The following is a 243,793-nucleotide window of genomic DNA, read 5'->3' as shown; positions in this document are numbered from 1 at the left end:
TAAAGGAGGTTTTGTGTGCGAGGGGCTTGGACTTTCAGCGGGCATGCATGAGCGTGTTTGATTGGAGTGAATGGAGACAAGTGGTTTTTAATACTTGTCGGGCTGTTGGAGTGTGAGCAAAGTAACATTTATGAAGAGATTCAGGGAAACTGGCAGGCCGGACTTGAGTCCTGGAGATGGGAAGTACAGTGCCTGCACTCTGAAGGAGGGGTGTTAATGTTGCAGTTTAAAAACTGTAGTGTAAAGCACTCTTCTGGCAAGACAGTGATGGAGTGAATGATGCTGAAAGCTTTTCTTTTTTGGGCCACCCTGCCTTGGTGGGAATCGGCCAGTGTTGTAATAAAAAAAAAAAAATTCATCTGGTTTTTATGGTTTTATTCTCAGTTTGTTGATCTCATTTGATAGAATAGAAGATATATTACAGAAATAGAGATGATTTTGAATGGTTTACAGACAAAATGTAGCTTGAAATTGATTTTTGCAAATGTTCAAGAGTAGTCTGTCTAGTTCTTAAGCAATAGTAGTTTACCTGAAATGCATTGCATACTAGTGGCTTTTTTTTGTGCCTTATGAAAGGATATCAAAAATCTTTCCTAATTCTCACAATTTATGTACAGGATGGTCATACACTTGTAATGCTTCACCTGTGCATGTTAATCCATCTTATCATGCAGTAACTTTATATTTGGTTACTACCAATTGTTGTCAACAAATTCTTGGTAGTCCTCTCTGCCAGGTTGATATGCTGCTATTAAACGTTCTGCCACTCTCTTACATTCCTCAATATTCACCTGCAATTAATACATAATATAATATAAGCAAATAAAAAAAAATTAATTTTTAGTAAGCTGTATGGTAAAAGAGGTCACTACCACATTACTCCCAGCATTTTAGTTGACTTTTACAACACGCATGGCTTACAGAGGAAAAATTCTTATTCCACTTCCCCAAGAAAACTCAGATGAGTGTGTGTATACATAAATGTGTACAAACATGTGTAGTGTGACCTATTTGTAAGTAAAAGTAGCAAGATATAGCTGTTATCTTGTGTGCTTATGAGGCAGAAAAAAAAGACATCAGCACTCCTACCATTATGTAAAACAAATACATGTTTCTCCCTAACACTCATTTGGCAGGACAGTAGCACTTCCCTGCATGGTTGCTATCTACCAATCTACTACCTACAATTTTTTGAGATACAATAGACCGTCATTTAACATGTTAGTTACGTTAATGAAACGCCACGTTAGGTAAACACCGTGTTAGATGAACTGAAGAACTTATGAGAAAAATAGGGTTACGTTCCTGAGAGCCCCCCAAAAAAAGCCAAAACTTTTTTTAGGCCTCCACATCTTACAAAAACAAAAGTGAATATGTAACTGTAGTTCATTGTTGTGATGTATTATGTTGTTTTTACTGCGTAAGACTACAAGTGTAACAAAAATAATAGTATTTCTTACCTTAAATTGTGGGTGCTGGTGTTTGTGGATGGTTGTGAAGAGAGTGTAGATTTATGTTGTGGTCCTACTGGGCTGAGGTGGATGGTAGAGGTTCTGGTACTGAAGTTGATGGTTGTACTAGTGTCTAACTTTAAGTCAGTCAGTCAGTCAGTCAAATCATTCAGTCAGTCAAGTCAGTAAGTCATTCAGTAAGTCAAGTCAGTCATTTAGTCAGTCAAGTCAGTAAATCATTCAGTAAGTCAAGTCAATCAGTCAAGTCATTCAGTCAAGTCATTCAGTCAAGTCAGTCAAGTCAATAAGTCAAGTAAGTTATTCAGTCAAGTCAGTAAGCTAATCAGTCAAGTCAGTAAGACATTCAGTGAGTAAGTCAGTCACACAAACTTATGTTTACCTCTTATGTGTACAAAGTAACACTTCATTAAGGCCACAGGTTATCCCTTCTCTAATATCATTGTTTTCTTCATTAATTCTAAGACTTAAATGCTTATACTTTTTCTTGCCACTTTCAGCAACACTGGTATGCCTACTGGGTGTCATGATTGCTTGGCAGATACAAGATATAGTATTAAAAGATTAAAAGAATTCACAAACACAGCTAGCTTGTAGCAGAGAAGGACTGGACACGTATGAAGTACAAATGCTTGGATGGTGGGGTGGTGTCGGGGGTTGGCAGGGGATGGCGGGAGGTCTCCCCCACTGATACACAACAAGGCAGCCGCTTGAGGAAAAGGGAATTTTTTTTCCTTCCCGCAAATTGAACCGTATTAAATTAATTTTACAACATGTTACATAAAATCGTGTTGAAATTTTTCAATCATGCTATACCCGAATCATGCCAAATAAACTCGTGCTAAATGACAGTCTACTGTAAATAGGTTAAGAAAGCCTAGGGAATGAATGCATTTGACAGTTAAAAACAGAATAGGGGAGTTAGTAGATGGGGAGTTGGAGGCACTGGGAAGATGGCAGGAATATTTTGAGGAACTGTGAATTGTTGATGAAGAGAGGGAGGCAGTAATTTCATGCATTGGCCAGGGAGTAAAGAGTCTGATGTGAGTGTGGGGGAGGAGTATAAGGCATTAGGTAGAAACAACTGGAACTGATGGGATAATGACAGAAATGTTAAAAAGCATGGGGGATATAATGTCAGAATGGTTGGTACTTTTGTTCAAGTGCCTCCTGGTACTGGACAATTCTCCTGCTCATCCTCCAGAGTTGGAAGACCAATCGTTTAGGGACTTCAGTTTTATAACAGTGAAGTTCTTGCCTCCTAACACCACTCCTCTCATCGAGCCCATGGACCAGCAGGTCATTTCAGACTTCAAAAAACTCTACACCAAAGCAATGTTTCCTAGGTGCTTTGAAGTGACCTCGGACACTGAATTGACCCTAAGAGAGTTCTGGAGGGATCACTTCAATATCCTCCATTGCATAAGCCTTATAGGTAAGGTTTGGCAGGAAGTGACTTCCAAGACTTTGAACTCTGCTTGGAGAAAACTATGGCCAGAACACATACTGGGAACGCTTGGAAGCACTTGACTTGTACTCGTTGGAACGCAGGAGGGAGAGATATATCATAATCTACACTTGGAAAATCTTGGAAGGAATGGTCCCAAATCTGCACACAGAAATCACTCCCTACGAAAGTAAAAGACTGGGCAGGCGATGCAAAATGCCCCCAATAAAAAGTAGGGGCGCCATTGGTACACTAAGAGAAAACACCATAAGTGTCCGGGGCCCAAAACTGTTCAACAGCCTCCCATCAAGCATTAGGGGAATTGCCAATAAACCCCTGGCTGCCTTCAAGAGAGAGCTGGACAGATACCTAAAGTCAGTGCCGGATCAGCCGGGCTGTGGCTCGTACGTTGGACTGCGTGCGGCCAGCAGTAACAGCCTAGTTGATCAGGCCCTGATCCATCGGGAGGCCTGGTCATGGACCGGGCCGCGGGGGCGTTGATCCCCGGAATAACCTCCAGGTAACCTCCAGGTAAGAGAAGGATTTTGAAGGGCATAGGGTCAACCCTGTCGACCCTATGCCTGTTGTGGAATCTATTGTGGCATTGGGGAAGTCCATGGAGTTGGATGTGAGTGGTGAGGATGTGGAAGAGTTGGTCGAGGACCACAAGGACGAACTAATCACTGAAGAGCTGCAAGACCTTCATCTGGAACAGCAACAGACCACAGCTGAGGAAACTGCTTCAGAGGAGGAGGAAGAGAGAGGGGAGAAGGTGACTTCTTCAGTGATTAAGGACATTTGTGCAAAGTGGAATGAGGTGCAAACTTTTGTGGAAAAATATCACCCTGGCCAAGCTGAAACAAGCCATATCTGCAATATGTTCAGTGACAGAACCTTGTCTCACTTCAAACAAATCTAGACAAACACCTAAAGTCAATACCTGACCAGCCGGGCAGTGGCTCGTACGTTGGATTGCGTGCAGCCAGCAGTAACAGCCTGGTTGATCAGGTTCTGATCCACCAGGCGGCCTGGTCACAGACCGGGCCGCGGGGGCGTTGACCCCCAGAACTCTCTCCAGGTAAAGAGATGCCAGAAACAGAGCTTGCTGGACAGATTTTTATTTAAATGACAAGGGTCCAGTGACTCTCAAGCTGGTCCTAGTGGCAGTAAAAGACAAAGAAGGGAAGTGGTAACCCCAGAGAGGGCTTTGATACCTAGTGTCCTTATGGAGGGGGATTCCCCTTGCAATCAATAACTTCAACTCTCTCTCCCTCCTCGCCTTTTTCAATATGCCAACAAGAATCTTCAATAAAGGTATGTAATGTTTATATTTATTTATATTTATTTATTATTGTTTTGTGTATGTAAAACTATATTTATTCTTTAAAAAATTAATTTTTTTGTGAATATTTTTGGGAGTCTGGAATGGATTAATTGTTTTTTTTTTTTTTTATTATCACACTGGCCGATTCCCACCAAGGCAGGGTGGCCCGAAAAAGAAAAACTTTCACCATCATTCACTCCATCACTGTCTTGCCAGAAGGGTGCTTTACACTACAGTTTTTAAACTGCAACATTAACACCCCTCCTTCAGAGTGCAGGCACTGTACTTCCCATCTTCAGGACTCAAGTCCGGCCTGCCGGTTTCCCTGAACCCCTTCATAAATGTTACTTTGCTCACACTCCAACAGCACGTCAAGTATTAAAAACCATTTGTCTCCATTCACTCCTATCAAACACGCTCACGCATGCCTGCTGGAAGTCCAAGCCCCTCGCACACAAAACCTCCTTTACCCCCTCCCTCCAACCCTTCCTAGGCCGACCCCTACCCCGCCTTCCTTCCACTACAGACTGATACACTCTTGAAGTCATTCTGTTTCGCTCCATTCTCTCTACATGTCCGAACCACCTCAACAACCCTTCCTCAGCCCTCTGGACAACAGTTTTGGTAATCCCGCACCTCCTCCTAACTTCCAAACTACGAATTCTCTGCATTATATTCACACCACACATTGCCCTCAGACATGACATCTCCACTGCCTCCAGCCTTCTCCTCGCTGCAACATTCATCACCCACGCTTCACACCCATATAAGAGCGTTGGTAAAACTATACTCTCATACATTCCCCTCTTTGCCTCCAAGGACAAAGTTCTTTGTCTCCACAGACTCCTAAGTGCACCACTCACTCTTTTTCCCTCATCAATTCTATGATTCACCTCATCTTTCATAGACCCATCCGCTGACACGTCCACTCCCAAATATCTGAATACGTTCACCTCCTCCATACTCTCTCCCTCCAATCTGATATTCAATCTTTCATCACCTAATCTTTTTGTTATCCTCATAACCTTACTCTTTCCTGTATTCACCTTTAATTTTCTTCTTTTGCACACCCTACCAAATTCATCCACCAATCTCTGCAGCTTCTCTTCAGAATCTCCCAAGAGCACAGTGTCATCAGCAAAGAGCATCTGTGACAACTCCCACTTTGTGTGTGATTCTTTATCTTTTAACTCCACGCCTCTTGTCAAGACCCTCGCATTAACTTCTCTTACAACCCCATCTATAAATATATTAAACAACTACGGTGACATCACACATCCTTGTCTAAGGCCTACTTTTACTGGGAAAAAATTTCCCTCTTTCCTACATACTCTAACTTGAGCCTCACTATCCTCGTAAAAACTCTTCACTGCTTTCAGTAACCTACCTCCTACACCATACACTTGCAACATCTGCCACATTGCCCCCCTATCCACCCTGTCATACGCCTTTTCCAAATCCATAAATGCCACAAAGACCTCTTTAGCCTTATCTAAATACTGTTCACTTATATGTTTCACTGTAAACACCTGGTCCACACACCCCCTACCTTTCCTAAAGCCTCCTTGTTCATCTGCTATCCTATTCTCCGTCTTACTCTTAATTCTTTCAATTATAACTCTACCATACACTTTACCAGGTACACTCAACAGACTTATCCCCCTATAATTTTTGCACTCTCTTTTATCCCCTTTGCCTTTATACAAAGGAACTATGCATGCTCTCTGCCAATCCCTAGGTACCTTACCCTCTTCCATACATTTATTAAATAATTGCACCAACCACTCCAAAACTATATCCCCACCTGCTTTTAACATTTCTATCTTTATCCCATCAATCCCGGCTGCCTTACCCCCTTTCATTTTACCTACTGCCTCACGAACTTCCCCCACACTCACAACTGGCTCTTCCTCACTCCTACAAGATGTTATTCCTCCTTGCCCTATACACGAAATCACAGCTTCCCTATCTTCATCAACATTTAACAATTCCTCAAAATATTCCCTCCATCTTCCCAATACCTCTAACTCTCCATTTAATAACTCTCCTCTCCTATTTTTAACTGACAAATCCATTTGTTCTCTAGGCTTTCTTAACTTGTTAATCTCACTCCAAAACTTTTTCTTATTTTCAACAAAATTTGTTGATAACATCTCACCCACTCTCTCATTTGCTCTCTTTTTACATTGCTTCACCACTCTCTTAACCTCTCTCTTTTTCTCCATATACTCTTCCCTCCTTGCATCACTTCTACTTTGTAAAAACTTCTCATATGCTAACTTTTTCTCCCTTACTACTCTCTTTACATCATCATTCCACCAATCGCTCCTCTTCCCTCCTGCACCCACTTTCCTGTAACCACAAACTTCTGCTGAACACTCTAACACTACATTTTTAAACCTACCCCATACCTCTTCGACCCCATTGCCTATGCTCTCATTAGCCCATCTATCCTCCAATAGCTGTTTATATCTTACCCTAACTGCCTCCTCTTTTAGTTTATAAACCTTCACCTCTCTCTTCCCTGATGCTTCTATTCTCCTTGTATCCCATCTACCTTTTACTCTCAGTGTAGCTACAACTAGAAAGTGATCTGATATATCTGTGGCCCCTCTATAAACATGTACATCCTGAAGTCTACTCAACAGTCTTTTATCTACCAATACATAATCCAACAAACTACTGTCATTTCGCCCTACATCATATCGTGTATACTTATTTATCCTCTTTTTCTTAAAATATGTATTACCTATAACTAAACCCCTTTCTATACAAAGTTCAATCAAAGGGCTCCCATTATCATTTACACCTGGCACCCCAAACTTACCTACCACACCCTCTCTAAAAGTTTCTCCTACTTTAGCATTCAGGTCCCCTACCACAATTACTCTCTCACTTGGTTCAAAGGCTCCTATACATTCACTTAACATCTCCCAAAATCTCTCTCTCTCCTCTGCATTCCTCTCTTCTCCAGGTGCATACACGCTTATTATGACCCACTTCTCGCATCCAACCTTTACTTTAATCCACATAATTCTTGAATTTACACATTCATATTCTCTTTTCTCCTTCCATAACTGATCATTTAGCATTACTGCTACCCCTTCCTTTGCTCTAACTCTCTCAGATACTCCAGATTTAATCCCATTTATTTCCCCCCACTGAAACTCTCCTACCCCCTTCAGCTTTGTTTTGCTTAGAGCCAGGACATCCAACTTCTTTTCATTCATAACATCAGCAATCATCTGTTTCTTGTCATCCGCACTACATCCACGCACATTTAAGCATCCCAGTTTTATAAAGTTTTTCTTCTTCTCTTTTTTAGTAAATGTATACAGGAGAAGGGGTTACTAGCCCATTGCTCCCGGCATTTTAGTCGCCTCATACGACACGCATGGCTTACGGAGGAAAGATTCTTTTCCACTTCCCCAAGGACAATAGAAGAAATAAAAAAGAACAAGAGCTATTTAGAAAAAGGAGAAAAACCTAGATGTATGTATATATATATATGCATGTGCGTGTCTGTGAAGTGTGACCAAAGTGTAAGTAGGAGTAGCAAGATATCCCTGTTATCTAGCGTGTTTATGAGACAGAAAAAGAAACCAGCAATCCTACCATCATGCAAAACAGTTACAGGTTTTTGTTTCACAGTCATCTGGCAGGACGGTAGTACTTCCCTGGGTGGTTGCTGTCTACCAACCTACTACCTTGGTGGATTAATTGTATTTGCATTATTTCTTTTGGGAAAAATTGATTCAGTTTTTGCACTTTTCGGTTTTAAAATGACCTTCTGGAACGGATTAAGTTCAAAAACTGGAGTTCCACTGTATGAGGTGTTTTTCTAGTCGGTTTGCGCGAGTAAATTAAAATCAAATGTGTTTGGCTGGTCTGTTTACATAACTTATATCTATCCTCTCTCATGTACTCATTCTCTCTCTCTCTCTCATTTATTCATTTAATCTTTGTTTATTCACCTCTCACCCTACATTTAGGCTACAAATATTTTAAGGTAAGTAATGAGTGTACTGTATATGCATTTTATCACTCTAGGGCACTTTAAATGCTTAGTATATAATGTGTGGGTGGGGTGGCCAGATGGGGTTACGATACCACACTATTTGATACCTACCTGCCCTACTATTCACCTTGCACCCTATATTAAGACCATTAAGACCACAAATATTTTAAAATAAGTAATGAGTGTACACTACAGTGGTACCTTGACTTACAAGTTTAATCCTTTCTGTGACTTACTTCGTAACTCAATTTGCTCATACTATATCATATCAATTTTCCTCATTGAAATTAATTGAAATGCCAGTAATCCTTTGACTGTTTCAGTTGTATATACAGTGGACCCCCGCATAACGATCACCTCCCAATGTGACCAATTATGTAAGTGTATTTATGTAAGCGCGTTTGTACGTGTATGTTTGGGGGTCTGAAATGGACTAATCTACTTCACAATATTCCTTATGGGAACAAATTCGGTCAGTACTGGCACCTGAACAAACTTCTGGAATGAAAAAATATCGTTAACCGGGAGTCCACTGTATATATTTTACGAGCCAGTGTTTTTGACATATTTATACACCAAAAATTCTAGCGGCTTCAAATCAAGCAGGAGAAAGCTGGTAGGCCCACACGTGAGAATGGGTCTGTGTGGTCAGTGTGCGCAGTATACAAAAAATCCTGCAGCACGCAGTGGATAATGAGAAAAAAAAAAACAGACTGTGTTTTTGGAATAAAACACTGACTTTGAGGTGTATGTTCATATAGTATTTATGGTTGTATTCTCATTTTCTTGATCTCATTTGATAGAATGGAAGACACATTACAGAAATAGAGATGATTTTGATTGGTTTCACGATGAAAAGGACCTAGAAATTAAGCTCAAATTAGCAGAAATGGTTGATTTTTGCCGATGTTCAAGAGTAAACAAATGTCCAATAAGTGTAAACATTGTCCAATAAGTGTCAATTAGCCATTCTAATATGCAGTCATGAATGGGATGACATTATTTATACAATTATTACAATAATGCAGTAGTCTGCATAACAGTAAATCTTCTATTTTTTGTGAGAACAAAAATTCAAAATAGAAAGCAAGAGTAATATAAGAGCGGCCTGGAGACATGACTGATGAACAGAGAAAATGTTATTTTAGTGCCAGAAATGTCTGCACTGTTCATTCTGAACCCTATTTTGAAATTGGCATCTTTTTTAACCCATAAACGGTCCAAGCTGATCTACGTTCACATGCATAGTGCTCCAAAAGTAGATCTACGTTTTTTTTTTTTTTTACATATTTTCAAATATAACAAAAAAAAAAAAAACGTAGATCAAAGTTTTTTTACACGTTTTCAAATGTAAAAAAAAAAAAAAAAGAAGAGCTACTTTTTTTTACATATTATCAAATGTTGAAAAAACGTATATATACGTTTGGACTGTTTACGGGTTAATTTGCATGAAATTGGCCAAATTGCCAATTTCTGACCACTTTATTGAGTAGTTGAAATATAAGCTACTTCTATGCACACATGCTGTATTCTTTTCAAGATTGATGGACTGACTACATCAACTCAAGGCTCAGGGACTGATTACCTCAAACTCCTCTTGTTCTTCAATGTTCTCCTTTGTATGGACTGATGAAGCCACTGTGTGGCAAAATGTTTCCTCAATAAAGATACCCAAGTGTTGCACATGTGTCTAATTTATCAATTTGTCGCTTCTCTGAACCATTCATATATATTCCTGTCTGACACAGCAACATCTTGGGATCTTAATACAGGGAATTCTTCACTTGCCTAACCCTTGGGCATGACCTACTTCCACATTGGACAAATGTGATACCACCTACATCTGCTGCACCTCTCCTGCCTATGGTATATAAGCTACTTCTATGAACATACGCTGTAGTCTTTTCAAGATTGATGGACTGACCACATCGACTCAAGGCTGAGGGACTGATTATCTCAAACTTCTCCCGTTCTTCAATGTTCTCCTTTGTATGGACTGATGAAGCCACTGTGTGGCGAAACATTTCCTCAAAAAAGATACCCAAGTGTTGCACATGTGCCTAATTTATCAAGTCTTAGAATAAACGAAGAAAATAGAGATATGTATTAGACAAGAGATAGCCCGTGGCCGTAATGAAGCTTCACCTTCTGCACATAAAAATGAGGTAAATGTAAGTTTGTGTGATGACTGACTGACTTACTGATTGACTTACTGACTGCATTACTGACTTGACTAACTTACTGACTTGACTGACTGACTGACTTACAGACTGGACTGACTGACTTGAAGTTAGACTTTTTCACTGAAGAGGACCCTGAAATGTTGCCTAGAGCAGCTGATGCCTTACCGTCAGTTGTATAATGTACTGCGGGATAAAATAAAACAGAAATCCCTTACAGAATTTATGCATACTTGAGTACCACTACTGACTTTAGTAACAGAACCTCTACTATCCACCTCAGCCCAGTAGGGCCACAGCATAACTCTCCACTCTCGACAATCATCTACAAACACCAGCACCCACAATTTACAGTAAGAAATAATACTATTTCTTCTGCATTTGCAAAGAAATAAAAATTTGAATTTGAATTTAAATGTTTCATTCCATCCTAGAGAGATTTATTTTTTAACTTGATGGCAGTCTCCTGTCAAGGCAGGGTGACCCACAGAAAACACATTCACTCAATTGCCATCTTTCCAGAAATGTGCTGATCTCAACTCAGATAACCCTCTGAGTGAAACATCAATATGAAAAACAGCTCAGAATGTTTTAATAACAAAAGAACAGACAAAATGATACATGTCAACACTCGCTAATCTAATACGGAAGTTTTAACAATTGTTCAGTGGACCCTCGGTTATCACTCGTAATCTGTTCCAGAAGGTTGGCCTAAAAGCGAAATGGCCGAAAACCAAAATAATATTTCCCATAAGACAATAAACTATAATTACATATTCCCTTTTAATATTGTAAGAACTGTTGGTCTAAAAAAAAGTTGTTTGGCTTTTTGGGGGCTCCCAGGAATGTAACCCTATTTTTCCCATAAATTCTTCAATTCATCTAACGTGGTTTTACCTAACACGGCATTTTCAGGAATGTAACTACCATGTTAAATGACGGTCTACTGTATAAGAGGGGCCTGGAGACATAACTAATGAACAGAGAAAATGTTATTTTAGTGCCAGGAATGTCTACATTATATATACTGGACCCTATTTTGAAATTGGTCTTTCTTGAATTTTGTGTGAAATTGGCCAAATTAGTAATTTCTGACCACTTTATTGGGTAGTTGAAATAGGTAAATGAGCAGTTTCTTGTTCTCAATCAATAGAATAAAAGGAGTTCTAGCTAAATAACTATGAGTTTGGTTTACTGGAATGATGGAATTGTCCCAGAAGAGGGCTCAAAGTAGGCAAAACTGCCAAAGTTTAAATATTGTTGAGATTGCTAATTTCGTGAGCGGGTAATTCAGGAGGCCTGGTCACAGACCGGGCCGCGGGGGCGTTGACCCCCGGAACTCTCTCCAGGTAAACTCCGGGTAAGTTTTCCATCAAATTTTGTGCTTTTGGTTTCATTACCTTTGGAAAAAGATTCTCTATCATTTCATAAGAACAAATGATTTTTTTTTTAAATTCTTCAACACTGGAAGCAAGTTTGTGAGCAGGGCTCTCGACCCTCAAAGGGCTATGGGAGCTAGTCCCTCGCTGCTCTCTACCTTTTTTGTTTGCTTGTTGACCAATTCCATTGTCTTTAATTGCAACTTTTCAATGAATAATGTCTTTTAAACATATATCTCTGGTAACATCTGTTGTTTTCAACCCTTGTGCTGCAACCTGTTTTCCACACACACCCATACCTCTGTCTTCTATCAGTTTAAAATCCTACAGAGGTCAGTAGTGGTCCCCTCAATCAAGTTGGCTAATGCTACCACTCCTGCCCCTGAGAGATGTACCCCATCCCTTGCATATACATTTCCCATCGAAGTTGTCCCAGTTGTCAATGAATGGGATTGCAAGTTCCTTGCAGTACCTGTCTAGCCAGCAATTTACACTAATTGCTGCCCTAGACATCCATTCACTACCCACTTCCCTTCTAGGTAAGATGCTACATATGATTCGGACCCCTCCCTTAGACCTTATTAAATGTATAGCTGACCTGAACTTATCCAGCAGCTCCTGGAATTCAGCCCTCTGAATAGTGATCGTGACAGTGGTAAGATAAGATAAGATAAGATTTCGTTCGGATTTTTAACCCCGGAGGGTTAGCCACCCAGGATAACCCAAGAAAGTCAGTGCGTCATCGAGGACTGTCTAACTTATTTCCATTGGGGTCCTTAATCTTGTCCCCCAGGATGCGACTCACACCAGTCGACTAACACCCAGGTACCTATTTGCTGCTAGGTGAACAGGACAACAGGTGTAAGGAAACGTGTCGAAATGTTTCCACCCGCCGGGAATCGAACCCGGGCCCTCCGTGTGTGAAGCGGGAGCTTTAGCCACCAGGCCACCGGGCCACCATAATGCTATATGAATGCTAACATGATTCAGATCAACAAGGTTGCTGGTGATACAGGGTTCCTAGTGATGAAGGGTTGCTAGTGACACAGGGATACAAGTGATACACGGCTGCTAGTGATACAGGGATCCTAGTGATACATCAGGCTTAAACATATATTGTCTAAGTAGAATATTGATTTCTTTTTTTTTAACAAGTCGGCCGTCTCCCACCGAGGCAGGGTGACCCAAAAAGAAAGAAAATCCCCAAAAAGAAAATACTTTCATTATCAATCAACACTTTCACCTCACTCACACATAATCACTGTTTTTGCAGAGGTGCTCACAACACACCAGAATAGTATGAATGCTAACATGATTCAGATCAACAAGGTTGCTGGTGATACAGGGTTCCTAGTGATGAAGGGTTGCTAGTGACACAGGGATACAAGTGATACACGGCTGCTAGTGATACAGGGATCCTAGTGATACATCAGGCTTAAACATTTATTGTCTAAGTAGAATATTGATTTCTTTTTTTTTAACAAGTCGGCCATCTCCCACCGAGGCAGGGTGACCCAAAAAGAAAGAAAATCCCCAAAAAGAAAATACTTTCATTATCAATCAACACTTTCACCTCACTCACACATAATCACTGTTTTTGCAGAGGTGCTCACAACACAACAGTTTAGAAGCATATACGTATAAAGATACACAACATATTCCTCCAAACTGCTAATATCCCGAACCCCTCCTTTAGAGTGCAGGCATTGTACTTCCCACTTCCAGGACTCAAGTACGGCTATACAAAAATAACCGGTTTCCCTGAATCCCTTCACTAAATATTACCCTGCTCACATTCCAACAGATCGTCAGGTCCCAAATACCATTCGTCTCCATTCACTCCTATCAAACACGCTCATGCACGCCTGCTGGAAGTCCAAGCCCCTCGCCCACAAAACCTCCCTTACCCCTTCCTTCCAACTTTTTCGAGGACAACCCCTACCCCGCCTTCCTTCCCCTACAGATTTATACGCTCTCCATGTCATTCTACTTTGATCCATTCTCTCTAAATGACCAAACCACCTCAACAACCCCTCTTCAGCCCTCTGACTAATACTTTTATTAACTCCACACCTTCTCCTAATTTCCACACTCCAAATTTTCTGCATAATATTTACACCACACATTGCTCTTAGACAGGACATCTCCACTGCCTCCAACCGCCTCCTCGCTGCTGCATTCACAACCCAAGCTTCACACCCATATAAGAGTGTTGGTACTACTATACTTTCATACATTCCCTTCTTTGCCTCCATAGATAATGTTTTTTGTCTCCACATATACCTCAATGCACCACTCACCTTTTTTCCCTCATCAATTCTATGATTAACCTCATCCTTCATAAATCCATCTGCCGACACGTCAACTCCCAAGTATCTGAAAACATTCACTTCTTCCATACTCCTCCTCCCCAATTTAATATCCAATTTTTCTTTATCTAAATCATTTGATACCCTCATCACCTTACTCTTTTCTATGTTCACTTTCAACTTTCTACTTTCACACACACTCCCAAACTCATCCACTAACCTTTGCAATTTTTCTTTAGAATCTCCCATAAGCACAGTATCATCAGCAAAAAGCAACTGTGTCAATTCCCATTTTGTATTTAATTCCCCATAATTTAATCCCACCCCTCTCCTGAACACCCTAGCATTTACTTCTTTTACAACCCCATCGATAAATATATTAAACAACCATGGTGACATTACACGCCCCTGTCTAAGACCTACATTTACTGGAAAGTAGTCTCCCTCTCTTCTATACACCGTAACCTGAGCCTCACTATCCTCATAAAAACTCTTTACAGCATTTAGTAACTTACCACCTATTCCATATACTTGCAACATCTGCCACATTACTTCCCTATCCACTCTATCATATGCTTTTTCTAAATCCATAAATGCAATTAAAACTTCCCTACCTTTATCTAAATACTGTTCACATACATGCTTCAATGTAAGCACTTGAGCTACACATCCCCTACCCACTCTGAAACCTCCTTGCTCATCCGCAATCCTACATTCTGTCTTACCCCTAATTCTTTCAATTATAACCCTACCGTACACTTTTCCTGGTATACTCAGTAAACTCATTCCTCTATAATTTTTACAATCTCTTTTGTCCCTCTTCCCCTTATATAAATGGACTATACATGCTCTCTGCCAATCCCTAGGTACCTTCCCCTCTTTCATACATTTATTAACCCTTTGAGGGTTTTGGTCGTACTAGTACGTCTTACGCGTAGGGGTTTTTGACGTACTAGTACGCATAAATTCTAGCGGCCTCAAATCTCGCGCAAAAAGGCTGGTAGGCCTAGGTGTGAGAGAATGGTTCTGCGTGGTCGGTGTGCGCGGTAGAAAAAAATCTGGGACCCAGTGGTGCATTGTGGGAATGCCCTCTTAGTAAACAATGTCCACCATGCCTCACGGTAAGAAGGTCCTCACTCCTCGGCGAATTGGGACACTTTTGTTCCCCAGTGACAGTTCTAATAGTGATGGAAGTGCCAGTGAAGATGAGTTCCGTGGTTTTAGTGAGGTTTTGACCGAAACTAATGACCATAATATCGGTAATAATGAGGAAAACCCAGACGACCCTCAGCCTTCCACCTCTGGTGCTGGGCCCTCTTGTTCACGTTCAGTTGTTCCAGAACCCAAGAGGAAACTTCTATTTTCCCAAATCCCAGACTCAGATGAGAGCATGGGTGATGATAGTGATAGTGAATATGAACTACAAGCTCTTCAAACTAGTTCCAGTAGTGATATTGAAGTGCAATATTCCCCAGTGAAGCGTCAGTATATTCGACGATATATGCGCTCTGGTAGTGTGCCATATGTTATACCAAGGGGAAGGAGTGTATCTCGGAGTACATCCCGTGGCTGTACAACAGGAACAGACAGTGAAAATGACGAAGATACTGTTGCAATTGGGATGGAAAATGTGCGTGGTGGTAGTGGTGCCGGCGGTGAGGCACCAGCAGTGGGCCATGCTGCCACCCACGCTGCCACCCAAGCCGCTGCCTCAGCTGATCTAGAACAAAGGCCAACATCCCCCACTCATCCAACACACCAGCCTCCACAACCACAACCTCCACAACCACAACCACCTGTCATTGTCCAGTACCCACCAGCAGACCGCACCTGGGATTGGCAGGAAGCTGTCAATTTTGTTCCAAATCCCCACCAGTTTGATGACAGCCAAAGTGGAATACGGCCATCTTGCGCACTTGGGAACAATGCCACTGAACTGGAATGTTTCGAGTTATTCTTTGACGAACCACTGATGAAAAGTATTGTCATGGAAAGCAACACATACTACGAGTACACCATGGCAAACACATTACTTTCACCAAAATCACGTCTACACCAGTGGAAGGAGGCAACTGTGGCTGAGATGTATCTTTTCTTTGCCACAATAATGCTTATGCCACATGTGTATAAGCACAAAGTGAAATCATACTGGTCAACAGACCCCCTGATTGCAACACCAGGTTTCAGTGATATAATGCCAGTGAATCGATTTGTGCTAATGTTACGTATGCTTCACTTCTCAGATAAAACCAGACCTGACAGAACTGACAGGTTATATAAGATTAGGAATGTGTTTGTGTATCTGAAACAGAAATTCAGTACGCATTTTTATCCCTTCAGGAAGCTTGTGATTGACGAGTCTTTGATTCTGTTCAAAGGAAGACTCTCTTTCAAGCAGTACATACCAAGCAAGAGGAAGACTCTCTTTCAAGCAGTACATACCAAGCAAGAGGAAACGCTTTGGTATAAAGTTGTTTGTGCTTTGTGATTGTTACAGTGGTCTGGTATTGGATATTATTGTGTTCACTGGAAGTTATACATTGCAAAATACCAGGAAGTTATTGGGCATCTCAGGTGATGTGGTTCGAACAATGATAGAACCATACCTTGGTAAGGGGCATACATTATATACAGATAACTGGTACACAAGCCCCTCACTCAGTGATTTTTTTGCGAGTGAACATGACAGATGTGTGTGGCACAGTGCGTGCAAATCGGAAACATATGCCCAGGTTTGACGCTGGCACTCGTAGAGGTGAGGTGCAGGCGTTTGCTGCCAATGACATGGCATTTCGGTGGCATGACAAACGAGATGTCACACTGTTGTCATCAATTCACCCTAATGAAATGGCAGACAGTGGCAGGCAGCATAGAGAGAGAAATGAACCCATTCTAAAACCTGCAGCTGTGATTGATTACACCTTCAACATGCGTTCAGTGGACAAATGTGACATGCAGATTGGGTTTGCTGATTGTGTTCGCAAGAGTTATAAGTGGTACATCAAACTGTTTTTCCATCTTCTGGACATTTCCATGCTCAATGCTTATAATATGTATAAGATGAGCACCAGAAACAAACCACAGTACGGCGAATTCTGTTTGTCTGTCATCAGACAAATAGTATTCAAGTACCAAGGAACAGCACCTGCAATTGACCGCCCACCAAATTTTCAACAACTACCTGCTCGTCTGAAGCATGGTGATCACTTCTTGGTAAAACTGCCTGCTACTGCTTTGAAGAAAAAGGCTCAGAAGAGGTGTTACGTCTGTGCACATACAAAAAAACGCACACAACAATGCAGAGACACTCGTTTTATGTGTGAGGAGTGTAAAATTCCACTGTGCATGACACCATGTTTCAAAGAGTTCCACAGGCTTCAGAACTTCTAGAAACATTCCCTGTGACTGTATATGTGTATATAAAATATAGAAAAATAGTAATAAACAACATTTCATATCGTTTGTTTGTGTAAATATTTTCTGTAAACAAAATAATGACAACAGTGTTTACGCCCTTATTGTGTAGTATTGAAAAAGAAATAACTTACAAAATACTGATCATGTTGGCCTCAGAGGCCATAAAAGTTACTCAGAAAAAGAAAAATTGAAAAATAATTGAAAATAGTACATAAAAAAGTAAATAGAAAAATACCGGGTGATGGCAGTCGGCGATGTTACCATATGTTGTTCAATTCTGGCAAATTTCACGCCTCCATATCTCGGTAAGTATTGACGTTAAAATTTTTTTGTTTAGCCTATAATGTTTAGAAAAAAAAACTATTTTTTCATAAGAAAAAATAATTTTTTTTTTTTGAAATTTGGCCGACCCTGAGAAAGAGTTTCGGAGAGGGCCTGTCGACCCTCAAAGGGTTAAACAAAAGTACCATCCACTCCAACACTGTATCCACCCCTGCTTTTAACATTTCTGTCATGATCCCGTCAGTTCCAGCTGCTTTACCCCCTTTCATTCTACGTAATGCCTCACGCACCTCCCCCACACTCACATCCTGTTCTTCTCCACTCCTAAAAGATGGTATACCTCCCTGGCCAGTGCATGAAATTACCGCTTCCCTTTCTTCGTCGACATTTAAAAGTTCCTCAAAATATTCTCGCCATCTACCCAAAACCTCCATCTCCCCATGTACTAACTCCCCTACTCTGTTTTTAACTGACAAATCCATTCGTTCCCTAGGCTTTCTTAACTTGTTTAACTCACTCCAATTTTTTTTCTTATTTTCATTAAAATTCCTTGACAGTGCCTCTCCCACTCTATCATCTGCTCTCCTTTTGCACTCTCTCACCACTCTCTTCACCTTTCTTTTACTCTCCATATACAGTAGGGTCCCACTTATACGGCAGGTTAGGTTCCAGGCTACCGCCGTAAAGCAGAAATCACCGTAAAGTGGAACACCCTTTTTTTCCACTTACAAATGCATACAAATACTAGATAACAAGTTTACACTAACATATATTAAGTTAGCAATAGAACTAGGCATTAAAAAACAATAAAAAAGTACAATACACACATAGTGCACTCATTACTTACCTTAAAATATTTATAGTCTTAATCTAGGGTGAGACAAGTAGTATTTATTGTAAAAAATCAAGTGTGGTATGTATGGTAGTCAGCCGGACTACCATACCAGGCCATTCCACCTACACATATATTCTATGATATTTAAGCATCCCAGAGCAATAAAATGTATATACAGTTCACTCATTACTTACCTTAAAATATTTGTCATCTTAATGTAGGGTCAAGAGGAAGTAAATGAGATAAAACGAATAAATGAGAGAAAGAATGAGTACATGAGAGAGGACAGGCGTAGAGTTACGTAAACAAACCAAGTGAAGGTAAGTTTTGTAAACAGACGAAGTGTAGACGTCTGGTTTGTGTACAAATTACACTGTGTACAAGTTGTCTCTACATTGATATGGTAGAATAAATAAAGAAGAACACTCCCATTCTCATGTAACACCATTTTTAGAAGAAATGACGCTCTGAGTGAAGGCAATGGAAATAAGTCACTAATTTTTTTTGGGTTATCCTAGGTTCTCTACACATATGCTGTTATGTATGATAATCTATGTAACTGTATTTATGTATACCTTAATAAACTTACATACATACAAAAGGAATAATTTTCTACAGTTACCCCCAGTAACACATTTTCTCTTATGTTAGATTAGAGAAAATGTTATTCTTGGCATCACTTGTACAAGTTATCTGGCTACCACATCTCATATTTATGTTTATTTATTCTATTGTGGGGTGTATTTGTCATCTTTATACGTTATGTATCGTGTTTATTATATAATTTTGAAAAAAATATCATGGATTAATGAAAATGTGTATATTAACGTAATATACAACATTTAATGAGACTGTGATTATTATTATTATTATTATTATTATTTTTAATATGGCGTCACTTGTGCAAGTCGTCTGCTACCACATCTCATATTTATATGTTATGCATTGTGTTTATTATATAATTTTGAAAAAATATCATAGATGGATTAATGAAAACGTGTATATTAACGTAATATACTACATTTAAACGAGACTCGGTGATTATTATTATCATTACTAATATGACGTCTCGAGACATAAGACACACTTACTGATTTTAATGTGAACCTGCATGCCAGCACAGTATGTAAGTTTATTTAGGTACAGGTATACATAAGTATAATTATCAGAGTATATATAAAATATGAAATAACTTTTAAAAACACTTAAAATTTTGGAGTTTCCAGACATAATGGAGAGACTTAGTGCTTGGATCTCAGAGAATGTAAACAAACCGGGTGGGGTGCAGTGACCGTATTAGAAAGTCAGGTGGGGGGAGCCGTATAGTGAGCTTTGGTCATTAATTGAAATGACCGTATTAGCGGAACGCCGTAAAGCAAAACGCCGTACAGCGGGGCCCTACTGTACTCTATTCTTCTTATAACACTTCTGCTTTGTAAAAACCTCTCATAAGCTAACTTTTTCTCTTTTATCACACCCTTCACTTCATCATTCCACCAATTACTCCTCTTTCCTCCTGCACCCACCCTCCTATAACCACAAACTTCTGCCCCACATTCTAATACTGCATTTTTAAAACTATTCCAACCCTCTTCAACCCCCCACTACTCATACTTGCACCAGCCCACTTTTCTGCCAATAGTTGCTTATATCTCACCCGAACTTCCTCCTCCCTTAGTTTATACACTATCACCTCCCTCTTGCTTGTTGTTGCCATTTTCCTCTTTTCCCATCTACCTCTTACTCTAACTGTAGCTACAACTAAATAATGATCCGATATACCAGTTGCCCCTCTATACTGATATCAGCCATAAATTTAGTATTGGCATCAGCAAAAAATTTTGACATTGTCCCATCCCTAGTCGGCACACTTCTGGAAAGACAGTGATAGACTGAACAATGTAGAATGTGTTTATTTTCTTCTTGGGCGCACCCTGCTTTGGCAGATAGTTGTCAAGGTTAAAAAAATTGTTTCTTCATGATAGTGTAAAAAAATAATGTTTTACATAATGTGAAGTTCCAAATAAGTGCTTAAAACACAGTTGGAATAAATAATCTCCTTATCCATATTCTATCTGCAAAATTCTATGGAAAATCCTTTGTATTAATTAGACATTTTAGTTTAAACATAATGAAATGTTAAAGGGATGTGAAATACACATGGAAGATTGTGTATCAGAAATCTGTCACACACTTCTCTAGATTACTTAAGATAATTAATTTTATAGGTTATTAACCAGTGAACTGTCAGTCACACAGAAATACATCAGCACTAATGCTAATGTGTTAGTGCTGATGTATTTCTGTGTGACTGAATTATGCCTATATCTACAGCACTAACACTGATGTGTTAGTGCTGTAGATATAGGCATAATTCAAAGTGCCCTGAAATTTACTGTGAGCAGCAAATCTTGGTGAAAAGATGACAGAAATGGTGTGTGCTATATCAAAAGTATCCTGCCACAAGCAGTGGATGATGGAAACAGCTAACCTCTCACTTTGTGTTTGGGTTAAAATAGCAGCTTTGGGACATTTTCTAGGGTGGTTTTTGGTGATTTCATTGGTTGTTTCTTGGGGCCAATAGACAGACCAGAAGATATGGTGAAATGGAAATCTTGGACAGTTTCAGACCAGAAATTACCTGAAATAGGCCTCAAATTGGTGGAAATAGTTTATCTTGTGAGATTTTCCTAGGGAAGGGTAGGGGGCCTCCTAACCCCTCCCCATGCCTGTTTTATGGGTTTTTACTAGATCTTCTTCAATCTTCTTTTGTGTTTACCTGGAGTTTACCTGGAGAGAGTTCCGGGGGTCAACGCCCCCGCGGCCCGGTCTGAGACCAGGCCTCCTGGTGGATCAGAGCCTGATCAACCAGGCTGTTGCTGCTGGCTGCACGCAAACCAACATACGAGCCACAGCCCGGCTGATCCGGAACTGACTTTAGGTGCTTGTCCAGTGCCAGCTTGAAGACTGCCAGGGGTCTGTTGGTAATCCCCCTTATGTGTGCTGGGAGGCAGTTGAACAGTCTCGGGCCCCTGACACTTATTGTATGGTCTCTTAACGTGCTAGTGACACCCCTGCTTTTCATTGGGGGGATGGTGCATCGTCTGCCAAGTCTTTTGCTTTCGTAGTGGGTGATTTTCGTGTGCAAGTTCGGTACTAGTCCCTCTAGGATTTTCCAGGTGTATATAATCATGTATCTCTCCCTCCTGCGTTCCAGGGAATACAGGTTTAGGAACCTCAAGCGCTCCCAATAATTGAGGTGTTTTATCTCCGTTATGCGCGCCGTGAAAGTTCTCTGTACATTTTCTAGGTCGGCAATTTCACCTGCCTTGAAAGGTGCTGTTAGTGTGCAGCAATATTCCAGCCTAGATAGAACAAGTGACCTGAAGAGTGTCATCATGGGCTTGGCCTCCCTAGTTTTGAAGGTTCTCATTATCCATCCTGTCATTTTTCTAGCAGATGCGATTGATACAATGTTATGGTCCTTGAAGGTGAGATCCTCCGACATGATCACTCCCAGGTCTTTGACGTTGGTGTTTCGCTCTATTTTGTGGCCAGAATTTGTTTTGTACTCTGATGAAGATTTAATTTCCTCATGTTTACCATATCTGAGTAATTGAAATTTCTCATCGTTGAACTTCATATTGTTTTCTGCAGCCCACTGAAAGATTTGGTTGATGTCTGCCTGGAGCTTTGCAGTGTCTGCAATGTGTCACAATGGATTTAAAATGGACAGAAAGTGTTATAGAGGAGAGGCCTGGGAATATGATTACTGAACAAATGAAGGTTGAAATTTGTTGATGATTAAATGAGAAAGCATACTACAGCAAACTTACTAACAAAACAGCCAGGAATTGGGTCATTTCAAGAACTGTAATTAGCCTAAAAAAATCCTTTAAATATGTAAAAGCACTGTTGCTTAAAGTGCTCCCTTTTGGGTGTAATTACCTTTAGAAAAAGATTCTCTGCCATTTAAGAAGATAAAAATTTTACTTTTAATTAAAAAATGCAGACACAGAAGTAGATTTTAGTCAACCCTTAAACTGTCCAAACTTAGATCTATGTTCACTTGCGTAGCACTCCAAACGTAGATCTACTTTTTTTTTTTTTTACATTTGAAACCATGTAAAATAAAACGTAGATCTACGTTGAGAGCGCTACTCAAGTGAACGTAGATCTACGTTTGGACAATTTAAGGGTTAAGGGAAGGTGTCAACCATTTAACCCTTTCAGGGTTGAGAGGTCCTCTCTTAAACTTGTTCTCAGGGTCAAAAATTTTTTGGAAAAAAAAAAAAAATTCTTATGAAAAGATAAGAGAATCTTTTCCCAATCATAATGACACCAAAAGCATGAAATTTGATGGAAAACTCATGGAATTATGCTCTTGAGAAGTTAGCAGTCTCGACGATGTTTATGCATCGGCGATTTCGCCCACTTTGAGCCCTATTTTCAGCCAATTCCAGTGTACTAGTCGACAAAACTCATAATTATTTTGCTAGAACTCCATTTTTTCTATCGAATGAGTACAAGAAACCACCCATTTACCGATTTCAACTATCCAATAAAGTGCTCAGAAATTGGCAATTTTGCCAATTTCACACAAATTTCAAAAGATGCCAATTTCCAAACAGGTTCCAGAATAAACAAGGCAGACATTCCTGGCACTAAAATAACATTTTCTCTGTTCATTAGTCACGTCCCCAGGCCCCTCTTACATTTCTTTTGCTTTCCACTTTGAATTTTTATTCTCACAAAAAATAGAAAATTTACTGTTATGCAGACTACTGCATTAGTGTAGAAATGGTATAAATAATATCAGCGCACTTGTGAAAGAATATTAGACTCACCAGTTGACGTGTATTGGACGCATGGCATGATTTGTTTACTTTTGAACTTTGGCAAAAATCGAACATTTCTGCTACTCTGAACTCAATTTCAAAGTACTTTTCATTGTGAAATCAATCAAAATCATCTCAATTTCTGTAATATGTCTTCCATTCTATAAAATGAGACCAGGAAAACTAGAATACAACCATGAATACCACACGAAAATACACTGCAAAGTCGCTGTTTTAAACCAAAAACAGGGACAGAGTTTTTTTTTTTTCTCATTATGCACTGTGTGCTGCAGGATTTTTTTTATACTGTGCACACTGACCACATAGACCCATTCTTTCATATGTAGGCCTACCAGCTTTCTCTCAGTAGATTTGAAGGCGCTAGAATTTACGCGTACTAGTACGTCAATAACCTTGGCACATAAGACGTATTAGTACATCGGAAACTCTGAAAGGGTTAAGGGTTAATGACTGATGTGAAAACAGTGTTTTTGTGACTGGCTCAATGTATGTACAGTATCTAACTGTGAAGATATTAATGTTGTGTTTTATATGACTAAAATAATCATTCGGTGTAGTATTATCAACTTTTTACTGAATAAACCAATTAAAAATTGCATTAATGAGTTTATAGGAATGAATTTGGCATGATTAGTGATTGAGGGTAGAAAACAAGGAGAGGGGTTTGAAACCTAATCCTTTAGAATTTCTTGCAAGTAGATATGTTAATTATATGTTAAGAATCATTTTGGCTAATTAAGCCTAGACTCTAGGTATAAAACATGATAGTGTACTATATTAAACCCACCTGATGAAGAATATCCTTGTGTATATTACGCATAAGAGCCTTGGAATACACTAGGGAGTTAAGCGGTAGTTTGGCCATATCATAAATTTTGGGCCACACATCCTCAGGAAAGTTTGCATCTGGGATCACTTCTGTCACCAAGCCAAGCTTCAGTGCTTCTCTTGCTGTAACCTGCCATATACAGGATACAATATACTATGTTATTATTGAAAACTAGCCCTCGTATTAAGTAGTCTGTAAACCATTAAATTTAGACTGCCCATAATGTCAAGGCATGATAGTCGATCTCTCTGCACTGCAAATCATTATTGTAATTACACACTGTAAACTATCTATGTAAACACGACTCCCTACAACATGTCAATCTCATTATAAACTTGCAAAGAAATAAAAATTGAATGTTTCATTCCATCCTAGAGAGATTTATTTTTTAACTTGATGGTAGTCTCCTGCCAAGGCAGGGTGACCCACAGAAAACACATTCACTCAACTGCCATCTTTCCAGAAATGCACTGATCTCAGCTCAGATAACCCTCTGAGTGAAACACCAATATGAAAAATAGCTCAGAATGGGTTTAATAACAAAAGAACAGACAAAATGATACATGTCAATATTCGCTAATCTAATATGAAAGTTTTAACAATTGTACAGTGGACCCCTTGGTTATTGGCCGTAATCCGTTCCAGAAGATCCGCCTAAAAGTGAAATGGCCAAAAACTGAAATAGTATTTCCCGTAAGAATTAATGTAAATACAATTAATGTGTGGTGTAAATATTATGCAGAAAATTCAGAGTGTGGAAATTAGGAGAAGGTGTGGAGTTAATAAAAGCATTAGTCAGAGGGCTGAAGAGGGGTTGTTGAGGTGGTTTGGTCATTTAGAGAGAATGGATCAAAGTAGAATGACATGGTTGAGGTGGTTTGGTCATTTAGAGAGAATGGATCAAAGTAGAATGACATGGAGAGCGTATAAATCTGTAGGGGAAGGAAGGTGGGGTAGGGGTCGTCCTCGAAAAGGTTGGAGGGAGGGGGTAAAGGTTTTGTGGGCGAGGGGCTTGGATTTCCAGCAAGCTTGCGTGAGCGTGTTAGATAGGAGTGAATGGAGACGAATGGTATTTGGGACCTGACGATCTGTTGGAGTGTGAGCAGGGTAATATTTAGTGAAGGGATTCAGGGAAACCGGTTATTTCTATATAGCCAGACTTGAGTCCTGGAAATGGGAAGTACACTGCCTGCACTCTAAAGGAGGGGTTCGGGATATTAGCAGTTTGGAGGGATATGTTGTGTATCTTTATAGGTACGTATATGCTTCTAAACTGTTGTGTTCTGAGCACCTCTGCAAAAACAGTGATTATGTGTGTGTGAGGTGAAAGTGTTGAATGATGATGAAAGCATTTTCTTTTTGGGGATTTTCTTTCTTTTTTGGGTCACCCTGCCTCAGTGGGAGACAGCCAACATGTTAAAAAAAAAAAATTAATCCGTTCCAGACACCCAAAAATATTAACAAAAAATACATTTTTTGAAGATTAATTATAGTTTTACATACACAAAACAATGAGAACTAAATAATATAAATACATGAACAATTAAATCACTATTACATACCTTTATTGAAGACTCTTTTTGGCTTATGGAAGATAGGGAGGAGAGAGGGAGTTGGGGTTATTGTTTGGAAGGGGAATCCCACTCCATAAGAACTTCAGGTAACAAGTCCCTCTCTGGGGTTACTTCCCTTCTTTGTCTTTTAATCCCACTAGGACCAGCCTGAGAGTCACAGGACCCCAGTCACACAAAATAACTGTCCAGATTGCTCTGTTTCTGGCATCTCTGTAAGATTTCCCTGAAGTGGGACAAGGTTTTGTCACTAAACTTGTTGCAGATATGGCTTGTTTCAGCTTGAGGTGAGGCAGTGGCTGGTGAGGTGAGGCAGTGGCTGGTGTGCTGAGGTAGTGACTGGTGTGGTGAGACAGTGACTGGTGTGTTGAGGCAGTGGCTGGTGTGTTGAGGCAGTGGCTGGTGTGGTGAGGCAGTGGCTGGTGTGGTGAGGCAGTGACTGGTGTGTTGAGGCAGTGGCTGGTGTGTTGAGGCAGTGGCTGGTGTGTTGAGGAAGTGGCTGGTGTGCTGAAGCAATGGCTGGTGTGTTGAGGCAGTGGCTGGTGTGCTGAGGCAGTGGCTGGTGTGTTGAAGCAGTGGCTGGCATGTTGAGTTGGTGGCAGGATGGAAGTGATTGTTGATTTGTTTTTCCCATACATCCTGGCAAGTTAATTAAACCAAATGAACCACACATCCAGCCTGCAGACACTGCTGCCAAACTTTATGTCTTCTCTACTAGCAAGCAAAATCTCAACCTCAAATATTCAGGTAAAAGACTACCTTACTGGAAAGTACCCAAATACTCTTTATCTAGCTCCTACTAATGCTACCAAAGGCTCACTCATCATAAAGTCACTTAAAAACAAGACAGGAGACCTAAATAACTTGCCACTACTCAAATATAAAAAAGCAGTACATGTGCTGTTGCCCATTACTGCAACTCCATTTAACCTTCAAACAGTCCAAATGTATATATACTTTCACCTGTGCAGTACCCCGAATATTTTGAGGAAAAAAATTGTTTTTCATTTTATAGAAAAAAGAGCATGTGGTACCCAGGCGTCCCCAATTTTTTGTATACGGCACACACTGAGTGCACACAACTACTGGATCACTATGACATGGCCTTGGATGCACTGGAAGAAAATCAGAATGCAGATGTAATATACACAGACTTTGCAAAAGCATTTGACAAATGCGATCATGGCGTAATAGCCCACAAAATACGTGCTAAAGGAATAACTGGGAAAGTGGGGAGATGGATCTTCAACTTCCTAACAAATCGAACACAAAGAGTAGTGGTCAACAGAGTTAAATCGGAGGCTGCCATAGTGAAGAGCTCTGTTCCACAAGGCACAGTACTCGCCCCCATCTTATTCCTTATCCTCATATCAGACATAAACAGAGATATACACCACAGCACCGTATCATCCTTTGCGGATGATACTAGGATCTGCATGAGGCTGTCTTTTTCACTCTCAGATCAGGGGTCTGGACCCTGAAAGGGTTAAAACTCCATTCTCATGTTTCAGCTTCATATCATTCCAGACCATGGAGCTAAACTCATTTCCAGGCTAAGAGACTGACCACCTCAAGCTATTTCTGCAAGGCTGACTACATCATCACTACTCCTGCTGCCTACCATCCATTCTCCTCTGTATTTGACTGAAGAAGCCTACTATGTAGGTGAAACATTTCAACAATAAAGATACCTAACTGCTGCACATGTGTATAACTCATCAACTTATTAGTATTATATACCATTTTTATACACAAATAACCCGCACATAAAAGAGAGAAGCTTACGACGACGTTTCGGTCCGACTTGGACCATTGACAAAGTCACACACGTGTGACTTTGTCAATGGTCCAAGTCGGACCGAAACGTCGTCGTAAGCTTCTCTCTTTTATGTGCGGGTTATTTGTGTATCGTTCCAGTCACGGTATTGTGCCTTTTTGTTATTTATACCATTTTTATCATTACTCTGTTAAACTGATGGTTTACTGTATAATGGAATGAGAGGTCATGCTCTCATTTTGGGTTATCCTAGGTACTTTACACACATGATGCTATGTATGATAATTCTATGTAACTGTATTTGTGTATACCTGAATAAACTTACTTAACCTCCACATTTTTAGCCCTAGCCATGGTTCCAATGAATAAAAGAAATTCTTCTCATTGTGTAAAGCACATACACCCTACACTGTCCATAAAAGATAGGTGGTTTTGAAGCCACTGCAGGTTGCCATGAGCTCAGCCCACTCAGGTAAGCTGGAACTAAAACACCTCAGAGGATGCAATGGGAGTCACAGTGGGAGGTGGAAAGGGAGAGATCAGTTTTTGTCTATGGGCTAGACGAAGCTGAAGGGGAAACTTATGATGAAAGAAAAGCAGGAGGAGAAAAAAGCGATTGAAGGTATCATGAAGGTGATAGGCGAGGGAGACATGACCCAGGTGGCAAATTTTCGGAGAATCGGGTGGCTCACAAAAAGAAGAAATTGGCCTCAAAATAATTTTCAAGGCAGAATCAACTCAAACCATGATCCTGCAGGAGAAAGCATGGCTGAGAGGCAAACGGGAGTTCATGAGTGTGTACCTCGATCGAGACAGAACACAGGAGGAAAGGATGATACTGAAAGAGAGAGTGCAAAAACGAAAGGAGGAATGGGAGGAAATGACAAAGAAGAGCAGAATAACCCAGGAACAGGTGGAAGGACAAGCACACCCCCCAGAAACACCTGCAGAAGGACTCCAGCCACAACACCCCCAAGGCAACTGAACAATCCAAACCAACCATCACACACCGATCCCTCTGTTCCCACCCCCTGCACCACGAACAGTACCCCTACAGAAACCCCCTATGGGAGCTCTTTCTCCACCTCCACTGCAACCCCCAACAGGCCCCCACCAGGGCTCCTGCTCTCCCAACCCCAGTATTCCCCCAGGACCACAGTTACAGTATTAGAACAGAAGTTGAAGGTTTGGTACACAAATGCGGATAGATTAATGAATAAATATGAGGAATGGCAAGAAAGAATCAATGAGAAGTCCCCAGACATCATAGCAGTTACAGAAACAAAACTCATGGAGACAATAACAGATGCAATCTTCCCACCAGGATACCAGATCATGAGGAAAGATAGAAGGGGCAGAGGGGGAGGAGGGGTTGCTCTGCTCGTAAAAAACCGATGGAAATTCGAGAAAATGGGAGGCATAGACGAGACAGGAGAAAGGGACTACACAGTAGGTACACTTCAGTCTGGGGAGCACAAGGTGGTCATTGCAGTGATGATAATCCACCACAGAACTGCAGGAGGCCAAGATAGGAATATGAAGAGAGCAACAGAGCAATGGTGGACACTTGCTGAGGTGGCAAGAAGAGCTCACTCCAGCAGAGCAAAGTTGCTGGTTAAGGGGGATTTCAACCACAGGGAGTTTGACTGGGAAAACCTGGAGCCACATGAGGGTCCCAAAACATGGAGAGCCAAGATGTTGGATGTGGTGCTGGAAAACCTCATGCACCAACATGTTAAGGACACTACCAGAGTGAGGGGAGGATGAACCAGCAAGATTGGACCTTGTGTTCACCCTGGGCAGTTCAGACACTGAGGACATCACATATGAGAGTCCCCTAGGAGCTAGTGACCACGTGGTTCTGTGCTTTGAATACATAGTAGAGCTGCAAGTGGAGAGAGTAACAGGAGTTGAATGGGAAAAGCCAGACTATAAAAGAGGGGACTACATAGGGTTCAGGAACTTCCTGCAGGAGGTTCCGTGGGACAGAGAACTGGCAGGAAAGCCAGTAAATGAAATGATGGAATATGTAACAACAAAATGCAAGGAGGCAGTGGAAAGATTTATTCCCAAGGGCAACAGAAACAATGGGAAGATCAGAACGAGCCCCTAGTTTACCCGACGGTGTAAGGAGGCAAAAACAAAGTGCAATAGAGAATGGAAAAAGTACAGAAGGCAGAGAACACATGAAAATAGGGAGATTAGTCGCAGAGCCAGGAACGAGTATGCACAGGTAAGGAGGGAGGCCCAGCGACAGTATGAAAATAACATAGCATCGAAAATCAAGACTGACCTGAAACTGTTGTATAAGCCACATCAGGAGGAAGACAACAGTCAAAGACCAGGTGATCAGACTGAGGACAGAAGGTGGAGAACTCACAAGAAATGATCAGGAGGTATGTGAGGAGCTAAACAGGAGATTTAAGGAAGTTTTTACAGTAGAGACAGGAAAGGCTCTGCGAAGACAGTACAGAAGGGAACATCAAGAGGGAATATACCAACAAGTGTTGGATGACATAAGAACAACTGAGGAGGAGGTGCAGAAGCTGCTAAGTGACCTTGATACCTCAAAGGCGATAGGACCGGACAACATCTCCTCGTGGGTCCTTAGAGAAGGAGCAGAGATGCTGTGCGTGCCCCTAACCACAATCTTCAACACATCCCTTGAAGCTGGGCAACTACCTGAGAAATGGAAGACAGCAAATGTAGTCCCCATATTTAAGAAAGGAAACATAAATGAGGCACAAAACTACAGACCTGTGTCTCTGACATGTATTGTATGCAAAGTCATGGAGAAGATTATCAGGAGAAGAGTGGTGGAACACCTGGAACAGAACAAGATTATAAATGAAAACAAGCATGGGATCATGGAAGGCAAATCCTGTGTCACAAACCTTCTGGAGTTTTATGACAAGGTAACAGAAGTAAGACACGAGAGAGAGGGGTGGGTTGATTGCATTTTCCTAGACTGCAGGAAGGCCTTATGACAAGGTAACAGAAGTAAGACACGAGAGAGAGGGGTGGGTTGATTGCATTTTCCTAGACTGCAGGAAGGCCTTTGACACAGTTCCTCACAAGAGATTAGTGCAGAAGCTGGAGGATCAGGTGCATAGAACAGGGAGGGCACTGCAATGGATCAGGGAATACCTGACAGGGAGGCAACAACGAGTCATGGTACGTGAAGAGGTATCACAGTGGGCGCCTGTGGCGAGCGGGGTCCCACACGGGTCAGTTCTAGGACCAGTGCTATTTTTGATATATGCGAACAACATGATGGAAGGAATAAACTCTGAAGTGTCCCTATTCGCAGATGATGTGAAGCTGATGAGAAGAATTAAATCAGATGAGGATGAGACAGGACTGCAAAGAGACCTGGACAGGCTGGACATGTGGTCCAGAAACTGGCTTCTCGAATTCAACCCTGCCAAATGCAAAGTCATGAAGATTGGGGAGGGGCAAAGAAGACCAAAGACAGAGTATAGGCTAGGTGGACAAAGACTACAGACCTCACTCAGGGAGAAAGATCTTGGGGTGACCATAACACCGAGCACGTCACCGGAGGCACACATCAACCAAATAACTGCTGCAGCATACAGGCGCCTGGCAAACCTGAGAATAGCGTTTCAATACCTTAATAAGGAATTGTTCAAGACACTGTACACTGTGTATGTTACGCCCATACTGGAGTATGCAGCACCAGTCTGGAACCCACACCTGGTCAAGCACATCAAGAAGTTAGAGAAAGTACAAAGGTTTGCAACAAGGCTAGTCTCAGAGCTCAGGGGAATGTCGTACGAGGAAAGGTTGAGGGAAATCGGACTGATGACACTAGAGGACAGAAGGGTCAGGGGAGACATGATAACGACATACAAGATACTGCGGGGAATAGACAAAGTGGACAGAGATAGGATGTTCCAGAGAGGGGACACAGAAACAAGGGGTCACAACTGGAAGCTGAAGACTCAGACGAGTCACAGGGACGTTAGGAAGTATTTCTTCAGTCATAGAGTCGTCAGGAAGTGGAATAGCCTAGCAAGTGAAGTAGTAGAGGCAGGAACCATACATAGTTTTAAGAAGAGGTATGACAAAGCTCAGGAAGCAGAGAGGGAGAGGACCTAGTAGCGATCAGTGAAGAGGCGGGGCCAGGAGCTGAGTCTCGACCCCTGCAACCACAATTAGGCGAGTACAGACGCATTTGGGCCTGCATATGAGAGAACTGGTCTGTGTGGTAAGTGTGCACTACATAAAAAAAATATCCTGCAGCATGCGGTGCATAATGAGAAAAACTGTGACCATCTTTTTTGAGTAAAACAGTGAATTTGCAGTGTATTTTCATATGAATTTTATGGTTGTATTCTCGTTTTTTTGGTCTCATTTGATAGAATGGTAGATATATTACAGAAATAGAAATGATTTTAATTGGCTTCACAATGGAAAGTACCTTGAAATTGAGCTCAAAGTAGTGGAAATGTTCGAATTTTGCCGATGTTCAAGAGTAAACCAATGATGTCACCATCCAATACGTGTCCAACTGGCCAGTCTAATACACAGTTACACATGGGTTGACATTTTTTATACAATAATGCATTAGTCTGCATAACAGTAAATCTTCTATTTATTGTGTGAATAAAAATTCAAAATGGAAAGCAAGCGTAATATAAGAGGGGCCTGAAGACGTGACTAATGAACAGAGAAAATGTTATTCTAGTACCAGGAATGTCTGCATTGTTTATTCTGGACCCTATTTTCAAATTGGCATCTTTTGAAATTTGTGTGAAATTGGCCAAATTACCAATTTCTGACCACTTTATTGGGTAGTTGAAGTAGGTAAATGGGTGATTTCTTGTACTCGGTCGATAGAATAGAAGGAATACTAGCGAAATATCTATGAGTTTGGTAGACTGGAACAATAGAATGGGCCAAAAATAGGGCATAAAGTGGATGAAATCACCGATGCGTAAATATCGCCGGTGACTTCAAGTGTATTCTAACCTAACCACTCTGTAATCTTGCAAAATCACTAATCCGGAACCCTACAGGTTCTGATGATGCTGGATTAGTTATGGTCAACCTGTATTACGTTCCACAAACATCCCTGCTCACCCTATAATACTCTTTAATCAATCCATAGCTCACCTATGGTATCTGTGCATGGGGATCAACAACAGATAATCACCTTAACCCTTTCAGGGTCATGACCTCTACTCTCAAACTTTCTCTCAGGGTTGCAAAATTTTGAAAAAGAAAAAAAGGTTGCTTTTTTTTTCTTATGAAATGTTGAGAATCTCTTACCAAAGGTAATGAAACCAAAACTATGAAATTTGATGGAAAACTTACAGAATTATGCTCTTGCAAAGTTAGTGGTCTTGGCAATATTTATGCACTGGCAATTTTGCCCACTTTGTGCCCTATTTTTGACCAATTCCATTGTTTTAGTTGACCAAACACATAGTTACTTCCCTATTATTCTTTCTATTCTATCAACTGAATACAAGAAACTGCCCATTTATCTATTTCAATTATGTACCCAATAAAGTGATCAAGAATCAGTAATTTGGCCAATTTCACACAAAATTCAAAAACTGCCAGTTTAAAAATAGAGTCTAGAATAAACAATATAGACATTCCTGGCACTAGAAAACATTTCCAATGTTCCTTAGTCACAACACCAGGCCCCTCTTATATTACACTCGCTTTCCATTTTGAATTTTTATTCACACAAAAAAAGATTTACTGTTATGCACATTACTGCATTATTGCATTATTATTCAGTTGGATGCATATTGGACGAGTGTACGGTGGAACCTCGGTTTTCAAAATGTATGAAAACTGAAGCAATATTTCCCTTAAGAAATAATGTAAATACAATTAATCTGTTCCACACACCCAAAAATATTAACAAAAATTACATTTTTTTAGAGAGCAACTATATTTTTACATACAGAAAACAATGAGAAATAAATATAAATGACTAATGAAATGGATAAATGAACATTTAACATCACTTTTACCTTTATTGAAGACTCTTGTTGGCATATGGAAGACGGCGAGAAGGGGAGAGGGAGGAGGAGAGGTTATTATTTGGAAGGGGAACCCCCATCCATAAGGACCAGCTTGAGAGTCACTGGGCCCCTGCTGCACAAAAAATCTGTCCAGAGAGATGTGTTTCTGGCATCTCTTAACCCTTTCAGGGTCCAAGGCCAAAATCTGAAGTGGTGCCCCAGTATCCAAGAAATTTTGAAAAAAAAAAAAAAAAAAAAAAATCTTACAGAATTAAAGATAATATTTTTGTGAAGGTAATAAAACCAAAAAACAAAATTTCTGATCAGTACTTACCGAGATACAGTGGCGGGAAGTTGACCCAAAATGACCGGGTGGTGGCAACATCAGTGACTTCCGCAAAATCCCATTTTTTTATTTTACGTTTTCTATACTTTTTTCTTTTCTTTTCTATTTTTTTCTTTTTCTAATAACATTTGTGGCCTGTGAGACCAGTATAATGTATATTGTATAAGTGTACACTCACTGTATTCAACACAATAACTGCACTAATTTGCTTATCATTATATTGCTTACAAAACTTGTATACAAGTTTATTGTAAACAAAATGATGAAAATATTAGTGCAGTTATTGTGTTGAATACAATGGTACCATATAGTACCATATGGTACAATGGTGCCATAGGGTGCAATGTTACCATAGGGTACAATGACACCATATGATACAATGGTACAATATGGTACAATGGCACATGATACAATGGTACCATATTATACAATGGTACCATATGGTACAATGGCACCATTTGGTACAATGGTACCATATACAATGGTACCATATGGTGCAATGGTACCTTATGGTACCATATGGTGCAATGATACCATATGGTGTAATGGTACCATATGGTACATTGTACCATACAGTACAATGATACCATATGGTTCATTGTACCATATGGTACTATATGGTACTGTTGTATTCAACACAATAAACACACTAATATTTTCATTATTATTTTGTTTACAATAGTTGTTTACAACAAAAATATGCAAAAATGTTGTATATTAGTAATGTTCTATTACATATTTACAAGTGTACAGGAACTTGACATGTTCCTTGAGGTGGATGACGAAGCACTTTGTCTCGGAAACTGCTGAGTCCGTAGCTAGCTTGCGTCGCCAGGAGCTGCTCAAAATATCGACTTGGATGACCAATAAACTTACACTTAACACTGGCAAAACCTACTATATTATGTATGGTAGCAGAGCAGGTGTTGCGCAACTTAACATTAAGATCGACAACACTCTAATTGCCAGACATAATGAGAGCAAATTCCTTGGCCTATACCTTGACAACAACCTAAATTTCAGCACCCATATCCAACACATAACAAAAAAGGAATCCAAAACGGTGGGGATCCTCTCCAAGATACGATACTACGTGCCGCAAACTGCCCTTCTCACACTATACCATTCACTTATATATCCATACCTCACCTATGCTATCTGTGCTTGGGGTTCAACTGCAGCAACACACCTAAAGCCAATAATAACCCAACAAAAACCCGCAGTAAGAATAATCACTAAATTCCATCCCTGGCAACACACCCCCCCACTCTTCATTGATCTAAACTTACTCCCTGTTCAGAACATCCACACTTACTACTGTGCAATCTATATCTACAGGACCTTAAATTCCAATATTAACCTTGACCTAAAATGCTTTCTTCATAGTTGTGACAGGATCCACAGGCATAACACCAGACACAAACATTTCTATGACATTCCCCGTGTTCAACTAAACCTTTACAAAAATTCAATGTATTTCAAAGGACCTAAAATCTGGAACACCCTACCTGAAAACTCTAGAACTGCAGACACATTCATCACTTTCAAAACTACAGTTTAGAAAACATCTTATCTCCCTGATACACCCCGACAACTAACTACATGATAACCACCTGGTGGTTCACAATTACACTCGCTCACCCACTGACTATAAACCCAGAAATACGAATCTTAATCTTAAAATAATAAATCCTAACTAGACATAAGTTTGCCTATGCTACTCCAATATAGACACTTTGTATTGTACCAAAACAAAAGCATTCACATTGCTAAACTCACAAATTATGATGTAGTCACTTAGCCTTAATACCATAATCTGTAAGGATTTAATGTTAAGAATTAATCTAAGTCTGCCCGAAATCCCTAGCCATGCTAGGTGTCCTAGTGGCCCCCTCTGTAATTAGTATTTTATAACATGTAAACCACACAATACCCAAAACCTGTAAACCCCACATTGTAACCCTTATAGAGAATAAACTTGAATTGAATTGAATATGTTACAGGGTACCATATGGTACATTGTACTATATGGTATAGGGTACCATGCAGTACAGGATAACATATGGTGCAGGGTACCATATGGTACAGGGTACTATATGGTACAGGGTACTATATGGTACAGGGTACTATATGGTACAGGGTACCATATGGTACAGGGTACCATATGGCACAGGGTACCATATGGTACAAGGTACCATACAGTACAGGACACCATATGATACAGATACAGGGATAACTATGGAAATAAGTCACCCTGACTTTTTTGGGTTATCCTAGGATTTTATACGTATGCTGCTATGTATGATAATCTATGTAATTACATTTCTGTACACCTGAATAAACTTACTCAAGTGCATGTGGCATCATAAGTTTATTTAGGTATACACAAATAAAGTTACATAGAATATCATACTTAGCAGCATATGTTTGGAGAACCTAGGATAACCCAAAAAAGTCAGACAGACTTATTTCCATTAGGGTCCCTGTGCCCTGTACCATATGGTAAAATGTACCATATGGTACAATGTACTATATGGTACACTGTACCATATACCATTGTACCATATGATACCATTGTATGACATGGCACCACTGTACCATATGGCACCATTGTACCATATGGCACAATGGTACCATATGGTTCAAAACCATAGAATTCATCTTCAGCTCCATTTCCATCAGTCTTAGAACTGTAAGTTGTGAAGAGGTGAGTCAGAATTCACCCAGAGAGTGAGTGGGGAGTGAGAGCTTCCTTGCCGCCAGGCACGATGAACAAAGCTACTTTGCCAGCGTTCCCACAATGCCATGTGGGCATCCAGATTTTTTCTATAGTGTGCACACTGACCAGCCAGACCCATTCTCTCAGATGTAGTCCTACCAGCCTTCTCGTGCTAAATCTGAAGCTACTAGAATTTTGGCGTAGATCTATGGTTTGGACCCTGAACGTAAAGCCGTAGATCTATGGGACGGACCCTGAAAGGGTTAAAGATTTGCCTAAAATGGGACAAGGCATTGTCACTGAATATGTTGCAGATATGACTTGCAACAGCTTTGTTAGGGTGATATTTCTCCACAAAACGCAGGGTAATGTTCACTCAATGAGAAACCGAGCGGATGTATGAAAACTGGGACAAAATTTCGACTAAAAAAGTCATCAAAAACCAAATCCTACAAAAACCAGAGCATATGAAAACCGAGGTTCCACTGTACTCTGGAATATCAGCAAAAATCGAACATTTCTGCTACCTTGAGCTCAATTTCAAGCTACTTTCAGTCCTGAAACTAATGAAAATCATCTCTATTTCTGTAATATATCTTCCATTCTGTTAAATCATACCAAGAAACCAAGAATATAATTATAAAAACTACATGAAAATATACTGCAATGTTGCTGTTTTAAACCAAAAATATGGTCAGTTTTTTTCTCATTACGGGTCCAAGAATTTTTTATATGGTGCACATTTACAGCATAGACCCATTCTCTCATATCTAGGCCCAAATTTACTGCTCACAGCTAATGTGAGTTGAGCTCATGTCATAGTACTACAGAAACAACACTGGATTCAAAGTCTTTATATAACAGGACCGAGACCAAAAGGGTTAATAATCTTGTAACATGTATGTTAGCTATCAACACCTCATTATATTGAAAAAGAAAAAAAAAAAGAGATATTACAACTATGTAATCTTTTAGTGCTCAGTCGTCATAGTCTCAGCTTCCCCAAAATACTATTGGCTTCCAAATTACTGCACATTTATAAAAAATTATTGGAAATACTGTATAATAATAACTTGCATGAAAATTAAATATTATGGAACAGTTGTTTGAAATAATTACCTTTTTATTAAACATGAGTATTTCTGCTGCTTTTCCAGGTCCCATTAGGCGAGGGAATGTGTAAGATGAGCAGCCTTCAGCTGTGATATTGAGGGCACTGAAGGGTGTAAAAAAAAATGCCTACATGCAAAGAAAGAAAAAAGAGAACTTTTTAATAGAATAGACAAAAAAACTGCAAGGACACTAATCTGATTTATTATACATAGCTGGAGTCAAACATACAATTCTTCCAATAAAAAATGTAAAGAAAACCAAGAAATAAAAACATTAACAATAATGTATTCCAATAAAATGCTGCAGATGACCTTTTTCACATTTTTGACACATTCTTTTCTCAGCAAAAATGAGTAATGTTTCTTTATCCTAAAGGCAAAACTACATATATACACACACATACCTTTTCAGTGGCAAAAACTCCATCAAAAAGTGGCAAAAGAGTAGTGGCAACACCAACAGCTGCACCATTCACCACAGCAATCAAGGGCTTGGGAAAGTCAATAAATGCTGCCATATGTCTAAAAATATAATTCAGAAATTTAATCGAGGAAAATACATATACCAGTAGAATATATTACAGTATAAAATAAATTTGTTGCTTAAAACACGTATATACTATCTTTAAATCCGAAGGCACATGTTTACAACAAAAATTAGTTGTATTTTCAATTCTTTATGTATTTATATTTATCACATAAAGGAGGGAAGAGTATATGGAGAAAAAGAGAGAGGTTAAGAGAGTGGTGAAGCAATGTAAAAAGAGAGCAAATGAGAGAGTGGGTGAGATGTTATCAACAAATTTTGTTGAAAATAAGAAAAAGTTTTTGGAGTGAGATTAACAAGTTAAGAAAGCCTAGAGAACAAATGGATTTGTCAGTTAAAAATAGGAGAGGAGAGTTATTAAATGGAGAGTTAGAGGTATTGGGAAGATGGAGAGAATATTTTGAGGAATTGTTAAATGTTGATGAAGATAGGGAAGCTGTGATTTCGTGTATAGGGCAAGGAGGAATAACATCTTGTAGGAGTGAGGAAGAGCCAATTGTGAGTGTGGGGGAAGTTCGTGAGGCAGTAGGTAAAATGAAAGGGGGTAAGGCAGCCGGGATTGATGGGATAAAGATAGAAATGTTAAAAGCAGGTGGGGATATAGTTTTGGAGTGGTTGGTGCAATTATTTAATAAATGTATGGAAGAGGGTAAGGTACCTAGGGATTGGCAGAGAGCATGCATAGTTCCTTTGTATAAAGGCAAAGGGGATAAAAGAGAGTGCAAAAATTATAGGGGGATAAGTCTGCTGAGTATACCTGGTAAAGTGTATGGTAGAGTTATTATTGAAAGAATTAAGAGTAAGACGGAGAATAGGATAGCAGATGAACAAGGAGGCTTTAGGAAAGGTAGGGGGTGTGTGGACCAGGTGTTTACAGTGAAACATATAAGTGAACAGTATTTAGATAAGGCTAAAGAGGTCTTTGTGGCATTTATGGATTTGGAAAAGGCGTATGACAGGGTGGATAGGGAGGCAATGTGGCAGATGTTGCAAGTGTATGGTGTAGGAGGTAGGTTACTGAAAGCAGTGAAGAGTTTTTTACGAGGATAGTGAGGCTCAAGTTAGAGTATGTAGGAAAGAGGGAAATTATTTCCCAGTAAAAGTAGGCCTTAGACAAGGATGTGTGATGTCACCGTGGTTGTTTAATATATTTATAGATGGGGTTGTAAGAGAAGTAAATGCGAGGGTCTTGACAAGAGGCGTGGAGTTAAAAGATAAAGAATCACACACAAAGTGGGAGTTGTCACAGCTGCTCTTTGCTGATGACACTGTGCTCTTGGGAGATTCTGAAGAGAAGTTGCAGAGATTGGTGGATGAATTTGGTAGGGTGTGCAAAAGAAGAAAATTAAAGGTGAATACAGGAAGGAGTAAGGTTATGAGGATAACAAAAAGATTAGGTGATGAAAGATTGAATATCAGATTGGAGGGAGAGAGTATGGAGGAGGTGAATGTATTCAGATATTTGGGAGTGGACGTGTCAGCGGATGGGTCTATGAAAGATGAGGTGAATCATAGAATTGATGAGGGAAAAAGAGTGAGTGGTGCACTTAGGAGTCTGTGGAGACAAAGAACTTTGTCCTTGGAGGCAAAGAGGGGAATGTATGAGAGTATAGTTTTACCAACGCTCTTATATGGGTGTGAAGCATGGGTGATGAATGTTGCAGCAAGGAGAAGGCTGGAGGCAGTGGAGATGTCATGTCTGAGGGCAATGTGTGGTGTGAATATAATGCAGAGAATTCGTAGTTTGGAAGTTAGGAGGAGGTGCGGGATTACCAAAACTGTTGTCCAGAGGGCTGAGGAAGGGTTGTTGAGGTGGTTCGGACATGTAGAGAGAATGGAGCGAAACAGAATGACTTCAAGAGCGTATCAGTCTGTAGTGGAAGGAAGGCGGGGTAGGGGTCGGCCTAGGAAAGGTTGGAGAGAGGGGGTAAAGGAGGTTTTGTGTGCGAGGGGCTTGGACTTCCAGCAGGTATGCATGAGCGTGTTTGATAGGAGTGAATGGAGACAAATGGTTTTTAATACTTGACGTGCTGTTGGAGTGTGAGCAAAGTAACATTTATGAAGGGGTTCAGGGAAACCGGCAGGCCGGACTTGAGTCCTGGAGATGGGAAGTACAGTGCCTGCACTCTGAAGGAGGGGTGTTAATGTTGCAGTTTTAAAACTGTAGTGTAAAGCACCCTTCTGGCAAGACAGTGATGGAGTGAATGATGGTGAAAGTTTTTCTTTTTCGGGCCACCCTGCCTTGGTGGGAATCGGCCAGTGTGATAATAAAAATAAAAAAAAAAACATAAAGGAATGTAAAATGAAGAATAAATGACACCGTTATTTAAGATGTGGTAATGAGTGATGAGACACTGTGCCCTAGGAGTGCCTTTTCCTCCTGAATAATGTAGGTCCTGTTAGGCATTTTCTTACAGAACAGGCCTTATCACACTGTGTATGCCACTACGATTCTTAAATCTCTTAAATTCACCAATATGAGCACTAGTGCCAGGCATTTTTTCCTGTTCACCTGAGTGTTAGTCAACTGGTGTGGGTCGCATCCTCGGGGACAAGATTAACCCTTTGACTGTTCTGGTCGTATATATATGTCTTACAAGCCACCGTTTTTAATGTATATATACTCATAAATTCTAGCGGTTTCAAATCAAGTAGGAGAAAGCTGGTAGGCCCACGTGTGAAAGAATGGGTCTGTATGGTCAGTGTGCACCATATAAAAAAAATCCTGCAGCACGCAGTGCATAATGAGAAAAAAAAAGGTTTTTTTAATTAAAATGCCGACTTTGTGGTCTATTTTCGTATAGTATTTATGGTTATATTCTCGCTTTCTTGGTCTCATCTGATAGAATGGAAAACATGTTATAGAAATAGAGGTGATTGTGATTGGTTTTACTATGAAAAGAACCTTGAAATGGAGCTCAAAGTAGTGGAAATGTTTGATTTTTGCCGATGTTCAAAAGTAAACAAATGACGTCATTGTCCAGTAAATGTCCAACTAGCCATTCTAATATGCAGTCATGAATGGGACGACATTATTTACACAATTATTACAATATTGCAGTAGTCTGCATAACAGTAAATGCTCTATTTTTTGTTTGAATAAAAATTCAAAACAGAAAGCAAGAGTAATATCAGAGGGGCCTGGAGACATGACTGATGAACAAAGAAAATGTTATTTTAGAGCCAGGAGTGTCTGCTTTGTCCACTATGGACCTTATTTTGAAATTGTCATATCTTTTAATTTTCGTGAAATTGGCCAAATTGCAAATTCCTGACCACGTTATTGGATAGTTGAAACCAATAAATGGGCAGTTTCTTGTACTCAATCGATAGAAAAAATGGAGTTCTAAAGAAATAGCTATGAGTTTGGTCGACTGGAACAATGGAATTAGCTGAAAATAGGGCTCAAAGTGGGCGAAATCGCCGATTCATAAATATCGCCAAGGTCGCTAACTTCGCAAGAGTGTAATTCTGTCAGTTTTCCATCAAATTTCGTTCTTTTGGTGTCATTACAATTCTCTATCATTTCATAAGAATTTTTTTTTTTTTTTTTTTTTTTTTTTTAAATTTTGCGAGACCAGGAGACACTTCAGGATTTGGGGTTGCGACAGTCAAGGGGTTAAGGACCCCAATGGAAATAAGTTAGACAGTCCTCGATGACACTGACTTTTTTGGGTTATCCTGGGTGGCTAACCCTCTGGGGTTAATTGTTTCTCGGTATTCTCGATAAGCCACGCCAACAACAGTCTCTCTACATCTTCGAGTAGTACAGCTGACCATGGTATGATAGTATTCTCACCCTTTTTACCACAGGGTTGGCACTAGAAGCTTTCTTTGGGCCCATGGTGGCTTATTTAGCAGTTACAAACACTAAAAACACTGGAATAATACAAAATTTATCGAATGTATGTGTGCAACTGTCCACCCTGGCTTATAAACAATGTCACACTAGCTCAGCCGAGGTGCTCAGGCCAGACGGACCAGACGGCCGCGTTCATGACGATTGATGTAAGTCGAGTTTTTCAATGTAGGTCGGGGTCAAATTTTTGCTCTGACAAGCATTGTAAGCCGGTTTTATCGTAGGTTGAGGCCATCCTAAGTCGGGGGTCCACTGTATATCATTTGGTATTAGTGTAATGTGATCCAATACTCTAAAAAAAATTAAAATACAATATACCTGTATGTCTATCACTAAAAAAAAAAAATTAAGACCAGTAATTTCAGGACAATCTTGACACAGAGTTACTGCACATAATAAACATCATATGCTTCTGGCATTCACCTGAGTTTTTTTTTTTTTCTGTAGTAGCTGTACAAGTTTTTATACATTATGAATATATAGGAGGGCCCCACTTTACAGCACTCTGCTAATACGTACAGACATTTCAAATTATATTCAAAAATTCATTTATACAGCTACTGATTTCGCTATTAGGGCATCTGTACACCACTTTTGTTTGTTCACAACCTCCGTGAACTCTGCATCTCTCTCAATTATGCCTGGACTCTTTCCAAAATTCCAAGTGTTTTTAAGTTATTACATATTTTATATATATACAGTAGGGCCCTGCTTTACAATGTTTCACCTTACAGCATTCTGATAATACAGACATTTCAAATTATGACCAAAACTCTCTATTGGGCTCCACCCACCTGACTTTCTATTACAGTCACCACGGGCCACCCAGTTTGTTTACATTCTCTGTGAGCACGACTCTCCATTATGTCTGGAAACTTTCTAAAATATCAAGTGTTTTAAAGTCATTTTACATATATAGTGGACCCCCGCCTTACGATTAGCTCCCAACTCGGACAGTTATGCGAGTGTATTTTTGTAAGTGCTTTTGTATGTGTATTTTTGGGGGTCTGAAACGGAATAATCTAATTTACAATATTCCTTATGGGAACAAATTCGTTCGGTAACGGCACCCGAAGAGACTTCTGGAATGAATTAATATCTTAAGTCAGGGGTCCACTGTACTCTGATAATTATACTTATGTGTACCTGCACCTAAATAAACTTACAAACTGTGATGGTATGCAGGTACATGTTTAACCCTTTGACTGTTTCCGACGTATAAATACGTCTTACGAGCCAATGTTTCTGACGTATTTATACGCACAAATTCTAGCGGCTTCAAATCAAGCGCCAAAGGCCTGGTAGGCCTACACGAGAGAGAATGGGTCTCGGTGGTCGGTGTGCACCCTGTGAAAAAAATCTGGGACCCAGCGGTGCATTGTGGGAACGCCATGTTGTTAGTCCATTTTCACCATGCCTCTCGGTAAGAAGTTCCTCACTCCTCGGCGGATTGGAGGTCTTTTGTTCCCAAGTGATAGCTCTAACAGCGATGAAAATGTCCGTGACGGTGAATTCCAGGGTTTTGAAGTGAGTGTTACCGGAAAAAGTGCCCAGGATAACGTAATTAGTGATGAAAACCCAGATGACCCACAACCTTCCACCTCTAGTGCTGTGCCGGCTTGTTCACGTTCACGTTTGCCTGTACCAGGTCGTGTACAACACCCAGATGATAGCAGTGATAGTGATAGTGATTTCAAGGTCATTGAAAGCAGTTCTAGTGACAGTGAGAGTGAATATTCCCCAGTGAAGCGCCAGTATGTACGACGTAGCATGCGGTCTGGTAGTGTTTCATATGTTGTTCCAAGGGGAAGGAGAAACTCTGGGAGCACATCCCGTGGCCCTGCACCACGACCTGATAGTGAAGATGACGATATTGTAACGATGGGTATGAATGGTGACAGTGAGGGAGGAGGCAGTGGTGGTGATAGTGAGGGTGGCACGGCCCATGTGGCACCATCAGCGGGCCACGCTACTACTCATGCTGCTGACTCAGCACAACAACCAGCCTCACCCTACCCCACACTCCCACAACCTGCACCACCACAACCTGCACAACCACAACCACAGTACAATATCCAGACCCCACCAGCAGACCACATCTGGGATTGGCAGGACGGTGACGAGTTTGTTCCCAGTCCCCATGACTTTGATGAAACACAAAGTGGAATAAAGCCATCTTGTCCACTTGGGAACAATGCCAGTGAACTGGACTGCTTTGAGTTATTCTTCGATGAACCCCTGATGGACATCATTGTCAGGGAAACAAACACATACTGTGATTACACCATGGCAAATACAATTCTCTCACCAAAATCACAGCTACACAAGCGGAAGGAGACAACTGTGGCAAAGATGTACCTGTTTTTTGCCACAATAATGCTTATGCCACATGTGTATAAGCACACTGTCACCACATACTGGGCAACAGAACGCCTGATTTCAACTCCAGGTTTTAGTGACATTATAGGTGTCAATTGTTTCCTGATACTGTTGCGTATGTTACACTTTTCAGACAAAACCAGGCCTGACAGAAGCGACAGGTTATATAAGATCAGAAATGTGTTTATGTACCTGAAACAAAAGTGCTGCATGTATTTTTATCCCTTCAGGAAGCTTGTTATTGATGAGTCCTTGATTTTATTCAAAGGAAGACTCTCATTCAAGCAATATATACCAAGCAAGAGGAAACGCTTTGGTATAAAGCTATTTGTACTGTGTGATTGCAGAAGTGGTCTAGTTTTGGATATCATTGTGTACACTGGCAGTAATACTTTGAGAGATACCATGAAGTTATTGGGTATCTCTGGTGATGTGGTTCGAACAATGATGGAACCATATCTTGGTAAGGGGCATATGTTATTTACTGATAACTGGTACACAAGCCCCTTACTCAGTGATTTCTTGCGAGTGAACTTGACAGACGTGTGTGGCACAGTGTGTGGTAATCGTAAACATATGCCAAGGTTCAACGCTGGCACTCGCAGAGGTGAGGTGCAAGCCTTTGCTGCCAATGACATCATGGCATTTCGGTGGCATGACAAACGTGATGTCACATTGTTGACATTAGTTCACAGAAACGAAATGGTACCCAGTGGCAGGGACAACAGAGAGACCAATCAACCCATTCTAAAGCCTGCAGCTGTCATGGACTACAACCTCAATATGCACTTAGTGGACAAATGTGACATGCAGATTGGGTTTGCAGACTGTGTATGCAAGAGTTATAAGTGGTATATAAAACTTTTTTTCCATCTTGTTGATATCTCTATGCTAAATGCTTATAACATATACAAGTTGAAGACCAACAAAACACCAAAATATGGTGAATTTTGCCTGTCAGTAATCAGACAAATAATTGCAAAGTACCAAGGAGCAACTCCTGCAATAGAACAGCGCCCACAGACGTCATCTCGTATGAGGCCTGATCACTACCCCATACAACTGCCTCCTACTACTGCCAAGAAAAATGCTCAGAAGAGGTGTTATGTATGTATGCATACCACAAAACGCCCACAAACACGCAGAGACTCTCGTTTTATGTGTGAGGAGTGTGAAGTGCCCCTCTGCATACACCCATGTTTCAAAGAGTTCCACAAGCTGCAGCAGTTCTAGGAACGTGTTTAGTGACTGTACATATGTATATATATTATGGAACAATAGTAATAAACATTGTTTTGTATTGTTTGTTTGTGTAAACAAAGTGTATACACAAACTAATAGTGATAAAGTTTGTTCTGTTATTGTGTTGTAAACAATGAGTGTATATTTGAAGAATGCACCTTACATTGGTCTCACAGGCCACATAAGTTACCTGGAACAGAAAAATACTGAAAATGCAAGAAACCTTTGAATTAAGAGTAAATAAAAGAAATCATGAAATCATTTGGGTTGTCGATCCTCAGACCGATTAGTGGTTCACTAAACACAGAGTCGTACTGGGATTTCAATATTTCACTCGTTTCCTTGTTGTCATCTGTGTAAGTTCTATCCTCTCTGAGTAAGGGCCCGATACGAGACGTGGTATTTGCCTTGTTTTTACATATGAAAAAAAATATTTTGAATTTCTTTCAATTTCACTAATAGCTTTAAGCTCCTCCTGTCTCTCCTGGTTCCTGTAAGAGTCATTGAATTGAAGTTCGATAGTTTCCACTTCCCTGGTCAGCGCCTCCTTTCGTGTATCAGATATTCTAGCACTCCTGAGGAGCTCAGTGACTCTTCGTTGTCTTCTGTAGAGGGAGCGTCTTTCTCTCTCCAGTTTATTCCTGCTCTTCTTCTTTCTTAGGGGAATATGCCTAGAATATGCTTCAGCTGCCAGGAAGTTGATCCTTTCAAGGCACTGGTTTGGATCCATGTCATTTAAGATATCTTCCCAACATGTTTCGTTTAGGACATGGTTTACCTGGTCCCAGTTGATGTTCTTATTGTTGAAGTTGTATTTTGTGAAGACACCTTCACAGGTACATGCATTGTGCTGATCAGGACCCCTATGCATGTACGTCTGGACTTCGATTAGGTTGTCATCGGAATTAGTTGTTTTTGATATTCTTATGTCTCTTATCAGGTCCTCATTATTTGTGAAGATAAGGTCAAGTGTGTTTTCTAGTCTTGTTGGCTCCACTATCTGCTGGCTTAAGGTGTGTTTTTCGCAGAGACTTAGTAGCTCATGTGTGTGTGACCTTTCATCTGTGCTATCTCCGGGGATTGTTTCAGCTATTACATTATTTGCTACATTCTTCCATTTTGTATGCCTTAGGTTGAAATCACCAAACAGTAAGATGTTTGGGGATGGAGCTGGAAGGTTTTCCAGACAGTAATCAATTTTCAGTAGCTGTTCCTTGAACTGTTGCGAGGTTGCATCTGGTGGCTTATATACAACCACAATGACTAGGTTTTGGTTCTCGATCTTTATTGATAGAACTTCAACTACCTCATTTGTGGTGCTCAGCAACTCCTGGCTGGGTGGGTCATTGGGCTAATCTTGGGGGGGGGGTCATTGGTCTAATCCGTGGGGTGGACATGGACCTGCTCCACATGGGTCAGTAGGCCTGTTGCAGTGTTCCTTCTTTCTTATGTTCTTATGTTCCGTGCAGATGAGGGAATCTTTGACATACAGGCCAACCCCCCCTTGTTGCCTGTTCATTCTGTCGCATCTAAAAAGGTTGTAACCACTTATCCATATTTCACTGTCAAAGTGATCTTTTGTGCGAGTCTCTGTGAAGGCTGCAAACATTGCATTAGACTCTTCTAGAAGTCCACTGATAAAAGGTATTTTGTTGTTGGTGGATGGCTTAAGGCCCTGTATATTAGCAAATATGAACAAGGTTGTATTCTGTGTTTGTTGGGGGGATTTTGTTATTGGCATCAGTAGTTGTAATTCTGGAGGGCCATGGGTGGCCACTGGCTGTGCCTCCAGTCCAACAAGGCTCTAAGGTGGTGGACTATTTTTGTTATTTCCTTCCATTTTCTTTTTCCATTTCCTGCCACTAAAAAACCACCTGGAGTTGGGTTGTCGTAGCTACTATTGTTTGTCTTGTGGGGTCTGTGCCTCCTGGTCCCTTTTAGATGGTATGCAGGGCAGTCGATATTGTAACACTGCTTCTGGAGGACCGAGGAGTGACACATTTTTGGGTGAAAGAAAGTACAGGAAGAAGAACGACACACTCCTTTAGACAGGAGGTCGCTACATTTTTTGGGATGCTCAAAATTGCATGCCCCATTTTTTTTTTCCTGATATTCCATGCTTACAGATGCCCCAAGCATAATATTTGCACAAACTCACCTTTGGTTGAGAATTGCTGGGAGGTGTGTTGTCAATTTCTGCAGGTTCTGGGACTGCACTATAATCCTCAGTATCCAAGCCAGGGCCACCCCGTCCTGGATTCCATCTACTTTCCTCAATAGAGGAAAAAGAAGGAGACTCCTCTCCAACATTTGTACTGTGGGCCACGGTCTTGTGCAATGATGGTTGTATATTTACAGTTTTAGTGGTGGTTGTGGTAGGGTCCCTAGTAGAGTATGGGCTGGCAGTAAGGCTGGGTCTGAAGTCAGCACTGGGGCTGGGAGCTGAGCCTGGGCCAGCACTAGCACTGTGGGTATTAGTGCTATGACTGGGGGATGGGTCTGGTTTAGCACTATGTGGGTGACTAGATACGTAGTTTTGAGTCATCTGTTGTGGTATGGGCATTCTGCATTTTTTGATACACTATCTCTTGCTCCCATGTTTTATATATTTTTGGTAGACTATTCAAGAGGTCATCTTTGTTTTCTTGATTATTTTTATCATTTATTACTCTCCTTAGTACCTTTCCGATACCTGCCCCAAGTTCTACATCTTTATTGCACAACCAGAAACACCTTGCTAGTTCGAGGTCATTTTTTGAGGCTGTATTTAGTCTAGTACAAGAGATATGGTGTTTGGAAAAGCATAGGTTGCATGTGATTCTGGATTTCCTTCCAAGGATTTTTTTACATGTCCCACAGATATGCTGTGCTGACATCCTGTCTGTATCCTACTACACTCTGTATGCCACAGAAGAAAACTGATTTCCACTTTACCTTTCTCTTGCTGGTGCCAGTAATATGCAAGATGTATTTATACGAACCAAGTTTGCAGTATGTGGGTGGTGGGTGTAGGGTGGGTGTGAGGGCAAGACTTACCCACACTGCCACACTTCACTATTATTTTTATTATTATTATTATTCTTTAATTTCCTTTTATTTAGTACTGTACACTGTTTATCTCAAGGATATACTCTGTATTCTTTCAAAATACACTTTTCACTGCGCTATGCTGGGATCATTGTTTTATTATTTACACAGCAGCTAGGCCTACGCTAACTTTTCCCTACACTTCTATGGAAAAGTTTATTTCCTGTTTAGTAGAGGTAATGGTTGTATGATCAATTTATGTATGCTGTGATTCCCTGCACCTCAATGCTACCACCACTCGTTTTATCTCTTGTGACTACAGTAATTACTCATCCGTTATTAGCACTTCACTGGACCTCTGGCAATAGTTCGCTAGTGCCAGTCGCTTGTAAGATATTCCCATATCTACACTATATATTGTACGCTAAACAATATGTTTATTATATAATTTTGAAAAAATATCATAGATGGACTAAGCAAAATGCCCATATTAACATTTTATGCGACATTTAACCCTTTGACTGTTCATGCCATATAAATACGTCTTACGAGCCACTGTTTCTGACGTAAATATACTCAATAATTCTAGTGGCTTCAAATCAAGCGGGAGAAAGCTGGTAGGTCCACATGTGAGAGAAAGGGTCTGTGTGGTCAGTGTGCACCACATAAAAAAAATCCTGCAGCACACAGTGCGTAATGAGAAAAAAAACTGATAGTTTTTTTGGATTAAAGCGCCGACTTTGAGGTGTATTTTCATATAGTATTTATCGTTGTATTCGCATTTTCATGGTCTTAGGTGATAAAATGGAAAACATATTACAGAAATAGAGATGATTTTCATTACTTTGACGATGAAAACGACATTGAAACTGAGCTCAAAGTAGCGGAAATGTTCGATTTTTACCAATGTTCAGGAGTAAACAAATCACACCACACGTCCAATACACGTCAACTAGGGAGTCTAATATTCTTTCACTAGTGCACTGATATTATTTATACCATTTTTACAATAATGCAGTTGTCTGCATAGCAGTAAATTTTGTATTTTTTTGTATGAATAAAAAATCAAAATAGAAAGCAATAATAATATAAGAGGGGCCTAGAGATGTGACTAATGAACAGAGGATGTGTTATTTTAGTGCCAAGAATGTCTACCTTGTTTATTCTGGACCCTATTTTGAAATTGGCATCTTTTTTAACCCTTTGAGGGTTTTCGTCGTACTAGTACGTCTTACGCGTAGGGGTTTTTGACGTACTAGTACGCATAAATTCTAGCGGCCTCAAATCTAGTGGGAGAAAGCTGGTAGGCCTTCATATGAAAGAATGGGTCTATGTGGTCAGTGTGCACAGTCTAAAAAAAAATCCTGCAGCACAAAGTGCATAATGAGAAAAAAAAAACTTTGACCATTTTTTTTGAATAAATCAGCGACTTTGCAGTGTATTTTCGTATGGTATTTATTGTTGTATTCTAGTTTTCTTGGTCTCATTTTATAGAATGGAAGACATATTACTGAAATTGAGATGATTTTGGCTGGTTTTACAATGAAAGGTGCCTTGAAATTGAGCTCAAAGTAGCAGAAATGTTCGATTTTTACCAAACTTCAAAAGTAAACAAATCGTGCCAAGCGTGCAATACACGTCAACTGGTGAGTCTAATATTCTTTCACAAGTGCACCAATAATATTTATACCATTTTTTACACTAATGCAGTAGTCTGCATAACAGTAAATCTTATATTTTTTGTGAGAATAAAAATTCAAAATGGAAAGCAAAAGAATATAAGAGGGGCCTTGAGACGTGACTAATGACTAGAGGAAATGTCATTTTAGTGCCAGGAATGTCTTTCTTGTTTATTCTGGACCCTATTCGGAAATTGGCATCTTTTGAAATTTGTGTGAAATTGGCAAAATTGCTAAATTCTGACCACTGTACTGGATAGTTGAATTTCATAAATGGGTGGTTTCTTGCACCCATTCGATAGAAAAAATGGAGTTCTAGCGAAATATTCATGTTTTTTGTCGACTAGTACAGCGAAATTGGCCGAAAATGGGGCTCAAAGTGGGCAAAATCGCCGATGCATAAACATCGCCGAGACCGCTAAATTTGCGAGAGCATAATTTCGTAAGTTTTCTATCAAATTTCAAACTTTTGGTGTCTTTATGATCGGGAAAAGATTCTCTATCTTTTCATAAGAGAAAATATTTTTTTTTTTTTTTTAATTTGGCCGACCCTGAGAACGAGTTTCGGAGAGGGCCTGTCGACCCTCAAAGGGTTAATTTGCGTGAAATTGGCTAAATTGCCAATTTCTGACCACTATATTGGGTAGTTCAAATTGGTAAATGGGCGGTTTCTTGTACTCAGCTGATAGATAAAATGGAGTTCTAAAGAAATAGCTATGAATTTGGTCAACTGGAACAATGGAATTGGCTGAAAACAGGGCTCAATTCGGCAAAATCGCTGATACGCATATGTTGCCGAGACTGCTAATTTCGCGGGAGCGTAATTACCTGAATTTTCGACCAAATTTCGAACTTTTGGTGTCATTACCATCGGGAAAAGATTCTCTATCATTTCATAAGAAAAAATAATTTTTTTTTTTCAAAAATTTATCGACATAGAATGACAGTTTCAGAAAGGGGCCTGCGACAGTCAAAGGGTTAATGTGCCTCAAAGTGATTATTATTGTTTTGTTATTATTATTATTAATATGGCATTTTCATGACTAATAACACACACTTAATGATTTTAATGTGTTCCCGCATGCCAGCACAGGTGCAAGTTGTGGGTGGAGTTTAAATCCCATCTTCTGCAAGGTATGTAAATGGTGTACGTACACCACTTCATTTCTATACAGTGGACCCTCAACTAACGGCGGCATTAAGTAACGGCAAATTCGTCTAATGGCGCTTTCTGGTGTAAAAAAATGTCTACCAACGGCGAAAAACTCTACCAATGACGTTTGTCCGAAACTTGTCCATGTGCCGGGAGCATGGCCTGAGCGGGCCCAGCCACTCCAAGACTCAGTGTGCCATTGTTTACAAGCTGTTGTGGTCGATTCCACGTGTGCCAGCCATATATTTTGGATTATTCCAGTGTTTTTAGTGCTTGTATCTGCTAAATAAGCCACCATGGGCCCCAAGAAAGCTCCTAGTGCCAAGCTTGTGTTAACCCTTTGACTGTCGCGGCCGTATATATACGTTTGCGAGGTACCGTGTTTGACGTATATATACTCATAAATTCTAGCGGCTTCAAATCAGGCAGGAGAAAGCTAGTAGGCCCACATGTGAGAGAATGGGTCTGTGTGGTCAGTGTGCACCACATAAAAAAAATCCTGGAGCACGCAGTGCATAATGAGAAAAAAAAAACTCCGACCGTTTTTTTTAATTAAAATGCCGACTTTGTGGTCTATTTTCGTATAGTATTTGTGGTTGTATTCTCGTTTTCTTGGTCTCATTTGATAGAATGGAAACTATGTTATAGAAATGGAGGTGATTTTGATTAATTTTACTATAAAAAGAACCTGGAAATGGAGCACAAAGTACAGGAAATGTTTGATTTTTGCCGATGTTCAAAAGTGAACAAATGATGTCATTGTCCAATAAATGTCCAAATAGCCATTCTAATACGCAGTCATGAATGGGTTGATGTAATTTTTACAATTATTACAGTATTGCAGTAGTCTACATAACAGTAAATCTTCTATTTTTTGTTTGAATAAAATTTCAAAATAAAAAGCAAGAGTAATATCACAGGGACCTGGAGACATGACTGATGAACAAAGAAAATGTTATTTTAGAGCCAGGAATGTCTGCATTGTTCATTCTGGACCTTATTTTGAAATTGTCGTATTTTTTAATTTTCGTGAAATTGGCCAAATTGCAAATTTCTGACCATGTTATTGGGTAGTTGAAATCGGTAAATGGGCAGTTTCTTGTACTCAATCGATAGCAAAAATAGAGTTCTGAAGAAATAGTTATGAGTTTGGTTGACTGGAATAACGGAATTAGCCGAAAATAGGGCTCAAAGTGGGCGAAATTGCCGATTTTTAAATATCGCCGAAGTCGCTAACTTCGCGAGAGCGTAATTCCGTCAGTTTTCCATCAAATTTCGTTTTTTTGGTGTCTTTACAATCGGGAAAAGATTCTCTATCATTTCATAAGAAAAAATAATTTTTTTTTTTTTCGAATATTTTGCGACACCAGAAGCAACTTCAGGATTTGGCCCTTCGACAGTCAAAGGGTTAAAAAGGGTGAGAATTACGATGGAAATGAAGAAAGAGATAATTGAAAAATTACGAGAGTGGAGTATGTATGTCTAAGTTGGAGAGGCAATACGTACAACAAATCACATTCAACCATCGGTATTATCTTGGTGAACAGAAAGGCAATCAAGGAAGCTGTTGTTGCAAAAGGTTCAAGTATGTTTTCAAAACGGAGACTGCAAATAATTGAAGAGATAGAGAGACTGTTATTGGTATGGATAAACGAAAAACAATTATCAGGAGACAGTGTTTCTCAGTCTATAATTTGTGAAAAGGCAAGGAAGTTGCATGATGATCTCATTAAGAAAATACCTGAAAATAGTGCTGCTGCCGATGAATTTAAGGCCAGCAAAGGCTGGTTTGAGAGATTTAAGATGCATAGTGGCATACACAGTGAATTAATGCATGGTGAGGCAGCCAGTTCAGACAAAAATGCGGCTGAAAAATATGTGAAGGACTAAAGAATACATAGACACTGAAAACTTAAAACCTGAACAAGTGTTTAATTGTGACCAAACAGGCTTGTTTTGGAAGAAAATGCCAAACAGGACCTACATTACTCAGGACGAAAAGGCACTCCCAGGACATAAGCCTATGAAAGACAGGCTGACATTAATGTTGTGTAGTAATGCTAGTGGCGATTGCAAAGTGAAGCCTTTATTGGTGTATCACTCTGAAACTTCCAGAGTGTCCAGGAAAAACAATATCTTCAAGGGTAATTTGTGTGTGCTGTGGAGATCAAACAGTAAGGCATGGGTAACAAGGGAATTTTTCTTGGACTGGTTTTATGGTGTGTTTGGCCCCACTGCGACAAATACCTCCAGGAAAAGAAATTGTCACTCGAGTGCCTCCTGATAATGGACAATACTCCTGCTCATCCTCACGACTTGCAAGAGGAAATTGCAGGGGAGTTTGGTTTCGTTAAGGTGAAGTTTTTGCCTCCTAATACAACTCCTCTCCTCCAGCCCATGGACTAGCAGGTCATTTCAAACCTCAAAAAACTCTACACCTCAGACACTCAACTGACCCTAAGAGAGTTTTGGAAAGATCACTTCAATATCCTCAGTTGTGTAAACCTTATGGGTAAGGCTTGGGAGGGAGTGACTAAGTAGACCTTGAACTCTGCTTGGAGGAAACTGTGGCCAAAATGTGTAGAAGAGAGGGATTTTGAAGGGTTTGGGGCTAACCCTCAGGAGGCTATGCCAGTAGTGGAAGCTATTGTGTCATTGTGGAAGTCCTTGGCATTGGAGGTTTGTGGCAAGGATGTGGAAGAGTTGGTGCAGAACGACGAGGAAGAACTAACCACTGCAGACCCACAAGAGCTTCAGGTGCAACAGCAACAGATCACATCTCAGGAATGTTATTCAGAGCAGGATGAAGAGAGATGGAGGAAGATGACTTTGTCAAGGATTAGGGAAATGTATTCAATGTTTACAAAGGTGCAAGCATTTAATGATGAATTTTATCCTGTCACAGAAGTTGCAAGCTGTATTGGCAACATGTACAATGATACTCTTGTGTCCCATCTTAGGGAAATCCTAAGGGTACGTGAGAAACAGAGCTCTCTGGACAGATATTTTGTGCGACAGGGGTTCGGTGACTCTTAAGCTGGTCCTAGTGGCATTAAAAAACCAAGAAGGGAGGTAACCCCACCAAAGGACATGGTACTTCAAGTATTTATGGAAGGGGATTCCCCTTCCAAACAATAAAACACCTGCATCATCTTCCCTCCTACCGTCTCATCACTCATCAACAACTCCACAATAAAGGTAAGTGGCATTTAATTATTGTTTATTTTGCATGTCCCATTCATTTTGGTGTAGGGAAATGTATATTTCATGTAAAAAAAAATAATTCCATGCTTTGGGGTGTCAGAAACGGATTAATTCTATTTCCATTATTTCTAATGGGGAAAATTAATTTGACCAATGGCAAATTCGACTTACAACAAGCTCTCTGGAACGGATTAATGCCATTGGTTGAGGGTCCACTGTATTATGGTTTTCTTATGAAAGAAGTGATCTAATGCAATTAGCATTACAAACTCCGTTTTCTCTTATACTAACACGTCTGAAGGAGGAGAGAATGGGAAGACATTTTTCACAGTTGGAGCAAGAATGCCCGTGACTGCGTCCTCCCCTGCCACCACATACATAATAACATACATATTTTATTCATTCTAGAGTGTATATCAGGTTTTTATGTTATTTATATTGTTTATTATGTCATATTAGATGAATTGTGATAGATAAATAAGCCATAGAGTTGATAATAGTGTCATATTGAAGTATACTATTTTGTCATGCCTCCTGAAAGCAGAAACGAATTAATCGGATTTACATTATTTCTTATGGGAAATACTGCTTCAAGTTTCGAACCTTTCGACTTTAGAACTAGCTCCTGGAACGGATTAAGTTTGAAACTCGCACTGTACATTTTATTTTATTTTTAGGTAAGTGATGAGTGTACTGTAAATGCATTTTATCACTTTAGGGTGCTTTAAATGTTGTAGTATATTATGTGTGGGTGGGTTGGCCAGGAGGAATATCGTCCCTGCCACACCTGATTTCTTACAATAAATACTACTCACCTCTCACCCTACATTAAGACTACAAATATTTTGAGGTAAGTAATGAGTGTACTGTGTATATATTTTAATTTTTGTTGTTTTAATGCCTAGTTCTATTGCTAACTTAATATATATTAGTGTAAACTAATATATATTAAGTTAGCAATAAGTGGAAAAAAAATGGCTGTAATTGGCTGTGTGGAAGAGTTTGCTCCATTTGTGTACACATACTGGCATCTGTTGCTGAGGTATGACTTCAGGTAGTTGAGGGAGTGCCCTCTTATACCATAGTGTGATAATTTTATGTGCAGCAAATCATGGTCAACTGGATCAAAAGCTTTACGTAAATCAATGAAGATTCCCAGTGGGACTTCTTTTTTCTCTAGTGCAGTGTTTATTTGTTCTAGCATGTGTATAATAGCATCATTCGTATTTTTATTAGGCCTGAACCCAAATTGACAGGGGTTGAGTATGTTGTGGGAGATGAGGTAGGAATAGATTCGCTTATGAATTAATTTTTCAAAGATTTTAGAGAGAGGGTTTAAGTTGGATATTGGCCTATAGTTATTCAAGTCTGCCTGATCTCTTCCTTTATGTTTCGGGGTGACCCTCGCTATTTTGAGAACTGTAGGGAAGGTAGAGGATTCGATGGGTTTGTTAACCCTTTCAGGGTTTTCGTCGTACTAGTACGTTTTACGCGTAGGGGTTTTTGACGTACTAGTACTCATAAATTCTAGCGGCCTCAAATCTAGTGGGAGAAAGCTGGTAGGCCTTCATATGAAAGAATGGGTCTATGTGGTCAGTGTGCACAGTCTAAAAAAAATCCTACAGCACACAGTGCATAATGAGAAAAAAAAAACTTTGACCATTTTTTTTTAATAAATCAGCGACTTTGCAGTGTATTTTCGTATGGTATTTATTGTTGTATTCTAGTTTTCTTGGTCTCATTTTATAGAATGGAAGACATATTACAGAAATTGAGATGATTTTGACTGGTTTTACAAAGAAAGGTGCCTTGAAATTGAGCTCAAAGTAGCAGAAATGTTCGATTTTTACCAAACTTCAAAAGTAAACAAATCGTGCCAAGCGTGCAATACACGTCAACTGGTGAGTCTAATATTCTTTCACAAGTGCACCAATAATATTTATACCATTTTTTACACTAATGCAGTAGTCTGCATAACAGTAAATCTTATATTTTTTGTGAAAATAAAAATTCAAAGTGGAAAGCAAAAGAATATAAGAGGGGACTTGAGACATGACTAATGACTAGAGGAAATGTCATTTTAGTGTCAGGAATGTCTTTCTTGTTTATTCTGGACCCTATTCCGAAATTGGCATCTTTTGAAATTTGTGTGAAATTGGCAAAATTGCTAAATTCTGACCACTGTACTGGATAGTTGAATTTCATAAATGAGTGGTTTCTTGCATCAATTTGATAGAAAAAATGGAGTTCTAGCGAAATATTCATGTTTTTTGTCGACTAGTACAGTGAAATTGGCCGAAAATGGGGCTCAAAGTGGGCAAAATCGCCGATGCGTAAACATCGCCGAGACCGCTAACTTTGCGAGAGCATAATTCCGTAAGTTTTCTATCAAATTTCAAACTTTTGGTGTCTTTATGATCGGGAAAAGATTCTCTATCTTTTCATAAGAGAAAATAATTTTTTTTTTTTTAAATTTGGCCGACCCTGAGAACGAGTTTCGGAGAGGGCCTGTCGACCCTCAAAGGGTTAAAGAGTGTTGCAATGATTGGTGACAGCACTTATGAAGCTCTTTTGCATATAAAGGGTGGTATTTAAATCTCCTGTCTTGTTCTTCAGTGCGTTGATAATAAGGGAGACTTCTGTTGGGTTAGTCAGACCTAGGAACAGTGTGTTTGGGTAGGTGCCAGTGAGGCAGTCATTGGGTGGGGTATTTGAGCTTGGGATTTTACCTGCAAGGTTTTTTCCTATGGTGGAAAAGAAAACATTGAGTCTGTTTGCTGTTTCAGTTGGTGGGAGTAGGGGTTCATCTGGTTTTGTTAGTCTGATTTTTGTTTCAACATAAGAACATAAGAACGAAGGAACACTGCAGAAGGCCTACTGGCCCATGCGAGGCAGGTCCAAGTCTCCTACCGGCTTAAGCCAATGCACCCAACCTAGTCAGGTCAGGTCACCTTGATTTAAGGGAGGAACACGGCAACCGTCCTGGTAGCACAAGCTAATCAGGTCCAACTCACATCCACCCACACCCACTCATGTATTTATCCAACCTATTTTTAAAGCTACACAACGTTCTGGCCTCTATAACTGTACTTGGGAGTTTGTTCCACTCATCCACAATTCTATTACCAAACCAGTACTTTCCTATATCCTTCCTGAATCTGAATTTTTCTAACTTAAAACCATTGCTGCGAGTCCTGTCTAGGCTAGATATTTTCAGCACACTATTTACATCCCCTTTCTATATTCCTGTCTTCCATTTATACAGCTCAATCATATCCCCCCTAATTCTATGTCTTTCTAGAGAGTGCAGATTCAGGGCCCTTAGTCTATCCTCATAGGGAAGGTTTCTGATACATGGGATCAACTTTGTCATCCTCCTTTGTACATTTTCCAGAGCATTTATATCCATTCTGTAATACGGTGACCAAAACTGTGCAGTATAATCTAAATGAGGCCTAACCAAGGATGTATAGAGTTGAAGAACAACCTGAGGACTCCTATTATTTATGCTTCTTGATATAAAGCCAAGGATTCTATTAGCTTTATTGCAAACACTTATGCACTGTTGTCTTGGTTTCAGATTACTGCTAACCAGAACTCCTAAATCTTTTTCGCAATCCGTAATATTAAGATCTACATTATTTAGTTTATATGTGGCATGGTTATTGTCCTGTCCAACATTTAGAACTTTGCATTTGTCTATATTAAACTGCATCTGCCACCTCTCCGACCACTGCATCAGTCTACTCAAATCTTCCTGGAGTGCTCTAATGTCCTCGTCAGAATGAATTCGACGGCCTATTTTGGTGTCATCGGCAAACTTGCTGATGTCGCTCTTTATGCCCTCAACTATGTCGTTTATGTATATTGTGAACAGCAGGGGGCCCAACACTGACCCCTGTGGAACACCGCTCATAATGCTTCCCCACTCTGATTTCTCCCCATTTATGCAAACTCTCTGCTGCCTATTTGTCAACCATGCCTCTATCCAGGAAAAAATTTCTCCTCCTATTCCATGTGCCTTAATTTTCCTCAATAGTCTCTGATGTGGGACCCTGTCAAAAGCCTTACTGAAGTCCATGTACACAATATATTCATTACCATGATCTACCTCCTCAAATACCTTAGTGAAAAAAGACAACAAATTCGTAAGGCAGAAACGCCTCTTTGTAAAACCATGCTGAGATTCGTTGATTAATTTATGCTTTTCAAGGTGGCTACGAACTGCCTCGGCAATTATTGATTCCATAAATTTTCCCACTATGGAGGTTAGGCTTATTGGTCTATAGTTTGAAGCTAAGGATCTGTCACCTGCTTTGAAAATAGGTATCACATTTGCCATTTTCCACTTATCTGGCACTATGCCAGTTTGTAGTGATATGTTGAAAAGATTAGCCAAAGGTTTGCTAAGCTCCTCTTTACATTCCTTTAGAACCCTTGCATACAGTTCATCAGGGCCTGGGCATTTGTTAGGTTTTAATTTATCTATTTGCCTAAGGACCATGTCACTTGTGACCCTAATTGTGCACAGTTTATTATCGTCCTGTTCCACATAATTTATCATTTCTGGAATATCGCTGGTATCCTCCTGTGTAAAAACTGAGAGGAAGTATGTGTTAAAACTTCTACACATTTCCTTATCACTGTCAGTGAGCTGACCCGAGGAACTTTTGAGTGGGCCTATCTTGTCCCTGATCTTACTTCTGTATACCTGAAAGAATCCTTTTGGGTTAGTCTTTGAATCTCTTGCAACTTTAACCTCATAATCTCTTTTTGCTTTTCTAATTCCTTTTTTTATTTCTCTCTTTAACTGAATATATCGATTTCTTAATTGCCCCTCTCCTCTTTTAATTTGCCTATATATGCCTCTCTTTTGACCAATTAGATATTTTAATCTATTGTTCATCCATTTAGGATCATTTTTGTTTGATCTGATTTCCCTATTTGGAACATAATTTGACTGAGCAGCTAGAACTATGCCCTGGAAAGCATCATATCGGCATCCATCACCACCTACCTGACCCTTAGTCAGGTCATTCCAGTTCAGCCCACCTAAGTAATTTTTCAGTCCTATGAAATCAGCCAAGCGGAAGTCAGGGACAGAGACTTGATTGCCATTATTAGGGGAATTCCAGGATATATTAAAACTGAGTGATTTGTGATCACTTTCCCCAAGCTCATCATTAACCTCAAGATTATTAATTAGTGTTTCCCTACTGGCAAGAACCAAGTCAAGGAGGTTATTTCCCCTAGTTGGCTCTGTCACAAACTGTTTTAAAAAACAATCCTGGATCGTATCAAGAAAGTCACCTGACTCTAAATTTCCTGTCAAATTGCTCCAGTCAATCTGTATATAGTTGAAATCTCCCATTAGCACAACATTTTCGTATGTAGATGCCTTACGAATTTCGTCCCATAGAAGTTTACTGCACTCCCTATCAAGATTTGGGGCCCTGTAAATCCCACCCAAAATTAGTTTTTCTCGGCCCTCGAGAAGCTGTAACCAAACATATTCAGTGGCTGACGCTTCTAATTTTATATCTTGTCTAACACAACAATTTAAATTGTCTCTGACATACATCGCTACTCTACCACCTTTCCTGTTGACCCTGTCAGTGTGGAATAATTTATAGCCTTGTATGTGACATTCAGAGGGCATCTCTCTATCTTTCAGATTGAGCCAGGTCTCTGTTATAGCAATAATATCTATGTTTCCTGCACTTGCAATTAATCTTAGCTCATCTATCTTATTTCTTACACTCCTGCTATTAGTATAGTAAACCTTAAGGGAGCTAGTCCCTTGCTGCCCTCTGCTGTCCCCCTTTGTTTGCTGACCTGATCTATTGTTTTTATTTATAACTTCATGCTGAATGCCTTTTATACATTTACTGTTTCGAACCCTAGTGTTGCAACCTGCTTGTTTCCCACACACACCCATACCTCTATCTTCTATCAGTTTAAAATCATAGGCATTTCACCAATGGCCTTCTCAATCGAGTCTGCAAGTGCTACCACCCCAGCCCCAGAGAGATGTACCCCATCCCTTGCATACATATCATGTTTGCCATAAAAGTTGTTCCAGTTGTCAATGAATGGGATTGCAAGTTCCTTGCAGTATCTGTCTAGCCAGCAATTTACACCAATTGCCCTAGACAACCTTTCATTTCCTACTCCCCTTCTAGGCAAGATGCTACATATGATTGGGATCCCTCCCTTAGACTTAATGCAATCTATAGCTGACCTATACTTATCTAGCAGCTCTTCTCTCCTACCCTTCCCAATATCATTTCCACCAGCACTGAGACAGATAATGGGCTTGTTCCCATTACCTGACATGATATTATCCAGCCTGTTGACTATGTCCCCAACACCAGCTCCAGGGAAGCACACTCTATCTCTCATCTTCTTATTACTGATATCTTTTTTGTTCCTAGAATTTCAGATAGGGTTTTCCAGGTCTTTTTTATATCACCTTTCAAGTTGGATAATCTGTTCTCATAATACAATTTTTTTGCCCTTATCAGGCTGGTTAGGATTGATGAGTAACATTTTGTTTGGTCTCTGGTTACCTGAAGTTTGACTGGAGAGTTCCAGGGGTCAACACCCCCACAGCCTGGTCTGTGATCAGGCCTCATGGTGGATTAGGGCCTGATCAACCAGGTTGTTACTGCTGGCTGCATGCAATCCAACGTATGAGCCACAGCCCGGCTGGTCAGGTACCGACTTTAGGTGCTTGTCCAGTGCCTGCTTGAAGACAGCCAGGGGTCTATTGGTAATCCCCTTTATGTATGCTGGGAGGCAGTTAAACAGTCTTGGACCCCTGACACTTATTGAGTTGTCTCTTAACGTGCTAGTGACACCTCTGCTTTTCATTGGGGGGATGTTGTATCGTCTGCCGAGTCTTTTGCTTTCGTAGTGAGTGATTTTCGTGTGCAAATTTGGTACTAGTCCCTCTAGGATTTTCCAGGTGTATATAATCATGTATCTCTCCTGCCTTCATTCCAGGGAGTACAGCTTCAGGAACTTCAAGCGCTCCCAGTAATTGAGGTGTTTTATCTCCGTTATGCACGCCGTGAAGGTTCTCTGTACATTTTGTAGGTCAGCAATTTCACCTGCCTTGAAAGGTGCTATTAGTGTGCAGCAATATTCCAGCCAAGATAGAACAAGCGACCTGAAGAGTGTCATCATGGGCTTGGCATCCCTAGTTTTGAAGGTTCTCATTATCCATCCTGTCATTTTTCAAGCAGATGTGATTGATACAATGTTATGGTCCTTGAAGGTGAGATCCTCTGACATGATCACTCCCAGGTCTTTGACGTTAGTTTTTCGCTCTATTTTGTGGCTGGAATTTGTTTTATACTCTGATGAAGTTCTAATTTCCTCATGTTTACCATGTTGGAGTAATTGAAATTTCTCATCGTTGAACTTCATATTGTTTTCTGCAGCCCATTGAAAGATTTGGTTCAAGTCTGCCTGGAGCCTTGCATTGTCTGCAATGGAAGACACTGTCATGCAGATCCGGGTGTCATCTGCAAAGGAAGACAAGGTGCTGCGACCCATTCTGTACTGTTTTTCATATACAGTAGACCCCCGCCTCACGAACGCATCGCGTTACGTTAAATCCGCCATACGAAGCATTTGAACGCAAAAATTTTGCCTCGCATCGTGATAAAAAAACTCGCCTTACGTGATTCGTCCGGGACGCGTGCCACGTGTGGCCTCAGAGCCAGTGTTTACAAGCCAGCCAGTGTGGTCGCATCTACGCATACATTCGGTACATTTCACATTATCCCAGTGTTTCTAGTGCTTGTAACTGCAAAGTAAGTCGCCATGGACCCCAAGAAAGCGTCTTGTCCCATCCCTGTGGTAAAAAGGGGCGAGAATTAGTATGGAATTGAAAAAAAGAGATTAAGGAAATGTGTGCAAGGTGGGTTGAACTGCGAACCTTTACGGATGAAAATCACCCTGACACAGCTACTGCAAGCCGTGTTATGGCCCATTTTAGGAAAGTCTTAAAGGAACAGGAGGTACAGAGCTCTATGGACAGATTTGTTGTGCGACAGAGGTCCGGTGACTCTCAAGCTGGTCCTAGTGGCATTAAAAGAAGAAGGGAAGTAACCCTGGAAAAGGACTTGCTACATCAAGTCCTAATGGAAGGGGATTCCCCTTCTAAACAATAACTTCCGCACTCTCCCCTCCTCCCATCCCATCAATCATCACCAGATCTTCAATAAAGGTAAGCGTCATGTATTCTATTCTTAGTAGAGTAGTAATTGTGCATGTCTTCTTCAGTTTGTGTGTATTAAAATTAATATTTCATGTGGTAAAATTTTTTTTTTTCATACTTTGGGGTGTCAGGAACGGATTAATTTGATTTCCATTATTTCTTATGGGGAAAATTAAGTCGGCTAACGATAATTTCAGCTTACGATGAGCTCTCAGGAATGGATTAATATCGTAAGGCGGGGGGTCCACTGTATTGTTTTAATGTCACTTTTGCACCATTTATAACATTTCTGGTATATTTTTAAAACTTCATGCAAAAGTGTATTGTGCACTGTAATAAACAGAACAGAGGAAATCAGCTCTAATATACATCATTTAGGTATGTATACTGGTCAGAGAGCCCGTCATAAGTCCGAGTTGTTGGTAAATGAGTACGTTGCTAAGTGAGGAGACGCTGTAATAAAAATAATAATAAATTACTCTGGGTTGCTTTCAATGTTGTATATTACATTATTATAGGTATTTTCATTAACCCATCTATAACATTTTTTTTTTTCAAAATTATATAAGAAACATGCTACATATCATATAAACAAGATATATACAATCATAGTAAAACAAATTAACATAATTGTGAGGTGTGGTAGCCAGGCGGGCTACCACACCTGACTTCATACAATAAATGCCACAGGCTGAATAGTGGAGTTGACTTAATTTGTGTACATACTTGTGTCTATCATTAAGATAAGATTTTAGGTAATTGAGGAAATGTCCTCTGATGCTGTAATGATTTAGTTTTAGGTGCAGGAGATTGTGATCCACTGTATCAAATGCTTTCCATAGATCTATGAAGAGCCGCAGAGGATATTCAGTTTTATTAAATGCTGTATATATTAGTTAAAGCATTTGTATAATACCATCATTCATACTTCTTTTTGGTCTAAACTAAAACTCGCAGGGGTTAAGTATGTTGTTGGATTGTGTGGATGTAAGGTAGGAGTAAAGTTGTTTGTGTATTATTTTTTCAAAAATATTAGAAAGTAAGGGCAAGTTTGATATAGGTCTATAGTTGTTCAATTCAGTTGGATCACCTCTTTTGAGGATCGGAGTAACCCATGCTGTCTTGAGTATGGATGGGAAGTTTGAGTACTCTACAGATTTGTTAAACAGTGTTGCAATAATGGGTGGGAGAATGTTAACAAATTCTCACTACAGGCAGCACACTCCACCAATATTCAAAACTCTAAACCTACTCACCATACAAAACATCCATACTTATTACTGCACCTACTACATACATAGAACACTTAACTCTGATATAAACCCTCCCCTCAAACGTCTCCTTACCAACCTCAACAGAACACATGACCATAACACAAGCCACAGATCACTCTTTGATGTTCCTCATGTCCATCTCACGCTATGCAAAAACCCAATGCACATAAAAAGCCCTAAAATCTGGAATTCATTACTGGTGAATATAAAAGAAACACTGTTTATAAATTTAAGTCTCTTCTCAAAAATCACTTACTCACCTACAACTAAATAAATACTGAACAATTGTATCTCATAAATGTTTCTCAATCAAACTTTTTGTTATTTTTTAATTATATTACCTAACAAAATACTCCATTCTACTGAATGCACAGCAACACAGTAAATGACCATATGACCTGTCTTTGTAATACTCATTTGTGCTAAATTGTTATCTGTTTACAATAATGTTTTTACCACTGAATATATCATTGCTTAGTTAATCTTAAGTTAATTTTAAGCCTGCCCATAATGCTCTGCATACAAGGGGCTTTGGCATGTTGCACTTTAATAACTGTATTCCTTTGTACTTCTCTGTATCATGTTCAAATTAATAAATAAATAAATAAATAAATAGGATTGTTCACTGACGTTATCACTACCACTGATTACTGCTAGCATTTACTGCGCACCTTAAAAACACTAAGGTTCTCAGAGCCTTGATCCCCCACGTCTGTGTGACTGCATGTGTATGTGTGTATGATGGTGTCTCTGTACATGCATGTATGATGGTGTCTCTGTACATGTATGTATGATGGTGTCTCTGTACATGCATGTATGATGGTATCTCTGTACATGCATGTATGATGGTGTCTCTGTACATGCATGCATGATGGTGTCTCTGTACATGCATGTATGATGGTGTCTTCGTATCTAGTCAAGTATCTGCTCCTTGTAGTTAGGATAACTGAGGACTTGTTTAGTACTGTTACTGCACCACAAAAAAACACTATTAAATCAGAATAACAACAAAAAGTAGTAATAAATGCACTGAAGTACTGTACTGAATAGCTAATTTAGTACTGTACACAGAGTTTAGAGAAATACTTCAATAAACACTGAAAATAAAGAAATAAAAAGAACAATTTTACCAGTAGATTTTGCTAAATATTTGAAATTCCATTATTTCAAGAGTATATTGTATTACAGTATATTTTTTATAAACCTGACCTGATCAAAAGATCTCGAATTTCAGTCAAGGTGATGTGGTAGAAATTTGCTTTATCATTACCAGCACAGTAAACATCACCAGCTCCTGTAGTAGCTGTGATGATGGTATGAGGGTCACTGGCAGCATCCTGCAGGGCTAACACAACTTCATCAAACATCTGTTATGAATGAATTATGCTGTTATTGCTTTATCAGTTTAATAACAATAATAATATTTTTTAACACCAGTCATCTCCCACCAAGGTAGGGTAATTCGAAAAAGAAGGAACACTACATAAATAACCCACACCTAGGAGAGAAAAGTTTACGACAACGTCTCAGTCTGATTTGGACCACGTACAAAGTCACACTAATCACAAAACAGTGAGGGAGCCAGTATATATAGATGGCCGGTTTGCTGAAAGAAGATAAAGACAGACATATGTATGTATGTACAGCGGACCCCCGGTTATCGGCCGGTTCTGTTATCGGCCAACTCGATGATCGGCCGGTTTTTGGGTGCCCAGTTATCAGCCATTAATTCAGTGATCGGCCATTTGGGACGCGTCCATCCGTCAGCCGGGGCCACTTTGGGGGCCAGTTTGGCTGTCTCTCTCGGTGGCTGAGGAAGCTTCTGCTCATACATCCAAACATTTTGCTTATTTCCCATTGTAGTTTGTGTTATTTATGAAGTGCAACTGTGAAATAAGTAACCATGGCTCCAAAGAAAGTTCCTATGGTAAAGAAGGCGAGAAACACCATGGAATTTAAGTGTGAAGTGATTGAAAAGTTTGAAATTGGTATGAGGGTGGTGGAACTTGCCAGGATGTACAGCAAGAATAAATCAACAATTACATCCATCCTGGCAAAGAAAGAACAAATCAAGGATGCTAATGTTGCAAAAGGAGTATCTTTTCTAACTAAACAAAGGGCACCAATAATGTAAGAGATAGAAAAGTTGTTATTATTGTGGATTAAGGAAAAAAATAGTGGGAGACAGTGTTGTGGAGTTGATTATTTGTGAGAAGGCAAGGCAGTTGCACGAGGATCTTGCAAAGAAAATGCCTGGAACAAGTGATGCAGTTTGTGAATTTAGGGCCAGCAAAGGATGGTTTGATAGATTTAAAAAGCGTAGTGGCATACACAGTGTTGTAAGGCATGGTGAGGCTACAAGTTTTGACAAATGTACAGCTGAAAAATTCATGCAGGAATTCCAGGGGTACATAGAGGCTGAAGGATTCAAACCCCAACAAGTGTTCAATTGTGACAGAACAGGCCTGATTCACGAAATCGTAATGACACAACTGCAAACAAACCATACCACGGGCGGGGATAGAACCTGCGATCAGAGTCTCAAAACTCCAGACCGTCACGTTAGCCACTGGACCAGCTAGCCACAATAAGATTCGTCCAACTAGGTATATTTCTACACCATAGGAAGGTTAGCATAGGCACTACTGTGACCACAAATGCAAGTTTTTACAGACGGATCTCCAGCCAGCGTGGCTGTGACGAACTCCAGCTCAAGTCCCCTCAATGCTGTCAACATGACTCATGAAATCGTAATGACATGATTGCAAACAAACCATACCACGGGCAGGGATAGATCCGCGATCTTATTGTGGCTAGCTGGTCCAGTGGCTAACGCGACGGTCTGGAGTTCTGAGACTCTCTGATTGCGGGTTCTATCCCCGCCCGTGGCATGGTTTAAAACAGGCCTGTTTTGGAAAATGCCAAACAGGACCTACATTACCCAGGAGGAAAAGGCACTGCCAGGACACAAGCCTATGAAAGACAGGCTTACTCTTTTGTTGTGTGGTAATGCTAGTGGGGATTTCAAAGTGAAGTCTTTACTCGTTTATCACTCAGAAAATCCCAGTGTTCAAGAAAAACAATGTCATGAAGAACAGATTGTGTGTGATGTGGAAAGCTAAACATAAGGCATGGGTCACAAGGTAAATTTTCAAAGAGTGGGTTAATGATGTGTTTGGCCCAAGTGTGAAAAAATACCTCCTGGAAAAGAAATTGCTACTCAAGTGCCTCCTGGTACTGGACAATGCTCCTGCACATCCTCCAGACTTGGAAGACCAAGTGTTTAGGGACTTCAATTTTATAAAAGCGAAGTTCTTGCCTCCTAACACCACTCCTCTCCTCCAGCCCATGGACCAGCAGGTCATTTCTAACTTCAAAAAACTCTACACAAAAGCAGTGTTTCAAAAGTGCTTTGAAGTGACCTCAGACACCCAGTTGACCCTAGGAGAGTTCTGGAGGAATCACTTCAATATCCTCCACTGCATAAGCCTTATAGGTAAGGCTTGGGAGGGAGCAACTTCCAGGACTTAGAACTCTGCATGGAGAAAACTGTGGCCAGATTGTGTCCAAGAGAGGGATTTTGAAGAGTTTGAGGCTGACCCTGACCCTGTGGACTCTATTGTGGCACTGGGGAAGTCTCTGGGGTTGGAGGTGAGTGGCAAGGATGTGGAAGAGTTGGTGGAGGACCACAGGGAAGAGCTAACCACTGAAGAGCTGCAAGAGCTTCAACTTGAACAGCAATAGACTGCAGCTTCACTTGCTTCACAGGAAGAAGAGGGAGTGAAGGAGGTGCCTTCTTCATTGATTAAGAACATTTGTGCAAAGTGGAATGATGTGCAAAGTTTTGTTGAGAAGTACCACCCTAACAAGGCTGAAACAAGCCATATCTGCAACATGTTTAGTGACAAAACCCTGTCCCACTTCAGGAAAATCTTAAAGGGATATGTTGTGTATCTTTATAAGTATATGCTTCTAAACTGTTGTATTCTGAGCACCTCTGCAAAAACAGTGATAATGTGTGAGTGTGGTGAAAGTGTTGAATGTGAATGATGCTGAAAGTATTTTCTTTTTGGGGATTTTCTTTCTTTTTTGGGTCACCCTGCCTCGGTGGGAGACAGCCGACTTGTTGAAAAAAAAAAAAAAAAAATATATATATATATATATATATATATATATATATATATATAAATATATATATATATATATATATATATATATATATATATATATATATATATATATATATATATATATATATATAAGAGGATAAATAAGTATACACGATATGATGTAGGGCGAAATGACAGTAGTTTGTTGGATTATGTATTGGTAGATAAAAGACTGTTGAGTAGACTTCAGGATGTACATGTTTATAGAGGGGCCACAGATATATCAGATCACTTTCTAGTTGTAGCTACACTGAGAGTAAAAGGTAGATGGGATACAAGGAGAATAGAAGCATCAGGGAAGAGAGAGGTAAAGGTTTATAAACTAAAAGAGGAGGCAGTTAGGGTAAGATATAAACAGCTATTGGAGGATAGATGGGCTAATGAGAGCATAGGCAATGGGGTCGAAGAGGTATGGGGTAGGTTTAAAAATGTAGTGTTAGAGTGTTCAGCAGAAGTTTGTGGTTACAGGAAAGTGGGTGCAGGAGGGAAGAGGAGCGATTGGTGGAATGATGATGTAAAGAGAGTAGTAAGGGAGAAAAAGTTAGCATATGAGAAGTTTTTACAAAGTAGAAGTGATGCAAGGAGGGAAGAGTATATGGAGAAAAAGAGAGAAGTTAAGAGAGTGGTGAAGCAATGTAAAAAGAGAGCAAATGAGAGAGTGGGTGAGATGTTATCAACAAATTTTGTTGAAAATAAGAAAAAGTTTTGGAGTGAGATTAACAAGTTAAGAAAGCCTAGAGAACAAATGGATTTGTCAGTTAAAAATAGGAGAGGAGAGTTATTAAATGGAGAGTTAGAGGTATTGGGAAGATGGAAGGAATATTTTGAGGAATTGTTAAATGTTGATGAAGATAGGGAAGCTGTGATTTCGTGTATAGGGCAAGGAGGAATAACATCTTGTAGGAGTGAGGAAGAGTCAGTTGTGAGTGTGGGGGAAGTTCGTGAGGCAGTAGGTAAAATGAAAGGGGGTAAGGCAGCCGGGATTGATGGGATAAAGATAGAAATGTTAAAAGCAGGTGGGGATATAGTTTTGGAGTGGTTGGTGCAATTATTTAATAAATGTATGGAAGAGGGTAAGGTACCTAGGGATTGGCAGAGAGCATGCATAGTTCCTTTGTATAAAGGCAAAGGGGATAAAAGAGAGTGCAAAAATTATAGGGGGATAAGTCTGTTGAGTGTACCTGGTAAAGTGTATGGTAGAGTTATAATTGAAAGAATTAAGAGTAAGACGGAGAATAGGATAGCAGATGAACAAGGAGGCTTTAGGAAAGGTAGGGGGTGTGTGGACCAGGTGTTTACAGTGAAACATATAAGTGAACAGTATTTAGATAAGGCTAAAGAGGTCTTTGTGGCATTTATGGATTTGGAAAAGGCGTATGACAGGGTGGATAGGGGGGCAATGTGGCAGATGTTGCAAGTGTATGGTGTAGGAGGTAGGTTACTGAAAGCAGTGAAGAGTTTTTACGAGGATAGTGAGGCTCAAGTTAGAGTATGTAGGAAAGAGGGGAATTTTTTCCCAGTAAAAGTAGGCCTTAGACAAGGATGTGTGATGTCACCGTGGTTGTTTAATATATTTATAGATGGGGTTGTAAGAGAAGTAAATGCGAGGGTCTTGGCAAGAGGCGTGGAGTTAAAAGATAAAGAATCACACACAAAGTGGGAGTTGTCACAGCTGCTCTTTGCTGATGACACTGTGCTCTTGGGAGATTCTGAAGAGAAGTTGCAGAGATTGGTGGATGAATTTGGTAGGGTGTGCAAAAGAAGAAAATTAAAGGTGAATACAGGAAAGAGTAAGGTTATGAGGATAACAAAAAGATTAGGTGATGAAAGATTGAATATCAGATTGGAGGGAGAGAGTATGGAGGAGGTGAACGTATTCAGATATTTGGGAGTGGACGTGTCAGCGGATGGGTCTATGAAAGATGAGGTGAATCATAGAATTGATGAGGGAAAAAGAGTGAGTGGTGCACTTAGGAGTCTGTGGAGACAAAGAACTTTGTCCTTGGAGGCAAAGAGGGGAATGTATGAGAGTATAGTTTTACCAACGCTCTTATATGGGTGTGAAGCGTGGGTGATGAATGTTGCAGCGAGGAGAAGGCTGGAGGCAGTGGAGATGTCATGTCTGAGGGCAATGTGTGGTGTGAATATAATGCAGAGAATTCGTAGTTTGGAAGTTAGGAGGAGGTGCGGGATTACCAAAACTGTTGTCCAGAGGGCTGAGGAAGGGTTGTTGAGGTGGTTCGGACATGTAGAGAGAATGGAGCGAAACAGAATGACTTCAAGAGTGTATCAGTCTGTAGTGGAAGGAAGGCGGGGTAGGGGTCGGCCTAGGAAGGGTTGGAGGGAGGGGGTAAAGGAGGTTTTGTGTGCGAGGGGCTTGGACTTCCAGCAGGCATGCGTGAGCGTGTTTGATAGGAGTGAATGGAGACAAATGGTTTTTAATACTTGACGTGCTGTTGGAGTGTGAGCAAAGTAACATTTATGAAGGGATTCAGGGAAACCGGCAGGCCGGACTTGAGTCCTGGAGATGGGAAGTACAGTGCCTGCACTCTGAAGGAGGGGTGTTAATGTTGCAGTTTAAAAACTGTAGTGTAAAGCACCCTTCTGGCAAGACAGTGATGGAGTGAATGATGGTGAAAGTTTTTCTTTTTCGGGCCACCCTGCCTTGGTGGGAATCGGCCGGTGTGATAATAAAAAAAATAATAATAATATATATATATATATATATATATATATATATATATATATATATATATATATATATATATACAGTGGACCCCCGCATAACGATCACCTCCGAATGCGACCAATTATGTAAGTGTATTTATGTAAGTGCGTTTGTACGTGTATGTTTGGGGGTCTGAAATGGACTAATCTACTTCACAATATTCCTTATGGGAACAAATTCGGTCAGTACTGGCACCTGAACATACTTCTGGAGTGAAAAAATATCGTTAACCGGGGGTCCACTGTATGTATGTATGTATGTATGTATGTATGTATGTATGTATGTATGTATGTATGTATGTATGTATGTATGTATGTATATATGTATGTATGTATATATATATGAATGTATATATGTATTATAGGTAGTAGGTTGGTAGACAGCAACCGCCCAGGGAGGTACTACCGTCCTGCCAAGTGAGTGTAAAACGAAAGCCTGTAATTGTTTTACATGATGGTAGGATTGCTGGTGTCTTTTGTCTGTCTCATAAATATGCAAGATTACAGGTAAGTCTTGCTACTTCTACTTACACTTAGGTCACACTACACATACATGTACAAGCATATATATACACACCCCTCTGGGTTTACTTCTATTTTCTTTCTAATTCTTGTTCTTGTTTATTTCCTCTTATCTCCATGGGGAAGTGGAACAGAATTCTTCCTCTGTAAGCCATGTGTGTCGTAAGAGGCGACTAAAATGCCGGGAGCAAGGGGCTAGTAACCCCTTCTCCTGTATATATTACTAAATTTAAAAGGAGAAACTTCAGTTTTTTCTTTTGGGCCACCCCACCTCAGTGGGATACGGCTGGTACGTTGAAAGAAGAAGATATATATATATATATATATATATATATATATATATATATATATATATATATATATATATATATATATATATATATTTATATATATATATATACAGTGGACCCCCGGTTAACGATATTTTTTCATTCCAGAAGTATGTTCAGGTGCCAGTACTGACCAAATTTGTTCCCATAAGGAATATTGTGAAGTAGATTAGTCCATTTCAGACCCCCAAACATACACGTACAAACGCACTTACATAAATACACTTACATAATTGGTCGCATTCGGAGGTGATCGTTATGCGGGGGTCCACTGTATATATTTTTTTTTTTTTTTTCAACAAGTCGGCCGTCTCCCACCGAGGCAGGGTGACCCAAAAAAAGAAAGAAAATCCCCAAAAAGAAAATACTTTCATCATCATTCAACACTTTCACCACACTCACACATTATCACTGCTTTTGCAGAGGTGCTCAGAATACAACAGTTTAGAAGCATATACGTATAAAGATACACAACATATCCCTCCAAACTGCCAATATCCCAAACCCCTCCTTTAAAGTGCAGGCATTGTACTTCCCATTTCCAGGACTCAAGTCCGACTATATGAAAATAACCGGTTTCCCTGAATCCCTTCACTAAATATTACCCTGCTCACACTCCAACAGATCGTCAGGTCCCAAGTATCATTCGTCTCCATTCACTCCTATCTAACACGCTCATGCACGCTTGCTGGAAGTCCAAGCCCCTCGCCCACAAAACCTCCTCTACTCCCTCTTTCCAACCCTTTCGAGGACGACCCCTACCCCTCTTTCCTTCCCCTATAGATTTATATGCTTTCCATGTCATTCTACTTTGATCCATTCTCTCTAAATGACCAAACCACCTCAACAACCCCTCTTCTGCCCTCTGACTAATGCTTTTATTAACTCCACACCTTCTCCTAATTTCCACACTCCGAATTTTCTGCATAATATTTACACCACACATTGCCCTTAAACAGGACATCTCCACTGCCTCCAACCGTCTCCTCGCTGCTGCACTTACCACCCAAGCTTCACATCCATATAAGAGTGTTGGTACTACTATACTTTCATACATTCCCTTCTTTGCCTCCATAGATAACGTTTTTTGACTCCACATATACCTCAACGCACCACTCACCTTTTTTCCCTCATCAATTCTATGATTAACCTCATCCTTCATAAATCCATCCGCCGACACGTCAACTCCCAAGTATCTGAAAACATTCACTTCTTCCATACTCCTCCTCCCCAATTTGATATCCAATTTTTCTTTATCTAAATCATTTGATACCCTCATCACCTTACTCTTTCCTATGTTCACTTTCAACTTTCTACCTTTACACACATTCTCAAACTCATCCACTAACCTTTGCAATTTTTCTTTAGAATCTCCCATAAGCACAGTATCATCTGCAAAAAGTAACTGTGTCAATTCCCATTTTGAATTTGATTCCCCATAATTTAATCCCACCCCTCTCCCGAACACCCTAGCATTTACTTCTTTTACAACCCCATCTATAAATATATTAAACAACCATGGTGACATTACACATCCCTGTCTAAGACCTACTTTTACCGGGAAGTATTCTCCCTCTCTTCTACACACCCTAACCTGAGCCTCACTATCCTCATAAAAGCTCTTTACAGCATTTAGTAACTTACCACCTATTCCATAAACTTGCAACATCTGCCACATTGCTCCTCTATCCACTCTATCATATTACCTGGAGAGAGTTTCGGGGGTCAACGCCCCTGCGGCCCGGTCTGTGACCAGGCCTCCTGGTGGATCAGCCCCTGATCAACCAGGCTGTTGCTGCTGGCTGCACGCAAACCAACGTACGAGCCACAGCCCGGCTGATCAGGAACTGACTTTAGGTGCTTGTCCAGTGCCAGCTTGAAGACTGCCAGGGGTCTGTTGGTAATCCCCCTTATGTGTGCTGGGAGGCAGTTGAACAGTCTTGGGCCCCTGACACTTATTGTATGGTCTCTTAACGTGCTAGTGACACCCCTGCTTTTCATTGGGGGGATGGTGCATCGTCTGCCAAGTCTTTTGCTTTCGTAGTGAGTGATTTTCGTGTGCAAGTTCGGTACTAGTCCCTCTAGGATTTTCCAGGTGTATATAATCATGTATCTCTCCCTCCTGTGTTCCAGGGAATACAGGTTTAGAAACCTCAAGCGCTCCCAGTAATTGAGGTCTTTTATCTCCGTTATGCGCGCCGTGAAAGTTCTCTGTACATTTTCTAGGTCGGCAATTTCACCTGCCTTGAAAGGTGCTGTTAGAGTGCAGCAATATTCCAGCCTAGATAGAACAAGTGACCTGAAGAGTGTCATCATGGGCTTGGCCTCCCTAGTTTTGAAGGTTCTCATTATCCATCCTGTCATTTTTCTAGCAGATGCGATTGATACAATGTTATGGTCCTTGAAGGTGAGATCCTCCGACATAATCACTCCCAGGTCTTTGACGTTGGTGTTTCGCTCTATTTTGTGGCCAGAATTTGTTTTGTACTCTGATGAAGATTTAATTTCCTCATGTTTACCATATCTGAGTAATTGAAATTTCTCATTGTTGAACTTCATATTGTTTTCCGCAGCCCACTGAAAGATTTGGTTTATGTCCGCCTGGAGCCTTGCAGTGTCTGCAATGGAAGACACTGTCATGCAGATTCAGGTGTCATCTGCAAAGGAAGACACGGTGCTGTGGCTGACATCCTTGTCTATGTCGGATATGAGGATGAGGAACAAGATGGGAGCTAGTACTGTGCCTTTGGAACAGAGCTTTTCACCGTAGCTGCCTCGGACTTTACTCTGTTGACGACTACTCTCTGTGTTCTGTTAGTGAGGAAATTATAGATCCATCGACCGACTTTTCCTGTTATTCCTTTAGCACGCATTTTGTGCGCTATTACGCCATGGTCACACTTGTCGAAGGCTTTTGCAAAGTCTGTATATATTATATCTGCATTCTTTTTGTCTTCTAGTGCATTTAGGACCTTGTCGTAGTGATCCAATAGTTGAGACAGACAGGAGCAACCTGTTCTAAACCCATGTTGCCCTGGGTTGTGTAACTGATGGGTTTCTAGATGGGTGGTGATCTTGCTTCTTAGGACCCTTTCAAAGATTTTTATGATATGGGATGTTAGTGCTATTGGTCTGTAGTTCTTTGCTATTGCTTTACTGCCCCCTTTGTGGAGTGGGGCTATGTCTGTTGTTTTTAGTAACTGAGGGACGACCCCCGTGTCCATGCTCCCTCTCCATAGGATGGAAAAGGCTCGTGATAGGGGCTTCTTGCAGTTCTTGATGAACACAGAGTTCCATGAGTCTGGCCCTGGGGCAGCTTGCATGGGCATGTCATTTATCGCCTGTTCGAAGTCATTTGGCGTCAGGATAACATCGGATAGGCTTGTGTTAATCAAATTTTGTGGCTCTCTCATAAAAAAATCATTTTGATCTTCGACTCTCAGTCTGGTTAGCGGCTTGCTAAAAACTGAGTCATATTGGGACTTGAGTAGCTCACTCATTTCCTTGCTGTCATCTGTGTAGGACCCATCTTGTTTAAGTAGGGGCCCAATACTGGACGTTGTTCTCGATTTTGATTTGGCATAGGAGAAGAAATACTTTGGGTTTCTTTCGATTTCATTTATGGCTTTTAGTTCTTCCCGCGATTCCTGACTCCTAAAGGATTCTTTTAGCTTAAGTTCGATGCTTGCTATTTCTCTGACCAGTGTCTCCCTACGCATTTCAGATATATTGACCTCTTTTAGCCGCTCTGTTATTCTTTTCCGTCGCCTGTAAAGGGAGCGCCTGTCTCTTTCTATTTTACATCTACTCCTCCTTTTTCTTAGAGGAATAAGCCTTGTGCATACATCGAGTGCCACCGAGTTAATCTGTTCTAGGCATAAGTTGGGGTCTGTGTTGCTTAGTGTATCTTCCCAGCTTATATCGGTTAGGACTTGGTTTACTTGGTCCCACTTTATGTTTTTGTTATTGAAGTTGAATTTGGTGAATGCTCCCTCGTGACTAGTCTCATTTTGTCGGTCTGGGGCTCCACGCATACATGTCTGAACCTCAATTATGTTGTGATCTGAGTATATTGTTTTTGATATGGTGACATTTCTTATCAGATCATCATTGTTAGTGAAGATGAGGTCTAGTGTATTCTCCAGTCTAGTAGGCTCTATTATTTGCTGGTTTAAATTGAATTTTGTGCAGAGATTTAAAAGCTCGTGCGAGTGTGAGTTTTCATCAGAGCTGCCTCCTGGTGTTATTACTGCAACAATATTATTTGCTATATTCCTCCATTTTAGGTGCCTTAAGTTGAAATCCCCCAGGAGCAAGATGTTGGGTGCAGGAGCTGGAAGATTTTCCAGACAGTGGTCAATTTTTAACAGCTGTTCCTGGAATTGCTGGGATGTTGCATCCGGAGGCTTGTAGACTACCACAATGACTAGGTTTTGGTTCTCGACCTTTACTGCTAAAACTTCCACTACATCATTTGAGGCATTAAGCAGTTCTGTGCAAACAAGTGACTCTGCAATGTACAGGCCAACCCCCCCCTTTTGCCTGTTCACTCTGTCACATCTGTATAGGTTGTAATCTGGGATCCATATTTCGTTGTCCAAGTGATCCTTTATGTGGGTCTCAGTGAAAGCCGCGAACATTGCCTTTGCCTCTGCAAGCAGTCCACGGATGAAAGGTATTTTGTTGTTTGTTGCTGGCTTTAGACCCTGTATATTTGCAAAGAAGAATGTTATCGGACTGGTGGTATTGTTGGTACTGGGGGGGATTTTTTTTCCGGCATTAGTATCTGTATCTGTTGGTTTGGAGTGGAGGCCATCGACTGTGGTTCCACTCCAGGTATGACTGGATTTGGTGTACGATTTCTGCCATTTCCTGCCAGTTTTTTTTCCTTCCTGGCACTAAAAAACCTCTCCCTCTTGAGTGGCTGTGGCTACCCAGGTTTTCCCATGGCCTGGATGTTTTGTATCTTTTTGTCCCCTTTAGATGGTATGCCTGGCAATTTAAGTTATAGCACAGTCTTTCCTGTACGGAAGAGGTACACATTTCAGGGTGAAAAAGCTTACAGGAAGGGAGTTTGCATTTTCCTGTTGTCATATGGGCATGGCATTTTCTAGGGTGGTCATAGTTGCATGTCCCATCTGTTTTTCCAGATTTCCCATGCCAGCAGATACCAAGTGCATAGTATGTGCACAGGCTTGGTTTCCGCTTGCCTTGGGTTTCTGTGACTGTATTCCCTGTTGGTGCATGTTTCCCTGTCTTACTTCTATCATCCCTAGCACCAACAATGGAGCTCCCACCAGTTGTTTTTGGTAAGTTATCCTCAGTATTGCTATTGGAGTCCTCTTGTTTGCTATTTCCTGCGGTATTTCTAGTTTGCAATATTGGTTTTATCTTATCTTTGACTACACTTGTTTCCCTACTATGGCTCCTGTCCCCTATGAGGTCATTTATATGTATTCCTTCCTGCGTATAATTCCCGACTACCTGGACAAAATCTCCAGCTTCACCACTACTGTCTCCCAGGACAGCACCTCCAGCTTCACCATTACTGTCTCCCAGGACAGTATCTCCAGCTTCACCATTACTGTCTCCCAGGACAGTATCTCCAGCTTCACCATTTCTGTCTCCCAGGACAGCACCTCCAGCTTCACCATTTCTGTCTCCCAGGACAGCACCTCCAGCTTCACCATTACTGTCTCCCAGGACAGCACTATCAGCCCCACATTTACTGACTACCAGGACATCACCTCCAGCCTTACAGTTTCTGACTACATGGCCAGTATTATAGGGCAGTACCATTCAGCCCAGACTTTTTATGTTCCCATCTGTTGTAGAAAGCTTCCAGGTTTTCTATGAAAGCAGCTTTGATGTTGTCCTCTTTTAATACCCTTGTGATTTTAGTCCACAGATTTTCCTCATTTGGGCATACCCAAAAACACTTCTCTGTTTTAATACTGCTTGTAGCTAGTTCTGGGATATCTGCACAAGGGGCGTGACACCAATTTCCACAAAAATGACAATTTATCCATGTGGAAGCCCGTTTGTTTGACTGACCACAGACTACACACAGCTTCATAATGATTTGAATGGTTGATTTACTGCAATTCTACTAGCAACCTCTTGAATATTCTATTAATAACCTCCTTAAATGAAGCTCTAGCTATTTGTATTTCTGTTTCTAACTGTTTTTGTATATTGGACAGCTTACCGTCACGTTCCTGATTTTTAATGTTTGTGTTTATAAGGGCGCCTACAACCCCATCCGTTTACAGTCTGCTTTATTGTCCAACGAAACCATTTGAAACCAGTCCCGGGTTCGGACCAGTCAAGGGTTCGGACCAGTCGATCTGATCTGATCAGTGGGTCACTTATTTAAACATACTGGTCGGTGACTTGAGCTAACACATGAAGGATCTACTGGAAATTATCTACCCGAGTAATATGTGATTTGACTGATACAAAAGTATAACTTGCGTGTTGAAGAAATCGGTGACTGCTGGCACTCCTACAATGACGAACGGTCGACCTCCACCCTTGTTTATCAATCGCTGTATCTAGCTTTTCTATTTTTTTTTTTTTTTCCGTCTCCACCACAATAAATGCTATATTATCACTATAGTTGACTGGTGCAAATTTTGGAGGAAGGACGCTTTTTCTGTAGTAATAATTGCTTCTCGTTGTGTATATTGCCTTTTCTAAATCCATAAATGAAATAAAAACTTCCCTACCTTTATCTAAATACTGTTCACATATATGCTTCAATGTAAACACTTGATCTACACATCCCCTACCCACTCTGAAGCCTCCTTGCTCATCCGCAATTCTACATTCTGTCTTACCTCTAATTCTTTCAATTATAACTCTACCATATACTTTTCCTGGTATACTCAGTAAACTTATTCCTCTATAATTTTTACAATCTCTTTTGTCCCCTTTCCCTTTATATAAAGGGACTATACATGCTCTCCGCCAATCCCTAGGTACCTTCCCCTCTTTCATACATTTATTAAACAAAAGTACCAACCACTCCAACACTATATCCCCCCTTGCTTTTAACATTTCTGTCATGATCCCATCAGTTCCAGCTGCTTTACCCCCTTTCATTCTACGTAATGCCTCACGTACCTCCACCACACTTACATTTCGCTCTTCTTCACTCCTAAAAGATGGTATACCTCCCTGGCCAGTGCATGAAATTACCGCCTCCCTTTCTTCCTCAACACTTAAAGTAATAAGACCAAGAACTATTACGATAAAATCAAAGAAAACTCAGATGAGTGTGTATAAATATATATATATATACAGTAGGGCCCCACTTATACGGCGGGTTAGGTTCCAGGCTACCGCCGTAAAGCGGAAATCGCCGTAAAGTGGAACACCCTTTTTTTCCACTTATAAATGCATACAAACACTAGATAACAAGTTTACACTAACATATATTAAGTTAGCAATAGAACCAGGCATCAAAAAACAATAAAAAGGTACAATACACACATAGTGCACTCATTACTTACCTTAAAATATTTATAGTCTTAATCTAGGGTGAGACAAGTAGTATTTATTGTAAGAAATCAAGTGTGGTATGTATTGTAATAGCCTCACCAGGCCACCCCACCCACACATACTATTCTATGATATTTAAGCATCCCAGAGCGATAAAATGTATATACAGTTCACTCATTACTTACCTTAAAATATTTGTAGTCTTAATGTAGGGTCAGGAGTAAGTAAATGAGATAAAACGAATAAATGAGAGAGAGAAAGAATGAATACATGAGAGGGGGCAGGCGCAGTTATGTAAACAAACCAGGGGAAGGTAAGTTTTGTAAACAAACGAAGTGTACACGTCTGGTTTGTGTACAAGTTACATTGTGTACAGGTTGTCTCTACATTGATACGGTAGAATTAATAAAGAAGAACACTCCCATTCTCATGTAACATCATTTTGAGAAGAAATGAAGCTCTGAGTGAAGGCAATGGAAATAAGTCACACTGACTTTTTTGGGTTATCCTAGGTTCTCTACACGTATGTTGTTATGTATGATAATCTATGTAACTGTATTTGTGTATACCTGAATAAATTTACTTACATACATACGAAAGGAATAATTTTCTACAGTTACCCCCAGTAACACATTTACTCTTATGTTAGATTAGAGAAAATGTTATTCTTGGCGTCACTTGTACAAGTTATGTGGCTCCCACATCTTATATTTATGTTTATTTATTCTATTGTGGGGTGTATTTATCATCTTTTTATGTTATGTATCGTGTTTATTATATAATTTTGAAAAAAATATCATGGATGGATTAATGAAAATGTGTATATTACCGTAATATACGACATTTAATGAGACTCCGTGACTATTGTTATTATGGCGTCACTTGTGGAAGTCGTCTGCTACCAGAGATCACATTTATGTTTATTTATTCTACTGTGGGGTGTATTTATCTTATTTATATGTTATGTATAGTGTTTATTATATAATTTTGAAAAAAATATCATGGATGGATTAATGAAAATGTGTATATTACCGTAATATACGACATTTAATGAGACTCAGTATTGTTATTATCACCACTTGTGCAAGTCGTCTGCTCACATCTCACATTTGTTTATTTATTCTACTGTGGGGTGTATTTATCTTATTTATATGTTATGCATCGTGTTTATTATATAATTTTGAAAAAAATATCATGGATGGATTAATGAAAATGTGTATATTAACGTAATATACGACATTTAAATGACTCGATGTATGTAAGTTTATTTAGGTACAGGTATACATAAGTATAATTATCAGAGTATATATAAAATATGAAATAACTTTTAAAAACATTTGAAATTTTGGAGTTTCCAGACAAAATGGAGAGACTTAGTGCTTACTGAGCTCATGGAGAATGTAAACAAACAGGGTGGGGCACGGTGACCGTATTAGAAAGTCAGGTGGGGGGAGCCGTATAGTGAGTTTTGGTCATAATTTGAAATGTCCGTATTAGCGGAACGCCGTAAAGCGGAACGCCGTAAAGCGGGGCCCTCCTGTATATATATATATATATATATATATATATATATATATATATATATATACAGTGGACCCCCGCATAGCGAACTTAATCCGTGCAAGAGGGCTGGTCGTTATGCGAAATGTTCGCTATGCGAATTAATTTTCCCCATAAGAAATAATGGAAATAAAATTAATCCGTGCAAGACACCCAAAAGTATGAAAAAAATTTTTTTTTACCACAAAAAAATGTTAATTTTAGTACACACAAACTGAAAAAGGCATGCACAATTACATGACACTTACTTTTATTGAAGATCTGGTGATGATTGATGGGATGGGAGGAGGGGAGAGAGAGTGTTAGTGTTTAGAAGGGGAATCCCCTTCCATTAGGACTTGAGGTAGCAAGTCCTTTTCTGGGGTTACTTCCCTTCTTCTTTTAATGCCACTAGGACCAGCTTCAGAGTCACTGGACTTCTTTCGCACAACATATCTGTCCATAGTGGCCTGTACCTCTCGTTCCTTTATGATTTGTCTAAAGTGGTTCACAACAGTGTCATTGTAACAGTCACCAGCACGGCTTGCAATAGCTGTGTGAGGGTGATTTTCATCAAAAAAGGTTTGCACTTCAAGCCATTTTGCACACATTTCCTTAATCTTTGAAGTAGGCAATTCCTTCAATTTCTCTCTCCCCTCCTTTGAACCAGTTTCCCCAGGTCTGGCCTCTTGCTCTTGAAGTTGATCTATCAGCTCATCAGTGGTTAGTTCTTCATTGTCCTCCTCCACCAACTCTTCCACATCCTCCCCACTAACCTCCAACCCCAAGGACTTCCCCAATTCCACAATTGATTCCTCAACTGGTATACTACTCCTCTCAGGGTTAGCCTCAAACCCTTCAAAATCCCTTTTGTCTACACATTCTGGCCACAGTTTCTTCCAAGCAGAGTTCAAGGTTCTCTTAGTCACTCCCTCCCAAGCCTTACCTATAAGGTTTACACAACTGAGGATATTAAAGTGATCCTTCCAAAACTCTTTTAGAGTCAATCCAGTGTCTGTGGTCACTTCAAAGCACTTTTGAAACAGAGCTTTTGTGTACAGTTTCTTGAAGTTGGAAATGACCTGCTGGTCCATGGGCTGCAGGAGAGGAGTGGTATTAGGAGGCAAAAACTTCACCTTAATGAAGCTCATGTCCCCATAAAGTCGCTCTGCCACGTCTGTAGGATGACCAGGGGCATTGTCTAACACCAGGAGGCACTTAAGGTCTAATTTCTTTTCAGTTAGGTAATCTTTCACATTGGGGGCAAATGCATGGTGTAACCAGTTATAGAAAAATTCCCTAGTGACCCATGCCTTACTGTTTGCCCTCCACAGCACACACAAATTATCCTTGAGGACATTCTTTTGCCTGAACGCTCTGGGAGTTTCAGAGTGATACACTAATAAAGGCTTAACTTTGCAATCACCACTAGCATTGGCACACATCAACAAAGTAAGCCTGTCTTTCATAGGCTTATGTCCTGGGAGTGCCTTTTCCTCCTGAGTAATGTAGGTCCTGCTTGGCATTTTCTTCCAGAACAGGCCTGTTTCATCACAATTAAACACTTGTTCAGGTTCCAGTCCTTCAGTTTCTATGTACTCCTTGAATTCATGCACATATTTTTCAGCCGCTTTGTGGTCCGAACTGGCAGCCTCACCATGCCGTATCACACTATGGATGCCACTACGCTTCTTAAATCTCTCAAACCAACCTTTGCTGGCCTTAAATTCACTCACATCATCACTAGTTGCAGGCATTTTTTTAATTAAATCGTCATGCAACTTCCTAGCCTTTTCACATATGATCGCTTGAGAGACGCTATCTCCTGCTAGCTGTTTTTCATTTATCCACACCAATAAGAGTCTCTCAACATCTTCCATCACTTGCGATCTTTGTTTCGAAAACACAGTTAAACCTTTGGCAACAACAGCTTCCTTGATTGCCGTTTTCTTGCCCACAATAGAAGCGATGGTTGATTTTGGTTTCTTGTACAACCTGACCAGGTCGGTGATACGTACTCCACTTTCATACTTATCAATGATCTCTTTCTTAATTTCAATGGGTATTCTTACCCTTTGAGGTGTAGGGTTGGCACTAGAAGCTTTCTTGGGGCCCATGGTCACTTATTTTCCACAAACAGCACCGAAAACACTGTAATAATACGAAATATTCCGAGTGTATGCTTGAATGTTACCGCGGAGGCTGGCTGGTAAACAATGGGACGGGCGGCACATGAGGCTGGCTGAGGGCGCACATTGGACGCGTCTCGGACGAAGGTCGCTGAGCGGGTTTTTGTCCACTATGCGGGGCAAAATTTTAGCGAACAAAGCGTTCGCTATGCGGATTGTTCGCTATGCAAGGCGTTCGCTATGCGGGGGTCCACTGTATATATATATATATATATATATATATGTCGTGCCGAATAGGCAGAACTTGCGATCTTGGCTTAAATAGCAACGCTCATCTTGCCATTTAGGACAAGTGAAAATTTGTGTATGCAGTAATTTCGCCAAAATCATCCCGAACCTAACGAAAAAAATATATTTCACTGTGTTTGTTTAATATTAAATTATTGTAAACAAATCTAAAATATATTTAGTTGGGTTAGGCTAAAATAAATTGTTCTTGTTATAATAAAGTTAGGTAAGTTTTCTATGTTCCTTTTGGTGCAAAATTAAAAATTTTTACATTAACATTAATCAAAAAAATATATCTTTAAACTCATAAGAGAAAATTTTAGAAAGGACTTAATTTTAAATGAGTTCTTGCTAATTGACCAGTTTTACATATTCAGCTGTCTCCTACTGAGGCAGGGTGACCCAAAAAAGAAAGAAAATCCCCAAAAAGAAAATACTTTAATCATCATTCAACACTTTCACCTCACTCACACATAATCACTGTTTTTGCAGAGGTGCTCAGAACACAACAGCTTAGAAGCATATACAGTGGACCCCCGGTTAACGATATTTTTTCACTCCAGAAGTATGTTCAGGTGCCAGTACTGACCGAATTTGTTCCCATAAGAAATATTGTGAAGTAGATTAGTCCATTTCAGACCCCCAAACATACACGTACAAACACACTTACATAAATACACTTACATAATTGGTCGCATTCGGAGGTAATCGTTATGCGGGGGTCCACTGTACTTATAAAGATACACAACATATCCATTCAAACTGCTAATATCCCGAACCCCTCCTTTAGAGTGCAGGCATTGTACTTCCCATTTCCAGGACTCAAGTCCGGCTATATAAAAATATATATTTCAACAAACCAGCCGTATCCCAACAAGGCAGGATAGCCCAAAAAGAAAAACGAAAGTTCCTCTTTTTAAATTTAGTAATTATATATATCATTGTACCCACAGAACAAGTGGTTCATCTTCTCCTCTCTCTCTGGTAGTGTCCCTTACATGTTGGTACATGAAGTTTTCCAGTACCACCTCCATCATCTTAGCCCTCCACGTTTCTTGGCCTCCATGTGGCTCCAGGTTCTCCCAGTCGATTTCCTTGTGGTTGAAGTCACCCATGATCAGTAGCTTTGCCCTGCTCGGATGAGCCCTTCTTGCCACTTCAGCCAGTGTGTCAACCATTGCACTATTACTCTCATCATACTCTTGCCTTGGCCTCCTGCTGTTCTGTGGCGAGTTATACATCACTGCAATTACCACCTTAGGATCTCCAGACTGAAGTGTTCCTACTATGTAATCTCTTGCTTCTGCTGTCTCCTCTCTCCAGCTCATCAAAATCCCATCGGTTTTTGACCGGCAGTGCCACTCCACCACCACCTCTGTTCCCTCTGTCTTTCCTCAGAATCTGATATCCCGTTGGAAAGATGGCATCTGTTATCATACCCGTGAGCTTGGTTTCTGTGAGAGCTATGATGTCTGGTGATGCCTCTCTGACTCTTTCGTGCCACTCCTCCCACTCATTTATTATTCCATCAGCGTTGGTGTACCATACCTTCAGTTTCCTCTCCAACACTGTGTTTTGGGGGGTCTGTGAGGGTGGGGGACTTGGCAGTGTACTTTGAGATTTTATAGCTGAGTGTTGAATGGGAGCCGAGGGTGTGGATTGTGATTTGTGCTGGGACAGCATGATTGGTTGTGGGGTTCTGGGGATGGTTCTGCATGTGCTTGCTCTTGTTGCTCTGCCCTGCTCTGGTTGTCCTCTGCTGATTCTGTCCTTGTCTCTCCTCCTAGCTCCTTTTGCTTTTTTGTCCTCTCCCTCAGCTACTGTCATTTTGTTTGTGTTTTGTCTCGGTCTAGGAACACTCTCTTGTATTCTGCCGAGTCCTTCATCTGTGATATCTCTTGGAGGATCCTGTTCCGCACTGTTTCTGTCCTGAAAATCAGCTTGATCGATCGTTTTCTCCCCTTCAAATACTCCCTCATTCTCTGAAAATTCACAGTCTCGGACATGTCCTCTTCACCTACATACAGTGGACCCCCGCATAACGGACGCCTTGCATAGCGGACAATCCGCATAGCGGACGCTTTGATCGCTAAAATTTTGCCCCGCATAGCGCCCAAAAACCCGCTCAGCGGCCTTCGTCCGAGACGCGTCCAATGTGCGGCCTGAGCCACGCTCACATGTTCCGCGGGTGGCATTGTTTACCAGCCAGCCTCCGCGGTAACATCCAAGCATACAATCGGAACATTTTGTATTATTACAGTGTTTTTGGTGATTTTTTTCTGGAAAAAAAGTGACCATGGGCCCCAAGAAAGCTTCTAGTGCCAACCCTACAGCAATAAGGGTGAGAATTACTATGGAGATGAAGAAAAAGATCATTGATAAGTATGAAAGTGGAGTGCGTGTCTCCGAGCTGGCCAGGTTGTATAATAAACCCCAATCAACCATCGCTACTATTGGTGGTACAGCTGCTGCTGCTGCTGTATCACCGTCAGCTGCTGCTGCACTGTCAGCTGCTGCTGCTGTACCACCGTCAGCTGCTCCTGCTGCTGTAGTACCGTCTGCTGCTGCTGTAGCATCATCTGCTGCTGCTGTAGCATCGTCTGCTGCTGCTGTAGCATCGTCTGTTGCTGCTGTAGCATCGTCTGTTGCTGCTGTACCACCGTCAGCTGCTGCTGCTGCTGTAGCATCGTCTGCTGCTGCTGCTGCTGTAGCATCGTCTGCTGCTGCTGTAACATCGTCAGTTGCTGCTGTAGCATCGTCTGCTGCTGCTGTAGCATCGTCTGTTGCTGCTGTAGCATCGTCTGCTGCTGCTGCTGCTGTAGCATCGTCTGCTGCTGCTGTAACATCGTCAGCTGCTGCTGCTGCTGCTGTAGCACCGTTGTTGGTGTGGCTTATTGAGAATACCAAGAAACAATTAACCCCAGAGGATTTGCCACCCAGGATAGCCCAAAAAAGTCAGTGTCATCGAAGACTGTCTAACTTATTTCCATTGGGGTCCTTAATCTTGTCTCCCAGGATGCAACCCACACCAGTCGACTAACACCCAGGTGAACAGGGAAAATGCCTGGAACTAGTGCTCATATTGGTGAATTTAGAGCCAGCAAAGGTTGGTTTGAGAGATTTAAGAATCGTAGTGACATACACAGTGTGATAAGGCCTGTTCTGGAAGAAAATACCAAACAGGACCTACAGTACTCAGGAGGAAAAGGCACTCCCAGGACACAGTGTCTCATCAGTCAGTGCTGCATCTTCAATAAAGGTAAGTGTCATTTATTCTTCATTTAGTAGAGTAGTACATGCACAATATATATTGAGCATGTACTACTCTATTATTGTGCATGTATCCTTCTCTTTGTGTGTAGGAAAATGTATATTTCATGTGGTAAAAAAATTTTTTTCATACTTTTGGGTGTCTTGCACGGATTAATTTGATTTCCATTATTTCTTATGGGGAAAATTCATTCGCATACCGAACATTTCGCATAACAGCCAGCCCTCTTGCACGGATTAAGGTCGCTATGCGGGGGTCCACTGTATTTCTGTGATGATGCTCTCAATCTCCTTTCTTTCTGCCTGCCATCTTTCAGTGTGTGTCCTTCCTTCTCTCTCCTGAAGCCCATGAATAAACACTGACTTCGCCCTCTCCTCTTCCCATTGCCTTTCCCTCTGTGACTGGTTCTTGTCTGTACATGGCCATTTTGTCCCTTGTTTTCTCCTGTAGCTCTTGGTGGCCTGTTCGTGCCACTGCATTTGACCTATCCCCCCCTCTTCACCTGCACCCAGCTGCTCTCCCCCTTCACTCCTTGGCTCTGGTTGGTAGGCTGATATGGCCATAGCCTAAGTTATACCTCCTTCCTTCCCATTGGGTCTCCCAGCTTTGTATGCTGTCTTCTCTGGTCAATACCCCTGTAACTCGCTTCAGCCTTTTTACCTCAACTTCTAGGACCCTTATCCTGGCTACTGCAATTTTGACTCATGACTCCCAATTTTTTTTCTCCTCCTCCAACCTCTCTTCCAATTTCTCAGAAAGCTCTGTCTCCGTTTTTTGTAAAGAGCTCTCCGAGTTTTCTCTTCCACTCTTGTTCCATTCTTTTGCACTGCTCTTCCATCCACTCCTCCCTACCAGAACCATTCTCCCCCGATCCTTGGGTTCTTCGATTCCCCTCCTGACCCACCGTTTTTTCTTTTTTTTTTGAGGAAAAAGAGAGAGGTGGGGACAGAGAGAAAAAAAAGGGAGAGGGGAAGACTGGGGGAGAAAAGTGAGAGGTAGAGGGGAAAGAGAAAGAGATGGGGAGAGAGGGAGAAGGGAAAGGTAGAGGAGAGAGAGAGAGATGGAGAGAGAGAGGGGGACTAGGGGAAAGAGATGGAGGAGTAAGACTAGGGTACAAGAGGGAGAGAAGAAAGACTAGGGAACTAGAGGGGAAGGAGACAGACCATGGGACCAGAGGAGAGAGGGGAAAGAGAGAGAAGATAAGGGAGGTGGGTGGGGTGGGTGGGGTGGGTGGGGTGGGTGGGCCAGAGTAGGGTTTAGGGAGGGGAGGCTGTGGGGGCTGGGAGACTGAGTTGAGAGAGACATTGCTGGCGCTTTCGACCGGGTGTGGCACCAGGGCCTCTTAGCAAAACTTCAAGCACTGGGAACTGCAGGCTCTACACTATGTCTCCTCGGTGATTACCTTCATGGTAGATCTCTAAGTGTAGTTCTCAATGGAATGGAATCAGCAAGACATCCTATTGGGGCAAGTGTTCCACAAGGAAGCATGCTGGGACCATTGTTATGGAATGTCTACTTCAACGACCATCTTCATCTCATCCCAGAATCACATGCATATGCAGATGACTGTACACTTACATTCACTTATCCACGAGAAGAAATGCCAGCTGCTCTAAGCGACATCAATCACCAGCTAAGAGCTATATCAGCTTGGGGAAATAGATGGCAAGTAACACTTGCACCTGAGAAAACGCAAATGATGATCGTCTCTAGGCACCATGATGGTAATGCTGGTGCAGTAGTAAGGATGAATGGGAGGGTGTTGGCACCTGGAGAAGAAGTTGATATCCTTGGGGTGAAATTTGACTCCAAACTAACCATGAAGAACCATGTTGTAAATCTTCCAAACAAGGAAGCCAGGAAGCTTACAGCACTTCGCCGTATCTCACATCTGCTTGACAGTAGGGGTTGCAAGATTCTGTACAAGGCACAAGCACGCTCACACCTTGAGTATGCTCCACTTTCTTGGTTTTGCCTGCCCTCTCATCTGCGACTGCTTGACAGAGTAGAGAACAGAGCAAGATGTCTCATCTCTCGCCTGGACCCATCCTGGATAGATCTGTCATTTCAGCAGAGCCTTCAACATAGGAGGGATGTGGGTGGCCTTACTGTTATGTACAAGGTCAATATTGTCAAAGTACCACACATGGATCCACTTCGAGGACAGCCACAAGACAGGCAGAAAGCAGCAACTTCACTCTGGCTGTACCCTTCTCCAGAACATCACTCCATCTGAGATCATATATACCCAGGATGACTCGAGTATGGAACACATTCGTACAGCATAATGATGTCAACGAGATGAAGTCAGTTGATCAAATGAAAATGCTGGCCCACAGATGGCTCCAACTTCATCCTGTTCCCTACTTGTATGTTTCATAACAATAAAAATGCTTTCAAATGAGCTGTTGTAGGTAACAGCTCTTAGCTTGCCAATAAAGTTAGGAATCCTTAACTTGTAAATAGCTTGTCAATAAAGCCAAAGATCCTTAACCTTGCCAAACCCTGTGTAAAAAAAAAAGAGGAGAGAGAGAAGAGAGAGAGAGAGAGAGAGAGAGAGAGAGAGAGAGAGAGAGAGAGAGAGAGAGAGAGAGAGAGAGAGAGAGAGAGAGAGAGGAGACAGAAGAGGAGAGGAGAGAGAGAGTAGAGAGGAGAGAGAGAGGGGAGAGGGAGGGAGAGGGGGGAGGGGGGGAGAGAGGGAAGGGGGAGAGAGAGGGGTGGGGGAGAAAGAGGGGTGGGGGAGAGAGAGGGGCAGGGAGAGAGAGGGGTGGGGGAGAGAGAGGGGCAGGGAGAGAGAGAGGTGGGGGAGAGAGAGGGGGTGGGGGGGAGAGAGGGGTGGGGGAGAGAGGGGTGGGGAGAGAGGGAGGGTGGGGGGAGAGGGGTGGGGAGAGAGGGAGGGTGGGGGAGAGAGAGGGGTGGGGGAGTGAGAGGGGGTGGGGGGAGAGAGGGGTGGGCAGAGAGGGGTGTGGGAGAGAGGGGGAGGGGGTGAGGAAGAGGCAGAGAGGGGTGTGGGAGAGAGGGGGAGGGGGTGAGCAAGAGGGGTGTGGGAGAGAGAGAGAGGGGTGGGGGGAGAGAGAGGGGAGGGGGAGGGGTGGGGGAGAGGGGTAGGGTAGAGGGGAGGGGAAGAGAGAGAGGGGAGGGGGAGAGAGAGAGGAGGGGAGAGTGATAGAGTGTAAGTAAATAAGTTTATTCAGGTATACACAAATACAGTTACATAGAATTATCATACATAGCAGCATATGTGTAGAGAACCTAGGATAACCCAAAAAAGTCAGAGTGACTTAGGTAGGCATGTAAAAGGGAGGGGTAATATGTGTATAGGCTTGAGAAAGAGAGGGAGGATGTGTCAAGTAAGCTTTCAGGAAGGTGTGAAACCTTATGCATATGTGCGTGCCGCATGCACATTTATGTTTGTGTGCCCAGGAATAATCCTCCTCACTTCTATGTAACAATAATACTAATAAAATACCAATAATAATAATAGCAATTCTAATAATTATAATACTAATGCTGCTAATACTAATACTCAGCTTCTATACACACACACAAACACATACACAAGTACGTACATATGTACGTACTTGTGTATGTGTTTGTGTGTGTGTGTATGTGTGTGTATGTACTCACCTATTTGTGGTTGCAGGGGTCAATTCATAGCTCCTGGCCCCACCTCTTCACTGATTGCTACTGGGTTCTCTCTCTCTCCCTGCTCCATGAGCTTTATCAAACCTTGTCTTAAAACTATGTATGGTTCCCACCTCCACTACGTCACTTTCTAGGCTATTCCACTGCCTGACAACTCTATGACTGAAGAAATACTTCCTAACATCTCTTTGACTCATCTGAGTCTTCAACTTCCAATTGTGACCTCTTGTTTCTGTGTCCCATCTCTGGAACAGCCTGTCTTTGTCCACCTAGTCTATTCCATGCAGTATTTTATGTCATTATCATGTCTCCCCTGACCCCGTGTACTCACCTCACCTAATTGTGGTTGCAGGGGTCGAGACTCAGCTCCTGGCCCCGCCTCTTCACCGACCGCTACTAGGTGTGTGTGTGTGTGTGTGTGTGTGTGTGTACTCACCTAATTGTGGTTGCAGGAGTCGAGATTCAGCTCCTGGCCCCGCCTCTTCACCGACCGCTACTAGGTCCTCTCTCCCCCTGCTCCATGAGCTTTATCATACCTCGTCTTAAAACAATGTATAGTTCCTGCCTCCACTACATCGCTTGCCAGACTATTCCACTTCCTAACTACTCTATGACTGAAGAAATGCTTCCTAACTCGAAAAAATATGAAAATTGAGTTATTGTTACCAAAAAATAGCTGAACTTTCTGGCTACACTCTGGTATAATTATTATCCTCGTACGATGTTTCTAAAAGGAATTACAGCCATTTATAACAGGCATGGTGACAGCGCCTTGCCTCACATTGCGTAACAAGCGCTGACACGGCATTGTTTATGTTTTCCCCCCCCCGTGTTATTTTTATCCTTTTCTTATATCTTTATGTCTCCTGTAATACAAATTCACCATCTGAGATCATGCCAGAGTGGGCGGAGATAATGTGATCAAGTAACAAGTCAGGTACCCCTGGGAATATTGCATAAAATGGCCGACACCTCCAGCCAACAAAATATTCCATACCCACGCTAATATCAATTATAAGGCTTATTTATCTATCACAATTGATCTATTATGACATAATGCAATATAATAATAGCATATAAACATAAAAAGTACACCTTAAAAAATAATATATAGCATAATATGATGCCCTGAGGAAAAAATTTCTATCGATATATTCCCTGAAGGTGAAGAAAGGGTCCGTTCTCTCATATGTGATGAGAGAAAACGGATTTACAATGGTTAACTGTAATAAACACTCATAGGTCACGGAAAAAGTGTAAAATAAAGCAAATTTTTCGGGGAAAAAAAATATTTCCCGGGCACCTGGGGTGCTGCGCGCTTTGGCCTATATCTCGAAAGTAAGTTATTTACCTATTTATGGGCACTCCATCCTTATTTATGAATGAATTGACTTGATTTTCACAACAAACATAGAAGAATGATTGCTTTACAATGTAACATGTTCCTTTCTGAACTATCCCAAATATTTTCAGATTTGTGTGGGCAACAAGACCGACATCTTCCAAAATGTCAAAAAAGTTATGAAACTTTATTTTTTTTTAGCATGAAGATAAGATTTATTATATAATTGGGGCCTTACAAATGATGGAATTAGAAGTGTTCTATCAGCAGAAAGTGTCAAAACCACTTTTCCAAGTACCACTGAGTACTTGAGTACTGCCAAATGTAATTTTTCGTAAATTTTGCATATTTCATTTCCTTTTTGGCCGATATGATTGAAACTTCAGCAAAGGCTCTTTAATATAAGCTTCTAATAGTACACCAAAAATGAATGTAATCGGTTCATAAATAAAGAAGTCGAGTAATTTTTAGCGTGCCGGGCCTTCAGCTTGTTTGTGTCCCATCTCTGGAACATCTTGTCTCTGTCCACCTTGTCTATCCACGCAGTATTTTGTATCATGTATCCCCTGACCCTCCTGTCCTCCAGTGTTGTCAGACCGATTTCCCTTAACCTTTCTTCATAGGACATTCCCCTTAGCTCTGGAACTAGCCTTGTTGCAAACCTTTACACTTTCTCTAATTTCTTGACGTGTTTGACCAGGTGTGGGTTCCAAACTGGTGCTGCGTACTCCAGTATGGGCCTGACATACACAGTGTATAAAGTCTTGAACGATTCCTTACTGAGGTACCGGAATGCTATTCTCAGGTTTGCCAAGCGCCCATACACTGCAGCAGTTATCTGGTTAATGTGTGCTTCTGGCGATGTACTCGGTATTATACTCACTCCTAGGTCTTTCTCCTTGAGTGAGGTTTGCAGCCTTTGGCCACCTAGCCTATACTCTGTCTTCAGTCTTCTTTGCCCTCCTCCGATCTTCATGACTTGGCATCTGGCGGGGTTAAATTCTAGGAGCCAGTTTCTGGACCACACATCCAGCCTGTCCAGGTCTCTTTGTAGACCTGTCTGGTTCGCATCTGATTTAATTCTCCTCATTAACTTCACGTCATCTGCAAACAGGGACACTTCTGAGTCTATCCCTTCCGTCATGTCGTTCACATATACCAAGAACAGCACTGGTCCAAGGACTGACCCATGGGACCCCGCTCATCACTGGCGCCCACTGTGATACCTCATCATGGACCATGACTCGCTGTTGCCTCCCTGTTAGGGATTCTCTGATCCATTGCAGCGCCCTTCCTGGTATACGTGCCTGTTCCTCTAGCTTCTGTACTAATCTCTTGTGAGGAACTGTGTCGAAGGCCTTCTTGCAGTCCAAGAAAATGCAATCAACCCACCCATCCCTCTCATTTCTTACTGCAGTTACCTTGTCATAAAACTCTAGTAGGTTTGTGAAACAGGATTTGCCTTCCATGAATCCGTGCTGGCTGTCGTTTATAATCTTGTTCCGCTCCAGGTGCTCCACCACTCTCCTCCTGATAATCTTTTCCAAGACTTTGCATACTATACATGTCAGTGACACTGATCTATAATTTAGTGCTTCATTTCTGTCTCCCTTCTTAAAGATGGGGACTACATTTGCCTTCCATACTTCAGGTAGTTGCCCAGTTTCAAGGGCAGTGTTGAAGATTTTGGTTAGTGGCACATGTAGTGTTCCTGCTCCCTCTCTAAGGACCCACAGAGAGATGTTGTCCGGTCCCACCGCCTTTGAGGTATCAAGGTCACTTAGGAGCTTCTCCACCTCCTCCTCAGTTGTGTAATTCATCCAACACTTGTTGGTATATCCCTTGCTGCTGTACACCACTGTTTTGTTTTCCCATTGTCCCTTCAGCCTCCACTGTAAATACTTCCTGAAATCTCATGTTGAGCTCCTCACATACCTCCTGGTTGTTTCTTTTTTTTTTTTTGTGTGTGTGTGTGTGTGTGTGTACTCACCTATTTGTACTCACCTATTTGTGGTTGCACGGGTCGAGTCATAGCTCCTGGCCCTGCCTCTTCACTGATTGCTACTAGTACTCTCTCTCCCTGCTCCATGAGCTTTATCATACCTCGCCTTAAAACTATGTATGGTTCCCACCTCCACTACTTCTCTTTCTAGGCTATTCCATGGCTTGACTACTCTATGACTGAAGAAATACTTCCTAACATCCCTTTGATTCATCTGAGTCTTCAACTTCCAATTGTGACCTCTTGTGTCTGTGTCCCATCTCTGGAACATCCCGTCTTTGTCCACCTCGTCTATTCCGCGCAGTAATTTATATGTCGTTATCATGTCTCCCCTGATCCTCCTGGCCTCCAGTGTCGTCAGGCCGATTTCCCTCAGCCTTTCTTCGTAGGACAATCCCCGTAGCTCTGGGACTAGTCTTGTTGCAAACCTTTGTGTGCGTGTGTGTTTGTGTGTGTGTGTGTGTGTGTGTGTGTGTGTGTGTGTGTGTGTGTGTGTGTGTGTGTGTGTGTGTGTGTGTGTGTGTGTGTGTGTGTGTGTGTGTCAGCATAGTTGCTGATCTTATATGTGTTGTATAGTGTATCATAGTACCATCCATGTGCTTTATATAGAAGATCCCTAGGCCGAGTGACTGTATGACGTCATGGAATACAGCATGAGTCAGTGAGACGAGCTGCCTCCTTCTCACTCGATGGATAGACATAGACAGGCGAGCAGGGCAGGCCTGGGCTCCCACCTCTCATCACAGTCTGACAATATATAGTGTTACCATCCAACAAGGTGTTTACCTTCAACCCTCCTATCTCCTTAAGAACCCCTACGACAAATTAGTGGCAACGGAGGGCCTGTAATTCTGACGATTACAGTGATTTCTGGAGATAAATTTCTACTGAGACGGTCGCCATCTCCTAACGCTAGGCTGACCCAGCCAGCCAGCTACCTCAGCCAGCTACCCTCTACATTATTCACTGGTCAGTCTCTGTATTAGTGTTTATCTGCTTATTTGCATCACTCCCGAGGGGTTGACCCGAGTTTGCAAAATAAGCCAGCAACCAGTCTGTGGTGAGGGAGTCAGTCCAGCCTAGCCTACTCCATCCAGTTTTGCCTGCCAAGCCAGCTTTCCACCCCTGCTGTGCTCATCGTTAGAAGTTATTGAGCCATTCTGTGTGAAGGGTTAAGATAAGCCAAGCCAGCCAGCAACTAACCCAGGTGACTAACCCAGTACTCAAGCAAACCATGTGGGTACAATCTTCATCGCTTGTGTTTCAAGCTCCAAGCCATTCTGAGTGCTTTTTCATCCCTGTGGTGTTGTGGTATTTCGTGGGTTTGTTTTAAGCCAGTCGGCTTAGAAATATTTTCGTGCCAGTGAGGGTGTCCCCAGTGAGGCTTACGCCGTTCATCCCATAGGCCCACTCACCACGCGGTGTCTCGCCACCGCCCGGCCTCAGCCCTGCTTCAGCCCACTCACCAAACCATTACCATTGTTAGTGTACTCTTATTACGGGTACTAGCACCATATTTTGAAGACCACATAGGGGGTCAAGAGCTAGAGTGTGTCTTCGTCAGTGGCGCCACCGTTGAAATCCTCCTGTGTGAAGTCTATCGTCGATGTAAGCGCAATTCTACGATCACGTGTGCAGAGGACAGTAGCCAGCCGCAAGACGACATAAACATCCTCCACCACCATCCACCACCTTCCACCTCATTCTTCACCAAGTCGTTACAGCGATAATATTTTTCACAGAGACATTTGCGAGTGTTGAGACATTTCTTTTTGTTTCCAGTGATTTCTTAGTGACATTCAGTAACTCTTGATTAGACTCAGTGTTTATTATATACTGTTTGCAATCATTTTTTTATCTTCTTAATTCAGTGTTAATTTTCATCCATAATTTCATGTCTGTCGTGTTGTGCTTCTTTTTTTTTATATACTTGAAGTAAGTACCTTAGTGTTTTTCCTTTGTTGTGTGTGCAACATATGAGCAGTATAGAACTTGTGTTTACACTTCAGAATCACCTTGTGTTCACAGTATTCCAGTGAAGTAATTCAGTAATTTATTACCTTGTATTCTGCATCACAACTCAGTGTTGTTTGTTATATTTTCCTCCCAGCAATTGTGTATTCTTGTTTAGTTCTCTCTGTGTGTTGAACATTTTTGTGTTAATTCCTTTCATTTAGCCAGTGTCTAATTTGTCTTATTTCCACAGATAACAGTGCCATTGTTTTGTGCAAGCAAGAAAATTATTTTTTTTTACAAATTTCTCACACCAAGTTTCATAGCAAGAAAATTCTAGTATTGTGTTTATATTGATGTGTTGTGTTCTGCATCACTGTAAGTGTTCAAGCTTTTTTTGTTCTGTGTTTTGCATCTATTATTTTTTTGTGTTTCATTAAACAAATTCACTCTTAGTGCAATTTTTAAGTTGTTCATTTAAAGTAAATTGTTCTTTTGCTTGTTCAGTAAGTGTTGTTTAAGCTGCAGTTAAGAGTTAAAGTGTTCACTCAGTTCATTCCTTGCTATTATTTTTTTTATCTTGTAAACTGTATTTTCTTGTTTGTGTAATATTTTTTTTATCATTGCACAATGACTCATTTTGCAATAATTCTTATGCAAGCATTGTGTTGTCATTAAAATTTTTCTTTCAGAAATTTTATGTTGTGTGTGCAATTGTGCAATTGTTATTTGCAATATTGCTACAGTTTATTTCAGTGCAGTTTCTTATGCTCTGTTCTGTGCATAATATTTTATTCTTTGTGTGCCATTTTATTTTATTTTTAGTGAATTGTTTTCCCCAGTTTTTCTTAATTTTGCACAAGATTTATTGAGTCCATTTTAATATTTTTGATTGTTCCACCATTTTATTGTTGAATTACCCTATTGCATTGAGAGTAAAGACAACTCACTGTGCCATTCATTCAATTTCAAGTAAAGTTGAGCAAATTAGATTTGAGTAAAGTACAAGCTCTCTTGACTTTCAAAGTGTTGTTTATTCAGTTGAGTATTTTCTTGTGTGAGTTTCCTTGCTTACAGTGTGACCTGTCAATTTTTTATTTACTTATGCAGAATAGTTAAGCATTTTCTTCCCATTTAAGTTCACTGTGTCGTGTGTTCCTCAGTCACATTTTCTTTTGTTTCTCTAAATTTTTGTTTTACATTTTGCAAACATGTCTCAAGTCTTCTCAAGCGATGCCTCAGCAAATGCTGCTAGTACAACCAGTAATGCATCAGTTCACAATTCAAGTAATCCTGTATCAAATAATAGACACACTCAGACTTCTAGCCTGCGTAATTTCAGTCATGATCCGTATGATGCTATGCCTTTGTTCAATGGTAACCCAGACAACCTAGAAGGTTGGTTTCCTGCTGTTCGAGCCAGAGCTAATGCTTCAGTTGATGGTCTTCCATCTGAGAGTTGTTTAATTAGTATCGGAAAGGAGAGTCTAGCCCGTTCTCCAGCTGCCGCACATGTGTTCAACTAATTCGTATGAAGGACTTTCAAGACCTAACCAGGTGGCAAGATTATGAACAGTTAATCCGTAACTATCTTGAACCGGTGCGAGAAACCGATCCTTTTGTCGTTCTCAAAGAATTAGTGTGCACAGCTCCGAGGCCAGAAGAGACATCAGATGAGTCTGCCCTTCGTCTTAATAACCTAATGTCCTCATTCGTTAAAGCAGGTCAAAGTTATAAGTACCTCAAAGACAATGATAAACCAGCCCTTGAAGGGTTTGCTAAATTAGCAGCATTCGGAGTTATCAAACAACTAATGCCACCGACATCTATGTATGTGTACAATTCTAGCGCTCTAAATGCTACTATGGGACCGCTCACAGCTCTCATCCATGTACGAAATTTGTGTCCTGAGGGAACCTTCCCTTATCGTAAGTCTACGCCAACCACTTTGTCTACTCCTGTACTTCCTCTTGTTTGTGCTACTACCAAAATTCCCAACCTTAATCACTCACGTCCATCATCCAAAGCTAGTGTTAAGAGCCATCATTCCCATAGCACCCGTAGTATGTACAGTACCCACAGTCAAAGAACTTGCTACAATTGTGGTTTCCGTGGCCATATTGCAATTAATTGTCCTGATAGTCATCCTAAGAGGCGTCGTACTGATAATGAGTACCAGTCAGATCTTCCCTACTGTACTTATCATAGAATACATGGACATGACACATCTGAGTGCAATGCTCTCTACAACCTTCAGTACGTACTCTAGATCTTTCCGTGGCCGTTCCAACCGCAGAGCCAGGAGAGGAAACAGACGTCGTGGTTCTCAAACTAACCAGAACCAGGCTCATTCGGGGGAATCCGAGCGCCCCAGTCTACTCGTCCAGTCGTGACAGTAGGTGATAATGAGTACACCATCCCAGTTCAAAATTCCTATGAAGCCTTAGCCAGTCTTGAGAATGACAACCCTGCTGCTGAGGTTGCTTCACACGTCTCTGACGTAGAGGAATTTGGGGATGAAGTAGAAAATACCTTCTCCGATGACAACCCACCTTTCTGTTTGCACATAACTCCAAACGAAATGATAGGTCCTTTAGTACAAGCTTCTATCCATAATGCGCCCGTTCATGTGTTCATGGACTCTGGTGCGCAAGTTAATAACATCAGGTCTAGCTTGTTTAAAGAGAAGCAGTTACGTCGTGTTCTCCTCGTTGAACCAACTACTGTAACCTCCCTTAGTGGAGTAGCTGGTTCCCTTCTGCGTGTCCGAGGTCAGACTTCGCTCACCTTTACTATCCAAGGTAGAGACTTTACTGCTGCTTTTCTTGTTGTCGACCAGATTGCTTTCCCTGGTGACCTCCTACTGGGATTTGCTTCCATGCGAGACTTACGCATTGTGCTCAACCCTTACCGATGGCATGCCCAAATTGACGACTTGATCGTTCCATTTTGGGGTTACCAGCTTGGATCAGAAATCTGCCATACTGCCGCAGAGTATGATGCACAGATTAAGTCCTTACAAGCCAATGCATTCTCCAGTAGCGTACCCAAGTGGTCAGGCACTAGTAACTCTGTCACTCCCATCTGTGTTCCACCTACACCTTCAGATATGCAAGATAGTGTATTGCCTCAAGTGTCCGAGGACGCTCAGACTGCTTTGAGTGCTCAGCCTATCCCTGCAATGTCTGCTAGTCCAAGCAGTAGTTTCTCCACAGGGGACGCCTTGTCGGAAAACGATTACTTGAAACTAGTAATGCCATCTCTTGTTGATGTCACATGCCGTCTGCAGAAAGACATCTCTGTTGTGGCTAGTGCTCTCACTAGAGTGTCTGTTGTTGTTCCTAGTGTTCCAGATGGTGATAATGTCCTAGTTGACAGTGATTCCTGCAAGGTCAAGGGTTTATTTGTTGAACCTTCCTTACATGTTGTAAGAGACAGTAAGATCCATTTATTCCTTGCTAACACTTCGGGTCACAGTGTTCGTCTCAGAGCAAATACCAATCTTGTTGACCTGGTTCACTATCCTTACCCTGTTCAAGTACAGGATGACGTGCCACCTAACCAGTGGGTCGGTGTTATTTCAACAGGGGAGACCTCATCCACTCCACTGGATCAATCCATTCCACCAGTTGAAGAGAAAGACTTAGCTCCCACTGACTTCCCAGACGAAGTCAAGCGTTTGTTGATGCTGTTGAACAAACGTCGTAAAGCCATTGCCTTACCAGGTGAGAAGATGGGTATAACAAACTTATTGTCCCATCGTATTCCACTTGAACCTGGTACTAGACCTATCTATATACCTGCGTACAGAATGCCTCATTCCCAAGTTGCTGTCGCAGAAGAACTGATCAATCAAATGCTCGATGATGGAGTTATTGCACATAGCAATTCACCCTGGAATGTGCCCTTAATCCTAGTGCCTAAGAAGGACGGTACTTGGCGCCCGGTGATTGACTTTAGGAAGTTAAATGCGAAAACTATTCCAGATCGCTTCCCACTTCCTGTACTAGGTGATCTTTTACGCAATATCGGAGATAACAAAGTCTTCTCGACCCTGGACTTGTTACAAGGGTTTTGGCAAGTCCCTCTTCATGAGGACAGCCAAGAGTTAACTGCATTCTCTACTCCCACAGGTCATTCATTATCACTTCCTTCGAATGGCTTTTGGATTACGATCCTCTCCTATCACGTTCTCTAGACTCATGACCAATATCTTTAGAGGTCTTATAGGTAAAGCACTTCTGGTGTACTTAGAAGACCTAATCGTCATGTCCGAATATGTGGATACACTATACAACACATATAAGGAGATCAGCAACTATGCTGACATATATATGTATGTATGTATGTATGTGTGTGTGTGTGTGTGTGTGTGTGTGTGTGTGTGTGTGTGTGTGTGTGTGTGTGTGTGTGTGTACTCACCTATTTGTACTCACCTATTTGTGGTTGCAGGGGTCGAGTCACAGCTCCTGGCCCCGCCTCTTCGCTGATTGCTACTAGGTCCTCTCTCTCCCTGCCCCATGAGCTCTATCATACCTCGCCTTAAAACTATGTATGGTTCCTGCCTCCACCACATCACTTTCTAGGCTATTCCATGGCCTGACTACTCTAGTAAGTAAGTAAGTAAGTTTATTCAGGTATACACAAATACAGTTACATAGAATTATCATACATAGCAGCATATGTGTAGAGAACCTAGGATAACCCAAAAAAGTCAGACAGAGTGACTTATTTCCATTGGGGTCCTTCTATGACTGAAGAAATACTTCCTAACATCCCTTTGATTCATCTGAGTCTTCAACTTCCAATTGTGACCTCTTGTGTCTGTGTCCCATCTCTGGAACATCCCGTCTTTGTCCACCTCGTCTATTCCGCGCAGTATTTTATATGTCGTTATCATGTCTCCCCTGACCCTCCTGGCCTCCAGTGTCGTCAGGCCGATTTCCCTCAACCTTTCTTCATAGGACAATCCCCGTAGCTCTGGGACTAGTCTTGTTGCAAACCTTTGCACTTTCTCTAATTTCTTGACGTGCTTGACTAGGTGTGGATTCCAAACTGGTGCTGCATACTCCAGTATGGGCCTGACGTACATGGTGTACAGAGTCTTAAACGAATCCTTACTGAGGTATTGGAACGCTATCCGTAGGTTTGCCAGGCGCCCGTATGCTGCAGCAGTTATCTGATTGATGTGCGCCTCAGGAGATATGCTCGGTGTTATACTCACCCCCAGATCTTTTTCCTTGAGTGAGGTTTGCAGACTTTGGCCATCTAAACTATATTGTGTCTGCGGTCTTCTTTGCCCTTCCCCAATCTTCATGACTTCGCATTTGGCAGGGTTAAATTCAAGGAGCCAGTTGCTGGACCAGGCTTGTAGCCTGTCCAGATCTCTTTGTAGTCCTGCCTGATCCTCGTCCGATTCGATTCTTCTCATTAACTTCACATCGTCTGCAAACAAGGACACTTATGAGTCTATCCCTTCCGTTATGTCGTTCACGTATACCAAGAACAGCACAGGTCCTAGGACTGACCCCTGTGGAACCCCGCTTGTCACAGGCGCCCACTCTGACACCTCGTCGCGTACCATGACTCGTTGTTGCCTCCCTGTCAGATATTCTCTGATCCATTGCAGTGCCTTTCCTGTTATGTGTGCCTGGTCCTCTAGCTTTTGCAGTAACCTCTTGTGAGGAACTGTGTCGAAAGCCTTCTTGCAGTCCAAAAATACGCAGTCGATCCACCCCTCTCTCTCTTGTCTTACTTCTGTCACCTTGTCATAAAACTCTAGTAGGTTTGTGACACAGGATTTTCCTTCCCTGAAACCGTGCTGGTTGTCAATTATACACTTGTTTCTTTCCAGGTGCCCCACCACTCTCCTCCTGATGATCTTCTCCATGACCTTGCATACTATACACGTTAGTGATACAGGTCTGTAGTTTAGTGCCTCATGTCTGTCTCCCTTTTTAAAAATTGGGACTACATTTGCCATTTTCCATACCTCAGGGAGTTGCCCAGTTTCAAATGATGTGTTGAAGATCTTTGTTAATGGCTCACACAATATCTCTGCTCCCTCTTTAACCCTTTCAGGGTCCGTCCCGTAGATCTACAGCTTTACGTTCAGGGTCCAAACCGTAGATCTACGCCATGAGCTCAGCTCACTCTGATAAACTGTGAGTGGTACATTTGGGCCTAGATATGAGAGAATACATCTATGTGGTATGTGTGCACCACATAAAACAGATCCTGCAGCACACTGTGTATAATGAGAGAAAAAAAATGAAATCATGATTTTTCGATTAAAACAGCAACTTTGCAGTGTTTTTTCGTATGTTTTTTATAGTTGTATTTGCGATTTCTTGGTCTCATTTGATAGAATGGAAGACATATTACAGAAAAAAAGATGATTTTGATTGGTTTTAGCACTGGAAATGGCTTGAAACTGAGCTCAAAGTAGCAGAAATGTTAAATTTTTGCCGATATTCAAGAGTAAACAAACGACCTCACACGTCTAATACACGTCAGCTGGTGGGTCTAATATACATTCACAAATATGGTGATGATATTTATACAATTATTACAGTATTGCATAACAGTAAATCTTCTATTTTTTGGTGTGAATAAAAATTCATTATGTGAATAAAAAATCAAAATAGAATTTATTTGTAAAGCCTCAAAACATAACTAATGAACAGAGGAAATGTTAGTTTAGTGCCAGGAATGCCTACATTGTTCATTCTGGACCCTATTTTGAAATTGGAATATTTTGAACTTTGTGTTAAATTGGCCAAATTAACAATTTCCGACCACTTTATTTTGTAGTTGAAACAGTTGACTTGGCGATTTCTTGTGCTCAATCGATAGAATAGAAGTAATACTAGTGAAATAGCTAAGAATTTGGTTGATTGGAATAATGTAATTGGCATAAAATGGGAGTCAAAGTCGGCAAAATCGCCGATTCGTAAATATCGCTGACACATCAAAATTCGCGAGAGCATAATTTCGTCAATTTTCCACCAAATTTCTTACTTTTTGTTTTATTACCTTCACAAAACGATTCTCTACGATTTCATAAGAAAAAATAACAAATTTTTTTTTTGAAAATTCTTGGACACTGGTGCGTGACTCCAGATTTGGGCCTTGGACCCTGAAAGGGTTAAGGACCCATGGAGAGATGTTGTCTGGTCCCACCGCCTTTGAGGTGTCAAGTTCGCATAGCAGCTTCTTCACCTCCTCCTTGGTTATATGTACCTCATCCAGCACTTGCTGGTGTGCCCCCCTGTTCTGATTTCTTGGAGTCCTACTGGTTTCCACTGTAAATACCTCTTTAAATCTTGTGTTGAGCTCCTGACATACCTCTCGGTCGTTTCTTGTGAATTCCCCATCACCCTTCCTCAGTCTGATTACCTGGTCCTTGACTGTTGTTTTCCTCCTGATGTGGCTGTACAACAGCTTCGGGTCAGTCTTTACTTTTGATGCTATGTCATTTTCATATTGTCTCTGAGCCTCCCTTCTTATCTGTGCATATTCGTTTCTGGCTCTTCGGCTGATTTCTTTATTTTCCTGAGTTCTCTGTCTTCTGTACCTTTTCCATTCTCTAGTACACCTAGTTTTTGCCTCCCTACACCTTTGGGTGAACCAAGGACTCGTTCTGTTCTTCCCATTATTTCTGTTTCCCTTGGGAACAAACCTCTCCTCTGCCTCCTTGCATTTTGTTGCTACATAGTCCATCATTTCTTGTACTGGTTTTCCTGTCAGTTCCCTCTCCCACTGAATGTCTTGAAGGAAGTTCCTCATGCCTGAGTAGTTCCCCCTTTTGTAGTTTGGTTTTTCCCAGCCTATTCCTGCTACTCTCTCCACTTGGAGCTCAACTATGTAGTCGAAGCACAGAACCACATGATCACTAGCTCCCAGGGGCCTTTCATACATGATACCCTCGATGTCCGAACTACTCATGGTGAATACAAGGTCCAACCTTGCTGGTTCATCCTCTCCTCTCTCTCTGGTAGTATCTCTAACATGTTGATGCATGAGGTTCTCCAGTACCACATCCATCATCTTGGCTCTCCATGTTTCGGGACCCCCATGGGGCTCCAGGTTTTCCCAGTCAATCTCCTTGTGATTGAAATCACCCATAACTAGTAACTTTGCTCCCCCCATGTGTGCTCTCCTGGCCACCTCGGCTAGTGTGTTGATCATTGCTCTGTTGCTCTCATCGTATTCTTCTCTTGGCCTCCTGCAGTTCTGTGGTGGGTTGTACATTACTGCAATTATCACCTTATGTCCCTCAGACTGGATTGTTCCTACTAAGTAGTCCCTTTCGCCCATGCCATCCATTCCTTCCATTTTCTCAAAACCCCACTGGTTTTTAATGAGCAGTGCAACTCCTCCTCCCTCTGTCTTTCCTGAAGATTTGATATCCGGATGGAAAGATTGAATCTGTTATTATTCTGGTGAGTTTTGTTTCTGTGAGTGCTATTATGTCTGGGGATGTCTCTTTGATTCTTTCGTGCCACTCCTCATACTTGTTTGTTATTCCATCTGCATTTGTATACCACACCTTCAACTTCTTTTCTAAGACTGTGGTCTGGGAAGTATATTGGGGTTGGGGAAGTGGGAGACCTGGTAAGGAACTATGGGTTGTTGCTGTGGGGGTGAAGTTTGTAATGTAGTGGGTGGGGGCATTGGATGTGGCATGGGTGTTTTGATTTAGAGTGTTTGGTTGCACTGGGGTTGACCTGGTTGGGAGGCTTCTATAGAAAGTTGTGAGGGAGGCTGTATTAGATCTTCTTCCTGGGTCTGGGATCTCCTGTCTGTCTTCTCCATCCCCTCTCTTTCCTCCTTTCGCCTTTGTACCATCTCTCAGTTTCTTCCTTTCTTCTTGTGTTCTGTCGCGGTCGAGATACACCCTCCTGTATGCCGTCATGTCCCTTAATCGTGCTTTCTCCTGCAGTATCCTGGTCCGAGTCGCTTCTGCCTTGAAGGTCACTCTCACTGGCCGGGTTCTTTTTTTTACAAACCCCCCTATTCTCCGAAAATTTTCCAGCTGGGTCATATCGTCTTCTCCTATTGCTTTCATGATGCTTTCAATTGCTTTTTTTTCCCCTTGTTTTCTTGCTTCATATGTTTCCCCTTCGACTTCCTGGAGCCCATACACAAAGACTGACCTCACCCTTTCATTCTCCCACTGCATATCCCTGTGTATCCCCTCATGTAATTTGGTTTCCTCCACTGCAGCTTTCCTTTCATCAGTTTCACTGGCTAATGTACTTGGGCTCAGTGGCCTGTCATTTTCCCTTCTTGGCTTTCCTTGGGCTCTGTTGTGTGTGTGTGTGTGTGTGTGTGTGTGTGTGTGTGTGTGTGTGTGTGTGTGTGTGTGTGTGTGTGTGTGTGTGTGTGTGTGTGTGTGTGTGTGTGCATGCACGCAGGACTATGTAAGCAAATAAACCAAAGTTGTATTTTCACATGAGCTAGACTTGGTAGCTCTTATTTCTAGAAATATCAACATTTACCTTCTCATTTAGTGCATTTTTCTTGTCCGGTCTGTTAAATGTAATGGTTCGAACTCCATGCTGACGGGTGATAATGAGGTGCTCGTACTTGGAGCTGTCTACAAATTTAGTGTCAGATTCAGCACTCTCAGAGAACTCAATGTTTGAAGATAAGGTTCGAATTCTCCCCACAGTCAGTCTTGCAGGATGTTCCATGACCTTCAATGTTCGAGTCCATGGCAAATGTCTTGAGAACGATCCGAAAGATCTTATCCCAGCACACCTGCACACAAAAGAATCCATGTTATATTACTCAGCAAATGGATATTACTGAACTTAAAATGCCTGCATGCTTGCCACAAAAATTTTATCTTAGTTACAAATCACTGAGGCCTACAATTTAACTATCCTTTGTGAACTGCTAATAAAATCTATTCACAAGAGGGAAAAGTAGGAATAATTTACACATTGTAGGTATTTTAAATGTTTATAATACCAGCTTCAAACAACTTTTTGCCTAGTTCCACCAATAATTTCTTTCTCCAAATCAAAGGCATATTGAAAGCTATTACTTTATAGTTCATGAAAACCTCTACATAAAGAACTATTCCATTCTTCAAAAGTTTATAATACAAGGGGAAATGCTGAAAATGCCATTCACAGCACATACTGTCATTAATCACTTAACGACAGAGTTCCGTTCCTAAAACCACATCGGTAAACGAATTTGTCGTAAAGCAAGGAGCATACTATAATGGTAATGGGTTTGTGTCAACCAACTTTGATGTTGTTTTAATGACATCTTTGCACCATTTATAACAGTTTTAGTCTGTTTTTAAATGTTTATACAGTAGTGTACTGTATATTGTAATAACCAAAATAGAGAAAATCAGCTCTAATATACATTATTCAGGTATGCATACTGGTCAGAGAGCCCATCATAAGTCCGAGTCGTTGGTAAAAAAATACGTCACTAAGTGAGGAGAGGCTGTACTGGATTTCTAAAGTATAAAAGTAATAAAATTTCTTGAAAAGCTAAAAGGATACACAGCATTTCAGGCAAAATTAAACTAGGATTAAAGCTTCTGATACTAAAAACTTGCATGCATGTGGGACAGTTTAAAACTTACGAGCTTAGCAAACTATACTGAGAATTAGTTAAAATACTAAGTATGTAAATTCTGGCATTTCTCATCAACTACAGTGGAACTCCCAATTTCGTCCGCACTGGCCATCGTATGATTCGGATTTCAACCACTTTTATCGGCGGAATTTTGCTCCAGATTTTGTACCTCATCCCAGAAATCGTCTGTATCAGTTGTGTCCGCCCTCCCGGGATGTCACCACTCATGCGTACGTGTCTCAGTCTAGCTCTGTCATTGACTGAGTGAGCATTCATCCAAAACATTTCATAATAATCCATTGTTTTTTGTGCTTGTTTATTGAGTGCAACTGTGAAATAAGTCACCAAGGGCCCAAAGAAAGTTCCTAGTGCCAGCCCTTTGGTAAAGAAGAGCTGCAAGACCTTCATCTGGAACAGCAACAGACGACAGCTGAGGAAATTGCTTCAGAGGAGGAGGAAGAAAGAGGGTAAAAGGTACCTTCTTCAGTGATTAGGGACATTTGCGCAAAGTGGAATGAGGTGCAAACTTTTGTGGAAAAATATCACTCTGACCAACCTGATACAAGCCATATCTGCAACATGTTCAGTGACAATAATTTGTCCCATTTTAGGCAAATCTTAAAGAGATGCCAGAATCATAGCTCTCTGGACAGATTTATATTGTGACAGGGGTCCAGTGCCAGTAAAAGACAAAGAAGGGAAGTAACCCCGGATAGGGCATTGATTCCTTAAGTCCTTATGGAGGGGGATTCCCTTTCCAAACAATAACCTCTGCTCCTCCTCCCTCTCCCCTCCTAGCCATCCATACCCCAACAAGAGTCTACAATAAAGGTAAGTGTGATGTTAAATGTTTATTTATCCATTTCATTAGTCATTTATATTTCTTCCTCGTTGTTGTCTGTATGTAAACCTATAGCTATTCTTTAAAAAATGTATTTTTTGTTAATATTTTTGGATGTCTAGAACGGATTAATTGTATTTACACTATTTCTGCTTTGGTTTTCATCCGTTTCGGATTCAGACTGACCTTCTGGAACAGATTAAGGACGAAATCCGGGGTTCCACTGTATGTTTATCATAGTCTCATAACTGCTAATTAGGTCATCACTTCTTCAATTGTCAGTGTCAGATACAGTGGACACTCAACTAATGCCTTTAATCTGTTCCAGAGAGCTAGCCTTAAGTCGAATTCATTTTCTCCATAAGAAATACAGTGGACCCTCGCCTAACAAATGCATCGCATAACGTTAAATCCACCTAACGAAGTGTTTGAGCATAAAAATTTTGCCCCGCCTAACAATAAAAAACTTGCTCAATGTGATTCGTCCGGGACCTGTCCACACTGCCCCGTGGGTGCCAGTGTTTACAAGCCAGCCAGTGCGGTTGCATCTACACATACATTCGGTACATTTCACATTATTCCAGTGTTTTTAGTGCTTGTAACTGCAAAACAAGTCACCATGGACCCCAAGAAAGCTTCTAGTGCCAACCCTGTGGTAAAAACAGCAAGAATTAGTATGGAATTGAAAAAAAGAGATTAATGTGTGCAAAATGGGTTGAACTGCAAACCTTTATGGATGAAAATCACCCTAACACAGCTATAGCAAGCCGTGCTGGTAACTATCACAATGACAATGTTGTGACCCATTTTTGGCAAATCTTAAAGGAACACGAGATACAGAGCTCTATGGACAGATTTGCTGGTCCTAGTGGCCTTAAATGAAGAAGGGAAGTAACCCCGGAAATGGACTTGCTACCTCAAGTCCTCATAGAAGGGGATTTCCCTTACAAACAATAACAACTTCCACCATCTCCCCTCCTCCCATCCCATCAATCATCACCAGATCTTCAATAAAGGTAAGTGTCAAGTATTCTTTATTTAGTACAGTAGTAATTGTGCATGTCTTCTTCTTTTTGGGTGTATAAAAATGTATATTTCATGTGGTAAAAATTTTTTTTCATACTTTGGGGTGTCAGGAATGGATTAATTTGATTTTCATTATTTCTTATGGGGAAAATTAATTCGGCTAACAATAATTTCGGCTAACGATGAACTCTCAGGAATGGATTAATATCATTAGGCAAGGGTCCACTGTAATGGAAATCCAATAAATCCGTTTCAGACAGCCAAAAGTATTAACAAAAAATATTTACTTTCCGTAAGCCATGTGTGTCATATGAGGCGACTAAAATGCCGGGAGCAATGGGCTAGTAACCCCTTCTCCTGTAGACATTTACTAAAAAAGAGAAGAAAAACTTTATAAAACTGGGATGCTTGAATGTGCGTGGATGTAGTGCGGATGACAAGAAACAGATGATTGCTGATGTTATGAATGAAAAGAAGTTCGATGTCCTGGCCCTAAGCGAAACAAAGCTGAAGGGGGTAGGGGAGTTTCGGTGGGGGGAAATAAATGGGATTAAATCTGGAGTATCTGAGAGAGTTAGAGCAAACGAAGGGGTAGCAGTAATGTTGAATGATCAGTTATGGAAGGAGAAAAGAGAATATGAATGTGTAAATGCAAGAATTATGTGGATTAAAGTAAAGGTTGGATGCGAGAAGTGGGTCATAATAAGCGTGTATGCACCTGGAGAAGAGAGGAATGCAGAGGAGAGAGAGAGATTTTTGGGAGATGTTAAGTGAATGTATAGGAGCCTTTGAACCAAGTGAGAGAGTAATTGTGGTAGGGGACCTGAATGCTAAAGTAGGAGAAACTTTTAGAGAGGGTGTGGTAGGTAAGTTTGGGGTGCCAGGTGTAAATGATAATGGGAGCCCTTTGATTGAACTTTGTATAGAAAGGGGTTTAGTTATAGGTAATACATATTTTAAGAAAAAGAGGATAAATAAGTATACAAGATATGATGTAGGGCGAAATGACAGTAGTTTGTTGGATTATGTATTGGTAGATAAAAGACTGTTGAGTAAACTTCAGGATGTACATGTTTATTGAGGGGCCACAGATATATCAGATCACTTTCTAGTTGTAGCTACACTGAGAGTAAAAGGTAGATGGGATACAAGGAGAATAGAAGCATCAGGGAAGAGAGAAGTGAAGGTTTATAAACTAAAAGAGGAGGCAGTTAGGGTAAGATATAAACAGCTATTGGAGGATAGATGGGCTAATGAGAGCATAGGCAATGGGGTCGAAGAGGTATGGGGTAGGTTTAAAAATGTAGTGTTAGAGTGTTCAGCAGAAGTTTGTGGTTACAGGAAAGTGGGTGCGGGAGGGAAGAGGAGCGATTGGTGGAATGATGATGTAAAGAGAGTAGTAAGGGAGAAAAAGTTAGCATATGAGAAGTTTTTACAAAGTAGAAGTGATGCAAGGAGGGAAGAGTATATGGAGAAAAAGAGAGAGGTTAAGAGAGTGGTGAAGCAATGTAAAAAGAGAGCAAATGAGAGAGTGGGTGAGATGTTATCAACAAATTTTGTTGAAAATAAGAAAAAGTTTTGGAGTGAGATTAACAAGTTAAGAAAGCCTAGAGAACAAATGGATTTGTCAGTTAAAAATAGGAGAGGAGAGTTATTAAATGGAGAGTTAGAGGTATTGGGAAGATGGAGGGAATATTTTGAGGAATTGTTAAATGTTGATGAAGATAGGGAAGCTGTGATTTCGTGTATAGGGCAAGGAGGAATAACATCTTGTAGGAGTGAGGAAGAGCCAGTTGTGAGTGTGGGGGAAGTTCGTGAGGCAGTAGGTAAAATGAAAGGGGGTAAGGCAGCCGGGATTGATGGGATAAAGATAGAAATGTTAAAAGCAGGTGGGGATATAGTTTTGGAGTGGTTGGTGCAATTATTTAATAAATTTATGAAAGAGGGTAAGGTACCAAGGGATTGGCAGAGAGCATGCATAGTTCCTTTGTATAAAGGCAAAGGGGATAAAAGAGAGTGCAAAAATTATAGGGGGATAAGTCTGTTGAGTATACCTGGTAAAGTGTATGGTAGAGTTATTATTGAAAGAATTAAGAGTAAGACGGAGAATAGGATAGCAGATGAACAAGGAGGGTTTAGGAAAGGTAGGGGGTGTGTGGACCAGGTGTTTACAGTGAAAGATATAAGTGAACAGTATTTAGATAAGGCTAAAGAGGTCTTTGTGGCATTTATGGATTTGGAAAAGGCGTATGACAGGGTGGATAGGGGGGCAATGTGGCAGATGTTGCAGGTGTATGGTGTAGGAGGTAGGTTACTGAAAGCAGTGAAGAGTTTTTACGAGGATAGTGAGGCTCAAGTTAGAGTATGTAGGAAAGAGGGAAATTATTTCCCAGTAAAAGTAGGCCTTAGACAAGGATGTGTTATGTCACCGTGGTTAATATATTTATAGATGGGGTTGTAAGAGAAGTAAATGCGAGGGTCTTGGCAAGAGGCGTGGAGTTAAAAGATAAAGAATCACACAAAGTGGGAGTTGTCACAGTTGCTCTTTGCTGATGACACTGTGCTCTTGGGAGATTCTGAAGAGAAGTTGCAGAAATTGGTGGATGAATTTGGTAGGGTGTGCAAAAGAGGAAAATTAAAAGTGAATACAGGAAAGAGTAAGGTTACGAGGATAACAAAAAGATTAGGTGATGAAAGATTGGATATCAGATTGGAGGGAGAGAGTATGGAGGAGGTGAATGTATTCAGATATTTGGGAGTGGACGTGTCAGCGGATGGGTCTATGAAAGATGAGGTGAATTTATTTATTTATTTATTTATTATAAATTTGTGCACACATACAGAGGTACAAAAAAATACAGATAAGAGCAGTATGCCAAAGCCACTTATACTATGCATAGCATTACGGGCTGGCTTAAAATTAACTTAAGATTAATTAAGCAATGATGAAGTCAGTGATAAAACATTAATGTAAACAGATTACTATAAAGCACAAGTGAGTATTACAAAGACAGGTCATATGAAGGATTCTGTTAGGTAGTGTATTTAAAAAATAATAAAGTTAGATTGGGTTTTAGGTTTAACATTTATGTGATATAATTGTGAGAAACATTTAAGATATACAATTTATAAGGTTCAGTTATTCAGTATTTATTTGGTTTTGGGTGAGTAAGTGATCTTTGAGTAGAGACTTGAATTTATAAACAGGTAGTGTTTCTTTTATATTTACAGGTAATGAATTCCAGATTTTAGGGCCTTTTATGTGCATTGAGTTTTTGCATAGTGTGAGATGAACACGAGGAACATCAAAGAGTGATCTGTGCCTTGTGTTATGGTCATGTGTTCTGTTGAGGTTGGCAAGGAGATGTTTGAGGGGAGGGTTAATATCAGAGTTAAGTGTTCTATGTATGTAATAGGTGCAGTAATAAGTATGGATGTTTTGTATGGTGAGTAGGTTTAGTGTATTGAATATTGGTGGAGTGTGCTGCCTGTAGTGAGAATTTGTTATCATTCTAACTGCAGCCTTTTGTTGGGTAATTAGTGGTCTGAGATGGTTAACTGTTGTTAAGCCCCATGCACAAATTCCATAGGTGAGATAGGGGTAAATAAGAGAGTGATATAGGGCCAGGAGGGCTGACTGTGGAACATAGTACCGTATCTTCGATAGTATGCCTACAGTCTTGGAAATTTTCTTAGAAATTTGTTGTATATGTGTATGAAATTTGAGTCTATTATCAAGGTGGATTCCTAAGAATTTTCCCTCTGTTAGCTTTGTGATAGGTGATCCGTTTATCATTATGTTAAGAGGGACATCTGTAGCTCTGTTACCAAACTGAATGAAGTAGGTTTTGTCAATGTTTAGTGTAAGTTTGTTAGTCCTCATCCAGGTAGATATTTTCTGTAATTCGGTATTTACAGTATTGGCTAGTGTGACTGGGCTCGGGTGAGAGAAGACGTATGTAGTGTCATCTGCAAATAGTGTGGGTTTGAGTAATTGCGAAGCATTTGGAAGGTCATTTATGTATAGGAGAAAGAGAAGAGGGCCAAGGACACTTCCCTGTGGGACACCAACTGTAATTGGTTGCGCAGAAGAGTTTGCCCCATTTGCGTACACATATTGGCTTCTGTTGCTGAGGTATGACTTGAGGTAATTGAGGGAGTGCCCTCTTATACCATAGTGTGACAATTTTACGTGGAGCAAGTCATGGTCAACTGAATCAAAAGCTTTACGTAAGTCAATGAAGATCCCCAGTGGGACTTCTTTTTTCTCTATTGCAGTGTATATATGTTCTAGCATGTGTATAATAGCATCATTAGTATTTTTATTAGGCCTGAATCCAAATTGGCAGGGGTTGAGTATGTTCTGGGAGATAAGGTAGGAGTAGATTCGTTTATGAATTAGTTTTTCAAAGATTTTTGAGAGAGGGTGTAAGTTGGATATTGGCCTATAGTTATTCAACTCTGTTTGGTCTCCTCCTTTGTGGATCGGGGTGACCCTTGCTATTTTGAGTACTGTAGGGAAGGTGGAGGATTCAATGGATTTGTTAAAGAGTGTTGCAATGATTGGAGATAGCACTTGTGACACTTTTTTATATATAAAGGGTGGTAAGGTACTTAAATCTCCTGCCTTGTTTTTTAGTGCATTGATAATAAGGGAGACTTCGTATGGGTTAGTCGGAGCTAGGAACAGTGTGTTCGGGTAGTTGCCGGTGAGGTAGTTATTTGGTGGGGTATCTGAGCTTGGGATTTTATGGGCAAGGTTTTGTCCTATAGTGGAGAAGAAATCATTGAGTCTGTTTGCTGTTTCTGTTGGTGGGAGTTGGGGTTCATCTGATTTTGCTAATTTTATTTCGCTATTTCGTGATATCTTTTTTGTTCCCAGAATTTCAGATAGTGTTTTCCAGGTCTTTTTTATATCACCTCGTAAGTTGGATAATCTGTTCTCATAATACAATTTTTTTGCCCTTCTTATCAGGCTGGTTAGGATTGACGAGTAACGTTTTGTTTGGTCTCTGGTTATGTGACCCATTCTGTACTGTTTTTCATATTGGTGTTTTGTATTTATGGATTTGAGAATGCTGGGTGTTAGCCAGGGACTGTTCAGTCTCTTTGCTGTCATCTGTTTAGTTTTTTTAGGGCAGTGCTTGTTATAGAGGTATTGGGTCTTTTTTAGAAAATTATTAATACATTCGTCAATATCTGTATAGATTTCTAGCTCAGTGTGCCAATCAATGTTTGCTAATGCTGTTGCGAAGTTATTAATGGCTGCCTCATTGTGAAGTCTGAAGGTGACTTTAGTAGTGTCTTGGGGTAGTTTACCAAGAGTTGTTATGAGGAAAGTAGGGTAGTGGTCTGTGGTATTATCTGTAATTATGCCTGATTTTAAAGGGGATATGGTGTTGGTCCAGATGTGGTCAAGTAGGGAAACACTAGTCTCTGTAACTCTTGTAGGTTTTGTTACTGTTGGTAGTAACATACAGTTACTCATTGTGTTTGTGAATTCAGTAACGTGTGGGTCCTGGTCTTGCAGGAGATTTATATTGAAGTCACCTGAGAGTAGTAAGTGATCTTTGTTCATGCGTGCATCAGTTATCATACTTCCTAGATTTTGACTAAATTGGCTAATGTTTGACTGTGGAACTCTGTAGATGTTTATCAATGTGAGAGGTTTTTGTAGGTATTTGGATTTGAATTTAGCTATTATATATTCCCCATGTTCATCCCTTGTGCAAGTATTAGTGATACATTCTAGTTGGTCTGAGTAGTATATGGCTGTGCCACCCCCTTGTTGGTCTGGCCTACAGTTGTGTATGGCTGTGTAACCAGGAACGGCATAGACATCTGTACTATCAGGCTTTAGCCAGGTTTCAGTTCATAGAATTGATGAGGGGAAAACGGTGAGTGGTGCACTTAGGAGTCTGTGGAGACAAAGAACTTTGTCCTTGGAGGCAAAGAGGGGAATGTATGAGAGTATAGTTTTACCAACGCTCTTATATGGGTGTGAAGCATGGGTGATGAATGTTGCAGCGAGGAGAAGGCTGGAGGCAGTGGAGATGTCATGTCTGAGGGCAATGTGTGGTGTGAATATAATGCAGAGAATTCATAGTTTGGAAATTAGGAGAAGGTGCGGGATTACCAAAACTGTTGTCCAGAGGGCTGAGGAAGGGTTGTTGAGGTGGTTCGGACATGTAGAGAGAATGGAGCGAAACAGAGTGACTTCAAGAGTGTATCAGTCTGTAGTGGAAGGAAGGCGGGGTAGGGGTCAGTCTAGGAAAGGTTGGAGGGAGGGGGTAAAGGAGGTTTTGTGTGTGAGGGGCTTGGACTTCCAGAGGCATGCGTGAGCGTGTTTGATAGGAGTGAATGGAGACAAATGATTTTTAATACTTGACGTGCTGTTGGAGTGTGAGCAAAGTAACATTTATGAAGGGATTCAGGGAAACCGGCAGGCCGGACTTGAGTCCTGGAGATGGGAAGTACAGTGCCTGCACTCTGAAGGAGGGGTGTTAATGTTGCAGTTTAAAAACTGTAGTGTAAAGCACCCTTCTGGCAAGACAGTGATGGAGTGAATGATGGTGAAAGTTCTTCTTTTTCGGGCCACCCTGCCTTGGTGGGAATCGGCCAGTGTGATAAATAATAAAAAATAAAATATTTACTTTCAAGATTAAATATAAATATACATGCAGAAAACAATGACAAATAAAAATAAAGCACTAATAAAATGGATAAATGAACATTTAACATCACACTTACCTTTATTGACTTGACTTGTTGGTGTATGGGACACGTAGGAGGCAAGAGGAAGGCAAGTTTATTACGCTTTAATTTATTTTTTTTTTTATTATTATCACACTGGCCGATTCCCACCAAGGCAGGGTGGCCCGAAAAAGAAAAACTTTCACCATCATTCACTCCATCACTGTCTTGCCAGAAGGGTGCTTTACACTACAGTTTTTAAACTGCAACATTAACACCCCTCCTTCAGAGTGCAGGCACTGTACTTCCCATCTCCAGGACTCAAGTCCGGCCTGCCGGTTTCCCTGAATCCCTTCATAAATGTTACTTTGCTCACACTCCAACAGCACGTCAAGTATTAAAAACGCTTCAATATGATGCTAATATCTCTAAGGCTTATTTATCTATCACAATTCATCTAATGTGACATTATAAACAATATTAATAACACAGAAACATGATATATACACTAGAATGAATAAAATATGCCATAATGTATGAGAGGAGTAAATGGTGTTACAAAAAACGCAATTCTAAAAGCTTAGAGATCTCCAGTGAATACTAGAAAGGACTGCCCTTCTAGCATCCAGCCTGTTACTGGGTTTTCGTAACAAGTAGTCAGTATCCTTGTCCAATTATCCATTAGAATTCAGTATGATTCAATAGTGCTTCAGGATTACAACTGGTAGGCTACTAACTAGAGAAATTAAAATTTAATAAATTTATTAAGTCTAGAGGTATATTATCAAACTAAATTAAATTAATCACAGTAATCAAAATAATATTAATCTCTCTCGTATACAATAGTATTGTGCTGAAAGCACATATCACATTTATAATTCTTAAGTACCGTCTGGTACATTAACATTTAATAAGATATTACAAATATGTCAAGTTTGTGTGTATACATGTAAGTGCTCTAAGTAGTTCGCTATGTCTCACGACTCGACTAGACTTAAACAAGTGACTGACAAAGTCCTCAAATAAACTAACTTCTTGACCGACTGGCAACCAGAACAGTCTGCTTGAACAATAAAAAGAATGCTAAGCCCAATAGCAATACAACAAGCAACTGCGACACAGAATCAGGAACAAGGAGATAATATAACGACACTAAGTAGGGACCATCAGCAGATCCTCCACAGAAGTCACAAAACTCCCATACTACTGAATCTAAGTTCAGCATAAGAAAATCCCAGACTGTGACAATACACAGATACCAGTACAAGTTAGTAGGTCTGAAGCTACAGCTCAGGACCTGAGATGCTCAGAGTGTCTATGCGACACACAACCTCAGTACAACGTCGAAAATCACTAAGTCTATACAAGGTTCTGTGAACAGAGTTCTACAGAACTAACAAGAATAATGAGACAGACAATCTGTCCAACCACCAAGTGAGTCTAGAGCAGACTGAATACTTCAGGCGAGGTGAGGACACCCCCCCCTCGATCACGTGATAGCTCCGTGGACAGCAGTCGCCCAGCAAGAAGCCGGCAATATAACGAGCAAACAGCGATAATTACAGTAGTTAGACAATCAAGACTTGAACTGAGCACATAATATGTTACATCCTACCTAACAAAGGAAACTACGTCAAATAACAATATAAAGCAATACATTTGCGATTTAGCTATTATCGCAAATATAAGCAATATAAAATTAAATGAAAAGATAATAATTATATATATACATAATAATCATTGCAACCATTCAGGGGTTGCAACAATGGTGTAAGAGTTGTTGTTGGGTTTCAGGGCCGCCACTGAGAGAAGCCGTGTTGCTGGAGGTGGAGGCTTTTGCCACCATCACATTTAAGCAATGTATGTAATTTATAAATAAGAAATATTTAAATTTTAACTTATATAAAGTAAGTTTATTCAGCTATACACAAATATAGTTACATAGATTATCATACATAGCAGCATATGTGTAAAGTGCCCAGGATAACCCAAAAAAGTCAGAGTGCCTTACGTATTTCCATTGGGGTCCTTTTATATTTACACTTATATTTACTTTTATGCTTACACTTTTATGTTTACACTTACCTTGGAGGAGATGTTAGTTTAATTAGTTAGTTTGATGGAGGAGATGCTGGCAGATGTTTTGGGTGGTGGATGATAGCAGGGAGCCATATGTTCAGCAGCCCTACACACATCCAACAACATTGGACAGTTACTTTCGTGTTGTTTTTCTATCACTTACTCACTTAACTTATTTGCAATGCTGTTAATTCTACACTTTATCGCTGGCTGGCACTATAGCCTTTATCAATACCTACTGCTTTAGTATCGTACATATCATAAAATCACTGAATCACTGCAGAAGGCACATTCACCCCTCTCTCTTCCTCCTCCACTTTGGTACTTTGCTACGAGTTTTTTCTTGAATTTTATTGTGTTTCTTTCCTTATCACAGGGCTGGCACTAGAAACTTTCTTTGGGCCCCATGGTGGCTTATTTAGCTGTTACAAGCACTAAAAACAATGGAACAATACAAAATATTTCGCATGTATGCATGGAATCGACCGCAACAGCTTGTAAACAATGGCACACTGGCTATACACGGAGTCTTGGAGTGGCTGGGCCCACTCAGGGCACATGGACACGTTCAGGACGAAAGCCTTTTGACGAGTTTTTCGGCGTTGATAGAGCCAATATTTTGACGCCAAAGAGAGCCATTAGTCGATTTTGGCGTTAGACGATGCCGCCGTTAGTTGAGGGTCCACCATAATTGGGTTAATCCCATTACCAGACATGATGCTGTCAGGTTGACAGACAATAAAAGTATTCAGTTATGTATGACAGTTAACAAATTGGATGGACAAGATAATTAAGATACAAGTGAAAGAAAAATAAATTGTATCATGATTTCTACTAATTATGAGTTACTTTGCAAGAATTCATACTATAATAATTATATAGTAATAGTTCAAGATGTAGTTAAAAATTAAAGAGCAATATGTACAGTAGACCGTTGTTTAACATGGTAGCTACATTCCTGAAAACGCCATGTTAGACAAAACTGTGTTAGACAAACTGAAGAACTTATGGGAAAAATAAGGTTACATTTCTAGAAGCCTCCAAAAAGTCAAACAACTTTTATTTAGACCTCCAGACCTTACAAAATAAAAGTGATATGTAATTGTAGCGCACTGTCATGATATATTACTGCTTAAGACTACAAATGCAATAGAAATAATAGTATTTCTTACCTTAAATTGTGGATAATGGTGTTTGTGGATGATTGTGAAGAGAGTGGATATGGATGGTGTGGCCCTATTGGGCTGAGGAGGATGGTTGTTGGTTGTCGGCAGAAGTGGATGGTAGAGCTTCTGGTACTGAAGTCAATAGTTGTATTGGAGTGTGCATAAATTCTGTAATGGATCTCTGCGCTCTTTTACCCTGCAGTACATTATACAGCTGATGGTAAGGCATCATCAGCTGGTCTAAACCCCTTTCAAAGCACTGCTTCTAGATTTGTCAGGGTCCTCTTCAGTGAAAAAGTCTGCTAGTTTAGCAGCAGCATGGAACTGCTCATGTAACTGCTGCAATGTTAACTGCTTCTTCGGGTTCTTCTTCAACTTCTTCTGTTATCTCCCTCCCTTGTATCTGTGCATTGAGCTCTGCCAACATTTCCTCTGGACTCCTGTCTTCATCATCTTCTAAGAGCTCATTCACATCTTCTACATTCATATCTTCAAAACCATCACCTGGTAATCTCCTTGCCAGCTGAACAATTTCCTGAACCTGACTCTCAAGCAAGGGAAAAAAAGTGAAAGAATTAACTACAGAAGGCCATAACTTTCCCCAGCTTGCATTTAATGTTGATTGGAGCACTTCATTCCATGCACTTCTAGCATAGCTGATGGCATCTGCAATGTTAAATTTATTCCAGAAGCTTGGTACTGCCAAGTTGGAGTTAGAGTCCATTGATGCAACTAGTTTTTTCATAACTTTTTTTGTGTAGTTACACTTGAATGACTTAATAACTCCCCAATCCAGTAATTGTATTAGAGACATATTTGGAGGTAAAAATACAACTTTTACATGTGGGATCACATCCAGCAAAACTTGTGGATGAGTACAGGAATTATCAAGAATGTTCAAAAGAGCAACTCATGTCCTTTCACCCACCATTACAACATTGTTTAACAAATCATTAGAGATCAACATTTTTGTGACAGCACCCACACACCAAGGGTTACCCCCAATACACAACTGTGGAGACCCAATTCATGTAAATAACTACAGATCAGTACAGTGGAACCTCTACTAATGAGCGCATCCACATGCGAGTTTTTCCAGATACGAGCAGCTGATCAGTCAACTTTTTGCTTCCATAGGCGAGTGAAATTTCCAGATGCGAGCGGGCCTCAAAGGGGGTTCTTTGATGCTGGTGAGGGGCTCTTGATCTAGGGAATTGAATCTCAGGACTTTCTTATTGAAACTTGAGCAATGTATGATGAAAAGATGTTTCTTAATGTACACCAAAATTGAAAGAAATCTGACTGTAAATAACAGAGTTCACTTCATAGCTGTTAGCCAGCCCTTAGCAGTATATTTTCATACCGTTTTTATAGTTGTATTCTTTTTTTTTTTTTTTTTGTTTTTATCTCAGTTGATAGAATGGAAGATATATTACAGAAATAGATATGATTTTGATTGCTTTCACAATGAAAAGTACCTTGAAATTGAGCTCAAAGTACCAGAAATGTTTGATTTTGGAATGGCCACTCAGTGGCCATTCCAATATGCATTCACGAATGGGTTGACATTATTTAAACAATTATTACAATAATGCAGTAGTCTGCATAACAGTAAATCTTCCATTTTTTTGTCTGAATAAAAATTCCAAATGGTAAACAAGAGTATTATTATAAGAATACATATGTACAAATAATAATATGTATAATGTAATAATTATGTACGTAATAATATACGTAATATAATATAAATTGTAAAGTAAAAGGACACAAGTGCAAATAATGTGACATTGTATTGTGGCAACGTTTCGCTCTCCAGGAGCTTTGTCAAGCCGAAACGTTGCCACAATAAAATGTCACATTAGTTGCACTTGTGTCCTTTTACTTTACATAAGAACATAAGAACATAAGAACGAAGGAACACTGCAGCAGGCCTACTGGCCCATGCGAGGCAGGTCCAAGTCTCCTACCAGCTTAAGTCAATGCACCCAACCTAGTCAGGTCAGGTCACCTGATACGTAATTATAATATTAATAATAATAATACAGTGGATTCTCAACTTACGATATTAATCCGTTCCAGAGAGCTCATTGTTAGATGAAATTATCGTTATTTGAATTAATTTTTCCCATAAGAAATAATGGAAATCCAATTAAACTGTTCCAGACACCCAAAAGTATAAAAAAAAAAATTTTACCACATGAAATATACATTTTCCTACACAGAAAAAGAAGGCCACATGCACAATATGAAGAATAAATAACACTTACCTTTATTGAAGATGTAGTGATGAGTGATGAGACACTGTTTTTCTTGAACACTCTGGGATTTTCAGAGTGATACATGAGTAAAGGCTTCACTTTGCAATCCCCACTAGCATTACAAGAAAACATGAGAGTTAGCCTGTCTTTCATAGGCTTGTGTCCTGGGAGTGCCTTTTCCTCCTGAGTAATGTAGGTCCTGTTTGGCATTTTCTTCCAGAACAGGCCTGTTTTGTCATAATTAAACACTTGTTGGGGTTGGTATTTTTCAGCTTCACCATGCCTTATCACACTGTGTATGTCACTACAATTCTTAAATCTCTCAAACCAACCTTTGCTGGCCTTAAATTCACCAATATGAGCACTAGTTCCAGGTATTTTTCCTTGTTCACCTGGGAGTTAGTCGACTAGTGTGGGTCGCATCCTGGAAGACAAGATTAAGGACCACCAACAGCAGCAGTTGACGGTGGTGCAGCAACAGCTGACGGTGGTGCAGCAGCAGCTGACCATGGTGCAGCAGGAGCTGACAGTGGTGCAGCAACAGATGACGGTGGTGCAGCAGCAGCTGACTGGGGTACGATAATATTTCTCACCCTTTTTACCATAGGGTTGGCACTAGAAGCTTTCTTTGGGCCCATGGTGGCTTATTTAGCAGTTACAAACACTAAAAGCAATGGAATAATACCAAATTTATCGAATGTATGCGTGCAACTGTCCACCCAGGCTTGTAAACAATGGCACTAGCTGAGCTGAGGCACTGTGGCCAGACGGACCCCGTTCAGGACGAATGATGTAAGTCGAGTTTTTCTTCATAGGTTGGGGAAATTTTTTTACCCATCTTAAGTCGATTTTATCGCTAGATGAGGCCTTCGTAAGTCGAGGGTCAACTGTACTATAAGTGAGTTTCAGCTCGCCACCACAAGATGGCAGTGTTCATCAAAACATAGCCGCTCAGGGAGGGAAATCTTGTGTTTTCCTTACATTTCGTGCAGTCATTTTGTGAAATTTCTTCTTTCTAACCATGGGTCCTAAGAAAGCAAGTGCAAAGGGGAGTACTGAGAAGAAAAAGCAGGAAATAATACATTTATTTATTTTTTATTTATTTATTTATAATTTGAGCACACTTACAGAGGTACAAAAAAAAATACAGATAAGAGCAGCATGCCAAAGCCACTTATACTATGCATAGCATTACGGGCTGGCTTAAAATTAACTTAAGATTAACTAAGCAATGATGAAATCAGTGAAAAACATTAATGTAAACTGATTACTATAAAGCACAAGTGAGTATTACAAAGACAGGTCATATGGTTGCATGCATTGTTGTAAATTCAGTAGAATGGAGTATTCTGTTAGGTAGTGAATTTAAAAAATAATAAAGTTAGATTGGGTTTTAGGTTTAACATTTATGTGATATAATTGTGAGAAACATTTAAGATATACAATTTATAAGGTTCAGTTATTCAGTATTTATTTGGTTTTGGGTGAGTAAGTGATCTTTGAGAAGAGACTTGAATTTATAAACAGGTAGTGTTTCTTTTATATTAACAGGTAATGAATTCCAGATTTTAGGGCCTTTTATGTGCATTGAGTTTTTGCATAGCGTGAGATGGACACGAGGAATATCAAAGAGTGATCTGTGCCTTGTGTTATGGTCATGTGTTCTGTTGAGGTTGGCAAGGAGATGTTTGAGGGGAGGGTTAATATCAGAGTTGAGTGTTCTATGTATGTAATAGGTGCAGTAATAAGTATGGATGTTTTGTATGGTGAGTAGGTTGAGTGTATTGAATATTGGTGGAGTGTGCTGCCTGTAGTGAGAATTTGTTATCATTCTAACTGCAGCCTTTTGTTGGGTAATTAGTGGTCTGAGATGGTTACTTGTTGTTGAGCCCCATGCACAAATTCCATAGGTGAGATAGGGGTAAATAAGAGAGTGATATAGGGCCAGGAGGGCTGACTGTGGAGCATAGTACCGTATCTTCGATAGTATGCCTACAGTCTTGGAAATTTTCTTACAAATTTGTTGTATATGTGTATGAAATTTGAGTCTATTATCAAGGTGGATTCCTAAGAATTTTCCCTCTGTTAGCTTTGTGATAGGTGATCCGTTTATCATTATGTTAAGAGGGACATCTGTAGCTCTGTTACCAAACTAGGTGTAGCATTAAGAGTGTACCATTAAGAGTGTACCATTAAGAGTGTACCATTAATAGTATACCATTATGAGTGAACCATTAAGAGTGTACCATTAAGAGTGTACCATTAAGAGTGTACCATTAAGAGTGTACCATTAAGAGTGTACGATTAAGAGTGCAGCGATTAAGCGATAGAATAAGGATGATTTAATGGAGTTTGCCTTACAAACACTCCATTTTCTGTTATAATAAAAGCATGGGAAGGTATGCCAGAGGAGCAGGAATAGCCGCCGTGGAGGCCCTATACACCATAACAACAATGGCTGCTGCTTCCGCCTTCACTAACACTACAAATATACGTAATATTTCATTCATTCTAGTGTATATATCATGTTTCTAAGTTATTAATATTGTTTATTATGTCATATTAGATGAATTGTGATAGGAGTATTTTATGGTGCCTGGAATTCCACTGGAACGAATTAATTCCAATTCAATTAATTTAAATGAGGAAGACTCTGCAAACAAGCAAATCCACATGCGAAGAAGGTCATGGAATTGATTAAACTCGTTAGTGGAAGTTCCACTGTATCTAACTTACCATTGTTATCCAAATTTTTCAAAAAATTAATACAAGAGATATTATATTCTTTTCTGACATTATGCAATACAGCCTCTCCTCACTTAACAACAGAGTTCTGTTCCTAAGACCAAGGTAACCCAGTCTGAAAATCAATTTAAGACTCTTCTCAAAAGCCACATAATCACCCTAGACTAAATACTCAATACTCAATATTTAACATTACCAATAAATCTACCAAGTACCTAAATCTTAAAACTTCATGACTACACAACCAAGCTCATATATTGACAAACTGCCACATAGAAGTATACATACCTACCAAATCCAGCATTGCCCTTCACCAAATTATTGCAGTCTCATACTGCAAATAACTGTAAACTACTGAAAACTACTCCTGAATCATGTTTCAAAAAAAGCATTTTTGAATACATGAATATATCCTTTGGTTTGCATAAATCAGATTCACTTATAATTAATACTGTAATAATTAACACTGTACAACTATGATAATTTCTTTAGTGATAAGTAGTCAGTAAGCCATTAAATTAAGTCATCCCATAATGCCTAGACATAATAGAGGCTTTCTTTGCACTGCAAAAAATTAGTATTGTAAAAATATAATCTCAATGTACTACTTGCAAAGAAATAAATGAATTTGAATTTTGAATTCTTCAAACTTGTCCAACCTTTGGACGAAGACCTACTTCGACTAGTGGATGGTACCACTATGACCCTGCCTCCTCCTGCTTCGCCTCACCTGACTACAGTATATAAGCCACGTCTCCGGCCCTATGCTGTACATTCTACAAAATTGATGGACTGAACACATCGACTCCCTTTACAGGCGCTCCCTTTACAGGCGACGGAAAAGAATAACAGAGCGGCTAAAAGAGGCCAATTTATCTGAAATGCGTAGGAAGTCACTGGTCAGAGAAATAGCAAGCATCGAACTTAAGCTAAAGGAATCTTATAGGAGTCAGGAATCGCGGGAAGAACTAAAAGCCATAAATGAAATTGAAAGAAACCCAAAATATTTGTTTTCCTATGCCAAATCAAAGTCGAGAACAACGTCCAGTATTGGGCCCCTACTTAAACAAGATGGGTCCTACACAGATGACAGCAAGGAAATGAGTGAGCTACTCAAGTCCCAATATGACTCAGTTTTTAGCAAGCCGCTAACCAGACTGAGAGTCGAAGATCAAAATGAATTTTTTATGAGAGAGCCACAGAATTTGGTTAACACAAGCCTATCTGATGTTATCCTGACGTCAAATGACTTCGAACAGGCGATAAATGACATGCCCATGCACTCTGCCCCAGGGCCAGACTCATGGAACTCCGTGTTCATCAAGAACTGCAAGAAGCCCCTATCACGAGCTTTTACTATCCTATGGAGAGGGAGCATGGACACGGGGGTCGTCCCACAGTTACTAAAAACAACAGACATAGCCCCACTCCACAAAGGGGGCAGTAAAGCAATAGCAAAGAACTACAGACCGATAGCACTAACATCCCATATCATAAAAATCTTTGAAAGGGTCCTAAGAAGCAAGATTGCCACCCATCTAGAAACCCATCAATTACACAATCCAGGGCAACATGGGTTTAGAACAGGTCGCTCCTGTCTGTCTCAACTATTGGATCACTACGACAAGGTCCTAGATGCACTAGAAGACAAAAAGAATGCAGATGTAATATATAGACTTTGCAAAAGCCTTCAACAAGTGTGACCATGGCATAATAGCGCACAAAATGCGTGCTAAAGGAATAACAGGAAAAGTTGGTCAATGGATCTATAATTTCCTCACAAACAGAACACAAAGAGTAGTAGTCAACAGAGTAAAGTCCGAGGCAGCTACGGTGAAAAAGCTCTGTTCCACAAGGCACAGTACTCGCTCCCATCTTGTTCCTCATCCTCATGTCTGACATAGACAAGGATGTCAGCCACAGCACCGTGTCTTCCTTTGCAAATGACACCCGAATCTGCATGACAGTGTCTTCCATTGCAGACACTGCAAGGCTCCAGGTGGACATCAACCAAATCTTTCAGTGGGCTGCAGAAAACAATATGAAGTTCAACGATGAGAAATTTCAATTACTCAGATATGGTAAACACGAAGAAATTAAATCTTCATCAGAGTACAAAACAAATTCTGGCCACAAAATAGAGTGAAACACCAACGTCAAAGACCTGGGAGTGATCATGTTGGGGGATCTCACCTTCAAGGATCATAACATTGTATCAATCGCAGCTGCTAGAAAAATGACAGGATGGATAATGAGAACCTTCAAAACTAGGGATGCCAAGCCCATGATGACACTCTTCAGGTCACTTGTCCTATCTAGGCTGGAATATTGCTGCACACTAACATCACCTTTCAAGGCAGGTGAAATTGCTGACCTAGAAAATGTACAGAGAACCTTCACGGCGCACGTAACGGAGATAAAACACCTCAATTACTGGGAGTGCTTGAGGTTCCTGAACCTGTATTCCCTGGAACGCAGGCGGGAGAGATACATGATTATATACGCCTGGAAAATCCTAGAGGGACTAGTACCGAACTTGCACACGAAAATCACTCACTACGAAAGCAAAAGACTTGGCAGATGATGCAACATCCCCCCAATGAAAAGCAGGGGTGTCACTAGCACATTAAAAGACCATACAATAAGTGTCAGGGGCCCGAGACTGTTCAACTGCCTCCCAGCATACATAAGGGGGATTACCAATAGACCCCTGGCAGTCTTCAAGCTGGCAATGGACAAGCACCTAAAGTCGGTACCTGACCAGCCAGGCTGTGGCTCGTACGTTGGTTTGCGTGCAGCCAGCAGCAACAGCCTGGTTGATCAGGCTCTGATCCACCAGGAGGCCTGGTCACAGACCGGGCCGCGGGGGCGTTGACCCCCGGAACTCTCTCCAGGTAAACTCCAGGCAGAGGGACTGATTACCTCAAACTCCTCCTCTCCTTACACCTTTCTGCTTTGTACTGGACTGATGAAGCCACTGTGTGGCAAAACATTTCCTACATAAAGATTCCCATATGTTGCGTAAGTGTCTCAGTCTTCAACTTGTCAGTTTTGAAACCATTCATCACAACTGTCAGACAATGCATCATCATGGGATCTTGATACAAAGAATTCTTCAAACTTGTCCAACCTTTGGACGAAGACCTACTTCGACAAGTGGATGGTACCACTATGACCCCGCCTCCTCCTGCTTCGCCTCACCTGACTACAGTATATAAGCCACATCTACGGCCCTATGCTGTACATTCTACAAGACTGATGGACTGAACACATCGACTCCAGGCAGAGGGACTGATTACCTCAAACTCCTCCTCTCTTTACACCTTTCTGTTTTGTATTGGACTGATGAAGCCACTGTGTGGCGAAACGTTTCCTAAATAAAGATTCGCATATGTTGCATAAGTGTCTCAGTCTTCTACCTGGAGTATACCTGGAGAGGGTTTCGGGAGTCAATGCTCCTGCGGCCCAATCTATGACCAGGCCTCATGGTGGATCAGGGCCTGATCAATCAGGCTGTTACTGCTGGCCACACAGAACCCGATGTACAAACCACAGCCCAGCTGGTCAGGTACTGACTTTAGGTGCCTGTCTAGCGTCTTCTTGAAGACAGCCAGGGGCCTACTGATAATCCCCCTTATGTATGCTGGGAGGCAACTGAAAAGTCTTGGGTCACTGACACTCATTGTGTTGTCTCTTATCATGCTAATGGCACCCCTGCTTTTCATTGAGGGGATGTTGCATCATCTGCCGAGTCATTTGCTTTCATAGGGAGTGATTTTCATGTGCAAGTTTGGTACTAATCCCTCTAGGATTTTCCAAGTGCATAAATCATGTAACTCTCCTGCCTGCAATTTAGCAAGTACAGGTTGAGGAACTTCAAGTGTTCCCAGTAATTGAGGTGTTTAATCGCAGTTATGTGTGCTGTGAGGATTCTCTGTACAATTTCTAAGTCAGCAATTCCACCTGCTGTGAAAGGTGCTGTCAGTGTGCAGCAACATTCCAGCCTAGATAGAACAAGTAACTTGAAGAGTGTCATCATGGGCTTCGTATCCCTAGTTTTGAAGGTTCTCATTATCCATCCCGTCATTTTTCTACCAGATGCGATTGAAACAATGTTATGGTTTTTGAAGGTGAGATCCTCTGACATTATCACTCCCAGGTCTTTTACATTAGTTTTTCGCTCTATTGTGTGGTTGGAATTTTTGTACTCCAATGTAGTTTTAATTTCCTCACGTTTTCCATATCGGAGTAAGTGAAATTTCTCATCATTGAACTTCATATTGTTTTCTGTGGCCCATTTAAAGATTTGGTTGACGTTTGCCTGGAGTCTTGCAGTGTCTTCAATGGAGGACACTGTCATGCAAATTTGGGTGTCATCTGCAAAGGAAAATACGGTACTGTGGCTTACATCCCTGTGTATGTCAGATAGGAGGATGAGAAACAGGATGGGAGCAAGTACTGTGCCTTGTGGAACAGAGCTTTTCAGCGAAGCCGCCTCGGACTTTACCCTGTTTACTACTACTCTTTGTGTTCTATTTGTTAGGAAATTATAGATCACCTGCCAACTTTTCCTGTTATTCCTTTATCATGCATTTTGTGCACTATTACACCATGGTCACACTTGTCAAAGGCTTTTACACAGTCTGTGTATACTACATCTGCATTTTGTTTGTCTTCTAGAGCATCCAGAACCTTGTCACAATGGTCCAGTAGTTGGGACAGACAGGAGCAACCTTCTCTAAACCCATGTTGCCCTGGGTTGTGTAACCGATGGGAATCTAGATGGGTGGCGATCTTGCTTCTTAGAAATCTTTCAAAGATTTTTATGATATGGGATGTTGGTGCTATCAGTCTGTAGTTCCTTGCTATTACGGATTGCGAAAAAGATTTAGGAGCCCTGGTTAGCAGTAATCTGAAACCAAGACAACAGTGCATAAGTGTTCACAATAAAGCTAACAGAATCCTTGGCTTCATATCAAGAAGCATAAATAATAGGAGTCCTCAGGTTGTTCTTCAACTCTATATATCCTTGGTTAGACCTCATTTAGATTATGCTGCACAGTTTTGGTCACCGTATTACAGAATGGATATAAATGCTCTGGAAAATGTACAAAGGAGGATGATATAGTTGATCCCATGTATCAGAAACCTTCCCTATGAGGATAGACTGAGGGCCCTGAATCTGCACTCTCTAGAAAGGTGTAGAATTAGGGGGATATGAATGAGGTGTATAAATGGAAGACAGGAATAAATAAAGGGAATGTAAATAGCGTGCTGAAAATATCTAACCTAGACAGGACTCGCAGCAATGATTTTAAGTTGGAAAAATTAAGATTCAGGAAGGATATAGGAAAGCACTGGTTTAGTAATAGAGTTGTGGATGAGTGGAGCAAACTCCCAAGTACAGTTATAAAGGCTAAAATGTTGTGTAGTTTTAATAATAGGTTAGATAAATACATGAGTGGGTGTGGCTGGGTACGAGTTAGCCCTGATTAGCTTGTGCTACTAGGTCAGTTGCCGGGTTAATTTCTTAAGTGAATGTGACCTGACCTGACTAGGTTGGGTGCATTGGCCTAAGCCGGTAGGAGACTTGGGCCTGCCTCGCATGGGCCAGTAGGCCTGCGGCAGTGTTCCTTCTTTCTTATGTTCTTATATGTTCTTTACTGCCCCCTTTGTGGAGTGAGGCTATATCTGCTGTTTTTAGCAGCTGTGGGATGACCCCTGTGTCCATGCTCCCTCTCCACAGAATGTTAAAATTGCATGATAGGGGCTTCTTGCAGTCTTGATGAACATGGAGTTCCGTGAGTCTGGTCCTGGGTCGGAGTGTATGGGTATATCATTTATCGCGTTTTCGAAGTCACTTGGCACCATGGTAATATCAGATAGGTTCAAGTCTGCTTGTGTGTTGTGATTATGGGCACACACTGTAAGGCTTAACAGTGTGAGGTGGTTGTGGACACGCAGTAAAAAGCTCACTGGTATGTGTGATTTTGGGTAGGTGTTACAGTAGGGACCCCCGTATCCGCGGGTCCAGTATCAACAGTTTCAGTTATCCACAGTTTACTGTGACCCAGAAATAACCTTTAATTTTGTTTAATAATGACCTCAAAATGCAAAAGTAGTGATGGTGAAAGTTCTTCAAAGCCTATGATAAGCCATGAAGTGCTTCCAATCAGTGAAAAAGTGATAATTCTCCACTTATTATCCATAATTTATCAATCAAACATTATAATAGGTATGTATATATACATTTCACTACTATCCATGGTTTTGGTATCTACAGTAGGTCCTTGGAACGTATCCCCCATGGATACAGGGATCCTATTGTATCAAGCCACTCGTATGTGGTAGTTTTGGGCAGGTGGTACAAGGCTCACTGGTGTGTGGTGTCTGTGAACATGCAGTGCAAGTCTCATCGGTGTGCAACAGTTGTTGGCACCTGGTGTAAAGCTCACTGGCATGTGATGGTCACTGCTGAGTCAGCAGCTGTTTAAAATGTTTTAAGCGGTAAAGTATTATAGCAATAGCTGCCAACAACTATTCGATGGAACTTCATTATTTTACGCTTTTCAATACATACAACATGTGATGAAATTAAGACACATGTGCAAAATCCATCCAGTGGCTTTATCAATACAAATTCTAGGACATAGCTTGAAGATAGTAGGACTATATACAGAAGATGAGGTAATCAGTCCCTCAACCTAGGAGTAGGTGCAAAGAGCACCATAGTCGTGGAGATTCTGAAGCAGAAGCAAGGAGCCTGGCGCTTATATAGTAACGTCAGGTGTAGCAGACGAGGGCATAGTCACTGGTAGGCGGGATTCCCCAGTGGAAGTAGGTCCTTCCCAAAGAGATGGGTTAGTTGTAGTAGTAGTTGTCGTAGTTGTGAAGGTTATGTACATGTCCTCAGAATCAAGATTCCATGATGTTGCAGTGTCTGACAAGTTGTGCAAGAATGGTATATAATACCGACAAGATGTGTCTTAATTTCATCTTGTCGGTATTATATACCATTCTTGCACAACATACAACATGTGTACATCATGTAATAAGCATTTTTTTTTGTGCAACTTTTGTTTGGGTAGATAACAAAAATTGCTTGGGTTATATTTCAATTAGTTAAGGTTAGATTAAGTAAGCTAATGTTTGGTTAGGTTACGTATCCTAAAAACGCCGCTCATCTTTGTTACACTGGAAAAGGTGCGAGACATGCCTCAAGGCTGCAGGACCTAAGTAAATGTATGCATTTTACTTATAATATATCACCCAAAATAATTTGCACAAGAAATGATTCTGTGCTGTGCATAGGCTGTATGTACTGAAAAGTTAAAAATAATGTCAGAGTTCCACTAAGGAGTTGTCTGTATTATTATTATAATCGAAAAGAAGCACTAAACCACAAGGGCTATACAACTGGAGTTGTCTGTAAATATTACAATTTTTTTTTTTTTTTTTTTTTTTTTGCAATTTTGAAGTTTATATTTTCCTATGCAGCAATATTTATGATATTACTTTTAATGTTATTAGTGCTATTATTTTAATGTACAATGGATTACTTGCTTGTGGCTTTTTCTCTGGTATTTTGTATACATTATGATGTATCTGAGCAAAATGAACAATTCACGTATTACATTACTATCAATGCTTTCACTTCATATACTGAGTGTCCTTAGTTCATTCCCCAGCTGGGTGGAAACACTGGGCATGTTTCATTATACCTACTGTCCCTGTTCACCTAGTCATAGGTAGGTACCTGGGTGTTAGCCGACTGTTGTGAGTTGCATCCTGGGGTACAAAATTGAACGACCCTAATGGAAATACGACAAACAGTCCTTGATGATACACACACTTATTTTGGTTATCCTGGGTAGCTAACCCTCTGGGTTAAAAAAAATTGAACAAAAATTATCCTTGGGAAACACTAAACCCATATGTATGATAATCTATGTAACTGTATTTGTGTATACCTGAATAAACTTACTTACAGAGCACATGGGGAATGTGAAGCAATATGATGTTTGGATTTTTAACCCGGGAAGGGTTAGCCACTCAGTATTACCCAATAAATCAATATATAATAATAAAATAATATCTATATTTCGTCAAGTACATGTACAAGGTATACAGTCCTAGCTGACATCAATGACATACTACTATATAGAAAGCCGCTTGTTATGCTGAGCATTATAGGCAAATTAGGTAAATTTTGTCCCAAGAAGTGACCCACATCAGTCAACTAACATCCAGGTACAGTACCTATTGACTGATGGGTGAACAGGGTCAACAGGTGTAAGGAAACACGCCCAATGTATCCATAACTAAGTGCTAAACCCTGGGGTCCTTCAATCTTGTCCCCCAAGATGCAACCCACACCAGCTAACTAACACCCAGGTATCTATTTACTGCTAGGTGAACAGGAGCAGCAGATGTAAGGAAACATGCCCAATGTTTCCACCCAAGCCGGGGATTGAACCACGGACCCTCAGTGTGTGAGGCAAGTGCGTTGCCAACTGAGCCAAGGAGGGGAACATAGTCCAATTTTTCTCACAAGAATATTCACCTGCATTAAGAAGCCTCCCTTAGGGGTCGCATATCACATAGACATAAAAGAATACTGTTACTTAATGCAGTTAGGTACCAATCTCTTACAAAATCTCAACGTAATGTTTGCAAAGACATAAAATAAATAAATAAATAAATGTTTTACTTCTAGATGTCTAGTTCATCTTCACACTGAACATTAAAATGGTATGAAATACCGACAGATTGTTAGGTAAGACACATATGCAACAGTTAGGTATCTTTATTTCGAAACGTTTCGCCTACACAGTAGGCTTCTTCAGTCGAGTACAGAAAGGTTGATAGAAGCAGAAGATACTTGAAGACGATGTAATCAGTCCATCACCCTTAAAGTTTTGAGGTGGTCAGTCCCTCAGTCTGGAGAAGAGCATTGTTCCGTTGTCTGAGACAACGGAACAATGCTCTTCTCCAGACTGAGGGACTGACCACCTCAAAACTTTAAGGGTGATGGACTGATTACATCGTCTTCAAGTATCTTCTGCTTCTATCAACCTTTCTGTACTCGACTGAAGAAGCCTACTGTGTAGGCGAAACGTTTCGAAATAAAGATACCTAACTGTTGCATATGTGTCTTACCTAATCATCTTCACACTATTGTGAAGAAACCGCTACTAAAAGTTTTGTACCCCGTTTCGTAATTTGTTTTAGTTTGTAGATGACAACCGTATAGATTTGTGAACGATTAATCTGAGATACTGATGTAATAAATGTTTTACTTACAAAGTAGAAATATACGAAGTAGAAATTAGTAATGGTGATGCCATTGTTGTGATCCAGCTGCTGCACCAACCTTGTACCTTACTGCCCATACAGCTTTACGGAATTTTTCATCAAAAAAACAATGAAATGGCTTTAACTGAATAAGTAATCTAGGAAAGTTAATAAGTTTTCATAAAAGTTCATATATACGTTATTTTTTATAAAGCTTCTATACAATCATCTATTTAACCCAAATCATGAACATTAAAATGGTATAAAATGCCGACAGGTTGTTAGGTAAGACAAGATAAGATAAGATAAGATTTCGTTCGGATTTTTAACCCCGGAGGGTTAGCCACCCAGGATAACCCAAGAAAGTCAGTACGTCATCGAGGACTGTCTAACTTATTTCCATTGGGGTCCTTACCTGGAGTTTACCTGGAGAGAGTTCCGGGGGTCAACGCCCCCGCGGCCCGGTCTGAGACCAGGCCTCCTGGTGGATCAGAGCCTGATCAACCAGGCTGTTGCTGCTGGCTGCACGCAAACCAACATACGAGCCACAGCCCGGCTGATCCGGAACTGACTTTAGGTGCTTGTCCAGTGCCAGCTTGAAGACTGCCAGGGGTCTGTTGGTAATCCCCCTTATGTGTGCTGGGAGGCAGTTGAACAGTCTCGGGCCCCTGACACTTATTGTATGGTCTCTTAACGTGCTAGTGACACCCCTGCTTTTCATTGGGGGGATGGTGCATCGTCTGCCAAGTCTTTTGCTTTCGTAGTGGGTGATTTTCGTGTGCAAGTTCGGTACTAGTCCCTCTAGGATTTTCCAGGTGTATATAATCATGTATCTCTCCCTCCTGCGTTCCAGGGAATACAGGTTTAGGAACCTCAAGCGCTCCCAATAATTGAGGTGTTTTATCTCCGTTATGCGCGCCGTGAAAGTTCTCTGTACATTTTCTAGGTCGGCAATTTCACCTGCCTTGAAAGGTGCTGTTAGTGTGCAGCAATATTCCAGCCTAGATAGAACAAGTGACCTGAAGAGTGTCATCATGGGCTTGGCCTCCCTAGTTTTGAAGGTTCTCATTATCCATCCTGTCATTTTTCTAGCAGATGCGATTGATACAATGTTATGGTCCTTGAAGGTGAGATCCTCCGACATGATCACTCCCAGGTCTTTGACGTTGGTGTTTCGCTCTATTTTGTGGCCAGAATTTGTTTTGTACTCTGATGAAGATTTAATTTCCTCATGTTTACCATATCTGAGTAATTGAAATTTCTCATCGTTGAACTTCATATTGTTTTCTGCAGCCCACTGAAAGATTTGGTTGATGTCTGCCTGGAGCTTTGCAGTGTCTGCAATGGAAGACACTGTCATGCAGATTCGGGTGTCATCTGCAAAGGAAGACACGGTGCTGTGGCTGACATCCTTGTCTATGTTGTCCCCCAGGATGCGACCCACACCAGTCGACTAACACCCAGGTACCTATTTGCTGCTAGGTGAACAGGACAACAGGTGTAAGGAAACGTGTCGAAATGTTTCCACCCGCCGGGAATCGAACCCGGGCCCTCCGTGTGTGAAGCGGGAGCTTTAGCCACCAAGCCACCGGGCCACCACAACACACCACAAGACACATATGCAACAGTTAGGTATCTTTATTTCGAAACGTTTCGCCTACACAGTAGGCTTCTTCAGTCGAGTACAGAAAAGTTGATAGAAGCAGAAGATACTTGAAGACGATGTAATCAGTCCATCACCCTTAAAGTTTTGAGGTGGTCAGTCCCTCAGTCTAGAGAAGAGCATTGTTCCATAGAATGAAACAATATGGAGATGAAGTGACAGGATGGAGCCTTATACAGCGCCAAGAGGTGAGACGTAGGTCACTAGAAGAGGTAAGAACTCAGATGTTGGGAGGTCAGGTCCCTCTCAAATCCAGCCGTTCTCACTAGTAGAGGTTGTCGAAGTTGATTGTAGGTCTGTACCAAGATACCCTTGTGTTGCAGTGTCTGACAGATTGAACATTAAAATGGTATAGAATACCGACAGGTTGTTAGGTAAGACACATATGCAACAGTTAGGTATCTTTATTTCGAAACGTTTCGCCTACACAGTAGGCTTCTTCAGTCGAGTACAGAAAAGTTGATAGAAGCAGAAGATACTTGAAGACGATGTAATCAGTCCATCGATGTAATAAAGATACCTAACTGTTGCATATGTGTCTTACCTAACAACCCAAATCATTTTGGACTCAGATGGCAGAATCAGCCATCTGGCCAGCTAATAACTCGATGCTCATCATTTATTTAGGTACAGGTACATAAATTATCATTCATAAGTAACATATGTGTAAATTACCTAGGATAACCCCCAAAAGTCAAAATTAACTTTTTTCCATTGGGATCCTTGCTGTACTAAGAGTCGTAGCAGTTAACATTGCTATTATGCACCCCATACCCATCCTGTGGGCGGTAGTCACCCCATACCCATCCTGTGGGCGGTAGTCACCCCATACCCATACTGTGGGCGGTAGTCACCCCATACCCATCCTGTGGGCGGTAGTCACCCCATACCCATCCTGTGGGCGGTAGTCACCCCATACCCATCCTGTAGGCGGTAGTCACCCCATACCCATCCTGTGGGCGGTAGTCGCCCCATACCCATCCTGTGGGCAGTAGTCACCCCATACCCACCCTGTGGACGGTAATCACCCCATACCCATCCTGTGGGCGGTAGTCACTCCATACCCATCCTGTGGGCGGTAGTCACCCCATACCCATCCTGTGGGCAGTAGTCACCCCATACCCATCCTGTGGGCGGTAGTCACTCCATAACCATCCTGTGGGCGGTAGTCACTCCATACCCACCCAGTGGGTGGTAGTCACCCCATACCCATCCTGTGGGCGGTAGTCACCCTATACCCATACTGTGGGCGGTAGTCACCCCACACCCACCCTGTGGGCGGTAGTCACCCCACCACCCATCAGGTCGCTTGTTCTATCTAGGCTGGAATATTGCTGCACACTAACAGCACCTTTCAAGGCAGGTGAAATTGCCGACCTAGAAAATGTACATAACGGAGATAAAACACCTCAATTACTGTGAGCGCTTGAGGTTCCTAAACTTGTATATCCTGGAACGCAGGTGGGAGAGATACATGATTATATACACCTGAAAAATCCTAGAGGGACTAGTACCGAACTTGCACACGAAAATCACTCACAACGAAAGCAAAAGACTCGGCAGGCGATGCAACATCCCCCCAATGAAAAGCAGGGGTGTCACTAGCACGTTAAGAGACATTACAATAAGTGTCAGGGGCCCGAGACTGTTCAACTGCCTCCCAGCATACATAAGGGGGATTACCAATAGACCCCTGGCTGTCTTCAAGCAGGCACTGGACAAGCACCTAAAGTCGGTACCTGACCAGCCGGGCTGTGGCTCGTACGTTGGATTGCGTGCAGCCAGCAGTAACAGCCTGGTTGATCAGGCTCTGATCCACCAGGAGGCTTGGTCACAGACCGGGCCGCGGGGGCGTTGACCCCCGGAACTCTCTCCAGGTAAACTCCAGGTATAGCTACTGCACGATAACTGAAACGAAAATGGAAGGCTCCTTAGCTGAGCAGTGTAAACACGCCTCTGACCCTCAGCAGTTAATGAGCTGACCTGCAGGAGCGTCGTAAGGAAAAAGGCCGCTCTGGGTGACACCATTTAGGGGGTGACACCACAGAGCCTCTAAAGAAGGTGACACTAATGCACAAAACAGTGCTGCACCAACATAAGAGAAGAATCCTTCGTTTCTGTATAGCCTATTATATATTAACAAAGTAGAGATAAGCCTGTACAGGGAAAATCATTGATTTTGATGATGTAATAGATGATTTTGCATAACTGAAGGTAAGGAAATGTAAGATCAGATTCAGAGATGTTACCTGTTCTCAAGGTCAGATCGGAACTAGTGTTTCTGATATTGCTATGTTTTTCTTTATTTTTCAAGTTTTTTTGTTTTTGTTTTTGCATTGTTGAGGATGAATAAATCTGTTGGCTGTACTCAAAGTGGTATTTCAGTTATGTTTCCTCAATATTACTACGTTTATTTATTTTATCATTAATAAAGTTGAGAAGTATTCTCCTGTGAAAGTAAAAACACATGTGCAACATCTGGAAATCTTTAATGTAGACGTTCCGCCATCCAGTGGCTTTATCAATACAAATTCTAGGACATAATTGGAAGACTGTAGAAATATATACAAAAGATGAGGTAATCAGTCCCTCAGCCTAGGAGTTAGTGTTAACAGCATCGTGGTGGAGGAGAATCTCGTTTATGGCCCTTAAACGTTCTCATTGCTAAACAATTGTCACTAGTCATGCAGTATTGACATAACTGGAGTTTACCCCCGCCCTTGAAATTAATTCATGAGGGTGACACCAAAGATGCTGCCCGGGGTGACACCAGAGATTCCGCCCCGGGTGACACAAACTCGAGCGACGCCTCTGCGACCTGATAGGTGATGGATATCCGGGCCGGTTTTAAGACCCAGTCCACTTCTGAGTCCAGGGACTGGACCGCAATTTTGATAGCTGAACACGTTACAGTTGTAATGAACTGTTTACATGTTTATATCCGGTCACAATCGTAATGAGTTATTTATAAGTAAGTTTATTCAGGCATACACAAATACAGTTATATAGATTATGGTACATAGCAGTATATTTGTATACAGCAGTATTCCAGCCTAGAGAGCACAAGCGATTCAAAGAGAATCATCATGGGCTTGGCATCCCTAGTTTTGAAGGTTTTCATTATCCATCCTATCATTTTCCTAGCAGATGAGGTAGATATACTGTTGTGGTCTTTGAAGGTCACTGCCATGGTGGTCCGGGTGTCATCCGCAAAGGAAGACACGGAGCTATGGCTTACATCTCTGTCTATGTAGGAAATGAGGATGAGGAATAGAATGGGAGTGAGTACTGTGCCTTGTGGAACAGAGCTTTTTACCATGGCTGCCTGGGACTTTACTCTGTTTACCATTACTCTTTGTGTTCTATTTGTCAGGAAGTTGTAGATCTATCTACCAACTTTTCCTGTGGAAAATAATGTATTTTCCAGAAAAAATACAGTGTATTTTTTATGTAAATTAGTGTAGCATACTGTATTTAATAAAAATTTATGTCATAAAAAATGGGAAGCCTGTGCCTGTGCAGAGAGGGACTCGCCATTGTGTTTTGAATGAGCCAAGGAAACATTAGTGAAAATAAGAATTTTCGTGCTCTAGAGGTTAAAATTGGGCTGACACCTCTCAAATAGGAGCCGAAATTGTTGGATGTGCATTCCTGCATAACTTGAGATATCAGACGACTGGACAAGACAACTCCAGGAACCTCAGATAAGCTATCTAGATTTGTGTTATAATTCTGGCCAGTATTTTCATAAATTTAGTTAGTGAGGTTTTCTGAATATGATACACCTTGATCTCCAGTCAAATTGGTGAGTAATTTTAAGATATTCTCCTTCTGTTATGTAAATATGTATATATATAATCCTTTATTAATTTAATATACAGTCCACAAATTTATATATTTACCAGAATTCCTGGTGATGCATACTTCATTTGTAATTAATAGGTCTAGAGCAACTTATGGATAAGACAGTTGTAGGTTTCGAAGGGGGACATTTTTGCGACCTAGGTGTCCCAAATTCCAAATAATAATTATCTTTGTTATCATTTACTGTTATGTACATAATGAGTTACATTCAGATAAATGTAATTTTCCACATTTAATTTGCCCGTTGGTCCTTCTTGAACTGGAGGTAATTAGTGAAGTCATTAATTAGTTAATTACTTAATAATTATATGTGAAATGACAGAAGGAGGTGGATGTTAAGTTCACAAATTTACTTAATGTGTAGTGGATTATGATTATTACAATATTAATTTTGCTATGCCAAATTCTGGCAAGGATTTATATTAATTTGTATAATATTAGTTTTTATAAGCCAAGTCTGTCTAAAGGTTTGTATTAATGTACATTTAAAATTTACATTATAATTTTCTTACATGTGTTATTACTAAGCTCAAGTGTAACTAACGTTATTAATGCATATTTAAAATTTATATTATAATTTTCTTACATGTGTAATTACTAAGCTCAAGTGTAGCTAACATTATTAATGTGTATTTAAAATTTATATTATAATTTTCTTACATGTGTAATTACTAAGCTCAAGTGTAGCTAACATTATTAATGTGTATTTAAAATTTATATTACAATTTTCTTACATGTAATTGCAAAGCTCAAGTGTAGCTAGGATTTATTCAAAGGTAATTTGTACTATTTACATTTACAAAGTGCATAATTTAGTACATAATCAGTGTTAATTAATTAAGTTGAATTTAATACATTGCATCATGGCTGAAAATGAGGAAATTAATATAGAAGACAAACATATGGAATATAGAGCAAAGAAAGCATCACTGCAAGCTAGAAAGGGTCATGTAACCAAGGCATATAATAAATGTTTGGAATTAATGAATCAAGAAACTGTGAATACTGATGATTTAAAATTGTATTTAGATGCTTTGGGGAATAGATATGATTCATACAAATTATATTACAACAAATATGAAGGAGATTTATTAGTAAACTGTGTAGATGAGACTGAAGTAGATCTTATGATTAATCAGTATTATGAATTAGAGGAAAAGATTCTTGTAAAAGTCAGGCCTTGAATAAATTAAAATGTGTAAACCAGGCAGTTAATCAATCTGCTCCAACAAATAAGATGTCTTTACCAAAACTCCCAGAATTATGTTTACCTGTATTTAATCCTGGAGAGAATTGGGAGGAGTTTTAGTCAATTTTTAAAGCAGCTGTGCATGATAGGAGTGATCTAGCCTGTGTAACTAAATTATTTTGCCTCAAAGGACAGATTAGAGGAGATGCTCACATACTCATACAAGCCTTTCCCAATGTAGATGATTCTTACAAGGAAGCAGTTGACTTGTTGAAAGTCACTTATGGTAATATAGAACAAAGTAGGTTGGATCTAGTGAATATCATTGTTAATTTAAAATCTCCAGATCACACTTACAAAGGTTTACAGCAGTTTAGAGTTAAACTGGAGAGCACTCTCAAAACTTTAAGTAATAACTATAATCTGAAGGAATCAGACTGGTTATTGAGTGCCATGGTACAGAATAAATTAAACTATAAAACACATGAATGGCTCTCGAACAAATATCACAAGGGTTATTTTGGTCTGGAGGAAATAAGACTAGGTCTACAAGAATTAATTGTGCAGTTGCAGACCAGCCAACTAACTCATTTTAAAGATGCAACACATAATAGCTCTGGGGTATCTGTCAAGTTTCACAAAGGGAAAAATTATCCCAATGTTAATAATCAAAATTCATTTCCTAAAGAGTTGCACTAGAAGACAAAAAGAATGCAGATGTAATATATACAGACTTTGCAAAAGCCTTCGACAAGTGTGACCATGACGTAATAGCGCACAAAATGCGCGCTAAAGGAATAACAGGAAAAGTCGGTCGATGGATCTATAATTTCCTCACTAACAGAACACAGAGAGTAGTCGTCAACAGAGTAAAGTCCGAGGCAGCTACGGTGAAAAGCTCTGTTCCACAAGGCACAGTACTAGCTCCCATCTTGTTCCTCATCCTCATATCCGACATAGACAAGGATGTCAGCCACAGCACCGTGTCTTCCTTTGCAGATGACACCCGAATCTGCATGACAGTGTCTTCCATTGCAGACACTGCAAGGCTCCAGGTGGACATCAACCAAATCTTTCAGTGGGCTGCAGAAAACAATATGAAGTTCAACGATGAGAAATTTCAATTACTCAGATATGGTAAACATGAGGAAATTAAATCTTCATCAGAGTACAAAACAAATTCTGGCCACGAAATAGAGCGAAACACCAACGTCAAAGACCTGGGAGTGATTATGTCGGAGGATCTCACCTTCAAGGACCATAACATTGTATCAATCGCATCTGCTAGAAAAATGACAGGATGGATAATGAGAACCTTCAAAACTAGGGAGGCCAAGCCCATGATGACACTCTTCAGGTCACTTGTTCTATCTAGGCTGGAATATTGCTGCACTCTAACAGCACCTTTCAAGGCAGGTGAAATTGCCGACCTAGAAAATGTACAGAGAACTTTCACGGCGCGCATAACGGAGATAAAACACCTCAATTACTGGGAGCGCTTGAGGTTTCTAAACCTGTATTCCCTGGAACGCAGGAGGGAGAGATACATGATTATATACACCTGGAAAATCCTAGAGGGACTAGTACCGAACTTGCACACGAAAATCACTCACTACGAAAGCAAAAGACTTGGCAGACGATGCACCATCCCCCCAGTGAAAAGCAGGGGTGTCACTAGCACGTTAAGAGACCATACAATAAGTGTCAGGGGCCCGAGACTGTTCAACTGCCTCCCAGCACACATAAGGGGGATTACCAACAGACCCCTGGCAGTCTTCAAGCTGGCACTGGACAAGCACCTAAAGTCAGTTCCTGATCAGCCGGGCTGTGGCTCGTACGTTGGTTTGCGTGCAGCCAGCAGCAACAGCCTGGTTGATCAGGCTCTGATCCACCAGGAGGCCTGGTCACAGACCGGGCCGCGGGGGCGTTGACCCCCGAAACTCTCTCCAGGTAAACTCCAGGTAATAGGTGCATATCAAGTAGCAGGAATCGGAAATAATGATTCTCCACAAGGTAAGAAGAATAAGTACCCTACTAAGGGTAGCCAAGTTAATAAGAAACCAGTCAAAGAAAAGAGAGATTGTCTTTTCTGCAAGGGTACTCATTTTTCTAAGAATTGCAATGCATACAACTCATGGAATGATAAAGTTGAAAGATTGGAGGAACTTGACAGATATATCAGGTGTTTAGGTAATCACAATGTAAAGGATTGTCATGCCAAATTAAACAACTGTTATCAATGTCACAAAGGAAGACACCATATAGTCATGTGTAAGGGTCTATATGACAATGTTGATAATAATGATAATGTTGACAATCCTGACAACAGTGGCTTATGTAAAAATTGCTGCTAATGTTAATAATGATGGTTTTGCTGAAGTAACCTTATCTGTGTTACAGGTAAAAATTGATGATAAAAGGCATAAATCAAAAAATGTAAATTCATTATTGGACCAGGGTGTAGTGATACTGGTCCTGTGGGGAGCAGCAGCAGGATAATACTGCACCACCTCTAGGGGCCCTTAACAACAACAACAGTTTGGTGTGTGTCATGGGCACCAACACATGGTGTGTGATTCTCTCCTACTTTATCCATTTATAAGCGATGCAGATTACATGGTGAGTTTAAATATGTGGCCTGTAGTTATAACTTTTCTCTTGACATATGCAAGACATCACCATCCCTGTAGAAGCCATTATTAGATGTACTAGTCATTATATTTTGTTGTTGCAGAAGTACTATGAAGATTCTATGTTCAATAAAGCCTAGAGATAAGGCCTGTGTTTCTATCACAACAATTTATTGAACATAGAATCCTGGGCTACCTGGTGGTGATCCTGCGCTAGACTACATCACAACATGGAGCGTTTACTGAAACCTGAGAGGCTAGACTGTGACCCCAGCTTATCAACGGCTGCTCAGGAATGGAAGCACTGGTTTAAGACTTTCGAAAACTTCTTGGGAGCCCTTCCTAAAGAAGATCTAGATAAACTAAGTCTGCTCATCAATTTTGTGTCACCTAAGATATATGAGGCTATTTCTGAGTGTAATACCTACGAAGATGCTATCAAAACCCTCAAGTCTCAGTATATTAAACCTACAAATGAAATCTTTGCACGCTATCGCCTTGCAACTCGCCGCCAGCAGATTGATGAGTCCTTAGAGGAATACTTTCAAGCACTGAAAATTTTAGGTAAGGACTGTCACTTCCAAGCAGTGACAGCTGCTCAGTATTGTGAAGAGTCCATCAGGGATGCTTTTATCAGTGGCCTGCAATCACCAATAATAAGGCAGCGTTTATTGGAGAATAAAACTCTCGACTTAGCCGCTGCCTTTGACCAGGCAAGAGCTCTAGATTCAGCCCAGAAGAATTCTGAAGTATACAGTACCACTCAGCCTTCTCGAGTGGTAAGTGCTGCAATTCCTGACCAAGACTCTTGCAATGAAGTTACTGGGGAACCTGCCTCAGTGACAGCAGCAGCAGGTACGGTGTGTTTCTTTTGTGGTTTTTCAAGACATCCACGTCCAAAGTGTCCTGCTCGTGAAGCAATGTGCCATAAATGCCACAAGAAAGGTCACTTTGCTAAAGTATGTCGTGCTAATGCATCAACAAGAGCTAGTGCCTCCACACATTCCAGTGATCATGCGACTCTAGCAACAGTGACTTCTGCGGCTACTCCAAATTCACTGTCAAAGGTAGTTGTGAAAGTATTCATCAAAGGAACAGAAGTAGATGGTCTTATTGATAGTGGCAGCTCAGAGAGTTTCATCAACCTTGACTTAGTTAAACGGCTCTCCTTGACTCTACATCACTCATCAGGTACCGTTTCCATGGCATCAACATCTCTCTCTATTCAGACCTTAGGGTTTTGTAAGGTAAATCTCAGAGTTAATGGAAAGGATTATCAAGATGTACATTTAGCTATTCTGCCACAACTGTGCTCTGATGTTATCCTTGGTCAGGACTTTCAGAAGCTGCATGGTAGTGTCACCTTAACATATGGAGGTGAACTGCCTCCTCTTGTCTGTGGACTTAGCACTTTAAGGGTAGACCCACCAAAGCTGTTTGCAAATCTTACCGCGGATTGCCATCCTATATCAGCTAAGTCACGCCGCTATTCTTATGAGGATCGGATGTTCATTGAGAAAGAAACTCAGAGGCTGCTGAAGGAGGGTATTATAGAACCGAGTGATTCCCCTTGGCGTGCACAGGTTGTTGTTGTTAAAGATGGTTATAGGAAACGGAGACTGGCTATCGATTACTCTGAGACAATCAACAAATTTACACTTCTTGATGGGTACCCTCTACCTCGAATTGACGATACAGTGAACAAAATTGCTCAGTACTACGTGTTTAGCACAATTGATCTGCAGAGTGCCTATCATCAAGTCCCTATAAGGAATGAAGATAAACCATACACAGCGTTTCAGGCTAGTGATGGCCTGTATCAGTTTACCAGAGTCCCTTTTGGAGTCACCAATGGGGTAGCCTGCTTCCAACGAATTATGGATTCACTCATTCAGGAAGAGCAACTCATGGGAACCTACGCGTATTTAGATAATGTTACCATTTGTGGCAAGACCCAGGAGGAACATGATGCAAACCTTGATAAGTTTTTGGAAGCCGCCAAGAAGAAAAATATCAGTTACAATGAGGAAAAGTGCACTTTTTCAACTAAAAGGCTTAGCATCCTTGGTTATGTAGTGGAAGGAGGTTCAATATTCCCAGACCCTGAACGACTACGACCTCTACGGGAACTTCCAATGCCTCAAGACAAAAAGTCACTCCGAAGAACTCTTGGTCTCTTTGCTTATTACTCACAATGGATCTACAACTATTCAAGTAAAGTCCGCCCATTGAGTGCTACCACATTTCCTGTGACAAAGGAAGCAGAAGCCGCTTTCCATACTCTCAAACAGGACATTGAAAACTCAGTAGTTCAAGCCATTGATGAGTCCCTACCATTCGAAGTGGAAACGGATGCATCTGACATTGCCATTGCTGCAGTCTTATCTCAGGCAGGACGACCAGTAGCCTTCTTTTCGAGAACTTTTCAAGGATCAGAGAAATGTTATGCTGCTGTAGAAAAGGAAGCCCAGGCCATCATAGAAGCAGTTCGCCACTGGAGGCATTATTTAACTGGTAGACATTTCACCATAAGGACTGACCAACGGTCCGTGATGTATATGTTCGACAAGAGGCACAAAAGTAGGATAAAGAATGACAAGATATTACGCTGGAGGATGGAACTATCGTGTTATGACTTTGATATTCTGTACCGACCGGGTCAAGAGAACATCTCACCTGATGCATTCTCTAGGTCCCACTGTGGAGCAGCATGTCATGATTTGCAATCACTCTCAGCTCTCCACAAGGCTTTGTGTCACCCAGGAGTTACACGCCTGTACCATTTTGTCAAATCAAAGAACATGCCCTACTCAGTGGAAGATGTGCGACAAGTGATCAGAGCATGCAGAGTATGTGCAGAGTGCAAGCCAAACTTTCATCAGCCAGAGAAGACTCATCTCATAAAATCCACCCAGCCTTTCGAAAGATTGAATATAGATTTCAAAGGACCTCTACCAAGCACAAATCAGAATAGGTATTTCCTTAACATAGTAGATGAATATTCAAGGTTTCCCTTTGTATTCCCCTGTGCAAATATGGCTGCTTCAACTGTTATTAGTTGTCTTTCACAGTTGTTCTCTATTTTTGGTATGCCAGCTTATATCCATTCAGACAGGGGATCCTCGTTCATGAGTAACGAACTTCAGGAGTTTTTGGCTAGCAAAGGTATTGCCTGCAGCAGAACAACAAGCTACAACCTTCAAGGCAATGGTCAAGTGGAGCGGTTCAATGGTACTATATGGAAGGCAGTTACAATGACATTAAAGTCGCGCAATCTACCTGTTCAACACTGGCAAACTGTCCTACCTGATGCTCTTCACTCTATTAGATCACTGCTGTGCACAGCTACTAATGCAACCCCTCATGAAAGACTCCTCAACTATTCACGTCGTTCCTCTACGGGAGCCTCCGTGCCCACTTGGTTATGTCATCCTGGACCCGTTCTCCTGAAGAGTCACCGTAGGATGAACAAGACGGATCCTTTAGTGGAAGAGGTAGAGCTCCTGCAAGCTAATCCACATTACGCCCACATTCGCTACCAAAATGGTGAAGAGACTACAGTATCTACAAGACATTTAGCCCCAGTTGAAATCCCTATTAGTGTGGAATCTCAAGATACACCAATAGATGTGAAAGATGCTTCGTTTTCTCCTGGAAAGCCCCTTGAGACTACCCCTATGGAAATAGAGGATTCTGCTCCAGCAGTTAATCAAACCCCGCTGGAAAATATCGAACCTGGTGAAGAGGCTCAAGGGCTACGAAGGTCGGGACGTGTACGTCGCCCACCTAACAGTTTGGGAGATTACTGTCTCTGATATTTTAGAAGGGGGAGATTGTAGTGATACTGGTCCTGTGGGGAGCAGCAGCAGGATAATACTGCACCACCTCTAGGGGCCCTTAACAACAACAACAGTTTGGTGTGTGTCATGGGCACCAACACATGGTGTGTGATTCTCTCCTACTTTATCCATTTATAAGCGATGCAGATTACATGGTGAGTTTAAATATGTGGCCTGTAGTTATAACTTTTCTCTTGACATATGCAAGACATCACCATCCCTGTAGAAGCCATTATTAGATGTACTAGTCATTATATTTTGTTGTTGCAGAAGTACTATGAAGATTCTATGTTCAATAAAGCCTAGAGATAAGGCCTGTGTTTCTATCACAACACAGGGATCACAGCATACTTTCATAAAACGTAAATGTCTTGATGGTATGAAAGTACAGATGGGAGATCCCACAACTTTAAAATTATCTGGTTTTCTCTCCGATAAAAGGTCTCAATTGTATGACACTGTTTATGTAACTGTCAGGTTGAGCAATGAGAAAAAACGTGTTAATGCAGTAATTGTAGATAAAAAAAAAGCAGACTGTAAACGGATGGGGTTGTAGGCGCCCTTATCAAGCACAAACAATAAATATAAATCAGGAATGTACACGGTAAGCTGTCCAATATACAAGTACAGTTAGAAATAGAAATACAAATAGCTAGAGCTTCATTTAAGGAGGTTATTAATAGAGTATTCAAGAGGTTGCTAGTAGAATTACAGTAAATCAACCATTCAAATCATTATGAAGCTCTGTGTAGTCTGCAGTCAATCAAACAAACGGGCTTCCACATGGATAAATTGTCATTTTTGTGGAAATTGGTGTCAAGCCCCTTGTGCAGATATCCAAGAACTAGCTACAAGCAGTATTAAAACAGGGAAGTGTTTTTGGGTATGCCCAAATGAGATAAATCTGTGGACTAAAATCACAAGGGTATTAAAAGAGGATAACATCAAAGCTGCTTTCATAGACAACCTGGAAGCTTTCTACACCAGATGGGAACATGAAAAGTCTGGGCTGAATGGTACTGCCCTTGATACTGGCCATGTAGTCAGAAACTGTAAGGCTGGAGGTGATGTCCTGGTAGTCAGTAAATGTGGGGCTGATAGTGCTGTCCTGGGAGACAGTAATGGTGAAGCTGGAGGTGCTGTCCTGGGAGACAGTAATGGTGAAGCTGGAGGTGCTGTCCTGGGAGAAGTAATGGTGAAGCTGGAGGTGCTGTCCTGGGAGACAGTAATGGTGAAGCTGGAGATTTTGTCCAGGTAGTCAGGAATTATACGCAGGAAGGAATACATATAAATGACCTCATAGGGGACAGGAGCCGTAGTGGGGAAACAAGTGTAGTCAAAGATAAGATAAAACCAATATTGCAAACTAGAAATACCACAGGAAATAGCAAACAAGAGGACTCCACTAGCAATAGTGAGGATATATTACCAAAAACAACTGGTGGGAGCTCCATTGTTGGTGCTAGGGAGGATAGGAATAAGACAGGGAAACATGCACCAACAGGGAATACAGTCACAGAAACCCAAGGTAAACGGAAACCAAGCCTGTGCACATACTATGCACTTGGTATCTGCAGACATGGGAAATCTGGAAAAACAGACGGGACGTGCAACTACGACCACCCTAGAAAATGCCATGCCCATATGACAACAGGAAAATGCAAACTCCCTTCCTGTAAGCTTTTTCACCCTGAAATGTGTACCTCTTCAGTACAGGAAAGACTGTGCTATAACTTAAATTGCCAGGCACACCATCTAAAGGGTACAAAAAGATACAAAACATCCAGGCCATGGGAAAACTTGGGTAGCCACAGCCACTCAAGAGGGAGAGGTTTTTTAGAGCCAGGAAGGAAAAACTGGCAGGAAATGGCAGAAATCGTACACCAAATCCAGTCATTCCTGGAGTGGAACCACAGTCGATGGCCTCCACTCCAAACCAACAGATACAGATACTAATGCCGGAAAAAAAATCCCCCCCCCCCAGTACCAACAATACCACCAGTCCGATGACATTCTTCTTTGCAAATATACAGGGTCTAAAGCCAGCAACAAACAACAAAATACCTTTCATTCGTGGACTGCTTGCAGAGGCAAAGGCAATGTTCGCGGCTTTCACTGAGACCCACATAAAGGATCACTTAGACAACGAAATATGGATCCCAGGTTACAACCTATACAGATGTGACAGAGTGAACAGGCAAAAGGGGGAGTTTGGCCTGTACATTGCAGAATCACTCGTTTACACAGAACTGCTTAATGCCTCAAATGATGTAGTGAAAGTTTTAGCAGTTAAGGTCGAGAACCAAAACCTAGTCATTGTGGTAGTCTACAAGCCTCCGGATGCAACATCCCAGCAATTCCAGGAACAGCTGTTAAAAATTGACCACTGTCTGGAAAATCTTCCAGCTCCTGCACCCAACATCTTGCTTCTGGGGGATTTCAACTTAAGGCACCTAAAATGGAGGAATATAACAAATAATATTCTTGCAGTGATAACACCAGGAGGCAGCTCTGATGAAAACTCACACTCACACGAGCTTTTAAATCTCTGCACAAAATTCAATTTAAACCAGCAAATAATAGAGCCGACCAGACTGGAGAATACACTAGACCTCATCTTCACTAACAATGATGATCTGATAAGAAATGTCACCATATCAAAAACAATATACTCAGATCACAACATAATTGAGGTTCAGACATGTATGCGTGGAGCCCCAGACCGACATAATGAGACTAGTCACGAGGGAGCATTCACCAAATTCAGCTTCAATAACAAAAACATAAAGTGGGACCAAGTAAACCAAGTCCTAACCGATATAAGCTGGGAAGATATACTAAGCAACACAGACCCCAACTTATGCTTAGAACAGATTAACTTGGTGGCACTCGATGTATGCACAAGGCTTATTCCTCTAAGAAAAAGGAGGAGTAGATGTAAAATAGAAAGAGACAGGCGCTCCTTTTACAGGCGACGGAAAAGAATAACAGAGCGGCTAAAAGAGGTCAATATATTTGAAATGCGTAGGGTGACACTGGTTAGAGAAATAGCAAGCATCGAACTTAAGCTAAAGGAATCTTATAGGAGTCAGGAATCGCGGGAAGAACTAAAAGCCATAAATGAAATCGAAAGAAACCCAAAGTATTTCTTTTCCTATGCCAAATCAAAGTCGAGAACAACGTCCAGTATTGGGCCCCTACTTAAACAAGATGGGTCCTACACAGATGACAGCAAGGAAATGAGTGAGCTACTCAAGTCCCAATATGACTCAGTTTTTAGCAAGCCGCTAACCAGACTGAGAGTCGAAGATCAAAATGAATTTTTTATGAGAGAGCCACAAAATTTGGTTAACACAAGTCTATCCAATGTTATCCTGACGCCAAATGACTTCGAACAGGCGATAAATGACATGCCCATGCACTCTGCCCCAGGGCCAGACTCATGGAACTCCGTGTTCATCAAGAACTGCAAGAAGCCCCTATCACGAGCCTTTTCCATTCTATGGAGAGGGAGCATGGACACGGGGGTCGTCCCACAGTTACTAAAAACAACAGACATAGCCCCACTCCACAAAGGGGGCAGTAAAGCAACAGCAAAGAACTACAGACCGATAGCACTAACATCCCATATCATAAAAATCTTTGAAAGGGTCCTAAGAAGCAAGATCACCACCCATCTACAAACCCATCAGTTACACAACCGAGGGCAACATGGGTTTAGAACAGGTCGCTCCTGTCTGTCTCAACTATTGGATCACTACGACAAGGTCCTAAATGCACTAGAAGACAAAAAGAATGCAGATGTAATATATACAGACTTTGCAAAAGCCTTCGACAAGTGTGACCATGGCGTAATAGCGCACAAAATGCGTGCTAAAGGAATAACAGGAAAAGTCGGTCGATGGATCTATAATTTCCTCACTAACAGAACACAGAGAGTAGTCGTCAACAGAGTAAAGTCCGAGGCAGCTACGGTGAAAAGCTCTGTTCCACAAGGCACAGTACTCGCCCCCATCTTGTTCATCATTCTCATATCCGACATAGACAAGGATGTCAGCCACAGCACCGTGTCTTCCTTTGCAGAGGACACCCGAATCTGCATGACAGTGTCTTCCATTGCAGACACTGCAAGGCTCCAGGCGGACATCAACCAAATCTTTCAGTGGGCTGCAGAAAACAATATGAAGTTCAACGATGAGAAATTTCAATTACTCAGATATGGTAAACACGAGGAAATTAAATCTTCATCAGAGTACAAAACAAATTCTGGCCACAAAATAGAGCGAAACACCAACGTCAAAGACCTGGGAGTGATCATGTCGGAGGATCTCACCTTCAAGGACCATAACATTGTATCAATCGCATCTGCTAGAAAAATGACAGGATGGATAATGAGAACCTTCAAAACTAGGGATGCCAAGCCCATGATGACACTCTTCAGGTTGCTTGTTCTATCTAGGCTGGAATATTGCTGCACACTAACAGCACCTTTCAAGGCAGGTGAAATTGCTGACCTAGAAAATGTACAGAGAACCTTCACGGCGCGCATAACGGAGATAAAACACCTCAGTTACTGGGAGCGCTTGAGGTTTCTAAAACTGTATTCCCTGGAATGCAGGCGGGAGAGATACATGATTATATACACCTGGAAAATCCTAGAGGGACTAGTACCGAACTTGCACACGAAAATCACTCACTACGAAAGCAAAAGACTTGGCAGAAGATGCAACATCCCCCCAATGAAAAGCAGGGGTGTCACTAGCACGTTAAGAGACCATACAATAAGTGTCAGGGGCCCGAGACTGTTCAACTGCCTCCCAGCATGCATAAGGGGGATTACCAACAGACCCCTGGCAGTCTTCCAGCTGGCACTGGACAAGCACCTAAAGTCGGTTCCTGACCAGCCGGGCTGTGGCTCGTATGTTGGTTTGCGTGCAGCCAGCAGCAACAGCCTGGTTGATCAGGCTCTGATCCACCAGGAGGCCTGGTCACAGACCGGGCCGCGGGGGCGTTGACCCCCGGAACTCTCTCCAGGTAAACTCCAGACTTCCAGAGAAAATATCTACAGTAGGGCTTAGTAAAGCTACAGAAAGACTCTCACATAATGTAAATTTAGCACCTTCTGGTGCAAGTGATGATTCTGTAGGCCCAATAAATATTTTGATAGGTAGTGACTATTATGCCTCCTTTGTAAAGGGTATGGTAAAGAAATGTGGTGTCACCCTTTTGAAGACTGCAGGAGGCCATGTAATGTATGGTAGGATTCCTCGTAATAATAATACATGACTAGAGGAAACTACAAATTTAAATGACTGTTTGATGACAGGTCTGTCGTTGACGGAAAAATTAGGATGAAGAATTATACCTTTACGGCTGACATAAGTAAAGCTTTCCTAAGAGTGGGTTTACAAGAGGCTGACTGGGATTGTACCCGCTTCTTATGGCCTGAGAATCCTAGTGACCCACTTAGCCCTCTGAAAACCTTTCGCTTTAGGAGCGTATTATTTGGTGCTACATCCAGTCCGTTCCTACTTCAAGCGACGATAAATGCACACCTTAAATGTATGGAAAGTCCCTTGATTAAAGTAATGAGCAAACAATTTTATGTAGACAATTTCCTGGGTGTGACTTCAACTGAAGAGGAGCTGTTAATGACTTATGGAGAGGCTAATGAAATAATGCAAAGTGCAAATATGCCTCTGAGGGAATGGAATAGTAATTTGTCCAAATTAAAGGACAAAATTAAAGGACAAAATGTAGTAATGTATTGGGTTTAACTTGGGATACTGAGAGAGATTTGTTAATGTTAAAACCTAATAATTACAGTATGCCCAATAAATTAACTAAGAGAGTTTTGCTTGCTGAAGTTTCCAAATGTTTTGATCAACTAGGTTTAGTGTCACCCCTTACTATAAGAGGGAAATTATTAATACAGGAAGCATGGAAACTTAAATGTGCTTGGGATGAAATTCTACCTGAGGAATTCATTAACAGGTGGGATGAATTAATTGGTGATTATGAAAAAATTCCAATGTTGGAGTTCCCACGCCAGGTGGCCAATCCAAATGGGAAAAATGTACTCCACATTTTTTGTGATGCTTCAAAATTGGCATATGGAGCAGTTGCTTATCTTCAATGTAATAGTGTTATTTCTCTTGTTATGTCTAAGGCTAAAGTGTCTCCAATTAAATCACGTACCTTACCTCAATTGGAATTAACAGCCATTTATGTAGGTGTCAAATTAGCTAATTATATAAGAAATAAGTTGCAGGAGATAAATATTAGCGACACTGTAATTTGGTCTGATAATGAGGTATCCTTACAATGGATTCGTAATGGAAACAGTAAAATTGTGTACGTACAAAACAGAGTAAGTGAAATTAATCAGATGCAAGAGAAGTATATTAGTTTGGGTCAGCATATGTTAACATTTAATCATATACCTGGTGAGGAGAATCCAGCTGATTTCTTGTCTCGAGGTTTACCTTATGCTAAATTTGTAAATGCTGTATCATGGTTTAAAAGACCGAGCTGGTTGGTAAATAAAGCTAATTGGCTTGTACAAAAGGCGTATATTGCTCCTGTTGAAATTACTGTGACCACCGCTCCAATAGTTTGTCCTTCATTAGCCATTGATATAAATAGGTATTCCTCTTTACCCAAACTAATCAATGTAACTATGTTGGTGTTTAAATTTCTAAACAAGATGAATATCTCATATAAGTTTTCACATCCTCTTGAATATTGGATAAAGAGGGTACAAGAAGAAATCTATGGAATGAGGTTAAATTGATGATGGAAAGAAAAATTGTGAAAGGTTCCATAATAGAGAAATTGGGGCTGTATTTAGAGAACAATGTAATTAGGTGCAGAGGTAGATTACAAAATGCTGAATTGGGTGATTATGCTAAACACCCTATCTTACTGCCCAAAACTCATCATCTAACAAATTTAATTGTTCTAAATGCCCATAAAAATGTAATGCATGGTGGGGTAAAAGATACCTTAAATTGTATTAGGGAAACTTTCTGGATTCCACAAGGACGGCAAAATGTAAAAAGGGTGATTAAATCTTGTGTAATATGTCACCGTGTGGATGCCAGATCCTATATGTACCCAGGTCCTCCACCATTGCCAAAGGAGCGTGTACAATTAGTGAAACCATTTGATGTAACAGGTGTAGACTATAGTGGTCCAATAATTTTAACAGGTACTTCAGATGGTGTTCCACTGAAAGTGTGTTTGTTCACCTGTACTGCTACTAGGGCAGTTCATTTAGAAGTAGCACAGGACTTGTCTGCAGAACAGTTTATACAGCTGTTTCGAAAATTTGCAGCTAGGAGATCCTGTCCGAGATTGATGATTTCGGATAATGCCACAAATTTTGTAGCAGGTGCTCAACATTTGATAGAGTTAAATAATAGTAACGATGTTCAATCTCTGTTAACCCAGCGAGGGTGTACCTGGAAATTTATTACTCCTAGAGCCCCTTGGCAGGGGGGCTGTACGAAAGACTTATAGGCACAGTGAAGCGGTGTCTCCGTAAAGTACTACACTGGAAGAAAATTAATTTGGAAGAATTCCGTGCAGTGTTAGTGGAGGCGGAAAATCGGATAAATAATAGGCCTCTCTTGTACATGAGTGATACACCTGATACAGATGTATTAACACCTCACCTAATATGTGAAAGGAAATTGGAAGCTGCCCTTGTCTATAGAGATAATCTGGAAGAAAGTGATGAAGATTACAATGATGCGGCAGTGTTGTGTGATAAATTTAAAATGTTAAATAAAGTAATTTATCATTGGTCTAATGTGTGGCATAAGGAATATCTTCTTACACTACGTGAACACTTTTATGGTGCGACAGAGGCAGTAAATCGACAGAACATTCAACCAGGTGACATTGTGTTGATTGATACTGAACAACATCGAACATTGTGGCCTCTGGGCAAAGTATTGACATTGTACCCAGATGCACAAGGTGTTGTTAGGAATGTCAAAGTATATATATAATCCTTTATTAATTTAATATACAGTCTACAAATTTATATATTTACCAGAATTCCTGGTGATGTATACTTCATTTGTAATTAATAGGTCTAGAGCAACTTGTGGATAAGACAGTTGTAGGTATCGAAGGGGGACATTTTTGCGACCTAGGTGTCCCAAATTCCTACTTGTCTATGTAACTGATAAATAATAATTATCTTTGTTATCATTTACTGTTATGTACATAATGAGTTACATTCAGATAAATGTAATTTTCCACATTTCCCGTTATTCCTTTATCCCGTATTGTGTGTACTATTACACCATGGTCACACTTGTCGAAAGCTTTAGCAAAGTCTTTGTATACTCCATCTGTATTTTGTTTATCCTCTACAGCATCCAGGACCTTGTCATAGTGGTCCAGTAGCTGGGACAGGCAGGAGCGAGCTGCTCTAAACCTGTGTTGTCCTAGGTTGTGTAACTGATGGGTATCTACGTTGGCTATCTTGCTTCTTAGGACCCTCTCAAAGATTTTTATGATATGGGATGTTAGTGCTATCGGTCTGTAGTTCCTTGCTATTGCTTTACTGCCCCCTTTGTGGAGTGGGGCTATGTCTGTTGTTTTTTGTAACTGTGGGACGACCCCCGTGTCCATGCTCCCTCTCCATAGGATGGTAAAAGCACGTGATAGGGGCTTCTTGCAGTTCTTGATGAACACGGAGTTCCATGAGGCTGGCCCTGGGGCAAAGTGCCTGTTTCTGCTAGCTGCACGCAATCCAACGTACGAGCCACAGCCCGGCTGGTCAGGTACCGACTTTAGGTGTTTGTCCAGTGCCTGCTTGAAGACAGCCAGGGGTCTATTGGTAATCCCCCTTATGTATGCTGGGAGGCAGTTGAACAGCCTCGGGCCCCTGGCACTTACTGTATTGTCTCTTAACGTGCTAGTGACACCCCTGTTTTTCTTGGGCGGATGTTGCATCGTCTGCCAAGTCTTTTGCTTTCGTTGTGAGCGATTCTCGGGTGCAAGTTCGGTACTAGTCCCTCTAGGATTTTCCAGGTGTATATAATCATGTATCTCTCCTGCCTGCGTTCCCGGAAGTACAGGTTCAGGAACTTCAAGCGCTCCCAGTAATTGAGGTGTTTTATCTCCGTTATGCGCACCGTGAAGGTTCTCTGTACATTTTCTAGGTCAGCAATTTCACCTGCCTTGAAAGGTGCTGTTAGTGTGCAGCAATAGTCCAGCCTAGATAGAACAAGCAACCTGAAGAGTGTCATCATGGGCTTGGCATCCCTAGTTTTGAAGGTTCTCATTATCCATCCTGTCATTTTTCTAGCAGATGCGATTGATACAATGTTATGGTCCTTGAAGGTGAGATCCTCCGACATGATCACTCCCAGGTCTTTGACGTTGGTTTCTCGCTCTATTTTGTGGAAGGAATTTGTTTTGTACTCAGATGAAGTTTTAATTTCCTCGTGTTTACCATATCGGAGTAACTGAAATTTCTCATCGTTGAACTTCATATTGTTTTCTGCAGCCCACTGAAAGATTTGGTTGATGTCCACCTGGAGCCTTGCAGTGTCTGCAAAGGAAGACACTGTCATGCAGATTCGAGAGTCATCTGCAAAGGAAGACACGGTGCTGTTGCTGATATGAGGATGAGAAACAAGATGGGAGCGAGTACTGTGCCTAGTGGAACAGAGCTTTTCACCGTAGCCGCTTCAGACTTTTCTCTGTTGACTGCTACACTTTGCATTCTGTTTGTGAGGAAATTATAGATCCATATACCAACTTTTCCTGGAAGGAATTTGTTTTGTACTCAGATGAAGTTTTAATTTTCTCGTGTTTACCATATCGGAGTAATTGAAATTTCTCATCGTTGAACTTCATATTGTTTTCTGCAGCCCACTGAAAGATTTGGTTGATGTCCACCTGGAGCCTTGCAGTGTCTGCAATGGAAGACACTGTCATGCAGATTCGAGAGTCATCTGCAAAGGAAGACACGGTGCTGTTGCTGATATGAGGATGAGAAACAAGATGGGAGCGAGTACTGTGCCTTGTGGAACAGAGCTTTTCACCGTAGCCGCTTCAGACTTTTCTCTGTTGACTGCTACACTTTGCATTCTGTTTGTGAGGAAATTATAGATCCATATACCAACTTTTCCTGTTAATAATTTAGCACGCATTTTGCGCGCTATTACGCCATGGTGGTACTTGTCGAAGGCTTTTGCAAAGTCTGTATATATTAGATCTGCATTCTTTTTGTCTTCTAGTGCATCTAGGACCTTGTCGTAGTGATCCAGTAGCTGGGACAGACAGGAGTGACCTGCTCTAAACCCATGTTGCCCTGGGTTGTGTAATTGATGGGTATCTAGATGGGTGGCGATCTTGCTTCTTAGGACCCTTTCAAAGTTTTTATGATATGGGATGTTAGTGCTATCGGTCTGTAGTTCTTTGCTATTGCTTTACTGCCCCCTTTGTGGAGTGGGGCTATGTCTGTTGATTTTTGTAACTGTGGGACGACCCCCGTGTCCATGCTCCCTCTCCATAGGATGGTAAAAGCACGTGATAGGGGCTTCTTGCAGTTCTTGATGAACACGGAGTTCCATGAGGCTGGCCCTGGGGCAAAGTGCCTGTTCAAATTAATTTGGCGTCAGGATAACATCAAATAGGCTTGTGTTTACCAAATTCTGTGGCTCTCTCATAAAAATTCATTTAGATCTTCGACTCTCAGTCTGGTTAGCGGCTTGCTAAAAGCTGAGTCATACTGGGACTTGAGTAGCTCACTCATTTCCTTGCTGTCATCTGCGTAGGACCCATCTTGTTTAAGTAGCGGCCCAATACTGGATGTTGTTCTCGACTTTGATTTGGCATAAGAAAAGAAATACTTTGGGTTTCTTTCGATTTCATTTATGGCTTTTAGTTCTTCCCACGATTCCTGACTCCTATAAGATTCCTTTAGCTTTAGTTCGATGTTTGCTATTTCTCTGAACAGTGTCTCCCGACGCATTTCAGATATATTGGCCTCTTTTAGCCGCTCTCTTATTCTTTTCCGTCGCCTGTAAAGGGAGCGCCTGTCTCTTTCTATTTTACATCAGCTCCTCCCTTTTCTTAAAGGAATAAGCCTTGAGCATACATCGAGTGCCACCGAGTTAATCTGTTCAAGGCAGGTGAAATTGCTGACCTAGAAAATGTACAGAGAACCTTCACGGCGCGCATAACGGAGATAAAACACCTAAATTACTGGGAGCGCTTGAGGTTCCTGAACCTGTATTCCCTGGAATGCAGGCGGGAGAGGTACATGATTATATACACCTGGAAAATCCTAGAGGGACTAGTACCGAACTTGCACACGAAAATCACTCACTACGAAAGAAAAAGACTTGGCAGACGATGCAACATTCCCCCAATGAAAAGCAGGGGTGTCACTAGCGCGTTAAGAGACCATACAATAAGTGTCAGGGGCCCGAGACTGTTCTACTGCCTCCCAGCATACATAAGGGGGATTACCAACAGACCCCTGGCAGTCTTCAAGCTGGCACTGGACAAGCACCTAAAGTCGGTTCCTGACCAGCCGGGCTGTGGCTCGTACGTTGGTTTGTGTGCAGCCAGCAGTAACAGCCTGGTTGATCAGGCTCTGATCCACCAGGAGGCCTGGTCACAGACCGGGCCGCTGGGGCGTTGATCCCCGGAACTCTCTCCAGGTAAACTCCAGGTAAGCTGGGGCCTGCGTTGGTTAATCTATCTTCCCAGCTTATATCGTTTAGGACTTGGTTTACTTGGTCCCACTTTATGTTTTTGTTATATATATTTTTTTATTATTATCACACTGGCCGATTCCCACCAAGGCAGGGTGGCCCGAAAAAGAAAAACTTTCACCATCATTCACTCCATCACTGTCTTGCCAGAAGGGTGCTTTACACTACAGTTTTTAAACTGCAACATTAACACCCCTCCTTCAGAGTGCAGGCACTGTACTTCCCATCTCCAGGACTCAAGTCCGGCCTGCCGGTTTCCCTGAACCCCTTCATAAATGTTACTTTGCTCACACTCCAACAGCACGTCAAGTATTAAAAACCATTTGTCTCCATTCACTCCTATCAAACACGCTCACGCATGCCTGCTGGAAGTCCAAGCCCCTCGCACACAAAACCTCCTTTACCCCCTCCCTCCAACCCTTCCTAGGCCGACCCCTACCCCGCCTTCCTTCCACTACAGACTGATACACTCTTGAAGTTATTCTGTTTCGCTCCATTCTCTCTACATGTCCGAACCACCTCAACAACCCTTCCTCAGCCCTCTGGACAACAGTTTTGGTAATCCCGCACCTCCTCCTAACTTCCAAACTACGAATTCTCTGCATTATATTCACACCACACATTGCCCTCAGACATGACATCTCCACTGCCTCCAGCCTTCTCCTCGCTGCAACATTCATCACCCATGCTTCACACCCATATAAGAGCGTTGGTAAAACTATACTCTCATACATTCCCCTCTTTGCCTCCAAGGACAAAGTTCTCTGTCTCCACAGACTCCTAAGTGCACCACTCACTCTTTTTCCCTCATCAATTCTATGATTCACCTCATCTTTCATAGACCCATCCGCTGACACGTCCACTCCCAAATATCTGAATACGTTCACCTCCTCCATACTCTCTCCCTCCAATCTGATATTCAATCTTTCATCACCTAATCTTTTTGTTATCCTCATAACCTTACTCTTTCCTGTATTCACCTTTAATTTTCTTCTTTTGCACACCCTACCAAATTCATCCACCAATCTCTGCAGCTTCTCTTCAGAATCTCCCAAGAGCACAGTGTCATCAGCAAAGAGCAGCTGTGACAACTCCCACCCTGTGTGTGATTCTTTATCTTTTAACTCCACGCCTCTTGCCAAGACCCTCGCATTTACTTCTCTTACAACCCCATCTATAAATATATTAAACAACCACGGTGACATCACACATCCTTGTCTAAGGCCTACTTTTACTGGGAAAAAATTTCCCTCTTTTCTACATACTCTAACTTGAGCCTCACTATCCTCGTAAAAACTCTTCACTGCTTTCAGTAACCTACCTCCTACACCATACACTTGCAACATCTGCCACATTGCCCCCCTATCCACCCTGTCATACGCCTTTTCCAAATCCATAAATGCCACAAAGACCTCTTTAGCCTTATCTAAATACTGTTCACTTATATGTTTCACTGTAAACACCTGGTCCACACACCCCCTACCTTTCCTAAAGCCTCCTTGTTCATCTGCTATCCTATTCTCCGTCTTACTCTTAATTCTTTCAATTATAACTCTACCATACACTTTACCAGGTACACTCAACAGACTTATCCCCCTATAATTTTTGCACTCTCTTTTATCCCCTTTGCCTTTATACAAAGGAACTATGCATGCTCTCTGCCAATCCCTAGGTACCTTACCCTCTTCCATACATTTATTAAATAATTGCACCAACCACTCCAAAACTATATCCCCACCTGCTTTTAACATTTCTATCTTTATCCCATCAATCCCGGCTGCCTTACCCCCTTTCATTTTACCTACTGCCTCACGAACTTCCCCCACACTCACAACTGGCTCTTCCTCACTCCTACAAGATGTTATTCCTCCTTGCCCTATACACGAAATCACAGCTTCCCTATCTTCATCAACATTTAACAATTCCTCATAATATTCCCTCCATCTTCCCAATACCTCTAACTCTCCATTTAATAACTCTCCTCTCCTATTTTTAACTGACAAATCCATTTGTTCTCTAGGCTTCCTTAACTTGTTAATCTCACTCCAAAACTTTTTCTTATTTTCAACAAAATTTGTTGATAACAGCTCACCCACTCTCTCATTTGCTCTCTTTTTACATTGCTTCACCACTCTCTTAACCTCTCTCTTTTTCTCCATATACTCTTATATATATATATATATATATATATACATATATATATATATATATATATATATATATATATATATATATATCTGCCTCATGGTGGGCGAAAACACATGACGCCCTAATCCATTGGACCATACGATCCTTAAGAGTAGTGCATCCAGCGGAACTGGATGTTGTACTCGTTACCCAAGGACTCACGATGGTGTGGATGCCTCTAGGCTAAATTCATTCTAGTCCTTGTTTGGTGTGGATGACTCTAGTACACCAAACAGGGACTAGAATGAAATTAGCCTAGAGTTATCCACACCATCTTGAGTCCTTTAGTAGCGACTATAACATCCAGTTCCACTGGATGCGCTACTCTTAAGGACCGTATGGTCCAGTGGATTAGGGCGTCATGTGTTTTCGCCCACCATGATTCAGGCCAAAGCAGCCTGGGTTCGAGTCCTTGGCTAGCGCAGTGCTGTTATTGATCAATACCACTCGTTCGTGGTCACAATATATATATATATATATATATATATATATATATATATATATGATATATATATATGATATGATATAGATGATTGCTGATGTTATGAATGAAAAGAAGTTGGATGTCCTGGCCCTAAGCGAAACAAAGCTGAAGGGGGTAGGAGAGTTTCAGTGGGGGGAAATAAATGGGATTAAATCTGGAGTATCTGAGAGAGTTAGAGCAAAGGAAGGGGTAGCAGTAATGTTAAATGATCAGTTATGGAAGGAGAAAAGAGAATATGAATGTGTAAATTCAAGAATTATGTGGATTAAAGTAAAGGTTGGATGCGAGAAGTGGGTCATAATAAGCGTGTATGCACCTGGAGAAGAGAGGAATGCAGAGGAGAGAGAGAGATTTTGGGAGATGTTAAGTGAATGTATAGGAGCCTTTGAACCAAGTGAGAGAGTAATTGTGGTGGGGGATCTGAATGCTAAAGTAGGAGAAACTTTTAGAGAGGGTGTGGTAGGTAAGTTTGGGGTGCCAGGTGTAAATGATAATGGGAGCCCTTTGATTGAACTTTGTATAGAAAGGGGTTTAGTTATAGGTAATACATATTTTAAGAAAAAGAGGATAAATAAGTATACACGATATGATGTAGGGCGAAATGACAGTAGTTTGTTGGATTATGTATTGGTAGATAAAAGACTGTTGAGTAGACTTCAGGATGTACATGTTTATAGAGGGGCCACAGATATATCAGATCACTTTCTAGTTGTAGCTACACTGAGAGTAAAAGGTAGATGGGATACAAGGAGAATAGAAGCATCAGGGAAGAGAGAGGTGAAGGTTTATAAACTAAAAGAGGAGGCAGTTAGGGTAAGATATAAACAGCTATTGGAGGATAGATGGGCTAATGAGAGCATAGGCAATGGGGTCGAAGAGGTATGGGGTAGGTTTAAAAATGTAGTGTTAGAGTGTTCAGCAGAAGTTTGTGGTTACAGGAAAGTGGGTGCAGGAGGGAAGAGGAGCGATTGGTGGAATGATGATGTAAAGAGAGTAGTAAGGGAGAAAAAGTTAGCATATGAGAAGTTTTTACAAAGTAGAAGTGATGCAAGGAGGGAAGAGTATATGGAGAAAAAGAGAGAAGTTAAGAGAGTGGTGAAGCAATGTAAAAAGAGAGCAAATGAGAGAGTGGGTGAGATGTTATCAACAAATTTTGTTGAAAATAAGAAAAAGTTTTGGAGTGAGATTAACAAGTTAAGAAAGCCTAGAGAACAAATGGATTTGTCAGTTAAAAATAGGAGAGGAGAGTTATTAAATGGAGAGTTAGAGGTATTGGGAAGATGGAAGGAATATTTTGAGGAATTGTTAAATGTTGATGAAGATAGGGAAGCTGTGATTTCGTGTATAGGGCAAGGAGGAATAACATCTTGTAGGAGTGAGGAAGAGCCAGTTGTGAGTGTGGGGGAAGTTCGTGAGGCAGTAGGTAAAATGAAAGGGGGTAAGGCACCCGGGATTGATGGGATAAAGATAGAAATGTTAAAAGTAGGTGGGGATATAGTTTTGGAGTGGTTGGTGCAATTATTTAATAAATGTATGGAAGAGGGTAAGGTACCTAGGGATTGGCAGAGAGCATGCATAGTTCCTTTGTATAAAGGCAAAGGGGATAAAAGAGAGTGCAAAAATTATAGGGGGATAAGTCTGTTGAGTGTACCTGGTAAAGTGTATGGTAGAGTTATAATTGAAAGAATTAAGAGTAAGACGGAGAATAGGATAGCAGATGAACAAGGAGGCTTTAGGAAAGGTAGGGGGTGTGTGGACCAGGTGTTTACAGTGAAACATATAAGTGAACAGTATTTAGATAAGGCTAAAGAGGTCTTTGTGGCATTTATGGATTTGGAAAAGGCGTATGACAGGGTGGATAGGGGGGCAATGTGGCAGATGTTGCAAGTGTATGGTGTAGGAGGTAGGTTACTGAAAGCAGTGAAGAGTTTTTATGAGGATAGTGAGGCTCAAGTTAGAGTATGTAGGAAAGAGGGAAATTTTTTCCCAGTAAAAGTAGGCCTTAGACAAGGATGTGTGATGTCACCGTGGTTGTTTAATATATTTATAGATGGGGTTGTAAGAGAAGTAAATGCGAGGGTCTTGGCAAGAGGCGTGGAGTTAAAAGATAAAGAATCAAACACAAAGTGGGAGTTGTCACAGCTGCTCTTTGCTGATGACACTGTGCTCTTGGGAGATTCTGAAGAGAAGTTGCAGAGATTGGTGGATGAATTTGGTAGGGTGTGCAAAAGAAGAAAATTAAAGGTGAATACAGGAAAGAGTAAGGTTATGAGGATAACAAAAAGATTAGGTGATGAAAGATTGAATATCAGATTGGAGGGAGAGAGTATGGAGGAGGTGAACGTATTCAGATATTTGGGAGTGGACGTGTCAGCGGATGGGTCTATGAAAGATGAGGTGAATCATAGAATTGATGAGGGAAAAAGAGTGAGTGGTGCACTTAGGAGTCTGTGGAGACAAAGAACTTTGTCCTTGGAGGCAAAGAGGGGAATGTATGAGAGTATAGTTTTACCAACGCTCTTATATGGGTGTGAAGCGTGGGTGATGAATGTTGCAGCGAGGAGAAGGCTGGAGGCAGTGGAGATGTCATGTCTGAGGGCAATGTGTGGTGTGAATATAATGCAGAGAATTCGTAGTTTGGAAGTTAGGAGGAGGTGCGGGATTACCAAAACTGTTGTCCAGAGGGCTGAGGAAGGGTTGTTGAGGTGGTTCGGACATGTAGAGAGAATGGAGCGAAACAGAATGACTTCAAGAGTGTATCAGTCTGTAGTGGAAGGAAGGCGGGGTAGGGGTCGGCCTAGGAAGGGTTGGAGGGAGGGGGTAAAGGAGGTTTTGTGTGCGAGGGGCTTGGACTTCCAGCAGGCATGCGTGAGCGTGTTTGATAGGAGTGAATGGAGACAAATGGTTTTTAATACTTGACGTGCTGTTGGAGTGTGAGCAAAGTAACATTTATGAAGGGATTCAGGGAAACCGGCAGGCCGGACTTGAGTCCTGGAGATGGGAAGTACAGTGCCTGCACTCTGAAGGAGGGGTGTTAATGTTGCAGTTTAAAAACTGTAGTGTAAAGCACCCTTCTGGCAAGACAGTGATGGAGTGAATGATGGTGAAAGTTTTTCTTTTTCGGGCCACCCTGCCTTGGTGGGAATCGGCCGGTGTGATAATAAAAAAAAAAAAAAATAATATATATATATATATATATATATATATATATATATATATATATATATATAGACTCCTTCCCTCTTGCTACACTACCTGCCTGCCTCTTACACTTCCTGCCTGCCTCCTACACTTCCTGCCTGCCTGCTACACTCCCTGCATGCCTGCTACACTTCCTTCCTGCATGCTACACACCCTGCCTGCCTGCTACACTTCCTGCCTGCCTCCTACACTTCCTGCCTGCCTGCTACACTCCCTGCCTCTCCGCTGCACTCCCTGCCTCCCTACTACACTCTCTCCCTGCCTGCTACACCCCCTGCCTACCTACTACACCCCCTTCCAGCCTGCTACACTCCTTGCCTGCCTCCTACACTCCCTACCTGCCTGCTACACTCCCTGCCTGCCTGCTACACTCCCTGCCTGCCTGCTACACTCCCTGCCTGCCTGCTACGCTCCCTGCCTGCCTGCTACGCTTCTTGTCTGCCTGCTACACTCCCTGCCACCCTGCTAAACTCCCTGCCTGCCTGCCTGCTACACTCCCTGCCTGCCTGTTACACGCCCTGCTTGCCTGCTGCACTTCCTGCTTGCCTCCAACACTCCCTGCCTGCCTGCTACACTCCCTGCCTGCCTGCTACACTTCCTGCATGCCTCCTACTCTTCCTGCCTGCCTCCTACACTCCCTGCCTGCCTCCAACACACCCTGCCTGCCTGCTACATTCCCTGCCTGCCTGCTACACTCACTGCCTGCCTGCTACACTTCCTACCTACCTGCTACACTCCCTGCCTGCCTGCTACACACCCTGCCTGCCTGGTACACTCCCTGCCTGCCTGCTACACTCCTTGCCTGCCTGCTACACCCCCTTCCTGCCTGCTACACTTCCTGCCTGCCTGCTACACTCCCTGCCTCTCCGCTGCACTCCATGCCTCCCTATTACACTCTCTCCCTGCCTGCTACACCCCCTGCCCACCTACTACACCCCCTTCCAGCCTGCTACACTCCTTGCCTGCCTCCAACACTCCCTGTCTGCCTGCTACACATCCTGGTTCCCTGCTACACTCCCTGACTGCCTGCTACACTCCCTGCCTGCCTGCTACACTCCCTGCCTGCCTCAAACACTCCCTGCCTGCCTCCAATATTCCCTGTCTATCTGCTACACTCCCTGCCTGCCTGCTACACTCCCTGCCTGCCTGCTACACCCCCTTCCTACCTGCTACACTCCCTGCCTGCTACACTCCCTACCTGCCTGCTACACTCCCTGCCTGCCTGCTACACTCCCTGCATGCCTGCTACATTCTCTGCCTGCCTGCTACACTCCCTGCCTGCCTGCTACGCTTCTTGTCTGCCTGCTACACTCCCTGCCACCCTGCTACACTCCCTGCTTGCCTGCTACACTCCCTGCCTGCCTCCAACACTCCCTGCCTGCCTGCTGCACTTCCTTGCTCCCTGCTACACTCCTTGACTGCCTCAAATACTCCCTACCTACCTGCTACACTCCCTGCCTGCCTGCTACACACCCTGCCTCCCAGGTACACTCCCTGCCTGCCTACTACACTCCCTGCTTCCCTGCTACACTCCCTGCCTCCCTACTACACTTCCTGCCTCACTGCTACACTCCCTGCCTAACTGCTACACTCATTTCCGACATGCTTCACTCCCTGCCTGCTTGCTACGCTCCCTGCCTCCCTGCTACACTCCCTGCCTGCTTGCTACACTCCCTGCCTCCCAGCTACACTCCCAGCCTGCCTACTACAATCCCTGCCTCCCTGCTACACTCCCTGCCTCCATATTACACTCCCTGCCTCCCTGCTACACTCCCTAGGTACTTGCTACGCTCCCTGCTTCCTTATTACACTCCCTCCCTGTCTGCTGCACTCCCTGCCTGCCTGCTACACTCCATGCCTGCTACACTCCCTGCCTTCTTGGTACACTTCCTGCCTGCCTGCTACACTCCCTGCATGCCTGCTACACTTCCTTCCTGCATGCTACACACCCTGCCTGCCTGCTACACTTCCTGCCTGCCTCCTACACTTCCTGCCTGCCTGCTACACTCCCTGCCTCTTCGCTGCACTCCCTGCCTCCCTACTACACTCTCTCCCTGCCTGTTACACCCCCTGCCTACCTACTACACCCCCTTCCAGCCTGCTTCACTCCTTGCCTGCCTCCTACACTCCCTACCTGCCTGCTACACTCCCTGCCTGCCTGCTACACTGCCCGCCTGCCTGCTACGCTCTCTGCCTGCCTGCTACGCTTCTTGTCTGCCTGCTACACTCCCTGCCACCCTGCTGAACTCCCTGCCGGCCTGCTACACTCTCTGCCTGCCTGTTACACGCCCTGCTTGCCTGCTGCACTTCCTGCTTGCCTCCAACACTCCCTGCCTGCCTGCTACACTCCCTGCCTGCCTGCTACACTCCCTGCCTGCCTCTAACACTCCCTGCCTGCCTGCTACACTACCTGCCTGCCTGCTACACTTCCTGCATGCCTCCTACTCTTCCTGCCTGCCTCCTACACTCCCTGCCTGCCTCCAACACACCCTGCCTGCCTGCTACATTCCCTGCCTGCCTGCTACACTCACTGCCTGCCTGCTACACTTCCTACCTACCTGCTACACTCCCTGCCTGCCTGCTACACACCCTGCCTGCCTGGTACACTCCCTGCCTGCCTGCTACACTCCCTGCCTGTCTGCTATACTCCCTGCTTGCCTACTACACTCCCTACCTGCCTGCTACACTCCTTGCCTGCCTGCTACACCCCCTTCCTGCCTGCTACACTCCCTGCTTGCCTGCTACACTCCCTGCCTCTCCGCTGCACTCCATGCCTCCCTACTACACTCTCTCCCTGCCTGCTACACCCCCTGCCCACCTACTACACCCCCTTCCAGCCTGCTACACTCCTTGCCTGCCTCCAACACTCCCTGTCTGCCTGCTACACATCCTGGTTCCCTGCTACACTCCCTGACTGCCTGCTACACTCCCTGCCTGCCTGCTACACTCCCTGCCTGCCTCAAACACTCCCTGCCTGCCTCCAATATTCCCTGCCTATCTGCTACACTCCCTGCCTGCCTGCTACACTCCCTGCCTGCCTGCTACACCCCCTTCCTACCTGCTAGACTCCCTGCCTGCCTGCTACACTCCCTGCATGCCTGCTACATTCTCTGCCTGCCTGCTACACTCCCTGCCTGCCTGCTACGCTTCTTGTCTGCCTGCTACACTCCCTGCCACCCTGCTACACTCCCTGCTTGCCTGCTACACTCCCTGCCTGCCTCCAACACTCCCTGCCTGCCTCCAACACTCCCTGCCTGCCTGCTGCACTTCCTTGCTCCCTGCTACACTCCTTGACTGCCTCAAATACTCCCTGCCTACCTGCTACACTCCCTGCCTGCCTGCTACACACCCTGCCTCCCAGGTACACTCCCTGCCTGCCTACTACACTCCCTGCTTCCCTGCTACACTCCCTGCCTGCCTGCTACACTCCCTGCCTGCCTCAAACACTCCCTGCCTGCCTCCAATATTCCCTGCCTATCTGCTACACTCCCTGCCTGCCTGCTACACTCCCTGCCTGCCTGCTACACCCCTTCCTACCTGCTACACTCCCTGCCTGCCTGCTACACTCCCTGCATGCCTGCTACATTCTCTGCCTGCCTGCTACACTCCCTGCCTGCCTGCTACGCTTCTTGTCTGCCTGCTACACTCCCTGCCACCCTGCTACACTCCCTGCTTGCCTGCTACACTCCCTGCCTGCCTCCAACACTCCCTGCCTGCCTGCTGCACTTCCTTGCTCCCTGCTACACTCCTTGACTGCCTCAAATACTCCCTGCCTACCTGCTACACTCCCTGCCTGCCTGCTACACACCCTGCCTCCCAGGTACACTCCCTGCCTGCCTACTACACTCCCTGCTTCCCTGCTACACTCCCTGCCTCCCTACTACACTTCCTGCCTCACTGCTACACTCCCTGCCTCACTGCTACACTCATTTCCGACATGCTTCACTCCCTGCCTGCTTGCTACACTCCCTGCCTCCCTGCTACACTCCCTGCCTGCTTGCTACACTCCCTGCCTCCCAGCTACACTCCCAGCCTGCCTACTACAATCCCTGCCTCCCTGCTACACTCCCTGCCTCCCTATTACACTCCCTGCCTTCCTGCTACACTCCCTAGGTACTTCCTACACTCCCTGCTTCCTTATTACACTCCCTCCCTGTCTGCTGCACTCCCTGCCTGCTTGCTACACTCCCTGCCTGCTACACTCCCTGCCTTCTTGGTACACTTCCTGCCTGCCTGCTACACTCCCTGCATGCCTGCTACACTTCCTTCCTGCATGCTACACACCCTGCCTGCCTGCTACACTTCCTGCCTGCCTCCTACACTTCCTGCCTGCCTGCTACACTCCCTGCCTCTTCGCTGCACTCCCTGCCTCCCTACTACACTCTCTCCCTGCCTGTTACACCCCCTGCCTACCTACTACACCCCCTTCCAGCCTGCTACACTCCTTGCCTGCCTCCTACACTCCCTACCTGCCTGCTACACTCCCTGCCTGCCTGCTACACTCCCCGCCTGCCTGCTACGCTCTCTGCCTGCCTGCTACGCTTCTTGTCTGCCTGCTACACTCCCTGCCACCCTGCTAAACTCCCTGCCGGCCTGTTACACTCCCTGCCTGCCTGTTACACGCCCTGCTTGCCTGCTGCACTTCCTGCTTGCCTCCAACACTCCCTGCCTGCCTGCTACACTCCCTGCCTGCCTGCTACACTCCCTGCCTGCCTCTAACACTCCCTGCCTGCCTGCTACACTACCTGCCTGCCTGCTACACTTCCTGCATGCCTCCTACTCTTCCTGCCTGCCTCCTACACTCCCTGCCTGCCTCCAACACACCCTGCCTGCCTGCTACATTCCCTGCCTGCCTGCTACACTCACTGCCTGCCTGCTACACTTCCTACCTACCTGCTACACTCCCTGCCTGCCTGCTACACACCCTGCCTGCCTGGTACACTCCCTGCCTGCCTGCTACACTCCCTGCCTGTCTGCTATACTCCCTGCTTGCCTACTACACTCCCTACCTGCCTGCTACACTCCTTGCCTGCCTGCTACACCCCATTCCTGCCTGCTACACTCCCTGCTTGCCTGCTACACCCCCTTCCTGCCTGCTACACTTCCTGCCTGCCTGCTACACTCCCTGCCTCTCCGCTGCACTCCATGCCTCCCTATTACACTCTCTCCCTGCCTGCTACACCCCCTGCCCACCTACTACACCCCCTTCCAGCCTGCTACACTCCTTGCCTGCCTCCAACACTCCCTGTCTGCCTGCTACACATCCTGGTTCCCTGCTACACTCCCTGACTGCCTGCTACACTCCCTGCCTGCCTGCTACACTCCCTGCCTGCCTCAAACACTCCCTGCCTGCCTCCAATATTCCCTGTCTATCTGCTACACTCCCTGCCTGCCTGCTACACTCCCTGCCTGCCTGCTACACCCCCTTCCTACCTGCTACACTCCCTGCCTGCTACACTCCCTACCTGCCTGCTACACTCCCTGCCTGCCTGCTACACTCCCTGCATGCCTGCTACATTCTCTGCCTGCCTGCTACACTCCCTGCCTGCCTGCTACGCTTCTTGTCTGCCTGCTACACTCCCTGCCACCCTGCTACACTCCCTGCTTGCCTGCTACACTCCCTGCCTGCCTCCAACACTCCCTGCCTGCCTGCTGCACTTCCTTGCTCCCTGCTACACTCCTTGACTGCCTCAAATACTCCCTGCCTACCTGCTACACTCCCTGCCTGCCTGCTACACACCCTGCCTCCCAGGTACACTCCCTGCCTGCCTACTACACTCCCTGCTTCCCTGCTACACTCCCTGCCTCCCTACTACACTTCCTGCCTCACTGCTACACTCCCTGCCTCACTGCTACACTCATTTCCGACATGCTTCACTCCCTGCCTGCTTGCTACACTCCCTGCCTCCCTGCTACACTCCCTGCCTGCTTGCTACACTCCCTGCCTCCCAGCTACACTCCCAGCCTGCCTACTACAATCCCTGCCTCCCTGCTACACTCCCTGCCTCCATATTACACTCCCTGCCTCCCTGCTACACTCCCTAGGTACTTGCTACGCTCCCTGCTTCCTTATTACACTCCCTCCCTGTCTGCTGCACTCCCTGCCTGCCTGCTACACTCCCTGCCTGCTACACTCCCTGCCTTCTTGGTACACTTCCTGCCTGCCTGCTACACTCCCTGCATGCCTGCTACACTTCCTTCCTGCATGCTACACACCCTGCCTGCCTGCTACACTTCCTGCCTGCCTCCTACACTTCCTGCCTGCCTGCTACACTCCCTGCCTCTTCGCTGCACTCCCTGCCTCCCTACTACACTCTCTCCCTGCCTGTTACACCCCCTGCCTACCTACTACACCCCCTTCCAGCCTGCTTCACTCCTTGTCTGCCTCCTACACTCCCTACCTGCCTGCTACACTCCCTGCCTGCCTGCTACACTCCCCGCCTGCCTGCTACGCTCTCTGCCTGCCTGCTACGCTTCTTGTCTGCCTGCTACACTCCCTGCCACCCTGCTGAACTCCCTGCCGGCCTGCTACACTCTCTGCCTGCCTGTTACACGCCCTGCTTGCCTGCTGCACTTCCTGCTTGCCTCCAACACTCCCTGCCTGCCTGCTTCACTCCCTGCCTGCCTGCTACACTCCCTGCCTGCCTCTAACACTCCCTGCCTGCCTGCTACACTACCTGCCTGCCTGCTACACTTCCTGCATGCCTCCTACTCTTCCTGCCTGCCTCCTACACTCCCTGCCTGCCTCCAACACACCCTGCCTGCCTGCTACATTCCCTGCCTGCCTGCTACACTCACTGCCTGCCTGCTACACTTCCTACCTACCTGCTACACTCCCTGCCTGCCTGCTACACACCCTGCCTGCCTGGTACACTCCCTGCCTGCCTGCTACACTCCCTGCCTGTCTGCTATACTCCCTGCTTGCCTACTACACTCCCTACCTGCCTGCTACACTCCTTGCCTGCCTGCTACACCCCCTTCCTGCCTGCTACACTCCCTGCTTGCCTGCTACACTCCCTGCCTCTCCGCTGCACTCCATGCCTCCCTACTACACTCTCTCCCTGCCTGCTACACCCCCTGCCCACCTACTACACCCCCTTCCAGCCTGCTACACTCCTTGCCTGCCTCCAACACTCCCTGTCTGCCTGCTACACATCCTGGTTCCCTGCTACACTCCCTGACTGCCTGCTACACTCCCTGCCTGCCTGCTACACTCCCTGCCTGCCTCAAACACTCCCTGCCTGCCTCCAATATTCCCTGCCTATCTGCTACACTCCCTGCCTGCCTGCTACACTCCCTGCCTGCCTGCTACACCCCCTTCCTACCTGCTACACTCCCTGCCTGCCTGCTACTCCCTGCATGCCTGCTACATTCTCTGCCTGCCTGCTACACTCCCTGCCTGCCTGCTACGCTTCTTGTCTGCCTGCTACACTCCCTGCCACCCTGCTACACTCCCTGCTTGCCTGCTACACTCCCTGCCTGCCTCCAACACTCCCTGCCTGCCTGCTGCACTTCCTTGCTCCCTGCTACACTCCTTGACTGCCTCAAATACTCCCTGCCTACCTGCTACACTCCCTGCCTGCCTGCTACACACCCTGCCTCCCAGGTACACTCCCTGCCTGCCTACTACACTCCCTGCTTCCCTGCTGCACTCCCTGCCTCCCTACTACACTTCCTGCCTCACTGCTACACTCCCTGCCTCACTGCTACACTCATTTCCGACATGCTTCACTCCCTGCCTGCTTGCTACACTCCCTGCCTCCCTGCTACACTCCCTGCCTGCTTGCTACACTCCCTGCCTCCCAGCTACACTCCCAGCCTGCCTACTACAATCCCTGCCTCCCTGCTACACTCCCTGCCTCCCTATTACACTCCCTGCCTTCCTGTTACACTCCCTAGGTACTTCCTACACTCCCTGCTTCCTTATTACACTCCCTCCCTGTCTGCTGCACTCCCTGCCTGCTTGCTACACTCCCTGCCTGCTACACTCCCTGCCTTCTTGGTACACTTCCTGCCTGCCTGCTACACTCCCTGCATGCCTGCTACACTTCCTTCCTGCATGCTACACACCCTGCCTGCCTGCTACACTTCCTGCCTGCCTCCTACACTTCCTGCCTGCCTGCTACACTCCCTGCCTCTTCGCTGCACTCCCTGCCTCCCTACTACACTCTCTCCCTGCCTGTTACACCCCCTGCCTACCTACTACACCCCCTTCCAGCCTGCTACACTCCTTGCCTGCCTCCTACACTCCCTACCTGCCTGCTACACTCCCTGCCTGCCTGCTACACTCCCCGCCTGCCTGCTACGCTCTCTGCCTGCCTGCTACGCTTCTTGTCTGCCTGCTACACTCCCTGCCACCCTGCTAAACTCCCTGCCGGCCTGCTACACTCCCTGCCTGCCTGTTACACGCCCTGCTTGCCTGCTGCACTTCCTGCTTGCCTCCAACACTCCCTGCCTGCCTGCTACACTCCCTGCCTGCCTGCTACACTCCCTGCTTGCCTCTAACACTCCCTGCCTGCCTGCTACACTACCTGCCTGCCTGCTACACTTCCTGCATGCCTCCTACTCTTCCTGCCTGCCTCCTACACTCCCTGCCTGCCTCCAACACACCCTGCCTGCCTGCTACATTCCCTGCCTGCCTGCTACACTCACTGCCTGCCTGCTACACTTCCTACCTACCTGCTACACTCCCTGCCTGCCTGCTACACACCCTGCCTGCCTGGTACACTCCCTGCCTGCCTGCTACACTCCCTGCCTGTCTGCTATACTCCCTGCTTGCCTACTACACTCCCTACCTGCCTGCTACACTCCTTGCCTGCCTGCTACACCCCCTTCCTGCCTGCTACACTCCCTGCTTGCCTGCTACACTCCCTGCCTCTCCGCTGCACTCCATGCCTCCCTACTACACTCTCTCTCTGCCTGCTACACCCCCTGCCCATCTACTACACCCCCTTCCAGCCTGCTACACTCCTTGCCTGCCTCCAACACTCCCTGTCTGCCTGCTACACATCCTGGTTCCCTGCTACACTCCCTGACTGCCTGCTACACTCCCTGCCTGCCTGCTACACTCCCTGCCTGCCTCAAACACTCCCTGCCTGCCTCCAATATTCCCTGCCTATCTGCTACACTCCCTGCCTGCCTGCTACACTCCCTGCCTGCCTGCTACACCCCCTTCCTACCTGCTACACTCCCTGCCTGCCTGCTACACTCCCTGCATGCCTGCTACATTCTCTGCCTGCCTGCTACACTCCCTGCCTGCCTGCTACGCTTCTTGTCTGCCTGCTACACTCCCTGCCACCCTGCTACACTCCCTGCTTGCCTGCTACACTCCCTGCCTGCCTCCAACACTCCCTGCCTGCCTGCTGCACTTCCTTGCTCCCTGCTACACTCCTTGACTGCCTCAAATACTCCCTGCCTACCTGCTACACTCCCTGCCTGCCTGCTACACACCCTGCCTCCCAGGTACACTCCCTGCCTGCCTACTACACTCCCTGCTTCCCTGCTACACTCCCTGCCTCCCTACTACACTTCCTGCCTCACTGCTACACTCATTTCCGACATGCTTCACTCCCTGCCTGCTTGCTACACTCCCTGCCTCCCTGCTACACTCCCTGCCTGCTTGCTACACTCCCTGCCTCCCAGCTACACTCCCAGCCTGCCTACTACAATCCCTGCCTCCCTGCTACACTCCCTGCCTCCCTATTACACTCCCTGCCTCCCTTCTACACTCCCTAGGTACTTGCTACACTCCCTGCTTCCTTATTACACTCCTTCCCTGTCTGCTGCACTCCCTGCCTGCCTGCTACACTCCCTGCCTGCTACACTCCCTGCCTTCTTGGTACACTCCCTGCCGGTCTGATACACTCACGGGGTACCTGCTACAATCCCTGCCTCCCTACTACACTCCCTGCCTGCCTACTACACTCTCTACCTCCCTGTTACTCTCCCTGCCTCCCTACTACACTCCCTGCCTCACTGCTACACTCATTGCCTGCCTGCTTCACTCCCTGCCTGCTTGCTACACTCCCTCCTTGCCTCCCTGGTACACTCACTAGGTACTTGCTACACTCCCTGCTTCCCTATTACACTCCCTCCCTGCCTGCTACATTCCCTGCCTGCTTGCTACACTCCCAGAATGCCTGAGACACTCCCTGCCTTCTTGATACGCTCCCTGCTTCACTGCTACACTCCCTGCCTATCTGCTACACTCACTGCCTCTGTACATCACTCCCAGCCTCCCTACTTCACTCCATCCCTGCCTACTACACTCCCTGCCTTCTTGGTACACTCCCTGCCAGTCTGATACACTCACGGGGTACCTGCTACAATCCCTGCCTCCCTACTACACTCTCTACCTCCCTGTTACTCTCCCTGCCTCCCTACTACACTCCCTGCCTCACTGCTACACTCATTGCCTGCCTGCTTCACTCCCTGCCTGCTTGCTACACTCCCTCCTTGCCTCCTACACTCTTTGCCTCCCTGGTACACTCACTAGGTACTTGCTATACTCCCTGCTTCCCTATTACACTCCCTCCCTGCCTGCTACATTCCCTGCCTGCTTGCTACACTCCCAGAATGCCTGAGACACTCCCTCCCTTCTTGATACACTCCCTGCTTCACTGCTACACTCCCTGCCTATCTGCTACACTCACTGCCTCTTTACATCACTCCCAGCCTCCCTACTTCTCTCCATCCCTGCCTACTACACTCCCTGCCTACCTACTACACTCCCTCCCTGACTGCTACATTCCATGTCTCTCTGCTACACTCCCTGCCTGCCTGCTTCACTCCCTCTCTGCCTGCTACACTACCTGCCTGCCTAATACACTCATTTCCTGCCTGCTACACTCCTGAGGTACCTGCTGAATTCCCTGCCTCCCTACTACACTTCCTCCCTGCCTGCTACACTCACTGCCTTTCTCCTACACTCCCTGCTTGCCTGCTAAACTCCCTGCATGCCTACTACACTCCCTGGATCTCCGCTACACTCTCGTCCTCCGTACTACACTCCCTCCCTGCCTGCTACACTCCCTGCCTTCCTCCTACACTCCCTGCCTCACTGCTAAACTCCCTGCATGACTATTACACTCCCTGGATCTCTGCTACACTCCCTGCCTCCCTACTACACTCCCTTTCTGCCTGCTACACACCCTGCCTACCTACTACACTCTCTCCCTGCCTGCTACACTCCCTGCCTGTCTCCCACACTCCCTGCTGCTTGCTACACTCCCTGCCTGCCTGCTACTCTCCCTGCCTCCCTGCTACTCTCCCTGCCTGCCTGCTACACTCCCTGCCTGCCTACTACACTTCCGGGATACCTTCTACTCTCCCTTCCTTCCTACTACACTCTCTTCCTTCCTACTACACTCTCTTCCTTCCTACTACACTCTCTTCCTTCCTACTACACTCTCTTCCTTCCTACTACACTCTCTTCCTTCCTACTACACTCTCTTCCTTCCTACTACACTCCCCCCCCCCTGCCTGCCACACTCCGTGCCTCCCTGCTACAGTCCCTGCCTGCCTTCCACACTCCCTACCTCCATCCTACACTCCCTGCCTACCTGCTACTCTCCCTGCCTACCTACTATACTTCCTCCCTGACTGCTACACTCCCTGCCTACCTACTATACTCCCTCCCTGCGTGCTACACTCCCTGCCTACCTACTATACTCCCTCCCTGCGTGCTACACTCCCTGCCTACCTACTATACTCCCTCCCTGACTGCTACACTCCCTGCCTCCCTGACTCTCTGCCTGCCTGCGAAGCAGGCAGGCAGCTATACTCCCTGCGTCCTTCCTACACTCCCTGTATGCCTGCTACACTCCTTGCCTAATTGCTATACTCCCTCTTTGTCTGCTACACTCCCTGCCTACCTACTATACTCCCTCCCTGACTGCTACACTCCCTGCCTACCTACTATACTTACTCCCTGCGTGCTACACTCCCTGCCTACCTACTATACTCCCTCCCTGACTGCTACACTCCCTGCCTCCCTGACTCTCTGCCTGCCTGCTTCGCAGGCAGGCAGCTATACTCCCTGCGTCCTTCCTACACTCCCTGTATGCCTGCTACACTCCCTGCCTCCCTGCTTCACTCCCTGCATGCCTGACTTTCTGCCTGCCTGCTACACTCCCTGCTTCCCTGCTGTACTCCCTGACTCCCCAGAACACTTCCTGGGTACCTTTTACATCCATGCCTCCCTACATCACTCCCTCCCTGCCTGATACACTCCGTACCTTCGAGCTACTCTCCCTTCCTGCCTGCTATACTCTCTACACTCCCTGCCTGCCTGCTACCCTTCCTGCCACCCTGCTACAATCCCTGCCTGCATGCTTTCTTCACTCCCTGAATGCCTGCTTCGCTCCTTGGGTACCTGCTACACTCCCTACCTCACTGCTACACTCCCTGAATGCCTGCTTCACTCCCTCCCTGCCTGCTACACCTTGCCTCCCTGCTACACTCCTTTCCTCACTGGTACACTCCCTGCCTGCTACACCCTGCCTCCCTGCTACATTCCTTCCCTCACTGGTACACTCCCTGGCTGCCTCCAACACTCCCTGTCTCCCTGCTACACGCCCTGCCTCCCTACTACACTCTATTCCTGCCTGCTACACTCCTTGCCTCCCTGCTACACTCCATGATTACCTACTACACTCCCTACCTCCCTACTTAACTCATTGTCTGCCTCACTATATCACTCCCTGCCTGCCTTCTACACTCCTTACCTTCCTGCTACTCTCGCTGCCTGCCTGTTACTCTCCCTGCCTCCCTGCTACACTCCCTGACTGCCTGCTACACACTACCTCCCTGCTACTCTCCCTGCTTGCCTGCTACACTCCCTGCCTCCCTACTACACTCCGTGAATGCGGGCTACACTCCCTACCTACCTGCTACACTCCCTACCTCCCTGCTACACTCCCTCAGTGCCTGCAAGTGCACATTGTGGCGCTCCTAAAGAGAAACACAGAAAATTTTTGGAAGGCTCACATGAGGAGCAAAGGGATGGTGGGGCAACGTAAGTGAAGACTCCCAGGTCTTGCTCACATGAAGACTCCCAGGTACTGTTCACATGAAGACACCCAGGTATTGTTCACACGAAGACTCCCAGGTATTGTTCACATGAAGACTCCCAGGTACTGTTCACATGAATACACCAAGGTATTGTTCATATGTAGACTCCCAGGTATTGTTCACATGAATGCACCCAGGTATTGTTCACATGAAAACTCCCAGGTATTGTTCATATGAAGATTCCCAGGTATTGTTCACATGAAGACTCCCAGGTACTGTTCACATGAAGACACCCAGGTATTGTTCACACGAAGACTCCCAGGTATTGTTCACATGAAGACACCCAGGTATTGTTCAGATGTAGACTCCCAGGTATTGTTCACATAAAGACACCCAGGTATTGTTCACATGAAGACTCCCAGGTATTGTTCACATGAAGACTCCTAGGTATTGTTCACATGAAGACACCCAGGTATTGTTCAGATGTAGACTCCCAGGTATTGTTCACATGAAGACACCCAGGTATTGTTCAGATGTAGACTCCCAGGTATTGTTCACATGAAGACACCCAGGTATTGTTCACATGAAGACTCCCAGGTATTGTTCACATGAAGACTCCTAGGTATTGTTCACATGAAGACACCCAGGTATTGTTCAGATGTAGACTCCCAGGTATTGTTCACATGAAGACACCCAGGTATTGTTCAGATGTAGACTTCCAGGTACTGTTCACATGAAGACTCCCAGGTATTGTTCACATGAAGACTCCCAGGTATTGTTCACATGAAGACTCCCAGGTATTGTTCACATGAAGACATCCAGGTATTGTTCACACGAAGACTCCCAGGTATTGTTCACATGAAGACTCCCAGGTATTGTTCACATTTGGACTCCCAAGTATTGTTCACATGAAAACACTCATGTATTGTTCACATGAAGACTCCCATGTATTGTTCACATGTAGACTCCCATGTATTGTTCACATGTAGACTCCGATGTATTGTTAACATGTAGACTCCCATGTATTGTTCACATGAAGACTCTCAGGTATTGTTCACATGAAGACTCCCAGTTATTGTTCACATGTAGACTCCCATGTATTGTTCACATGTAGACTCCTATGTATTGTTCACATGTAGACTCCCATGCATTGTTCACATGTAGACTCCCATGTATTGTTCACATGTAGACTCCCATGTATTGTTCACATGAAGACTCCCAGGTATTGTTCACATGAAGACTCCCAGGTATTGTTCACATGAAGACTCCCAGGTATTGTTCACATGAAGACTCCCAGTTATTGTTCACATGAAGACTCCCATGTATTGTTCACATGTAGACTACCATGTATTGTTCAGAGGTAGACTCCCAGGTATTGTTCACATGTAGACTCCCAGGTATTGTTCACATGAAGACACCCAGGTATTGTTCAGATGTAGACTCCCAGGTATTGTTCACATGAAGACACCCAGGTATTGTTCAGATGTAGACTCCCAGGTATTGTTCACATGAAGACACCCAGGTATTGTTCAGATGTAGACTCCCAGGTATTATTCACATGAAGACACCCAGGTATTGTTCAGATGTAGACTTCCAGGTATTGTTCACATTTGGACTCCCAGGTATTGTTCACATGAAAACACTCATGTATTGTTCACATGAAGACTCCCAGGTATTGTTCACATGAAGACTCCCAGGTATTGTTCACATGAAGACACCCAGGTATTGTTCAGATGTAGACTCCCAGGTATTGTTCACATGTAGACTCCCATGTATTGTTCACATGAAGACTCCCAGGTATTGTTCACATTAAGACTCTCAGGTATTGTTCACATGAAGACTCCCAGGTATTGTTCACATGTAGACTCCCATGTATTGTTCACATGAAGACTCCCAGGTATTGTTCACATGTAGACTCCCATGTATTGTTCACATGAAGACTCCCAGGTATTGTTCACATGTAGACTCCCATGTATTGTTCACATGAAGACACCCAGGTATTGTTCACATGTAGACTCCCATGTATTGTTCACATGAAGACTCCCAGGTATTGTTCACATGTAGACTCCCATGTATTGTTCTCATGAAGACTCCCAGGTATTGTTCACATGTAGACTCCCATGTATTGTTCACATGAAGACTCCCAGGTATTGTTCACATGAAGACTCCCAGGTATTGTTCACATAACGACACCCAGGTATTGTTCTCATGAAGACTCCCAGGTATTGTTCACATGTAGACTCCCAGGTATTGTTCACATGAAGACTCCCAGGTATTGTTCACATGTAGACTCCCATGTATTGTTCACATGAAGACACCCAGGTATTGTTCTCATGAAGACTCCCATGTATTGTTCACATGAATATTCCCAGGAATTGTTCACATGAACACACTCAGGTATTGCTCACATGTAAACTCCCACATATTGTCCACGGGAAGACTCCCAGCAATTGTTCACATGTAAACTCCCAGGTATTGTTCACGTGAAGACATTCATTTATTGTTCATATGAAGACTCCCAGGTATTATTCACTTGGAGACTGCCAGGTATTGTTCACATGAAGACTCCCATGTGTTGTTCACATGAAGACTCCCAGGTATTGTTCACATGTAGACTCCCAGGTATTGTTCACATGAAGACTCTCAGGTATTGTTCACATAAAGACTCCCAGGTATTGTTCACATGAAGACTGCCAGGTATTGTTCATATGAAGACTCCCATGTGTTGTTCATATGAAGACTCCCAGGTATTGTTCACATGAAGACTCCCAGGTATTGTTCACATGAAGACTCCCAGGTATTGTTCACATGAAGACTCCCATGTGTTGTTCACATGAAGACACCCATGTGTTGTTCACATGAAGACTCTCAGGTATTGTTCACATAAAGACTCCCAGGTATTGTTCACATGAAGACTGCCAGGTATTGTTCATATGAAGACTCCCATGTGTTGTTCATATGAAGACTCCCAGGTATTGTTCACATGAAGACTGCCAGGTATTGTTCACATGTATACTCCCATGTGTTGTTCATATGAAGACTCCCAGGTATTGTTCACATGAAGACTCCCAGGTATTGTTCACATGAAGACTCCCATGTGTTGTTCACATGAAGACTCGCAGGTATTGTTCACATGTAGACTCCCAGGTATTGTTCACATGAAGACTCTCAGGTATTGTTCACATAAAGACTCCCAGGTATTGTTCACATGAAGACTGCCAGGTATTGTTCATATGAAGACTCCCATGTGTTGTTCATATGAAGACTCCCAGGTATTGTTCACATGAAGACTGCCAGGTATTGTTCACATGTAGACTCCCATGTGTTGTTCATATGAAGACTCCCAGGTATTGTTCACATGAAGACTCCCAGGTATTGTTCACATGAAGACTCCCATGTGTTGTTCACATGAAGACTCCCAGGTATTGTTCACATGTAGACTCCCATGTATTGTTCATATGAAGACTGCCAGGTATTGTTCACATGAAGACTCAGGTATTGTTCACATAAAGACTCCCAGGTATTGTTCACATGAAGACTCTCAGGTATTGTTCACATAAAGACTCCCAGGTATTGTTCACATGAAGACTCCCAGGTATTGTTCACATGAAGACTCCCAGGTATTGTTCACATGAAGACACTCAGGTATTGTTCACATGTAGACTCCCAGGTATTGTTCACATGAAGACTCTCAGGTATTGTTCACATGAAGACTCCCAGGTATTGTTCACATGAAGACTTCCAGGTATTGTTCACATGAAGGCTCCCATGTATTGTTCACATGAAGACTGCCAGGAATTGTTCACATGAAGACTCCCAGGTATTGTTCACATGAAGACGCCAAGGTATTGTTCACATGTAGACACGGATGTTTTGTTCACATAAAGACACGGATGTATTGTTCACAAGAAGACTCCCAGGTATTGTTCACATGAAGACTCCCAGGTATTGTTCACATGAAGACTCCCAGGTATTGTTCACATGAAGACTCCCAGGTATTGTTCACATGAAGACACTCAGGTATTGTTCACATGTTGACTACCAGGTATTGTCCACATGAAGACTCCCAGGTATTGTTCACATGAAGACTCCCAGGTATTGTTCACATGTAGACTCCCAGGTATTGTTCACATGAAGACTCCCAGGTATTGTTCTCATGAAGACTCCCAGGTATTGTTCACATGTAGACTCCCAGGTATTGTTCACATGAAGACACCCAGGTATTGTTCGCATGTCTCCCAGGTATTGTTCACATGAAGACTCCCAGGTATTGTTCACGTGAAGACTCCCAGGTGTTGTTCACATAAGACTCTCATGTATTGTTCACATGAAGACTCCCAGGTATTGTTCACATGACGTCTCCCAGGTATTGTTCACATGAAGACTGCCAGGTATTGTTCACATGAAGACTCCCATGTGTTGTTCACATGAAAGCTCCCATGTATTGTTCACATGAAGACTCCCAGGTATTGTTCACATGAAGACTCCCATGTGTTGTTCACATGAAGACTCCCAGGTATTGTTCACATGAAGACTCCCAGGTATTGTTCACATGAAGACACTCAGGTATTGTTCACATGTAGACTCCCAGGTATTGTTCACATGAAGACTCCCAGGTATTGTTCACATTAAGACACCTAGGTATTGTTCACATGAACACTCCCAGGTATTGTTCACATGAAGACTCCCAGATATTGTTCACATGAAGAGTCCCAGGCATTGTTCACATGAAGACACTCAGATATTGTTCACATGAAGACTCCCAGGTATTGTTCACATGAAGACTCCCATGTATTGTTCACATGAAGACTCCCAGGTATTTCTCACATGAAGACTCCCATTTACTGTTCACATGAAGGCTCCTATTACAACCCAGGATTCCAAATGGCCTGTTACCCCGGGTGTAATAGGAGCAAATAAACACAGTAGAAAAAGTTTAGACTTATATTATCCTTCACCAATTTAGAACAGCAATATGTACACTATGTACAGTGATAAGTATAGTGCACTCCACGGTAAGCAAAGCAGAAATAGAAGCCACAAGATAGCAGACCGTGCTTCAACCAGCTCTAGAATGGGAATGACCAGGGCAGACAGGAGAGCGGTACCCACATAACCTCTGCGATTGCCAAAACCATCTTATTGGCTAGAACCTGGTCACTAGTTGAACGACGGGGCCCCATCATCAACTCTTAGCAACCTGGTTCGCTGGTTGGGGGAGATAGCCTGTAAATGAGGGTGTGTACATGCGCCGAATAAAGGTTACGTACTCTTTGCATGCCACACCCCCACCCCGAGAAGGCTCAGGATTAGGCTGCCACCTCCCAGTGGTAACCGTGCCGCCATGGCACAAAATAATGGGACCGCCTTTCCTCTCCACCATCCAACTCTTAGATAGAGCTCAGCTTTTCTCGTGACCAAAAGCCAAACCCTAAACTTAGAGTGAGACAGCAGTCAGACAGGCTAGCATAGGTCCAAGATACAGGCAGACGGTAGCCCGCATCCCCTCACTAAAAAAAAAACCCACACCAGGGGATAAAAAAAAGAGCATGAAAAGGGGTTACCACAAATAACATCCTAACCTAAATAATATTATTAGACTCTAGATAAAGAGTCTGCCAACATATTTTCTTTGCCGGCAATATATTTAATAGAAATATTGTAGGGCTGCAGCCTTAGCGTCCAGCGCATAAGCCTTGTGTTGTGGTTCTTCATGGCTTGGAGATATACTAGAGGATTGTGATCACTGTAGACTGTGACCACCTGCGATGTCTGGCCCACATAAACATCGAAATGCTCCAAAGCCAGTACCAGCGCGAGGGCTTCTTTTTCAATGGTAGAATAAGCCCTCTGATGCGGCTGGAACTTGGCTGAAAAGTATGCTACAGGCTGCAACTCCTTGTTTCCGATTTGTAATAGTACTGCCCCAACCCCAGACTCACAAGCATCAACCTGTAATGAAAAAGGTTTGGAGAAGTCTGGAGACAAGAGAATGGGTGCAGTACACAATAATCTTTTTGCTTTATTAAAAGCAGTGTTACAGTCTGATGTCCAATTAAAGGGAACTTTATGACTGGTAAGAGAGGTAAGAGGGGCTACAATATCTGAGAAATTCTTACCGAATCTTCTGTAAAATCCTATCATGCCTAGGAAACGTTGAAGAGATTTCCTATCATGATGAACTGGATAATCTTTAATAGAAAGAACTTTAGCAAGTTTAGGTGCAACTTTACCACTACCTACTTCATGGCCTAGAAAAGTGACAGTGGCCTGGCCAAAGGAAGATTTAGATAAATTAACTGTTAAATGGGAACTCTTAAAGGTCTCAAAAAGAGCCTTAAGTCTAAGTAGGTGTTGATCCCAAGTATCAGACACCACAACAATATCATCTAGGTACGCTGCCGTGCCTTCAAGTCCTTTAATAGCCTGATGGATAAGTTTCTGGAATGAAGAGGGGGAATTTTTCATTCCGAAGGGGGTAACTGTGTATTGATAATGACCTCCTGGAATTACGAAGGCAGAGATTTCCTTCGCCTTATCTGTCAAAGATACCTGATAGTAGCCTTTAAGGAGATCTAATTTGGACACAAAAGTAGCCTTACCCACAAAGTCAATTACGTCATCCAGACGAGGAAGAGGGTAAGCATCTGTAATTGTGACCTCGTTCACTTTACGGTAGTCTGTACACATACGAAACCCTCCATCAGCCTTCTTCACAAGGATGCACGGTGAAGCCCATGGACTAGATGACTCCTCCACTAAACCATGCTTTAACAAAAATTCTACTTCCTGCTGAAGCAGCCTTTGCTTTTCAGGATTAGCTCTGTAGGGGGAGAGTTTAATTGGTTTAGAGTTTCCCACATCTACATCATGGTAACCTAACGTACATTTTTTCGGCACATCCGAAAAAATATTAGGATATGACTGTAGAAGCTCAGTTAAATTTGTTGCTTGCATTTCAGATAATCCCTCCATTAAAGGGCTAGGATCCTTGAGGAGGACAGAATTTGAAAGGAAGATGGAAGGAATATTTTGAGGAATTGTTAAATGTTGATGAAGATAGGGAAGCTGTGATTTCGTGTATAGGGCAAGGAGGAATAACATCTTGTAGGAGTGAGGAAGAGCCAGTTGTGAGTGTGGGGGAAGTTCGTGAGGCAGTAGGTAAAATGAAAGGGGGTAAGGCAGCCGGGATTGATGGGATAAAGATAGAAATGTTAAAAGCAGGTGGGGATATAGTTTTGGAGTGGTTGGTGCAATTATTTAATAAATATATGGAAGAGGGTAAGGTACCTAGGGATTGGCAGAGAGCATGCATAGTTCCTTTGTATAAAGGCAAAGGGGATAAAAGAGAGTGCAAAAATTATAGGGGGATAAGTCTGTTGAGTGTACCTGGTAAAGTGTATGGTAGAGTTATAATTGAAAGAATTAAGAGTAAGACGGAGAATAGGATAGCAGATGAACAAGGAGGCTTTAGGAAAGGTAGGGGGTGTGTGGACCAGGTGTTTACAGTGAAACATATAAGTGAACAGTATTTAGATAAGGCTAAAGAGGTCTTTGTGGCATTTATGGATTTGGAAAAGGCGTATGACAGGGTGGATAGGGGGGCAATGTGGCAGATGTTGCAAGTGTATGGTGTAGGAGGTAGGTTACTGAAAGCAGTGAAGAGTTTTTACGAGGATAGTGAGGCTCAAGTTAGAGTATGTAGGAAAGAGGGAAATTTTTTCCCAGTAAAAGTAGGCCTTAGACAAGGATGTGTGATGTCACCGTGGTTGTTTAATATATTTATAGATGGGGTTGTAAGAGAAGTAAATGCGAGGGTCTTGGCAAGAGGCGTGGAGTTAAAAGATAAAGAATCACACACAAAGTGGGAGTTGTCACAGCTGCTCTTTGCTGATGACACTGTGCTCTTGGGAGATTCTGAAGAGAAGTTGCAGAGATTGGTGGATGAATTTGGTAGGGTGTGCAAAAGAAGAAAATTAAAGGTGAATACAGGAAAGAGTAAGGTAATGAGGATAACAAAAAGATTAGGTGATGAAAGATTGAATATCAGATTGGAGGGAGAGAGTATGGAGGAGGTGAACGTATTCAGATATTTGGGAGTGGACGTGTCAGCGGATGGGTCTATGAAAGATGAGGTGATTCATAGAATTGATGAGGGAAAAAGAGTGAGTGGTGCACTTAGGAGTCTGTGGAGACAAAGAACTTTGTCCTTGGAGGCAAAGAGGGGAATGTATGAGAGTATAGTTTTACCAATGCTCTTATATGGGTGTGAAGCGTGGGTGATGAATGTTGCAGCGAGGAGAAGGCTGGAGGCAGTGGAGATGTCATGTCTGAGGGCAATGTGTGGTGTGAATATAATGCAGAGAATTCGTAGTTTGGAAGTTAGGAGGAGGTGCGGGATTACCAAAACTGTTGTCCAGAGGGCTGAGGAAGGGTTGTTGAGGTGGTTCGGACATGTAGAGAGAATGGAGCGAAATAGAATGACTTCAAGAGTGTATCAGTCTGTAGTGGAAGGAAGGCGGGGTAGGGGTCGGCCTAGGAAGGGTTGGAGGGAGGGGGTAAAGGAGGTTTTGTGTGCGAGGGGCTTGGACTTCCAGCAGGCATGCGTGAGCGTGTTTGATAGGAGTGAATGGAGACAAATGGTTTTTAATACTTGACGTGCTGTTGGAGTGTGAGCAAAGTAACATTTATGAAGGGATTCAGGGAAACCGGCAGGCCGGACTTGAGTCCTGGAGATGGGAAGTACAGTGCCTGCACTCTGAAGGAGGGGTGTTAATGTTGCAGTTTAAAAACTGTAGTGTAAAGCACCCTTCTGGCAAGACAGTGATGGAGTGAATGATGGTGAAAGTTTTTCTTTTTCGGGCCACCCTGCCTTGGTGGGAATCGGCCGGTGTGATAATAAAAAAAAAATAAATATTAATTTCAGAGATAGAGTGCAAAGAGTCAGAGTTGTCCTCAGAGGTAGAGGACAGAGTCATTACTGGGACTTTATCTGGTGTATGAAAGGCCTTTATATGATTAATGTGGTAAGTTTTAGTTTTTGAGGTCTTATCAATGGGAGCTACCACATAATTTACATCAGATAATCTACTTACAATCTGCATAGGTCCCGAAAATCTAGCTTTCAAGGTGTGGCCAGGTATAGGTTCCTGCACCAACACCTTGTCTCCTGGATGGAAGGAGCGGAATTGTGCACTTCTGTCATACCTGTTTCATCTTACTTTGAGCTGTCTTTAGGTTAGCCTTGGCTAACTGACGTGCCACCTGCAACCTTGAAGACGGATTGTAGAGTGTTGAGCTAACGTCTTCTCCCATTCATCCTTCTTTGAGCACCCGAATAGGACCTCGTACATTGTGCCCAAAGATCAGCTCAAAAGGACTATACCCTGTAGACTCTTGCACAGTCTCTCGTACTGAGAACAGCAACAAAGGTAGTGATTCATCCCAGTCTGTAGGAAAGTGCATGCAAAAACTTCTCATCATTGTTTTTAATGTCTGATGGAATCTTTCCAAGGCGCCTTGGGACTGAGGATGATAGGCAGTGGATAAGTTGTGGATTATCCCTAACCTAGTTAATACTTCCCTAAATGCTTTGGCAGTGAAGTTAGTACCTTGATCACTTTGAATAGTTTTAGGAATGCCAAAACAAGAAATGAATTTTGTTAAAGCTTTGAGAATAGCTTTAGTATTAATACTACGCATGGGAATTGCTTCAGGATATCTGGTTACTTTATCCATAATCGTAAATAAATACTGATTTCCAGACTTTGACCTAGGTAGTGGACCTACACAATCTATAATTAAATCTGCAAAAGGTTCTCCATCAGCAGGTATAGGTTGGAGAGGTGCAGGTTTAATGGAATGTCCAGGTTTTCCAACTTGCTGACATTCTCGGCAACACCTAATATGATTCTTCACATCTTTCTTTAATTTTGGCCAATAAAATTCTTTTGTGATTCTATACAAGGTTTTTGTAATTCCTAAGTGACCTCCTAATGACGTATTATGAGCTATATTTAATATTTGAGGTCTATACTTTGTTGGAACCACTAACCTGTCATACAATTGCCGGGCCTCTATCTCCTTACCAGTCTCAGTACAGATCAAATAATCGTTTTTAACTTCATACTTGACCGGATGACCCAAAGAGGATTTACCCATGGCTGCCTCAAAAGCGAATTTTAAAGAAGGGTCCTTTCGTTGTTCCTCCCGGAAGGACAGTCCCTCGGGCATGGAAACAGAGACATCTGGCAATCCTGCAACCTGGGAATAGGAAGGCTTGATCGGGGTCTGTTCACTTGATCTACGAGGCTCTGACCAGTTTTCCTCGTAAAACAATGTGGCTATTCCGAGATCGGAGTCGTCCAAGGATAGGTCAACATTCTCTCCAGACAACCCTTGGGATGTTGCCCGAGTTATGGCCAACACCGGAGAAGAATTAATCATTATAGGTTCAGGACACGAACTAACAGTAGTAATGTTATTACCCAGTAATAACACTGCATCTTTCATGGGGAATCCTTTTGAGACACCTACAGTCAAGTACCCAGTGTAATATTTGCACTGTACATAAATTTTATGCAAAGGAACAGAATATATAGCTCCTCCAAATGCTTCCAATAAAACAGAGGAATTCAAAGAAGTATTCTCTGAAAGGGGTAATATTCCCTCTCTTACAAGTGAGCAATATGCTCCAGTATCTCTAAAGGTCTTTACTTTAGTTGTTTCTGAGTTTTCCTGAAGGGAAATAAGACTCTTGCAATAATAAGGGGCCATACCTTTTTCTACTTCTCTAGGGGACATGTTACTAGGGATATTAGAGATTTTCCCAATGGGTTGGGGTTTATGGGGGCAGTTGGGACTGATGTGACCTACTTTATTGCACCTGAAGCAGACGACAGGCTTGCCCTTTACTCCCCGTTGACGTTGCAAATGGTGTCGTTCTGGCTGGTGTCTCTCTGGATACTGTTGTCGAGATGCACCATGAGTAGTTTGCCTCTCCGCAGGTGGACCATATGTTGAGAAGCGTGGCTCACCAGGTGACTTGGTTGGCTGACGTAGACGTTCTCCCTCCGGCTGGCACTTCATTCTCCAAGGTTGACGATCTCTGCTCATGCCAGGCTGTTGAAAAGAGAGACGGGACCGCTCGGACAAGGAGCGGTTAGTTTCGAAGGTATCAGCCAACCTGGCTGCCTCCAATGCAGTGGTTAAGTCACGATCCTGCAGAAAGACTCGAACCTCTGGTCCCACAGACTCCAGGAGGTTATCAATCAGAATAAGCTGCACCAGCTCCTCAAAGGTAGAGACACCATTTGCTTTATACCAGCTGGTAAAAGCTTTGGTTTGCTGTCTCACAAAGTCGACTAGGGATTGACCAAGCTGCCGCCTGCTTAATTTAAATGCTTTTCTATATTTGGCTGGGATACATGTATATGCTCCCAACACTGTGGTCTTCACTACTTGATAATCAGAGAATTCAGCGTCATTTAATACTGACGTAAATTCCTGTGCCTTACCCGATAATGCTGTATGAACCAACGATGCCCAATGCTGTTCCGGCCACCTCAAGGCTCGAGCCTGATTTTCGAAGCTTTCGAAAAATTGCTCTGGTTCGGCCTCATTGAAGCGGGGAACAAACTGTACTGCTTTCTGTAAACTAAAATTATTTACAGAATGCGAAAACTGCCTCCTTTCTCTTTCCCTATCAAATTCTTCCCTTGCGAATGCTCTCTGTTCCCTAGTTTGCTCAAGATTGATTTTTGCCAGCTCAAGTGCCAACGACGCTGATTCACCTTGAGACAACCCAGCTGCACTATACTGACCATTTTGCTCCGTAGGTGTATCATCTTCCTCCTGCGAGAACATAGTAGTTTTTGCCCTAGCTCCCGTAGAGGGAGGAGTCTGATGTGCCATCTCTTCTTCTATAAGTTTGTCAGCAATCAGTGAACGCAGTTGTGCAGCTGTGAGAGTGCGTTTGTATGTAATGCCAATGGAACGAGCAATTTGCCAACAACGCTGTAGGGACAATTTAGGTAGGTTATGCAAAGTATATGCCGACACCAGACGTCTGACTCGTCTAGGTGGCATAAGTTATTCGCTATGCACAGTACGATTGCAGAATACCCCAACGTAACACGTTAATTTGCAGAACACGCTTAGCTATGCACAGTACGACTGCAGAATACTCATACAAGCAAAGATGACTGCAAAATTCTCCACACCGAACAGGCTAGTAACAACTGACACGCAAAATTTGTAAAGCAATGCCAGACAGCAAGCTGCACAATGTTCCTGCTACGAGCTCCACCCTAAGCTCAACCGTTTCTCTAAGTCCAGCTCCAGCTCTCGGACAGGCTACCCATATTACAACCCAGGATTCCAAATGGCCTGTTACCCCGGGTGTAATGGGAGCAAATAAACACAGTAGAAAAAGTTTAGACTTATATTATCCTTCACCAATTTAGAACAGCAATATGTACACTATGTACAGTGATAAGTATAGTGCACTCCACGGTAAGCAAAGCAGAAATAGAAGCCACAAGATAGCAGACCGTGCTTCAACCAGCTCTAGAATGGGAATGACCAGGGCAGACAGGAGAGCGGTACCCACATAACCTCTGCGATTGCCAAAACCATCTTCTTATTGGCTAGAACCTGGTCACTAGTTGAACGACGGGGCCCCATCATCAACTCTTAGCAACCTGGTTCGCTGGTTGGGGAGATAGCCTGTAAATGAGGGTGTGTACATGCGCCGAATAAAGGTTACGTACTCTTTGCATGCCACAGCTCCCAAGTATTGTTCACATGAAGACTCCCAGGTATTGTTCATATGAAGACACCCACATATTGTTCACATGAAGACTCCCAGGTATTGTTCACATGAAGACTCCCAGGTCTTCTTCACATGAAGACTCCCAGGTATTGTTCACATGAAGACACTCATGTATTGTTCACTTGAAGACTCCCAGGTATTGTTCACATGAAGACTCCCAGGTACTGTTCACATGAAGACTCTCAGGTATTGTTCACATGAAGACTCTCAAGTATTGTTCACATGAAAACACTCAGGTATTGTTCACATGAAGACTCCCAGGTAGTGTTCACATGAAGACTCCTATGTGTTGTTCACATGACGGCTCCCAGGTATTGTTCACATGTAGACTCCCATGTATTGTTCACATGAAGACTCCTAGGTATGTTCACATGAAGACTCCCAGGTATTGTTCACATGAAGACTCCCAGGTATTGTTCACATGAAGACTCCCAGGTATTGTTCACATGAAGACCCCCAGGTATTGTTCACATGAAGACTCCCAGGTATTGTTCACATGAAGACTCTCAGGTATTGTTCACATGAAGACCCCCAGGTATTGTTCACATGAAGACTCCCAGGTATTGTTCACATGAAGACTCCCAGGTATTGTTCACATGAAGACTCCCAGGTATTGTTCACATGAAGACTCCCATGTATTGTTCACATGAAGACTCCCATGTATTGTTCACATGAAGACTCCCAGGTATTGTTCACATGAAGACTCCCAGGTATTGTTCACATGAAGATCCCCAGGTATTGTTCACATGAAGACTCCCAGGTATTGTTCACATGAAGACACCCAGGTATTGTTCACATGAAGACCCCCAGGTATTGTTCACATGAAGACTCCCAGGTATTGTTCACATGAAGACTCCCAGGTATTGTTCACATGAAGACTCCCAGGTATTGTTCACATGAAGACTCCCAGGTATTGTTCACATGAAGACTCCCAGGTATTGTTCACATGAAGACGCCCAGGTATTGTTCACATGAACACTCCCAGGTATTGTTCACATGAAAACTCCCAGGTATTGTTCAAATGAAGACTCCCAGGTATTGTTCACATGAAGACCCCCAGGTATTGTTCACATGAAGACTCCCAGGTATTGTTCACATGAAGACACCCAGGTATTGTTCACATGAAGACCCCCAGGTATTGTTCACATGAAGACTCCCAGGTATTGTTCACATGAAGACACCCAGGTATTGTTCACATGAAGACCCCCAGGTATTGTTCACATGAAGACTCCCAGGTATTGTTCACATGAAGACTCCCAGGTATTGTTCACATGAAGACTCCCAGGTATTGTTCACATGAAGACTCCCAGGTATTGTTCACATGAAGACTCCCAGGTATTGTTCACATGAAGACGCCCAGGTATTGTTCACATGAACACTCCCAGGTATTGTTCACATGAAAACTCCCAGGTATTGTTCACATGAAGACTCCCAGGTATTGTTCACATGAAATCTCCCAGGTATTGTTCACATGAAGACTCCCAGGTATTGTTCAGACGAAGACACACAGGTATTGTTCACATGAAGACTCCAATGTATTGTTCACATATAGACTCCCAGGTATTGTTCACATGAAGACTCCCAGATATTGTTTACATGAAGACGCCCAGGTATTGTTCACATGAACACTCCCAGGTATTGTTCACATGAAAACTCCCAGGTATTGTTCACATGAAGACTCCCAGGTATTGTTCACATGAAATCTCCCAGGTATTGTTCACATGAAGACTCCCAGGTATTGTTCACATGAAGACACACAGATATTGTTCACATGAAGACTCCAATGTATTGTTCACATATAGACTCCCAGGTATTGTTCACATGAAGACTCCCAGGTATTGTTGATATGAAGACACCCAGATATTGTTCACATGAAGACTCCCACTTGTTGTTCACATGAATACTACCAAGTATTGTTCACATGAAGACTCCAAGGTATTGTTCACATGAAGACTCCCAGGTATATTCACATGAAGACTCCTAGATATTGTTCACATGAAGACTCTCAGGTATTGTTCACATGAAGACTCCCAGGTATTGTTCACATGAAGACACACAGGTATTGTTCACATGTAGACTCCCATGTATTGTTCACATGAAGACTCCCATGTATTGTTCACATGAAGACTCCCAGATATTGTTTACATGAAGACTCCCAGGTATTGTTCACGTGAAGACTCCCAGGTATTGTTCACATGAAGACTCCCAGGTATTGTTCACATGAAGACAACCAGTTATTGTTCACATTAAGACTCCCATGTATTGTTCACATGAAGACTCCCAGGTATTGTTCACATGTAGACTCCCATGTATTGTTCACATGAAAACTCCCATGTATTTTTCACTTGAAGACTCCCAGGTATTGTTCACATGAAGACTCCCAGGTATTGGTCACATGAAGGCTCTCAGATATTGTTCACATGAAGACTCCCATGTATTGTTCATATGAAGACACCCAGATATTGTTCACATGACGACTCCCAGGTATTGTTCACATGAAGACTCCCATGTATTGTTCACATGAAGACACTCAGGTATTGTTCACATGACGACTCCCAGGTATTGTTCACATGAAGACTCCCAGGTGTTGTTCACATGAAGACTCCCATTTATTGTTCACATGAAGACACGGAGGTATTGTTCACATGAAGACTCCCAGGTATTGTTCACATGAAGACCCTCAGGTATTGTTCACATGAAGACTCCCAGGTATTGTCCACATGAAGACTCCCAGGTATTGTTCGAATGTAGACTCCCAGGTATTGTTCACATGAGGACACCCAAGTATTGTTCACATGAAGGCTCCCAGGTATTGTTCGCATGTAGATTCCCAGGTATTGTTCAGATGAAGACTCCCATGTGTTGTTCACATGAAGACTCCCAGGTATTGTTCACATGAAGACTCCCAGATATTGTTCACATGAAGACTCTCATGTGTTGTTCACATGAAGACACTCAGGTATTGTTCATATGATGGCTCTCAGGTATTGTTCACATGAAGACTCCCAGGTATTGTTCACATGAAGACTCCCATGTGTTGTTCACATGAAGACACTCAGGTATTGTTCACATGAAGTCATTCATGTATTGTTCACATGAAGACTCCCAGGTATTGTTCGCATGAAGACTCCCAGGTATTGTTCAGATGAAGACTCCCATGTGTTGTTCACATGAAGACTCCCAGGTATTGTTCACATGAAGACTCCCAGATATTGTTCACATGAAGACTCTCATGTGTTGTTCACATGAAGACACTCAGGTATTGTTCATATGATGGCTCTCAGGTATTGTTCACATGAAGACTCCCAGGTATTGTTCACATGAAGACTCCCATGTGTTGTTCACATGAAGACACTCAGGTATTGTTCACATGAAGGCTCCCAGGTACTGTTCACATGAAGACTCGCAGGTATTGTTCATATGAAGACTCCCAGGTATTGTTCACATGAAGACTCCCAGGTATTGTTCACATGAAGACTCCCAGGTATTGTTCACGTGTAGACACTCAGGTATTGTTCACATGAAGACTCCCAGGTGTTGTTCACGTGTAGACACTCAGGTATTGTTCACATGTAGACTTCCAAGTAGTGTTCACATGAAGACTCCCAGGTATTGTTCACATGAAGATCCCCAGGTATTGTTCACATGAAGACTCCCAGGTATTGTTCACATGAAGACACCCAGGTATTGTTCACATGAAGACCCCCAGGTATTGTTCACATGAAGACTCCCAGGTATTGTTCACATGAAGACTCCCAGGTATTGTTCACATGAAGACTCCCAGGTATTGTTCACATGAAGACTCCCAGGTATTGTTCACATGAAGACTCCCAGGTATTGTTCACATGAAGACGCCCAGGTATTGTTCACATGAACACTCCCAGGTATTGTTCACATGAAAACTCCCAGGTATTGTTCAAATGAAGACTCCCAGGTATTGTTCACATGAAGACCCCCAGGTATTGTTCACATGAAGACTCCCAGGTATTGTTCACATGAAGACACCCAGGTATTGTTCACATGAAGACCCCCAGGTATTGTTCACATGAAGACTCCCAGGTATTGTTCACATGAAGACACCCAGGTATTGTTCACATGAAGACCCCCAGGTATTGTTCACATGAAGACTCCCAGGTATTGTTCACATGAAGACTCCCAGGTATTGTTCACATGAAGACTCCCAGGTATTGTTCACATGAAGACTCCCAGGTATTGTTCACATGAAGACTCCCAGGTATTGTTCACATGAAGACGCCCAGGTATTGTTCACATGAACACTCCCAGGTATTGTTCACATGAAAACTTCCAGGTATTGTTCACATGAAGACTCCCAGGTATTGTTCACATGAAATCTCCCAGGTATTGTTCACATGAAGACTCCCAGGTATTGTTCAGATGAAGACACACAGGTATTGTTCACATGAAGACTCCAATGTATTGTTCACATATAGACTCCCAGGTATTATTCACATGAAGACTCCCAGATATTGTTCACATGAAGACGCCCAGGTATTGTTCACATGAACACTCCCAGGTATTGTTCACATGAAAACTCCCAGGTATTGTTCACATGAAGACTCCCAGGTATTGTTCACATGAAATCTCCCAGGTATTGTTCACATGAAGACTCCCAGGTATTGTTCACATGAAGACACACAGATATTGTTCACATGAAGACTCCAATGTATTGTTCACATATAGACTCCCAGGTATTGTTCACATGAAGACTCCCAGGTATTGTTGATATGAAGACACCCAGATATTGTTCACATGAAGACTCCCACTTGTTGTTCACATGAATACTACCAAGTATTGTTCACATGAAGACTCCAAGGTATTGTTCACATGAAGACTCCCAGGTATATTCACATGAAGACTCCTAGATATTGTTCACATGAAGACTCTCAGGTATTGTTCACATGAAGACTCCCAGGTATTGTTCACATGAAGACACACAGGTATTGTTCACATGTAGACTCCCATGTATTGTTCACATGAAGACTCCCATGTATTGTTCACATGAAGACTCCCAGATATTGTTTACATGAAGACTCCCAGGTATTGTTCACGTGAAGACTCCCAGGTATTGTTCACATGAAGACTCCCAGGTATTGTTCACATGAAGACAACCAGTTATTGTTCACATTAAGACTCCCATGTATTGTTCACATGAAGACTCCCAGGTATTGTTCACATGTAGACTCCCATGTATTGTTCACATGAAAACTCCCATGTATTTTTCACTTGAAGACTCCCAGGTATTGTTCACATGAAGACTCCCAGGTATTGGTCACATGAAGGCTCTCAGATATTGTTCACATGAAGACTCCCATGTATTGTTCATATGAAGACACCCAGATATTGTTCACATGACGACTCCCAGGTATTGTTCACATGAAGACTCCCATGTATTGTTCACATGAAGACACTCAGGTATTGTTCACATGACGACTCCCAGGTATTGTTCACATGAAGACTCCCAGGTGTTGTTCACATGAAGACTCCCATTTATTGTTCACATGAAGACACGGAGGTATTGTTCACATGAAGACTCCCAGGTATTGTTCACATGAAGACCCTCAGGTATTGTTCACATGAAGACTCCCAGGTATTGTCCACATGAAGACTCCCAGGTATTGTTCGAATATAGACTCCCAGGTATTGTTCACATGAGGACACCCAAGTATTGTTCACATGAAGGCTCCCAGGTATTGTTCGCATGTAGATTCCCAGGTATTGTTCAGATGAAGACTCCCATGTGTTGTTCACATGAAGACTCCCAGGTATTGTTCACATGAAGACTCCCAGATATTGTTCACATGAAGACTCTCATGTGTTGTTCACATGAAGACACTCAGGTATTGTTCATATGATGGCTCTCAGGTATTGTTCACATGAAGACTCCCAGGTATTGTTCACATGAAGACTCCCATGTGTTGTTCACATGAAGACACTCAGGTATTGTTCACATGAAGTCATTCATGTATTGTTCACATGAAGACTCCCAGGTATTGTTCGCATGAAGACTCCCAGGTATTGTTCAGATGAAGACTCCCATGTGTTGTTCACATGAAGACTCCCAGGTATTGTTCACATGAAGACTCCCAGATATTGTTCACATGAAGACTCTCATGTGTTGTTCACATGAAGACACTCAGGTATTGTTCATATGATGGCTCTCAGGTATTGTTCACATGAAGACTCCCAGGTATTGTTCACATGAAGACTCCCATGTGTTGTTCACATGAAGACACTCAGGTATTGTTCACATGAAGGCTCCCAGGTACTGTTCACATGAAGACTCGCAGGTATTGTTCATATGAAGACTCCCAGGTATTGTTCACATGAAGACTCCCAGGTATTGTTCACATGAAGACTCCCAGGTATTGTTCACGTGTAGACACTCAGGTATTGTTCACATGAAGACTCCCAGGTGTTGTTCACGTGTAGACACTCAGGTATTGTTCACATGTAGACTTCCAAGTAGTGTTCACATGAAGACATTCATGTGTTGTTCACATGAAGACTCCCAGGTATTGTTCGCATGACGTCTCCCAGGTATTGTTCACTTGAAGACTCCCAGGTATTGTTAACATGAAGACTCCCAGGTATTGTTCAGATGAAGACTCCCAGGTATTGTTCAGATGAAGACTCCCAGGTATTGTTCACATGAAGACTCTCAAGTATTGTTCACATGAAGACACTCAGGTATTGTTCACATGTGGACTCCCATGTATTGTTCACATTAAGACACCCAGGTATTGTTCACATGAGACATATTACCAGGGGGAAGGTAGATGTTATCAGCAACATGGACTAGTACTCACTCTTAATTCACTGACCAGCTGATCCGAGATTCCCAATGTGTGGTCCACTACACACGCGGCTGTCCAGAGCTCTTGCTCCCCGGACCTGTCACTAACAATCTCCTTCCTCAGCTGTTCCCTGGGCTTATATGGTGGTCAGAGTACCCCTCCACAATGGGGTGTGTGCCACGTGTTACGACCTGATGCCGAGGTCTGACGCCGTCAAGAACAAAAGACCTCAGACGTGGGTGTGACTACCCAACATTTGCCAAGGCAGGTGTGACCATATAATTAGGTCTCCCTAGAGACCTCACAAGCCCATCTGAACTGCATCACATCCCCCTTTCTCCCCCAGTTTAAAATATCTGAGAACTAGGACAATTTGTTCTAAGTTATTAGACTATTTTAATCCTAACCCTTTAATTCTATTACAATACAATAGCAATTAATATGAACTCACACAGATCAATAGATTTAATAAATTCTAGCACAAGAAACGAATAACAATGACTCTGGTGCGAAACCTCCTTATCCGTCATGTCTCCTTAAAACTAAATATCGGGCTTCAGTGCCTTCCTGTACTCTACTAGAAATAAACTAGCTCCTGTAGTCACCCTCGCTAATTAACCATTGAGCCAAACCTCATAAGGTTTTCCTGGCATAGAAAACAGCTCCAGCAGGTATTATTCCTTCAAGTACTTGCAACTGAACCATTACACGACCACAATGTCGCATTTTTCCTGCACCCTTCCGTGACCATTCGTGACAAGGCAGGGATCGCAACCAGGACCCATCATTATCCCATTTCTAGGAACTAAACGAAAACCTCCCATCCCTCACATAAATGAATCCTCTTCTGACGGCGAGCCGATTGGTGTTTACAGTTCTCCACCTGAAAAGAAAATACATACTATCTCTATGGTGATCCCTCCCAGCAAGGAGCTAGCTCACATAATATACAACACATATATGTCCCAACAGCTGACATAATATAGATCATCCCCTAGCAGTAGAGATACCATACTAATACCACTCTAATCATCATTTCCCAAGCTTCACTGGTTAGTAGTAAAGGACACGTTTGGCTTGACTTGGGGGCAGGCTACTGACCCAGGGAGAAGCTCTCTACAAATCTTTGGGCATTTGCATAATATAACAATTGAGCTATGAGACTTATTACCAGGGGGAAGGTAGATGTTATCAGTGACACAGACTAGTACTCACTCTTAATTCACTGACCAGCTGATCCGAAATTCCCAATGCATGGTCCACTACACACGCGGCTGTCCAGAGCTCTCGCTCCCCGGACCTGTCACCAACAACTTCCTTGCTCGGCTGTTCCCTGGGCTTATATGGTGGTCAGAGTACCCCTCCACAATGGGGTGTGCACCACGTGTTACGACCTGACGCCGAGGTCTGACGCCGTCAAGAACAAAAGACCTCAGACGTGGGCGTGACTACCCAACATTTGCCAAGGCAGGTGTGACCATATAATTAGGTCTCCCTAGAGACCTCACAAGCCCATCTGAACTGCATCACAAGAGAAGGGTGGGTAGACTGCGTTTTCTTGGACTGTAAGAAGACTTTTGACAGTTCCACAGTGCATAAGCTGGAAGACCAAGCAGGAGAAACAGGGAAGGCACTGCAAGGGATCAGGGAATACCTGTCGGGAAGACATCAGCCAGTCATGGTACATGACGAGGTGTAAGAGTGGGCGCCTGTGACGAGCGGGGTTCCACAGGGGTCAGTCCTAGGACCGGTGCTGTTTCTGGTGTATGTGAGCAACATCACGGAACGAATAGACTCAGAAGTGTCCCTGTTTGCAGATGATGTGAAGTTGATGAGAAGAATTCAATCGGACGAGGACCAGGCAGAACTACAAAGGGATCTAAAGAGGCTGCAGACCTGGTCCAGAAACTGGCTCCTGGAGTTCAACCCCACCAAGTGCAAAGTCATGAAGATTTGGAAAGAGTAAAGAAGACTGCAGACAGAGTACAGTCTATGGAGCCAGAGACTACAAACCTCACTCAAGGACAAGGATCTTGGGGTGAGTATAACACCGGGCACATCTGAGGCGCACACCAACCAAATAGCTGCCGCAGCATATGGGCGCCTAGCAAACCTAAGAATAGCATTCTGCCATCTCAATAAGGAATCGTTCAGGACCCTGTACACTGTGTATGTCAGGTCTATATTAGAGTATGCAGCACCAGTTTGGAACCCACACCTAGCCAAGCATATAAGGAAATTAGAGAAAGTGCAGAGATTTGCATCAAGACTGGTCCCAGAGCTAAGGGGCATGTCCTACGAGGAGAGGTTAAGGGAAATCGACCTGACGACACTGGAAGACAAGCGATATGTGGGGATATGAAAACGAATTAACACGCTGGACAGAGACAGGATGGTCCACAGATGGGATACAGCAACAAGGGGTCACAATTGGAAGTTGAAGACTCAAATGAACCACAGGAATGTTAGGAAGTATTTCTTCAGTCATATAGTTGTCAGGAAGTGGAATAGTCTGGGAAGTGATGTACTGGAGGCAGGATCCATACATAGTTTGAAGAAGAGGTATGATAAAGCTCATGGTTCAGGGAGAGTAGCCCAGTAGCGACCAGTGAAGAGGAGGGGCCAGGAGCTATGACTCGACCCCTGCAACCACAATTAGGTGAGTACAACTAGGTGAGTACACACACACACACACACACACACACACACACACACACACACACACACACACATATACTCACAAAATGTCAAGACGGAAAGATCTAGACAGCGAAATGAAACAGGCAGAATCCGTACAGAACTTTAAGAATAAGGCCGGCAGGGCTACTTGTAGTCGTCAGCAAAGACGGGGACCAGGAACTGAGAATTGACACCTGCAACCACAATTAGGTAAGTACACACGCACTTAGTAGCGATCTCAGCTAGCACACTTGAAGAACCGGGGTTCGAACCTCGGACGAGCAGAAAAGTTGGGGATGATTCCTCGCAGGAACTCAAGATAACCAGTGGTTATTCCTTGTACAGAAACACGGATAGTTCCTCACAGGAACAAGAGTACATATATCGTTACTCCTTTGTGTGGATTTTAATTATAATGATTGTTATTATTATAATCAAAATTAAGCGCAAAAACCACCAGGGCCATACAGCGCTGCTCCTTGTGTGGAAACATTGGTAGTTTCTCAGAGAAACTCAAGAAGTTGTTGGTCCTTCATCGTGAGGACACGTTTATAGTTCCTTACACATACTTAAGGGAAACTCTCATAATGGAACAAAGTAAAAAGAAAATATAATTTAACAGAGCGATACACAAATAACCCGCACATAAAAGAGAGAAGCTTACGACGACGTTTCGGTCCGACTTGGACCATTGACAAAGTCAATGTGACTTTGTCAATGGTCCAGGTCGGACCGAAACGTCGTCGTAAGCTTCTCTCTTTTATGTGCGGGTTATTTGTGTATCGTTCCAGGGGGACAGAGGAGTTAATATATACATACATACAGTACATACAGTCAAGTTGTTTCGTTAATGTATGTGATGGTCATTAGGGTGTGTACGTGTATGTATACATTTCTTCATTAACTCACTCATAGTGGGACAGAGCGAGGAACTTAGTGTGGGACAGAGCAGTTAACTCACTCATAGTGGGACAGAGCGAGGAACTTAGTGTGGGACAGAGCAGTTAACTCACTCATAGTGGGACAGAGCGAGGAACTTAGTGTGGGACAGAGCAGTTAACTCACTCATAGTGGGACAGAGCGAGGAACTTATCCAAAGGAGATGCTGATGTACCTAATTTAGTCAAAGTTTTGATATGACTTTGGACAGTCTAGGCGCCAATCTAACAATGGAATTGAAGAAATTGGGAACCTCTATATTCTTGTCTTCGTGCCAAAATATGATAATACATGTACCTCTTTAAGATAATATTTGTTCGGATTTTTAACCCGGAAGGTTAGCCACCCATTGGGGTCCTTCAATCTTGACCCCCAGGATGCGACCCACACCAGTCAACTGACACCCTAGTACCTACTTACTGTTTGGTGAACTGGGACAGCAGGTATAAGGAAGCTTGCCCAGTGTTTCCATCTATGCCGAGGATTGAAAAAAGAACACAGTGTGTAAGGCGAGTGCGTTTCCAGCTGAGCCGATGCCTTGAGATGTAACTTTTGAGCACCTTCTCACTTAAAGGGCTGATGTATTTTGGGATATTAACGTCTGTTCGTTAACTAGAGAATGCCTCTTCTGATAGGTTTTAAACTTTTGAACCCACTGCATTTTAAAAATTAAAATTAATTTTTGGCTGTGTAGGGGATAATATATCTTCTATTTTCTAAGAAATTAGAATATTAGATTTAATGTGATAAATTGTGAATACCTATTCTGACTGTCTACAAATCTTCAGTCCTGATCTTTACCTTCGTAAAAACATATTACACTCTTTAAACTGTTTCTTTTGGGTTTATTAAGCTTGTCACATATAATTTTGCTTTCTCAAAAAGAAGTTTAAAAAAAATATTATCGTAAAAAAGACAGGAAATGAATTTGAAGACAGATGCTCAGTTGTTTATCATAATGAAATATGTCACGTTACGTATATTTATGAAGAAGTTATAACAATATATTGGAAGACATATTACTACTAGACTAAGGCTAGGCTTGGAATATAGTTTATATAGAGATGCTAGTGACATCAGATGTAAAGTGTGTTGACAGAGACAGTGTCATACACTGGTGTGTTGACAGAGACAGTGCCATACATTGGTGTGTGGACAGAGACAGTGTCATACACTGGTGTGTGGACAGAAACAGTGCCATACATTGGTGTGTGGACAGAGACAGTGTCATACATTGGTGTGTGGACAGAGTGTCATACACTGGTGTGTGAACAGTGCCATACAACGGTGTGTAGACAGAGACAGTGCCATACACTGGTGTGTGGACAGAGACAGTGTCATATACTGGTGTGTTGACACAAACAGTGTCATACACTGATATATGGACAGAGACAGTGCCATACACTGGTGTGTGGACAGAGACAGTGTCATACACTGGTGTGTGGACAGAAACAGTGTCATACATAAAAACATAAGAAAGAAGGAAGACTGCAGCAGGCCTACTGACCCATGCGGAGCAGGTCCATGTCCCCTCCCCTCCGGATTACACCAATGACCCACCCAGTCTGGTCACCTCCACTCAAGGAAGGAGCACGGCACCAGACCCAGCAGCACAAGCTTTCAGCCTCAATAACTGTACTCTGGAGTTTGTTCCACTCATCCACAACTCTATTACCAAACCAGTGCTTTAATATATCCTTCCTGAATCTGAATTTTTCCAACTTGAAACCATTGCTGCGAGTCCTGTCTTGGCTGGAAATTTTTAGCACGCTATTTACATCTCCTTTATTTATTCCTGTTTTCCATTTATATAACTCCATCACATATCCCCTAATTCTACGCCTTTCGAAAGAGTGCAGATTCAGGAACCTCAGTCTATCCTCATAGGGAACATTTCTGATACATGGGATCATCTTTGCCATCCTCCTCTGTACGTTTTCCAGAGCATTTATATCCATTCTGTAATACGGTGACCAGAACTGAGCAGCATAGGCTAAATGAGGCTTAAACCAAGGATATATAGAGTTGAAGAACAATCTGAAGACTTCCATTATTTATACTTCTAGATATGAAGCCAAAAATTCTGTTAGCTTTATTGCGAACACTAATGCACTGTTGTCTTGGTTTCAGATTACTGCTAACCAGAACTCCTAAATCCTTTTCGCAATCAGTAGTATTAAGATCTACATTATTTAGTTTATATGTGGCATGGCTATTTTCCTGTCCAACATTTAGAACTTTGCATTTGTCTGTGTTAAACTGCATCTGTCATTTCTCCGACCATCGCATCAGTCTATTCAAATCATCCTGGAGTGCTCTAGTGTCCTCATTAGAATGAATTGGACGGCCTATTTTGGTGTCATCAGCAAATTTGCTTATGTCGCTATTTATTCCCTCATCTATGTTGTTTATGTAAATTGTGAGCAACAATGGGACCAACACTGACCCCTATGGAACACCGCTTGTGACGTGCCCCCATTCTGATTTCTCCCCATTTATGCAAACTCTCTGCTGCCTATTTGTCAACCATGCCTCTACCCAGGAAAAAATTTCTCCATTTCTGTGTGCCTTAAGTTTCCTCAATAGCCTCTGGTGTGGAACCCTATCGAAAGCCTTACTGAAGGCCATATACACAATATCATATTCATTACCATGATCTACCTCCTCAAACACTAGTGAAAAAGTTAGTAAATTCGTAAGACAGGAACGCCAGTGGTCAGTCGTCACGTGAGGTCACAGACCCTGAGCTGCTTTGGGGATTAGCGTGGATGGTTACAAAGCATGGCTTGCTTCTGCAGTGTTTTAAAAATTGAGGTTGGAGAGTTGAAGGAGGAGGTCTTGCTTCTCCAGGAGGAGATTAGGAGGCTGAAGGTCCACCTCAATGGGTCTGGGAGAGAGTGTGAGGTGGCTGGAGTTGTGGGAATGAGGCTTCTAGCAGTGAGGTGCAGTCTGTCTCTCGCTGTGAGGAGGCTGTAGGTGGGGAGGTAGCAACGGCTACCAGCAGTGAGGTGCAGCCCAGCACCTGCTACAAGTGGCGAGTGGTTCACAGTAATGGGAGGCGCATCAGAGTAAGGAAAGTTAAGAGTGAAGATCTGAAGGTAGGAAATCGCTTCTCTGTTCTTCAGGATGAATGTACTTCAGTGGCCAGTGAAGGTAAGGGTACTACTGCCCCTGCTAATGGAGGTAAGCGCATTCTTGTGGTTGGTGACTCTCAGGTAAGATATATTGACCGTGCTTTTTGTAATAGGAATAAGAAGATGAGAGATAGAGTGTGCTTCCCTGGAGCTGGTGTTGGGGACATTGTCAACAGGCTGGATAATATCATGTCAGGTAATGGGAACAAGCCCATTATCTGTCTCAGTGCTGGTGGAAATGATATTGGAAAGGGTAGGAGAGAAGAGCTGCTAGATAAGTACAGGTCAGCTATAGATTTCATTAAGTCTAAGGGAGGGATCCCAATCATATGTAGCATCTTGCCTAGAAGGGGAGTAGGAAATGAATGGTTGTCTAGGGCAATTGGTGTAAATTGCTGGCTAGACAGATACTGCAAGGAACTTGCAATCCCATTCATTGACAACTGGAACAACTTTTATGGCAAACATGATATGTATGCAAGGGATGGGGTACATCTCTCTGGGGCAGGGGTGGTAGCACTTGCAGACTCGATTGAGAAGGCCATTGGGGAAATGCCTATGATTTTAAACTGATGGAAGATAGAGGTATGGGTGTGTGTGGGAAACAAGCAGGTTGCAACACTAGGGTTGGAAACAGTAAATGTATAAAAGGCATTCAGCATGAAGTTATAAATAAAGACAATAGATCAGGTCAGCAAACAAAGGGGGACAGCAGAGGGCAGCAAGGGACTAGCTCCCTTAAGGTTTACTATACTAATAGCAGGAGTGTAAGAAATAAGATAGATGAGCTAAGATTAATTGCAAGTGCATGAAACATAGATATTATTGCTATAACAGAGACCTGGCTCAATCTGAAAGATAGAGAGATGCCCTCTGAATGTCACATACAAGGCTATAAATTATTCCACACTGACAGGGTCAACAGGAAAGGTGGTGGAGTAGCGATGTATGTCAGAGACAATTTAAATTGTTGTGTTAGACAAGATATTAAATTAGAAGCGTCAGCCACTGAATCTGTTTGGTTACAGCTTCTCGAGGGCCGAGAAAAACTAATTTTGGGTGTGATTTACAGGGCCCCAAATCTTGATAGGGAGTGCAGTAAACTTCTATGGGACGAAATTCGTAAGGCATCTACATACGAAAATGTTGTGCTAATGGGAGATTTCAACTATAGACAGATTGACTGGAGCAATTTGACAGGAAATTTAGAGTCAGGTGACTTTCTTGATACGATCCAGGATTGTTTTTTAAAACAGTTTGTGACAGAGCCAACTAGGGGAAATAACCTCCTTGACTTGGTTCTTGCCAGTAGGGAAACACTAATTAATAATCTTGAGGTTAATGATGAGCTCGGGGAAAGTGATCACAAATCACTCAGTTTTAATATATCATGGAATTCCCCTAATAATGGCAATGAAGTCTCCGTCCCTGACTTTCGCTTGGCTGATTTCATAGGACTGAAAAATTACTTAGGTGGGCTGAACTGGAATGACCTGACTAAGGGTCAGGTAGGTGGTGATGGTTGCCGATATGATGCTTTCCAGGGCATAGTTCTAGCTGCTCAGTCAAATTATGTTCCAAATAGGGAAATCAGATCAAACAAAAATGATCCTAAATGGATGAACAATAGATTAAAATATCTGATTGGTCAAAAGAGAGGCATATATAGGCAAATCAAAAGAGGAGAGGGGCAATTAAGAAATCGATATATTCAGTTAAAGAGAGAAATAAAAAAGGGAATTAGAAAAGCAAAAAGAGATTATGAGGTTAAAGTTGCAAGAGAATCGAAGACTAACCCAAAAGGATTCTTTCAGGTATACAGAAGTAAGATCAAGGACAAGATAGGCCCACTCAAAAGTTCCTCGGGTCAGCTCACTGACAGTGATAAGGAAATGTGTAGAATTTTTAACACATACTTCCTCTCAGTTTTTACACAGGAGGATACCAGCGATATTCCAGTAATGATAAATTATGTAGAACAGGACGATAATAAACTGTGCACGATTAGGGTCACAAGTGACATGGTCCTTAGGCAAATAGATAAATTAAAACCTAACAAATCCCCAGGCCCTGATGAACTGTATGCAAGGCTTCTAAAGGAATGTAAAGAGGAGCTTAGCACACCTTTGGCTAATCTTTTCAACATATCACTACAAACTGGCATGGTGCCAGATAAGTGGAAAATGGCAAATGTGATACCTATTTTCAAAACAGGTGACAGGTCCTTAGCTTCGAACTATAGACCAATAAGCCTAACCTCCATAGTGGGAAAATTTATGGAATCAAAAATTGCCGAGGCAGTTCGTAGCCACCTTGAAAAGCATAAATTAATCAACGAATCTCAGCATGGTTTTACAAAGGGGCGTTCCTGCCTTATGAATTTATTAACTTTTTTCACTAAGGTATTTGAGGAGGTAGATCATGGTAATGAATATGATATTGTGTATATGGACTTCAGTAAGGCTTTTGACAGGGTCCCACATCAGAGACTATTGAGGAAAATTAAAGCACATGGAATAGGAGGAGAAATTTTTTCCTGGATAGAGGAATGGTTGACAAATAGGCAGCAGAGAGTTTGCATAAATGGGGAGAAATCAGAGTGGGGAAGCGTCACGAGCGGTGTTCCACAGGGGTCAGTGTTGGGCCCCCTGCTGTTCACAATCTACATAAACGACATAGATGAGGGCATAAAGAGCGACATCGGCAAGTTTGCCGATGACACCAAAATAGGCCGTCGAATTCATTCTGACGAGGACATTCGAGCACTCCAGGAAGATTTGAATAGACTGATGCAGTGGTCGGAGAAGTGGCAGATGCAGTTTAATATAGACAAATGCAAAGTTCTAAATGTTGGACAGGACAATAACCATGCCACATATAAACTAAATAATGTAGATCTTAATATTACGGATTGCGAAAAAGATTTAGGAGTTCTGGTTAGCAGTAATCTGAAACCAAGACAACAGTGCATAAGTGTTCGCAATAAAGCTAATGGAATCCTTGGCTTCATATCAAGAAGCATAAATAATAGGAGTCCTCAGGTTGTTCTTCAACTCTATACATCCTTGGTTAGGCCTCATTTAGATTATGCTGCACAGTTTTGGTCACCGTATTACAGAATGGATATAAATTCTCTGGAAAATGTACAAAGGAGGATGACAAAGTTGATCCCATGTATCAGAAACCTTCCCTATGAGGATAGACTAAGGGCCCTGAATCTGCACTCTCTAGAAAGACGTAGAATTAGGGGGGATATGATTGAGGTGTATAAATGGAAGACAGGAATAAATAAAGGGGATGTAAATAGTGTGCTGAAAATATCTAGCCTAGACAGGACTCGCAGCAATGGGTTTAAGTTGGAAAAATTCAGATTCAGGAAGGATATAGGAAAGTACTGGTTTGGTAATAGAGTTGTGGATGAGTGGAACAAACTCCCGAGTACAGTTATAGAGGCCAGAACGTTGTGTAGCTTTAAAAATAGGTTGGATAAATACACGAGTGGATGTGGGTGGGTGTGAGTTGGACCTGATAGCTTGTGCTACCAGGTCGGTTGCCGTGTTCCTCCCTTAAGTCAATGTGACCTGACCTGACTAGGTTGGGTGCATTGGCTTAAGCCGGTAGGAGACTTGGATGGACCTGCCTCGCATGGGCCAGTAGGCCTTCTGCAGTGTTCCTTCGTTCTTATGTTCTTATGTTCTTATGTTCTTAAAACCGTGTTGAGATTCATTAATCAATCTGTGCCTATCAAGATGGCTACGAATTGATTGGGCAATTATTGATTCCATAAATTTTCCCACTATGGAGGTAAGGCTTAATGGTTTATAGTTCGAAGCCAAGGACCTGTCACCTGCTTTGTAAATAGGTATTACATTTGCCATTTTCCACTTATCAGGCACTATACCAGTTTGTAGTGATATGTTAAAAAGATTAGCCAAACGTATGCTAAGTTCCTTTACATTCCTTTAACACCCTTGCAAACAGTTCATCAGGGCCTGGGGATTTGTTAGGTTTTAGTTTCTCTATTTGTCTGAGGACCATGTCACTAGTTACCGCAATCGTGCATAGTTTATTATAGTCCTGTTCTACATTATCTATTATTTCAGGAATATCGCTAGTATTTTCCTGGGTGAAAACTGAGAGGAAGTAGGTATTGAGAATTTCAAACATATCCTTATTACTGTCAGTGATCTGACCAGAGTTACTCTTAAGTGGGCCAATCTTGTCCCTAATCTTACTTCTGTATACCTGAAAGAACCCTTTTACCTGGAGTTTACCTGGAGAGAGTTTCGGGGGTCAACGCCCCCGCGGCCCGGTCTGTGACCAGGCCTCCTGGTGGATCAGCCCCTGATCAACCAGGCTGTTGCTGCTGGCTGCACGCAAACCAACGTACGAGCCACAGCCCGGCTGATCAGGAACTGACTTTAGGTGCTTGTCCAGTGCCAGCTTGAAGACTGCCAGGGGTCTGTTGGTAATCCCCCTTATGTGTGCTGGGAGGCAGTTGAACAGTCTCGGGCCCCTGACACTTATTGTATGGTCTCTTAACGTGCTAGTGACACCCCTGCTTTTCACTGGGGGGATGGTGCATCGTCTGCCAAGTCTTTTGCTTTCGTAGTGAGTGATTTTCGTGTGCAAGTTCGGTACTAGTCCCTCTAGGATTTTCCAGGTGTATATAATCATGTATCTCTCCCTCCTGCGTTCCAGGGAATACAGGTTTAGAAACCTCAAGCGCTCCCAGTAATTGAGGTGTTTTATCTCCGTTATGCGCGCCATGAAGGTTCTCTGTACATTTTCTAGGTCGGCAATTTCACCTGCCTTGAAAGGTGCTGTTAGAGTGCAGCAATATTCCAGCCTAGATAGAACAAGTGACCTGAAGAGTGTCATCATGGGCTTGGCCTCCCTAGTTTTGAAGGTTCTCATTATCCATCCTGTCATTTTTCTAGCAGATGCGATTGATAATGTTATGGTCCTTGAAGGTGAGATCCTCCGACATAATCACTCCCAGGTCTTTGACGTTGGTGTTTCGCTCTATTTTGTGGCCAGAATTTGTTTTGTACTCTGATGAAGATTTAATTTCCTCATGTTTACCATATCTGAGTAATTGAAATTTCTCATCGTTGAACTTCATATTGTTTTCCGCAGCCCACTGAAAGATTTGGTTGATGTCCGCCTGGAGCCTTGCAGTGTCTGCAATGGAAGACACTGTCATGCAGATTCGGGTGTCATCTGCAAAGGAAGACACGGTGCTGTGGCTGACATCCTTGTCTATGTCGGATATGAGGATGAGGAACAAGATGGGAGCTAGTACTGTGCCTTGTGGAACAGAGCTTTTCACCGTAGCTGCCTCGGACTTTACTCTGTTGACGACTACTCTCTGTGTTCTGTTAGTGAGGAAATTATAGATCCATCGACCGACTTTTCCTGTTATTCCTTTAGCACGCATTTTGTGCGCTATTACGCCATGGTCACACTTGTCGAAGGCTTTTGCAAAGTCTGTATATATTACATCTGCATTCTTTTTGTCTTCTAGTGCATTTAGGACCTTGTCGTAGTGATCCAATAGTTTTGGGTTAGTCTTTGAATCCCTTGCGACCTTAGCCTCATAATCCCTTTTTGCTTTGCTTATTCCTTTTTTTATTTATCTTTAATTGAATATATTGATTTCGTAACTGCCCATCACCTCTTTTGATACGCCTATATATGCCTCTCTTTTTACCAATGAGATGTTTTAATCTAATGTTCATCCATTTGGGATAATTTTTGTTAGATCTAATTTGCCTACACGGAACAAAAGTTGTCTGGGCAGCTAGAACTATGCTCTGATAAACGTCATATTGGCAGCCAAGATCACCTACCTGACCCGTACTCAGGACATCCCAATTTAGCCCACCAAGGTAATTTTTCAATCAAATGAAGTCGGCCAAGCGAAACTCTGGGACAGAGATTTGATTGCAGTTATCTGGGTAATTCCATGATATATTGAATCTAAGTGATTTGTGATCACTATCCCCAAGCTCATCATTAACCTCAAGATTATTAATTAGTGAATTTTTGTTGCCAAAAACCAAGTCAAGCATACACTGGTGTGTGGACAGTGTCATACACTGGTGTGTTGACAGAGACAGTGTCATACACTGGTGTGTGGACAGTGTCATACACTGGTGTGTGGACAGTGTCATACACTGGTGTGTTGACAGAGAATGTCATACACTGGTGTGTGGACAGTGCCATACACTGGTGTGTGGACAGAGACAGTTTCATTCACTGGTGTGTGGATAGAGACAGTGCCATACACTGGTGTGTGGACAGAGACAGTGCCATACACTGGCGTGTGGACAGTGCTATACACTGGTGTGTGGACAGAGACAGTGCCGTTGTGAAGGCTTACTCAGCCCTGTAACAACTTCAGACAGTATTACTAAGGCTGGCTCCTCCTCAGAAAAATTAATGAATAGAAAACGAAATAATAATTCACAAAGATAAACACTTTATTATTTATTAAAGCAAACATAAAACAACAAAACATGAAAGGTATATCCTATTTGAAAGAAAAATGAAAAATGAAATGAATAAAATAACATTTGAACTCAACGCTAATATATATTTTCGGGTGTCAGGTGTTGGTGACACTGTGTTGTTGAAATCGTAGCCGTTGCTGAAGTGGGGGGGGGGTCGCAGGTGTTGGTGACCACCACCGGCTCGTTCTTCACAGAGTATCGCCGTGAGTATTCTATCCAGATGACAGGAAAGCAGGTTCTTTACCGCTGCAATGATGATGGGTTACGTCCTGCAATTTCATACAGGTGCACAGGTAATTAAATCCAAAATGGGGAAGTCTCAGGACGTTAGTCCATCTCCATCAATTCTACTCGTTGATTGGCAGGTGACCCTCTCTGTCATCCAAGCTGGAAAGATAGACAGGTTACCCACTGCTTAAGAAATCACTCTCCATGATAAGTACAATACCTAAAAGACGTGGTGATTATTACAACAGCCAACTTAGAGCAAGACTGAAAGGACTAAGTTTATTATTGGTCAAAAGTGAAGCTTTCAACCAATAAATCTACTAGAATACAAGGCAGGCATGTACTTACAGTAGTGCTGGGAGCTCTGAGTCTAGTGATTACTGTTTGGACCGGAGCCCCACACGTCACCTTTCGAGGGGGGGGGAAGAAGGAGGGGAAGGGATAGCAGGAGCTAGACTGACCCTACCTTAACAAGCAGCCGGCAATCAAACTATCACTTTAGGGGTGGGGGTGGGGGAAAAAAGGCGGGAATAGCGGGAGCTAGACGTACCTTACCTTAACAAGTAGCCAGCAAGCAAACTATCACTTTTGGGGAGGGGGAAAAAGGGTAGGGGAGGGAATAGCAGGAGCTGGACTTACCCTACCTTAACAAGTAGCCGGCAATGAAACTATTGTTACTATATACTCCATCACTACTCCTATCTATTGAACTTTTCCCTGACACTCCCCCATACCAGAAGTCGCCAGAAACTTACCACAGGTCAGCTGTTTTTAATAATCTTCCTGGCCTGCTAGTGTACTCGCATATAATCTAGTGATACCAGTGAATAGCAGAATACAGTGTTGTAGTAGCAACTAACCAGTATTATAATGGTACTTAGTGAAGTGGAGTGACTTTCATTAGTTTCTTTTTCTTGAAATACCAGACGTTACTGTGAATTTCATATAACCTGTAGTTACCAGCGGTCGCAATATACACAACGAGAAGCAATTATTACTACAGAAAAAGCGCCCTTCCTCCAAAATTTGCACCAGTCAACTATAGTGATAATATAGCATTTATTGTGGTGGAGACGGAAAAAAAAAAAAATAGAGAAGCTAGATACAGCGATTGATAAACAAAGGTGGAGGCTCGACCGTTCGTCATTGTAGGAGTGCCAGCAGTCACCGGCTCTTCAACACGCAAGTTATACTTTTGTATCAATCAAATCACATATTACTCGGGTAGATAATTTCCAGTAGATCCTTCATGTGTTAGCTCAAATCACCGACCAGTATGGTTTAAATAAGTGACCCACTGATCAGATCAGATAGACTGGTCCGAACCCTTGACTGGTCCGAACCCTTGACTGGTCCGAACCCTGGACTGGTTTCAAACGGTTTCGTTGTGCACCACCTAGCAGGTTATTAATAGAATATTCAAGAGGTTGCTAGTAGAATTGCAGTAAATCAACCATTCAAATCATTATGAAGCTGTGTGTAGTCTGTGGTCAGTCAAACAAACGGGCTTCCACATGCATAAATTGTCATTTCTGTGGAAATTGGTGTCATGCCCCTTGTGCAGATATCCAAGAACTAGCTACAAGCAGTATTAAAACAGGGAAGTGTTTTTGGGTATGCCCAAATGAGATAAATCTGTGGACTAAAATCACAAGGGTATTAAAAGAGGTCAACATCAAAGCTGCTTTCATAGAAAACCTGGAAGCTTTCTACAACAGATGGGAACATAAAAAGTCCGGGCTGAATGGTACTGCCCTTGATACTGGCCATGTAGTCAGAAACTGTAAGGCTGGAGATGATGTCCTGGTAGTCAGTAAATGGGGGGCTGATAGTGCTGTCCTGGGAGACAGTAATGTGGAAGCTGGAGGTGCTGTCCTGGGAGACAGTAATGGTGAAGCTGGAGGTGCTGTCCTGGGAGACAGTAATGGTGAAGCTGGAGATGCTGTCCTGGGAGACAGTAATGGGGAAGCTGGAGATGCTGTCCTGGGAGACAGTAATGGTGAAGCTGGAGATTTTGTCCAGGTAGTCGGGAATTATACGCAGGAAGGAATACATATGAATGACCTCATAGGGGACAGGAGCCATAGTAGGGAAACAAGTGTAGTCAAAGATAAGATAAAACCAATATTGCAAACTAGAAATACCGCAGGAAATAGCAAACAAGAGGACTCCACTAGCAATAGTGAGGATATATTACCAAAAACAAATGGTGGGAGCTCCATTGTTGGTGCTAGGGAGGATAGAAGTAAGACAGGGAAACATGCACCAACAGGGAATACAGTCACAGAAACCCAAGGCAAACGGAAACCAAGCCTGTGCACATACTATGCACTCGGTATCTGCTGGCATGGGAAATCTGGAAAAACAGATGGGACGTGCAACTATGACCACCCTAGGAAATGCCATGCCCATATGACAACAGGAAAATGCAAACTCCCTTCCTGTAAGCTTTTTCACCCTGAACTGTGTACCTCTTCAGTACAGGAAAGACTGTGCTATAACTTAAATTGCCAGGCATACCATCTAAAGGGGACAAAAAGATACAAAACATCCAGGCCATGGGAAAACCTGGGTAGCCACAGCCACTCAAGAGGGAGAGGTTTTTTAGTGCCAGGAAGGAAAAAAAACTGGCAGGAAATGGCAGAAATCGTACACCAAATCCAGTCATTCCTGGAGTGAAACCACAGTCGATGGCCTCCACTCCAAACCAACAGATACAGATACTAATGCCGGAAAAAAAATCCCCCCCCAGTACCAACAATACCACCAGTCCGATAACATTTATTTTTTTTTTTTTTTATTATCACACTGGCCGATTCCCACCAAGGCAGGGTGGCCCGAAAAAGAAAAACTTTCACCATCATTCACTCCATCACTGTCTTGCCAGAAGGGTGCTTTACACTACAGTTTTTAAACTGCAACATTAACACCCCTCCTTCAGAGTGCAGGCACTGTACTTCCCATCTCCAGGACTCAAGTCCGGCCTGCCGGTTTCCCTGAATCCCTTCATAAATGTTACTTTGCTCACACTCCAACAGCACGTCAAATATTAAAAACCATTTGTCTCCATTCACTCCTATCAAACACGCTCACGCATGCCTGCTGGAAGTCCAAACCCCTCGCACACAAAACCTCCTTTACCCCCTCCCTCCAACCCTTCCTAGGCCGACCCCTACCCCGCCTTCCTTCCACTACAGACTGATACACTCTTGAAGTCATTCTGTTTCGCTCCATTCTCTCTACATGTGCGAACCACCTCAACAACCCTTTCTCAGCCCTCTGGACAACAGTTTTGGTAATCCCGCACCTCCTCCTAACTTCCAAACTACGAATTCTCTGCATTATATTCACACCACACATTGCCCTCAGACATGACATCTCCACTGCCTCCAGCCTTCTCCTCGCTGCAACATTCATCACCCACGCTTCACACCCATATAAGAGCGTTGGTAAAACTATACTCTCATACATTCCCCTCTTTGCCTCCAAGGACAAAGTTCTTTGTCTCCACAGACTCTTAAGTGCACCACTCACTCTTTTTCCCTCATCAATTCTATGATTCACCTCATCTTTCATAGACCCATCCGCTGACACGTCCACTCCCAAATATCTGAATACGTTCACCTCCTCCATACTCTCTCCCTCCAATCTGATATTCAATCTTTCATCACCTAATCTTTTTGTTATCCTCATAACCTTACTCTTTCCTGTATTCACCTTTAATTTTCTTCTTTTGCACACCCTACCAAATTCATCCACCAATCTCTGCAGCTTCTCTTCAGAATCTCCCAAATATACAGGGTCTAAAGCCAGCAACAAACAACAAAATACCTTTCATCCGTGGACTGCTTGCAGAGGCAAAGGCAATGTTCGCGGCTTTCACTGAGACCCACATAAAGGATCACTTGGACAACGAAATATGGATCCCAGGTTACAACCTATACAGATGTGACAGAGTGAACAGGCAAAAGGGGGGGGTTGGCCTGTACATTGCAGAGTCACTTGTTTGCACAGAACTGCTAAATGCCTCAAATGATGTAGTGGAAGTTTTAGCAGTAAAGGTCGAGAACCAAAACCTAGTCATTGTGATAGTCTACAAGCCTCCGGATGCAACATCCCAGCAATTCCAGGAACAGCTGTTAAAAATTGACCACTGTCTGGAAAACCTTCCAGCTCCTGCACCCAACATCTTGCTCCTGGGGGATTTCAACTTAAGGCACCTAAAATGGAGGAATATAGCAAATAATATTGTTGCAGTAATAACACCAGGAGGCAGCTCTGATGAAAACTCACACTCACGCGAGCTTTTAAATCTCTGCACAAAATTCAATTTAAACCAGCAAATAATAGAGCCTACTAGACTGGAGAATACACTAGACCTCATCTTCACTAACAATGATGATCTGATAAGAAATATCACCATATCAAAAACAATATACTCAGATCACAACATAATTGAGGTTCAGTCATGTATGCGCGGAGCCCCAGACCGACATAAGGAGATTAGTCACGAGGGAGCATTCACCAAATTCAACTTCAATAACAAAAACATAAAGTGGGACCAAGTAAACCAAGTCCTAACCGATATAAGCTGGGAAGATATACTAAGCAACACAGACCCCAACTTATGCCTAGAACAGATTAACTCGGTGGCACTCGATGTATGCACAAGGCTTATTCCTCTAAGAAAAAGGAGGAGTAGATGTAAAACAGAAAGAGACAGGCGCTCCCTTTACAGGCGACGGAAAAGAATAACAGAGCGGCTAAAAGAGGTCAATATATCTGAAATGCGTAGGGAGACACTGGTCAGAGAAATAGCAAGCATCGAACTTAAGCTAAAAGAATCCTTTAGGAGTCAGGAATCGCGGGAAGAACTAAAAGCCATAAATGAAATCGAAAGAAACCCAAAGTATTTCTTCTCCTATGCCAAATCAAAATCGAGAACAACGTCCAGTATTGGGCCCCTACTTAAACAAGATGGGTCCTACACAGATGACAACAAGGAAATGAGTGAGCTACTCAAGTCCCAATATGACTCAGTTTTTAGCAAGCCGCTAACCAGACTGAGAGTCGAAGATCAAAATGAATTTTTTATGAGAGAGCCACAAAATTTGATTAACACAAGCCTATCCGATGTTATCCTGACGCCAAATGACTTCGAACAGGCGATAAATGACATGCCCATGCACTCTGCCCCAGGGCCAGACTCATGGAACTCTGTGTTCATCAAGAACTGCAAGAAGCCCCTATCACGAGCCTTTTCCATCCTATGGAGAGGGAGCATGGACACGGGGGTCGTCCCACAGTTACTAAAAACAACAGACATAGCCCCACTCCACAAAGGGGGCAGTAAAGCAACAGCAAAGAACTACAGACCAATAGCACTAACATCCCATATCATAAAAATCTTTGAAAGGGTCCTAAGAAGCAAGATCACCACGCATCTAGAAACCCATCAGTTACACAACCCAGGGCAACATGGGTTTAGAACAGGTCGCTCCTGTCTGTCTCAACTATTGGACCACTACGACAAGGTCCTAAATGCACTAGAAGACAAAAAGAATGCAGATGTAATATATACAGACTTTGCAAAAGCCTTCGACAAGTGTGACCATGGCGTAATAGCGCACAAAATGCGTGCTAAAGGAATAACAGGAAAAGTCGGTCGATGGATCTATAATTTCCTCACTAACAGAACACAGAGAGTAGTCGTCAACAGAGTAAAGTCCGAGGCAGCTACGGTGAAAAGCTCTGTTCCACAAGGCACAGTACTCGCTCCCATCTTGTTCCTCATCCTTATATCCGATATAGACAAGGATGTCAGCCACAGCACCGTGTCTTCCTTTGCAGATGACACCCGAATCTGCATGACAGTGTCTTCCATTGCAGACACTGCAAAGCTCCAGGCAGACATCAACCAAATCTTTCAGTGGGCTGCAGAAAACAATATGAAGTTCAACGATGAGAAATTTCAATTACTCAGATATGGTAAACATGAGGAAATTAAATCTTCATCAGAGTACAAAACAAATTCTGGCCACAAAATAGAGCGAAACACCAACGTCAAAGACCTGGGAGTGATCATGTCGGAGGATCTCACCTTCAAGGACAATAACATTGTATCAATCGCATCTGCTAGAAAAATGACAGGATGGATAATGAGAACCTTCAAAACTAGGGAGGCCAAGCCCATGATGACACTCTTCAGGTCACTTGTTCTATCTAGGCTGGAATATTGCTGCACACTAACAGCACCTTTCAAGGCAGGTGAAATTGCCGACCTAGAAAATGTACAGAGAACTTTCACGGCGCGCATAACGGAGATAAAACACCTCAATTATTGAGAGCGCTTGAGGTTCCTAAACCTGTATTCCCTGGAATGCAGGAGGGAGAGATACATGATTATATACACCTGGAAAATCCTAGAGGGACTAGTACCGAACTTGCACACGAAAATCACCCACTACGAAAGCAAAAGACTTGGCAGACGATGCACCATCCCCCCAATGAAAAGCAGGGGTGTCACTAGCACGTTAAGAGACCATACAATAAGTGTCAGGGGCCCGAGACTGTTCAACTGCCTCCCAGCACATATAAGGGGGATTACCAACAGACCCCTGGCAGTCTTCAAGCTGGCACTGGACAAGCACCTAAAGTCAGTTCCGGATCAGCCGGGCTGTGGCTCGTATGTTGGTTTGCGTGCAGCCAGCAGCAACAGCCTGGTTGATCAGGCTCTGATCCACCAGGAGGCCTGGTCTCAGACCGGGCCGCGGGGGCGTTGACCCCCGGAACTCTCTCCAGGTAAACTCCAGGTACCAAGACTTATAGTCAAGGAGTATAAGAAGAATAGGCGAGGAAAAAGTTCTAACATGTGGAAGTCGCATAAGGCAACAAATCTTCTACTGACTGTCACGACTTAACCAGTCAGAGAAATAATTGGATGAACCATTGATATACACAATATGGAACTTAAAAGCCTGGAGTGCCAATGTCCACCTCAAGAGGCGACTGTTGGTTCCCTTAAAAGTTTCTAGGTATATCAAAGGTTTGTGGCCTTTTTCTAAAATGAATTCTTTTCCCAGCAAATAAAATTTAAGTTTGGAGATACCCCACACAAGGGCCAAACATTCCTTTTCTATGGTGGAGTATCTCGTTTCTGTGGGAAGGAGTTTCCGGCTTAGGAAGCATACAGGGAAGGGAGTACCATCATGGTATTGTAGTAACACCACACCTAAGCCAGTATTGGAGGCATCAGTTCTTAAACAAAATGTTTTATTAATATCTAGAATCTTAAGTATAGGGTCTTTCGAGAAAATACTTTTAATCTCATTAAACTTTTCCCGAGCTACGTCAGAAAGTTCAAGAGGTTCCTTCAGAGACTTTTTAAGGAAGTCGGATAAGATGCCTGTAAGATCAGTAAGGTTCGGGATAAACCATGCATAAAAATTTACAGAACCAAGAAAGCTATGCATGAGCTTCTTGGTTTAGGGGAATTTAAATTCTAATAAAGCTTTGATCTTACTGGGGAGAGGCTGCAGAGAGTTATTAGAAAGTATCAGTCCAAGATATCTAATCTTGTTATACCCAAGGAAGCATTTCTTCAGCTTGGCAGTGAGGCCATGTGAGCGTAACCTACACAAAACTGATGTTAATGTTTGGATATGTTCGCCCCACGTGGATGTCATTACGTAAATGTTATCAAAATAAACTGAAACATTTGGCATATTACCCAAGACCTTTCTCATCAGTCTCACGTAGGTAGCACAGGCAGTTACCAAACCGAAGGGCATAGTTCTATATTGCATCAGTTCTTGGTGTGTAGGAAAAGCGGTGTACTGCTTAGAAGAAGGATCTAACATTACTTGATGATATGCCTGCGCAATATCAATCTCTGAAAAGAAGGAAGAGTCATAAAATTTGTGTAGATCGCTATCTATTAAGGGCATAGGCTCAGCATCCCACCGCCTCTGAAGTCAATAGCAAGTCTATATGAATTATCCTCCTTCTTAACCATGACTACTGGTGAGCAATATGCAGATACTGAAGGTTCAATGATCTTTAGTTTTAATAATTTGTCTATCTCTCAGTCAAATGCATCCCTAAGGTGAATTGGAACTGGGTATAATTTTCGTTTGATAGGATCGTCCATCACTAAGTCAATCTTACGGACTACCGTGGAGGTAACACCTGGAATATCAGTAAAGACGTCTGAAAAGTTACTCACACATTGAAGTAGTTCATGTCTCTTATGGTCATCCAAAGATTCATTAATATTAATGTTGGTTGCGCCCGAGTGGTCAAGAGTCACCAAGTCATGTAGTTCTTCATCATAGTCTAAGTTAGAGGTGTCAATTACACACACCTTACATTCTTCAGTTGTCTTATCAAGTTCGTGTGGAAAAACTAAGTCAAAGTTATTAAGGCAGTTAACCGAATTTCTTCGGTAATATTTCTTAAGGATATTGACTTCTATGAGGTAGTCAACTTTCCCACAAATTTTTAATACTTTATATGGCCATGCATGTCGTATGAGGCGACTAAAATGCCGGGAGCAATGGGCTAGTAACCCCTTCTCCTGTAGACATTTACTAAAAAAGAGAAGAAGAAAAACTTTATAAAACTGGGATGCTTAAATGTGCGTGGATGTAGTGCGGATGACAAGAAACAGATGATTGCTGATGTTATGAATGAAAAGAAGTTGGATGTCCTGGTCCTAAGCGAAACAAAGCTGAAGGGGGTAGGGGAGTTTCGGTGGGGGGAAATAAATGGGATTAAATCTGGAGTATCTGAGAGAGTTAGAGCAAAGGAAGGGGTAGCAGTAATGTTGAATGATCAGTTATGGAAGGAGAAAAGAGAATATGAATGTGTAAATTCAAGAATTATGTGGATTAAAGTAAAGGCTGGATGCGAAAAGTGGGTCATAATAAGCGTGTATGCACCTGGAGAAGAGAGGAATGCAGAGGAGAGAGAGAGATTTTGGGAGATGTTAAGTGAATGTATAGGAGCCTTTGAACCAAGTGAGAGAGTAATTGTGGTAGGGGACTTGAATGCTAAAGTAGGAGAAACTTTTAGAGAGGGTGTGGTAGGTAAGTTTGGGGTGCCAGGTGTAAATGATAATGGGAGCCCTTTGATTGAACTTTGTATAGAAAGGGGTTTAGCTATAGGTAATACATATTTTAAGAAAAAGAGGATAAATAAGTATACAAGATATGATGTAGGGCGAAATGACAGTAGTTTGTTGGATTATGTATTGGTAGATAAAAGACTGTTGAGTAGACTTCAGGATGTACATGTTTATAGAGGGGCCACAGATATATCAGATCACTTTTTAGTTGTAGCTACACTGAGAGTAAAAGGTAGATGGGATACAAGGAGAATAGAAGTATCAGGGAAGAGAGATGTGAAGGTTTATAAACTAACAGAGGAGGCAGTTAGGGTAAGATATAAACAGCTATTGGAGGATATATGGGCTAATGAGAGCATAGGCAATGGGGTAGGTTTAAAAATGTAGTGTTAGAGTGTTCAGCAGAAGTTTGTGGGTACAGGAAAGTGGGTTTGGGAGGGAAGAGGAGCGATTGGTGGAATGATGATGTAAAGAGAGTAGTAAGGGAGAAAAAGTTAGCATATGAGAAGTTTTTACAAAGTAGAAGTGATGCAAGGAGGGAAGAGTATATGGAGAAAAAGAGAGAGGTTAAGAGAGTGGTGAAGCAATGTAAAAAGAGAGCAAATGAGAGAGTGGGTGAGATGTTATCAACAAATTTTGTTGAAAATAAGAAAAAGTTTTGGAGTGAGATTAACAAGTTAAGAAAGCCTAGAGAACAAATGGATTTGTCAGTTAAAAATAGGAGAGGAGAGTTATTAAATGGAGAGTTAGAGGTATTGGGAAGATGGAGGGAATATTTTGAGGAATTGTTAAATGTTGATGAAGATAGGGAAGCTGTGATTTCGTGTATAGGACAAGGAGGAATAACATCTTGTAAGAGTGAGGAAGAGCCAGTTGTGAGTGTGGGGGAAGTTCGTGAGGCAGTAGGTAAAATGAAAGGGGGTAAGGCAGCCGGGATTGATGAGATAAAGATAGAAATGTTAAAAGCAGGTGGGGATATAGTTTTGGAGTGGTTGGTGCAATTATTTAATAAATGTATGGAAGAGGGTAAGGTACCTAGGGATTGGCAGAGAGCATGCATAGTTCCTTTGTATAAAGGCAAAGGGGATAAAAGAGAGTGCAAAAATTATAGGGGGATAAGTCTGCTGAGTATACCTGGTAAAGTGTATGGCAGTTATTATTGAAAGAATTAAGAGTAAGACGGAGAATAGGATAGCAGATGAACAAGGAGGCTTTAGGAAAGGTAGGGGGTGTGTGGACCAGGTGTTTACAGTGAAAGATATAAGTGAACAGTATTTAGATAAGGCTAAAGAGGTCTTTGTGGCATTTATGGATTTGGAAAAGGCGTATGACAGGGTGGATAGGGGGGGCAATGTGGCAGATGTTGCAAGTGTATGGTGTAGGAGGTAGGTTACTGAAAGCAGTGAAGAGTTTTTACGAGGATAGTGAGGCTCAAGTTAGAGTATGTAGGAAAGAGGGAAATTATTTCCCAGTAAAAGTAGGCCTTAGACAAGGATGTGTGATGTCACCGTGGTTGTTCAGTATATTTATAGATGGGGTTGTAAGAGAAGTAAATGCGAGGGTCTTGGCAAGAGGCGTGGAGTTAAAAGATAAAGAATCACACACAAAGTGGGAGTTGTCACAGCTGCTCTTTGCTGATGACACTGTGCTCTTGGGAGATTCTGAAGAGAAGTTGCAGAGATTGGTGGATGAATTTGGTAGGGTGTGCAAAAGAAGAAAATTAAAGGTGAATACAGGAAAGAGTAAGGTTATGAGGATAACAAAAAGATTAGGTGATGAAAGATTGAATATCAGATTGGAGGGAGAGAGTATGGAGGAGGTGAATGTATTCAGATATTTGGGAGTGGACGTGTCAGCGGATGGGTCTATGATAGATGAGGTGAATCATAGAATTGATTAGGGGAAAAGAGTGAGTGGTGCACTTAGGAGTCTGTGGAGACAAAGAACTTTGTCCTTGGAGGCAAAGAGGGGAATGTATGAGAGTATAGTTTTACCAACGCTCTTATATGGGTGTGAAGCATGGGTGATGAATGTTGCAGCGAGAAGGCTGGAGGCAGTGGAGATGTCATGTCTGAGAGCAATGTGTGGTGTGAATATAATGCAGAGAATTCGTAGTTTGGAAGTTAGGAGGAGGTGCGGGATTACCAAAACTGTTGTCCAGAGGGCTGAGGAAGGGTTGTTGAGGTGGTTCGCACATGTAGAGAGAATTGAGCGAAACAGAATGACTTCAAGAGTGTATCAGTCTGTAGTGGAAGGAAGGCGGGGTAGGGGTCGGCCTAGGAAAGGTTGGAGAGAGGGGGTAATGGAGGTTTTGTGTGCGAGGGGCTTAGACTTCCAGCAGGCATGCGTGAGCGTGTTTGATAGGAGTGAATGGAGACAAATGGTTTTTAATACTTGACGTGCTGTTGGAGTGTGAGCAAAGTAACATTTATGAAGGGGTTCAGGGAAACCGGCAGGCCGGACTTGAGTCCTGGAGATGGGAAGTACAGTGCCTGCACTCTGAAGGAGGGGTGTTAATGTTGCAGTTTAAAAACTGTAGTGTAAAGCACCCTTCTGGCAAGACAGTGATGGAGTGAATGATGGTAATAAAAGTTTTTCTTTTTCGGGCCACCCTGCCTTGGTGGGAATCGGCCAGTGTGATAATAATAATAATAATGGACCTTTCCATGCTACTGATAATTTATTTGACTTGATAGGCAAAAGTACCAGAACTTCATCTCCTACTTTAAAACTTCTCCTCTGACTTTTGGAATCAAAATAGGTTTTGTACTGGTCCATTGACAAGCTTAAGTTTTTCGAAACTATGTCAGAGGTCTCCTCAAGTTTGGATCTAAGGTCAAGGAGAAACTGGTAAGAAGACTGAACCTCAGCCTTTACGTCCTCATTAGTCCATAAGTCATGAAGGATGGACAATGGGCCTCTGGCCTGTCTACCATAGAGAAGTTCAAAAGGTGAAAACCCCAAAGAGTCACTGGGAACTTCCCTCATGGCAAACAAAGCACAGGGTAGGTAACGATGCCACTCCTTAGGTTTAAGGGAGCAAAGTTTCCTTAAAATGGACTTGAGAATCGAATGCTGGCGTTCAATCCTCCCATTACAGCTGGGATGATAGGGTGTGGTGAAGAGAGGCTTCACTCCCAGAAGTTGGTAGAGATGTTGCATTAAGTCAGTTGTGAATTGTGTCCAACGGTCAGACAAAATTTCTCTAGAGATGCCCACTCTGGAGAAGATGGACAAAAGGGCTTCAGCCACCTCTGTAGTGGTTATGGTCTTTAAGGGTATGGCTTCAGGGAAACTCGAAGCTTAATCAACTAATGTTAATATATATCTATGTCCTCCAGATGAAAGTGGAGATAAAGGACCAACGATGTCAATGGCTACTCTTTCAAAGAGTACCGTAAAGACTGGCATTTTGACCATAGGTACTCGCCTGGTACTTCGGGAGGATGACAGTTGGCAAACTTTACACGATCTACAATAGGTAGTGACATCTGAGGACATTTTTGGCCAAAAATAGGTTTCCCTAATTTTATTTAAGGTTTTACGATGCGAGAAATGTCCGGCCACTGGCAGGTCATGAGCCATTTTAAGAACAGTCTCTCTGCATTGACTTGGAACAACTAAGATGGAATAGTCTATCTCATCTGAATTTAATTTGAATACTGACTTGTACAAGATACCTTTTATATATTCAAATTTATATGAAAAGTTTTTCCTTTGGATAACTTGATTTTGTTTAGCGGCATTATGGCAATTCTGAAGAGAAGGGCAATTACGTTGTAAATTGACAAAGGAGTCCTTCGATATATCTAAAGGCTTAAAGTCAGGGAAAACCAAAGGATGGATAGTAGGAAAAGCCTGGGCTTTGGTCTGAGCCCTAGCCAAGACATTTATGGCATCGGAGGTGATACCTTCACTTTCATCTAACAAGTGAACCGGTGATCCTATTACCTCGCTTTCGAGAGTAGCATCACTGGTTTTTAATCCCACATGAATCTCACGAGACATTGTCTCATCTGAACTTTCGAGGGACTTCTCTGACTCTACAAGAAGAGGATCTGAAACACTTATATCCATCTTTGGTGATGAAAGGTCAACCTCAGAAGGAAGAATGGCACCTTTAACATTACCTATTAGTACGGAGCAAGAAGTGATGGGAGCTAGTACGGCTTCAGACCAACCTGTGAACCATTTAGACCTAATGTAACAACGGATGGTAGGAAAAGTGTCTGTACGGCCCAAGTAGTCTGAAAGTATAGCAGAGGAATGAGTTTCTTTAAGATTAGGGAACAGCTTATCAGAAATTACTATACATGTGCATCCAGTGTCTCGTGAAATGGTAGATACATTAAGTCCATTAACTGTTCCTGAACAGAAGGGTGCTTGGTCATTACAGTCTTTAAAACATCTTCCAACTTTTTGGACCTTCTTAGGACAATCTGGACGTTTATGTCCTTTACCACACAAATGACAAACAGGAATAAAAGAAGTCATTTTACTTTCCACTAGAGGCTTTGATTTCTTAAGGTCTGATGAACCCTTGCCCTTAGGGTTCGATCCCTTTAGGTCTTTATAGGAATTGTGAGCCTCAGCATACAGGTCAGCAGCCTCAGCAACTTCCTCAGCTTTAATCAGGTTACGTTCTCTGATGAATGTTCGTATCTGGTGAGGAAGAGCTGTCAGGAACTGGTCAGCAACCATGAAGTCTCTAATAGATTCATAACTGCGATCAATTCCTGAACTCTCTATCCAAAAGTCGAACAAACGAAAGAGTGTTACCTGTAACTGCTGAAAGTTCTGGCCAGGCTGTAAGGTGGCATACCTGAAATCTTTCCTGTAAGAATTATTGGATTTTTTGATATGCTTTAAGGATTGCCTTCTTCAGTAGGTCATAATTACATATGATATCCTGTGACAAAGTTGCATAGATATTCAAAGCTGTACCAGAAAATAACATTCCTAACCTAGTAGCCCAGGTGTCAGCAGGCCATTCACAGAGGGTAGCAGTATTTTCAAACCTGATAATGTATGAAGTTATGTCTTCCCCCTCTGTGAAGGGAGGTAAATTAGGTGTTGGAATATGTGCACTAGCTGCACATTGTTCCATTACTCCTTCATCTAATTGCTGTTGTGAGAAAGTTAACTTTTTATTCTCTAATTCAAGGCGAGCTTGTTCGAGCTCGCGATCCTTTTCTCTCTCCCTTAACTCATATTCTCTATCCTTTGCTCTTTCCTCAAGTTCCTGTATTTTAGCCTGTTTCTCACGTATTTTAGCCTGTTCCTCACGTTCTCTAGCTCTTTCTTCATGATCAAGTCTATCACGCTCCTTTTTTGTCTTCTCTTTCTAACCGTCTTTCTTGGATTTCTCTCTCAATTCTCTCTCTCTCCTTTTTCTCCTGTCTTTCAAGGTTCTCTTTCTCCTTTTTCTCTTCTCTTTCCCTTTCTGTCTCTCTTCTCTCTCAATTCTCTCTCTTTCAAGTCTTTCCTGGATCTTAGCACTAATGAAAGATTCTAAATTTTTCCCTGTTATTCCTAACTTACTTCCAGCGTTCATCCAAAACTGGTATTCCTCCATACTTGCAAGAATAACTTAAACTATCAGGGGAAATGAAACGGGTATTAAAGAAAACTGAGGGTTCAATTCCTGCTCCGCTCAAACTGTAAATAAACCAGAGGGCTCGATCCCTACTTCAATTAAACAATATGTATTAATTAAAATGAAGGGTTCTATGCCGGCTCCTAGCAAACAGTAAGTAGAATGGGGTCCCTTGACCATCCAATCTTCTCACCAACAAATCAAGAGTGTCCTATGACAGTTCCCTTGATAAAATAAAGAGCTCAATGAAACAAATTGTCACTGGAAAATCTCCGGTCCCTAGAGTCTAATCCTCCAAAGTGTTTCAAGCTCGAACAAAAAGGTGGCAGAATTAAATATTATATCCTGCCTGACTTGACTTACAATAAATTGAGACTATAACAATCACCAAATCTATTAAATATCTGTACTGTAGTCCTACCATACAGAATGATTACTCATGGCTGGTGGTAACCGTCTGTGGTATGCGGCATTGAAGTTCCAATAGTAGATTCGAGAGGGAATTGAATCTTGATTCAGTAGAGTTGATCCCGGCAAGGTCGCCACTTGTGAAAGCTTACTCAGCCCTGTAACAACTTCAGACAGTATTATTAAGGCTGGCTCCTCCTCAGGAAAATTAATGAATAGAAAACGAAATAATAATTCACAAAGATAAACACTTTATTATTTATTAAAGCAAACATAAAACAATAAAACATGAAAGGTATATCCTATATGAAAGAAAAATGAAAAATGAAATGAATAAAATAACATTTGAACTCAACGCTAATATATATATTGGGTGTCAGGTGTTGGTGACACTGTGTATTGTTGAAATCGTAGCCGTTGCTGAAGTGGGGGGGGGTCGCAGGTGTTGGTGACCACCACCGGCTCGTTCTTCACAGAGTATCGCCGTGAGTATTCTATCCAGATGACAGGAAAGCAGGTTCTTTACCGCTGCAATGATGAGGGGTTACGTCCTGCAATTTCATACAGGTGCACAGGTAATTAAATCCAAAAGGGGGAAGTCTCAGGACGTTAGTCCATCTCCATCAATTCTACTCGTTGATTGGCAGGTGACCCTCTCTGTCATCCAAGCTGGAAAGATAGACAGGTTACCCACTGCTTAAGAAATCACTCTCCATGATAAGTACAATACCTAAAAGACGTGGTGATTATTACAACAGCCAACTTAGAGCAAGACTGAAAGGACTAAGTTTATTATTGGTCAAAAGTGAAGCTTTCAACCAATAAATCCACTAGAATACAAGGCAGGCATGTACTTACAGTAGTGCTGGGAGCTCTGAGTCTAGTGATTACTGTTTGGACCGGAGCCCCACACGTCACCTTTCGAGGGGGGGGAAGAAGGAGGGGAAGGGATAGCAGGAGCTAGACTGACCCTACCTTAACAAGCAGCTGGCAATCAAACTATCACTTTCCGGGTGGGGGTGGGGGAAAAAAGGCGGGAATAGCGGGAGCTAGACTTACCTTACCTTAACAAGTAGCAGGCAAGCAAACTATCACTTTCGGGGAGGGGGAAAAAGGGGAGGGGGAAAAAGAGGAGGGGGAAAAAGGGGAGGGGGAAAAAGGGGAGGGGGGGAATAGTGGGAGCTGGACTTACCCTACCTTAACAAGTAGCCGGCAATGAAACTATTGTTACTATATACTCCATCACTACTCCTATCTATTGAACTTTTCCCTCACAGCCGTTTACCTGGAGTTTACCTGGAGAGAGTTCCGGGGGTCAACGCCCCCGCGGCCCGGTCTGTGACCAGGCCTTACACTGCCAGCCGTACACTGGTGTGTTGACAGAGAGTGTCATACACTGGTGTGTTGACAGAGACAGTGCCATACACGGTGTGTGGACAGAGACAGTGCCATACACTGGTGTGTGGACAGAGACAGTGCCATACACTGGTGTGTGGACAGTGCCATACACTAGTGTGTGGACAGAGACAGTGCCATTCACTGGTGGGTGGACAGAGACAGTGCCATACACTGGTGTGTTGACAGGGACAGTGCCATACACGGTGTGTGGACAGAAACAGTGCCATACACTGGTGTGTAGACAGTGCCATACACTGGTGTGTACGGCAGTGCCATACACTGGTGTGTGGACAGAGACAGTGTCATACACTGGAGTGTGGACAGAGACAGTGCCATACACTGGTGTGTGGATAGAGACAGTGCCGTACACTGGTGTGTGGATAGAGACAGGGCCATACACTTGTGTGTGGACAGTGCCATACACTGGTGTGTGGACAGAAACAGTGTCATACCCTGGTGTGTGGACAGTGCCATACACTGGTGTGTGTACAGTGCCATACACTGGAGTGTGAAGAGTGCCATACACTGGTGTGTGGACAGAGACAGTGCCATACTCTGGTGTGAACAGATACAGTGCCATACACTGGTGTGTGGACAGTGCCATATGCTGGTGTGTGGACAGTGCCATACACTGGTGTGTGGACAGAGACAGTGCCATACACTGGTGTGTGTACAGATACAGTGCCATACACTGGTGTGTGGACAGTGCCATACACTGGTGTGTGGACAGTGCCATACACTGGTGTTGGACAGTGCGATACACTGGTGTGTGGACAGAGACAGTGCCATACACTTGTGTGTGGACAGAGACAGTGCCATACACTGGTGTGTGGACAGAGACAGTGCCATACACTGGCGTGTGGACAGTGCTATACACTGGTGTATGGACAAAGACAGTGCCGTACACTGGTGTATTGACAGAGACAGTGTCATACACTGGTGTGTTGACAGAGACAGTGCCATACACGGTGTGTGGACAGAGGCAGTGCCATACACTGGTGTGTAGACAGTGCCATACACTGGTGTGTGGACAGAGACAGTGCCATACACTGGTGTGTGGACAGTGCCATACACTAGTGTGTGGACAGAGACAGTGTCATACACAGGTGTGTGGACAGTGCCATACACTAGTGTGTGGACAGAGACAGTGCTATACACTGGTGGGTGGACAGAGACAGTGCCATACACTGGTGTGTTGACAGGGACAGTGCCATACACGGTGTGTGGACAGAGACAGTGCCATACACTGGTGTGTGGACAGTGCCATACACTGGTGTGTGGACAGAGACAGTGCCATACACTGGTGTGTACGGCAGTGCCATACACTGGTGTGTGGACAGTGCCATACACTGGTGTGTGGACAGTGCCATACACTGGTGTGTGGACAGTGCCATACACTGGTGTGTGGACAGAGACAGTGCCATACACTGAAGTGTGGACAGAGACAGTGCCGTACACTGGTGTGTGGATAGAGACAGGACCATACACTGGTGTGTGGACAGTGCCATACACTGGTGTGTGGACAGAAACAGTGTCATACCCTGCTGTGTGGACAGTGCCATACACTGGTTTGTGTACAGTGCCATACAGTGGAGTGTGAAGAGTGCCATACACTGGTGTGTGGACAGAGACAGTGCCATACTCTGGTGTAAACAGATACAGTGCCATACACTGGTGCGTGGACAGTGCCATACGCTGGTGTGTGGACAGTGCCATACACTGGTGTGTGGACAGAGACAGTGCCATACACTGGTGTGTGTACAGATACAGTGCCATACACTGGTGTGTGGACAGTGCCACACACTGGTGTTTGGACAGAGACAGTGCCATACACTGGTGTTGGACAGTGCGATACACTGGTGTGTGGAGAGAGACAGTGCCATACACTGGTGTGTGGACAGAGACAGTGCCATACTCTGATGTGTGGACAGAGACAGTGCCATACACTGGCGTGTGGACAGTGCTATACACTGGTGTATGGACAAAGACAGTGCCGTACACTGGTGTATTGACAGAGACAGTGTCATACACTGGTGTGTTGACAGAGACAGTGCCATACACGGTGTGTGGACAGAGGCAGTGCCATACACTGGTGTGTAGACAGTGCCATACACTGGTGTGTAGACAGTGCCATACACTGGTGTGTGGACAGAGACAGTGCCATACACTGGTGTGTACGGCAGTGCCATACACTGGTGTGTGGACAGTGCCATACACTGGTGTGTGGACAGTGCCATACACTGGTGTGTGGACAGAGACAGTGCCATACACTGGTGTGTGGACAGAGACAGTGCCGTACACTGGTGTGTGGATAGAGACAGGACCATACACTGGTGTGTGGACAGTGCCATACACTGGTGTGTGGACAGAAACAGTGTCATACCCTGCTGTGTGGACAGTGCCATACACTGGTTTGTGTACAGTGCCATACAGTGGAGTGTGAAGAGTGCCATACACTGGTGTGTGGACAGAGACAGTGCCATACTCTGGTGTAAACAGATACAGTGCCATACACTGGTGTGTGGACAGTGCCATACGCTGGTGTGTGGACAGTGCCATACACTGGTGTGTGGACAGAGACAGTGCCATACACTGGTGTGTGTACAGATACAGTGCCATACACTGGTGTGTGGACAGTGCCACACACTGGTGTTTGGACAGAGACAGTGCCATACACTGGTGTTGGACAGTGCGATACACTGGTGTGTGGACAGAGACAGTGCCATACACTGGTGTGTGGACAGAGACAGTGCCATACACTGGTGTGTGGACAGAGACAGTGCCATACTCTGATGTGTGGACAGAGACAGTGCCATACACTGGCGTGTGGACAGTGCTATACACTGGTGTATGGACAAAGACAGTGCCGTACACTGGTGTATTGACAGAGACAGTGTCATACACTGGTGTGTTGACAGAGACAGTGCCATACACGGTGTGTGGACAGAGGCAGTGCCATACACTGGTGTGTAGACAGTGCCATACACTGGTGTGTGGAAAGAGACAGTGCCATACACTGGTGTGTGGACAGTGCCATACACTGGTGTGCGGACAGAGACAGTGTCATACACTGGTGTGTGGACAGTGCCATACACTAGTGTGTGGACAGAGTGCGATACACTGGTGGGTGGACAGAGACAGTGCCATACACTGGTGTGTTGACAGAGACAGTGCCATACACGGTGTGTGGACAGAGACAGTGCCATACACTGGTGTGTGGACAGTGCCATACACTGGTGTGTGGACAGAGACAGTGCCATACACTGGTGTGTACGGCAGTGCCATACACTGGTGTGTGGACAGTGCCATACACTGGTGTGTGGACAGTGCCATACACTGGTGTGTGGACAGATACAGTGCCATACACTGGTGTTGGACAGTGCGATACACTGGTGTGTGGAGAGAGACAGTGCCATACACTGGTGTGTGGACAGAGACAGTGCCATACACTGGTGTGTGGACAGAGACAGTGCCATACTCTGATGTGTGGACAGAGACAGTGCCATACACTGGCGTGTGGACAGTGCTATACACTGGTGTATGGACAAAGACAGTGCCGTACACTGGTGTATTGACAGAGACAGTGTCATACACTGGTGTGTTGACAGAGACAGTGCCATACACGGTGTGTGGACAGAGGCAGTGCCATACACTGGTGTGTAGACAGTGCCATACACTGGTGTGTGGACAGAGACAGTGCCATACACTGGTGTGTACGGCAGTGCCATACACTGGTGTGTGGACAGTGCCATACACTGGTGTGTGGACAGTGCCATACACTGGTGTGTGGACAGAGACAGTGCCATACACTGGTGTGTGGACAGAGACAGTGCCGTACACTGGTGTGTGGATAGAGACAGGACCATACACTGGTGTGTGGACAGTGACATACACTGGTGTGTGGACAGAAACAGTGTCATACCCTGCTGTGTGGACAGTGCCATACACTGGTTTGTGTACAGTGCCATACAGTGGAGTGTGAAGAGTGCCATACACTGGTGTGTGGACAGAGACAGTGCCATACTCTGGTGTAAACAGATACAGTGCCATACACTGGTGTGTGGACAGTGCCATACGCTGGTGTGTGGACAGTGCCATACACTGGTGTGTGGACAGAGACAGTGCCATACACTGGTGTGTGTACAGATACAGTGCCATACACTGGTGTGTGGACAGTGCCACACACTGGTGTTTGGACAGAGACAGTGCCATACACTGGTGTTGGACAGTGCGATACACTGGTGTTTACCTGGAGTTTACCTGGAGAGAGTTTCGGGGGTCAACGCCCCCGCGGCCCGGTCTGTGACCAGGCCTCCTGGTGGATCAGCGCCTGATCAACCAGGCTGTTGCTGCTGGCTGCACGCAAACCAACGTACGAGCCACAGCCCGGCTGATCAGGAACTGCCTTTAGGTGCTTGTCCAGTGCCAGCTTGAAGACTGCCAGGGGTCTGTTGGTAATCCCCCTTATGTGTGCTGGGAGGCAGTTGAACAGTCTCGGTCCCCTGACACTTATTGTATGGTCTCTTAACGTGCTAGTGACACCCCTGCTTTTCATTGGGGGGATGGTGCATCGTCTGCCAAGTCTTTTGCTTTCGTAGTGAGTGATTTTCGTGTGCAAGTTCGGTACTAGTCCCTCTAGGATTTTCCAGGTGTATATAATCATGTATCTCTCCCTCCTGCGTTCCAGGGAATACAGGTTTAGAAACCTCAAGCGCTCCCAGTAATTGAGGTGTTTTATCTCCGTTATGCGCGCCGTGAAAGTTCTCTGTACATTTTCTAGGTCGGCAATTTCACCTGCCTTGAAAGGTGCTGTTAGAGTGCAGCAATATTCCAGCCTAGATAGAACAAGTGACCTGAAGAGTGTCATCATGGGCTTGGCCTCCCTAGTTTTGAAGGTTCTCATTATCCATCCTGTCATTTTTCTAGCAGATGCGATTGATACAATGTTATGGTCCTTGAAGGTGAGATCCTCCGACAAAATCACTCCCAGGTCTTTGACGTTGGTGTTTCGCTCTATTTTGTGGCCAGAATTTGTTTTGTACTCTGATGAAGATTTAATTTCCTCATGTTTACCATATCTGAGTAATTGAAATTTCTCATCGTTGAACTTCATATTGTTTTCTGCAGCCCACTGAAAGATTTGGTTGATGTCCGCCTGGAGCCTTGCAGTGTCTGCAATGGAAGACACTGTCATGCAGATTCGGGTGTCATCTGCAAAGGAAGACACGGTGCTGTGGCTGACATCCTTGTCTATGTCGGATATGAGGATGAGGAACAAGATGGGAGCTAGTACTGTGCCTTGTGGAACAGAGCTTTTCACCGTAGCTGCCTCGGACTTTACTCTGTTGACGACTACTCTCTGTGTTCTGTTAGTGAGGAAATTATAGATCCATCGACCAACTTTTCCTGTTATTCCTTTAGCGCGCATTTTGTGCGCTATTACGCCATGGTCACACTTGTCGAAGGCTTTTGCAAAGTCTGTATATATTACATCTGCATTCTTTTTGTCTTCTAGTGCATTTAGGACCTTGTCGTAGTGATCCAGTAGTTGAGACAGACAGGAGCGACCTGTTCTAAACCCATGTTGCCCTGGGTTGTGTAACTGATGGGTTTCTAGATGGGTGGTGATCTTGCTTCTTAGGACCCTTTCAAAGATTTTTATGATATGGGATGTTAGTGCTATTGGTCTGTAGTTCTTTGCTGTTGCTTTACTGCCCCCTTTGTGGAGTGGGGCTATGTCTGTTGTTTTTAGTAACTGAGGGACGACCCCCGTGTCCATGCTCCCTCTCCATAGGATGGAAAAGGCTCGTGATAGGGGCTTCTTGCAGTTCTTGATGAACACAGAGTTCCATGAGTCTGGCCCTGGGGCAGAGTGCATGGGCATGTCATTTATCGCCTGTTCGAAGTCATTTGGCGTCAGGATAACATCGGATAGGCTTGTGTTAATCAAATTTTGTGGCTCTCTCATAAAAAATTCATTTTGATCTTCGACTCTCAGTCTGGTTAGCGGCTTGCTAAAAACTGAGTCATATTGGGACTTGAGTAGCTCACTCATTTCCTTGCTGTCATCTGTGTAGGACCCATCTTGTTTAAGTAGGGGCCCAATACTGGACGTTGTTCTCGATTTTGATTTGGCATAGGAGAAGAAATACTTTGGGTTTCTTTCGATTTCATTTATGGCTTTTAGTTCTTCCCGCGATTCCTGACTCCTAAAGGATTCTTTTAGCTTAAGTTCGATGCTTGCTATTTCTCTGACCAGTGTCTCCCTGCGCATTTCTGATATATTGTCCTCTTTTAGCCGCTCTGTTATTCTTTTCCGTCGCCTGTAAAGGGAGCGCCTGTCTCTTTCTATTTTACATCTACTCCTCCTTTTTCTTAGAGGAATAAGCCTTGTGCATACATCGAGTGCCACCGAGTTAATCTGTTCTAGGCATAAGTTTGGGTCTGTGTTGCTTAGTATATCTTCCCAGCTTATATCGGTTAGGACTTGGTTTACTTGGTCCCACTTTATGTTTTTGTTATTGAAGTTGAATTTGGTGAATGCTCCCTCGTGACTAGTCTCATTTTGTCGGTCTGAGGCTCCACGCATACATGTCTGAACCTCAATTATGTTGTGATCTGAGTATATTGTTTTTGATATGGTGACATTTCTTATCAGATCATCATTGTTAGTGAAGATGAGGTCTAGTGTATTCTCCAGTCTAGTAGGCTCTATTATTTGCTGGTTTAAATTGAATTTTGTGCAGAGATTTAAAAGCTCGTGTGAGTGTGAGTTTTCATCAGAGCTGCCTCCTGGTGTTATTACTGCAACAATATTATTTGCTATATTCCTCCATTTTAGGTGCCTTAAGTTGAAATCCCCCAGGAGCAAGATGTTGGGTGCAGGAGCTGGAAGATTTTCCAGACAGTGGTCAATTTTTAACAGCTGTTCCTGGAATTGCTGGGATGTTGCATCCGGAGGCTTGTAGACTACCACAATGACTAGGTTTTGGTTCTCGACCTTTACTGCTAAAACTTCCACTACGTCATTTGAGGCATTAAGCAGTTCTGTGCAAACAAGTGACTCTGGTGTGTGGACAGAGACAGTGCCATACACTGGTGTGTGGACAGAGACAGTGCCATACACTGGTGTGTGGACAGAGACAGTGCCATACTCTGATGTGTGGACAGAGACAGTGCCATACACTGGCGTGTGGACAGTGCTATACACTGGTGTATGGACAAAGACAGTGCCGTACACTGGTGTATTGACAGAGACAGTGTCATACACTGGTGTGTTGACAGAGACAGTGCCATACACGGTGTGTGGACAGAGGCAGTGCCATACACTGGTGTGTAGACAGTGCCATACACTGGTGTGTGGAAAGAGACAGTGCCATACACTGGTGTGTGGACAGTGCCATACACTGGTGTGCGGACAGAGACAGTGTCATACACTGGTGTGTGGACAGTGCCATACACTAGTGTGTGGACAGAGTGCGATACACTGGTGGGTGGACAGAGACAGTGCCATACACTGGTGTGTTGACAGGGACAGTGCCATACACGGTGTGTGGACAGAGACAGTGCCATACACTGGTGTGTGGACAGTGCCATACACTGGTGTGTGGACAGTGCCATACACTGGTGTGTGGACAGATACAGTGCCATACACTGGTGTGTACGGCAGTGCCATACACTGGTGTGTGGACAGTGCCATACACTGGTGTGTGGACAGTGCCATACACTGGTGTGTGGACAGTGCCATACACTGGTGTGTGGACGGAGACAGTGCCATACACTGGTGTGTGGACAGAGACAGTGCCGTACACTGGTGTGTGGATAGAGACAGGGCCATACACTGGTGTGTGGACAGTGCCATACACTGGTTTGTGGACAGAAACAGTGTCATACCCTGCTGTGTGGACAGTGCCATACACTGGTTTGTGTACAGTGCCCTACAGTGGAGTGTGAAGAGTGCCATACACTGGTGTGTGGACAGAGACAGTGCCATACTCTGGTGTAAACAGATACAGTGCCATACACTGGTGTGTGGACAGTGCCATACGCTGGTGTGTGGACAGTGCCATACCCTGGTGTGTGGACAGAGACAGTGCCATACACTGGTGTGTGTACAGATACAGTGCCATACACTGGTGTGTGGACAGTGCCACACACTGGTGTTTGGACAGAGACAGTTCCATACACTGGTGTTGGACAGTGCGATACACTGGTGTGTGGACAGAGACAGTGCCATACACTGGTGTGTGGACAGAGACAGTGCCATACACTGGTGTGTGGACAGAGACAGTGCCATACTCTGATGTGTGGACAGAGACAGTGCCATACACTGGTGTGTGGATAGAGACAGGGCCATACACTTGTGTGTGGACAGTGCCATACACTGGTGTGTGGACAGATACAGTGCCATACACTGGTGTGTAGACAGTGCCATACACTGGTGTTTGGATAGAGACAGTGCCATACACTGGTGTTGGACAATGCGATACACTGGTGTGTGGACAGAGACAGTACTATACACTGGTGTGTGGGCATTGCCATACACCGGTGTGTTGACAGTGACAGTGTCATACACTGGTGTGTGGACAGAGACAGTGTCATACACTGGTGTGTTGACAGAGGCAGTGTCATACACTGGTGTGTGGACAGTGCCATACATTGTTGTGTGGACAGACAGTTCCATACACTGGTGTGTGTACAGTGCCATACACTGGCGTGTGGACAGAGACAGTGTCATACACTGGTGTGTGGACAGTGTCATACACTGGTGTGTGGACAGTGTCATACATTGGTGTGTGGACAGAGACAGTGTCATGCACTGGTGTGTGGACAGTGCCATACACTGGTGTGTGGACAGAGGCAGTGTCATACACTGGTGTGTGGACAGTGCAATACACTGGTGTGTGGACAGAGACAGTGCCGTACACTGGTGTGTGGACAGTGCCATACGCTGGTATGTGGACAGAGACAGTGTCATACACTGGTGTGTGGACAGAAACAGTGTCATACACTGATGTGTGGACAGAGACAGTGTCATACACTGGTGTGTGGACAGAGACAGTGTCATACTCTGGTGTGTGGACAGAGACAGTGTCATACACTGGTGTGTGGACAGAGACAGTGCCATACACTGGTGTGTGGACAGAGACAGTGTCATACACTGGTGTGTGGACAGAGACAGTGCCATACACTGGTGTGTGGACAGAAACAGTGTCATACACTGGTGTGTGGACAGAGACAGTGTCATACACTGGTGTGTGGACAGAAACAGTGTCATACACTGGTGTGTGGACAGAGACAGTGTCATACACTGGTGTGTGGACAGAAACAGTGTCATACACTGGTGTGTGGACAGAGACAGTGTCATACACTGGTGTGTGGACAGAGACAGTGTCATACACTGGTGTGTGGACAGAGACAGTGTCATACACTGGTGTGTGGACAGAGACAGTGTCATACACTGGTGTATGGACAGAGACAGTGCCATACACTTGTGTGTGGACAGAGACAGTGCCGTACACTGGTGTGTGGACAGAAACAGTGTCATACACTGGTGTGTGGACAGAGACAGTGTCATACACTGGTGTGTGGACAGAGACAGTGCCATCACTGGTGTGTGGACAGAGACAGTGTCATACACTGGTGTGTGTACAGATGCAGTGCCATACACTGGTGTGTGGACAGTGCCATACACTGGTGTGTGGACAGTGCCAAACACTGGTGTTTGGACAGAGACAGTGCCATACACTGGTGTTGGACAGTGCGATGCACTGGTGTGTGGACAGAGACAGTGCCATACAATGGTGTGTGGACAGAGACAGTGCCATACTCTGATGTGTGGACAGTGCCATACACTGGTGTTTGGACAGAGACAGTGCCATACACTGGTGTTGGACAGTGCGATGCACTGGTGTGTGGACAGAGACAGTGCCATACAATGGTGTGTGGACAGAGACAGTGCCATACTCTGATGTGTGGACAGAGACAGTGCCATACACTGGTGTGTGGATAGAGACAGGGCCATACACTTGTGTGTGGACAGTGCCATACACTGGTGTGTGGACAGATACAGTGCCATACACTGGTGTGTGGACAGATACAGTGCCATACACTGGTGTGTAGACAGTGCCATACACTGGTGTTTGGACAGAGACAGTGCCATACACTGGTGTTTGGACAGAGACAGTGCCATACACTGGTGTTGGACAATGCGATACACTGGTGTGTGGACAGAGACAGTACTATACACTGGTGTGTGGGCATTGCCATACACCGGTGTGTTGACAGTGTCATACACTGATGTGTGGACAGAGACAGTGTCATACACTGGTGTGTTGACAGAGGCAGTGTCATACACTGGTGTGTGGACAGTGCCATACATTGTTGTGTGGACAGACAGTTCCATACACTGGTGTGTGGACAGTGCCATACACTGGAGTGTGGACAGAGACAGTGTCATACACTTGTGGGTGGACAGTGTCATACACTGGTGTGTGGACAGTGTCATACACTGGTGTGTGGACAGAGACAGTGTCATACACTGGTGTGTGGACAGTGCCATACACTGGTGTGTGGACAGAGACAGTGTCATACACTGGTGTGTGGACAGTGCAATACACTGGTGTGTGGACAGAGACAGTGCCATACACTGGTGTGTGGACAGAGATAGTGCCATACACTGGTGTGTGGACAGAGACAGTGCCATACACTGGTGTGTGGACAGTGTCATACGCTGGTGTGTGGACAGAGACAGTGTCATACACTGGTGTGTGGACAGAAACAGTGTCATACACTGGTGTGTGGACAGAGACCGTGTCATACACTGGTGTGTGGACAGAGACAGTGTCATACACTGGTGTGCGGACAGAAACAGTGTCATACACTGGTGTGTGGACAGAGACAGTGTCATACACTGGTGTGTGGACAGAAACAGTGTCATACACTGGTGTGTGGACAGAGACAGTGTCATACACTGGTGTGTGGACAGAGACAGTGCCATACACTGGTGTGTGGACAGAGACAGTGTCATACACTGGTGTGTGGACAGAGACAGTGTCATACACTGGTGTGTGGATAGAGACAGTGCCATACAATTGTGTGTGGACAGAGACAGTGTCATACACTGGTGTGTGGACAGAAACAGTGTCATACACTGGTGTGTGGACAGAGACAGTGTCATACACTGGTGTGTGGACAGAAACAGTGTTATCATGTGGGAGTTCGACACGTGGATTAGGTAAGAAATACTCACGTAGGCTGTTATTACGTATAATTGCAGATATGTGGAGAGAGCCCTTACAGCCGTGGCCTATCTCACTCGCTCCTCTCGTAACACTGACTGACCGGCTGCCCAGTACCCAGTGAGAGGGTCTTTGAAATAATGTCAGTTCAGCGCAATTTGAATAGACAGTGACTCAGGCAGAGACGGTTGGTCGTTGAGTCAACGGTACACTGTTTACTGGTAACTGGTTACTACTACTGAGAGTGTCATACACTGGTGTGTGGATAGAGACAGTGCCATACACTTGTGTGTGGACAGAGACAGTGTCATACACTGGTGTGTGGACAGAGACAGTGCCATACACTGGTGTGTGGACAGAGACAGTGTCATACACTGGTGTGTGGACAGAGACAGTGCCATACACTGGTGTGTGGACAGAGACAGTGCCATACTCTGATGTGTGGACAGAGACAGTGCCATACACTGGCGTGTGGACAGTGCTATACACTGGTGTATGGACAAAGACAGTGACGTACACTGGTGTATTGACAGAGACAGTGTCATACACTGGTGTGTTGACAGAGACAGTGCCATACACGGTGTGTGGACAGAGGCAGTGCCATACACTGGTGTGTAGACAGTGCCATACACTGGTGTGTGGAAAGAGACAGTGCCATACACTGGTGTGTGGACAGTGCCATACACTGGTGTGCGGACAGAGACAGTGTCATACACTGGTGTGTGGACAGTGCCATACACTAGTGTGTGGACAGAGTGCGATACACTGGTGGGTGGACAGAGACAGTGCCATACACTGGTGTGTTGACAGGGACAGTGCCATACACGGTGTGTGGACAGAGACAGTGCCATACACTGGTGTGTGGACAGTGCCATACACTGGTGTGTGGACAGTGCCATACACTGGTGTGTGGACAGATACAGTGCCATACACTGGTGTGTACGGCAGTGCCATACACTGGTGTGTGGACAGTGCCATACACTGGTGTGTGGACAGTGCCATACACTGGTGTGTGGACAGTGCCATACACTGGTGTGTGGACGGAGACAGTGCCATACACTGGTGTGTGGACAGAGACAGTGCCGTACACTGGTGTGTGGATAGAGACAGGGCCATACACTGGTGTGTGGACAGTGCCATACACTGGTTTGTGGACAGAAACAGTGTCATACCCTGCTGTGTGGACAGTGCCATACACTGGTTTGTGTACAGTGCCCTACAGTGGAGTGTGAAGAGTGCCATACACTGGTGTGTGGACAGAGACAGTGCCATACTCTGGTGTAAACAGATACAGTGCCATACACTGGTGTGTGGACAGTGCCATACGCTGGTGTGTGGACAGTGCCATACCCTGGTGTGTGGACAGAGACAGTGCCATACACTGGTGTGTGTACAGATACAGTGCCATACACTGGTGTGTGGACAGTGCCACACACTGGTGTTTGGACAGAGACAGTTCCATACACTGGTGTTGGACAGTGCGATACACTGGTGTGTGGACAGAGACAGTGCCATACACTGGTGTGTGGACAGAGACAGTGCCATACACTGGTGTGTGGACAGAGACAGTGCCATACTCTGATGTGTGGACAGAGACAGTGCCATACACTGGTGTGTGGATAGAGACAGGGCCATACACTTGTGTGTGGACAGTGCCATACACTGGTGTGTGGACAGATACAGTGCCATACACTGGTGTGTAGACAGTGCCATACACTGGTGTTTGGACAGAGACAGTGCCATACACTGGTGTTGGACAATGCGATACACTGGTGTGTGGACAGAGACAGTACTATACACTGGTGTGTGGGCATTGCCATACACCGGTGTGTTGACAGTGACAGTGTCATACACTGGTGTGTGGACAGAGACAGTGTCATACACTGGTGTGTTGACAGAGGCAGTGTCATACACTGGTGTGTGGACAGTGCCATACATTGTTGTGTGGACAGACAGTTCCATACACTGGTGTGTGTACAGTGCCATACACTGGCGTGTGGACAGAGACAGTGTCATACACTGGTGTGTGGACAGTGTCATACACTGGTGTGTGGACAGTGTCATACATTGGTGTGTGGACAGAGACAGTGTCATGCACTGGTGTGTGGACAGTGCCATACACTGGTGTGTGGACAGAGGCAGTGTCATACACTGGTGTGTGGACAGTGCAATACACTGGTGTGTGGACAGAGACAGTGCCGTACACTGGTGTGTGGACAGTGCCATACGCTGGTATGTGGACAGAGACAGTGTCATACACTGGTGTGTGGACAGAAACAGTGTCATACACTGATGTGTGGACAGAGACAGTGTCATACACTGGTGTGTGGACAGAGACAGTGTCATACTCTGGTGTGTGGACAGAGACAGTGTCATACACTGGTGTGTGGACAGAGACAGTGCCATACACTGGTGTGTGGACAGAGACAGTGTCATACACTGGTGTGTGGACAGAGACAGTGCCATACACTGGTGTGTGGACAGAAACAGTGTCATACACTGGTGTGTGGACAGAGACAGTGTCATACACTGGTGTGTGGACAGAAACAGTGTCATACACTGGTGTGTGGACAGAGACAGTGTCATACACTGGTGTGTGGACAGAAACAGTGTCATACACTGGTGTGTGGACAGAGACAGTGTCATACACTGGTGTGTGGACAGAGACAGTGTCATACACTGGTGTGTGGACAGAGACAGTGTCATACACTGGTGTGTGGACAGAGACAGTGTCATACACTGGTGTATGGACAGAGACAGTGCCATACACTTGTGTGTGGACAGAGACAGTGCCGTACACTGGTGTGTGGACAGAAACAGTGTCATACACTGGTGTGTGGACAGAGACAGTGTCATACACTGGTGTGTGGACAGAGACAGTGCCATCACTGGTGTGTGGACAGAGACAGTGTCATACACTGGTGTGTGTACAGATGCAGTGCCATACACTGGTGTGTGGACAGTGCCATACACTGGTGTGTGGACAGTGCCATACACTGGTGTTTGGACAGAGACAGTGCCATACACTGGTGTTGGACAGTGCGATGCACTGGTGTGTGGACAGAGACAGTGCCATACAATGGTGTGTGGACAGAGACAGTGCCATACTCTGATGTGTGGACAGTGCCATACACTGGTGTTTGGACAGAGACAGTGCCATACACTGGTGTTGGACAGTGCGATGCACTGGTGTGTGGACAGAGACAGTGCCATACAATGGTGTGTGGACAGAGACAGTGCCATACTCTGATGTGTGGACAGAGACAGTGCCATACACTGGTGTGTGGATAGAGACAGGGCCATACACTTGTGTGTGGACAGTGCCATACACTGGTGTGTGGACAGATACAGTGCCATACACTGGTGTGTGGACAGATACAGTGCCATACACTGGTGTGTAGACAGTGCCATACACTGGTGTTTGGACAGAGACAGTGCCATACACTGGTGTTTGGACAGAGACAGTGCCATACACTGGTGTTGGACAATGCGATACACTGGTGTGTGGACAGAGACAGTACTATACACTGGTGTGTGGGCATTGCCATACACGGGTGTGTTGACAGTGTCATACACTGATGTGTGGACAGAGACAGTGTCATACACTGGTGTGTTGACAGAGGCAGTGTCATACACTGGTGTGTGGACAGTGCCATACATTGTTGTGTGGACAGACAGTTCCATACACTGGTGTGTGGACAGTGCCATACACTGGAGTGTGGACAGAGACAGTGTCATACACTTGTGGGTGGACAGTGTCATACACTGGTGTGTGGACAGTGTCATACACTGGTGTGTGGACAGAGACAGTGTCATACACTGGTGTGTGGACAGTGCCATACACTGGTGTGTGGACAGAGACAGTGTCATACACTGGTGTGTGGACAGTGCAATACACTGGTGTGTGGACAGAGACAGTGCCATACACTGGTGTGTGGACAGAGATAGTGCCATACACTGGTGTGTGGACAGAGACAGTGCCATACACTGGTGTGTGGACAGTGTCATACGCTGGTGTGTGGACAGAGACAGTGTCATACACTGGTGTGTGGACAGAAACAGTGTCATACACTGGTGTGTGGACAGAGACCGTGTCATACACTGGTGTGTGGACAGAGACAGTGTCATACACTGGTGTGCGGACAGAAACAGTGTCATACACTGGTGTGTGGACAGAGACAGTGTCATACACTGGTGTGTGGACAGAAACAGTGTCATACACTGGTGTGTGGACAGAGACAGTGTCATACACTGGTGTGTGGACAGAGACAGTGCCATACACTGGTGTGTGGACAGAGACAGTGTCATACACTGGTGTGTGGACAGAGACAGTGTCATACACTGGTGTGTGGATAGAGACAGTGCCATACAATTGTGTGTGGACAGAGACAGTGTCATACACTGGTGTGTGGACAGAAACAGTGTCATACACTGGTGTGTGGACAGAGACAGTGTCATACACTGGTGTGTGGACAGAAACAGTGTTATCATGTGGGAGTTCGACACGTGGATTAGGTAAGAAATACTCACGTAGGCTGTTATTACGTATAATTGCAGATATGTGGAGAGAGCCCTTACAGCCGTGGCCTATCTCACTCGCTCCTCTCGTAACACTGACTGACCGGCTGCCCAGTACCCAGTGAGAGGGTCTTTGAAATAATGTCAGTTCAGCGCAATTTGAATAGACAGTGACTCAGGCAGAGACGGTTGGTCGTTGAGTCAACGGTACACTGTTTACTGGTAACTGGTTACTACTACTGAGAGTGTCATACACTGGTGTGTGGATAGAGACAGTGCCATACACTTGTGTGTGGACAGAGACAGTGTCATACACTGGTGTGTGGACAGAGACAGTGCCATACACTGGTGTGTGGACAGAGACAGTGTCATACACTGGTGTGTGGACAGAAACAGTGTCATACACTGGTTTGTGGACAGAAACAGTGTCATACACTGGTGTGTGGACAGAGACAGTGCCATACACTGGTGTGTGGACAGAGACAGTGCCATACACTGGTGTGTGGACAGAGACAGTGTCATACACTGGTGTGTGGACAGAGTGTCATACACTGGTGTGTGGACAGAGACAGTGTCATACACTGGTGTGTGGACAGAGACAGTGTCATACACTGGTGTGTGGATAGAGACAGTGCCATACAATTGTGTGTGGACAGAGACAGTGTCATACACTGGTGTGTGGACAGAAACAGTGTCATACACTGGTGTGTGGACAGAGACAGTGTCATACACTGGTGTGTGGACAGAAACAGTGTTATCATGTGGGAGTTCGACACGTGGATTAGGTAAGAAATACTCACGTAGGCTGTTATTACGTATAATTGCAGATATGTGGAGAGAGCCCTTACAGCCGTGGCCTATCTCACTCGCTCCTCTCGTAACACTGACTGACCGGCTGCCCAGTACCCAGTGAGAGGGTCTTTGAAATAATGTCAGTTCAGCGCAATTTGAATAGACAGTGACTCAGGCAGAGACGGTTGGTCGTTGAGTCAACGGTACACTGTTTACTGGTAACTGGTTACTACTACTGAGAGTGTCATACACTGGTGTGTGGATAGAGACAGTGCCATACACTTGTGTGTGGACAGAGACAGTGTCATACACTGGTGTGTGGACAGAGACAGTGCCATACACTGGTGTGTGGACAGAGACAGTGTCATACACTGGTGTGTGGACAGAAACAGTGTCATACACTGGTTTGTGGACAGAAACAGTGTCATACACTGGTGTGTGGACAGAGACAGTGCCATACACTGGTGTGTGGACAGAGACAGTGCCATACACTGGTGTGTGGACAGAGACAGTGTCATACACTGGTGTGTGGACAGAGTGTCATACACTGGTGTGTGGACAGAGACAGTGTCATACACTGGTGTGTGGACAGAGACAGTGTCATACACTGGTGTGTGGACAGAGACAGTGTCATACACTGGTGTGTGGACAGAGACAGTGCCATATACTGTAACACAAACTTTACAGCATATAGTAAACCATTTCAATGTTAATAATAAGATATCTGAAGACTTGAGACTTCCCATGTTATGCATCAACTAAATTAATAATTTTTTTTTGAAGAGACAGCAACCGAGGAATAAATGAGGGTAAGGAAATGTTATTGGTGGTTCCTGGATGACGTCACTAAGAGGGGAGAGTGAGGGTAAGGGAATGTTATTGGTGGTTCCTGAGTGACGTCACGAAGAGGGGAGAGTGAGGGTAAGGGAATGTTATTGGTGGTTCCTGAGTGACGTCACGAAGAGGGGAGAGTGAGGGTAAAGGAATGTTATTGGTGGTTCCTGGATGACGTCACGAAGAGGGGAGAGTGAGGGTAAAGGAATGTTATTGGTGGTTCCTGGATGACGTCACGAAGAGGGGAGAGTGAGGGTAAAGGAATGTTTTTGGTGGTTCCTGAGTGACGTCATGAAGAGGGGAGAGTGAGGGTAAAGGAATGTTATTGGTGGTT

At 43.0% G+C, this 243,793-nt stretch overlaps 1 protein-coding gene across 8 annotated transcripts; it reads right to left on the bottom strand.

The window, feature by feature from the left end:
- Window positions 1-589: 589 nt before the first annotated feature.
- On the bottom strand, window positions 590-132,721 carry LOC128684094 (enoyl-CoA delta isomerase 2-like). Of its 8 annotated transcripts, none has more exons than XM_070088441.1 (7): window positions 132,602-132,721; window positions 105,389-105,650; window positions 65,676-65,833; window positions 38,280-38,397; window positions 37,883-38,002; window positions 24,307-24,501; window positions 590-791 (listed from the first exon to the last, which is right to left on the bottom strand). In XM_070088441.1, the coding sequence occupies exons 1-7, from the start codon at window positions 132,688-132,690 to the stop codon at window positions 693-695; spliced, it is 1,041 nt and encodes a 346-aa protein (XP_069944542.1). In that variant the 5' UTR covers window positions 132,691-132,721; the 3' UTR covers window positions 590-692. The 8 variants fall into 8 exon arrangements, with proteins under 8 accessions (XP_069944542.1, XP_069944550.1, XP_069944579.1 ...); XM_070088449.1 differs by having other exon boundaries at window positions 24,307-24,477; XM_070088478.1 differs by lacking the exon at window positions 132,602-132,721 and adding an exon at window positions 132,009-132,112.
- Window positions 132,722-243,793: the final 111,072 nt, after the last annotated feature.

This window comes from Cherax quadricarinatus, chromosome 2 (genome assembly GCF_038502225.1).
Source record: "Cherax quadricarinatus isolate ZL_2023a chromosome 2, ASM3850222v1, whole genome shotgun sequence".
Classification (NCBI taxonomy): domain Eukaryota; kingdom Metazoa; phylum Arthropoda; class Malacostraca; order Decapoda; family Parastacidae; genus Cherax; species Cherax quadricarinatus.
The sequence above is the reverse complement of the archived record's forward strand: the minus strand, read 5'-3'. Positions and strand labels throughout refer to the sequence as shown.

Excerpts from the sequence above, each read along its gene's own strand:
- LOC128684094 (XM_070088441.1), bottom strand. The coding sequence starts at position 132,690 with ATGGGCAGTAAGGTACAAGGTTGGTGCAGCAGCTGGATCACAACAATG. Across the intron at positions 38,398-65,675 it reads ATTCGAGATCTTTTGATCAG|ACATATGGCAGCATTTATTG; the intron begins GTCAGGTTTATA and ends TTATATTTTTAG. Across the intron at positions 792-24,306 it reads ACAAGGATATTCTTCATCAG|GTGAATATTGAGGAATGTAA; the intron begins GTGGGTTTAATA and ends TATTAATTGCAG.